The sequence below is a fragment of the Symphodus melops genome (assembly GCF_947650265.1).
Source record: "Symphodus melops genome assembly, chromosome: 9".
NCBI classification, from domain to species: domain Eukaryota; kingdom Metazoa; phylum Chordata; class Actinopteri; order Labriformes; family Labridae; genus Symphodus; species Symphodus melops.
The window spans coordinates 5,607,259-5,895,616 of NC_136699.1; the positions used below are offsets into that span (position 1 = coordinate 5,607,259).

Below are 288,358 nucleotides of genomic sequence, written 5' to 3' on the forward strand. Positions count from 1 at the left end.
TACAATGAGAGCAGGCCACCTACCTGGCCTTTTCAAGGTCACACAGAGCCACAACTTCACAAGAGCACAGAAAATATCCTTGTTTTATTTCAGAGAGGATTCTACATTCATGAGAATTCTCATCTTCAATATTGAAAAGGTGGAAATCGGACATTTTTTCCAACCATGTGGCAAAGAGGAGAAATGAGCTCAGTACTTGGTATTCAATGAGCATTAAAGATATCTAATGCTGACCTTTAAAAGTCAAAACCACTCCAGTCATGAGTCATTCAGCTCCTCTTCTTTATGTGGTCCGTGACCTTGATGTATCATTCAGCTTAATAAAGCTGAAGTTGTGATGAAGGTCACAGATACATCTGAGGAAATGAAAAGAGGCTGAACAAAAGGCTGTTAAAAGGTGTGCTGTTGACATTTTCCTTTTTGTATGTAACAAAAGCATGAACAGAATTAAAATAAGTGTAAACTTTCAGATTTGAAAACCTGATGTTGTTCCAATGACCATGCAGCGCATACAGTACAACATGCAGAGGTAGGGGAAACAGTCACTGTGACTTGATTTATAGTTTAACATGCGTCTCTAAAGTGGAAACACAATGTCATTTTTTCACAGTATTTTGTTTCAAATCTTTGATTTTGAAAATCACACTAAAATGGGCTCTTAATATTCTGCACTAGAGAAGACATGCACAGATGGGAGTTGACGTTAATAGTGTCTGTCTGAAGATGAATAACATCCTTATTTTTGTTTTCTGGTTCAGTTATTAGTATCTTTATTTTCAGTTTGTTATTGTGACCTTTGGAGAACCCTCAATTACCTTTCTTCTAGCTTCACCTCTTTACAGTAGTTACAGAAACTTAATCAGTTTTGACAATCGTTTTCTCTGTAATCTTTGGATTTTCTTTGACATTCTATGTTAACCTTTAAAAGTACCTAGACTAAAACTTGAAGGCTGTAACTTGAGCATCTGAGAGATGAATAGCTGTTGCATGTAGTCAGGCAGACAAAGACACAAACACCCATTCCATGATTTACATACTTTACGTTAATCAATGTTAAGTATCATAAAGTTTGTTATATTCAAAACAGAGCAAAACTGCCCGCTCTCTTTTGCTTCACACTGACCAATGAATCAAACCTCCCAATGCTGCCCTGGCATATTCAATCTCCTGACTCTCTTTAAGAATGTTTACTTTTCTCTCTCTCTCCATCTTGATTGTTTGGCCTGCAGTCACATTTCTTAATCAGACTGTCAGATGTGATAGTGTGCTGCGGCAGGACTTGGTGTTTTTGGTTCCAGAGTGCTGCTGCTGCCAGCTCCGGTTAGGACGGGAAAGTAGACAAGACACGACAAGGTGGAGGGGGAAGAGCGGTGAGCCAACAACCACACGAGTAGACTACATGTATGTGTGTTCATTTGCATTCATGACAACATTAAATGTATTTAAGACTAATACTGATTCCAACTTTAACCCCAAAAATGATCTCTAAATCTTCTTATTCATATCCCTTTCTGAGAAAAAAAAAAAAAAAAAAAAAGTCTGTGTAAATGTCTGTCTGATTCATGACTGTCTACAATGAAAAAGAAACTATTCCGACTATTTGTTTTTCTTGTAAAGATTTACCCTGTCAAGTACAGGTCACTTTAAAAGTTATAATAGTGTGGATTGTTGCATGCAGAAAGGAATAGCCATGGACAGCATAACTGGTTTGGATTCATGTTAGCTTACCTGAAACAAATAGATGCTGTTTTTTTGATTGTTTATAGCCCCTGCACATTTGGTGGGTTTCTGGGTTGTCAGTTTAAATGTTGTTACGTAAACGGATATTCTGCCTGGTGTTCAGAATGGAAATTATTTGTGCATGTCGAGCGCTCACACCCAGGTTTGTGTGTTTGATCGCTTACATGTACCTGCTGAGAGAAAGAGAGTGTGTGGGTGTCAGAAGTGTTATCTGGTGTGTGTATGTTCTGCACATAAATGATAGAATTGTGTGTAAAATGGGAGCTATAATAGCATAACATTCATTCTGTGAACTTCCCCTCTAAAAGAGTGCACAGAGGTGTTGTCTTACTTGGCCTCCCATAAATATGTTCCCCATTCACACCACAGCTGCCTAAAGCACTTCAGTTAAGAGTTGTTTAGGTACAATTTAAAGATGGTGCAGTATTGAAGATTTTTTAAATAAGCAGTTAATCATTGTTTTATATTCAACATATAATTGAATTACCATTAAAGTAAAACAACAAAAAAATATTTAAATATAATTGGAAACAGGTCAGCTCTTGAAGAAATCGGTACATCTCCAAAAAGTCCAACACTTTAGAAATACTGATTCGCTATGAAGTTCTCACACACAAGATGGAGACATAACGATTAATGGAGACTGTAACAAGGACACAAAAACACGCTCAGACACAAATGCACACACATACACATTTTGGCCCTGGCCCAAAGCCAAAGTGACCACATCCTCCCCCTCTGAGGACTGACAGGACATTAACACCTGAACACCTCTGGCAGATGGAGAGGAGGACATTTTGTACATGAGAGAGGAGACAGGGCAGCCTATTTAAGGATACTTAAAATTACAACCCAGAAAGATTTGAAAAGCATCAGTGTGACAAGGAGGACATTTAGATTAGGATTCATGAGAGCAGAAAAGAATCTGTTGAAGCAGCAATAAGTAATAAATTAATTACATGATTGAGGTTTAATATTGATGAAAATATTGTTGAGCATACAGTATATTTAAAAATAAATCAAGCCTTCAGTTGTAAACTATAAAAAAAAGAGAGGATTTTCTGCAGCATCAGTCCCACTGTCCCTGAGTAAATCAGTTTTACTGTCCAGCTGACAGAATCAAATTAGTGACGTGCGTGCTTTTGAGTTTGTCCTCAGGCTAAATTAAATAACCGACCTCTCGCAGAGATGGCTGTTTGTTTCATAAAACTCCTGCAGTCCCGAAGTTAAAATTACAATGCTAATTGCCTTAGCTCTTCCATCAATACTAATGCCATCTGGAGAGGACTGAAGGACGGAAATAAAGTTGGAACAGCATAAATTACAACTTGTTGCTGGAGGCGGAAAAAGGAAGCAGCATTGTCAAAAAGTAGATCTGAATGACTTCAGAAAAGACCATCTTCCTGCGTAATGAGAGAGAAAGTACTGAGGCAACTTGGTATATGCTGCTGGGTAAATGTTCATCTTTGTTTTACTGCTTTGAGGTGGGACTCTTAAATCCAAACCAAAGGCCCCAAAATGACATTGAATACTGCGTTATGATCTGAACACTCAAAGATAAATAGATAATTGAAATCACCTACCTGTTCTACCTACTAAAAAAATATTGACACTTTAACCCTGTGTGTCTCTCATCTCTTGTTGTGACCTGCTGAGCCGGATCATGAAGTTTTACCTTTTTTTAGGCTATTTTCACTCATAACTCCTTCTGGAGAATAATGCTTGCTAAAGAATACATAACTTTCATTTTTCTTAAACTGCAATCACTGATGTTACATCTCCTCAGGGCCGATGGAAGTTATTTTGAACAGGGGGGCCTGTAAAAAATCGTATGTTCTTTTTTGGACACAAAAAACCTATGAGCCTATAGGCCTATTTAGAATACATTCATAATATATACATTAAAATATTTGTTTACACTCTTCAGTGAACACAGCCAGGGCCACGCACAGACACCATCAGTTCTCAGAGGAATATATGCACAATTACTTAAACTTCACAATAACACTTTAACAATGCAACAGGTTTGATCAGCTTGCATCAACCTGAGTCACTACACCAGGGGTGTCCAAAGTGCGGCCCGGGGGCCATTTGTGGCCCTTGAGTGGATTTTTTGTGGCCCTTGACTTCAAATCGAAGAATCTGAAGATTTTGGCCCCAGGCCTCATCAGATGGCATATTTTGTTCTTTTTTTTCTTTTTCATGTTAGCGAGGGAGACCTATAAAAGCCTGACTATTCTTTGCAAAAAATTAGAACACAACAGTTTCCCACTGCAATTAGTTATTGTGTATTTACATTATTATTTGAAGAGGTCAAAATACAAAAAGTTCCTTCCAATATTTAAAAAAAAACCACAAAAAAAAAACCTTGTGGCCCGTGAGCGAATCTAACGTGACAATTTTGGCCCGCAAGAGAAAAAGTTTGGACACCACTGCACTACACCTACATTTATGTCACGCACGACTCTATTAGCTCCTAAATCCTTTTACGCACAGCGCAAAGAAATAATCTCAATCTAAGCACATTATTGAATAGCTCTCCACATTCATTACGCAAACATACGCACAAAATCACACTTTTTTTCTCCATCTCCAACCTTTTTTACGCAAGCCACAAGGAAACAATCTCCGACCATTTACACGTTATTAAACAGTTCTCCAAACCCATTACGCACAGAACTCATGATCAAAGTAACACTCTCAATCCCCACCACCTTGCAAAAATACTTTAGTGTGACATTAAACTGCATATATGAAAGTGCGCGGCGGCACCATGATCTTACTTTGAGCTGCAGACAGGGTGCCCTGGTTACAGGTGTCCAAATATCCAGGTGCGCTCTGGGGTCGTGGAAATAAAGTCTCTAATGAGGGGACGAATGTCCAGAGAGTTCATGATGTCTGTGTTGGCATACATCAATTAATGGTTTGTGAGTCTTTTCTGGGTCATCATGGTGCTGCGTAGCCTACCCATGTCTTCAAAAGACGCAAGGCTGAGAAAGTGCGCTCAGATGAGGCCACAGAGATTGGTAGGCAACTCAATCAGTTTTTCTGTCTCTGAAAACGTGGCTCTTGTTTGTTACTGGAGCTTATTCCAACACGATGCTACATCTTGAACTTTGCCACTCGTAGACCGAGCATGGAGCGAGCTGGGAACCGTTTCACTTTACTCGGCGTCTGCAACCACGAGCCGGCCTAACGTTGACAATGTAACTTCCGTGAACTTGTGTTGATTATGTGTTGATTATGCCATTATGCCTAAAAATAATTAAATCAAAATCAAGAAATACATGTATTAGCCTACGTATGTCAAACTATTTTCCCATTCATAAAGGAATGGGAAAATGGAATTTATAAATTGTGCAAAAAATATTTTTAATAATTAAAAAAATAATAATAATTAAAAAGCTCCCCCTCGCCACTAGGGGGGTGCTGCAGCCCCCCCAGCAAATCCAGTTCCTGTGGCCATGCATCTCCTGATATTTCTGTGAAGAAGACCTGAACCAAAACAAGTTTGATTAAATAACAAAGAAAGGGATAAAAGAGCCAAAGCTTCAGTTTGCTGTCCCTCCTTTTCGATGACACACGGATATTTGAGGGTCAAAGGGTGACATGCACATCATGCATACAGTAAAGTAGCACACAGTGTGAGCTGCTCTGTAGAACGATAGATTTCTCTGCAGGAGTTGAAATGACTTGTTCAAGGACACTTTGTCGGTGGCCATCAAGGAGAGACGGAGAGCCCCATTATGTTTCCATAAAAAGAATCTCCATTTTGAAACAGAATGAACCAAAAAGCCTCTTTAATGGGCGGACACACACACACACACACACACACACACACCAGTACAACCCTCAAATAGAGAAACCGAGGACTCTAATGTCCTGCATTAGGACTGTGTAGCTGCAGGGGGAGACATTATACAGCAATACAGCGACAGGACTCAAGCATCTGTGCACACTTTGTGAGTTACAGCTCGAGCATGTACTCCACAATCACACACACTCTTTAGATCAGTTTTGATTTTTAGCTGACTTAATTGTGCCACAGTCACTTATGTGTGTTAAGAATTATTTGATTACAAAAACAGAATCTTCAAAAAGATATTCAGTTTGTAAGGACTGGTTGTGCTTCCCAAAACATGCTTGCCACACACTCCTGTAAGTCTTGTGTTGTTGTTTTTATTCCCCCTTTTGTTATGTAAAAACAACCAAGTCTGAGGTCACAGCCCACTTTAGTTCTCTTGATTGGCTTATATGAATATTATATCTCAAATAAACATGTCAATGTTGCTTCTCTTTTCTTTTGTTTTTTTATTTGTAAGAGTAATCAAATGCTAAAGCTAACTCTTGGTATAATGTATTTTTAAAATGTAGAAGATAATTGAAATGATGTGCAGAGAATTTAGTAATTTTACATTGACATATTATCCAGGGGACTCCTCTGTCTGTATTGAGATTATTAAAGTGTATAATTCAGGATGGCAGACGGACAGACAGACAGACAGACAAGCTGATTACCTGAGCAGTAAGAATGAGGGAGAGGGAGAGAGGGAGTCTTCCTGCTTGAACTAAGGCCGCACTTCGTTTAGCATGCCTGACCTCAGTGGACAATGACCCTCTAACCCATGTAGTGTAAGAGCCTCGCTCATGTCTCTGCTCTCAGCTGCAGGAACATATGAGCTGATATTCAGCAGATGCTCTGGGAAGCTTCAGACTGCCCTTCACGTCTCCTAAAGCCCTAAAACCCTCACTCGTCCGTCTCCAGAGTGCCCTGTATTCCCTGACAGGTGTATGAAGTTGGCTGCTGTTGGCTACCAGAAGAAACTGTGCTACATGTGAATTCATTACAGAGATGTTGTGTTTGCTGATGGACTTTGGCCAGAGGAAGATAAGTGAAACATGACTAGACTCATTCACACCAGATAAAACTTCATCCTGAATCAATCAAGTTTGATTTTTAGTTTACACAACACACGCACATAGGCTGAAATATACACATGCACAAACAGGATCCTATATGGACATGCACACAGTGAGACGTCAGAATGACGGAGCTGCCCTCGGGCAATGGGGACAAATTCAGTGCCTTGCTCAAGGGCTCTCCAGCAGTGCTAAGGAAGTGATCTGACACCTCACCAACTACCAGACAAATTTCCAGCTTTGGTCCACACCGGGACTTGAACCAGCAACCCTACGGTTCCTAACCTAGGTCCCTTGGGACTGAGCTGTTGCCGCCCCCTGTTGGATGTGAGGTTCATTTCCTGAGGAAAGACTTTTTTACCTTTTTTTGCCGAGCAAATGGATCACAGTTTAAATTTAGCTGGATGGTGAATATTACATTTTTCCTTGTTATAAAAAGTAGTGATCTCATGCACTGCTCTTTATAACAAGTAAATGTTTGGTGGACCATCCAATAAAGAGTTGAAGTGTAATGAGCCTTTAGTTGCATTTCCTCTGAAGTGTGTCAGCTCATATTTGTACTTGTTTACCTTAGCAGATGAGCAGATGAACAATAATCCATCTGTGTATGTTATGCAAATACAAACTAAACATCAATGTGCAAACTAAAATATAAAGACATTCTGAAAGAAATGGATAGAAGCTGCTGATCTTTAACCCCAACAGAAGCTGTCACACGTCTCCATCATCCTGCGTGAGTGAAGAGTCTTGGCAGAGCGGACCTCTGGGTGTGTTTGGTTTTATTTTACCCCCAATCACACACACAGTTCAGTCACATCAAGCAAACATAACACAATGTGCATCTGTCATGAACGATCTGTTCAGCTGTGGGATTGACGTGTGATATTGATGAACATTTTCTTAAAAGCAAAGGGCCGCTTCTTTTTTTTCATTTACATCTTTATGTGGCTGCTGATCCAAATGATCTCGAGCTGATGAAGAATGGCCGGTCGATGAGACAGAGTAGGTAATTTTTAAAAACTTGCATGATTTTGAAAGTAGCATCCTCTCCGTTCTCTGTCTTCAGCCAACCTGTCTCCTCTGTGCTCCCTCAAAAAGTTGCAAAGTTAAGCGTGCTGTTTAGACTGTACTCAGCAACAAATTGCAGAATAAGATATGTAACCTGTGCCAGATTGGGTAGTTCGGTTGCAACAATTTGCTCTATTACATTTGACTGTGAACACAGGATCTGCCTGTGCTCCATCAGGACATCCAGGATGACCAGGCAAGCAAAGTCAGCTAAATAATAAAATAAACTCCGCTCAACTTGTTAAGACAGTAAACGATGACCAATGCATGAAAAAAGAAGTCTGGGTCTATATAACCTTTGTTGCCTTTTTTAATCACTGCTGGCTTGCACATTCTCTGGTATTCACATGACATCTGTCTCTAGTTGCCCTTTAAAGCGTCATCAATATGACCGGTTGTTTATATTCAGATCTATTTTCATGGAAATCAATACAAGGCTACATTTGTGCTTCATGATAGCTGATTGGTTCTGGGTTTGTATTTGTCATGGTTTGCCTCTGTTGCTCTTCTCAAGGACAGTTTTCCTTGAGTGTGAACATTAAGAGCATTTGGACAATATTACTCAGATTACAAAAAAACGGAATTCTTGAGACACCACAGATCGTGTCCATCACCTTTAAGATTCTCCATTAATATGCAGAACATACATGTTTTTTAGAGAATAGAAACAGAAGAAAGCCGTCCAAAGCGGGCTCTGCAAAAAAGAAGAGGGAAATTTGATTCAAAGTTGTGCAAACTTTGAGTAAAACTGAGTGAAAACCTGCCCTGAATAGGTGAATCAGTTGCTGCTTCAACATGCTTAATCAGCTAAGCAGCTGTTGATCAGATCTAAAGAGAGCCAAACATGCCAAAGTGACAAGAAGTGCAGCCCAAGGTCATGCCTGATGGCTGACTGTGATGGTGTGTCAGGGCCATTAAGGTCACGAGAGGGAAACTTTGGACTGCAGTGTGAAAACAGCCCAGAGCGTCATTTATGCTTGAAGGCTCAACGCTCTTTTTGTCTCATCTCTTGACAGAAACTTCACATTTTCAGCTGGGAAAGATGTCACAGTGTATGATCGTCAGCGACTTGTACATATGAAGCTCTGTCATGTCGTGGGCAACTTCAACCTCTCTCAGCACGATCCAAGTGAACATCAGACATGGCGGGAAGGGGAGAGGCTGTCACAAGCTGAAAAATCATCACTTACATGAGGTAGATGAGTGAAAAGGCGGCAGCGGTCTCGAGCCGTCGTCTCAGGGTAGGTTAATTGTGTGATCACCTCACTATGTAGCTTGTCTTTTCCATCTTATTCTTCCTCCTTTCTCTGTTTCAGACTTTCAACGTGAGGAGCAGCTTCCTGGCAGCAGAGTTAAGGACCGTCAGATATTTCCAGACAAACTGCAGCAGACAGGCAGGTTTGAGCTGGAGGCTTCGAGATGTTTAGATTAACCCAGAGGTGACTGAACCTTCTTGTTTGAATTAACAAACTGCAGCTGCGTCACCATTTCCCTATTTATCATGTTCCGCACTGAGAAATAACATGTGACACTCAATATGTAAGCGATTATAGACGACTGACATGAGAAAAACTGTCAAGGAATGTGACATGACTTGATAACGTGGAGTGGCATTTCCTCCGCTGAACCCTTCATTTCTGGATTTAAAACCTCAGTGTGCCCTGCATGACTACTACGAGTGGAAAAGAAAGTCCTTTTATATTCAGTTAAAAAAGCATATTTATCCTTCAAGGAGAGAGGCCTCGTCTGATAATTATTAGAACTCTTATTTTAATCTGAGAAAAGATGATATCTTGAGCAAAGATGATTCAGGGTGGGGGGCAATAGTTATCAATCCGCCATCACTGCGGGGGTGTCTCAACATCTGCTGATGTAAGTGAGAGCTGTCACAAGACATGAAAGGTTTTCTACTCCCAACTTGACTTTCAGTGTAACTTTGTTTGTCTAACATACCCAGGTTATCGTCGGGTTATCTGGCTTCACGAACCCTAACATAAGAGATCGCGCTGAAGTGTCACACAAAGATGGTTATCCATCGTCGATAAAATATATTGATCATATGAAAAAGTTTAAGACAAACAGGCTCTGAAACACTAAAGTTGCACAGCAACAGGAACAAATGCAGGAAGGACAACTGGCAGAAAAAAAGAAAAATTGGCGAGTATGAATGTGCAAACTACAGCTTATTATATTCTTGTCCAGTTGTTAGTTCAACAATCTCAGTAATACAAAACACAACCTCTGTTACACAATAAGCAAGGTCAGCAATGCAATATTTTCAAATGATTTGACACATTGATACATACAAATACATATTTATAAATCTATGATCTGAATTTAAATAAGAAGTGTAGCCATCAGAAGGACAACACAGTTGTATGGGGAGTGCTGTACTCTCACTGTGAATATATATTTCTTTGTGTATTTTCCCCTGAGTCATGCCATCACAAGTTTAGACAAGCCAGACATGACCACAGTTTGTCTCGGAGCGCTCGGGTCCGTCACTTGATCGCTATTCGGATGTCAGGTCCAAGGTTAGACTATATCTGAGCCCAAGGGTCTGGTGTCAGTGAGGAAGCAGAGCAGAAGACGGCTTTAAAAAAAAAAAATAGAAACACACAAAAATACAACACAACCCACAGAAGAAGCTTTTCTTATCTATTTTTCACCTTGGTGATACTCAGGGCAGATGTAAAATAGATATGGAGAGAAAGAGGGGCGAGAGGGGAAAAAGACTGAAGGAAAAGAAGGGGAAGAGAAGTGATAGGAAAGATAGCAAAGTAAGAGGGAGGAGAGGTGAAGCAAAGTCACTCAAGAGAAACGGAGCAGAGCTTCTGACAGATACAGTAAATCTTGCTAAAAGAGAGGTGCAGAGATATTCAAGTTTTCTCACTGATTATATTTGTCGAAAACAAAAAAAAGAGGCTGCATGCTTCATGCTTTTTCTGATGTTTCAGCTTTTAAAAGAATAACCCTAAAAGCATTATTTGGAGACCCAAACTGATTTTAATCTATGAGTTACTGTCTCAAACTATCAGTGTTTTTTTCTTTTCTGAGCTATCCGGTTTGTATGGTTTTAATGTTACCTTCCACTACAACCCTGAACAATGTCTGGCAACTTAAATCAATTTCACACATACTTCTTAGACCCCAAAAATAAATTTAAGAAGTGCCTGTTGGGAGCAGAATGTGACTTCCAAGACCAATAAGGAATTGCCAAACACCTGCAGTTCCTCTAAGGGCCACTTGAGGCAGGCTTAAACAAAATGGAAGCAGAGCTAAGCAGCAACCTCCTGTGTCGAAAAATGAAGCTGCTGCGGAAGTGCAACATTTTGCAGTGGAGGTTTTTTGAAGAAGCTTGAGGCTGTGCAGAAACACAGGACGTCAGATACATCAGTTTGTTTTTATTACATCAGAAATTAACATGTTTATACTGATCAAAAAAAAAGAAAAGAAATTGGACTGATTAGCTCATGTCTAGATTAGCACACAACCAGCATGTACAACCAGTTTGTCAAGAGGCTTACAATCTGCCTCAGCTGACAGAAAACTAAATCAAACAATCAATAGCGTTATTATTTGGGCGAAAACAAAAATTGCAACAACATCTTGTAATTTAACACACCCTCTCCTAATTATATTCTGTTTGTTAGTTATGTTTGTCCTTTACTTTTGAGACATTATTTATTCATGTGCTTATATTTGCCATGGTGACAAATTTGACACCTGGCTCCAACTTTTAGAAATGTTCCATTCATCTTCAGTCTCAAAAAAAGACATTTGATTCGAACAATTAAATGATCCAGTTTTAGCCAGAGCAACTAGCAAACAAAAGGTGACAAAAATGTTCTTGTTTTTTTTAATGATATCAAAAAGACACCCTGAGTTTTCAATGCAAAAAAATAGATTGCTTTATGTAGCTGACATCCTCGTTCTTCTCACAAACAACTAATTCTTACCTGCCCTTGTGAAGCACAGACTTTAAATTGTCCAATTCCCCACCTTGTTCAGTCTCCATTATGCCTGTAGATACTGTAAGAGGAGTAAAAGTGTTCTGTTTTTTGACCTTTCAGCACAAATAGCTTACTAAAACCACTGGAGTGGCAAAAAGTAAACTTTTATCCACTTCCTTTTTTTCTTTTCTTTTCATCAAAACGGCTCCTTTCCCACCGCGAGCCAACAACGCAGAGTCAACACATTACCGGGCCTGCCATCACACCAAACCCACACACACACAAACACGCACACTTACACGCCACAGGACAGGAAGCCTATTCTCTTTTAACACTGTCACTCCACATTAAGGATGCTCACCCTCAAACAACCTGCTGTGGGCTGCAGCAGCAACCTTGTTTTACATAAGCACCTCTTACACTTAGATACACAAACACACACATACACCGGAAAGAATGCCATTTGTTCTTGAGAGTATACTCTTTGTATAATAAGACTGACTGATAGGAAGTGGTGGGTACTGCACCCCGCTGTCAAACTCATTTATTGAAAGTATGTTCCCTGACACTAGCGCGCATCTTAGCAAGGATGCGCATGCCATCCGTGAATGCTGTGCAGAACTCAACATTCCGACTTGGGTGCAGCGCTCAGTGACAAATTCTTGGTGTGTCCGCTATGAAGAAAGATCAAAACAAACAAGACCGACCTCAAGTAAATTACCAGATTGTTACCAATGATCGACTGCCTGAAGATTGTCCTCATTCTCGTGAGTCTTGGTGCAACTCTCGCTCCAGGCTCTCAAATTGCTCCCTGCTCAGCCTGTAGTTCACCTGGAAGCAGTCGTTATTGCGCTGCAGCTCCTTGATGAGCCTATAACTCCACCAAATCCTGTCGTCCCCCGGGGATTTCATGAACCCACACACTCTTCTTCTTTGCTTCTTGTCTTTTCCTCCTCAGCAGAAGAAAGGCAGGCCTTTCATCTGAATAATGAACAGATACATTCTGCGTCCAAATGATAGCTACTTTCCCGCTACTGTTTCAGTTGCCTAGCAACTTGGCAACAGATGGACGGGATGTTTGTTTCTGTACGTTCCTCCTTTTCTTTCCTATGCTGAAGTGAGCTTGGCGCACATCGCATATAATCTGAAAGCCTTGTAGCCTTGTTGTCTAACCCTTAACCTAAAACTGAATCAGCCATTTTTTACAAACCTTTTCGTTAAAAATGTCCTCAAAGTAATGTTCAAAAGTAATCTCTCTGTCCTTTTTCTGAAAGCCTTTAACCTTCTAACAGTCTGAAGGTAGCTGTCAGTTAGAGTCAGTTTTGACTCCATGAAGTTTAATAAGTATTTCTCTGTATACTGTGAAGACCTACGTGGCTAAAGAGGCAGTACTTTTGAAGAAGATTGCCATGATTTAAAAAAAAAAATAAAAAAATAAAAAGGTTTTATTGCAGCCCTGCTGGAGCACCTTTAAGTAAGACACAAACTATGTTCTTTAGGGTCTTGTTTTTACTTCTGCTTGTATCTCCACCAACTTAAATGATTAGTGTTAAGCATGCATTCATGTCTGCACAAACATGTCTAACAAACACTTGCAGCTTGCGAGGTCTTTTACTTCCTCTCCTTGTTTGGACAGATTTTGACAAATTCTTCCCATGCCCTACTTTTCCAAACTAATCCTACATGAAATTAATGAGGGATTATTGATGCAGCGTCTGAGACAAACACACGTTTTCTTTCTTGTGTAGCAGTGTAATTATGTTGTGTTACACAGTCAGGGTATAGAATATATATTTTTTAGGGGTTTTTTTTCTTCAGATGAGGGACAATCATCTTGAAGGTCGTGTGTGAGCATTTCGACTATCATGTTTTGTTTTACTTGAGTTCATTTAGCTAAATGTTTTATTTTTTAGTTTGGTTGTCAACTGTGTTCTACTGTTTTTATGTTTTCAGGTGGTATGACTGGATATTCTACTAGGTCCTTGAACAGTGATGATTTTCTTCTAATTGTTATTTTGTGACATACTCACAGTGATACAATAGTTATTTTCAACCAAGCAATCTAATTGGATGGAAAGCATTCACATGTATGATCACATGGGCAAATCACATTGCTGGGACTTTTAACAATATGTATCCCTTCTGAGTCAGCTACTTCGACTTGACATTTACAGCTTTACAGAGTTTTTCTTCATGAATCATGAATCGTTCTCAGACCCCACAATCACTCAACAGACTCTCATTTCACTGGGTTCATGATAACATTAACATGTATTTGGGTTTATGCATTGGCTTTTTTTCTGCTAAAAAAAATGTTGTTCAGTTTTTTCATAAAGAAAGGTATACACATGCTGAGTCTTCATCTATAAAGCTCTTCTTGGTTTAGTTCCTTCTTATTTACAGAATGTAGGCCTACATACCTCCACAGAACCAAACACCACTATGCCTTGCTTCACTGTTATGTTTTTCTGTTCCTCGTGTCCAGACTGAGCTGAAGAAAGGGGTGTGTTGTTTGCTGCCCTCCTTTGCATGGAATTGTTTCCAGAATGAATTGAAACTGGCAGATTTTGAAGCCTTTGGCTCTTTCTCAAATGATTATTGGACAGTGTCTGTGTTTGTGAATGTTCACAACTCATCGCTTTACTTGCAAATCAAATTTCATTTTAATTCTTTGAATACTGTTTATTGATGACACATGCTGCTGCCCTCTTAATTGGCCATGTTATCCCTGTTAAAGAGATGTTGATCTTTATGGGTTAATTACCTGGTTAAATAAAGGTTATATAAAAAGAAATACCTGGTTAAATAATGGTTATATTAAAAAAATATATATATATAATATTTCCATTGCTAGCCATCTATGTTGCTTTCGGGAAAGTATTTTAGTGTGATAGCAGTGCAACATGCATGTGAGAGAAAACCTGTATGTGTATTTTTTATTTTTTTTTAGTGTTGCTGCAGTTTGGAGACAAATTGCTTTAACTTTAAGGCAATCCAAAAAATAGTGTCTTCAACTTGTACACAACAAACAAGAGATGGAGCCAAAACCTTCACAGAGCTCAAGTAAAGGTTTTACAACAGTCTCGTCTCTGCTCTTTTCTGTGTCTGGAATAAAAAGAAAGCTATATTTGTTGTGCAGTATTGAACACGTTTAAAATGCACCGTCCTGAAAAAACACCAGAATCAACTTTTCCTCTCTGGTCAAGATTAAGGAGCATCATCTCGAGGTGTGATCACACCTTTAAGTCGTCTCATGTGACCTTGCTGCGAGGCAGCTCTCTCGCTCTGTACTCTGTCCCAGTGACTCTTCTCTGTGTAACATCTCCTGGCCGAGGGGATTAACTGCTGCTTTAAGTGAAGACCTCACACACACCCGTCTTCGCTGACACTTCACAGGCAAGGTCTGTCTTTTTAGAAGGCGCTGGGCTTCAAGTCAGGAACATTTGAAACCCCTGACACAGAGAACGCTTCAGTCTGTGCTCTCTGGCTCTCTGCTCACAGCAGTTTGGATTAAAGGTCTCTGTCAGAGTCTTCTTTGAAAAACCTACTCATGCTCAAAAGAGTGTTTTGTTGTCTTCTGAAAATCAGTCCGTCCTTCCCAGAAGAAAAATTGACAAAAAGAGTTGCAATGAAGGATTTCTATCTCGACAAATGCTAACACAGTGTCTCAGGGCGATGTGTTACAAAGTCACCCGTTACAGCAGTGGTTCTCAACTGGCAGGTCAAGGAGCTTTTTCTCAACATTGTCTCTCTAAGAAGCCACATTTAGACAGACATACACATATTTTATACACCCATACCAACTTTGTGTTTCCTTGAAAATGTTGAATTTGTAGCAAGTTTCTTATAGTTGATTTCCAACCTAACCCAACCCCGGACAACAGTCTTTCTGTGTTTCAGATACCAAATCTCGAAACAGAGTTTTGCACAGATATAGAATTAATATCTAAGAAGATAATCCTCTCCTTAGAGGTGCATACATACAATAAAAAAATGGCATCATTCAGCACGTAAACACATGGAGAAATAAAATATCATTAAAAATAAAATATTGCACAATTCAGGTGTCTCTGTGGTTGGTTTCGGCAGCTGAATAACAAACCACAGCGTGCATCAGTGGCTCTGAGTTATGTTGAAACGTGCAGCCGTATGCAGACGATCTGTGTGTGTATGAAAGAGTCGGCAGGTGATAAATATTCAGAAGCAGACCGAAGTGTGATTGCATTCAGCTCCAGCAGCAGAATATTCATACATATATATCATCATTAAGCTATCACACGTGTGGCTGAGGAGTGCTGAATATTTAAAATGTATTTGTGTATATCACAGAGTGAGGCGAGGTGAGAGGTTTATCGATGTGTGTCGGGTCGGCAGATAATCAACTCTGGTCTTTGGAGCATGGACATAAAAAGTCATAACATGTTATACACGGTTAGAGACCCAGATTCCACATGCAGAAGTTACTTTATGCCAAACAATATCCCAGTACATCATTCAGTGTGTTCAGGAGTCACAGTAGTACTTTGTGACAACAAAACAACAATTTCTTACAGCAAAAAAGTTATGTGAGTACATTGTAATGCATACCCCCAATGCAGATAGTCAACAGGTCCGGCTAATTCCTGTTTATCCTAAAGATGGAAGATTACACCACTGAACATTCAACTTCTTTGACATCAGTTCACGTCGCTTTTCTTTCTCAAACAGACTTTGTGAACAGGGGGGCTGTTGTTGAAACAGGATGGAGACAAAAAAAATAAAAAAGAAATTGACTTTATGATTGGAGAACACAAAAAAAATCATTGTATATCTGAGAATGAAGGTTTACCATCAATGTCATAAAGGAGCAAAGGAGTTTGAAAAAACCGCTTCAAGAAAATGTGCAGTTAATATATGAGGCTTTTAGTAAGTTTAAAATGTAATTTTCACACGATTCTGAACATTCATCACAATAAGCTATTCTTGTCCACACAAGAGTCTCAATTCTATCGAGGACATCGCTACATTTTTCACATTCCCGAGCTCCGTATCATTTTCCACAGATGTGCAGCCACCTTCTGCTGCAGTTGAATAGCAAATATGAAGACATTAGACAAAGTAGCTTCCTCTTCATTAGACTCCTTCTGCATGAATTATGTTCTTTGACATTGTTCTTCAATGCACAACCTGAGCAGTTAAACATGCATAATGCACAATGATCGTTGTCAAGCAAATGAATATGTTTGGACAAAACAATAAAAGACTTAATTTACCTATTTCTAACGAAGCATAGTTTGACACCCTAATTAAACAAATATCACAAACGTGTGATCATTTTGAGACTGTTCACCAAACAGGCTGCAGATGATCACATACACACACATGCACACTAATGAGTGAATGTGTTGCGCTGTGTGTTTAATGATGAGGTCAGTTTTTGTCTGCTGTGTGGTTTAATGGAAATTGAAAATGAGTCTCATTTCATGTTCTATTGTCGTGATGAGCTGAAAGAGGGGCCTCGCTGCATAATTGCCTCAATTTCTGCTAATTTCTCTTGAATGGATGATAATGAAAGACGTCTGTGTTCCAAATATGGAAGTCTGGAGAATGAGGGAAATTTGCTCCATTTCACGAAAATGAAAAGAATTTCAGGGGCAGTCTTCCTTAAATTCTCACATGCTGCTCAGAAGATTAAATGTTTGACATTTTTGTCCAGTGCCACCATGAGAGTTCACCTAACATGAAAGCCCTAATAATGATGGGCTTTGTAAAAATTAAAGATTTTTAGCATGATTAGCATTTTTAAAGATATTTGGGGGCCTAGGGGCAGAATTTATAGAGAATTTTTAATTCAATATTATTTATTTTGTGATTGGCTTTTTTCAAAACAACTAGGGTCTTTCTCATCACCTGCATAGTTCATATTTTTCGACTTTTTTTGTGTGTTTTAAAAGAGGATCATCTCATTTCCATACATTCTTAAGTCTCACAGCCATGGCCTTCAAAAAAAAAAAGTACTCTCGTAATCGCCTCAGGTGTCAAGCTCATTAAAACATATTGCTATCCTTGTCATGTGGGGGCCTCACAGCGATGAGCTGCCCCTCATTTTGTGTCCGCAAAAGTCTGAGAAACTAGATGTTAATGGAATTCATGAAAAGAGCCTCCTCCTGCTCCTGCCGGACGATTAGTCGGAGCGGTCGGAGATGAGGTCCACAGAGGAGTCTGTGCTGAATTTATTTAGCATCCAGCTCAGACTGAAATTAAATTTGGCTCTGGTCTGTTGCCAGGTGTGTTTTTAATTTTGAGTCTAAAGAAAGTGAGTTTGGATTCAGGATGTTCCACAGTCACATCAATCATTTCATTAGCGTTTGATTCTTATTCAAAAGAAGCACAACTTAAGTTTTGCACTTGAAGGACAAACAGATTGAAGATCAAAGAAACATAAAGCCTTGCGTGGTTTGGTCCCAGTCCCAGAGAAACATACCTAAAATCCACTGTGTTCATATCACCACTTTAAATGACATGGGGCGGCTTTGGATCAGTGGTTTAATCGGCCGTCTCTCAGCAATTGGGGGTTCGATCCCTAGCTCCTGCAGCCACATGCCCCCTGTGTCCTCGGGAAAGACACTTAAGCCCAAGTTAAGCCTTCTTAATAAAAACACTAAGTAGTTAGAAGATTGGAAAAGTGCTCTGTTGATTTTTCCCCAGATTGGCTTGAACTGATTCTTGCAAAAATGTTACCAGGGGTGAAATATTCAGCCCTTTGCATTCACACATCCGGCTGACTGAAGATTTTGGAAATTTCCAGAAGATTTGTGCATCTGTGGAAAGTGACTAGTGTGCACATAATCATTCTGTTTTGTTTTGGGCTTCTACATTAAGCAGAGGATAACAGAAAACAGAAATGTACTACCAATGCATCATGTTTTCACTAAAATCGCCACTAAAAAATAAGGAAAACATTGTACTGCTGGTGGAGAAAAAAAAACATAATCTGTATGTTTCAGTCAACAAGGCCAGTACTATACAGTCAGCACATTACATATTCTACACAGGGACAACTTTACAGTCAGTATGCATAAAGCCATGAAGACACCAGCAGCTGAGACCTTTTGAATCGGTGTTTGCAGAACTCCAGCCTCAGTGCATTTCTTCATGGTGTGTATCTGCACTGAGGTCAGATTTATTTACTGGGCTGCTTTAGTGATTCCATCTGAATCGTATGTACCGTGACATGAATGCAGCCACGTGAGGCAAAAAAGGTCGACCATAATTGAAACCGTGACATTGAAAAGGCAGCACAGAGGAAGAATTAATGGGCCCTGGCTCTTGATGTTTCAAAATGAGCTTATACTGCCCCCTAGTGTCAGCAGGTGAGCTGTGTCCTTTCCCCCCTTAACAAATATGTAGGTTCATGTGGTTCTAATAAAATAGAGTCTACCCAGTTATGTGCACAGATAAAAATTGAACCATGCACAAAATTCAGAAAACTTAAACTCAAGGATGTATAAACTCATCCCCAACTTCTAATTTAATGGAGTTTATAGCTTTTTTTGTTTGAACCTTATTAATTCTCCAGGCAAGTAGTTTATCAGCTTTTTCTCCGTGATCATAGTAAGGCTGCTTTAACCGTAAGAAGTTGGAAGCTATTTTATCCATCGTTCACTAATTGAGATTTAAAGAGGAGAAGTTCGTGTTGCTTTTCAGGAATATCACTTTGATAGAGTTGTTGTTCCAGCTTTTTCACGTTTTGTTCGGAGCATCTAATTGTGCATAGTTTTTTCTGAAATTAAATTTAGTATAGCTTGTTATCTCGCCTCTTATACTGTATATGCCTCAAATGCCTCCCACCTTTTTGAAGCTTTTGTTTGAGTAGTGTTAAAAGAGAAATAGTCATCTATTTTTCCAACAAGAAGCTTCACAAAATCTGGGCACTTCTGCCATTTAGATACGAAATCTATGCAGTAAAAAGATTTAGCTTATATGTTTGTATTCTTAATGAGATTGGCATATGATCCGACAGCAGAATGTTATCGTACCTGCATACTTTAATTTTTGACAATAAATCATTAGAGATCAGATAATAATCAGTCCTTTAAAATGGGTAAACATTGAAATGGTTGTATTGGTTGACATTGTCTTAAACCGGACTTTTTCCATCCAGCTAACTGTGGATAACATGAAAAAATAGCAAAAATAACTGTCCTAAATATATTAATCTGTGCTGTAACAGGGAATTTGTTTAATGTTGCATGTATGTGACCTCCGGGGCTCTTGGAGTCTGCCTCAAGCGGGCACTTGAAGAACTGCAATTTTTTTGTCATGACCTGGATGACTGAGAACCTTAACAGTCAAAGCGTTTCTGTTGCAAGGCACATTTTGTTTTTTTTTATGTTCAATTAAGTTTTTTTGGTTGTTCGTTTCTTTTTTTATGCTTGAATAGCAAGAACTGAATATTTTGACCTCTTGTAAACTCTCACCAGACATATGCACCTTTCCAATTGTGTCAGTGACTTCAGAGTACACAGAAATCACAAAAAATCTTAAAAGTCATCGTTATATAATGTCAGGGTTCTCTGCAAATACAGACAGCATGTGCTTTTGCTGGTCGGTTTTCTTTCACAAACAGTGCTGTGCATGGTTAGAGGTCAGTACACTTTATACAGAACGAAGCAGGAAGTCTGTGTTATTGTTATTGATCAATACATCGAACCAAAACATGATTTCTGCGTAAAGTTTAACAAGCCACTCTGTTCGATAACAAACGTCAGAGTTCTAAAGGGCTCCCCTTGAACCCAACTTGAACTTGACACCATCCAAAATGAAACATATTCAAATCAGTAAGAGTTTGGTTTAACAAAATAAAATAAAAACAGATACAAAAGGGTACAAGATAAACACTCAGAATTATTCAAAGCCAGAAAAAAGATTTGTCGTTACTCCAGAGAGGTCACTTTTTTAATGTCAAGAGTTTGTGAATTCTGACATTTAGGGAAATAAAAAAGTAGCTACTTGTGTGGGACACCTAAGAAACATTTCAAAGGGAAACATTTGAGGACTTGAGTGATCTGGCATGAACACAAAATCAAAGAAGATCAGTAAGAAAAAGCTTTAAAAACCAGTAAAATTACCTTAAATCAGTTTCTAAAAGAAACAGGAATCCAGTGCTGCAATGTTTACAAGTGTAGTGACACAGCTTTGGTCGATGGTTGTTTCGTCATGAGCCTTGGATTTGCCGAAGATTTCGACCGAGGCAGTTTTTTCTTACCACTGTAACTTTTGCTAAATGTTGCTGAAGTGCTACAGTTATATTGGATTATGCTAGGTCTTTGTGATATAGCAATAAGGTCTTAATTTCTCGAGATAACACTTGTTATGAGTTGACGGTTTACAAATAAAGATTGATTGGTTAATGTGATCTCTGATGTTGCCTTTTTTTACAGATACAAATATGATGATATTTCTTCGATAAAAGATGATGTGCTTATGATCTTAAACTACTCTGAAGTTTGTTGTTTGTTAAGGCTTTTTTTTAATCAGTTAAAGGTTTTTTTTCCGCATAACCTGTTGTCAGTTTGTGCATGGTTTGCATCTTGTCTTTCTGGCTACTTCAGTGTTGCTGATGTGTGCAAAGACGCTCAGACTAGACTGAAGAGGAAAAAGAAAAGTTTCCCATATTTCACTGAACATGGAATCCAACGACTCGTCTGACTTGTGTCTTGTCTCAGTTGGACCTGCATTGTCCAGCATGTTGTCACTGTTCACTGTCTATATGTTCAAGAGGGTAAACTCAACCTCGCATATCCCATCCATGTCAACCACACCTGTCCACAGTGACCAATCATTTGTCAGATCAAGATAACCCTTTAGACATGTCAGAGTCACAAATCAGGGTCCAGGGACACACACAGAACTTTTGGACTTGTTTTGCAGCTCTGTGTGGTGTTAACATTAACATGTGTGTTTCATGTTAATGTTGACACATGGACTTTGTGCACAATTGATCAAACTCACTGTATGGTTGATCATGATGAGCTAGGATTATAGTTCATGTACATTTTATATGCATTTATTTCATTCTGACTAGTTGCATTTCTACTTTTCAAAGCTCAGTAGATGGCTGATAAGTTAGATGAATATTCCTCAGTTTTCAGTTGCCAAACCGCTCCAGAAACTTTAGAAAAAAGGCCATGAAGTGGGCCTTCATAGAAAAGTAAGCTCTGATTTGTGCTAAGGCCTACAGAAAGGCATGACAAAGAACAAACAGGGGAGAAAACACAGAAAAACAACATCAAATACAGAAAAACCAAATGGAACTCCAACAGCTCAGAACCAAACAGCAAAATACCACATATTTAACCCAACCATTGTATAACCCATCAAAGGAAACCATACTAAAAAACAGCAACACAAGAAAACAACAAGACAAGCTGAGACCAGGAGGAAGAAAGATTTGACATGTCAGCAACTAAAAGAGGTCAACACAAATCAAAAGAGGTAAAAGCAATAGAAAGGTAAAAGTGAAAGAGGTGAGAGCAAAAGAAACCAGTAAATAAATGATAGATGTAATATTAATAATTGTTTTTAAAAAGTTGTTTTGATAATAAAATGACGTAATTAGAACATCAGAATGACAAAATGAATAAGAGTATTTAAAGGACATCAACAAGTACCGTAAATTCCGGACTATAAGCCGCTACTTTTTTCTCACACTTCGAGCACTGCGGCTTCTACTCCGGTGCGGCTAATGCATGGATTTTTTATGGGGGACAATGAGCTTCTGCCGCAAAAACATTTGACTTCGTCACGCCGGATCTTAATATCAGTCATTTTGCGCTTCATGCACGCACCCTCATGATGGAAAACACACGGAGAAATACATATGATGCAGCTTTCAAGTTAAAGGCGATGACCTGGCTGTCAAAGAAGCTAACAGAGCTGCTGCACGTTAAGATGACACTGACAGCGACAACAGAGACTGAGGAAGTGAGTAATGAAGTCATTCTGAGGCAGTGAATGGATGGACTTTTTCTTGTGAAATATATTACGGTCATCTTTTTCATCAGCCGTGTTACAGACACCGTCGGCTAGGCTTCGTATTGTAACGGTTCATGTTGTAAAGTCAGTAGTTGATAATGTGTTCATAATTCCGATTATGTGGAGAGTCAGTGAATGCACCAGCGAGAACGTGTTGAGTGGCTGTATGAGAGAACGCTGGGGGAGAGAGTTGGATTGTTACGGCAAGTTATGTGTTGCTCTCGTCGTCCTTTAACGTCCGTACGGACGCTACAGTATTTGCGGATGTTACCGGTAGCCTACGTCTGTGTAAATAGCTCTTGTTATAGCGTGGACACCTGCGGCTTATAATCAAGTGCGGCTTATATATGTACAAATACATTTATTTACTTATTTTTAGCCGGTGCGGCTTATATCCAGGTGCGCTCAATAGTACGGAATTTACGGTAACTTCAGGTAAAAGCATACATGAAGAGAAATGTGTTCTATTAAAGAAGGAAAATTGAGGGTGATGTTTTGAAAGGATGGAAAGACATCAGATAAAATTAAGATGGGCAATAAGATTCAAATTGTAAAGACAGTAAGAAGACGACACCACAAGTCTTTAAAGGTATTTCAAATTTGCTCTCCTTGTGATGTCAAAGCGGGATTCTGGTTAAAAAAAACAAAAAAAAACAAAAGGAAAACCTCCCTTCCTCTGGTATCTCCACCCATTGACTTCACCTCACAGCAAAACCTTTGAATAGGTCCGCCATTTTGATTCTCGCTTGCAAAGGAGGGATGTCTGATGGGAAAACTCTGGGGGGGTTTCATCGCATTTAAAGAGACACACACACCAAAACAGAGCATTCTGAGAGAGCTGGTTTCTCCAGGGTCACAAACCTCCTCTGGTGCTTGATCTATGTTATATTCTGACCAATGCACAGTACACGTTTCATTTAGACCACAGGGGACTGTTTGAAAAGATGGAAAAGGCGAATAATATGTCCTTTTTAGAACTAACCCAAAACACAAAGAGATAAACACATGTTTCATACTTGTATTATACAACATCAATAAATAATAAATAATAAATTAAATAAATTTATTTCAAAGAAACACATTTGATGTGTACAAATGAGTGAACATCAGGTGAAAGCAGGTCAAGCCTGCTGATGTCAACATATGTGAACTCAGGAGCTGCTGTTGTCAGTCTGAGTAATGCTTCATTCAGTCACTGAAATGTGATACAGAAACATTAGAGATGCTTCATCAGCAAACACACCCACCCTCCCACCCAGTGACACATGCCATGTCGACACATTTTCAGGTCTTCGGCTTGTTTTATTGTTTCTTTCATAAACCTTCAACGTTTTTGTTAAACTATGTGTAATACAAATTTGTCTCTGTTGATGCTAAAATAAGTGATTTTTTTGTCTGTCTGCATTCACTATCCTTAAAGAAAAGCTTGTTAGATTTACTGCAGGGTTTATGCTGTCTGGTGGAACCTGAGGGCTGTCTTGTCTATGTTTAGCGGAACAGATTATCTGTGGTGTTCATTACAACTCCACGACAAGGAAACCCCACTAAACGTGTGGTTTGAGATTTCAGCCTGTAAGCATATTGTAACTAATGTATGACGCTTAAGGCGAGGCAAGCTTATTTATATAGTACATCTCAGCAACAGCATGATTCAAAGTGCTTCACACAAGACATCGCCAGCTTCATGTCAAAGATCGAAACACTGAAATAGAACATTTAAAATCACTCAAACACCATGCTACATAAGTTTTAAATCTTATGCTAATGCCTTAACTCTTAGTCACATAGGGGCTGCTAAATCTTGTTTGAGGGATTATTGTATAGAGAGGGGAGGGGGGACAGCGGGTGTGTATTGTATTGTAACCGATGTTTTGTACTGTAACCAATGTCTTGTGTCTTGTGTCCTGCCTGTCCGTATACTGCTACTGGATGCCCTGAATTTCCCTCGGGATCAATAAAGTATCTATCTATCTATCTATCTATCTAAACGACAGCTAACAATCACAGAGAAAATTCAATACGAAAATATGTTAAATAATAAATAAATAGATACAATAAGAAATACCAAACTATGACATTAAGGGAAAATAAGACACTGAAATACAATATATGTATGGCATATTTTGCTGGATCCGTCAATAATAGTTAACGATTACTAAAAGTAATCAGCTCTGTGCTCACGCTAGAATCCAGTGCTCTGAAGTTGCTGACCACAGAGTCTTACTGTCTCATGGGACAGTAAGACCACAGGCTGGTCTTGCCTATTCTAAATGGATTCTGTCCAACTCAGAATGTCTTCCTGAGGATTTAAGCTAACAGTTTGCTCTGTCTGTGTCGAGTCACAGCTCCCAGGCTGGCTCACACTTCCAGATAACCCCTGCAGGCACACATGACACAGCCCAGGAATTGACCTACTCATCTTTTTTGAATGCCATTATTTGCAGAGGATCAATTTGATGCCAATACTAGAAGTGTTTATGGTTAAATAAAATGGTAAATGGAAATTAGCTTGTATAGCGCTTTTCAATTCTTCTGACTACTTGAAGCACTTTTACGCCGCATGTCACACCTATCCATTCACACCCTGATGGCGGAGTTTGTTATTTAAAGTGACCATCAGAAGTAAGTAGTCCCATTCATACACATTTAAACGCCGCAGACGAAGCAGCGGGGGCAACTTGGGCTTAAGTGTCTTGCCCAAGGATTCATAGGTCATGTGGCTGCAGGAGCTGGGGATCTCAACCCTGACATTTGGGACCCCAGCCAAAAGTCAACCAGACTTCTGCATAGTGATTTCTCCCTTAGGAATGTTTCTTAATGTTATTGCAAAATGTGCACTATTCAAATGCTGCTTTAGGGCCCCTTAATAGTCTGGGGCCCCAAGCTGTTGACAGCCTGGCCTATTGACAAGCAGCACCTCTGTAAGCCTCATTATCCCTCTGAGTACATCAAGTCGTCATGATGGACTCTAATCCCCAAAGACTTTGCACATTTATTTTCCTAAAATTTTAAATAAATAAATTGGTTATTCTTAATGAAATCTCTTGGTTGAAATGTCACCTATCTTTTTTCCTCTCTTCAGCAGGAACACGCTTGTCTCACTCTGGGAAAGATGTCAGATTAAAAAACAGTGAAACATAAACATTAGTAAATATCAAAATTCTCATAAGGGAAGAAATAAAGATTCATTCTACAGACCTGTGTGGTTTTTAGTTCTGAGAGTAAACTGAGCACAAATTTAAACTTGTGTTTCTTTTAATTTTTTCTATTTAATTTGATATTTCTTGTCTGCTTTAACTTTATACATTGTCTAAGGTGTCTTTTATTATCAACTCTGGTGCTGTTTATTAATTTTTTTCTTTCTTTCTTTCTTTCTTCACCACTGCGTTAATCATTATTCTAATCATGATAACTAATAAAGAGACGTGATGGGACTTGGTTCAAGAGGACATCACGTGCTGCAGTCTACTGAAGGTTAAACTCTCCCCTCGTGCATCTGTCTGGTAATTTTCCACAGTGTTTAAAAAGTTGCGTTTCTGTTATCAGAGTCTTATCACAGGGTGGAGCTGGGCTTGTCTGCACAGAGGTGGGGGGGGGGAGCCCTCCCAACTAATGCTAAACATTACTTCCTTTCATATACAGAGATTAAATGTGTGTTTACATCTTGTTCCCCTTTCTATCTCCACTTAAGTAGCTGTAAGGTATGAAAATCCTCTTATTCTACACTTGTTATGTCATCGTGTGAGCTCATGAGCTTATGACGTTTACCCCGAGTGACATATTCAAAACAGTGAATGCAGGATTTTTAGGGCTGTACCATTCACTCAAACAAGGCATTTAATACTAACTCTCTACATTTGATTCAAGTATTTAACATGCTGTTACACTGCTGGCTCTAAAGCGAAAGTAAACGCATCTGGCAGATTAAGGTCACCACAGGTTTCTGAATTCATTTTTCATTGTTTTGAGTTCAGATTAGTGTCATTTCTTTTCTCAGATTTTCCATTTTAACAGAACTTCTTTTTGCCATTTTTGTTTCTGAGACTTTTTTTTTTTTTTTTTTAAATATTGTGTTTACAGTGTAAAAGAGGTCAGGCCTGGAGCAGCTACAGCGTTGGTGGTGAAGCAGGAGTTTGCCTGCAAGTTTTCACAAGAAATCACTCAATGATATGGTGCCGTGGAGTGTAAAATTGTCGTATTGTGACAAATCAGTGAAACAGGTGGTAAAGCTGTAACCTTTTACAAAATATTAAACTTTTTAATATTTCAAAATACCTGCACGTCTACTGTTACCTTGAAGATACATTCATTATTCCATGAAGTTTATGTTTTGATTCATTATGTTCTGACAAAGGCTATCATGCTCTCAAGCGCTTGTTTCAGTTGTTTCCGTCTGCCACATCGATGTTACGAAGCCAACATGAGACAATATGAAAGAGTTATATAGTTGGGGCTACTTTAAAAATGTCCCTTATTGGAATGTCATTGTGGCTGAGTCTGAGTGTTTCTGTTTGTTCGCCACATGTTTGTGTGTTTCCTGCAGAGTTTCTGGTTTTAGTATTAGCTTTATGTTAAATATTATGTGAGCTATCAGCACTCCTCCAGCTGACTGCCCTTGACCAGAGCAATGACCTCAGACGTCCGTGCACTTTCTTCTTAATAGTTGAGTTTAGTACAAAGTTACGAACAAAACAACAACACAGGGAGTAATAATAAAGGTGCTTTATCTTTAAAAGGGAGTTTACGCTGTAAAAGAGTCTTAAGGTTGGAGATTGTTTGAAAAGGTTTAAGAGGCCAGAGGAGGTGTAAACTACCCAGATCTGATACTCAAACTTTATTCTTCTCTTATCCTCATCAGTTTTATTCACTTATTATGGACTGATTAATGATGTGTTGAATAAATATCTAAATATGTTTGTGTTTATTTATTTTGGGAGAGGAGGGGACGACACACTCAACTTCAAATTTTTATGTTCAAGATTAGAGATTAAATCAAGATGACCTTTAAAGCTAAAACTGAGAATGTGGAAGTTAAGTCCTTCAAGGGAAAAGCAAATGTTAGTAATAATAATGACAGTTTTGCATTATTCTGTTTTTCTTGTGTTGAAGTTTAAGATTATTTGTTTTACATGTTTATAAACGAGTTCTTATCAACGTAAGACTGTGCAACATTTGAGCAGAAATCCATCATATCCTCTGTACATGTCTCTCTGAGTCATGACTGTTGACAAAGAATAAGAAGCTCAAGTCCTGCCGGCTGTGTTGTTGTCAGAGCTGTGTTTACATCAACTTTTTTTCCATGTGTATAAAAGTTGTTCAATGACTCGAGAAAAGAAGAATAACTTAGTTCAGTCATCATGACCATGTATCATTGTTGGTATATGACGCAGATTCCAGTAAGTGTTTTGTTTCATGTCTGTATCCTGATAACATGACACTTTCTGTACATACATTGTTGTTACTTTGTATGTGATGACTTGTGGATGACAGTGTTTGGTTGGGTTGGGTAGGATTGAGCTGTTTCTCCTTTTATAAACTTATTTTGTCATTTAGCAATTTGTCATCTAAACCTTTATTGTGTTTACTATCACATCGAGGCTTGTTATTTCTGCTCTGCTTCCCTCCTCATGGCTCATTTCCATGAGCCTCTCTCTATAGGCTGTGGGGCTTTGTGGAGCTCGCTGCTGATTGGCTTAGAGAGCTGTCCTGCATGTTCGATCTTCGATCTGATTGGCTGTTTATTGCAACGTGCGGTGAGTAGCTTTTCTTATCAATGCAACACACTCTTCAGGATCTTATTCTCTTCTAAGAAACTAATCTAACCACAACACAACCAATAAAGAAACCCGAGGAGTCTACCTCTTCTTTGCTTTGTCAGGGGATATATTTAGTTTGTGTGTGTGTGTTTTTCCACTGATGAGAAAAAGCAGACCGACGTTTGGGGCTCGGGGTTAAAGATGCAGAACTCAAAGAGCTTTTTTTTGGATGACTTTCTCGCAGGATGGATCGGAGGTAAGCGACATTTAAAGTGCTGTTTTTCTTGTCTTTTCTTCAGCAAGGAGCTCCCTTCAGGTCAGCTGTCAGTGGGTATGTATGCTGTTGGGGGAGGGGGGTCAATGCTATCAATATTTTATACAATTCAGTTCGGATGGAAGCGGTGGCAAATACCCCCCTACCAAAAAACAAAAACAAAAACGGCAAATCTGCAATGGAACATTTTTGCAGGGACATGAAATGCTGCATCCTCCTCATGCCCATCCACAAATAGTGTAAACAATGGAGGGTCTTCAGAGAAATGTACCCCCTCCCCCTTTCCTTTGGAACACTGATAGCTAAAACACCTCTCTGCTTGTGTTTTTCCACTGAAAAGAGATAAAGCCGTGTTTCTCCACTATCGCCTCTGTGCATGCTCTTACAGAGGCGGAGGCTGCAGAAGTGTTGCAGTGAAAGTTTTAAATCTACACAAAAATATGGAATGCTGCTGTGACAGGCCCCGGCCGCGAGAGGCGCTGTTGTTGCATCCTTTTTAAAAAGGCACACATGAGGGGGAAAAAAGTAGGCCTCTCTGGTTCCTCTTATTCCTCTCATCATGTTGTTATTTTGTGTTTAAAAGTGTGTACACAAAGAAAACAAATAAGCCACGAGAAGATAATGTGTGATTTTAAAAAGACAGGTTACAAAAGTTGCGTGTACATTCATACAAGATTCTTTAAAAAAAAAAAAAAAAAAAATCACAACCCTGTTTATTTAAATGGCACTTATCATTCAAACATGAACTGCAACAATGGAAATGAGCTAAAACGACTTTTACAAAAAAGTACATCCATTGGCGGAAATTATTTAAATCTGCGTTAAACTCCTATTTCACTGCAAATTAAATCTTAAATTATCCTATTTAAAGTAAATGTTTGCACTTTCAACACAGACAAATCATCAAAGTAAAAATAGTTTTGAAACTTGTCCAGGTTTACAATGATATGTAGTGGAACTTGTTAACTTCAAATTATTTCTCATATGAATCTGTAAAAAAAAAAAAAAAAAAAAGTAATAATGCATGCCTAATCGTTTTGATTGAATATTTTGTTTGACCAAAATGATGATTTTTAATGAACCACTTCTCCTATTTTAATAGACGTCTTCATTCTTATTCATGGTCTATCAAATCACCAAAGTCTAGCTGACAGCTAATCTAAGTTCGGATGGTCGTTGGACCTTGTGCTGCCATGTATAATGTGTGTGTCTGTTGTTTTGGCATGAAGGGGCCCACAAACAATACAAAGAGAGCTGTGGGGACAGGGGCGTTAATAGGGGCATAAAAGCTCTCTTTTTTTCGCTGCAGAGCCCCATGTTAGGAAAGTTTACATTTCTATAGATGGTGTTGAATAAAACTCCAAGAAGTGTCGAAATGTCTCCTATATCATGCTTCAAACAGCAGCAGCAGAGCAAACTGTTATGGCTGCAGTGCCACTGACTTTATGATTATGTTGAAGAGTGAACACTTGTTGGACTGTAATGCAGCCATTACATTGTCTTCAGTGTGTTATTATGGGACTTTTGTGCTTCCCATTGTTCCCATCCAACTCTATTTTAGTGAAACAAGGCATGGTCAGACGCACATCTCTTGTCATAAGCCTTGTAATGTCTCCCATAGATTGCTTCACAAAGCAGCACCAAAGCAATCTAACTGTTATGGCTGCAGCGTGTCCTTTGGTGTGAGCCTGATCACCTTAAATCCTTCTAGTTTACCACAGCATCAACTTTTTAAAGAGTAGATGTTTTTGTTTTTTTTCTGACAGAACAAAAGCTGTTGGATTGTTCAGTAAATGTCATTCAAAGTGACGTTCATGCACAACTCAAGTCTAAAAGAATAGTTTATGTTGATAGCAGCTGCTGGCCATTGGTTACTTAGTGGTTAGTCTGTACATGCCCCCCCCCCCCCCCCCCCCCCCCCCCCCCCCCCCCCCATGGACATAGGCTTTAGTCCTCTAAGGGGACAGTTTGAATTTAACATGTGGCCCATTTCCCACATTTCATTCTCCCTCTCTCTTTCTCTTCATCTATCTCCCCCCCTCTCTCCTTTTCCATACCTTCAATGTAAAGTTATATATCCTGTCTATAATGATCTAGGAATTTAGAATAACAATCTGAAGCTGTCAGGGACAAAAACCAAAACTTCAGCTTATAGGAGTAATGAAGAACTCAAAAACTTGATGCTTCAGTGACATAGACCCCCAAATATGAACAAACAGCAAAGAACAGGAGCCGAGGATACAAAATACTGAAATCACCCATTAAAGCACACGTTTGAAATGTTTAGAGAAGACCCCCATACAGGGTTTTTTTCCCTCACTGCAGTGTTTAAGTACTGTTCTCTCAATGTTGAGTTTTTAATGGCGTTTAGTGCACCAATAAATAAAACAAGGATTTTCTTCATGATAGAAACTATTCAAACTTTGTAGAACTGCTAATGTGGTACATCCTTTAATTCAGTTTTTAGTTTATTGTCAAGCAGTTTCAGTGTGCTTAAAAATCTATTAAAGGCATACAAACTGTCGTAGAAATGATCCATTTAATGGGAAATTCCCTGTCTTTATTCAACACAGTTCTAGCTGAGCTCCATCTTATAGAAAAAAAGTATTTGCCTGTTCTCAGATTGATTTATCTCCTTGTTTTTTTTCCCTTCTTGTACTCTGTGAACTCATTTGGTTTCTCTTTTGTCTGCAGGAGCCTCCAGTGTGGTCGTGGGTCATCCACTGGACACAGTGAAGGTACATCAGATGTCTCTCTCTTATCACTTCACCCCAGTGTTCCCAAACCTCTAAAAAAAAAAGTGTAAACAACTTCATCTTTCTTTTCTGTGTATTCATTATAATCTGGTTTACATTTTTTATGTTTCTCGACGTCAGACACGGCTGCAGGCGGGAAAAGGTTACAAGAACTCTCTCCATTGTGTGCTCAGCATCTACAGGAAGGAAACGGTAAACTTTAATACAGTCTTTTAAACCCCAGAACGTGTTAAAGAAATGTCCACTTATAACACCAACACATATTGATTTCCTTTTTTTTGCCTCAGTGACTCGTTTTATTTTTTTTCTTTCTTCGTGGCACAAAATAGTTCTTTGTTTCTGCTGAATATTTCATTTCAAATATATTTAACTCAGCCCAGCATTGTAATTGGTGGTTACAGTCCCAATCTGGTTCAGTTTTCAACTAGTTTCAACCCAGTGACCCAGTTTCACAGGAAAGTTGTTCAACGCTTTTGTGAAACAGATCTTGAAGCTACAAAACAACGACTAAAGATTTTTGCTTACTGCAGCGTGATCTTCTGAGCACCAAAAGTGATTACAGCCAGATGTCCAGTGGAGAGCATTAGATAAAGTCAAGCTGGATTGTGCAACAGAGCTGATCAATCATCAATGAGGAAGTGAGAACGAATGCAAAGCCTGGGATGCATTTTTTGACTTCAACAAAAAAACAGCTTTTGCAACTCTTACTTTGAATGTGGGCTGCTCCAAATATACTGTATATCACTTTCAGCTTTTTTTCCTTAGTAATCAGATTATGTATTTTGAGCCAGTGGAGAACTGTTTTTGACTTTCAACATCTGTCTCCCAAATTCCACGCCCCCCTTCCTGCCAGGAGGGAGAGCATTTTCCATGAGGAGCAAATATTTGGCAGCTACTTTCATTGTAGAAACGGACCACAATAACTGCAGTATGTTTTTGTTTACTGAGAGTCAGTTATGACTCCCTGTCTGTGTGTTTTCAGGTGACGGGGTTCTTTAAGGGCATGTCTTTCCCATTGGCCAGCATCACCGTCTACAACTCAGTGGTGTTTGGCTTCTTCAGTAACACACAGAGACTTATAAGCAAGTATCGCTATGGCAATGAGCTGCATCCCTGCGGAATGCTGGACCTGACGGTGGCCAGCATGCTGACTGGACTGATGTCGGTGGGACTGGGAGCCCCCGTGGATCTGGTCAAGATCAGATTACAGATGCAGACACAGAATGTTTTAGCAGGTAGTGTTACTTTGTTTTACTTTACATTGTAGTGATGCAATGTTCTCTGTTTGTTTTTAAACCTCTTCCTGTGTGTTTATTTTCCCCAGTTTAGTTATTTTACATTTTAAAACTTAAAATAGACAAATTCTGTGCATACGTACACAAATTAAGTACATAAACACAGTTTATTTGGTACAGCATCTTTCACAGAGCAAGGTCCCCAAGCGCTTGACAAAATAAAAATCACAAGAGGAGTAGCTGACACTCGAGGATTATATTTTAAAGTAAGCTGTGTTTTTGTCGGCTGTATCTTTCCATTCAACCAATAAACCAATAAACCCGAGGTCAGAGCAGTTCAATTACCGGATGAAGTGGCACGTGAAGCATTTATGACCTTTTTATTTGTCAACAATGGCTGCTGAGCTCACACCCTTCACACCTGCTGTCATGTGGTGACTCACATTTATCTCGAGCGCTTCCTCAACGACACTCTGTGGCAGTTTCCAACATTATAAAAGAGACATGTTAAAAGAGAGGCCAGAGTTTTGTCTTTAATTTCAATATACTTCTGTAACGAAACCTCAGCCCAAAGCACTTTTAAAACATTTAAATAGTAGAGGTTTGGAATATCATCTCTGAGGTGTTAAAAGTACTCATTGGTTGAAAGTTTTTCATAATCTAAAGAACAACTCAACACAGAAGTGACAGGATGTGAGCTATCACTCACATCCTGTCACTTCTTCACAGAAAACTTGCACCTCGCCGGTAATGTATCAAACGGCTCCGACATCCCACTGCGCTCAGTCGAAATCCCCAGTCAGAGACTCTACCGAGGCCCCATCCACTGCATCAGCAGCATCCTGCAAAGAGAGGGCCTGCAGGGTCTGTACAGGGGGGCCGGGGCCATGATCCTCAGGGACGTTCCTGGATACACACTCTACTTCATCCCTTACACCATCTTCTGTGACATGCTGAAGCCGGACGCCATGTCGAGCCCGCATCCCTGCTCCATCTGGCTGGCTGGAGGACTAGCAGGTAGATATTTGCCTGGATCAGGAAGTAGTTATGTAACAGGATGTTGTGTCAGAATTCTGGCTGTGAGTTTGTCTGAAGTTGTCCAGTCACTCATGTTGGACACATTTAATTGAGACTAGTTAAAGTAGACAGTGGAGTCAAACACATGGAGACAATAGAACCTCATGAGTTGACTAGAAGTTAACGGGGCAAAGGAAGTGGTCAGAAACCACAATGAAATATCAATGTGCAGTATTAGGTTGACCATATTTTCAAACGTCCAAGTAGGGAAGCTTTATTTTTTCTGTAGATGATAGATAGATAGATAGATAGATACTTTATTGATCCCGAGGGAAACCTACATGTATCGATCCACAGATCGTTAACCTGCACTGATCACAAAGCTAGCAGGAAAACGGACCCTTCAGAGCAGCCTGTTTAATGTGGCTGTCATGGGCGTTTGCTGTTTGTACTGTTGTCATTATGTCTTTTGTTCTAATGTATTTCAGAGCTGTATGTAGTTGAACTGTGTGTCTTTGCAGCTGTAATACTTTAGAAAAAGAGAGTTTCACATTTGGACCCTTATATTATTCACTATATTGGTTTGATGGAATTAAGAAGGCACATTGAAAGTAATGATTGCAATCAAACATTTGAACTATTATGCACACCCAGGTCTGAAAGCTATTTGACTGAGAGTCACCTGGCACCTGAACCGTCCCAATCTGCAACTTTGAGATGACGACTGTGCAGCTACAAACCTGTTTAAATTACAGTGCAGATCTAACTTTATCAGGTCCTACAGCAGTCTGAGGGGATTCTGTGTCAGACCTTTTATTGCTGCTTCTCATAAAGCATGTCCGTTGTTTTACTGCCCTGTCAAACTCTTTATGACACTGATTTGAGCCATAAACTTATTTGACCCTGTTAAGAGATTTGTTAGTTGGCCAGTTAGAAAAGATGATGCATCTCTTCTTATTATATAAAATGCTGATGTTGTCTTAGATGAAAACTTTAATAAGAAAAAATCCAAACTGGACCTTTTTTGAACAGGGTTGGGTGTGTAAACTTGCAGCCAATCACAGGGTTCAGCCTTAGTGAGCATGAGCAGTGTGTGCACTGTGTGTGGGGTTCACACAGAGTGTCGTGTTAGACTCTGATTTGGGAACTGTTTTTCTGCCGTCCAAGCAGACTTGCTTCAAGGTGCAAGCTGGTCCGCTACAAACGTGACGGTGTCGGTGCGTGCAAAGCTAAAATCAGCTGTGGGCCATAAAACTGTGCGGTGTGGATGTTTGGCCCGCTGTCAGACATGAATGTGGACCACAGCAGGGAAAAATCCTGAATGAGAAACAGCAGCTCTGCAGTGTAAGGAGGTCAAGCTGTGTCAAGTATCTTTGCAGCTTTGGAACCACTTTGTTAAGCCTTTAATGCAGTTGAAATGGCATTAAAATATGCAGTGAATTTATCCTTTGACTCACATAGGTGTGATAAGGTCTCTCCAGGTGAAATGTACCTTTCGATCAGGCCTACTTTTTTCTGATTTTTTATGAGACGCACCTGAATGGATCATTGGGTTTGGTGTCTGTGAAGTAAGCCTGTCGAAAAATGTGGAGTTGGATCAGGTTTATCTGAGCTCACATGATTAAGCCTGACTCCATTCCAAGTCAAAACTTTCTCTGTGTAACAAAAGTGAAAGAAGAACTTATTTTAAAGGCAACATTTTTGTGATGGATTGATGAATGCTATCTGCTATTTGTGTGCTACACATCTAGTGTTTATGTAGTCTGAATGATGTAGAATGCAGCATAGTTTTGTGTCTGGAAACTTAACTCACAACACTGGGAGTTTTTGGAAGCATCTCTTTCATGTTTCAGAAAGACCTAATGGTTGTTTCTGTCTTCGTCAGGGTCTATTTCCTGGGTCACGGCAACGCCAGCCGATGTGGTGAAGAGTCGGATGCAGGCCGACGCTCAGCTGCAGAGGAAATACAAGGGAATCTTACACTGCATCATCCACAGCTACAAAACAGAGGGAGCACAGGTGAGCGCAAACATCACATAACTTAACTAAAGTTGCAGCAGCAAAAATGTCAAAAGAAGTCGAGAATCCTTGTGCTTTGTTAAAGAAGCAAAACAAAGTATTTAATGGCTGATGGGTCTGAAACAAACAAACTCTAAACATGCTTTTGTAAAGGCATATGTGCCTACAACATTTCAAAATCCTCAGCTCAATGTGCTGCGAGGGCTGAATTTTTTTGAAATCTTTTAGCAGGCACCACTTGAAAATGTAAGGGGGCGCTATTGAGCCATTTTACAAAAGTCATCTGCAAAACAACCAAAATATCACATTTTTGCCAGACTGGATGCATTTGGTGAGTTATGGGCATGCCCAGGCTTGCATTTCAATAAGGGGCCTTATCTAAGGTCAGTGCTAGAGCCCTAAAAAAACAAAACAAATATATAATTTTTATTCATAATTATGAAAATTGAAAGAAAAACATTGCTTAAGAGCTAGCATGTCTTCTGCTTCTCGCGTTTCTTCTTGGGCTGTTGTGTTCTTTTGTGCTGTTTTAATGTCTCTATTTAGATAGGCCTCATAGTGTGCGGCTGTGCACAACATTCAATGTTTTGACCACACACAGGGACAATGGGAGACCCCCAGTTGTTTGTTACATTTATTTTAGGGGCCACAGACAGAACATTTTGGAACCCCCACACCCAATCCGCCTTGAAACTTGCCAAAGATCGTCTTATAAAATCTAAGACATATTTTCAATTCAGTAAATAATCTTGACGTAATCTCTCCTGCCAGGCATCATGTACAAGTTGTTGTAAATGAAACAGATGGTTAGGTCATTTGTACATGAAACCCTAGAAAACAGAGTTACCCAAGAGTCAAGCTGCTTTCTCAGAACTTGAGTCTGTGACACTCGCGTGCACTTTAATAACAAACTGGTCAGAGAGTTACTAATCATCAGGCTGATTTGAATCTTAACAGGGTTCTTTATTAGAAAACAGAGATGGAGACTGTCCTAAAAAACTTCAAAATATAGGTGACGTTATAATGAAATAGACAAATCATCCAGCTCTCATCTGAAAAATATTGAAGTGATGCAGCTGTAAAGACTTCAATACAACTACTAACAGTGGGTGTGATGTGTTTAAAAATGTCACTGGGGGTCACATTAGGTAAAGAGTTGCTACATTCTTGGCCCTGAGATCCACACCAGTCTGCCAAACGCCACGTTCAAGTGTCAGAGGTTCATGCTGTCAGTAACATCCGATGTTGCAAAATGGAGGCAAACTGTGCCGACTTCCAACAGGGACCAGTTCAGTAAACACAACAGTCTGTGTGAGCAGTAAGAGACGGTCATTGGTGTTTGTGAGAAGTGAACTAGACTGCTGATGTGCACCTGAAGGCCACATGTGAATGAGGTGGTCATTACAGGACAGTGTCCCCAAAAGCAAATCACTGTGGGCCTGATTTCCTAAAGGTTTGTGTGTCTTGTAACGTTTCCAAACTTGATACCACCAGCAAAAAAAAGGGTGCTATCTGATCTGCTAACGGCACGCAGTGAGGATTGCGTCTTTTATACGTATTGTCCATTTAGTGCCTTGATGAATATGATATGGGGCGTTTCTGTCCTAGTGTGCAAAAATACTGGGAGGAGAAAATGCAAAGAAATTAATTTAGTATAGTACACGCATTGTGATTTATAAAGCCTGGAAAAAATTGCAGTGATTGTGACGGCGTCTGAATTTGAACGGAGCCCAGTGTTACGCACAACATGGTGCTGTAATTGTAGTTATTAGGAGACATAGGCACAATAATAGACGGCAGAAAGATTGCGTTCCCCCCACACATATTAACGTGTTAACATGTAAACACGTTAACACTTCTCTCCCTATCGCGCTCGTCCCTCCCTCTACAGCCTCTGTTGGAGTGAACATGCAGTTTTAACCATAGTATTGAGACCTGGTCAATCAGGCCCTTTTGTCCCTAAACAGTGAGACTCTGTTGTGTGTACAACAATATTACACCATTGCAAAATCAGTATGAATGTCTCAAGGTATTATCACAGGGGAGCGTTGATTCAGCACTGTGTAGCGCTATGAAAAAGGTGCGACTCGTGTTTTCCTTATTTCCCTAAAACATTGCGTTTCTTCTGCAGGTTTTCTTCCGTGGAGCATCGGTCAACGCCATCCGAGGCTTTCCCATGAGCGCCACGATGTTCCTGACTTATGAACTCTCCCTGCAGTTCTTCAGGAGCCTCTAGGACAGAAGAAACATCTTTGGATATAAAAGGAACCACATAGAAGTTTTTTGGGGAGAGAATGTGCAACACTGCAGACAGACCCCGCTTACAGAGAGAAGAGAGATGGTGAAGCAGCTGTTTTGAGCTGATGCTGGTTTGTACTTAACACACCGGAGCCTTAAAACATGAACACTTGACACCGTTTTGTCGCTTAAGGATTGGTGGATCAACGCTATTTGAACTCATAATGCAAGTTTTGAGAGGTTGTTCTGTTGAATAATGAGGGTTGGAAGACCAAAGTCATCCATGTGCTCCTCAGCTTTGCCTGCAGTTTTTGACCTTGTGATTTATGCTACAGTAGGTTTCGTATTAATTCTTCACATAGTCGACACCTGGAAAATGAAAGATGTATATAAATAATTTCATCCCCAGGATAGAATCAAACCATTATCTGGGTTGCCTTATTTAAACTGCTACACTATTACACACATGGATGACTTTGGCCTCAAAATGGAAGGTATGAGCTGTGACCAATTTTTTATTTTATTTTAAAAGGAGTTGTAGGTGTACGTCAACAAATGAACCCAAGAGATATCAGTTCATTATGATATTATCAACAACAATGACTTTCTGAAGGCCGTCTGAGGTCAGGTGGTCAGATTTGGGATCATGTAGTTCTGGGACACTTTAGTCAGAAAAGAAGAGTTACTATGCAGTATCAGACAATATTGGTTTGGTGATTTGATTGGTTGAAATGAGGCCACATTTGATATATAAGGGTAGCTAGAAGTATTTTTGCCCATTGATCATCTGCATCCTACTAATTCAATTTGACACAACCATATTAGTGGGTAAAGGCAAGATTTGTTGAAATACCCGTTACATTTGATCGTTTGTGCTTCATGTTTGTAATCTTTCAATCAGTCGATCAATAATTTTTAATCCCCTTTTAAAAAAAAAAAGGAGCTGTGCACTTTGATCTCAGTGTGAAAGACATTTGAATATGTGCTGAGAAGAGTATATGACTATAATATGAATATTTTTCTAATAGGGTGTGACATTTTCAACACAACAGCATGTTTTAATCAAGCATTTTATTTTGCTTTTTTTTTATTTTCAGACGTGTATAACTTTCTGTCTTTTTTTAAATGATTATTTTTGGGCTTTTTTTGCCTTTTATTTTAGAGACAGGACAGGAAGTAGAGTCAGAGAAACAGAGAGGAAAGGAGCCACAGGTCAGATTCAAACCTGTTCTGCTCTGCTTTAGCGTCCATATATGGGGTGTGTGCACTAACCACTAAGCTACTGCCGCTTTGCTATGATTTTTTTTAATTGTCTTTATATTTTGCACATGATAACCAACAATATAAATTGATTTTATATTAATATCATTTTATTGACACATTTTAATTTCAGTTTAAGAAACATTTCATTCGAAGTTAACGACTTGTTGACAATGTCACATCGGTTCATTTACAAGATGAATTCTTTGCCTTTGAGTGCACATTGGACTGCGTGCACATGTGTTACCGTCCACTTCTGTACATATTGTTTGTGTTTCTTATATTAAGAAAGTGTATTGTAACTTCACATTAACCTCTCAGTACAGTAATGTGTTTGTTGGTTGTCAATGAAGTCCACTGCAGAAATGTAAAACATCTCAACAGTTACACTCTTACATGTTAAACAGAGACGTTTCATTGTTATGCTCACCTGAAACAACTCAGGGAGATTTGATCATTTTACTCTAACATTTAAATCTGCAATTTTTCAGTTTCAGTATATTTTTTAAATCCTGAGTCCTTTTTTTTTTTTTTTTTACATAATTGTTTGTTAATTGCACAAACGTAGATCGATCCCGGCAGCTTTGACATAGGCAGAATTATCTACAGTCAGAGCTGTCTGATCAAAGTTCACTAAAAGGTTTTTTTTGTTCAGTGGGAGGCTCTGATTGATATACTAAGAGTCAAACAACATAACAAAAAAAGATCCATACAGAAATAACTGTTGGTGAAAAACTCTTTGTGCATCGGTCTCTTCGCATGTACCAGACTGTTACCAACAAATAGTCAAATACCTCACAGAATCTAGGAGCTGACGGTATACAACACAGCCTCAATCAGTTAGCTTGTTTGGGTAATTGTGTCCCTTTAGTGCCTCTGAATAGCTGGTTAACATTTTTACAACAAACTATACTGTTATCCAATCATCATGACAGGGAAAATTGTCCCAATTTGTGAGCTTAAAACTTCTGTTTTCAATGAAGTCCAGTGGCTTTAAGAAGAGATATGACGGCAGTTTTTGGGTTTAACCAAATGATCTTTCTCATTAACAAAATAATGTCGAGGGATCCTGTCACTTCAATAATTTAGGCCTGTTGTTGGCAAAAAGAAGAACTAAACGTAGATGGATTTTGATCAACATGTATTTTGAGTGTTAATATATAACAGCCTGGTCAACTGCAGTCAAAGGAGTAAGCTACTGGAGCAATTTAAACACGCTGTGCACTTAAAGTCGTTTGGACTCTAAAAATAATGAAAATAATGACATACATATAAGGTGACTAATAATATCTAATATATGCTTAGAAATATGTTTCTGATGCGCATCAGAAACTAACCTGCGCTCACGTGAATATTTCTTGAGCTCACAAGAATGTTGTGTGTGCTCACAGAAAGGTGTCATGTGCCGACGCGGATGTTAAAAAAGTTTCTCAAAAAGTAAACGTTTTGAGATGTCAGGTGTGAGATTTACACGTGCTCACCAGACTCTTTCTACCCACTTCCCCTCAGAGGCTTCGTAAAAATGATCCCTTAAGACTTCGCTTCACCAGACAATCATGTTATTTTTTACCAAAGTTGTAATTGCAGATATTAACTAACAGCCTTCTTCATATACAGAATGTTGTCATTTTGGAGTGACTATCTGACAAGAAATGTATTCCCCTTCCGTACAATAGTATTTTAAAAAAGCTTTCATTTCATGTAAATACGTTTATATATTTTAAATTCTATCCCAGATGTAGGAAAGAACGAAAAGTCTCATTGTAAATGAATAAAGCTTTTTGACACATCAACCTGTGCCGTCCTGCTGCTTCTGTGAATCTGCTTTTCTGAGAATAATGTAACACTCACGTGACAGTGCACTATGTGCACTGTGTCATCCTTTATGTAAAGAAAGCGAGTCACTCTAGATAAACACCGGATGGTGTTGACGTGTTTTTCAAGAAAAAGCTTGTTGGGAGCACTCACACGTTGGCCCTGTGCCTGCTGATAACAATGTGAACTCAGGTCAATGTGAGGACGTCAGTGAACTGCTGGCTCAGTGTTATTGTGTATTATCGCCCCCAAGTCTGCCTGTGATGTCAAATACTTACCACAAGATGGCGACGTTTTACCACACAAAAATAAAATGAGAAACTTGATGCAAGTTGTTTGGTTCGTATAGTCACATCTTTTCACTTTAAATGTTCTTATGTGAAAGGTGTGTGGTTTGTTTTGTTCTGCTTTGCTGTCATTCATGTGAGCTGTTTGCTCATTGATGTTTTATTTCACACAACTGAAGTTCCCATAATTCCTCTACATCTGACTGCCACTGAGCTGTCTTTATATTCACCGTCTACATATGTGAAGTAAAGACTTGCTCAACTCAGAGCCAAAAAGTATTTCCGTCCGCAGCGTTCACTCCATCCTTCACTGACTCAGACAACAGAAGCACATTAATAAGCACAAATGAACAGCAAGTTCTTTGCCATCAGTCCGACACTGACTGATGGAGAAGAAAGCTCTGAGTGGGATTATTAGCAGTTTTGATCTGTTACTGTAATGTCTTTAAATTTATTCTTTTTATTTCAAATATGATCTCAAAGAAACAGGATGACTGGTATCTCACAGAACTATGACTGGGATTTGTCAGCAGCAAAATAAAGGTTCTGAGAATCCTTCAATCAGAAGACACATTTTTGCATCAAGAACATGGAGAGTGATGACTCTAGTATTACAAAATAAAGTTCACTGGCAGTAGTCCATCAAGGTTTTTTTTATAGCATTCTCATGAAGTCATTATTAGTAACTTGAATTTTTAAGCTACCGGTACACAGATTTATAATCTTTGTTTCTTTGATGCCTTGGTATATCATTAAAACATTCCTGCTCAAACATTTCCACATTTTATTAATGAAATGTTTTAGTTTGGAAATCTTTTCCAACCATATTTTGGGGCTTTCTGTGCTTTCAGAGACAGTACAGCAGACAGACGCACAAATCAGGGATGGAGAGAGCGGGGACTGATATTTGAACCCGGGCCACCCGTTTCGAGGTCCACACCCTCTGTACATAGGGCATGTGTCCTAACCATTTGTCCAAAAGAACCCCCTAATTTATTTATTTTTCATCAGAAATATTTTTCTTAAACCTTTTTAGATGTGCTCTTTTATTGTGTGTGCAGGGCCAGGATTGATTTTCATGAAAGTTGTATAAATGTCTCTCCTTAATAAATTACTCCGAGTTCAGAAGTCCTCTGTACATCTTGTCTTATTTTTACAAGTAGACATTTTTAATTCACTTTGTTGCCTTACCTTTATATTAAAAATGGAACACTTTCCAATGTTGATTCTGGTCGTTTATGTAATAGGTTTTTTTTTTGTTTTTTTTCAGAATCCATTCGTGTCCATTTGAAGAAGACTGTATAAAGTTTATAGAAAGTATATTAATGTGTGACCAAAACAAGTGTGCATATTACTTCTGTATTAACATATCTATGAGTGTTTCTCCCACAGGTCTAACACTCATTATCAACCCCACACACACACACACACACGCCTACACACACACACGCTGAACATCTAAGGGGTTTTTGTGGGATTAAAAGACGTTTGTTGCTCGAGCCCTCCCAGATTAATTATTCACGAGGAGCTTTATTAATACCCTGCAACACACAGCAAAGTAATTATAGAAGAGATTTGTGTAATTTAAAAATCAGTCACTGAGGGATTGGCCTGCTAGTTTTCTTGCCATGTGTTGTAACAAACTGTTCTATCTGTAATTCTTTAGATTTTTTTATTTTCTTGTTTTTTCAAGTCACGTCACAAATTCTGGTGTTGAAAAAAAAAAACTGAAGTAAAGGAAAGAAGAAAGAAAAACTGAATACAGACACAAGTAACTTTTTTGTAAACCTTTTTTTTATTAGTGTAATGCATTTAGTTTCCAAAAAGAATGATTTCGGTTTCATTGATGAGACGGTTTTACAGTGATTGGGCTCCACACAGAGTATATGACATGCAAGTAAGGAAAGATTAGCATAAGAGCTCATATTTTACATTCTTAACCTATGCACCCTGAAATGATTTTCACCCTGAATTAAAAAAAGACAGACCCTCTCGATTCAGTTTGTTTCCTCCTTTTCTAACACATTTTGATGTGCCCATTGTTTACCAGAGTCCTTCTCCAGACAGTCATGAGAAATAATTCAGTGGAATAGAGAGAATCACATCATCTGCAAACTAATGAACATCACCAATTTGTGAACAAATGGTCACTTTTGTTTCTCTCTTAGCTTTCAAATTTAAGAGGGTTGGTGAATCAACAAAAAAAGTATAGTGTATAAAGGTGAGTCTTAAGATGTCATAACTATTGTTAGTGTTATATTTGGAAGTTTTCTAGTGCAAATGCCAAAGAGACTGGAATGTATTCAGAGAGTTTCTTTTCACAGTAACAGTTGCGCCAACAATCTCAGCAAGTGAGAGCTCTGTGAAACCTTGACTTCCACAGAAGGGAAAGAAAATGTGGCAAGAGACGAGCTCCTAAACCTTCAGTCTGGGTGAAATAATCCCAAAGTGAAACACGTTTACTTCCACTTCTGTGTTTACTGGCAGGAGTCAGCTGGGCAGTGACAATAACACCCCTTTGCTTACATAAAGATGTCAAAAAGGAGTCAAATCTCAGGACATCGTTACAGCGTTCAGAGAAAATAAATCAATCTTTGTTTGGAGTCGGATGACTCAACATTTTCTTTCTATAGATTTTTCTTTAAAGATATATCTAAGTAAACATTTACATCATTTCTTTTGCACACCTCCCATATCCTTTAGTGTTATAATATTCATGAGGAATATCACATATCTAATGGAGAACATTTGCTTTGTAAACTGTGGTTTTTGAAAGGCAGTTGCAAGCCAAGCCTGTTTCTCAATTCCTTGAGTTCCTGGCAACAGAAGATGCTTTGACAATCCAGTTTTTCACAAGCCAGGACTTTGATGTGGTTGTTAAATGTCTTTGAGGTCTTATTGTCTACATCTAAACTTTGAATTATCCAATTCAGCCACTTCTGTTTATTTTAAGAAAATATACAGTTTGTATACTCAATGTAAAATTATAATTTTTTGGTAAAAACTTCCGACTTCTACTGTAATCTATCAATCCCAAGATTCATCTACAATGAAAGCAGCGGCTCCACAAACACTGCAGTATCTCATGCAAACATACTTTACGCTAGGACAAGCACAGATCGGAGGGATGAGTGAGCACTGACCTCACACACACACAGGTGACGTGGTAATAGCCCTTTTCAAAGGCAGTTCACATGCAGTGACGCCTTGAGATGAGTCCCAGTGAGAGACTAGTTTACATACAGAGGATGTACATGTGGAAATGACCTGGCCTAATGAGGGCAGCAGGAATTGTAATGACCTTTGTGTTAATGTAGCTAAAATACATAAAAGTGATTCCGGCACACTTTTCTAAAATGATCTTAACTACTTTAATCTGTGACTGACACTCATGCATTACATCATGCGTGGTTTGTTCATGAGGATGAGCAAAGCAACAGAATGAAAATGCATGTCTAACGGTTGGTCTCTTATTGTGAGAAACAATATTGTGCATGGTTTGTTTTGACTTGACATGAAATTTACAACAAGATCAATAAAAACTATTTTAGTAGAAGTGTCTGTCCTTTTCTGAATTGTACGTCCCCTACTTCATTGTCAAAAAGCCTTTCATTCTTGACTTGAGGCCATGATCACAGAGGTGGAAGCTTAGACAAGTTTCAGCAATTAACTGTGAAACATGAATCTGTTTGAGCATGAGGTTTCTGTTAAAGGGATGTTTTTACCTGACGCTGTGACTACAAAGTGCTTTCCTCATCTTGGTTCTCTATAAATAATATGACAAAGTACAGTAAAAACATGCTTCTTTTGTAAAGTCTCTTGAGATAACATTATGTAATAAAATGGCGCTATATGGTAAGTAAGATTGATTGACAGACCGTTTGACACAAGAACTTTCTGGGCATCGTGTCCATTGGATCAGGATACATGCGATGTTTAGCAGTATATAAAATAAACAGATTAGATCAGCGTGTCAAAATTATTTTTTTCTAACATGAAATTTGTCCTTCTCTATTTTATATGTCCAACATTTGACTCAAAATGAATCTTTGGCATTTAAAGAAAGCTGTTTTGACAGCTTGTTGATAATTGTATCATCTGTCACAAAAACCCGCCCCAGGCTGCAAGTTCTGAAAATAAAAATAACAATATAGAAATAGTCAGTTGTTGCTGATGGTCTCATTTGCTTTCGTGGGACATGTAGAGGCAATAATTATAATTTCAGACCAGTTCAATGTTCTTTTCATAGATTTTTTGACATTTGAGTGAACACGCACCCTAGCTATCGCTCCTACAACTACAAACATATGAGGCCCAGCTTAATTTTGGTTATATTTTGGAATATTAAAACTTCTATGTGACCATGGCCTTAAGCTTCACCAAAGCTCAGACAACAAAGGGCATCGAACAGTCAACAAGCCCATCACTAAGCTTATATTTCTGGACCCAACACACAAATTCTGTTGCCTGGAGACTCCCACAGTAACAGGAAATCATCTTCTTTTTTTGGCTTTTTGACATATAGTGTACTCTCTTTTTTACCAAACATTTTCATGCTCAACATTTGAAAGGAATGTGTTAAGTATTGTTTTTTTTAAAGTTTTTTTTTCTTTCTTTTAGACGTGGCACAATTAGGGAGCCATCCCAGTTTCTGCCTGTGCACAAAATAGATCAAAGACACATTTACATAGCATAAACCAGGACTATATGAGTCAACAACATGGTCTAAGAGCACAGACACATAGAAAGAGACGCACACACAGACACACTTACCGTACACATGTAAAACACTGAGACAGATATAACAATGGCTTCTTTTCTACATACGTTTTCCTTGTGTAAACATTAGTATACATGTTTCATGAATGGTGAGGATTTACAAACAGATGTTGTTTAAACAGAAAAAAAAAACTTTCAATGTTGACATTTTTCACAACTTTAAGTAATTATTGCAATCTAAACGATATGGCTTTGTCTAGTGAAAAGTCCTATCTGAGCTAGAAATCAAAAAAAAAGAAACAACTTCGTATCAAATCCTTTAAGATATTTTAAGTAACAAATCCATGGAACAATGCCGTAATCGTACATTGCTGCATAACTAACCACTGAAAAGCCACCCGATTATATTACCAACATGCTTTGTTTTATCTTGAAATATCTATTTCTTAAGATAGTATCACTAAATAGACTTGTTTTTTATTCACAGCACACCTACTTAAACGTGAGGAAAAATCACTCAGATTTATTTTGCATGTTCTCACTCCCTACTTATCAAATACGGCTGATCAGAGGGCCCCAACTTTCGGTTTTGACAATAGAAGTGCACTTCCATTAGTGTCCACTCGAGGTTGACAGCAAAAATAGAGAACATAATATCATAACAAAGTGTGTCCCCCATTTAATCTGTCCTATTTTGAAGTGTCAGGGCCGCTGACAAAGCTGCCATATCATAAGAGTACAGAGTGAGAACAGTCTTGAATTTGCAATGGATTAAGAGATGCAGGCCGCAGAATAATCTCAGCTCTCTAAATGAGATCTTCAGGCAGTGAAGTGCACACACTAGTTTTCTAAAGCTCCGTCTACAGAGTTCTAGGTTTACTGAGCCAGAGAAAGTTTTTAAGGAAATAGGATCATCTTCATAGCTTCGCGGTGGTCTTTGGGACGCATGCACTCACTGAACAGGCTGTTGTGTTTTCTCCAGCAGACCTCGCAAGAACCATAAACCACCCGTCTTCTATAGTGGCAGTGACAAAAGAAATAGTAAGGTCTCACCAGTATTTCTTTGGTCTTAATGTTGACGGAATTGATCAAGATAAACATGTGAAAAGATGGAAGGTTGCACATTTTGAGTAGCATTGAAATAAGTCGGCAGCACATTCGCAGAAAGTAAAAAAGTATGTACAAAACAAGTTGCCTGGTATTTGCATTTATATATGAAAACAAATATGGAAAATAAAACTGTGAATAAGCGGCCTAAACAAAGAGCCACTTGATGGCAAACACTTCAAGAAATGCGTACGCTTTAGATGATGTGACAGGAAGTGACGACATGTAAAGTCCCGACTAACCCCACTGTTTCTGAGTTTTAATGCTTTGATTGTCTATGAGGATCACGCTAAACTTAAAATCACAATGATTTGGTGTGAGCTTTGTGTAAAACTGGACATGTTGTGGATTAAAACCTGGTAAAATGAGCCTTGTTTGCTTAAAAAACATGAGTTCTTGACATCCAAGAAGAATTTTACATTTCTTGCATGATGACGGTCACACTAACTGACAGGTTTCGCAAGGATAGCTTTTGTAAAATTAGAGGTCAAAGTAGAAGGACAATTAAAACTTTTTTTTTGTTTTTTTTGCAGCAAACCTTTCTTCAGAAGCTCAACGCTTTGTACCTTTTTTTGTTTCTTAATAGTTTTATGGACTTTCAGGCTGTCTTGAATTTCCAGAATTTTCTGGTTTCTGGAAATCCCCAAATATCCAAACAAGCCAACTTTTTATCAAACACATTATTACAAACGTGTCTAATGTTGTATCCTTATATCTTGTATCTCCATGGTACCAACAACTGTTTACCTGTTTGAATGAAACCCTCATTGACAATTCCTCTGCTGGAGGAGATGATATGAAGGCACATGTCCTATAAACTCAAACGTAGATTCTTTTTTTTTTTCTTCAATTTTTTACAGTATAAAGACTTAAACCAGGTTCATAAAAGTAGAAAACACCCATTGAAGTAAACACAACATGCTCCATCTACTGGAAAACATGACCACAGAAGAAAGGGCCATTCTTTAAGGGAATACTGTTCTCCATTGGTCACCATCATAAGATGATGGCCAACCAATCAAAATGTCTGTTTAAAAATAACAACTAGGGCATAAAATGTACTTATTGTAGAAATGTGCTAAGTGACAGTCGAAGGTTGTACAGCAACTGTGGTAAACAATTTAAAAGGGAAGAGTCGTCGTGGAGTAGAAAAGAATAAAGTAAACGATTTCTAGAAAGGCAGTGTGCAGCCTCTAACAGTTTGGCAAGAACCCCAACCCCCCTCCCCATTTTCTTCTACACTCCAAACAGCCACTTTACAGTTTCCCAAACTGACCCTTGTTGTCTCTTTCTCCCAAACCTTCACTCAACCCTGTCCACCCAAAGTCCCACACAAAGATCCCTACTTCCCATTCCCTGCAGCCCAGCCCAGGCCAGACTGGACCCTGATTTTTAGGGTTCTTTTGCTTTCTATGTTGTTGTTGTTTTTTTCTTTACTTCTTGAACATGTCCTGTAGCGGTCCGGGCAGAAACTTAAGGACAGTGTCAAGGATGCTCTCCTCGTCCTCTTCGTCGTCGTCTCCACAGCCTCGTGGGATTGCCTTCTTGGGGCGCGTCAGTGACCCCTCACAGGCCTGCTCCATGGCTGCTTTCTCCTCTGCCTCCTTCTCCTCCTTCTTCTTCAGCCCATACTGAAACAGAGAGAGGCAGTCGGTGATGTGATGGGACAAAAAATAGAGCAAACAAAAAAATAGAAAATAACAAGACAACAACAAATATGCAATGGGAGGCTGAAAGAGTCATCCTGGCTGCAGGAAGACGCTAGGGTGGATTTACTATGGTGCATCTAAAAGGAGAAAATACCACATGATTAGTGCAGTTTAAAATAGTTAATGCATTAATTTCAGACCATAATCACATCATAGTTAAATTATTAGGGCCAACAGCCCTAATTAGGACCGATGATAATGCATTTGTTTTTCCCTTTATTTCTGTGTGTAATGGCAAGCTCGACTAAGATCTTTTTATTTCTCTCTTTTTGACAATATCTTAACAGTTATTAAAAGAATAACCAACTTAAACTCCAAATTGTAAATGATATACTTTCTCTGCTCTGTCTGTTGAGAGGCAAAAGGAAAGTTCCCTACCTTGTCTCTGATGGTCTGCCGTACTTTCTCCCTTTCTGCCTCCATTTTGGTGTGTTTGGCCTTCCTCTCCTCCTCCTGCTGCCTCAGAGCCTCCTGTCGCTCCTCTTCCTTTTTGGCTGCGTCAGGGTCCTTCTCTTCCTCTCCACCGAGCATCTTTCCCATGTCTTTGGTGGCCCCTGGAATTAAAATAAAAGATTGCAGATGAAAGTGGTTAACATGGACCGACTGCTGTTGTTTGATTCTGTGATATCAAGATGTAATTTATTCTGTCATACAAAAGGAATAACACATGTACTCTAACACCATGTTTGTATGACGTATTCAACAATGAAAAATGTCTACGCTAGCACTTCTCAGGATTATGACAGGGTTTCCTGAAGATCCTCGAGGAGTCTTGGAAAACAAAAGAAGAAGAGCCAGCTGGAAAAGCTTCAAAGAACCACAGAGACAGAGAAGAACACATTTTTCCATCTGGTGTCGGCCATCTGTCCGCCTGACCGGCACCTCTACACCCAGGTATACCGCCTCCCTTAGAAATAAAATGAAACGACTAATTAACAACAACTACTGTATGAGCTGTATTTAAACATATTTCATCACTATCTCAGGTCCTATTAAATAGTGTATTGAGTAATTCATTTTAAAGTGCTAAAGCAACAGGAGGCTTCAGGGTCACCTCAGCTCCAGATGTTTGCCTGTTATTGCATTAACCGAAGGTCAGTTTAAGGCATTACTGCCAACATGAGCGCCACAACTGATGTGCTTCAGAAGGCTTCAAAGACTAAATGGTGATGTCACTGAGACTAAGTCCACGTTTACTTATTGTTCAACCCATTTAAAAGGCTTTGTCGAAGCCTTAACCAACCTGGTGATTGGTTATATCCTGTTTCATTGGAAATACATCACAAGTCACGACAAGGCAGTTACACTCTGTTTGTAATAATTAAAATATAAAGCAGATATACTGGTTATTTTGGAGTTCAGGGCATCTCTGTCTCCCTCAGTTCCCTTTTCTCTTTCTCTCCCTCTCCTCGTAAACAAGCTCATGTCTTTATCAATGACAGGAGCTGCCCTGTAGACGTGAAGGCAACACCCTCAGGCTATCGATGTTGCTGCTGTTACCTCTGTCTGATCGATAGTAAATACACGACCACCTGAGCGTGTATGAATTATGGATCTTCGAGCAGAGAGAAAACTTCATCGGGGTATTGATATTCCTCTGAGGCGCTGCAGAGAGGAAAGCCAGGCTGGCCGACTGGCCATCTGACACCTTTATTTAACCAGAGCCAAGAAACTAAAGCTAAACATGCTTCACTGCTGAGGAGCTTATTTAAAAGCAGCATCATATCTGCACTGTAGCTCACAGATTAAATGTCTCAGTAGGCAGATGTACACTGTTGCACGAGTGCTTTAGCTGATCACTTAATATTATTAGCTGCAAACAAACACATTATCGATTACTCTTTAGAATGCTTTGTACCAACCAGAGCTGGTTGATTGTTAATTATCGGCATCAATCGCTCTGACCAGATACAAGAGCAGAAAATGCTAAATATATGCATGTTAAAACATGTTTTTTGCTACTTGTCTGTGATTGTTTACTGCAGCTTTTTAAAAAAAATATGTATAGTATTATAATAATCAACACTTCATCACAAATATGTGGCAGTTTCATCCATTTTTACTATGGTGACACCCCAAGTGTTTGTTGTTGTTACCAATATCTTAATAACATAAAGATCCTTTTGATTAAATTACCTTCATGAGCAGCTATCTTACTAGCCATGCTAATGTCAGGGTTAGCACACGCAGCAGCAGCAGATGGTAGCCATAGCAAGTGCCCACATATTGGTCGTCCAATTTTTCTATACTAGCGTTCTCCAACCTTTCTTCATCTGAGAGATACTTTAAGAAAATTTAAAGTGGACATTTTTTAGTACCGTAAATTCCGTACTATTGAGCGCACCTGGATATAAGCCGCACCGGCTAAAAATAAGTAAATAAATGTATTTGTACATATATAAGCCGCACTTGATTATAAGCCGCAGGTGTCCACGCTATAACAAGAGCTATTTACACAGACGTAGGCTACCGGTAACATCCGCAAATACTGTAGCGTCCGTACGGACGTTAAAGGACGACGAGAGCGTTCAAATAATAACTTTTAATAACCCGATCACTGTCGGCCGTGACCACGCCGTTTACAGCAGAGAGCAACACATAACTTTCCGTAACAATCCAACTCTCTCCTCCAGCGTTCTCTCATACAGCCACTCAACACGTCCTCGCTGGTGCATTCACTGACTCTCCACATAATCGGAATTATGAACACATTATCAACTACTGACTTTACAACATGAACCGTTACAATACGAAGCCTAGCCGACGGTGTCTGTAACACGGCTGATGAAAAAGATGACCGTAATATATTTCACAAGAAAAAGTCCATCCATTCACTGCCTCAGAATGACTTCATTACTCACTTCCTCAGTCTCTGTTGTCGCTGTCAGTGTCATCTTAACGTGCAGCAGCTCTGTTAGCTTCTTTGACAGCCAGGTCGATCGCCTTTAACTTGAAAGCTACATCATATGTATTTCTCCGTGTGTTTTCCATCATGAGGGTGCGTGCATAAAGCGCAAAATGACTGATATTAAGATCCGACGTGACGAAGTCAAATGTTTTTGCGGCAGAAGCTCATTGTCCCCCATAAAAAATCCATGCATTAGCCGCACCGGAGTAGAAGCCGCAGTGCTCGAAGTGTGAGAAAAAAGTAGCGGCTTATAGTCCGGAATTTACGGTAGTTATTTTTTTACATTCGGTCAACCTATAGGCAAGCTGCTGGAAATCTGCTTGCGAGCTACCTGTAGCTTCCGAGCTAATGGACCCCTTGTCTATACATTACCATGTTCTGACTACATGCTGATATATTCTACGACCCGTTGGTACATCCTTCTTTACCTGTTGTTCAGAAACTGAATGGATATGAGCAGAAATGAATGTTTAAAGGGGTTCAGTCTGGTCTGACGGATTCTGAATCTCCTCCCAGAGAAAGTTTTCTTCATGATTTCATACTGACATTTTTATGTTTGAAAACATTACAGGCCTGACTTATTGGAAAACAGGAAGATCATTAAATATGAATGTTGCAGTCATGGCTAATAATCATCAGGAACTGAAATATGGTGGTCATTCTGTGTTATGTGGCAATAAAAACCAGCTTCTTTAAGGAGCCAAACAGGAACATTTCGGGAGGATCGGAGTAAATTACTCAGACAAATGTGACGTTAAGGGCCAGTTCCCTCTCAGGTTTATAAACCCAGCGGTGGCCGGTCCTGTCGGCCTCACAGTGGACCTAATTGCCCTGCAGCAATGTGAGACAGCAGCAAATCTGAAGATGACAAATTAGCGCTCAGCTGGTGGGAGGGGGTGGGGGTGAAATGTTCCCCAGGACTCACTGGGGAGTCGGGTTAAGGTCAGACTGTCCGCTGTGTGTGCTTCAGTGTTTTTAAAAACACTCAGACACACAGCATATGTACAGTGTAATTATGTGTGTGCAAACAACAAAACAGGTACATATATGGTGCTTTGATGCTTATCCATTCACAAGGGGAAAATATATATATATATATATACGGTGTTGTCATAATGCTGTTCACAATGGAGAACAACATAATTATCTTACTATATTACAAACTAATATTACCATTAATACATTCATCAGGGCAGCAGTAGAAGCAAGGGTTAAGTGAAAAAGTACAAATTATAATATTCCTTTAAATGTTGAATCATGTTTGTTCTACAGCTCATTTATATGGACAGTTTGTAATTGATTTGATTGTTATGTTAAGTGCCTGGCACTAGTAAGAATCTCTGCAGAAATAAATATTTTTGTGGAAGGGTTTATGCTATTTGTGTGACAAGAAACAGAAATCTCCATGGTAGAAAAAAAGACGTTTTTACTCTCAGGACTCTGGAGTTGTTTCAGATCCAACCCAATCTGTGTGCAAGTTACAATAACACATACAGAGTTCAGGCCGCTGTAGACCATAATGTCATAGAAAGTCATATTTGTTCTACTGCACTCTCCAGAGAGGAAGATGATTTTCTTCTTTACCCTTCACATGCTGCCTCCTTTAATCCATCCATCCCCCTCTTCTGTCCCTATCCCCTCCCTGTCTTTCTTTCTTTCTTTCCTTACCTTCACATATTTTTTTATCCTTATGCACAGCCTCCCGTTCCTCTTCTACAGAAGCCAGCTGAAACATTGTCACACAGCTGTCTCCACAGGTGGACAGATGGAGGCAAAGTGCTCAAACCACTTTGAATTTGTGCCTGCAATGGCTCATTACTTCACTAATTTTTATCATGGGGTGAATCTTTTTGCCGCATAGGTTTCAATGCACGAGAGCTACACAGAAAGGTTGAGATTCAATAACATTATACTGGCTTAATGCTTTAACTGATGCCAAAACAGAGAAAACATGTGCAGCTTGGAGTAACTGACTATAAGATTGGATTGAGTTAGTTTGGCTGAGGCTGGTTAAGGAATTGATTGCCTTTGCAGATACATCAAACTTTTAATAACATTTGATTAAATACATCTGAAAACTTCAGAAAGGGTGGTTAAGGCTGTTCAGCAGCTCCAGGAAACCTAAAAACACTGCTGTTTTACATTGTACTGTATGTCCAAAGAAGAGTATTACCATGTACACAAAACCCTTTGACCTGCAGTTATAGCACATAACTACTATTTGTTTTAAAGTAATAAGGATGTATGGTTAAACATGCCTTTCTTTACTGTGTGGTGTCTATACACTACACGTTTTAACTCTCCAAACATCGGCAACCTGGGCTGTGTAGTAATCACTCTCGTGTTAAAACTGCAACAGCGCTTTTGAATTGAAATGAATGCACAGAGAAATACCTACAATTTTAAACAAGGCGACTTCTAATGTTCACTTTACATAGCAGCCTCTGCCGTCAGTGTTTGAATGGGTGTGAGAGACGTGGTATAAAAGCGCTCTGAGTAGTTAGAAGACTAGAGAAGTGCTATACAAGCTCACGTCCATTTAACATTTACCAAACACATTTGGGTCTGTAAAACAGCAGTGTCATGGTTTGGGTTCAAATAGGTATTAAATAGTGCCCATTAGTTACATAAAGTAACTATATGATAGATGTAGGCCTATAAAAGGATGCACCCTAAGGGACGTTAATGCTGACTGTTTGTCACACAAGTCAATCAAACCTACTTTTGTTAATTTTTTCAGACCTATGCATTGTCCCTAACAAGTTGCCCTGGTTTAAGCATGGACATTGGGTTTTCATGCCTTTAAATCATTGACATTAAACTCAGTTGAACTTGAAAAAACTGTATGAAAACTATTTTTGGAAGGTCAAGTGCTCGGGACAAAGTAAAAAGGGAGATATTCTGAGCTGAAAAATGACAGAAACCAAGGAGGGGAAAATGAGAAGTCAGAGAGACAAAGTGTGGACCATTGGCTCCCCCTCCAACTGGACAGATGGATGGTGGTGCAGCTGCATAATTTGTTCGGGGTGAAGGGATTTGAAAAATGGTGCTCATTTAAATAAAATATGACCGCCATCGCCAATTACACCCTCATAAGTCATGTGAAAAGTCTGCACTACTGATGAAATATTTGAGAAGGAGAGCAGCATTGTGTTCAACACATCAGCATGTTCTGCTTAAGTGCCTTTGAGCGGCAAAAAACGTTGATTCTTTCCAGGGTCTTCGGTCACCTTATCAACCTGTCGGTGGTCTCCTGTTTTTGCAGCGTGCTCGCTTGTCGCCTGCCCGCGCCTGCACAGGAAATGAAACGGTGAGCTCAACCTGGCTGGACAGGACGGGCTCATGCTGATGTCTCAGAGATTATCTGAACGTTATCTCTTATATGAGCTTCTTTATGAGAAAAGGGGAGAGGTTCGTACATTTCATATCCAGACACAGATAGCCGAGGCCGGATGTACATGTCGGGAACAAAATATTGAATGCCATCTTTCAGTTGATGAGGCCATGGACTCTGTGATCAAATCTAATTACCTTTGAAAATGTCGAATATATGACGACCATCTTTCTTCCTCTCCTTACCCCTCCAAACCAGCGCTGGAATATTTTGAAATGCAGGATATTTCTAGAATCAGTACAACCTAAGCATAAAGGTTACTGATGTAGCTAGATATGAAATAGGATTTTCGTAGACAATGGGAGTTGCTGTTCTACCCCTCTCTCGGGTTTGTCTATATTACTATTACTTACTATTACTATTACTATTACTTACTTACTATTTGGTGTTAATTCAGGTTCAACAAATTATTTGTGTAACTAATCAAAGCAAAGCAGATGACAGTGACAATGTAAAATAACAGACTTTGTTGATGGATTTCGGAGGCTTTCAAGAAAGAAATGTTACAGCTCTTTCTGTTCAATAAAAAGGTGTCTTACTGTAAAACAATGGGTCTTTATCCTTTCCTAAATATTGTTAGACATGCATCCTAAAACAGTATGAACCTGTCAGCAGCAGAAACAACATTAAGTTGACATCTTTTTTTGGACAAAATCCCACAAATATCATGCACGCAAAAGGCTGAAGTTATATACAAGAGCAAGTCCAAAAAGTGTTTTGCACTTGGAAGTCATTAAGACACTGACGTAAATGTCTTGCTCACTATGATTGTTGTTGTGAGCACCACAACCTGGTTCTGTCTTCAATTGATGAATGTAACACAACATGGAAACTAATGAATCTGCTTTCTAATTAAACAACAAGTAAATACAATCTGTGGCCTTCAGCTGAAATCTATACCTCAGTCTAGACCAATGAAATGTTCAGGAGATGTTTAGCATCTAATCACATTAATAAAGCCTGTGTGTGTGTGTGTGTGTGTGTGTGTGTGTGTGTGTGTGTGTGTGTGGCAGGATAATTAGATAAAAGTTAAGTGCAGCTAAAATGGACAAAGTAAAAGATGTTGTGTGCGCAGAAGCATGTTTTTTTACGGATGTTTGACTGCATATCTCGAAATAGAATTAAACTCTGTGAGTGTTTTTGCACTGATATATACCTCAGCTGCATTGATAAATTTATCTGTTTCTTTTTTCCCTCACTGGGCACCTGTCCTATGAACAGGGATCATTTTTGCATTTTTACATGATGATTTAAATTTTCAAAAGCAGATTTAATCACGATACAGGACTGACATAATTTAGTTCCTCTCACATCTACAATTGGTACATTTCCATTACATGAACTAAAAATGTAAAATCACTTCCCAGAAATTGGGAGTTGCTTGTCTACTTCTGTGTTTATTGGCCAGTTTGTGTGTTATTTTGTGATCGAAAACTTTATCTGCAAAAAAGAAAGAACCAAGCAACTCCTTTGTTTTGCAAGAAGGGGGAGTTACAAATATATCAAACAGTTAATGCGTGTGTTCAATAAATTTTGGCTACTCAATTCATTTGTATGCATGAGAACACACACACGCAGGGTTGTTGTTAGATTGATGTCCTGACATGCCCACCTAAACACAACGCTCCCATTAGGTGTGAGAGACTTCATCTCAAAATGGTATCATTCCCCTCGGGACTAAAACAACAACTGAAACCTCATCCTTGTGTCTGTGTGCGTGTGTATTTTCATGTATGTGTGTGTGTGTGTGTGTGTATATATTCATGGACGGCCAGCTGTGTCCCAATGAAATAAATGCCACTCTGTTCCAGGAGAAAAGGTCATAGCACTATAAACAATCGCTTCAACCTGGAAAAGGACGGACAGTGGAGGGAATGAAAGAAGTGATGGAGGGAAAAAGACAAGTAAAAGATTAGATGATACTCGACTGCAGATAAATGGAAACTATGGGATGGAAGAATAGACGGTAAGCGTTAAGAGAAAAAAAATGCTAACAACCCAATCTGCAGCAGGTCCAGCAGGAGGGACAAAAGGATGGATGGAAGGAATAGAAAACGATGGAGGAGAGTGAATTTCATCAATCCTGCGTCAGAGCTTGGATGAGTGTTATAGAAAAGAAAGAGGGATCAGTCAATGACGAGTATCGAAATGGCCCTAACACAAGGGGCTACAGCAAACTAAAAGACATGTAAAATCTGGATGGATAGATGGAATAAGACAGATGGAGCGAGAGTGAACATTTTGTTTAGACAGAACATTGTTAAGATACTCTGTTTGTGCAAATGAATGGCCTGATTGCCATTTTGTAGCTGTCAAACCACCCTGACAAGTCCAGAAACCAGAAGCCAGGAGCTCTGGCCATTTTGTTCCATAAAGCTTTGGGTCAGGATTAAATTTAATTTATTGCAAAAGTTCTCCTTTATATCCCTGAATGTTCCAATTGTGTGGACAAGTAGATAAACATATGCCCTTTGGAAAGTGATACGGTTTAGCCAATTTGTTGGATTAGTCTGGCAAGCTAGCAGTCAGTGTTGCATAATCTAAAACAAGACTACGCTTCCAAGTTCTGGTTTGAATTACTGATATTAGTCCTTCTCTTGGTGTTTGTATCTCAGCTGGTGATTGCAGTGGTTATATTAATTTTATTTCTATAGGCTAATATGGGAAAAAAAGAAATATGTTGAGAAGAATACTCAATAGCAAAACAGGAGGTCATTGTCTGAATATTCTGTGGACCCCCTGTCATCGACAATTGTCCAAATATGGTCAGTCCTAACAACAATTGTGTCAATGTAAAAGCAGGTCAAACATACAGTCTATGTCTAACAATAAACTGGTCAATTACATAATTTTCAGAAATGTCTGTTATTTCTATTTCCATCCATTTTTCACAGCTGGGAATCTGGATACATCACAAACAGACGCCATGATCCACACAACCTAAGAGCTCCTTACATGTACTTGAAAGCATGTAGCTCAAGAGAAGAGGTTTTCTTAACAAAACCAAGAAGAGGCACTGAAAACTTTGCTCAAAGAGAAAAAGAGCCTTTGAAAATCATAAAACCCAACCATCAATTTGGTCAAGACCAAGGGAGTGTGTAGCAACACCCAGACCAAATTAGTCTGAATTTAATTTGGCCCTGGTCTGACTCCAGTCTGGGTTTTGGACATTAGAGTATATCACAGTTTCAGAAGCAATCCATCAAGAAACAAAATTACAAGGCTCTGTAGGAGGGACGGATGAAGAAATGAGGTAAGAGGAGAGGGACATTTAATAGAAATATTTTGGTGTGTAAAGAGAGCAGGGGAATAAAAGGTGGGAGAATTGATAGATTAAAAACTGAGAAGGATGAATAAGAAAGAGGGGATGTGAAGTCGACGAGGGAGGAGAAGTGAAAGACTGTTGGGAGGATGGAGGGAGAGAAAGGGAGAGCAGGCTGTGCTATAAAGGAATAAATCTCATTTCAATCTGGCTGCTAGTTCTCTGAGCTGATGAAACCTGATGAGAGAGTTGATTTAAAGGAAAAATGACCTTTGGCCCCGGAGGGCCCCTCACTTACAAGAACATTCACTCAGAGACTTTTATGTGGCTCTTAGAGATTGGATCCAACCTCAGCCAATGTCCAAAACACTGTAAACCAGGACATGGCTATGAAAAGTGATCACATTATCATCATTATTATTCTAGGACCTTACATTTACTGTATATTCCAACATATTGAACGCGATGATTGTTGTTGTTGGTAATAAAAAATGTTTACATTACAAATAAGTAGCATTGGGATTTTTTAATTTGAAATAAAGATGACTGGTCCATGTGCTCCATTTACAAGTGAAGTTGTTTATTAGAAAGGGCCTACAAGGCCAAAAACATAAGAAAATAAGCTGAAAAATTTCTGAATCTAGATTTCATCATTTTTTCCTTTGCGCTAACTTCCCACCAAATGTCATAAACTGTAAATTTTAATGGCTACTGATCCCCTTGGGTCAGCACTCACTCACTCAATACGTCACTTAGATGAAAAAGTTTCCACTGAAAACCTTAAATAGCAAGAACGAGTGAAAAAACAATCTTCAAACACAGAAAGCTAAATGTTGCGCGCAGGATGGGAACTTAGTAAATTAGGCGTACTTACCACCTAAAGCTTGTTTCATCACAAAATCCATGATTCCTGATCTGTGTTGTTGTTTTTCTCAAAACCGGAGAGAACTGAGAGAACTCTTCCTCAACCTGTCGAGATGCTGAACGTCTTCACCGACTCTCCTCTGGACCTGAAAAAGAGGACATCAAATAATTAATTTAAAACACATGTTCAGTAAAAATAAAAATTATGAAAGTGCTGAATGCACAATGTCCTCACCAATACGTATATTTAGACACTACGATCAACAATAGACCACCAATAATTGAAGTATCAGACCGAGCAAGGGAGCAGACAACACAGATTTTAAAACAACAGATAATCAGATCTTCTTAACACTCTCCACCCCTGTGACATGAATCCCATTCTGGGAATGAGTAAATCAATACTGAGGCCATTTACCCAAAGTCACTTATCTGTCTGTAACTCAATACCAAAGCATCAGTCACATCTTTTATCACTGACCGGACGTAAACATTTGATGGAAAATGAAATCACGTTTTTCTAATAAATCCATCAAACTCAAACAACGGCACACACCCAACATGCATTCAGGTTGAAAATATATATTTAAGGACATGACAACACACTTGCACCACACGTAAAGTAAATACCAAATGATATTGACAATCAATATCTCGTTACAAAAGCTATGCCATTACATCATCTCAGTTATAAAAACCTATTCCTTTATTTCCACTGCAGCAGATATGACCAACTCTGCGAACCTTATTTAATTGCACTGCTGGACTCATCATAAGACCCTGAATTTAAAAGGTCTTTACAGTGCAGAGGGATATATAAACTGTGTTTCTGCAAATGTTAGGGAATTCTTCTTTATTTGGATATCTGTTTATAGAGACACATAAATACCATAACCCTTGACAACTACCCATTCACACAATGATGGCAGAGGCTGATTTGTAAAGTGGCCATCAGAAGTTTATTACCCAAGGACACATCAATCGTGTGGCTGTAGGAGCCGGGGATCAAACCCCCAACCTTTCAGTTGAGAGATGGCCGACTCTACCGACTAAGCCACACAGGCTCCTAATGAATATTGCCAACGGGAGCCATCATGTTAAAGAGGGATGAAGGCTCCACTTGAGTTTTGCTGCCTGCATTTACCAAAGTTTGCTGACGGTCAGTGCAGATTACAAATATGGATTACAAATACCATAACACTACCCATGATAAAAATCCAGAACCCCCTCCTCAGACTCAACATCAGTATGCAGAAATTGTAAAACGAGATGATGGATCTGATGAACAGTAAATTTATCAAATTCAGTGGCTTTTCTCTCTCTTGTGTAGACATCTCCCTATTTTGGATAGTGCTCCCCCTGCAGGCCTGGAGAAATGTCATTATGATGACTGAGCAGCTTTCCTTCTGTTGTAGCTGTTTTTCCGTTTAAAAAAAAAAAATAAAAAAACTTTTAAATTGCATCCTTTTGGAGTTATTGCATGTTTGCTATTGTTTTGGCCTTCTCCGGATGGTCGCTGATAACCATCTTTTCATGTGTTATTTATACCTGAATCTGTGAACTGAAGGTGCTTACTACACCTCTGGTTGAACCTTGTTGCTCATTGCCTTATGTTGAAATGATGCCCTGTTGTCTCTGCATTGTATCCCTGTTTTATCTCTCTGTTGCTCCTGTCTCTCTATCTGATAAACTGCTCTTTTGCATCCCTGCCAACCAAGATGAAATCCTCCACAATTATTACACCTGGTGAACCAGAACAGCATTTCCATTTCGAGGCTGATTCCTCCTGCTCCCCTCACTGAGCGCCTGGTGTCATTTCAATTTGCCAATACTTGCCAGAGCTGAATAGGGTCAGAATGAGATGAGATGAGATGAGATGAGATACTGGATGAAAGATTGAGCCACACGGTTTATTCTGGGAGGGGATGAGATGGGGACAAGCTGTGTGGGACAACAATTCATTTATAGGTGTGAGGGTTACAGGGTGTGTAGGGTTTGATTTTCACACATACAAGATTTCATTAACAAAAACTTAAATGTCTGTAGGAACGCACAGACATGGCACATTTAACTCTGCACGAGGAGGGTAAGCTGTTTGCATGCATGATAGTGTGTTTGTGAGAGTACACAATAGTGTCCTTGATGCAGGTGTATTGACAGGAACATTTTGTACACTCTTAAGTGATTTAATCTTCACTGAGTGACTGTAGATTTTACACTTATTCAGATCTTCTGAAGAGCCTTGGTGAGAAGTGTGTGTTGGTGTATTTGTGAATCTTTACTGCAGGACCATCATGGGGCAGTCAGTTTCTAATATTTATGTAGAAAATACTGTGTATCACCAACAATAATATTTGACAGTCTTATTGGCTAATATGGAAGAACATTGGACAGTAAAAGCACCATAAAAAATATCTGAAGACAAAGCAGAACCTTAATGACACGCCTTGTTATTAATTATGCAATAAATGATTCTGATTGGCCAGTCATGCATAGCAAAGCTGCTATTCCTTGATAGCAAAAACATGTTAAAAAGAAAAGACTGTTGCTATGGAGAATCGACTGTTGCTAGGGCTGCTGCTCTAATCACACAGAGTCAAGCTTAAACTAACTATCAATCCACCAGAAGATGTTCATTTACAGTTGTGCTGCTTATTGTGGGGGAAAAAGAGGGAGGGAACAACAACAGTAGAAGGAGAGAGGTCAAAAAGGTCAACAACTGTTAGCTGTGACAGAGAAATCTACAAAGCTAAAGATGCCACATTTAGTAAAGACGCAACAGAACATGGTATGGGACCTGAAAGGTCTCTACATTATTCTAATGAGCTGCATGACCAGAGACATTTGAAAAATGGATAGGTTGGCGAACAGAAGGGTTTCAAGACCAATGCAGAGCTGGCTAAACACTGAAGCTTCAATCACTGTGACGTGGCAAGCTGCCTGTACATTGACTCTACAGTATGTAGCAGGGGGCAGAGGAAGCCACTCTCTCTAATGTTTTGAATTTGGATTGCAGTATCTATTTTTGGTGCTAGCTGTCAGAGTTTCCTGTTACTACTTTAAAGATGGTAACTGAAAATAAAATGTAAACAAAAACAGTGACGACTCAAGGAAGAAAAACAAATTAAATGTAGCGTCTGGAGGATTATTTCTCAAGAAGGAATAAAACAACTGGTATCTATGCAATACAAATAATACATATTGAGTCCATTTATTTATTTTTTTACAAATTAGTCGAAGTTTTATAAGTAGGATAAGGTTATCCTGAAAATGTATTTTAATGCTATTAGTGGTTAAATGTCTTCTCTTCCTGCTTTTAGACTTTGTGATAAGACTCTGCAGATGCTTTCATTTCAAAGTAAGGTAGCATGTCACCCTGTGTCCCCTCAATAAACACCATGATATGTAACAGATCCATGGAATTGTTTACCATGGGATCTTTCCGGATACAGCGGCTGTGCTTGCTGTTGAATTTAGAGACATGATTTGATTTGATGTTTTTTTTTATGTGTCTGCATTCGTCGTTATAGGTCGTTATTTTGATTTGGTTCAGACTTAAATCTCTGGACAGAAGAGGAAAACAGGCCGTATAGCAGGGTTGCATACAGTAGAGTGTGTTTGTTTGTGCGTGTGCGTATGTATGTGGCCTCTGGTGTTTTTCGGTCTGGCAGAAGAACATTTCTGTTATCATTACAGAAACACACTCAAGGACACTGTAATGGAATAAAAGAGAGATGAAGCCTTCAGACAAGGACATCTGGAAGAAAAGGACATACACGCATGCGCACACTGTAATTGTATTAAGGCTACTCTAACCTTGACATTGAACTCATGATCCTTGAAGATGATCAATTATCATTGATGGCAGAGATGAAACCTTTCCGTTTTTTCCTAATATTATTTTATCTCTTCTGAAACAGAACCAGTGATGTTATTGTTCCAGTATGTCGGAAATCAAACATATATAAGTAAAATAATAATATCAGTGAGGATCTCTTCCTGTTGTTTGTCTCTTGTATGAGCTACACCGTTGTAGACCGTGTTTTTGTAATAGGCCTGATGATAACTTCAAGACCCAACAGGGCTAGAAAAAGTAAGCATCATATCACTTTGTGCACACAAACTTCATGATGCCACATAAGCTCTGTGCCAGACATAAAGCATGAAGATGCAAAACGAAAACTAACCACATTTATTCAATGATTTTATTTCGTTTCAACAAATGATGTAAAAACACATTTGAGTTACAGTGGGTTTTTTTTTTTTTTTTTTTTTGTCAAAGCCTTGTTTTTTTTACGTTATTTTCAGTTATCATGCATTCTTTGTACATTTTAGTTTGAGGTATTTCCTTCGTTTTCATTTATACTAAAAACCTTGCAACATATAAACATCTATGTTGTGCACAAACACAGAAACACGATCATGCATTCTCACAACAGTGTTTAATTGAATATGAAATTCTGTATTGTCATTTACCTTGAGAGAGACCAGGGATACGTTTATCTCTTTTTAAAACGGCTCAGAAGAAACAAGCAGGTCATATTTAATTTGGTGCCACACAAACCAATCCTGCTTCTCCTCTCTTTCCTGCTGTCTCTATTGTCCTCTGTATCCTACCCAACATAACAGAGATGTACAAAATAACCCTTCATATGAGGTACAACAGAGAAGAACAATCCAACACTTTGGTATTGTGTGGACGATCTTCACTCCACCTGCCTCCTTTTACATCCACATAAGGCACCCGAGGCCTGAACGCCGCCTCATTATGTAAGGACTTATCAGTAGGCGTTTGGCGTTCGTTGGACTGAAAAGCTCCAGCACACTGAACTTCTCCTTTCTGGTGATGGTGCATGGGCTTTAAAACCTTACATAACCCTCCTTTTCTTTCATACAGAGCCAGATATACCATACAATCACTGAAGACAGCACCCCAAGGCGATCCACTCGCCCCGCTCATCTCCCATCCCCCAGCACCCAACCATTCTTCTTCCATCCCACAACACCCTTTCTTCCTCGTCTTCTCCTTTTTTTAATTTCATAATCCAGGCGCTGGCAGTGTTGAGTGACTTGGGATAATGTTATCAGGGCCGGGCAGGACGGCATGCTGATCCTATCCAGTTAATGGAAAGTTGTTTCCGAGTTTCCACGGCCGGAGAGTGCGAATGCGAGCGGCTCGGGAAGGCGAATGCGAGTCTGTCAACAGAACATGTTTGTGACAGGCGATATGTTCAAGGAGGAGAAAGAGAGAGAGAGAGAGACAGAAAAAAATGAGAGGAAAGCTTTGAACGTGTGAGAATTTGGTTCAAAGCTGACAGGTCCATTACAGGAGGTACAAGCAGTGTGTGGAGACACATTCTGCTTCCTGTTGCCTTTTTTTAATGAAAACATGTTGTGAATGTTGGGCAAAAAGAAAGAAAAAAAAAAAGACCTCATTACTCCAGTTTTTGCTGATTTTCATGTTTTTGTCTCTTAACTATTTTTAAAGCCATTTTAAAATGTTTCTAAAATAAAAAAAATGCATGAAAGCTTTAAAAGCTTCACGTCAATAAATGTTCTTTTGCATTCTCACAATGGTCGATGAAGTTAACACTCGATGTGACATACAAATACAATATAGTGAAACATTATCAATAATCTTACATAAAACAAATCAAAGGTGCATGTACTGTAGCCTAGTGTGTGTGTGTGTGTGTGTGTGTGTGTGTGTGTGTGTGTGCCCCCTGTGCAGGGGCCTTGAGTTTGGGTCTGGCCTTTGGCTCTTTCCCTCGTTGTCTTTCCCCACTTTCTCTCTCTTCCCAGTTACTGACTCCATCCACACCTGTCTCTGAAAGATAGCATGAAGGGCCCTTAAATGAACTTTAAAAAAAAATGTTTTGGAAGTCAGAGGGCCGTTTCAAATGAAGTCATACTGTGGTCCACTTCTTGTTTGAGCACAGCTGTACTCACATCTCCTGTGGACCGTACTCGAGTAAACATGAATTATGTCCAAGACCACCTCTCTTCAAGTGGTACAGAATATTTCTGTTGACACTGATCAAATGAATCAGAGTTTGGCCCAGGTAAAACCACCCTAAATCAGACAAATATGTTGGCAACAGTAGCCCTACAGGAGTTTAAGTGCAGTTGTTTGGTAACTAAAAACAAGAAATGACCGGATATCAGGTGCTTAGGACTTCTTTTTTTGTTTTGAGGAATCAAAATAGGTATCCATATTGTTTGATTTGAACTAGTATCATGTTTAAAACTTCGATATTGTGACAGGTGAGGACTGAAAGACCTGCTAACCTGGTGTGAAACATCTCCTGTCACGGATCCATCTAAGCCCGCTCATCCAACTCGCTCTATTGATTTTCCCATTCAAGTCCAGTCGAGCATCCCAAAGCTCAGCTCTTCAAACACGGGGTGACAGGCTAGCTGGGAGCAATGTGTGTGTGTATCCTTGAACCTGGTTAAAAGGATGAGGAGAATGTCACCTACGGTTCTGTAAAGATGTGATGGGCAGTTTTGCTTACCAAGAAGGCCACTTTAATTAAAATACATTAAAAAAAAGCCTGATGTGAAAAGGCCCTTTATGAGTGAAGATTTGAGGTTAGTTAAAAGCTTTCGTACTTTGATATAATCAATCATGACATAAAGTTTGAGATGTTTTTGACAGGTGAAACAAGATGCTTTAAATGTGATATCTGTCCAAGAAGGTGAAGCTGGTGAAGCCCAGTAAACGCATTATGACTGCGCTACAAATCATCTACTTTCTTTGTTTCTCCACAGCTGCTCCACTCAGCTGATCTAAACACAGTCTTTTTCACACACACAAAGTAAACAACATTGACAAGCATATTCATGTGGTTGATCCTGAATGACGGAGTGCTGTTTGAACACACAAAATGACACACTCACACAGTGCCACCAAAGACAGAAAATAAATCCTGGAGACGTCGCTAAATGAATTAATGATGAGCTGCTAATGCCAGGCCTCGCTCTCAGACCTGCCAGGCAGCGACTTCACCGCCATAAAACATTATTTATTCATGTGACTATGTGGTGATAAATTATTCCCTCAGCACAGACTGGAAGGCGAGGCAAGGATACATGACTCCATTTCATTTCCCCGTCTTTTAAACGTATGCGGCCGGACTCGGATGTCGGAGGAGATTCTATAAAAATGATGTTGCAATGAGGAAGCTCATTTGGACTTTAATATTTTATATTCTAATAATACTTAATATGGTTTATTATAGCACTGACTTCCTTTAATTTAGACTTCATGAGAGATTAAATGTTACATCATTTCTTCACATGCCATTCTATTTCTGCTCTGGGTTTCTAAAATTAAGTCTTAATCAGACTGTCTGCTTTTGATTTATGTCCTGCTTCTTTGTTGATCCTCTCACTTCTTCTTGTGCCTTTTGGCATGGTGTTGGTTTTTTTAAAAGAATCTACAGTACAGTATGTGTATTTGGTTTTTATAAAATACAGGAGACCAGATTCCTGAGTTTGCTCATTTGTTTCCGAGGTTCCCTCGAAACAATGCCCAATAAAAACCGGACATTGCTACACGTTTGAAAAAAGCAGGGTCATGTTCACCTCTCTGCTGCATCGCCTCTTCTTTTCATAACATTCCGTATGAGTTTGGGAACCAAAGTTGCTTTGCTTAAAAAGGGAAGTTGTCCCATTTCTGCGTAATGTAGGATTTCCGCTGTTAAAATGACACAAATATAAAATAAGGCTATTAAACAGAATAGCTGTCTGTACTGGAATGTGACTTGTTAGTTTATCAATGCTATTTAAATGTGTTCAATACTTTTACCTCTTCAGGCGTATATGCAGGAATATCTCATCTATATTTGAGTATGTGAAGCAATAGGAACCTTAGTGTGCCATTTCTGTGGGATCAAACTGGATGTTTGGCCTTTCTCTGTGACGGCTTGGGAGCTTCTTTTAATTTCAGTATTTTACCATTACACAGACCGACAGCAGGTTTTTTTTTTTGTTTTTTTTTAAATAGATACTCACACAAACATAAGAGGGAGAAAAAGCATGAATGGAGACAGTGTTCCTGTTTATTCACACTCTCTGTCTTACTCCTCGCGCCATCTGTTTTTGTCTCTCTTCCTCCGCTTAATTTTTTCACTCTGCCAACATCACTTTCCTTCGTCTCTCAGTGTTTCTCTGTCACATTTTACTGTTCACACTCACTGCCTTTTGAGATACAACTTGCCCTAAATTAGAAATTCAATCTGATGAGTTGGAGCTAAATTTTGTACCTGTTCGCTCCACAACTGATGTTTTTGATTATTTGATCTCTGTTTCCAGTGCACTGAAAAACAATGGAAGATACTTCGTTTTTCAAACTGACCACCTTCAGTTTGTAAAAGAGACTCTGTTCAAACGTTTAAGTCTCAGAGCGACCCTGATGACATCACAATGACATCATCAGGTTGGTTCAGCCATCCCGTTGCTGCTCATACACATACGGCCAGATACTGAGTGATCAGACTACTTTTAACATGTCAATGTTTTAAAAGGTAATTGTTTTGTTTATTATTATACTTTTTTTAATGTTATTGTTAATTCTTGCCCTCTGTCCTCGTAAACGTCCTGTTTCATTTATATCTGCGCTCTCATCTATACATCAGCTTCACTGAAAAATGACGGTGGCCCCTTAATGTGTCTTCTGATTATTTAAAGAAATGAAAGCACAACATCTGAAAAGAAAGTTGTTGGAATCAAGTGAACAGTGTGATCTTTTGTGTGCTTGTTTCAAAATCAAAAAATCATTTCAGGATGACAAATATCCATTTTTCTTGATGCGCTGATTTGACGTTTTTTATCTCTCAGAATGAAAACGAACAAGTGAGGCAGACGTACAGAGGCAGGATTTTTTTATAGTTATGCAGCAGAGACTCACTGAAGCAGTGTGTTGAATATTATGTAATTAATGGAGCAATTATTTGCTAAAGCACGGAGCCATGCTCAGCCATCTGTTCACATGACAAACAACAAAATCGATATGGCGCCGAGCCCCGCCGCTAAGCCGCCCATTCAGGCTGTCAACCATTAAACAAACCACTCAGAGTCAATCTGAGGTGAACTGAAGAACAGCACAGGCTCTTCATATGTGTACAGTTGTCCCTTAATCAATCAAGCATAGCAGCATACTTATCATGCAGTATTCTTTTTCAATGGCTATACCACTGATCCATTATGATTATTAAAACCACGCTCTATACTACTTTCAAATTTAATTGCAATAACACTTTTTATTTCTAATTAGTGCAAGCAACTCATATACTTGCATTTATTATTTAGTACAATAGTTTACTGGACGATCACGTACGCATCTAATAGTCGGGCACAAAGATCATTCCAGCTCACGAGGCTTCTGATGATGGAATTTTGGATGCTTTTAGACATTCTCAGTTTCCTGTTGGTTAGTTTGTTATAAATGTGAAGTATAAAAAGAGGCAGAACAACCTTTGTAACGCACATCAAGGCAAACCATTTGCATGAACAATGTAAAAGACAAACAAAGAGTCATCAGTGAAGAAAAAACAACCAGAGCAAAGGTGACGACTGACGAACTGAACTCAAACAGTCGGTGACATTTTCAGGAGGAACTCATTCAGCCTGAGGACAAATAATCACAAGCATAAAAGATTCTCGGACACAGATACAGAGGGATGATGCTCACATAATGACATTTAATTATCTGCTGATATTTAACTTTTTGCATCGATCCAAAATGTCATCCATTCATCCCTCCACCCACCCACCCACCAATCCATCCATTATCTCCCCATCCATCCGATCCACTCGTGTGCCTATTTTATCCATTGTGCCACTGTTTCCCTTTTGGGCTCACTTAATTTACTACCCCACCCATTCTTCCATCCATCCTTCACTCCATCCATCCATCCATCCTTCACTCCATCCATCCATCCATCCTTCACTCCATCCATCCATCCATCCTTACTTCCATCCATCCATCCATCCTTCACTCCATCCATCCATCCATCCATCCTTCACTCCATCCATCCATCCATCCTTACTTCCATCCATCCATCCATCCTTCACTCCATCCATCCATCCATCCTCCACTCCATCCATTCTTCCATCACTCCATCCATCCATCCTTCACAGTACATACATCTCCTGCTAATTTCTCTGACAACATCACTCCGCTCTTGTGCACCTGTCATGTCTGCTACTAGTCCACTTCATCATCTCATCTATCATTCACTTTTCTTCTTTTTATTTTGTTCAGCAGCACGTTTGTTACCCACTTTATCATCCCCTCCCTCCATCCATGATTTACTCTTCCTCCAATTTGTCCCTCACTCCACTTCATCAATCTACTTTCCCCACTAATTTTTTTTATCCATTAACTGGCCCGTTTCATCATCCTCCACCTATCAATTTACCTGTATCTACTCATCCATCAACTTGCAGCTACTTTGCTTTTATTAAGTTGCCCTTCAGCTCAATGCACATTTCATTAATTCTTTATTTATTCAGTCATTTCTCTCATCCATCCTCATGTGCTTGTATTGTATTTGTGATGTTGACCATAGTTTAGCCCAGACTTTCATCCATCAAACACTCTTCTGCCAATAAATGATCTCATATACACAATGGTCCATAGCCATAACAGGATAGTGTTGCTTTTATAGGCACTACACCTGAGGGAGAAAAAGATAGAGAGGAATCCACAAAGCATGTGCGGAGGGAAATGTGTGCAAACTGCATATAAACGACTCCGCCTAAAAGACAGCGTCCTGGGTGCACCTGTCTCATTTGGATCTACAGTGTGTTAAAAAAATGGTGCAAATTGCCCCCTTCGATATAACAATAACCTGCCTAGCTAATTAGTAAACCTTCTTCAATTAGTAAATTGAAATGGGCCATCATGCCAAATCTAAAAAGCTTGGAATTGTCCTTGAACTCGTCAATAATGTTGAGTGTCCATTACACAACATAGTATTTGAATGATGTATTGCAATGATGAAAAGCTTAGGAAATCATTTTTCTAAATTCAAGTTTTTGTTGTTCTAAATTCAGAAACAAGGCTAAAGTATCTGATAACAACAACTGCAGAGCATGCTGTCACTGTAAATCACAACACTAATGCATGGAAAAGAAGCCAATGAGGCCACAAAACCATACTCCATTGACTCTGGCTACTTTTCTAGCCTCATACATAGCTACATTACCCTTCTCTTTCTCCTCCCACCCTAAGGCTGTAAAGGACGGAGGGGGAGGAACTGGCTATATATCATCAACGAGGCATTCGTCCATTTGTCTTGTGGTTGGGTGGCTGAAGGAAGCGAAAGAGTGAAAGAAAGAAAAAGAAGGGGGGAGGATAACGAAGAGGAATGAGGGCATAGGAAGGGGGGCAGAAAGGAGGGAAGGAATAAGGAGAGAGAAGATGAGTGGGTAGAAAAAAATGAGGGGCAAAATGCGAGATTTTGCGAAAGGAAAAAAAATAAACAATATATCAGTGAAAGCAGAAAGGAGTTAGAGTAAAAGAGGAGCTGTTCATAAAAAGAGTAGAAGCTGATTGAAACAGAAGGAGACAATGACAGAGTGAGGAAGAGGAAACGATAGCTGGAGGAAGGAGTTAAAAAGCCATAGTTTGAGGATGTAAAGGAAATTATGCAGATGGAGATGAGACAAAAGAAGAGACAGGGTTGATTGATTGTTTAATTGGGTTTGAAAAGTGATGGAGAATAAAGAACAAAAAGAGAATATTTTCATTTAAAATGTTTAAAAAAAAACCCCCAAAAAAACCTGAACTCCTTTCTGCACCATTTCAGTAGCCTACTTGGTTTCTGACTATCTGAGTTGTAGTTCTCAGAAGTGAATGTACTTTAAGCACTGATGACGGCCTGTCATCTCAACACATGTTGGTTACACCCATCCTCAAATTATAGATCTAAAGGAGTGGGAAGAATGAAATATATGGGCAGAGGGTAGAGCGCTGTGTGAGAGACAACGGACGGGTTATCAAGCTTTTCCACAATCTAGGAAGAGAAGCTGCTGCAAATTTGAACCATGCAAAAAACTTCTTTGCAACTGCTTCATCGTCTTTTACCGATGAAATAAACAGTTTACAGTCAAAAGGATGCTGTCAATATGCATGGAATACTCGCATAAAATGCTCAATGATTTGTCCCATAAATGTAACGTACATTGAGAGCATTTTAATGCTTTATATTCCATCTTAAAAGTGGACTGTCCTATGTACCAGTGGGACCAATAAACTATTATAAAACGCTGAGACATGCTCCGTCTAGACAGAAGATGCAGCTGCCGCTATCACCCACTGCATATGACCTGACGTAATTGGAAATGTGCCCCCATTAATTGTGAATTGCGAGCAGCAGCTGTGCTTAGCAATGTGGACCAGGCTGGCGGTGTAACTTCTTAACAGCTTTTTTTATTCATTAGGTCATAACACTGAATTTTAAGATCATTGCTCGTGTTTTACATCTTCTGGTGTCGTTTGCTTTGGATAAAAGTGTCTGCGAATTGTAGAATTGAAGAAAGCAGTGGTATACTGTCAAGTAAATAAAACCTTACAGAGGGCTGCTTTTATCCAGATGTGTAAAGAAACTCCTCCATTTAGTGTTGTGACGAGCAGAGATTGGCAAATGGTTGTCGGCTGTGGGTTTGATATCCCGACTATCACCTTAGGCGGAAAGCTCAACTATATCGAACCGTGAGCTGACAGGATTGCAAAACTCCACTAGGCCTAAACAGATGGTACTAAAAGAGCAACAATGTTCCACAGAAGCTGAACGTTGATGACTTAACACCATGGATGAGTCAATTTATACCTTTTTCTTTCTCTCTCTCTGGGAGACTCCCAAAACCAACTGATGTGTAAAATATACTGATGTGATTTATATTCCAGATGACTAAACCTCCGTCAATAGGGTGCGACCTAACTGCTAGGCCATCTATGCCCCTGAAATAATGAATCGGGAATAACATAAAATAAAAAATACATTAAGGTCTGCTTAAAGACATTGAGAGCATTTCCAGGCTTCTTCAATAAAAAATAAAAAAAGTTTGGGAATATTCTGGACTTTGTTTGAGAAAACTTTCTCTAACCTGAAAACATCAAATAGCCCTGATCTAGATCATGTTCTTTCAGTTTGGAGCATGCTTTATAGATTTATCTCCAAAGCCTTGGATTCCGGTTGTCGCGCTTGGACTGCTTGTGCTCAAACTGTATCGTAGAATTATCACTGCTCTCCTTTTTTGATCTTCTGTGCAGGAACCCGGTCATGTCCCCCATGTCGGCAGCGGGGACCGAGGGTGGACTGCTTAGGTTCTTTTAAAGTTTTCGTCAGCTAAAACCTATGAAAGTCATGGATTACGTAACCTTTGCGGTAAATGGTGCAAGAAATGTAAAAAAGTCGAAGCTTACATAAATTGTATCATGTTGAATGAATGTGTCGACTAACTAAAGGAGAAGGAGGAGAACACACTGAATTAGTAACGACAAGAAGTGTCGCCCTGTGTTTGTTCTTCTTCTTCTGTTTGTGGACGACGGAACACTTTAGAGAGACAACCACTTCATAATGGATGCAAAGCTGAGTGGTTTGTCTTCAGGCCAGTCGTCTGCTCCTCTGTGGAGGACGGGTCGGGGTTAACAGAGTCAGGGCGGACATGTTGGATTCTTGCAGCACAAACGAGGTCACGACACGTCAGTGTGATACTGAAATATTCTGTTCTCGTTTTTTTCTTCTTATGTTCTTCTTTTGATACACATTCCAGATAAGCTGAAATCAAATTTACAGTACGTATGACAGGACAGTAAATTGTGGGATTATTTCACAAGTCATCTGATGTTGTAATGTGTCCATCTCATTTATACATGTATGCTGTGTGGTTTCTGGTTGGGTTTTAAAGATTAATCGTAAAATCGTGATGAATCGATTCTAAGGGGTCATGGTTCTGATGTGAACCTTACTGATACCTTACGGTAAAAAATAAATCAATGCATGTATTGATTTACAAAAATAAAAGTGAAGAAGAACTGAAGAACAAAAAACATTGGTAGAAATGATCCAGGTCGAGTCCTTGACTGTCTTACACTGTTAGTGTAAGAGTTTTCAAAGAACAGAGAGAACTGCTTTTACCTAAGAAGAAATGACCTGATCTGTGATTTAAAATATGAAAGGAATCAGAATGTACAATTATATAAAACATAGTTGGAGACTAAAACTGACTTTGATGTAGATTAATGTATATAATTGCGTTTGGATTTTTCGGTTAGTTATTTTCCCCGTCAATGAGCGCTCTCGGTGTCTCTCTTCCTCTCCGTCAGGGTGAAAAGGGCTGTGCTAAGTAGCCAGGAGCATGGTGGGATAGTGGGCGGTGGTGCTGTGGTGCTGTGTAGGCGGGCGGTTTGCTACACCTGCCAACTGCTCGAGTACAGTGATGAATGTTGCAGGGTGATGGAGAGCTGCGTGGATATAAAAAAAGGAAACTAAAACCACAAAGCAGAAAAAAACAAATTCAGGTTTTGAGAGCTGTGTTGCACTCTGGTAACTATTCATGTCCGCTGTCAACGTATGCTTCACATGCTGCTTTATAGCTTCCCATTCATTTATGATAAAGCATTGATCAAAAGGCTATATCGTAATTTCTGAGACACCGCAATATTCGTAGCTATTTTTTTTTTGTCCAACCAGAAAGGCACCACAAATGACATTTAGTCTTTGAGCAAATTGGTTTTTTTCAGACCTTTGCTCTTTAATCGCTGCTTTTATCCTTTGATACAGGCTGAATCTTATTTAGTTGACACAAGTCATGCAAGATATAAGAAATCATCCACTTCGGCCTGGAATAATAAAACGTGTGTTTGTGTTTTAGCATCAGGGCATTGGGGTTGAGGGGCATTGGGTTTCTGTGGGTGGGGGGAGTATATAATCGAGTTACGCTCAATATAGCTCTTTCTCCTCAACAAAGTGGATGTGACAGGAGGAACAATGGATGATAAGCATTAAACCAGAGCTGTAAAGCTCACAGTGGGTCCCTCACATGCCCCACGCAGACAAGGAGTTCTGCAGAGAGGTTAAAAATACAGCCAGATCTGCATACATACAATACGATTATTTATAGTGAGTCTAATAGCCAATCATTGAGCTTTTTGCATTCTGAAGTCAAAAGGCTGTAATTTTCATATTCATATTTGTATTCACATTTTTTAAAAGTTTTCATTCTGAGGCCAAAATAAGAGTTTCTTTAGCCCAAAGTTATACATGAATAAATCTTATGAGTCCTGAAGCCCTCCAAATATCACGATTGTTCCTACCCTCTGAGAAACCTTCTAGAATTAGCACACCATAGTGTGGCACCATTACACATACCTGAAAGTAAGAAGTAGACCAATCCCGACCTATCGACTATCATCTGACGATGATGTGACTCTGGGACTGAAGGTCAACCTCTCAATAACTGAGGTTTAACTGGTGGTTAACAATAAATGACTTCCAGGAAAGACTGCATTGTTTATAAACCAAACAACAACTTGAGAAGCAGCTGTGATACCAAATGTGGAGCAAAATTCACCCTTCCAAATGTCTACAAACAGGATCATTTTCTTGGTTCCCAAGAAAATGATCGTGGAATGGTTTACCCTGGCTTACTTCATCATCATCAGACTGTTTTACTTGCATTTGTGAACCACAGCCCCTGGCACGTGATTGGTCAACACGACTTGGACTACAAACAGAAACCAGAAAATGTCAGACTGTCTGAAACATGAATATCATCTTATTTACATCACCCGTTCTGAATAAAAAAAAAAAATAATATATACAGTATATATATATATATATATATATATATATATATATATATATATATATATATACATTTTATTTATTTTTTTTTTAAAATGTGGGCTTTGAAACAATAGGAATTCCATGACTTGTACAGCCAGCCTCAAACTGACATTTAAAGAACTGTATTTCAGCATTTAGCTTTATTTCTCAGCGCTGGAGGTTTCTGCTTGGAGGATCTTTTCTTTTCGAGATCTTGCACTTAACTAACACCTTTCGTCTTCACTCCATTAAAGATTCACGGATATATAAAGAGCAGCAGTGCAGAGGATTCAGAGACACCAGGGGTTTTATTGCCCTTGTTCCATTGTCAGGTCCACATATACTGTAACCTCTGTCTAATAAAGCTTGTAGTTCATGCCCAGTTTCTGTTTCAGGCCTCGTTCAGTGAAATGAGACACTGCTGTCATGCTGCCAACATTGCACTGAACAGAGTAACAGGGCCGAGGTTTGCCCCATTTGCTGTCACTGCCTGACAGCGTGAGAAGCTCCATGATAAACGCAGTGACAGACGGGTGTTAAACATGACTTCAGAGGCCTCGGTGCAGTGGCAGCTCGCCAAACCAGCGTGATGTCCTAACACGGATCGACATTAAGAAAACCACAGCGTCAAAACTCCAAATGAAGCTTACCGTTTCAGCGGGGACCGCGGGATTTTCTTCTGAATATACAGACGGTATTTAGAGGAATTAAGTGTATTGGCTCTGCTTCAAGGCGGACACTGTGTGGGCCAGCCACAAGTTATTTAACTTAACAGTGTGGTAACCTGCTGTGCAGTTAATTAGCAGGGGATTCTGGACGGTGGCATTCATTACATGGCTGATTGAACAATGACTTCATGTGTTTTCTGAGGGGTGACCTGCAGGGCTCAGTCAAACAAACTTAAAGGTTCAATAAAGATATCTACTGAATTAATTCATAGAATGAACTTATTATATCATCTGACTGGAAACATGCTAAAGTGTTGGCTTCTCTGACAACAATGCAGCGTTCAGTATATGTCCTATTGTCCTCATCCCAAAGGTTCAATGCAAAAAAATAAGCATCCATGAAACACTGCTGGACTGAAGAGAAGAAAAACTAAAACATTAGAAGAATAAAAATACATCCTCATCCGACATGTAAAACAGTTATTGTTAAAAGAACAAAAATAAAGTCCGGCTATGTTTTTTTTATTGTTTAAGGAAGAAATAAAGAGGTCAGGGTGATGTCCTGTTATTCTGACCTCAAGCTCATAAAAGCCCATAAAACGACTGAGTGGTCATTAAAAGAAGCAATAAATGTCAAATTATTTAACTGTGACTCATCTAATGGAAAACAAAAGAGAAATATATCGCAGGTATAGCTAGAGAGGCGCCGGTGACTCAGACAGTTTTTAGGATGAGTCATCAAGTCACAGCTGATCGGTGAGACACTTCATTAGCCGCACAGAGATTAGGGACAGGTAGGAGGAGACAGGTACACACACACAGAGGGAATGTGGATACCAGAAAAGTAGGCCTACCCACAAAAATTCAGTAAACTGTTTTTTAAAGCTACTGGAAACCAAAACCCAAACGGTCTAAAGTACATCACAATAAGAATTGAAGTATCAAAGTATTACGCATTCCTTAGAATTTTTACTTTTTTTTTACACTTTATTTTACATTGCTGTAAACTTTTTGGGATATTATGATTATAATGAGTATGGTTAGGCTCAGATATCTATAATAACATGAATAAACAAAATCATAGGCAAAGTCACACGGAAGCTATTCTGCAGTCAACAATTGCAACAGGGGGCCAAGAATGGAAGTGCAATGTTGTCTGCTTATACAACAAGCTGTTTTGCTCAATTTAGAGACTATTCAAAGACAACATTTTTCCAAAGAAGAAGAACACTGTTAGAATAAACAAGGTGTCACTGGGTCAAAACTATTAACTTTGTATAAATATGAACAATATGTCTCCTTCTCCTTCCATTGTAAAAAAGTGAGGCCAAATACTCCTGCAAAACGCTCAGGCGATGTCATTTGAAGTTGACCCATGCACAGACGGTGGCTGTCTGCTGGAACTGCAGAAGTAATGCCACGGCTCGTCTGCTAACCGAAGCAGACATTAAGGTTACTGATGACTGTCAAAGATCTCTCACGTGGCTTTAGCGCAGCTGATCAGATTCTTGTGATGGTCTGGAGACACTCAAGTTAAGTTAAAAAAAATGCATTGTCCGTTGTTGTTACTCTTGCTATTTGCTTTGACACCTGGATATAAATCAGGACATTAACAACTCTCATGACTGAATGAAAGTTTGACAACAAAAATGGTGCATTCATTTATACTTAATAGTTTAACCCATGTCCCTTCTGTTAGCATGGAGGAGACGGGGTTTATTATCTTTACTGCAGAATAGCAGCAGGGGGAGCTCTAAATATTTTTGGCTTCACTTGCAGGCAGCTGTTCTCCGTCCATCTTACAGTCCATGGCTGAAAGGTAAGTACTGTTTTGTCAGTGCTGACATCTTAATGCTCTCTTTTGTCACATCTGCCTGGTAGCTGTGAAGTGAAGCTTTCTGTAATATAACACAGCCACTGCTTTGTCACCATGACTGACTTTTATCAATGGAAACTAATCAACCAAACGTTGTCAGAAACGCCCAAAAACCTGAAGCCTGTATCCAATTCAAAGACTCATTATCCCATGAAGCTTAGCACCACCATAGCAACTCCTCTCATCCTATTGTGTCATCATTTCTGGATAATTAATGAGATTTTGAATTTTTTATATCTCCATGCGCAGACTGACAGTGGATAAATAAATAAAACTGTAAATCTGCCCTCACACACATATCTCTTTGTTTCCAGACTGAACCTTCAGATGAAGTCTAAGATACAGTGTGGTGAGAATTCTCACAGTATGAAAACAGTCCGATTCACTCTAAATAAAGAACTACGGGCAGTTTTATTGAAGGTATCTCAGTGAACAGCCAGTTATTAATAAAGCATCTTTCATGAATTCCCCCTGACACCTTCTGAGGCTCCAGTTGAGTGAAAGCATGACGACATGAACTGCTCAAACACTTACACACACACGCTCCTACACACACACACACACACACACACACACACACACACACACACAGAGAGCATAACGTCTGCTACAGATGTTCAACTTCAGAGCATAAAGGATGTGTTCAGTCAGAAACATTTAGCATTGTTTTGGATTTTTTTTCCCCTTCTTCTTCTGGTTTCACACAAACGGCTGTGAACATGCTGTGTGCCTATTTAGTGGCTGCATTATTGTGAGGCTACATGAGCTCACACGCATGCGAGAACATCTGGAACAGAGGTGGCTCAATCGTTCCTCCCAAACAAAATAAAAATATCCAAACAAGAGAAATCAAACCTGCCTTTCTGAACGAATAGAAAGCTGACGAAACACACAGTTCACACCTTGAGTCAGACGTGACATGTAAAACTTTGAACCGAAGTGTCAATTCATGCAGTTTCTCTGAATTCCACCTTGTATACTCTATAGTTTAATATCAATGTTACAATGAGGCTTTTTACAGAAAAAAAAAAGTTTACCAAACTAATAAGTATGGGTTGATTCATTCAAAGGAAGCTTAAGCTATCTGCAACCACAACAATTCATTCACACTTTATTTCATAATTAAATGAAGCATAATTTAATTGACATTGTGCAGGCCTAATGAGACCTAATGTCTTGTTTTCTTTGCACCAACTTTGCCTAAAAGGCTGTTATAGCTTGTGTCTGCTTGATTGACAGGTGCCTTAAAGCCTATTGCACTCCACACTCCATCACAACTATTTTGTCTTTTATCAAATCAGTCATCTCTGGGTCTGTTAAATGCCACATGACAATTCCAGGTAACTTTCACTTAAATCTGACACAAGCTAAGTGAGGGGCTTCTCCTCTGCATACAGCTCACACGGCACTGTGAATGTGGCCGAGATAACTGCGTATCAGCGCAGCGATAACCTATCTATACAGGCTGACTCGCATCTATACAGCCACGGCCAGAATGCCAGCATGACATGCGAATCTTTCAGTGCAGCTGTCACTCAAACCTCTCACTGCTCGCGAGCACAAGGCCAAACAACGATTCAACCAACAATGCTCCAGCTGCATTCATCTGTCGAGTACCACCACATTATCTACAGAGAACAGAGGAAAGATGCCGTTCTGATAACGGAAACTCATCCTCACAGTGAGCCTGAAGTCAAAGCAGCGACGGCAGATAATACTTGTCATCCTCTTTGGATGCTAATATATTGCAGTGTGTTGAGTTATAAAGGCACATGAGCTTTGTGTTGGGTTGTCATGAGAAACAGGATCCTCTGCACTGCAGTCTAATGTAAACAGCCGTGTTAAAAGGGCTGAGATTAAAGGTCAACAGATATTACACACACATTAAGAACCACAAGCTTCAAGTGAAACACGTGTGCTTGAAAGTTGAATACTCCTTCCTTTTCACTGTTCACATAAAGCTTCTGCTCTCTGGCTCACTGTATTGAAGTCCACTCGGAGAATGAAGGGCTTGATCTGCTTCAATTCAGAGGACTCCTTTTCAGTAGACTGAAGTATGGCCAACTGACAACGAAATTGAACACTTTCAAACCATGCACCATTACCGGTTTTAATCAACTCTCCTTAAAGCAGCTCTTTTTTTTCAGTTCTGTTGTATCTGTCGGGTGCAACTTGCAAAAAACTAACTACCGTAACTAAAGTAATACGTGACTGAATTAAATACTGGTGCTGATTAAAGCTGCCACAATCCTTTTTGTACATAATTGTATAATTTTTGATTGGACAGGGACCAAACTTAAACTTTGCAGCAAAAATAACATTGATTGGCAACAGGTCAGCACTTCATGATTGTTTAGTGCAAACACTGTTTGCCTGGTAAATGTCTAGTATACCAAAACTGTGCAATAAAAAATGTTTGTTTGCAAGTTAGACTGTGTGCAGAGTTTAGCTTTAAGGTTTTAAAAGGCTGTTTTTAGAAATGTTAAATGGATAAAAAAAAAAACACTTTGATTTCCATTTCTTGGATATCTTGATTGAAAAAAAAAAGGTGGATATGCATTATCCTGGTCAGTTTTTCTGCCCCTTCACATTAAAAGCTGTGAGCACAGTGAGCAGCTCTACTTCAGCGTTCGCAGCACATTTTCAGATCACTGATTTTCTCCTCGCACAGCCTGGAGGATCACTAAAGAGCACTTTCCTGCATGCTCTCATTTCCATCACATTGTTATTGTTCTGTTTCTCTGCTTACTGTCCAGATAGGGACACTGTCATTCCTAATTACTGACTATTGTGTGTTTATTTGGTTTGGTAAGGACTCAGATGAAGCATATGATGGGGAAGATAATCCATCGTTACAGGAAACTCAGACATTCGGACATTTCAAAACCCTCTGATTGTTATGTTCATTTGAAGAGATCCAAAATTAAATAAGAACCTAAAAACCTCAACTGTTTATTATTATATCTGTTTTCATCACCATTTCCCCAGTCTTGCAATGTCCGCTGCTGCATTTCAAATATAATCTGCAAGCAAATTGAGCAAAAAAGTCTGCAAATTAGAAAAAAACCTGCAGTGTGACCCGAGATAAAATAATCCCATATACAAGAGGCTGCAAAATTAGTGGATCATTCAAAAGAAAATAAAGCAGCAACAATAATCAATTTACTTATATTACTTATTTATATTTTTAGAGGGAAAAAGGCAGACGTCAACTCCGGTTCAAGCTTCTGAAAGATGACTGTTTGACTCTTTGTCATGAATGATTGGAAAAGGAAATTATCTCTGGATTTTTGGTTAAATAAAACAACCTGCCTTTAGTTTAGGGACTATTAGCAGGTGTTTTTTTTATCATTATTTTATACAATCATCAATAATAATCTTCAAATAGGAAGACACTCCTCTTATATCTTGGGGTCAAAAGGCATGACTTATAACCTTGTAAAGCGTTGCACATGCTATACAATCTAATGCGAGGAAACACAATCAGAGTAAATCCACTATATAGTAAATTGATTTTGTTGCTGTAGACTCAGATTGTTATTTTAGGTGTTAGACAACATTACAGAAATGATTCCTATTGAGACAGGCATTTCTGTAAGACTGATTTGGCCCTTTGGACCTAGAAAAAAAATAAACGTGGCACTCTATTAACAAAAAATACATGTTTGCTATGCAGAACACGAGTTGCGTGTCTATCACTGCTTCAATAAGTTGGTCTTTAAATGTTTGTGACTTTCATGTAATAAAGGGTTTGCTTGAGTCGCAAATATAAATTCACCAAAATTTAAATTTAAATGTAATTTGCTGCAATTATAAAATGAGGTTTGGTTACTTTGAAGACAAGACTGTAACTCCTGTTGTTAATTTTTAAAAAGCGTCTTATTTTTTCAAAAAAAGTTGTTCTTTTGGGGGTTCATTTTTTATGTAAATTTTTAGAAAGTTTTAATAAAACCCTGAGCCTGTCAGTGGGAGAAAAAAAGGGTTTTTAGAAGAGGTACTTACTGGATTTGAAACATTTGCTTGAAAAGATAAGATTGCAGGGGCAGCAGTACATGCACTGTGTATAGAGGCTAAAGTCCTGAAGAGCAGAGTGCCGGGCTCAAATCCGACTTGTGGCTCCATATCGTTCCCAACTCTCTTATCCCTAATCTAACAATTGTAATATCTAAAAAAACAAAACAAACAAAAAAACAAAAGCCCCAAAATAAATCTAAAAAAAGATTGTAACCATCAGTGTTACATACTTTTAACAATCTACAAGAGCAAATCAGCCCATTAGTCATTTTCATTGTAGAGAAAAAACGAGAAGTTTAGTGTAAAATGTCTCTATACCTTTTTTTTTGTTTAACCAGAGGGACTGATGGACCTCATGACATTTTACAGAAAGACACAAATGTACACAAAGTTGTATCCTTAATTTGTTATGATTTTCCTTTAAATGTGCGATAAATCTTTTTTTGTTGTTGAATACAATGGTTCAGTCTCTCTCTCTCTCTGAATGTGATTGGCTCTCACACCCATTCACACGTTCATGCACAAATCCAACCTCTCAAACACTCTTTGCACAAAAACACACCTTTCAATGCCACCGGCACTATTTCCTCGCTGCACAGACCTCCACTATGACAGCCCTGCACACAGCTCCCTGTGCATTACATAAAGCTAATCAATGTTCTGGCAGCTATAAATAATTCAAGCTCTCCAACATCCATCAGCAGCCGAGATGCTGTTGCGACTGCAGCGGAGGAGGAAGAGGAGGACCGGAGCCGGCGGCCTGGCCCTCCTCACCCAGTAGCAGCGCGGGAATACCGCCTCATCCTTGTCAGTGATTTCAGTGAAAAAAAGAAAAAAAACTCAGCTTCAGCCTCCTCAATCTCCTACTCGTTCACCTCCTCCTCATACCTACCTACAGGCGAGTTTAGGCGGTGAAAGAGGCGAGCACATCCGCCTTCACCTGGATGAAAAGAAACAACACTGAGCAGGAGGAGGGGAGAGGATGTAGCACGCCTTTTTTTGTTTCGTACCAAAACTGAAACCTGAACCGTGATTTCTCTTTGCACAGAAAGCGCGTCTTTCTTACAGAACTGCTTCCGCGTGTTGCACTAATCATCCAGCCAGGTGCAGCTGGCTGATACCTGCAGCGCGTCTGCTGCCTGGATGGATGTGTGTCCATCTACACACACACACACACACACACACACACACACACACACACACACACACTCTCAAAACAGCAAGTTCACGCCTAAAACCTGCGAGCATCCTCCTGGTTCAAATCATCGCCGAAACCTCCCCCTGTTTTCCAAACACACAAACCAAGAAGGCATGGTAACAAACGAGCTTCCCGAGCAACCCTCCCCAACAGGGATTCTGAGATATTTGACGCACGGGGCGTTTGGTTTTACTGACCTGATGTCTGAAGCGACCGAGGTTGTATCAGGAATGCCGACCAGTGTGCAGCCAAAACCCCGTTTGATGCCTGCCCTATATCCTCTCTCTCTCTCTCTCTCTCTCTCTCTCTCTGAGTCTCCACCACCAACACCCCCTCCTGCGCTGCACTGTTACCTCACCGCCTCCACTCCGTTACTCCAAGGCAGGAGAGAGAGCAAGGAAGCATATGGCGACTGATTCTCCACCAGCAGAAGGAGACACACAACAAGTATCGATGCTTCCTTTTTTTCTTGTACAGAAATATAAGAAAACAGCACCCATTCCGAAGCCACCAATAACTTGAACAATTCCACACACTTATTAGACTGAATGTTTAGAACCGTAATCATACAGCTGCTTTGGTGTGAGCAGTAATCTGAGGACACTCTTTTATAACTCTATGGTGAAGTCTGTCCTCACCTTTGGCTTTATCATCTGGTTCGGTAATCTCTCAATAGGAGAAGAGGTTGCATAAAATTATTAAAGTTACCTGTTGGATCATTGGGGTTAAATTGCCTTATCTATCTCTCATTAGTAAGACAGCGTCAGCTTAGGCTCGAGGCATCTTACAGTCTTCTTCACATCCTCTGTCTGGTGAGTTTGAGCTTCTGCCCTCAGGCAGGAGATACAGATGACCAAAGGTTGAGTCAAACAGGCTGAAGTGGACGAGCACTACTTATTAGTAGTGCTCATCCACTTGCTGAATGCCACTTACACTTACTGACTCACAAAGTGTATAGGGACTTGAGTTGGGAACTGGGGGGTTGCCGGTTCAAGTCCTGGTGTGGATGGAATCTGGAAATTGATCTGGTGGATGGAGAGGTGCCGGTTCACTTCTTGAACAATGCTGAGGTGCCCTTAAGCAAGGCACCAAACTAACACGAGGCCAGATCTCTTCTAGTTATAAACAAATGTGGCTCAGGTGGACATAAACAGTACCATCTCCTGAGCAATCACCATGGAAGCATCATTAGAAATGTGCTTGTTGAATTATGCTCATGGCAGATTTAAAAATGTATTTGGTTTATTATGTGGACGATAAATCAAAAGAATGTGATTCAGAGTTTAGAAAATGGAATAAAAAGTTTGAGGAGGTTATTGAAGCAGGAGTAACGGATGTTTGCTGAGCGAAGGGGCGGGGCTTCAGCTTGTTATAAAGCACAATGATGATGCGTTAAGGTGTCATCAGCTGCCCGAGCAGCTGGTTTCATTCCCTGTTTGTGCTGCAGGCTGCTGATGTGAAGCCTTGTACGAATGCACTCATTGTTAAAGTGTCATTACCAGCCTCATTTATCACTGAGCAAACACACATACACAAATACAGACACTGAGCAAACACACAGGACAGGTGCTGCCTGCTGCTCAGCACCATGTCACGCCATCGACATGACCAGATTAAAATCAACCTGGAACTGCCCCAGAGGGAAACAGTAGAGAAAATGAAATTAGTAAAGTAGATGGAAACATCTGAACATGGATTTCATTCCCATGAGTTATGATAGCGCAAATGATTATCATAGAGTTCTTCAGCGTGAATTTTTGAGGTCCTAAGAAATGTTTTCATCATCTTCTGTTTGTGTATCCTTCAAGGGGTTTACAACTTTATTATAAAAAAAAAAAAAAAAAAAAAAAAAAAAAAATTGAGGATCCGCTTGAAGCTGCCAAGGACTAAAATTAACTCCTGGAACTACCAAAACAACCAAAGCAACTTCCCTTTAATCCATGAACGACTCCGGCACTCCTGACAGTCAGCTATTTCCTTTTGGATAAAGATGTTTTTCTTAGAAGCTGATCATTACAATATTTGTAATGATGCTTACGGGCTGTAGTAGATTTATGTTGGGGTTTTCAGGAGCGAATACATGATCAACAATTAGGTTGGATTTAATAAAGTAAAATTTGGTTATCAACTTAGCATCAATAATGAACATTAATTATTAATACAAATCAATAATGTGTTATTAAACTGAGTTTAATAAACTTCAGGGCACCACTCTGATATCAGGGAACAACAAAATCTTACAATATCAGTCTCAAATTAGTTAGTTAAATACCACAAAACAACTGCTCTTTAAATTATAACAGAATTTATTTAACAAAGAAACATCAAGTTAATCAATGAAGCTCAATCAAACAAATAACTTTTTATAAACTAAACTACAGACAACAAAGCATAAACAAACAAGCGTGACACTTGTGTGTGTGTGTGTGTGTGTGTGTGTGTGTGTGTGTGTGTGTGTGTGTGTGTGTGAGAGAGAGAGAAAGGAGGGGTAAAGAGAGATCAAGATGGCCACGTGTGATTGCGGCCTATTGTTTAGAGACTGAGTTAAACTCTGTCTCTACCTGATCTATGTTTCTGCAGCGTCTGAAAGGCCACAGATCTCTGTGTGTGTGCTAACTGCCCACACCTACGACTAAGCCAATATGCAGTGAATAAGTGTGCATGGTGTTGTTGGGTGCAGGAATGTTAGAACAACAGAGGAGAGTTTCAGCTCCACCACTGACACCACACGTTTCGAGTTCAGGGTTAAGATAAATCCCGCCCGAGGCAGTCAATGACATTACAATGGTGAAATATAAATGACTTATTTAGCATTTTCTCACTATCTGTTTCAGATTAACTTCCTGAAAATGATACTTTGTAAATCTCTTGACAAATTTTTGACTTACACAATACATGTTTCTTTTTTTGCTTTTTGGACAGTATTTTGTTGAGTTAGGTTTTGATTATATGGAATTGGTCACACTGAAAAAAAGAAACATTCTGTGGTGATTTATTCTTAGAAGGGAGGAAGCTGCTTCATTTCATCTCCTCTCATGACACGATACAAACACACACACAACTCAGTGGTCTGAGAAAAACATCCGAAGTACAGTACAGTGAACATTGTACTGTATGTTTTTTAATTTGACACGCACAAGCAGACTGGAGGCTGTTCCATGACAAAAACAGGCATCAGAATGTAATTGCATTAAGCAGCGATGCCTTTTAGTAGCAGCATCCTGCCAGATAAAACGCTAATTAATGGGATATTTGGTCTGTTTGTGTCCAGAGTGAATTTAGTCTCCAGGTCTGAACAGTCTGCAGGCTGAGCCTTAATCTCAGTAAGATACCAGCAAATTGCTCTACATGTTGTTTTTGCAGATAAAAATAAAAAAATAAATTCAAAGATTTGTTGTTGCAGCATCTCGATTTAAAAGAAAGTCCTGCCTCTGTGGGCACATGCAAAAGAAACTTCAGAAAGTTTTTAGGGAGGGAATATCAAACCATACAATCATACATCTCACCATACAATTTGCGATACAAAGTCCACAATACGATATTTATGGCGATATATTGGAGGGAACTACAATATACATGCTTGTATTGTATATGACAACGTCAACCTTCAGTGCTGCTGAAGCATCAACAATTTCAAAAATGTTTTTCTCTGTTCTCCCTCTTCAATAATGCTCATGTCCGCAATTTTCACTAAACTGAAGCGGCGAGCAGAGTGCAAACAGGATGAGGGTGTCTACAGATCCCATTTCTGTCTGCTCAGCTCCATCGTGGCTGAACCAAAACTACACTGTTATATCACTATATATCACTTGGTACATATAATTAAAGCTGTAAAAAAACAAAACAAAACATGGCTTACCTCGATCTGTGATCAAGCCAAGAGACGCTGCTTGTCAACAAGCAAGATAGGCCACTGTTTGGGGGCCCCAGACCAGTAGGGGGCCCCAAGCATGGCATTGAAGCTACTGAGAAGCAGCGTCAACGCTCAGGCTAAATTCTGCCGACCACAAAAAAAGACTGAAGCAAGAAAAGTGTGTTGATCCTTCCTGAGCCTTAGGAATGTGACTTAACTGGATACTTTTAAATTTCATTGATCACGTTTTCAGTGATCGCTGACATGAACATGTTATGTGTTTCAGTAGTAAATATTTGCTAGAATCCATAATTCACTCACAAATAAAATCACCCTTAAAGAAAATCCGTTTGTTTCTCAAAAAATGAAAAGGTGTCTTTTTTCCTGAAGCTCAGAGATCATTTTGTCCCACAAACAGCAGCTGCTGCTGCAGCAGCAACAGTCGCATAGACCAGCTGCTGCTCCTAAACGCATCAGGTTCGATTAAACCGAATAATTCATACACATATTATACAGTATGTGTTCTCTGATGTGCTCATGCTCCATCTGTTCACATGTTTAAAGTCACCATGTCCACTTTTTCACACTGCAAAAATGCAGTTTAGACTGACGAGTGGCCAGCGAGTACACATTTTAGACTTGAGGTAAAAACGAAACACTTACAGTCGTGATTTACGTACAAGATGGGTTAATCTGTTGGTGACAATTTAGATTGATGAGAAGAGAGGACACAAAAGATTAAAGGGATATTTGGTATTTTTGAAGTGAGGTTGTACCATAGACAGTGATATTAATGGACAAAGCCTGAGTGACGTCACCGATCTGTTACAGCAGGGGGTTCTGAAGGATCAGCAGCAGCAGGCGAGCATGTTCTCCTGTCTCAGCCTAACTTTCAGTCAACCTAACGACAGGCTGAGAGCTGGAGCTGAGGAAGGTTTTAAACCTACCATGACTTTGTACCCGATTGTAAACATGCTCATTTCTATTGTAAAAACTGACTGCAGGATTTTGCTCTTCCAGAATGGCTTCATTTTACGACACCAGAGGTTGCCGCTTGGGTTGTATGAGATACTTATTAATACCAAAGAAGTTGGTCAGCTTAACCACTCTCCAGTAGTATATTTAGGTACTGTTGACAAGTACCTAATATAGCTCACAAAAATACAAAACTATCCCTTTAAGTCTCACTCATCATCATCACCCTTTCTTCGGACTTTCTCCTTTATTGGGTTTTTTTTCTACCCATTTTTTTCCTTTTTCCTTCTTAAGAGGGCAGAGCTTAACTTACTTCCTCAGTACATCCTTTTTTTTTTGCTTTCCAACCGTCTTTATTCTCTCTAATTTCCTCCCTTATCTATCCAACTTCTTCTTTGCAACAGTCCTATGGTGACCACTTTCCTACACCTCTTACTTCAGCTTAAATTCCCTCTTTTCCTCCTTCTGGTTTTTTCAATCTTCCTCCTTTATCTTTCCCCTTTTTTAATTCCTTACTTATTCCTCCCATTACATTAAAAAAAGACTGATAAAGCTTTAAAAAAAATGACTCTCAAGCACAATAAAACTATATCATGGGATTAAAGCTCAACTGAAGAGCTTTCCAGTAGATCAAAATTGATTTGAAGGAAGTTTGGGAAGTTTCACTTTTCAGGGCAGCTTATGAAGTAGTCATGGAAATAAAACTTAAACATTAAAAACAGTTCAGTTATGTAAATTGGTTATCATGAACATGAGTTTCCGCTTTTTCTACTTAGGTAGAACAAATGAAAAAAAGAATAATAATCAAGCATATTACCCTCTCAGGGTGCATTCTCACCTGAGCTTTTTCTGTTCATTTGAAACAAACTCTGATGCGCTGTGTCAGAAAGTTTGTTTGGGGTGGTGTGAATGCTCAAACAAACTCAGACAGACAAAAACAGAAAAGACTTAAACATTGGGTAACTGGCAGAAGCCACTGACCAGAGCTACAGTCCCTCAGTGGTGCGGCTACGGTACATACCATTTGGCAGGCTATGGTTAGCAAGGTGAAAGCAAACTAACCAAATGAAAAGTAATAAGAAGCGAGCTAAGTATCCCTCAGGGATTTACTTCCTGAAGGACACTAACAGTCGTAAAAGTCTGATGGGGCGAAGATAGCAGATGATTTCAAACACTCAGAAAGCTCAAAAATCTGCATGAACCCCCCTGCATAAACTTCTTCTAGCATCTGATCCTGCACAGGTTTAGTGAAGCAGCTTCTATATTTGTGTCGGGCATTTTTTGATCTGCTTCCTCCTCCTCTTCCTCTGCGCTGCCTTGTAACATCCATGATTAGGCCATTAGTCACAGAGAGGAGTCCAGTTTATCATCGGCCGACAAGCCTTCACTACTGCTTCAGTGACCGATCCGTCATTGTTGTAAGTTTCTTCATTTGTCGGGGAAAAAATAGATAAGATTAATTACAGCAGCATCCCGTTCTCGTTAGAAGAGTGAAACGGGAGAAAGAGGAAGGCCAGTGGTCGTAGAAAACAACTTGTTAAATCAGATGAGCATGAATGGAAACAGAATAGAGAGTCATTAAGTATTCCTTGTTGATAAATCAATCTGAATCTCAGAGGGGAGACATTCAAGATGAAACATTTGAAACTATCTGATGCACAAGATCCAAAAAACCGCATGCAAGACAAGCGTCCATCCTTATGCAGCAAGAATAACTTTGTATCTGCGATTAAAGAACGACAGCTTCAAAAGTGTCAACAACTAGTTCAACTTTTAAAGTTACTGGGTCAATATGTTCCTTCAGTAATTCAATGGGTTTTTAAAGTAGTTTAAGAAGCTTAATTTATTTCACTCATAAGGTTTGTTGACGTTTTTTCAGTACCAGTATTAGCGCTAATTATTTTTCTGTAACTAACTCTGTCTTTAACTGTAAAGCATTTGGGTTGACCACTCGCCGTTTTGAATGTGCTATATAAATAAAGCTGACATTGCCATTGACAACTGTGACAGAACTCATGTTTGCAGACTGAAAGAAAACAGCATGACTGCGCTGTTTTTTAAATGGTCAGGTGGGAAAAAGAAAATGTGAAATCTACTGTCCATGAGATGGATGCTGTTGTCCACACGTTTTCCTCCCTCACTCTTTAACCCATCCATTTAGACTTTATACGGCTTCCTTGTGTGTGTGCGTGTCCTCGTCCTTCTCATCTTTCTCATACTGGCTGAGCTGGATGAACGTTGCTGTCAGCAGTTCTCCGAACAGAAAAATCCTGACTAGTAATCTGTGTCCTCACGGCTTATTCCCCGAGGTCCAAACCACAAAATTAAAAACCTGAATGTCTTGTTTAGTTGTCAGTGATAAACTCAGACAATAGAGACTTGCAGCTCTAGTCTTTCTGTATCTGGGGAGAGTTTGCTGAGCACACACATGCAGCTTATCAAGGCAGGGAGAAATATGACGCATGCCAGCTAACCTCATTTATTCAGATTAACACGACTGGGCAACATCAACAGTTCTTTTCTCTGTCACATTCACACCGCTCAGGACATTCTTAACTCGTATTTCTCGTCTCACTCCCAACTCATTAAATCTATCCTCTGTGTTATTTCTGTCCAATGTAGTTTTGCATTATTTTATATTGTCATGACAAAAATGCTAAATTTTTTTGGAAAAGGCCAGTTTTAAATCTATACATATGTTTTAGGTAACATAAGTTTTAATTCGAGTTGTCAATATCTAAATTCTTTTTTTAGGTAGTCAACAACTGTCGGCTACTTTTTTTTTTTTTTAATAGGAATGAAAAATGTTTGCTTTCTGTTGTATACAACCCTTGCCAAAAGCCCAGTGAGGGACAAGAACTGGAAATGAGCAACACAGCAGTTTTATGTTTTGTATTGGAACTATTTTAAATCACACTGTGCCTATAACTCAATTTCATTCCAGCGTCAAAGGTTAAAGGGATACTTCACCCATTTACATGAAGCTGTGTATCATTAGAAACATGGTAGTAGTGTTGAATGGCCTTGAATCCAACCCTCATTTTGCCCTGAGACGAGAAAAACGTGTTTTTCTTTGCTTGAAAGTTTTCTTCATGTGATGCAAAAAGCGTCATATTGCATCACATGACTTCCAGGCAAAGAAAAACATATTTTTCTCGTCTCAGGGCAAAATAAGGGTTGGATTCAAGACCATTCAACACTACCATGTCTCTAATGATACACAGCTTCATGCAAATGGGTGAAGTATCCCTTTAAATCACACATCTGTATGGGAGCTGATGGCTTTGATGAAAAGTCCAACTTACTTTGATTTTTGAAAAAGATAATCACCAACTTTGCAAAGAACAGTGCTATGATTCAGAAGCTATCTCTGCCTAAATGATACCTAACAAGCATGAAAACTGACTAACACAAAGAGAAAGGAAACATTTACAAAGGAACGAATCAACTGACTTTTAACCTCGAAAAAAGTATGCCAACGCGCAGTTATGGTTTTTGGTCTTGCCTATTTTGTCTATGTAGTTATTTTAGGCAATTATTGGACGTTTGAATCCAGGAGCACCAACCAATTTGATTGTATTGGTTTTTATTTCCTCAGGCAGAGAAAATTGACATTAAGTCACCTTGCAGAAAAAAAGTGCAAGTGATGGAGAGAGTGTGACAGAGCACAAAAGATTCTAATTTCACCAAAACTCCAAAAATCAATCGGGAAGCCTCCGGTCAATGCAGCACGACAATTATCCAGAACAGCGGAAGTGCCCTTTAACAGATCCAGAGACTAATTCGTTTTGACTGAAGCAAATGGACGGGTGGGTCTGATTATCTCGCTGCACGCAGCTGCTCTTCCACAACACACATGAATACACACTCAGAGGGATACAAACTGTATGTAAATGTGCAAACGACACACGCTCATATTTAAACCCTCGTCTGAGAGCATTAGTATCTGAACGGATTGATCAGCATGCCTGAGCACATCTGAGCTCCTGCTGACGGAACGCAGGGCGATCACCTTGGGAAAAGCTGCTGTTCAAAGAACGAGATGATCGATCAGAGGGAAACCTGGAGTACGCCTCACGCTTCAATCTGGCACTGTTGAATTTTCTTCATGTTTGAAATGTTAAGCACATTAAGAAGGCATTAATATTAACAAGCTGGAGGATGTCCTTGCTGTTGAGATACTGTAATACAATAAAGCCATTGAAAACATTTGCAAAATATATAATTTTCTCAAGTGACCCCCTTCCTCGATCTTCCTGACTTTATTCTATCTTGAAAGGATGCTTTTGTGTCTGATAACTGAATTCCTGGGAGCTGAAGTAACATTTTAATATTACTCCAATATAGCATAAATCTCACAATACATAAAAAATCTAATGGATTCTTATCCAAATCAATTCAACTATAACCTTCTAAAGTGACATGAGCACAATGATCAGTCATGATGTGCTTGGTTATATTAGTAAGTTAAACTTTCAACAACATGTTCAGTGACACCAAAAACTTCCCAATCACACCAAACATGACATTTACTGGTTTTGTGTCTCAGCCTCACTGATTCGCTGACTACAGTCTTAGTGATGCTGTCCAAAGTAAATGATAAAAAGCAACACTTGGTTTGTTTAAACTAAAAACAGGAAATCCATCTTATGTCTGTGTCCTCTTGATATGAGGAAATACATATGTTCGGCACAATATTGTCCCCGCTATCCTTTATTTCACTCATGACTGACTCAGCTCATTACTGAAGTGTTCAAATCGCCATGACAGCAGTTTTGCACGGCTTTTCCTGAGACACCATACAAGATAAGTTCAATTAGAAAACGAGTGTAAACACTTATGGTCGCTTAAATAATGTAGAATTGCCTTTTTTCTTTGCTGATTGCGTGTATTTGACTTCTTATAAACACGTGTTTCATTCTGGAAGACGAGAGTTCACTGACTTTAAGACGAGAGAAGAAGGAGAAAGTTACAAGCAGAGCAACCTGCTCTCTTTATATTAAAGTTACAAACAATTTCCCAAATGCTTGAAAAGGTTAATTGTATTGTTCAGACTATACACACTGGGGTACTATCTAATACTTGTCTGTGTATTTACTGAGCTCAGAAGGCACATCAAAATGCCAAACCAGCAGTGATTTGTTGACCAATGGCAGTGACACAGTGAGGCTGCTCCATGTCGAACAGACCATAAAAAGTGAAATCAGAAAGACCCTCCTGCTTACACAATGAGACAAGCGGATGGAGGAGATCCTGGAGGCAGCTGTATTTGATTTATTATCCCACAATGCTCTCAGGCAATCACATCCATGGATATTGAATGACCTCTTCACAATGTCTGCGCTACAATAAATCACGGCTGGGATCAGCTTGGAGACTGATGGGACAACACGCTCAAGGGCCATTCAGCCACATCAGCACACGATGCTAAATTCAACAGACGGGAGTTTGACTCGATTGCTTTGCATGTGAGCAACCAAAGCAAACAAAAACAGAATATTTCTTACACCAACATCTCTAGGAATCCACCACTCTGTTTCTGACATTTTGGAGGAACAACTCAAACATAAGGACTTTATGTTTTGAATTATTTCTATTATGAAAAAAAAACAGTAAAGAGAGATATGTAGGCCTATTGTAGCATCATGGATTGTGCAGCTCTCTCAAATGAAGATGAACCAAATTAAAGCTAATTAGGTTGGGACTGAGTAGTGCATTGCTGCCTTGTGATTTCCCTCCAAAGATTACAGGAAGCTGCAAGTTGAAACATCCTGCAGCCTGCTGGTCTGACGCTCTGGACAAAGGGAGCAGCCACCTGTCACCGGCCCGGGCAGAGGGCCACGAGTCTCTGAGCTCACACTGCGCTGCCTGCATGTGTCTGTCACGACAAAAGGGAGATTAAGAGGTCCAGAGAAAACGGACCGGCCTACTGTCAGGGGAATGTCTGTTGAATTTATTTATCTATTAAAGCAGGGCACTGAAAAGGAAGGGGGAAAGAATAGAAGAAACGCATCAAAAGAAACACAATGATGACGTAATCTAGCCTTCAAATGACGAAATAATGACCTAATATAATGGTGTTTATGTTCTCAGAAGCTACTCTTTGGTATCTGGAGTCTTGCTTTACATGTGATTAATGTGCAGCTGTCCTTTTGCTTAAGTTTATTCATCATTTGGTTAAGTTCAGGAAGCACATCAAGGCTCTGGAAAAAGCAAATGATTCCATTTTCATTTATATAACTCTCAGGACTCAAACCCCAGTCCTCCAGTATGGCTTTTTTACGAATCTGTAGCCCTGATGTATTAAAGGCTTTTATGCATACCTGAGTACCTCAGACCTCTTAAGCAGCTTCCCTGTCCGCCGATGTTTAAGGCCGGGTTGCGTCTTTATGTAAGAAAACATTAACAAAACAGACGATGTCCCTGTCATGAACAAACTCAAGCGCAGAGGCGACAAACGGGTACGACTACACATACCCGTCGCTATCGGCGGGCCATAGGGGGCCGGGCCCGCCCGCATAATAGCTTGTGCCCCCCCCCCCCCCACACTTGAGGCACAGATCTTTTTCTTTTTTTTAACTTATCATATTATCATAGATGCAAATGATGTTGCATTGATGTTGCATTCTTTATCAGTAAACCATCAAAAATATAAACAAACAATGGTGTGATTGTGTTTGATGGGAATTTACACTGCAACAGCCTATCATGGACTGACTAAAAAGAAAGTTAAGCTACATCGTGATGTAGCCTACATCACTGTAGCCACTCGACGTTACCGCGGATTTTTGAAAGCTGGATGAGTTTTTGCCGGTTTACTCACTTAATTTCGCCATGGACACCCGTATAAATCCAGGCTATGCCAACTGTTCTCACAGCACACACCTTTGCCCTAACTTTAGGCGCTTCTACAGTCATGTGTGAAAAGTCATTTTCCATGCTCCAAAGCGTCTTCTCAGAGCATCGGCGCAGTATGCTGCTCGGAAATTTAAATGTCGTGTATTTGTACACATTCTCCTGTTTCATTATTCTTACTGCTCAGCTCGTTTGTTTGTGGAGGAAGAATGTAGGAGTGTTTTTTTTTCTGGATGCAAACATGTTTATATGTAGGCTGTGGGTTTCAACCTGTTTATTATGCTGTGTGGGTGTGTATGTTTATTTCACCTCCCCTCACAGTCTCTTTTGTATTACACACACAATCACACACACACACACACACACACACACACACACACACACACACACACACACACACACACACACACACACACACACACACACACACACACACACACACACACACACACACACACACACACACACACACACACACACACACACACACACACACACACACACACACACACACACACACACACACACACACACACACACACACACACACACACACACACACACACACACACACACACACCTGGTTCAAGGACCAGAGTAATTACATTTGTGTTTTCCTGTCCTTGCTCTGCTGGGGCCTTTAACATAAAAACACGTGCCATGTGCTCCAGCATTTATGACACAGTCATAAAGCTACTCCATACATTATAATATATCAATAATCTGTGTAAGAGCCTACATGGTTAATATAATTATTTGACCGTTTAGCCCTACAACCTTGACAGATATAATACATCATTTATAACTGCAAACTTAAATCTGCATATTTTCTTACAATAACTTCATTTTTAATATGTGAGAATAGATAACGTTATGAAATCAGAGATCAAGACACGGACAATTTATAAAGAGACCAATTTTAATATTAAAAAAATGCATATGTTACAAAAATCATTATATTACAGCCCTTGGAGAGTTGTCTTTTTACTTGTGTGTAAAAACAGGGAACGAGCGGTTTAAAGGAAAGCTGGGGGAGCTGCTCCATCTGCTGGTGGACAAGGGTAACTGTTGTGTTGCGTTAAAAAGCACTGAATCCTCCGAGCAGCACGATGCATGCTTTTCTCGTCTTACGTTCAGTTCAGTTACACACACGCTGCATCAGAGGAATACAAGCTCACTAGTATCACCAGAAAAACAAACAACTGTGCTCCGTCTCAGGAGTCATTGGGAAGGCCGAACAGTTTGACTGTGCCCGACTCTCTGTTGTTGTCGTATTTGCCCTCCTTGTCATCGCAGGCGTAGGCGAGCAGCGGCCTCTTGGGGTGCCAGGCGACGGTGAAGGTGGGAGAGTCACACTGAACCTCCCACAGTTTCTCTCCTGCACAAAACCACAGCACGGGGAAGGGAACAAAATGTTCATATTTGACATGCATTGAGCATTGTTAGAGTGCAGAATCCCAGAGAGTTTGGTTGGAAGTGTCCGTGGTACTGACCTGTTTCCACCTCAGCGATGTCTATGAAGTGATCCTCGGAGGCTGAGGCTAACATCTTTCCGTCATGGCTGAAGCTCAGAGTCCTCACTGGCCAGTCCAACCTAAACGTCCACATCAGAAAACATCACAGCGACAGGTGAAGAGTTCAGCCAGTTGTTGCTTATTGTCATGTCCATTTATTTCTGATGAAAGTGGAGTGTCGTCAGACTGACCTGGAGAAGCAGCGGACGCACACCAGTTCCTCCACGTCCCACAGAGAGACCAGAGCGTCTGCACTTCCTGTGGCAAAGTATTTCCCTGTGGGGTCAAACTTGATACAGATGCAGTTGGAGGGGTGAGCGTTGATGGACTGGATTGGCTTCAGCTCGGGATAACTGCAAACGAACACAATGGTCATTTAGTGTTTGACTGTTGAGACACCTGCACCAGAGACCGGACTAAAGTGAGCGCGCTCTAACCTCATTGTTTCACACAGAGCGTTTGAGTTTTATATAACTGGGTTTTTAACTTAAAGGAGAAGTGTTGACCTTTAAGGTGAAGCTTCATGTACCTGTGTGGGTTAAATCCATGGAGGATTTAAGAGACACCTTTTTCAGTTCATGCTTACCACTGATTAAAGATAAGTGAACGAGTAGGCTGCAATGACTGAAACTAAAGAAAACAAAAGGCAGCCATGTGAATGCATTGTTTTGATACTACTATTGTTCATAAACTTGGTATAAAAAGTATTTAAGGGGACACCTGTAGCGCAGTGGCAGCACTCGCGTCACCATGTATGGAGGCTACAGTCCTCAAGCGGAACGCCCAGGCTCGACTTCAGCCTGAGGCCCTTTCCCGAATGTCGTTCCCCTCTCTCTCTCTCTCTCTTGATTTCCGTATCTATCCACTTTCTCTCTCTCACAATAAAGGCAGAAAAAGCCTAGAAAAAAAAAAACTAATAATAATTGAAAAGAAGTAGTTGAATCTTTGAAAACCTTAGCTGAACTTGCTTGAGGTCAAATTTTGGTAAAAATCCCAAAGTGAAGTACTGAACATCACAGCCTTGTTCTTCTGTGGCTTCACCGAGCAGCTGACAGGCATCAGAGTGTGAGATCTGACTGTGAGCACAGCACTCACACAGATTCTCATAAAGAAGGAGCTACGTTCACTTTGTGCGTGTGTGGAAATTGTACAGAAGTGACAGACGCCAAATTCAACTTTTCCAGAGATTGGCTATGTTGGGTTCCTACCTCAGAATATTGATGCAGCCGCTGCCGTTTGTAAGGAAGAACGAGTCGTTGTCGTTGTTCCAAGAGATCTCATTCACCTCAAACTTGAACTGCTCTTCTGCTTTGGAGCGATGCGTCTTTGCGTCGATGAAGGTCACCACGTCATCTTTGTTTCCGACAGCGATGGTCTGACCGTCTGGGCTCCAGCAAATGTTGATGTTTTCCCCTTTAAATAAATAAATACATATACTCACACACAATTTTTTCATATAGCATCTCTCTCACGGGCAACACTTTAACAGTTTACCTTTATAATACACTAATTGATCACTACCTTTTTACCCACCAGCCGGAAAAATCTTGCAAACCAACCACCTTTCTGTCGGATCTCTTTGTAGGATTATTTGAACCGCCATAAAATCACTGATTTTACCCTCCAGAAGTGATTCATTTCTAGTTAAAGGTTTGACTTTATAAGCGTCTTTTCCTTTGGACTGAGAGACACAGAGCAGCAGGGATGAAACAGCGGGGATGAGGTGTAACTCAGACCGTCTACTGTGAAAACCAGCATCTGGAGTCCTTGCTGTTACACTTCAGGCTCCACATTTCCACTCTTCCACACTCACACTGCTGTCATTTTCTTTTTTTATAGCTGCGTTCATGATATTCAGGTCTCTCTTCTCCTTCCTCTCAGCTCATTTGAAAGCCTCTGTGGGTGGATCAGACCTGAGCCACGTCTCGCCGTCATGGAGGTCCCTCCACTCACCTTTAGTAATGACAGTGGCGATGCATTTGGTGGTGCGGACGTCCCATATCCGGATGGTCTTGTCTCCAGACGCTGTGACAAACAGATCGGGGTTTGTTGGATGCCAGCAGAGTTGATCCACACTGTCACTGTGACCTCTGTAGTTGTTTTCTTTGACCTGAGGGGACAGAACAAGTCAAAGAAATGGAATCAATGAAGTGGTCATATGAACACTAATCCCTCAGCCCTAAACAAGCACAGACAGACAGCTCTGGATCAACAACATGAGAAAGTGTTTACATAATAATAGAGAAATAAAAGTGTGCAGAGCCGATACAAAAAGTAATAATGTGATGACTAACCAATCCATACATTAGAAACTAAATGTTTATGGCTGCTTTTGATTTAGACTACAAGACTGCACACATGTAGGTACAAGTCTGTGAAATATCACAACCATTAGTTAGTAGTTTGTGTTATTGCCTCTTGGTAGAGTTTAATTCGTGCTCGTATCCATTCATTCGTTCACTGGACTCATGCTAACAGTAGCATGTTAGCATCGACTCACCAATCGGTCCTTTTCCAGCACAAACACGCTGGCTGTTTTGTCGAAGGAGCCGGAGGCGAGCCTCCTCCCGTCACAGCTCCACGCCACCGAGTGGACTTTCGCCGTGTGAGCCGGGAACTCACGACTTTTGTTGTTATTTCTGAAGCTCTCCTGCATCTCTTGGTAGTACTGCGACGCCATCTTGAAATGCGGCGGTGGTTGACTTAGAGTTGTGTGTGACCAGTGTCGCCACCTGCTGCTTTGGAGTGCGGAGTCTAAAGGTGCATACCGCCACCTGCTGTACGAGAGTGTGTATCATCTTGTCACCTACCCTCCCCAGAGCAAATTAAAAACAATACAATAAAACGAATTTAGAAAAAATATATGAGAAAGCCTAAAAGTTTTTTTTCTTTCTATGCCTTAAATCATATGACATATTATCTCATATCATTTTATGTCATATTCTCATATCTCATATTTTACTTTTTTCTTTCGCGCCAATACACCAAGACAAAGTCCTTGTATATGTAAATGTACTTAGCAATAAAAAACTATTCTGATCAGAAATATCAATAGAAATGAACTAAAAATGGGCTAAATTAAAACTTTTTTTCTTATTCTATTATCACTGTATTATATTTTAGATGTAGAGGGATGTGCATAAAAATCAACTCCAAAAAGATGCAAATAAAAAGTGTGTGAAAGGGTTATTTCAATGAATCGCAAACAAAACAAATAAGCAAAATAAGGAAGACATTTCCAAGACAATTTAATAAAAATGAAAGTCAGACTGTAATGCGTTTACTGTTCTGTTTTCTTTTGGATATTATACTTACCATCAGTTTATTTTTCTGGTTTATTTTAAATGAAGACAAAACAAGACTGACTTCAAGCTTCAATTGCAATTTATTTCAAGTGATGCTAAAATGAAAATCAACATTTTAAAAAACACTCTATTCATATCCCAAACACACACAATACCTATAGTCACCCACACTGTCAGTAAATCCCTTTGTTAAGACGACACTTGGTTAACATTTAATCAGTGAAAGGAGCTAAAGTAGAGCCCCGCTGCAGGTCGTCTGAAGGCCAGGGCAAGGCCTCGATATGCATAATATTCAGGCCTGTGGTATTACTGACGACTCTGACGGGTTGTTTGATGTGCAGCTTAACAGTCTGTTAACACCTGGTCCTTTGCATTTCAATAAGAGACACCCAATGGACGGAACAAAATGCACTTTTAAATGTGGAAATCTGTGTTATTAGAAAGAATGACAAGGTGGGAACGCATCATACAAATGTGCCTTATGTAATTGCATACTTTTAAAAGTTCCTTAGGTTGCATCATATATATATATATATATATATATATGGACAGTAAGCCCTACAAAAAAAGTCAAGGAATGCACGGTGAGATGTGACAGTGAGCTAGTTTTGAGCGACTACAGAAACGACGAGGGTGTCGCAGAAAATGTGAGTATGTGACTCTGCACTCAGTGGAGGAAAGGCGTGTGGAAGACATCTCCAGATAAGAGGGACTACAACAAGTATCTCAGTAGATTTCACACCAAAATGTAAGTCAGGACATGTGGGATTAAAGATTTGGTGTGTGTGGAGAGGTAGACAACGTACACAAGCACCTCATTCCTAAAAGATGTTTACTCATTTAACCACAAGTTTAAAAAAAATGGCTTCCTGTCAAACGTTTCGGTCCATACCTTGTCCAATCGGACCCTGAGACATTTCTGTTGTTAGAGGTGATTTAGCTTGAACAGTGTTATTGTCTTTGCTGTAACTGGAGAAATATCTTGCTCTCTTCCCTTTAACTTGCAACATCACTCACATCTGTTTCTCAGTTTTGATGGATTTACACCTGACACCTTCGCACGCTGAACACACTGATAGTCGTCACGCTGAAACCTGGATGGGAGCCTCAGCAGCAGCAGCAGAAGAAACGTTCTGGAAGATTTGTTTCTACCCTGGATGTAAAAGCTGTTTCGCTCAGCCTTGCTCCTTTTTGAACGTAACAGAGAAAGTTCATGATTAAAATACTCTGCGGACCTGCACACTGAAGTCAAGGCTGCACAATTAGGGCTCAAGACATCAGCTGTTTAGAGCTCAAAGGTTTACTCTGGACTTGGTAAAAACTCATTTAGCCAAATAGCAAAATATGTTTCAGTGCCATAGAAGGAGTCATTAACCTTTGACCAGTGATGCATCAAAACGTGCAACCTCGACTACACCTGGGAGTCAAGATTGGGGGGTTAGTTTAAGGAAAAGCAGAAGAAGTTGAGAGCTTGATTCCGAGCAGTACAGTGCATTCCTTCTGATGACACAAAGTGACATTAAACAGATCATTTGTGCATCAAACTGAGAGGAAAAAAACAAAAGAAAAAAACATCAACCTAAAGCTTTGCAGTCATCGTACAAGTTGAAGTGTTTGAAGAAAAACTGAGGTTCTGTGCAAAACAAGTGCAGCTTTCCCTCATACAGTTCAGTCAGCGTGCCCTCCAGGACACACAGGTTAGTGTTCTGTAAGCGATGTACAGCAGGTGGATAAAAGCTCTACTTACCAAATATAAGCCATTGTGAGAGAGAGCCCTAACCTGACTGAAATGTCGGTGTCATTTTATCCCCCTTAATGTGCAATTCTATTGAGGTTTTAACACTCCGAACAGGCATCTAAGATCGAGGTTATGTTTCAGCTCATACACAGGGCATACTTCCTGATGTAAATATTATCTCATCAGGAGGGAGATACTTGTCTGACCACTGAAAATTATCACTCTGAAAACTTGACGAGAGAAGGAGGCGGCTCCCCCAGATGGCCGTTTTGCCCCTCGACAATCGATTTGCCAGGGAAAATGCAAGCTAACACGGTGATGCAACGAATAAAGGCTAGCGAACTGATTCTACACGACTCAAAAATCCTCTGCATTGTTCTTAGAAAGCTCCACGATCAGAAACGTGGTAAAAATCTACAAAAAAAGAGAAAGATTTTTACTCTTTTCAGGTATTTTACTTGTTTAACCTTTAGATTCTCTAAGCTATAAATCCATACTGTGGACAATTATCACTGTGCAATAATTGTAATCAGGGTTTTGTACTTTATTATAAAGATGGTTTTTTTTAGCCTATCTTGCCTTTATTTTAATAGGACAGCTGAAGAGACAAATGTTGGGAGGTGAGAGAGTGGGGGGGATGTCATGCAGCAAAGGGTCGAGGTTAAATTTGAACCCACAGCCTCTGTAGATAATGAGCGCAAAATATCCATCAGCGCACCGTGGTTTGACATTTTTAAAGACATAGAGTCGTCAGGATAATATCTCTCATCTACTAACAGGTGACGGATACATCCTGTTTGAGGTGTCAGGGCTTCTCCAATGGCTTACAGGTTAGAGTGCGCTCACACACAGCATGTTAAAACCAGAAATACTTGAAGCTAAAAGCTACGTTAGTCTTGTGATTTCACAGACTCTAACCCTATATTTTAAATGGTTTATTTAAATGTGGAAAACACAACATTAAAAAAGTCAATCAATCAAAGCGCCATTGTGTGATCGCACCTTAAACCTTCTGATCTGAGCGAGCATATCGATGACATCATCGTCTCTTCAGCTAATCAAATGCATCAGATTACAGAACCAAGCCTGGGATCCTCGGAGTCCTCCATCCTAGCACTCTGCGTCCGTGCTGCCGTTGACGGGAACGTCGCAGACAGTGACGTGTGCGTCCTCTCCGGCTCCAGTGTGCTCGACTCCATTCGACTGGACGCACCTCTCAGCGACGTTTTGATCGTCCGCCCCGACACTGGAGCAGAGACACAAACAGCTAAAGTCAGAGACTTACAACAGTGAAATATTGTCTTTCAGCGGAATACTATCTACACAATCTATCTAGACTACTGTCTATTTGTGTTTCTATTTATTTTCACTAAACGGAAAACCTTGTTATATTTCAACCTGGACTCTACTTTGATATGGCGAAATGACAAATGTGTCCACTGAAGGTTCATGTTTTAGCCAACGACAGGCTTAGATTGTTCATAGTGTCCAGTAAGGATCTTACTCTTTTAAAAAAAGGTAAATCTAAGATGATTTTAGACACCAGGGTAACTATCGGAGCCTTTCGGTGGCAAATACCTTATAGTCAACTTTTGATCAGGGGCATTTGACCCTTAAAACTATGCTGCAGGATTCATCTCATAGCTTCTATCATCAGCAAAATACTGAAGAAATTCCAAAAAATGTTGTACCTATTTGAATTTGTAAAAAGAAAAAAAAAAAGTAGTCCCCTTTTTCAAAAATGTAGACATTCAGAGATTCTACACTGCAAACACTCAAATCCCATCAAGACGTTATGTTATGTCATGTCTGGAAGGATCGAAGTTAGCCCATTTCTTACAGGATTTAGGAATTGGATTTCAAGCCGCTTTGTTTCAAACTGTAACCGTTATTTAATCTCAATGGCTTTTTAATAAATGTCAACTGTTTGCTGTTGGTTTTGCTAGTTTTTTTGTGCTTGTAATCTCAAAGGTAATGGACATGAGGGAAACCTCAGAGTCCTTCTGAAAACAAAGAAAAGTTTGAAATATCTTATGTCTTCAATTAAGATTTTTCTGATGAATGTGAAATAAATAAGGTGTCATGAGATACTTTTGAGAAGAAAAAACAACAACATTGCTAATGTTTCAGTGAAAATAAACATCAGTTACATTCCCTCTCCCCGGTGCTGTTCCCGTCTCTGATGCTTCACCTGTTGATGCAGCCGTTGCTGACCGGAGACTCTGCTGTTTCTTTCTCCGACAGCGAGCTGCAGGACCTCCTCTCCTGCCAGGAGCCCACCCTGGGCTCTTTGCCTGTGTCTGAGCTCTTCCGCCTGGCCACAATAGGCCCCGGTCCTGACCCCCGTCTCTCTGAGCCCACCCTCGGTGCTTCTGGATCTTTGCCTGAGTCGCTGCTGGTGCGCCTCCCGTTCAGACTGTCCAAGGAGGAGACGTGACTCATGTGGCCTTCCCGCTCATCTGGAGAAGAAAGAGAGAAATCTATATAATGTATTTTCTGTTCCATAGTTAATTTTGAATGAAAATCTAGAAAGGATAAATAAATAAGAGAAAGAGGATGTGTAACAAAGATCCAAAACAGGATTCAAACAACTTCTAGAACCAGCCTGATTGTCGGGCTGATGAAAAAAAATAAAATCACCTTTCAGTTTTTGATCCCTTTCTATAGGTTGCTTTTTGACTTATATTAAAGTAGCCTTTCTTTCAATTGAAATATACTGCTCCCTTTACACTCGCCTCAGTCATTTACTGAATCAATATATTTTGCTGTTTTGAAACCAGTTGTGGTTCGTTTTTTTCAGACAAGGTCAATCAATCACAGAAAAGAAGATAAATCCATGTCTGCAGTTATCTGACCTCTTTACACAGTGTGCGTTATTTGTTATTTCTGAGGTGAAGATCGCCCTCTACTGGACACACACAAACACAGCAGTTCAGACTGGTTCTCCCTCACACCATGACATTTTTTAGAGTTCATTCCCAGCTGAAATCAAAACTGTGACCTCTGCAATGCTTACACATGGACCAACTACAATAAGGCTACCACTGTGAGATGAGTCAGCATAACATAGCAGGGAGGAAAAGAGATTACATACGTTTTAACAATTGCTGTATTTTCTTTCTTTCAGTTTTCGTGCAAGATACTCGTGGTATCTGCACCTCTTGTTTTTCGTATTTAAATTAAGACATATTAGGATCACTCTCCCGGGTGTGCATGTACCTCCTGAGCCAGATTCTCCTGCCTTGTTGCGTCTACGTCTCAGGATGACCTCCAGTTCGCTGTCCTTCTTCCCCGATGGCGACGGCCCCGACTCCTGAGAGCCTCGGCTGGGGCTCCGCTTCACCGTCTCCTGGAGGAGAATGCATCCTTCACTTCAGGGAACTTTATGATTTACCTTTAGACCCAGTACTTTCACTTTCTCTGTTTGACATGTTGAGGTTGAGCAATATTCATGGAAACTTTGTGCCATTTAAGGTCCACATCAGTGCTTTTAAATGTTCCATTTTTCCATGTTCCAAACCTCTCACACATGTCTGGTACAATGCTAACAGAAAGCTATTTTTCCTTACCAAGATGCCTTTCAGTTCCTCCATGGCACTCTCCTGCTGCTGCTGCTGCGGCGGCGGCGGCGGCGGCTGCTGCTGCTGCTGCTGCTTCTCCTCACAGACTGGAGGCGGCTGGGGAAGAAAACAGAAGTAAGTTTCTTATCTCATCACACTGTGTTGCTGTTAATATTTATTTTGAGAAGATGGTATTGCTGCTTGGATCTTTGATTTAAATGTATCACAGTGTCAAAGGGATTTCTTAATTTCTTCTGCTTTTTGATTTTTCTATTTTATGTAATGTTGTAACCCTAACCCTGTTTCCTTTTTTTCTCTCTCTTTTATGCTTTCTAAAGCATTTTGGTCAACTCTGTTGTTTTGAAATGTGCTCTCTGAATAAAGTTGGATTGGAGAGGTTTGCAAATCTGGTACACTGATGTGCTGGACATCCAAGCTTCCTGACAGAGATGAACATCAACCCTTCGTGTTCAGTGTCGAGGCCAGCTAAGTCATTTAAGTGATTAAAACCAGAGGGTCTGTGTGTGTGTGTGTGTGTGTGTGTGTGTGTGTGTGCGTGTGTGTGTGTGTGTGTGTGTGTGTGTGTGTGTGCGCGTGTGTGTGTGCGGGTCAGTGAGGTCAGAGGGAGGGAGACGTCGTGACTTCACAACAAAAGATTGATGCAAACGTCAATATACTCACTTTTACTGCTGCTCTCTGAGGGGGCACAAAGGAGACACATAAGAGGAGAGAGAGGAGAGAGAGCAATCAGCCAGAGTGAATTCAGACTTCAACAAACATGGAGACAACGCAACAGAACGCAACAAACACAACACTGCAAACACAACAATACAACACAACAGACTTGACTACTTTTACTGACATCCTGATTTTTAGGTGCTGAACTCTGTCGTTGTATCAGAGCGGTCTCCAGAAACTCACCAGCTAGCGAGTGTCTCTCTGCATTAGCTTGTACATATCACAGTTCTTCGCTGTAATCTATTGTGCGGGATGGCTCGTCCTCACCTTGCTGTCCTGACTCTTAACCGGCCGCAGGACGACGCCATGTTTGATCCTTTCCATCATTTCATTCACCGCCTTCACCTTCACGTCGTCCACACCCTCACCAGCTACACAGAGAAATATAAGCAAAAGTTAACACAAACAGCAGCATGTCTAAAAACAGTTTACATCACATTTTCAATTATTTTATTCTCCCTTTATTTTATGGACAAATGCATCAGCTCTTCTAAAAAAGGGCTCACTGGCCTAAAAGGAGCATAACATTCCTCAATGTTCCTAAACTGATGATGCTACATCCTGGTTTAAAACCCCCCACACTAAATCATTTAACAGGTTTGAGTGGTGAGACAATGTGTGCAATGAGATCATGAAAGTTTGATTTCATCTGAGGTGTCTTTGTTAGCTTGACTTGATTTTACACCATTGTTGGACAGGCTGCTAATTTTTAACATCACTGTAATGAAGTATCTGAAATCTTTACCAATCCTTATTGACTTGATTGATTGAAAACCAACTTCTGCGTATTACATCCCTCCCCAACATTTAATTGAATAAAGCGGGTGGCTCCCCTCCCACATGTCCATCCCCAGTCTCTCTCCCTGGTTTCCAAACCTATCCACTGTCCTCCCTCTATAATAAAGGCTACAAATGCCCAAAAATAAAAAAAATCTAAAAGTAATGCAAAAAATACTGCTGTCATTATAAAAAACACATCATTCTGTGATGGAGAGATGTTCTAAATGCATAGATTGAAAACAAAGTGTTGAGTGTCACCTGGAGGCTGCTCGGCCTTCACCGCAGTTTTGGAGCCTTTTGAGGACTTCCTCATGATGGCGATCAGAGAGCTGAGAGAAGGAGTAATAAGAACAGAGTTCATGTTCTGTTCAGCATACAACATTTATTAGCATTGTTCACACTTGCTCACAACTCCTGAAGAACGTGCACCTCAACTTTACCCAGACTTATTCCTTCCATCCCCTGAGGGATACCTATGTGAGAAGTCCGCTGAGCATATATACAGTAGTATGTACTGTATGGATGGATGTGAACGCATCAGGAAAATTCAATGAAAGAAGTGATGATATTTATATCATGGACCAGTGCAGTCATTGTAATGAAGCCACTTCCCCCCCGGCATGTCTCAGATTTCACAGACATGCTGTCCTGACATTTTTCAGGAGTGCAGAGTCTGTACAGTTTTTATCTTTTCCCCAAATCCCCTTTAACAGAGAATGATGACCTGAAATCAAACACTAATAACTCCATATTTAGGCACATCCTTATGAATGTAGGTTTGATCATTTCATTCTGGACAGAAAACATCAAAGCATTTGAAGGGTGTGATGTGACGTGTAATATATGTCTGCTGATCATTTCCTCACCTGAGGGGGTTGCATCTCGAGGGGGGAGGAGGAGGAGGGGGTGGGGGAGGAGGTGGAGGGGGAGGAGGAGGCTGTGGGACCGGTACAGGAGGCGGGGCAACCCCAGGTTCAGGGGGAGGGGGTCCTGTGCTGGTCGTCATCGGGACAGGTTTCTGGGTCTCCTGGAGCTCGTCAACTATGGGGAGAAAAAACAATAAAAATAGTTCACTTAGATTCAATATAGCACTATTGTTACTGACCGTACGGTCTCTACCCCTCGTCCTGACGCTTTAGTTACTCTCATGTCATTTTGTCTCTTTTGATTGGTTGGTTTGGAGAAGCCAAAGTAAGGGAAGTCCTCCATTTTTCACTCCGGAGCGAACGCTCTTCCCCTACACACTATCTCTGTAACACCGTGCCAATGAACGAGGCCTCTGTAGTTATTGTCCTATTTAATGGATTCTGGGTAAAGTCGGTTGGTAGTTTTGGCTCTGACTTCACATGACCCATTTTAAAAACACACACAGATGCCATGTCTCTTGCAGGGAGAAATTCTGCATGCTGCCAACGTTTGCAGCAGATGGGTCAGTGGTCAACACAGGAACTAAACACAGAGAAAGAAGAAGGACAAAGAAGAAGACGTTGTACTGACAGCGGGTTACGACTCCTAAAGCTTCTGAATTCTGTATTTTTTTTATTTCTGCTTAAAGGGCTCGATGTTGCCACCGACAGGCTCACAATGTAATTCTAAACGTCTGAGAGAAACCATCACTACATAAAACATGTTTTTTTGTAATGGCAAGATCCCCCTTTTTAACAGGAAACAACTGTTTCAAAGTCACTCAAAAAACTCTATGCAGCCTGTTTAGCAGCAAAGGGCTCAAAACATTGTGTAAAAAATAGGACCCCAGATCGAAGAAAGAAATACATTCAAGGGATCCCATATTTATGCTTTTTTTTATGAATATGTAAATATTTAATCAGTTTAAATAGCAGACTTTAAATCAGATAAGCATTACTAAACTACAAACTACAGAACAGACCAGCCTTCACAGATTGATGTCTAACTGTGGTGTGGCTCAGTCCAGTCCAAATCTAGGTCAACACTCCCACTTATGTATTTTTCCCTTTGAAATGCTCAATGTCCTGTAACTAAAACAACATCAGGTATCACTTCATCGTGAATAAAATCCATCGCATTTATACAGACAGTGCTTCACTTTCTGTAACAGGAGTAGTTTCTTCAATGCAATATGTCCATTTTAAGCCATGTTCACTCAGAGAGTTGCCAACCAATCAGAAACAAGTATTTCTGTTGCTGTGCAGTGAATTCCTGTTTCCTTTTCCCATGTCAGCATCTAACTAAGGAGCCACACCTGCTTTTTGCCTCTGATGCGTGGTGTTCGTGTGTGTGTGTGTCCTTCTCCCACCTCTGTTCTGCAGCTCCTCGTTCTTCTTCTCTGTCTGCTCCAATCGTCCCTCCACGTCCTTCTTCTCCTCCTCCAGCAGCTCCAGCTGTCTCTGCAGAGCCTCCAGCTGCTTCTTCACACAGCTCTGCTCAAGCTGGGCCTGCAGGCTCTCCACCTACACACACACACACACACACACACACACACACACACACACACACACACGTGTCTGACTAAAGCCTAAAGGTCCAGTTCTCAGTTCAGGAACATGCAGTAGCATAAGCCAAAAGATACAGGGAGGTATAATCCCACTTGAAAAGGAGACAATGTTCTGTGTGAGCTCGGTGAAATTGTTCATGAACATGGAACTTTACTGTGTTTAAAAGAGAAGGCCAATTAGTTTGCTTTACACTGAGCTTGAAATGAATGAAGTTTAAAATGAAATCTATTGTTTACCACCAACCAGAGATAATGAGCGACACCACAAAATTAAAGTCTGGGTGAAAAAAAAAAACACATTGTGTATTCTTTTAAGATCACCTTAAGCTGGCTGAAAGGGGATGATGATGACTCGGAGCTTGACTATGACTTGCACTCTGGGTCAGTTAAAGTGCCACCAGCTGTAACAGGATGAAGAGCAGCTTCCCGACAACGGTCTGAAGTTTTGGGGGATTACCTTCTGCTGATGCTGCAGACGCTCCTCCTCCAGGGTTTTAGTGACGGCGGCGACGTCCTCCAGAGCTTTCAGCAGCTGAACGCTGGGCTCAGCACTCTGCAGCAGGAGCATGCTCTGCCTGTTGGCCTCCTTCTGCTTCACCAGCATCTGCAGGATGAAGAGGAGGAAGAGGAAGACAGAGGTATTGAGGAACAAGAGAGAGACAGTCTCGTTTCCTACGTTTTCACTTCAAACACATCCTCCCAGCCTGTCTGTCAGTCGCTTTTCATCCTGAAGGCTTTTCACTTTTCAGGTCAGTAAACATCAGATCCAGGACATTTCATTAATCACTTTCATTAATCACACATCAATTACCAACACAACAATGCAGGTCACTGTTTATCAGTCGGGCTGACAGCAGCAGCACTTCACATGTGTCAAAGCAAAAGCAAATATAGAAGTGTCATAACAGCGGATCACAATGTACAACCATTATTTACAAAAAAACAAACATGATGCTGTATGTTAACAGTTTACATTCTTGTAAAGTTCTATACAACCACAGGCCTTTTAGCGATCAGTAGAGTTGATCCCTGCTGACCATTAGAAGTAAAGAATGACCTGTCTACTCTGTTACCGTCTTCAGAGGACTTGAATTCATGCTTGTTTTCTTTTTTTCCTGTCATAAATTAATCTTTTTTTTCAAGATCTCGAGAAACTAACTCTCTATCATGGGAAAACCAGTGTCGTTATTCCGAGATAAGATAGATGACATCTTGAGAAATCTACCAAAACTGACTCACCATAGCGGGCAAACACAGTGAAATACATTGTGTGGATGAATATCAGCTTCATGAGCCGACTGTGGAGATAGTGCTTGAAGGTTCACACTTGTGTCTGAACATCTCTACTCCTGAATGTTACACTTGACTTTACCGGCAGGTGTGTTTCTTTATTTGTCTCTCTACCTCGTGTGCGTACGTCTCAGCCTTCACTCTGAGGCTCTGCTCCAAGTCCAGCTGATCCTTCATGCCGTCGTACTCCTGAGCCGCCATCACAGACACTGCAGAGAGAGAGAGAGAGCGAGAGAGAGAGAGAGGAAGAGCCGTACGTGTCTCCTCACTTGTTCATCTCGAATGAAGAGCCAGATTCTGCTGTGCTGTGACTCACCTCTGTTGAATCTCTTGATGGTTTTACTTTGTTGGTCAACAGTTTCCCGAAGCTCCTTCACCTCGGACCGATCTTTCTCTGACTGCAAAGAGTGAAAGTCAAAACAAATCAGGCGTCAGTGTTCATAAAAGTCCGACAAGAAAGGCCGGTTTTTCATTTTCTTTTTTTGTACCCGTTAGTCATTTGTAGCCCAGCATATTTAAGACCCAGGTTTGAAATGACCTGAAGTATGGTGCTTCAGTAATTCTGTCTCTGATGCTACATGCTCTTGTATTTTCTTGCCTTTCGTATAAATGTTCAGCTGTGGCATGAACTCTTATCTCCACAGAAAATGGCCTGCAGGATGATGCCCACACTTCACCCTCCTCACCTGAGTTGTCAGCTCTTCTATCCGTCTCTGCTGTTCATGAATCTGACAGACAAAGTTCTTTTTCTCCTCCAACAAGCTGTTCACGGTTTCCCTCAGCTCTGAGGAAACACACAAGAAAGAGTGCTGATTCGTCATTGCAGAAAATACTTTTTTTTAATTATTATTATTGTTACTGACTGACAAAAACTGCACAGGTTTACCAACTGTGCTGCTGCTTGACACTCTTGGCAAATACATTTTAAATCCCAACAAGGGTTTCCCGGAGAAATAAAGGATGAATAAAAATACATTTAAAACACTCAACATATAAAAGTGTCTAACTTCTACGTGTCCAATGAGACCAACAGAAGCTAATACTGTAATGTTGAATTTGTCCAGTTAAATAAATTAATTAATTTGATGATCAATTTTACTGATGTGTCTTGTGAGTAAATTGGAAAATGTAAAATTTAAAGAAGAACTATGAGAAGTTATTTCAGCAAAGTGTTTTTGAGTTTATATCTGGTCTTTTTATGCCTTAAATTCAAGTGTAATGCTTTGAGAGATAGAACGAGAAAGAGAGTGGGGAATGGCATGCATGATTTGAATGTCTTTCAAATCATTGTGTACACTCTGGTTTATATAGTAAATGCAGTACAGTACAAGAATGCAATACTACACTATCATTAACACACTGGATGATAACAGGAGCGGCAGTAGCTCAGTCTGTAGGGACTTGGGTTGGGTCGCTGGTTCGAGTCCCGGTGCGGACCAAATTTGGAAATTTGTCAGGTAGCTGGAGAGGTGCAAGATCACTTCCTGAGCACTGCCAGGGTGCCCTTGAGCAAGGCACCCAACCAACAGCTGCTCCGAAGCGCCTGCCAGGCTGATCCGTGATCTGTGTGTGAGTGTGCCTATGTGTGTTGCATGTCAAACAGAGTGAAAACACCTTATTTCCCTCTAGGGGATCACTATAGTAAAAATAAATAAACAGCAGATACCAAAGATCCCTTAGTCCACCTGTGAGTATAAATCTGTACTGTACCTTTAACCTGCTGGTGGTACTGGGTGAAGTTGTCTGGACTTCCGTCTGCCGTGTCAGCGTCAGAGTCGGCCTCCAGAGCGATGCAGTCTGAGATGCTGGGAAGCAGCTCGTCCAAACACGGGCGAGACGACATGCTCAGGTACTTCAACTTCCTGTTCTCACAGTTCAGCTGGAGGTCAAGGTCACAGGGGTCAATGGCAATGATATTTAAAACAATAATAAAGTATTTTGCACGTTGATAAGAATGAAGAATACACTTTCCAAACATTTTCATTTCATCAGTTGAGTGTGTTCCAAATATCTTATTTATATTTGATTCTTCCAATAAGTCTTCTGCTTGTTTTAACTTTAAACTTTATGAAAGTTTAAAGTTAGGAACACGATGTTTCCGCTGACAGAGAAAATGAAGTCAAATAGTTTCTGTGCCGAGTCATCCTGACTCAGCTGTTCTCTCCTGCTAATGCCAGCTGGACCCTGATAATGCTAATCTTATTGTATTGACTATTGAGAGTGTGTGTGTGTGTGTGTGTGTGTGTTTCTGACCTTTGTGGCCAGGGCCTCTGCATTCTCTCGGCAGGACTTCTCAATCTCCAGCTGAGTCTGCAGAACGCTCACCTCCTCAATCACCATCTGAGACACTGTGGGGAGGACACACACGCACGCACGCACGCACGCACGCACACACACACACACACACACACACACACACACACACACACACACACACAGACAAACACACAAAGAGAGACAGGTATATTGAGCATCGTACCACACAGTGCGCTATATTGTCTTTATTTTATAACATGTTTTCTGATTAAAACGTGATGCTCAGTAGATGATTGCTTTGAATTCTTGCCAGGTGAACTAAACCTCTTGCTGTGTTTCTGCACTGCTGTGTTAAGGGGTGGGTGATTGACAATAGGCAAAAGGGGTTAGCTTTATAGCTTAAAGAGAAGCCTACAATGAGTCCATAAATTCCCCCCATCCCCCCTTACACCCCATTGTGGAGTATTTTTAGTCAACAATATGATTGTGGTCCTTTTTCTTTCTTTTTTTATAAATTGAGCTCTTATTTTGAAAAGCATACTGTCAGGTGTAAGAGTGATTGTCTTTCTTTTTTTGTATCAATGTTTACGCAAATCAAAAGTCAATAAAGACATTATATATATATATATATATATATATATATATATATGTACCTAGCAGCTGTGCAAGCCTGTCCTCAACTATTTGAACATCAGACACTGTTAGCAGTAATGCTTCCCTGTAAGGGCTCAGAGGTGTTATTTAAGGAAGGGCAGAACTTTTATACAACCAGGATTTGCTCCTCTTTTCCGTGTGATGGTTTTTTTCTGTGTTGATCTGTGAGTTTCAGAGTCAAACCTTCACAAAAACAAACGAATGAGCCCGAGGATGTGAGACGCCTGCAGCTGTCGAACATGTCACCAGAGCTCAGCGAGTCCTCAGCTATTTTAAAATGACCCAGATCTGAAGAGTTTGAAAAAATCTCGTCAAAGAGGTGAAACACAACATGAGGAGGACGCTTTATCACTTATAATAATAATAATAATTAAAAAAAACATCAATTGAATCTGAAAAACTGAATTTTGTAAGTCATGTCTCAGATTTCTGACAGATGATTATAATGATTTAAACCCGATTATAGAGACTTTAAATAATAACTTAAACTGTATTCATAAACAGAACCATCTTCAAACCACCTCTATCTTGCTGCTCCAACACACAAAGACAAGTCAAACACACACACCGTCAACACTCTCAACATACAACGTGACAATGATTCAGCATGTCCTTAGTTCCTGCTCTTTTCTCTGTTGTTTTATTTTTGGTGACACATCCTCACATAGCGTTGCTCCTGTCATCCCTCACACTTGTCCTGTAATGCTTTGCATCACTTCATAAAAACAAAAGATTAAACAAAAAGTATTTACAATGATCTAAACGTAGATTTTAACTTGATTTTGACAGAATCGTTGAACAGAATCATTCAACGATGAGCTTGAATTAAATGTGCAAGCAGTCTGTGTCCCCCTCTCCATTGATCCATTGATCTATTTATGGCAACATTTCGAGCTCGACTCTTTCAGGCTGCTGTGTCTGGATGATATTACAGTCAGCAGGAAGCTCCTGCTAACATCCCTGATCCATTAACAGACTCTTTCCTGGTCTATGTACAAGTCCCAAATGTGATTATATACTGCTCACACACTCGGCTGAGTTCAGGAGGCAAGGTCTTGCTGTTCTCTACCACAGAGTCTCAAACCGCTTGGATTAACGTGCTCATAAGTACTGCTTGTTTTTTTTGTCATTCTCTAATTAATTACATTTTTAGTCTTTTAGTCAAGAGAGTCATCTAAATCAAAAGCTGTGGCTGGATATTACGAGTTAGTCGTCAAATGAGAAGCTATTTCCTGTTGAATGCTGTTTTCCATTTATGTCTTTTTTCATCAACTTCTCCTACTGATCACTTAACGTGTATTCATCATAAGAAAACCCTCCAGTATCAGAGCCGTTTAAACTTAACATTCAGCCGTGCAATCCTGATACAGATAATATTTCATTGCAAACATGAAAGCAGTCATTATGGACAGTCTGCCTGTCTGTCATTTTGCACACACTAACCGGTCGTTATGTTGCTGTAACATAAAGCTGCCATCTCAGCACACTCATGTTTCATACAGATAAGAAAACCCTGAGACACTGCTGTCAATCAAAGCGGAGGATCTGTCGTGTAATATACAGTCATACTGGAACAGACAAAGGATGTTATCAAAGAAACCTGCTGGCTTATATTAACACCAACTTCATGGTTCAGTTGTTGCTTCAATAAACCAATCAGCCAGGAGAGAGACACACGCTGCAGAGCTGTGCTGTGGAGTTTCATTTAGCAAGAATCAATACAAAACTTCCAACAGTGCTGAATCAGTCCCATCAACAGGGCACCACACAGATCTGCAAGCTGAGGTTTGGTATCGTAGCTTTGTCTGGATACAGGGGATCATTCAAAATGTCTGTGAATGTCTGACAATGTTTTCCGGTGATTAGATCTTGGGACTTGCTAACTAGACTAGCAGCATGTCGCAATGGAGACGGCTCATAGCATGTAATACTCTGCAGAGCACGCGAACAGGAGGGGAAACAACAGCACCACCATATTAAGATGATCGTTAACACACTAATAAAGTGCATGTTACTGTCCATCCATCATCAGTGCTTATCCCAGCTCTAACAGACAGAAGGCTGTGTACACCCACTGGTCACAAGTCAGTCACAGGGCTGCCATTTACAATGGTGCCGAGGTACAGTACATGATACAGATAACACAAGCAAGAAATGAAACAAGAAATAAAACAGGAAGTGCAGTCAGTTTTAAAAAGGCAAGAAAATACAATAAATGTAAAAAATCAGAAATGTAAACTTTGTCCAAACTTTGTGTCAGAGTCCCTTCTTATTATCCTGTTTATTTTAGAGAAACAAACCAATCTGACAACAAGTCTGTTAAAACAGCTTGAACCTCCAGCACTGACAAACTGCACAGTCTTCATTATTCCTTCTGATGCCTCATGACTCGTCTGCATCCACTTCGGTTTCCTCAAAGGTTTAGATTTGACAGAAAGGGTTCTTTCAGCGTCTTTGCTTTGCATACCAATGCTTAACCACTTTTTTCAATAATCAATCAGTGAAAGACATGACTGAAAAGTGACTTTAGAGAGCCGGTTGGTAACTCATCAAATAAGAAAACTTACACTGAATAAAAAACACCAGATTGAATTAGCATCGGGCGTTTCCAAAGTCAAAATGTGAGGATTTAACACTGGAAAACAGCTTACACAGATGACAAGGAAAGCTTTAGTGCAAACACTGGACATGTCACTGAGAGACCTTTGATGATATTTAAATCAGCTCAGTGTCAGTGATGCCCTGGTTTGTGTTGGGAAAGTGAGGATGGCATGAGAGAGGAGGAGGATGGGGAAGCTTGGGGATCTATTTTTAATCCCTCACTCGATGTTTAATGCCTGTGCATGGTATGTGCTGTGATTCCCCTCCCAGCCGGCAGAGACTCGTTTAAACCTTCATCTCTCTCTCTCTCTCTCTTAGCTCTATTAAGTATTTTTAACCAGCGCGTCACAGCACATCGTCCTCTGCTCGGCTGCCTGCACCGCAGATCAGCTGCAGCTCTGTGGGTCAGACAGGAGAAGGAGAAAGCAGGGTGTCATCAACTATTTATAGTTCCGTTTTTTTAATTCTTCTTCCATTTTATTAGAAAACCAACAGCTGATCCAATCACTGTGAAGCTTCATTGTTTTTGCCGTTTACCAAAAAACTTGATGGTCCGGGCTGTTGTCGTTGTTTCTTAATTTTGCCAATCAGTGCATTGTTTTTCTTACATATTTAACTTGTGCAAATCTTTTCAATGATTTCGAATCTGTATTCAAAGATCTAGATATCTGAAGCGTTGTTCTCCCTGCTGTCAGTCGGAGAAGCGTTGATTCATCACGTTTCAGCAGGATTTGATAGTATGCAGGAAGTCAGTCTATGCTAACCACGAACCAATGTGCCATCACCAAACAACAGTTGAACCTTTTCATAAAATATCTTGAAATGGTTTGCATCACATATTGTTAGTCAGCCAATGAAAAAGACGAGGACATGAAAAAGAAAAAGTCTTCTCCTGAATTTCACTTTTCCTTGAGTCTACGAGCCACACGGACACTGCGCGAAGGTACATCAGCTGGTTTAACATCATCGCAAGCAATGTGATGAGCTCGTTAACTAACCTTTAAAATCATTATGTAAAAGCTAGCAGCACTTGCTTTTATGTTTCAAAAAATGTGTAATGATTTAAGTGTTTATGGTTCCAATTCAAGTCAGATTTAAAGCGAATTATGGAAATGACGACCTCATCAGAAATGAAACAATTTCCTCAATTATTTCAATTTTCACCGTCAGATGCCAGCTCAGCGTCGGGCTTGCAGCCTTTGCATACCTCTAACCGGCCTGTAAAGGCCTGTCTAATATTCACTGTACGCCAGCTTCTTGCTCGGTCCGTCTCTCCTGATGTGTTCTGAGCTTCATACGTCACCCTCTTCTTTCGTCTCTTAGCCTCAGCCATCGTATGTTTTTTTTTTTTTTTTGGAAACTCTATTTGTCCCCGTGGGGCAATTGCGCACCAAGCGTTCAGCCACAGGAGCAGCGAACTACATACACCCTGACAGAGCAATTCAGGGTTAAGTGTCTTGCCCAAGGACACATCGGACATGTTGCTGGGGATCGAACCCTCGACCTTCCGGCTGAGAGACGACAAGTCTACCCACTGAGCCACAGCCGGCCATCCCGTTTTAAACGGTACCACAACGGTTTCGATTTCACAGGATGACTGAAGCCAGCTGCCAAAGTTACATAGTGCAGTGAACAGGCAACGGGGGGCACTCGTGCTCTTAAATCAACCTTTGAACTTACAGGTGAGATTGTTGCTTTGATTTTTCAGAATCATTCTAAATGTATGCCATATCACATGACGACTTGTGTAAGTAACAAATAATCCTTTAAGTATTATGGGCAGGCCCAGTTAGTTCAGCATCTAGATTGAGCCACTCTGAAGGCCCAGGGATGTGACTGAGCTGTGAAAGCCTTAAACTGACAGCAGTCTGTCCTCTCGTTCAGACAGTTCGTCCTGCAGCACTCTGTCTCCTGTCAGACACAGTTCTGGGTCACAATAACCCCTCCTGACTTCATGGCTTCATGAGATTCATGACGTGCCCTAAAAACCTGTAATGATCCAGTCGACTAAAAACAGACGGCGCTTTTGTTTTTCTCCAGCGAGCTGAAGCCGAGGAAAGCCTCTTTGGTGACGATGCACGTTCATAACAGATGATTTGAAGGATTAGCCAACATCTGAGTAATGGTGAAATCCTAGCACAGAGGGTTAACACATTTAGGAAGCTAGGCAGGGATTTAGCCTTTGCCAATATGCAAGGTTTACAATCCAAGCCTTATTTTCTGCTGATGATTGGGAGTTAATATGAAAAAATAGGATTTCTGGGATGCGTCATGGACTGAAAAAATCCCTTTCCTCTCCCTAGAAAAGGATTACCAACAAAATGAGCCCTCCATGTTTATTTATATTAAACTGTAACAGTAACTTTAAAGCTAAGCTGTGAACAATTAGGCGCACTAATCCGGCCTTCATGTGCTTCTCCTAAAACTTCTACTGACTCAGAGTGGTAAATATGACTTGTGCATTTTGGGGTCTTAAGATGGAAAGTTTCAGCCTCATGTGACATCATCGACCATCTTCCCATCAACTCCCATCTTCACAGTTTGATCAACTCCTTCATCACGTTACCCTCAGACGACTTCCACTGGCTAACACCACCGGGGTCTCGACTCCACGGGGGGTCAGATCCTGCTGCCGACATCTTTCGATTTCCCTGATGAGTTCATGTGCCAAAGATTCTCTGACCATAGTATCAAAATTCATGTAAAATAAACTTGACTTGAAAATTCAAACAACCGATTAGTCGATAATCAAATTAAAATAAATCATGCAGTCCTAATCCTGACTCCATTCACTGATACAAGAATGGGCAAAATCTAGAAAAGCAGAAGCGTGCAGCAACCTGAGCTACAGTAATTAATCCAAAACTAAAAACATGGTTATTAGTCCCAGACAAGCCTGACTGCTGTCTGACCCTGAAAAGCTCCCATGCTCTCTCAGTGTTTACTTCTCAGTGTGTGATTACAGTATTTGTGGAAGCTCTTGAAAGTGGGGAAAGTGCAGCCACAGGCTTTCATCTGAGTACAGTACACTGAATAAGTAGGCTGCCGAAACTAACAGCAACACTGGCCATTTGTGCAGAAACAGTGAGTGGTTTCACTGTTAGCTTGCAGCTGTATGTTCAAGCAGTAGCTTGAGATGTCACAACACTCTCATAAGATGTTGTCTTGCATTGATTTTCTCACAGGGATATCTTTTCATGACCTGCATTTCCTGCACATTTTCTGTCAAAATGTATTTACTTGCTTATCCCGGTGTACAGAAGTAACTACCCTCCCTTTTCTGTCTCTGCATCTGACTTGAGTTTAAACCCAGTCTTCTGAGGCGATGACACTCGACAAGCGACTTTGCAAGCAGCTCGCTCTGCTGCGCAGGCTTAATACAAAACTTAAATTACAGACTGTGAGACATCCGCTCCGCCTGCTTCTACCAGCTCAAAGTCTCAGGAGCATGCTGCCATCACTGTGACAGATTTCTATTTTAACTCAGAGGAACAACAAAGCTTAAGAACTACCAAATATAATAGAGTTTCTGCAGGCATGATCTGATTCACAGTACATCTTTTTTTTTGTCCAATAACAAGGCCAATACAACCTCTCATAACACTTTTATGAAACGTAAACCCTCTGAGAAACCTCCTCAAAATAGATGGCCAACACTGTTGCTCCAGGTTTAATATCTGGATCTGCAGAGTAAAAGTGACAGAGTCAGACGCTATGACGACAATTGATGCCATCATATACAGAATTTGCAGTACAAAAGAAAGAGTCAGGACAAACATGCTGGTGAGTGAAAGATGAACGCGCTCTACGTGTCGAACTGATCGTGTGCTGGTCACAGGACATGAACGTCATCACCCCCGCGCTCACTCACTGTGAATTTCACTGAATACTTCCTGAGGTATTCTCACATCAGCTCCTCTCAACTTCACACAGAAATTGTACAAGGAGGTTGGCAGGAAATGTTGGGCTAAAGTTGGCGTGAAACATTTGGCCCTTTCTTCATGTGTTAGGTGCATGTCAACATGACAACACCAAAACACTCCTAGTAATCGTGAATTCCACACAATAATGAAAAAAAGTTATTGATTACAATATGGTTCACCAATGGCATGCAGGAAGGATCATTTTCCATTTTCATTATTATTTTTTTTTAAACATGCATCACAGACTCGATCATGACCTCTCATCCTTCAATGGGCCGAGTGTATTACAGTGAGTCTGGGGTCAGGTCATGTTTTACCATTTTTATTGTCACTCTGGACTCGATCATTCTGACCTTTGAGACTCAAACGAGTCTGAAATCAAGCACCTGAAGGCTCCTTCATTAACTGCTTTAAATATGACCATCAAATATGGAGAAGCAGGTGGAAAAGGCCTTTTGAACCACAACAATGGATAATGAGTCAGGCAGTAGAGTGGAACCCCCCCCCGCCCACACACACATACAGTCTCTGCTGTTGAATTATTCATGACACTAGGTTTTAATAATTCATGGGAATAACATGACAGGAGAGACTGCTGGCTCCTGCAGGGAGAGACGGTGAATGAATAAATGAGTGAATGAATGAGAGACTGAAGGGATGACGTGAAGGGACCTGCAGTAAAAAGAAGGATCAGCGTTTCTGCTGACTCTGAAGATGTTCCTCCAGTTTTTTGCTACCGCAGACAAGTTTTAGAAAATGCCTGACAAGATTTCTTGGGGTTTGAGTCTAACCAAAAGTCACCCATTTATCTAACAGTTTAACTTCCTGTATTCTGCATTTTGTTATAAACTGACCAATTGAAGCACAGAGTAACCAGAAATTCCAGCTGGACACCTGCACACTCGCTGCAGCCAGTTTCTACACATCAGAAATACAGCTTTCATTTTCTCAGCTAACTAATAGGGAAAAAAACAATTCCAAAAGTTTTCACATGCTACTTCTAAGTACATTCATGTGTGGAAAATACAAGGAGACGAAAACTATCTGCTGTAATGTAATCGAAGAAGCCTGTCATATAGTTAGCCATAATCAAATCTCTAAACAGATCTGACGTAAGTGCAGCCAGCAATACACTCTTAGACATCATTTCTCAGCTACAACTACATTCTTCTTCATCAAATTTGTGTTTGGACTGTAAACAAAGCCTTCACACATTACTAGAAGTCGTCTTTGACTAACTGCTAGCTACACTAGAAGCCCCAAAAGTTGTTCATCGCTCCTGGAAGCTCTGACAGGTCATAGCTAATAGTTTATTGATTGAGAGTTGTGTGTTTCTAAGTCTGTGGCAATTATTCAAAGAAAATCCAAATTTCTCACAGACGGAGAGGTATCTAAGTTTGTTAGCTTGATGCTAAGGCACAGAAGAAATTGCCATTTGCTGTGTTAGCAGCTTTAGCATTGCGTGGGACTTTGGCTTGCATTTAATCTACTTCCTCTTCACTAAAAACGCTCAGGAACAATGTAAAATGAAATATCACACCAGGGTTAACACCAGGTGGAAGCTGCCTGGCTCTCATGTTTCCCCTCAAACAGACAGCTGAACTCGTCACTGACCTGTCAACACGACATAAAAACTCCTCACGGCCAGTAAAACATCAACCCCCCTTCTCATCCAATTGTAATATGTCTTCTTAATCCGAAAACATATGACAACATTTTTCACATAAATAGCTGAAATCCCTGTTGTCTTATTCTTTTATTTTTAGTCATATATGTGCAAATATTGTTAGTCTTCTACAGATAAGTACCGTAAAGTCTGTATGCATTCTGTAATATTACCCAGAAAGTGCATACATTTAATTTTAGCCATTCGTGATACAGTCCTAAATCCTCCATTTCTGTCCTCTGTGATATAAAGACTTCCTTACATTATCTGGAGAACAGCACACGTATCTTCGGACACCACCAACTTCTACAAGCTTTAAAATGTGATCGTAATAAATGAAAACAAATTTGAAGCTTGATCCTTCTCTTACCTCTGTGAATAGTCATGACTGAAACCAGGAGCTGCAGCGTCTCTCTCACACTGTATGATTGATGTTCAGCTCCTCACAGAGTCAAAGCCCAAGTTAAACTCTCCAGAACAAAAAAAAAAGCTCTCTGTCTGATGGCTAAATAACCTGACTGTTGTTATAGAAACAAGTGAATACACCCCCTCCATCCTGTCTTAAGCCCAGCCATTGAGAGGACAAGGTGTTTGTGATGTCATGACAACAGAGGAGAAGAGGGCCAGGTGTGAAGGAGGCGGAGGGAGGCAGTGAAGGTGTCAGCTTTCTGATTGGAGGCGGGATGATGTGTCTGCCTTTTTTCTACCTTTTAAACTACACGACACGTCCATCATGAAATCATGATTACACACTGACTGAATAGTTATTTAAGGTCTGTTGGTGAGTGTTTACAATATAATATAATTCAAAAAACTTTATTTGTCAATTTGTGGGGGTAATTCAAAGGCACACGGGGCAGTAAATGAACGACAGTGCAGCTATACAAAATGTTTTACTAAAGATAAAGTGTAAACAAAAGAATAAAGTGTCATCAAAGACTAAAGTGTCAAGATTTAAGTACAAAGTTAAAATACACATTTACAAAGTTAAATACAAAAAAGAACAGCAGACTAAATATGTACTTAGCTATATAAAAAGATGAATACTGACAGAATAAAGTGACTGTATGTTAGGATGGTTAGGATGTGAGAAGTGATATCAAACAGAATAAAGTGGGGTAGTGCATGAAGACCAAGCATAAAGAGGTATTCAAGGGTTAAGGTGCAGGCTGCAGGAAGTGGGGCTTACCTCTCTTGATGTGTTTGAGTTGTCTCTCGGCCTCGTCTCTCTCCTCCGTCAGTCTGTTGCACTGCAAGAGCAGACGGTTCAATGCATCAGATCACGTTCCACAACACACTGAATATACAGGTCACTGATACCAGGAGGGTACGATTACACACACACACACTCTCACACACACACACACACACACACACAGACACACACACACACACACACATAAATGCATGCACACTGTGAGTCAGACACAACCACAAGCTATGATGGATGGCACACCCAGACAGCGCTGTTAAATACAAATGTTAACTATAATTTAAAATACAAAATAGTCTCTAAAAGCAAACAGGTTGATGGAATATAAGAGGACAAAATATATCCTAATTGTTGTTGTTTTAATTGATCTTTGACCTCAGGTTTTCTGGGTCGACTTCACTTTAGATGTGTGGTGGAAATATTCAGACAGTTTACCAAAGTATCAGTATCATCGCCCTAAAAAACTATAACAGTCCACTGTGGGGAACATTCAAAATGCTTCTTATGAAAAATTAGGAAGTATGAGCATTGAATAGTTTCTAAAGTAAATAATTAGATTTACCTCCTTCTTTAAATTCTCAAAAAAAAAAAAGATTAGTAATATCTTTCTATCAGCAGCTAACGCTTGTGCTTCTGGATACCAGGAAAACCTACGCTAGAACATTACTTACATCCCATCTTCTCCATATCAACATTCATTTCTCTTGATGCCTCTCTCTGTCGTCTCAAAATGTTGCCGCCCTTCGTTTTAACACTAACGGCCCATCCCTTCTGATAACAGACGAACTCCTCCTTCCACTCCTGTCGTCTTGACAGCTGCCCTACAAACATGCAAAACGCTGCAGCTTCTCATTTTCACACCAATAGATTCTGATATTAGGACCCTGTTTTGTGCTATATTTAGGATGAGCAGCCATGCAGAAAGCCTGGTTTGGATGTATTGGATTGCAGAGCTTAATGTGAGTTGAATTCAGCAGCTCTGGTGCAATTCATTTTTTCCTAAGATCATTTTTTCCTAAGATCCTATACGGGATGCATGTGCTTCAATGTGTTGGTTGCAAAGTGAATGCAGTCATGTAATTTATGTCACGAACTACAGAGACCATATAAACTTAGTTTATATGCCAAGTAAACTATATATTTCTAAAAGGTGAAAAATGGAAAATGGATCAGAGAGGTTAATGACCAATCATTATCAAAAATCTTCTTATTTCATCAACTCTACATTATATAGCTAATGTTCACGGGATCTTTAGTACTTAGACACTTTGAAAGCTAATGGCCGGAGAATAACCTGATCCTAAAAGTGCCCAAAAACCTTCCATTTAAAAAAAAAAAAACATTTCCAAATGTGTCGTCTTAGTGCAGTCAGTTTTAATCTCAAAAAGCGACAGATAAGTCCAAGAGAGAAAAGCTGCATAGTTGTACATTTTCTGCTAATCCCCAAACTTTGTTTTAATATATACATGTGATCATTCTGAGGAAAAATAAGAACTGTTTTCTACTAAACCAGATGACTCTTCTTTTACGGTGAATTTTCAACCTTGGGAGAAGCTTCCATTCCAGTGTAATATCTGATTTTACAGCCATTGGCATCATGTCATTAGCCATCAGTCAGATCTGAAGTTATTGCCTCTTTGCTTAATAAGACAGAGACATACGGCGGCACTTCGAAAGACTGCAGTGAAAATGTAGAAAATCAACAGTGCTGCCTGCTTTACACACGCTTCATTAACAACAGTAATTGGAAATCCTAAAGCATTCATTGACCTACTGTCGCAAAAACAGAGGAAAATAGAGCAATTGTACATGCAATGCGTTCATTTAATCTTTGAACCCAAACGGACAGGGTATCTCCGCTTTTAATATCAATGTAGGTAACAAGATGCTGAAATTTTTTAATACTGTACAGACGGACCATTTTCCATATAAGAACAATGAACGACGATCTGCTCCAATCACAGTTGAGCAAGCTTGATACTCAGCAGAATCTCCGTCCAATCTTCCTTTTCCTGTTTCACTGATAGTAAGTGCTGTTTGCCTGGGAAGTTTTTGTGAAAGTGATACTGTTTTGACAATTTTCATATGTTGCTTGGGAATCCTTAGAAATGAAAACTCATCATGTCATCAAGGGGGTTGTTGTGATGATTGACAACCAACATGGAAAACAAGCCAACTTCTAAAATTGTGTGTCAGGCAATTTAGCTTTAAGATGCAGATAGCAGGGTCTGCATCACCAAGAGGGTGACAATTGGACTCTATGGAGAATTCAACATTTCATGTTAAGAAATCCATGACTCTGCCTTAATTTGCTTTCACCATTTTTCATAAAAATCTCATTTTTTTTAAAAACCCTGTCCACTGCTTACCGAAACTATGGCTGTCTTCTTGAAGCTGTATCCTGAAGTTCACTGAATTTAGCTAAATGGAAGTCATGTTGCCATGTTTGTATTTTTGCAAGATTGTCAAACCTTGCGGTTACCAATGGGGGCTTTGGAAAGGTCAATAGGAAATGTACTTATTTCTTAGTTGTCTTCAGTAAGAAGATGGAGCATTAGCAACCCTCCAGATGAAAACATGCTAACCAGACTGTCAGGTCTGTCCAGGTGAGCTCAATGTCCCCAGACTGCCCAGCAGGCTCAACTTAATCACCCGTCCCATGCACATTTAAAGGTCTGAATTTGAAGTCATAAGAAGCCTCCAGTCTGTGTTTGGCTTCAAAGACTAGCTCCTAAAAAGGTGCTATAATTCTGAGGACTCAGCTGCAGTGTGAGCTTTACTGACTGCAGGATCATGAGCTTTTTAATGACACATTCAGGGACTGGCTTCTTGTAAAGCCTGTAAAAACCCCAGAGTGCCCACAGTGTATTTATCAGGTATTTGCGCTCAGGTGGTCATCAGTCACGGGTTAATAAATAAGACCAGGCTGACCAATAAAGAAGTCACTGCAGTAAATAAAACTGTAGTTGTTCTTGCTAACGACCTGGGCATATTATTCAGCACAGGCTCATCGAAGCAGTGAGGTTTGAATTCATTTGAATTAAACTTTTTAAGTCTTGTGTCATGTAACCTTATTCAATTTACAGCTGATATTCATTTCGAACTCAACTTCCTGACTTTTAGCATATTTTTGGATCAAATGATTTACAAATAACAGAATAAGAAGCACCTGAATGTAGTCTATAGTTTAAGTCTCTATGGCTCCATTTACACTTGGTATAAACATTTGGTACCTCTATACATTAAAAATCCAGATTATAAAAGGGTTTTCTTACTGCCATAATCTTATTCTGTTAATCATGTAGAGCAAACTAGCAGACTTGCAAACAAACATGATGCTAATCAGGTGTATGGTTGTTATTTTTTTTGTATTCCCACTAATCGCAGATGGTGTTTCTGAGATACCACAGATGAGACAGGGATATTGTCTGAAGAACAATGTACAGGATATCATTATTCCCCTGTAAAGTTGAGCTTTCTATTCAAATATTTCATCAATGTCATGAGATTTTTAAACCCTGTAAAACAAATTATTTAGTTAGTTAATCCTTGAGTCCAACCTGGCACTTCTGCAAAATTTGGACATATCTCTTTAAGTCATATTGGGAAAATTTAGTTCAGTAAAACGGGATGGACTTTGAGACTGAGGTAAAACACCATACCTGGATACCTCCAGTCGTTGCGTTTATTGGAGTGGATGAATAAAACAAAGCTACTGCAGCTATTTGTAGATTTGAACCACAACCATAAGCTAGCAACAACAGGTAGAGTCCAGCAGGGACAAGCAGGGGAAATAGTTCAGGCTGGGAGTTTGTCTCCGGGACACCCTGTACACATGAAGCACTAAATGTGTAAGCTAACTTTGTCCCTATGGTTCTACATTTCACATTCAGTTAAAAACAGTCACTACACCAGTATAACAAATATTTCACCAGCTAGCTTAGAGGGACTGCTCAGTTCATTTTTGTTGCTGACATTGACTGTTTCTGACACTCAGGCCACCTGCTGCTCCTGACGTATAATCCACTCCCACTTTTGTTATGGATTCCTGAAAGAAAGGAATCAAGCTTTATGGAGGGCTGTTACATCTGTCTCAGATCCAATCGTTCTAACATCTTTCATTGACACCTTCTCCTGATCTCGATGCATATTCACATCCAAATTTGTTGTTTTGAAAGGTGTAAATGAGGTATCTGATTCACCTGAGAAGGACGTTTTTGGGAAACAACCTTAAATTGAGGAGTGATTTACTTTAATCTTTCATACAATCAGATGGAAATATTCCAATTTTGTATCTGACTCAAACCCTGCAGGAAGTAAACACATTTTTGACATGTGTTATGGGAGATTAAATGTGAGGAAAAACTCATAGGGCGTGACTGCGACAAAACCGAGGCGATCTAATATCAAAAGGACAAAAAAAGGATGCAAGCATCCATCTCTTTCTCTCTCCTTCGGCAGCAGGAAGCACTTGGCCCACTTTCTCTCAGCTCTACCTGCAGTCTCACACACTGTCAGCTCAGATTTCCCTCAGGAGCACAGCGCGGGCAGCGAGTTCACTGGCACACAGCAAGGCACTGATGCTGCCAGGATAGTGGTTCAAATCCCCTGTGCTGCTCAGTGACTACAGGGATGCATGACTTCACTTTTTTTCATTTAAATAAAAATATGTAAATCCCCATCTTCTGAGAAGATCTAGAGACACGCACAGGCAGACATTTGCTGCTGACATCCTCTGGTTTCAAAGTGTAGTCAGCAGTAGCTCAGTTACCTTTGAATTTGACTGTTATAATGCTTGGCATTATATTGTTTTTGTCTCAGTTCTTGCAGCTACTTAACTGTCAAAATGCAAAAAAATGACAATTGAAATTTGCTTGAAAATGTGTTAAAACAAAAATGTCTGTCATTGCCATTCTCTTCAGACAAAAAGTATTCGTTCTGTGAAAATGTGTAAGTGATTGTGCTCTCGCTCTCTTTTGAACCTGGAGCGTAAAGTCTGTTAAGTGTTTTCTTTGTTTTGTTCTTGTCACTGATAAGCTTGGATTGTTATTCTATGTATCAAACCAAATAGGTAAATATGTAAATAATCTCTATGAAGATAAGTCATACACACAGCACAACACATAAAGCAGGGAAGGATTGCTGTCTCTATTATTTGTGGAAGGCGCCAAGATCTATATTAATCTGATGGTGTGTCCATCTGAGTGGCTGTGTCACTGCAGTAACAAGTTAACTGAAATGATCTGGCAAGGAAGCTGAAACAGATATAGCTTGTTTAGGTGCAAACAATTCATTGAAAGAATGCCAAAACTCACTTTAATTGATCAGTTGCATGCTTTGCATTGCTCTGCTCAATATGTCAGTTCCCTGATTTGCTTTAACTTTGAATGTAATGGCACCCAAAATGGGCTTCAATTTGGTGATTACAACCTTTAAGACACCAGGAGTGGAGGGTTCAGCTCCCAATGTAACCAGAAAGAAAGTAGGCTACTAAATAGGCAGGTTAGGGGGTTGGTTTTGGACTTATTGTTAAAGGTAAAGCTAAACACCAAACAACATCTCTCCCTTTGTGTTTAAACCAGTGTTTAATTAGGAATGTTAAGTAGCCTGAAGCATCATGACAGGGAGGCTTTATTTGTTCAGTTCCCACTGAATCCACTCCTTATCATCACCAATCAGAGGCAGATAAGGGACTAATGAAGGTTAACATAGATGGACAAGTGAAACCAGTTATTTCACATCTGGTTCAAACCTGGGATGAGCCTTTTTTTCTGTTTAACAGATGCATTAAGTCATTGTGCAGACTAGCACGTTGCTCTTAGGGATTAAAATACAATTTTACAAATATAACATTTATAAACCATGAACATTATCCATTAATAACATCAATCTCTAAAACCAATTGCTGTGTAATTTCTGGTCACTGCATAAATGGCAAGATCGAATTTTTTTAGGGAGGGGTCCGGCTTCTCTAATGTCTACAATAACCTGCAGGAGACGCCGGCCGGCATTTAAACCGCTTTAAATAAACCTGCAAAATGTCCCATCTGCCTGTGAAACACACACACAGACACTTCTGGGCACATTGAGTGTAGTTTATACTTCGTATAAAATTGATTAAAGGCTACAATTTGAGCAATTTCGTGTTGTATGGGTTTACCTCGGTTTGCATTTGCGCGTCCCTCTCCTCGTCGCATCCCTCCATCTGCGCCGATGATGAACAGGGGAGCATTCTCGAAAATAAAAAGAGTGATATAATAGTCCTTCTTCCGCTTTTTCTTCTCGGGTGAGGTTGTTAAAAAAAACTACATAAAGCTAATCGGAGGTCTTTCCTAGCAGCACATGTCTGGATCCGAGCCCATCTTTCTTTGACTCCAAACACATGGGATGGAGAGGAGCTCGGTGCTCTGCTGCTGCCGGCGGACAGGACCCTCCTCCTCCTCCTTTCACAGCATCATCTGGCTCCCCCCTGAACCCCTCCTCCCTCCCCTCCCTGCTTCCTTCTCTTCCTCCCCTCTCCCATCCTGCAGGCACAGTTGGACCAAGCCATGTGTACAAAGAGATCTACGGTGGCCCTGAAGGTCAACTGCGCACATATTAGGCTAGACATGATTGCAAAATGAAAAACAAACAAACAAAAACATTTTACTGGATAGCAAAAACATTTCACAGAGCGTAAACAAATATTTCAAGAAACAGAAACATTTCACTTACTGCCAACATTATTTTACCTTCTGCATTTTTTTTTACCTGAAGCAAAAAAGCAACAACATTTGGCCTAACTGCTGTAACTGTTTTTAAGCTACTATTATTGTTTTTAACTTGCTGAAAAATATATTTTACAAACCTGAAGGGTAGGCATTAATTTATTCTTCTTCGTGATTGGACTAGCTGGCTACCTAATTGTGAGATTTGTATTAGGCTATCAGTGGCTCAAGCAGAACATTTTCAGTACTATTAACCATCATTTCAATCATTATAGTCATCTCAACTCATCTTATCTCTAACAGCCTGCTAAACAACACAATTAGAACAACACAGGACTTGAAATAAAGTATTACATGTGTATGTACCTGTCCAACTACTATACTGACATCTAGCGGCACTGCTTTGTAACTACACGTGAGTGATTCTCAAGCCCTTTTCTACAAAATGTTCATCTTTTTGTTGGATACAATGAACAACCGTGTTGCTTTTGTTGGTCTGATTAACAACGTGTGCTGATAAACAATAAATAGACTGTATCAAAATCTAAAGAAAGGCCATGCACTATAATGACTTTATATGGTATCGTTATCTCAACTAGAAAACGATAAGCAGCACATGTTAACAGATGTATTATCAGTAGTGACTTTTACATTGGTCTCTGACAACATTTGGCAACCCTTAATTACGCTGCAAGAAAAGCTGTGATAAAGGACTTTAAAGGACTGGTTGGGAATCATTAATCATTGCTCTTCTGTGTCGCCTAAACAAATGACAGAATAAACTACAATAAATTACAGATTCTATAATGCAAAAAAATTGTAAGGCTGTTGGAGGTTCGGTGCCTTGACCAGGGCACTTCGGCATTAGGCTACTCAGGGAGTGACTGGCCACTTCTCCAGCAACCAGACCACCTTCCATAGTCCACTTTTGTCCGTATCCGGTCTCGAACCGTAGATCCTCTGGGAAAACATTTTTTTTCCCCGAACGTTTTGGTCTGACTTTAGCTCCATAGGTTTGAATGGCGTATCGTATTTTTACTTGATTTTACTCCATTTATTTATTTATATTTTACTCGTCACGTGGCCCTGCAGTGACGTGACAGACTGGGCCGGTGCGGAAGTAAATTGTAGTTCCTTCGAAGTAAACACGGACGTAACCTCTGCAGAAGAAGAAAAGAGAAGCCTGCAGGTTTGACTCAGAGGGGTTTCACTGCTCGCTGGATCTTTACGTGTAGGTATCTGCTCCCCGGAGAGACAGCAGAATGGAGAGAGTGAACATGTTGAGCCTAGTTGTAGTTTTAGTTTTAACTCAGGTAGACTGCAGCAGAAACTCCACATTTAAAAGAGTGAAACATACACAGGTGAGTCACTGCTTATTTACAATAATATAATATCAAAACCGTTGTAATAGTCTGTTTAGGTTGTTTTTTTTGTCCTTTTAAACAGTTTCGGTCATCTGAAGCTTTTTTTCTTCACTTGGAGTACACAATGTACCCCATCAATCTGCTGTGATTTTGAAGAGATGATCATAATCATAATGACATTAAAGACATCGATCATTCACGTTGACCATGGAGTCATATAAATATGCAGCCTTTAGGTTGTCTATTAGCCTGTTGTTTTATAATGAAACTCATATTTTTAATAAAAGCACACGTATGTGACAATAATGACTTATGAATTGTTATATCAACATTTTCTATACTATGAAAACATAATGGAAAAGACTTCCACAGGTCTTGTTGATCTCATAAGTTCCCCATGTGGTTACAGTGGTGCATGCTCGCTCATTATCAAAAACAATCATGTTACTTCTACTGTTTTAACTTCTCTGTCTTGACAGTAGAGGGTTTTTGTGAATATGTCTACTTGGTATGAACATCTTTGTGCAGGGACTTGCTTTGCATAAAGTAATCCTCACATTTAGGCTGGATGCAGCTTTTTTTTTTTTTACATGAAAATGAGGCAATACAATAGACTCCTGACACTTGGACAGGCGTCATTACGCGTTTGTGGAACACTGGATTGTAATCATAAGTGCTGCTTTGTCTGGTCTGATTCTGATGTTTCTGTTGTGTGCGTGTTTCGGGCAGATTTTGGGCTTCGACTGGAAGAACTGCGGGAAGCCAGATGCTCCAGCTGTGCTCCAGAGTCTGACAGTGTCTCCAGACCCCATCTCCATCCCAGGAGACCTGACGGCTTCTGCCTCTGGATCCACGACCGTCGAGCTGGACTCTCCTCTGTCTGTGAGTGCTGTGTCCCTTTCAACATGATATACACTCCATGTGGTCTGTTGTTACATGTCAGCCCACCTGTGAGTCTTCCAACAGTGTGGAGTATCTTCAAATTGTGCCTTAGTCTAAGCAAAACAAACATGTTGATGATCATTAAAGGGTTAATCTGGTGTTTTAAACCATGACTTTCTTCAACACTTTCAATATCATTTAACAAGCTCACTGAATCCCACGACTTCCTGCAGCAGAAGGAACTCCTTTGACTTATTTTCATTTGCACTTTTAGGACAAATATGACAAAAATAAGATTACATTGAAGACTGTCATACCATCCGTGTTAGCAGACTAGCTGTTTGAGGCTCCCTGATCTGTAAGTGAACTGACTGTTTTGTCCAGCATAGAGTAGAGGCTTTGAAGAGAGTAATGTTGCTGCTTCCTCTGGTCCAAAAAAAAGGAAGTTAACCTTCAGTAAAGTCTTTCATCGAGCTCTTGCAAGCCGGTCTTGCAGCAGCTGACTGAAGTAATCTACTTGAAGAAACGTGTCAGACCCCAAAAATATGTCAAATAGTCACTGTTTAAAAGAGATTAACCCTTTAAGCCTTGTTTGAACATGAGCTTTACTCCACAAGTTGTCGAATGTCGGCAGTCTGAAAGGAGCAGGTTGTTTTGTGAACCACAAACAGGAGTGTCTGAATCTGCTGCTGATCCTGTGAGCTTCATGTGAGCAGATCAGGCCGTCACACACAGCTTCGTTAGGCTGTTTGTTTCTTTTTTTTGTTTCCCTGTTTTTTTTCTTTAGAAATACTCTCTGATTGCTTCAGAAAGTGCATGTCTGGTCTCTAAAAGTCTTGAATTGTCCAAGTTCTGTCTTCAAAAATCAACAAGTGTTTTTGACAATTTGCAGTATTCCATGAAGTCAATATCAGAGGTCTTATAAATGCAATTTTTTCCCCCTGATTTGTGACTCTATCCGGTCAAAAACTGTCCTTTGATGAGTTCAGGTGTTTTCTTTTTTCTTCTTCAATCTAGTTCAAGTCTTCCAAAAAACACATGTTCCACACTATCTGACACTTAAACCCTCTTCTTAAAGCCTTCATTTCCTGTTAAATCTTGTGAGGACGTGAGGTTTTGCAGGTCGGACACACGCGCTCTGTTGTTTGTTGGTCTGGGCAGCAGCAGTAGATTTATGAGCTACTTAGACCCGGAGAGCTGCAGTCGTGTGTGTAAGACGATGAGAACAGAAACGGGGAAAAGGGTTCACGTCCAGCCTGTAAGATGCTCAGATGAGTAAATTAGAAAATGGCACATTTTTACTCTGTGTCTTTCAGATGTTTAGGTGCAGGAAGAAGCTGAACTTGACTTCTTATTTGCACTTTTTTTTTTTTTTGACGTGATTGCCATTTCCTCACCTTCACCTCAGTTCAGGTTTCTCAAATCTTTTACAATCGATCAACCCTCGGCCTCAAAATGAAGAACACATGGTGTCATACACAGAAACGTCAACACTTTAGTCACCCGATATGTTCGTTTAGTTTTTTTTTTTTTACAGGGTTGACCTTTGAGCACAGAACCAGCAGGAGTCACGCATGTTGTAGCTTGTTTAGAGTTACATTGTTCCAGGTAAGAAACGGAGATAAAGTGTGTGACTGAGAGGACGCTGTGATAAAGCCTCCTGACCTGCAGCCAGCAGGGAAAACAACACGCAGCACTTCTCTCACAACAGCAGTCTGAGGGAGGCTCTCTGTCAGTGGTTTCACACAGCAGATAGTCAAACAGTGACTACCATGAGTGTTTGTCAAACACTGTTATCATTAAGCTTTAATAATGACTTTAAAGACTTTGTAACCCTAACAGCAGCACAGCTTTGTTGTGTTCTTACTGAAGCTGCTCACTGACAGTAAGGTTTCCAAAAATCTCTGATACAGACAATCATTGTTCGTACCAGACTGCTTAAAAAAAACAACATCCACATCGCAGGCCAACTCGAAAGAGCAAAAAAAACACAATACAACACAAATTCTGGCAGGGAAACTTTGGCCCTGTGTTTGTAGTTTTTAGACGGGGTGCAGGAGTCTGCCTGCCCTTTGTGACTGTTTGAAGTGCAGCACAGTCAAACCCCGATGGTGCAGCTTCATGTCAAGTGTCCATCTTCAGCCGGTTTAAACGCGTGACTGTGAAGGTCAAACAGCTGCATTCATGTGTTATTTTTAACGGAGGGACGGTTGAGTTTAAATGTTGGCTTCTTGTCATCTCATGTTATGAAGCTTCACTTCTTTTTTTAGTCCCGTCAGTGACCTGAAATGAGACTTCCTCAAAGCTCACCATTCTAAGTTCCTTGTTCAGATCTCACTCTACCGTCTCGTCTGTTTCAGGTCTCTCTGTTCTTGTTCCACTTCCTCATTTCTTTATTTGACCTCTATATGCCCAAGGTGAAGTGTGGTTTATAACCTCAAAGACTCGTCATATGTCGCCCTCTTTTCATTTTTTTTTTTTTTCTTCTTCTACCTGAAAACAGTTCAGAATAGTTATTGTCCTCTTCGTCCTCTTCCTCCTCAGCTGACGGTGACTCTGGAGAAGGAGGTGGCGGGTTTCTGGGTGAAGATCCCGTGTTTGGAGGAGTTGGGCAGCTGTCACTATCAGGACGCCTGTGATCTCCTGAACCAGGTGATCCCTCCAGGTCAGGACTGTCCTGAACCGCTGCACACCTACGGACTGCCCTGCCACTGCCCCTTCAAAGCTGTGAGTCTGACCGCTGTTTCTGTTTTCCATAGAGGATTTAAGTGTGAGTGTAAGGCAGTCTGTTACAGACACGTGAAGTAGTATGATACACTGTAATCTGAACATGTCCTTCACTGTTTATTTAAAACTCCCCGAGACATTTCTCTCATGAAAGAAGTGAAATTCTCTGATTTTTTTCTAACGTCTTAAATGTGAACTTTCACAATCATAAACACCACGTCTGCACTCAGTAACCAGAGGGTGTCATGTGTGTGTCCTCAGGGCTCGTACGCTCTGCCTCAGTCGGACTTCTACCTGCCCGACATGGATCTGCCCTCATGGCTGACGAACGGGCATTACCGTGTGCAGGGCGTGCTGGGCAGCCAGGGCAACGAGCTGGGCTGCCTCAAAATCGCTCTCTCTCTTCACTCGGACTAAAAACCAGGAGCAGAGAACACACGGGAGGTTTCAGGTCTTTGTTTATTTGCACGTGATCACGATTTAAAATTGGGAAATGGAAGCAGAAGTTGCACAGAGTACTGAGATTTATAAACCTCACAGAGACAATGGAAGGTTGGATGTCAGACGACAAGAATAGAAAAAAAAACATTTGACATGTTGACCTTTAACTTGAAGGTGATTTTAATGTTCTAACCTTTTTAAGACTTCTCTGATATTACAGACTGTATAAGTTTCTTAATTGTTAAAAAAAAAAACATGAACACCTGAACTGAGACCAAAATGACAATAAGAAGTTTAGCAAGTCATTAGATAAATACAAACTGGCCAGGTAGAAAAAGTTATCTTTTTTTTTTCTCCATTAGTGCAACAAATACAAATAAATAGGATGTGTGGAATCTGTTAAAATACAAAGACATTATTATAATATTTCATCAGCACGGATACAGCTCTAAGAGCTAAAGGACCAGAGCACTGGTTGCTTTTCAGACCCATTCCCTGACAACATGAAAATGATTTGTATATATTTTTTACATTGAAAGTGAGTCCTTTCACTTTGTCTCTCAAAACACGCAGCACGTTACTATACGTTGATTCTGCGTTCTCGATCTTATTCTATCAGAATATGTAACTTTTTTTTTTAAATACATGAGATTAAAGTTGATTCATCAATAAATATTTGAATTTGAATATCTGACGAAATTCTCAGTTTGTTTCTGTCATTGACGTACAGAAAGCTTATAAACAATACTGAATTGTTGACGCCTGTTACAAGTGAGTATAATTGAGCAGATAGCACCCTCTGCTGGCTACACAGAGTATTGCATTACATGTCAAACCAATTTCAATGGTCCTTTTGTTGACTGACTTTTAGTTGCATTGTGAGGTATCATTCCACCCCTGCTTCATTTTTTAAAACACAGGAATAAATGTTTAAAGCAACACATGAGGGAAGTTAAACCAAACTACACACAAAGACCCTGAAAGATGATCTCAGTTATAGCTTACATTTCGATCTGTTTTAGAAATGCTTCTACTTTTAAAAAGTGACTGAACAATAGCTAAAGCTATTTGTCCTGGATGACTGTTATGTTCAGGTTTGCCTGGTTATGCAAAAAAATAAAAAAATAAATAAAATACACTGAACAGAATAGGTCCCGTAACTCACACCCCGCCATGTGCCTCACTCTGTCCTGCTGATTCATTTTTACACAGCTGAATTTGACCTCTGACCCCTCACTAAAAATAAACACTCATAAGTTTTATGAGTCTCAGTATTTCAGATTATCTTTGAAGAACCTCACAAAGTTCGAAATGTCAAACAAAGTTACAAGTCAGATCTGACGTCAGATGTGTCATAAACATAAAGTGTGACTACTTCACCTGAAGGGGAAACGAACATCTGTTTTTTTTAATACTCTTTTAAATTTAAAATTGTTAATCACCTGTCTGCTGTATTGTTTTTAGTTCTCTTTTTACTGATTGTGTTTTTTTATGGGGATTTTTTTTTTTGTAAAAGGGTTTTTAGCCAATAAGCTCAAGCTCTGCAGGGAATGAACATTTCTCTTATTTAGTGTAGCAGATGAGATATTACATTTTAATTTAACTAAGTGCCTGTTGAGATCATCAGGAGGAATACACTGTCATGCATGAAAGTAGGGATAGAATTGTATGAAACAGATTTGTTTGATTTGAATGAGCTCACGTTTGTTTTCTGCTGTGTCGATGATGACGATGATGATGATGATATCAGTGTCATCTGATCATTCTTTTGTACTGTACCCAGTGTACAGTTTGTAATAAATACGGTCTCACAATGAGCGCAACCTTGTTCTTCTTTTTCTTTCAACGTGAGTCTTTCAAGTTTTCTACATGATGAAACGATAAATTATAAAAGATGCATCTCACAAGTTAAAACATTGTGAAACATGAAAATGATTAAGGTGTAGAATCAGCTCCATGTTTGACCACAAGGTGGCAGCATGTACTCCTTAAATACAGTTTACAGGATCCACTGTTTAATGCTCCTACACTTTGAGAAATGATGGCAACAAAGTCATATCTAATAGACTTGACTACACCAAGTTAGCTAAATACAAATTACTATCAGTGAAAATTTGTTTAAGGCATTTGATAAAAGGCCATGAGGTGGTATCATTTCATTTAGTGAAGTCACATTAATTCCACCCAGATGTTCAGTCGATATTAATTAATGTTTCAGTTGTCTTTGCGAAATGGATTTGATCTTCATTTATTTGGATTGACTCAATTATTTTGGACTCAGCTAGCAGTTTCTTTTACAACAGTGAATGTAATTATTGTGTATACATTTATTTCATTTGTTAAATATTTTTTGCTTAAAGTTGTAAAACTTTAAAGTTGCAAAAAAAAAAAGAATGGCATCAAAGTAACTTGTAGCTATTATAATGGAATAAATAAAACTGGTCTTACTGGTTGCACTCTTACACTTACTGCTGTTTACTAAAGCCACTGGAATCACTGTCATCAGTACAAATAATCATTGCAGCGACAGGATCTTATGAAAAAACTGCATAACATTGAAAAAACACAAAAGCGAGAACGCACTAAACTTTCCTTCAGGATTAATTAAAAGTGTTACTGAACTAAACTTAAAGTAAACATCATAAAAACATATTTAATTCTACAAAGTCCTGGGTTCTTATTTATGAACAAGTCACATCTCAGGTTTAAGTTCCTTTTTTTAGATCTTGCAGCAGTGAATGTTAACAGGAAGCAGCAAAGAAAACAGAAAACAAAAGGAGGAAAAAGAGGAATTACACATGAAGGAACAAACTGATCCTCGAGTCGAGGATGTGAAGTCAAGTGGGCGGATGTGTGTGCAAAAATGCAAATGATCCACCTTGGTAAGGGTTAAGCTTATTAGTAGTAAAGGTGCATAACCTGCTCAAATGGGTTTAAAAGTAGAAACAAGGATGACATTAAGGATCGAGTGAGAAACCCCCCCCCCCCCCCCCCAAAAAAAACATGTGTTTTAAGCCTTGTGTGGACGCTTTCTCTGTGGATAAAAATCTGCCTCCGCCGTCTGTTCATTAACTTTTGTGGTTTCAGACGAGATCAAAGACAGAGAGTTGAGATCACACAGAGCCACTGAACCTCCAGATGAGAAACAAACCACAACGTCCAATCAACTTTGATTTCTTATCCTGGGACCCCTCTGCAGCAAAACCTATCTATACCCATGCTGTGACTGTTAGGAATAAAAACAAACTTCAGGACTTTAATAAATAAGAGAAAATAATCTTAACCGGCAGCTGCTCAACATGTGGCTTTGACTTCAGTTTAACATATTTGGGTATAATTCACCATCTCATCACAGTCCATGCCATTTGCTATGAATCCACTTCTCGAGGGAAATACACATCTCTGATTTTGTCTTCTATATAAGTAAGATACTTTCATAGAGCATGCACCACGAGTCAAAAGTCCAGAGACAGCTGATTGGAATAGATTTAATTTAGGTTTATGAAATGCCTCTTTATAAATAAAAAATGGTAAAGTTGATGCCTACTTATACTCAACAAAAATATAAACGCAACACTTTTGTTTTTGCTCCCATTTGTCATGAGATGGACTCAAAGATCTAAAATTCATTCCAGATACACAATATTACCATTTCTCTCAAACATTGTTCATAAATCTGTCTAAATGTGTGATAGTGAGCACTTTTGCTTTGCTGAGACAATCCATCCCACCTCACAGGTGTGCCACATCAAGATGCTCATCAGACACCATGATTAGTGCATAGGTGTACCTTAGACTGTCCACAATAAAAGGCCACCCTGAAATGTGCAGTTTTTGCTTTATTGAGGGTCTGGGGACTCAGAACCAGTCAGTATCTGGTGTGACCACCATTTGCCTCATGCAGTGCAACACATCTTCTTCGCATAGAGTTTATCAGATTGTCAATTGTGGCCTGTGGAATGTTGGTCCACTCCTCTTCAATGGCTGTGCGAAGTTGCTGGATATTAGTGGGAACTGGTACGCGCTGTCGTATACGCCGGTCAAGCACATCCCAAACATGCTCAATGGGTGACATGTCCGGTGAGTATGCTGGCCATGCAAGAACTGGGACATTTTCAGCTTCCAAGAATTGTGTACAGATCCTTGCAACATGGGGCCGTGCATTATCTTGCTGAAACATGAGGTGATGTTCATGGATGTATGGCACAACAATGGGCCTCAGGATCTCATCACGGTATCTCTGTGCATTCAAAATGCCATCAATAAAATGCACCTGTGTTCTTCGTCCATTACAGATGCCTGCCCATACCATAACCCCACCACCACCATGGGCCACTCGATCCACAACATTGACATCAGCAAAGCGCTCACCCACACGACGCCACACACGCTGTCTGCCATCTGCCCTGAACAATGTAAACCGAGATTCATCCGTGAAGAGAACACCTCTCCAACGTGCCAGACGCCATCGAATGTGAGCATTTGCCCACTCAAGTCTGTTACGGCGACGATCTGGAGTCAGGTTAAGACCCCGATGAGGACGACGAGCATGCAGTTGAGCTTCCCTGAGACGGTTTCTGACAGTTTGTGCAGAAATTCTTTGGTTATGCAAACCAATTGTTTCAGCAGCTGTCTGAGTAGCTGGTCTCAGACGATCTTGGAGGTGAACCTGCTGGATGTGGAGGTCCTGGGCTGGTGTGGTTACACGTGGTCTGCGGTTGTGAGGCCGGTTGGATGTACTGCCATATTCTCTGAAACGCCTTTGGAGACGGCTTATGGTGGAGAAATGAACATTCAATGCCCGAGCAACAGATCTGGTTGACATTCCTGCTGTCAGCATGCCAATTGCACGCTCCCTCAATGCTTGCGCCATCTGTGGCATTTTGCTGTGAGACAAAACTGCACATTTCAGAGTGGCCTTTTATTGTGGGCAGTATAAGGTACACCTGTGCACTAATCATGGTGTCTGATGAGCATCTTGATGTGGCACACCTGTGAGGTGGGATGGATTGTCTCAGCAAAGCAAAAGTGCTCACTATCACACATTTAGACAGATTTATGAACAATGTTTGAGAGAAATGGTAATATTGTGTATCTGGAATGAATTTTAGATCTTTGAGTCCATCTCATGACAAATGGGAGCAAAAACAAAAGTGTTGCGTTTATATTTTTGTTGAGTGTATGTACATGTTTTGTCCAAAACACAGGCGAAATGAAATGTTTTAATGTCTACTATTACTCCAAAATGTGGACAACTAAGTGTAACATTAAAACAACCCTTCTGTCTTTTATCAGAATCAGAGTCAGCTTTATTGGCTAGGTGTGTTTAACACACAAGGAATTTAACTTCAGTAGACTGTGCCCTCTGTACAAAGCTATAACATGAAATATCAACAGCAAGCTCAAAAAATATTCAAGTAATTAAAGACTAATAAGTACAGGACTAAATGAGACAAGATTAAAGTGAAGTGGTGACTAGTGGTACAGTTTACAGTAGCTATGTTATAATAATATATTACTATACTGTATTGTGCATAAAATTGTTTATTGTCGGGTCCAAACTTTTGACTGGTACTATATGTGTTTGCTGCAAGACACTGAAGTAAAAAGCAGAACTTTATTCGAGCGGGTCTTTTAAACAGTGACAGCTGCAAACCACTTGTTCCTCTTATTCTCAGACAGGATGTGCTCTGATTTAGCAGCTAAGAAGCCAATGTGGTTTCAGTCAGAGAAAACCACAGCATGTGGGCACCAGGCACACGTGAGCTTTGTTAGAAACTATGATCTTACACTTATGGGTATGGGATCATTCACACATCTTTTACCTGGATTTTAAGATTGGGACCACTAGAGGGAACAAATGTAGAAATGTCTATTTGATCACCAACAGAAGGCTAATACACATTTTCAATCACATCTTAGAGAAACAGAGCATTGTTCTACTGTAATCACCACAACTTGTTTTCTGACGTGATTGGACTTTTTTTGGATATTAGACTTGGATAGATTTGGATATTATAACTACATTTTTTTATTAGCCCTATTGACCTTATTTTAAATCTCCTCCTTTAGAATTGGATTCAAGTTTAAAAATGCAGAAATTAGACAAATGTGCAGTCTTTCAGAGCATGGGGGGGTTTTTTGCTTCTCTCACAGCTCATTCTGTGTTTCATTAAGATATAAGGGAAAATGTAAGAAAGACTCAAGAGGATTCATGGATGAAACCAACCTGAAAGAAGGACCAGTCTTACTGAGTAGTCATCGCTTTAATTTCAGATCAAGAGTTAGTTCTAATTTCTCACTGCAAGAGAGAACACCCAAGTGGACAGTGCAACCTCATAAAAGTCTCTAAATCCATGACTTGGTCCAAGGTACTTGACCATCAATCTCTATGTTGGCTTTGAAAGAGTATACGAAAGCAAAAGGAGACAAACTTTCAGATGTCAGGTTTAAGGAAAAATGACGCATGCAGGTTGTATTTAAAAACGTCCTGAGTCACAACTTCACAGGTATGCTGCATCAATGGCGGGCTTTCAGCGTTGCCTTCAACGCCATGCAGTAAAGTGTGTGGGGGAGTGATGACAATCACGGTACACATAGGCCAACACTGAGGAAACGAAAACATGCTCAGTGAAACACAGCATGAATTAACCAGAACAATGTATGTTGAACTGAAAGCAACATGTTCACACGTTAAGTTTGGCATGCTAAGTTTCAATGTGAAAGCGCTTTTTATATCTATTTTCATAAACTGGAATTGAAAGATCTTCAAGTTTCTGACATGTAAAAAAAAAAGCATCCAAGTCGTAATTTGGTCTTAATCGGCTGTGCTATAAATGTGTTTCATTTTGGTTTTCACCTGTTTCATCTGTTTTTAAATATTGAGGTAATTAACAACACACAGTTTCTAAATACTAATCCAAAAAATGCAGAAGGCCTGCATCCAGAATAGTTTTTTTTTCCATCACAAGTATTTGAAAATAATCTTTTGACATCTTTGTAGAGTTGACCTGAGGTTTTTAAAACTCCCTTTTTTCATCCCTTACATCCACACTCCTCCAGAAATACAAATACAACACAGGCATACATCAGAAGAATATATGTGAATGGATCTTTATATAATGTGAAAGGTATGTTAAGTATTTGTGTGTGTGTGTGCGTGTATGTGTGTGTGTGTGAGGAGGTCAGTAGGTCCAGGCGAGGTGGGGGAAGATGCACAATGACAGGAAGAAACTTTGCAGACGTGCACACAAAGCTGTTACGATGCTACAGTTTCCTCTGTCTGCACTTCACTTTGTCGCCTTTAATTTAGAGTTTTAAAAGCCTGAAAGTACATGAACATGCTTCATAAGCTGTGCACAATTCTGTTAAAGCAGACATGATTTGTTGATTAAATAAAAACAAAAAAACCATGATGCTGCTTATCCCCTTTTTTTGTCGTTGGATATTTCCAACCAAACAGGAAGTGTAAACTGCATCATCCCTTCTTGTGCAGAAGAAACACGATGGCAGACATTTTTAAAATACATGATCGCAAACAAACAAGGACACACTTGATGAAAAATTTGAGACGGATGAGGACGTGGAGGAAGGAAGACGCCAAAAGAATCACAGTCAGAGTATGTGCCTGAGATAAATAAAGACATGAAACATTACACACATTACAAGTTGGAAAACTAATACATGAGTCAGAGAAACGAAAACAAAATCTGACCTATATTCTCAATCCTTGGCTTCTCTCATTTCCCCTCTCTGTTAAAACAATCACAGATTTACAAAGTGCTTTGATGGACAAACAGAAGCAAGTGTAGAACAAAGCATAAAAACCCAAACATAAAGAACCCGACCAAACGTCATAAGAACACAGACAACACAAGCACACAACAAGTTGAATTAAAACCAGGAGGACCCAAGATGTTAAGAGGGTGTTGCGATAGAAAAAAATCAAAAAAAGATAACAGAAATCTAAAAACTGAACACTACAACAAACATGTAAAAACAATAAAATATCAAAAAAGAGATAAATAAAGCAACACTAAACAAGAGCAATGAAAATTATAATAAAATCAGTAAAAGGAAATAAAAAAGTAAACGTGACAAAAACATTAATAAAGAGATAATCAAAGCAACAACAAGAAATCAAATGCAAAAAGAAATAAAATGTCATTGAAGATAATAAAGCATCAAAAACAGTTGGTAGAATAGTATTAAGTAAGATCAAAATAGGAAGAAGATAATAAGGTAAGAAGAAGTGTCTGTAAAAGTGAGCTTTAAGAAGTCACTTTAAAGAGATCACTGATTTTGAGAGCGTAAATCCTTCAGATCGTCATAGCCTGGATTTATACGGGAATCCGTAACGAAATTGAGTAAACCGGCAAAAACTCATCCAGCTTTCAAAAATCCGCAGTAACGTTGAGTGGCTACACTGACGTAGGCTACATCACGTACGTAGCTTAACTTTCTTTTTAGTCAGTCCACGATAGGCTGTTGCAGTGTAAATTTGCATCTTTGATAATATAATATATATGTTGTTTTTTTTAAAAGATCTGTGCCTCAAGTGGGGGGGCACAAGCATTTATGTGTGCTGGCCCGTCCCCCTATGGCCCGCAGATAGCAACTGGTGTGCGTATAACCTCCTTTCATCCTGGCCTTTCTCCTCTCCCCCCTCTTCATTCCTTAATTCATACACTTTTTCCCTTTCTTGTTTCCTACATTCCTATTCTCCTCTCCTTTTTTTGTTTCCTCCTCTTCTCTCCTCAGTGCAGGACATCCTGTCTCTGGCCTTCAACAGGAGGCTGTTTCCTGCAGCAGGAAGCTCTTTCACATACGCAGGCGAGGGGAGGCGGACAGGAGGAGGGAGGATGAAGAGGAGGGAAGAGGAAAGTCTGTAGAAAAGTTTAAGGAAGACAGAGACGGAGGAGGAGGAGGACAAAGACGAGGTGATGAAGTTGAGAGAAGGACGGAGCAGAGAGGTCAGTATGTAAAAAAACAAATCAGAGTTCCAGTAGGACAATGGAAGAGGAGGTGAACGGGTGCAGCTTAGTCCCTGATTGGATGTAAACAGACCTGTGTCATCACCTGTTGTCATGACAGTTCTCACAGACAGTCCTGTGGGTCATTTTCAGGTGAGGTGGGGACTATTACACTAAATACAACTGGAGACAAGGCACCTCCTCCGATGTACAGCCAGGGTGCATTCAAAGCTAAGATCAATTCTTATAGTAAAAGAATTGTTAGCATGTTACTGGACTTTTGTCTGACATCACCACTGTAAAATCCATTTAACATACTTAATGTAAAAGTAAAGAGATGCAAACTGAGTTCATGCTGACGGACATCTCTACAGTCTTGTCATTATGGCGTCGTCTCAGCACAAAAACACACAAGTCCACAAAAGCACAAGAATCCATCCGTCCATTATCTATACCTTTTATCCCATTGGGGTTGCAGGGGGCTGGAGCCGATCCCAGCTATCATTGGGCCAGAGGCCGGGTACACACTAGACTAGTCTCCAGTCAATCACAGGGCTGACATTTAGTGCAGCCACACTCTCAGCCTCACACCTTACCTTTAAAGTACAACTAATCTGAAAATGAAGATCGAAGTCTTTTCATTGTCTTCAACCTCTGAAAAAAAGGTGGAGAATAAAAAGACATTCCTCTCCTGTGTGTGGTTGTTTGACAAAAAGTTAACTGATCTCCAATGAAGAGAAGACCAAATGTAATGCTGTGGTACTGTTTCAATAGTGTGTAATCCATATTGTTGTCTAGAGTAGCAGGGCAATATAGGTAATGTTACATCAACATAAACTTCATAACTTTGTTTGGGGCATGTGTTAACAATGCAGCTTTTTTCATACATCAATGAAATCTAATGTGTAAAAATATTATGTTTTGGGAATAGCTGTGAATAAGAATTTTTGAGAATATAGAATTTCTGCAGACTGACCTTAAAGTTATAATCATCTAAAGAGAAAATCTCTTCCCAAGAGTTTCTATTTTCTACTAACACAATCCTAAAACAAATTAGATCTTTTAAAAGAAAATTTAATCAGGTCATGAAACACAGAGATAGAATGGAAAAATTACATGAGACGCACATACACACGCGCACACACAGGTCCACACACACATTGTATCCTCTCACTGCAGAGTGTAGTATTTGTCTCCATCCACTCTGATTTTATCTTTTAACAAGCGGGTCAGCGGATCATCTACATCCTGCTTTTAACACACATGCAGACAGACACACACACTGCCGTTGTCGGGGGGTTTCTTAGCTGCTTTCAGCGAGGCTTCAGGCCAAACAAAAGGTGAATTAGCTGTTGAATGCTACTTTAATGGCTGCTAATGGGGTCGTTAATATCACACAAACACCATTAGGTGAAGCTCTAAATGTGCCGCTGCGTCTCCACAAAGCTACAACACTCACAATGACTTGTTTTCCAAAGGTTGATGAAAGGTGTTTCTCACCTTGATGACTTGGAAGAAGCTTATGCTGATCCAGCAAGGTATTCTAGAGATGTCATAAATATAGGACTGTTCTGCACCTCATAGACTCTGCACTGAGGTCAGATGTTCAGGTTCCTCAAAGCACACTCTGAAGAGCAGCTTAAGACATTTAAAGAAATAACTTACATTGCACAATTTATAGCTTTCATGTGATTTCACACTCCATTGGAACAGCCCACCAGGCGGGCAAGAAAGGCTTTCTATACTGTTTGGCTACTGAGGAGTTATTGGTCTGCCTACACATGTTTTTATCAGTTTTATTTTTTCAGCACCTGCGAGTAAATGCTGACAGTGGAAAATACACTAAAATTTCAACCTTCCTCAAAGCAAAGAGCATAGACTTTCTGTGAGAAACTATACAATGAAACAGACAGTCTTGGGTTTGTCTGATATCTGCATTGGAAGGATTTCCAAAAGGCTCCAAGAACACATCATCAACAACTCCTCAGTAGTGACTGAATGATGAACTGTTTTAAGACACACCCCCACCAAAACAAAACACATCAATAGCTTGTAAATAAAAGAGTAACAGTAGAAAAGAAGACTTAAAATCCACCAAGCTTTTTTAAAATACATTTTAATAGGTGGAAATATTATAATGGGCTAAACAGAGACAGATGCACAGGACACTTGTGGTGATGAGAGTTGCATAAGTTGGTGTTTCTGTGTGTTATCCTATCATGCTGTGAACTGTCATCTGCTTATCAGTTCCTGCAGGAGGAAAGGGGATGAACTCAGCTTTAGGGCTACACTGTAAAAAGGAGAATTCACCTATAATCAAAACTTGCTTAAATTCTTTGCAGCTGTTACAGATGTTCTTCATTCAGCAGTCTGGTTTTCATTCAGGTTTTCTTTTCATGTAGAAAAGTTTTTTTCCCTCCTTTTTTTACATTCCTAGCAGCAAGAAAATCGATATATCAGCTGCTAAAAGAAAATCATGAAAGATTGTAGGATGTGTGATGTTTTAGTGGAGAAAGTTGTCAATGCACACAGAATGTGATGTTATGAAACGTCCTGACCACACACACTCTCATACAGGTGGTGGATTAATTAGAAACTGACGTTTTCCTGTGTGATTATGTCTGCAAAAGCATTCACACACTCAACTATACCAACACACACACACACACACACACACACACTCAACTATACCAACACACACACACACACACATACACACACACACACACATGCATGATGATTGGCTGCAGACAGGAGGTAGATGTTTGTTTTGCTGATAATCTAATCTGATTGGTTGACCTCTGCCCTGCCTAGTCGTCTCAGGTTTGAGTGGAATGACCAGACAGCTGCAGACGTAGCAGAAAGCTTTCACTTCCATAGTGGACTCTATGTGAGATTTGTATAATAAGGGAATCATTTGTATAGTTCTTTTAACAATATATATATTTTTTTATTATATAGTTTATATTTTTTCCTCGGCACAAATTGCAATTCTTTGAATAAACTGTTGCCATGGTTAACTTTGATTTCTTTAAACAAAAGGAAAAAAAAATCAGAATCCTTTAAAGTAGTTTCAAGATGTAATTTCACTTTAATTTTAAACAAAGATGATGCGAATGATCACAGAATGAATTCAACTGGATTTTTTTCTCATACCATCACTGAAGTGGAAACACATGTGTTGTCATTCCAGAGAATCCTCAGAGGGATTAATTCACTACAATGTTTTATTTGTGTGAGCTTGAAGGACTTCTGCATGCCTTTTAGTGTCTGACTGAGACACCCTGTGCTTTTAATTTTGTCCAATGAAATACAAGAAACAGACAATAAGAGGAAATCATGGTATCACTTTCAGTAAAGGTCAGAGTATTCACCAATAACTAATTAATTATTAGAATGCTAATAAGTAGTGTATACTGGATTCTTATAAGTTATTATTAAGTGCCTTATTCTACATGACCACAGTCTTTAGTTGATAGCCCTGCCATCCTAATGACTCCTTATTGATACTTCATTAAGGAGTGGATAGTTCTTCTGAGGTAGAAGTAAGCAAAAGTAACTGCCTGGTCGCTTCTGATCTTTCTTTTTTTTTCCATTGGGATTGAGCCTCAATGGAACTTCTGTCTGAAGAGCTCCATCTCAGTCATCTCTTTTAACGAACAATGCCATTGGCTGATGACAGAGGACTTGTCCCTCCTGTCTCTGAGCAAAGAGGAAAATGATATGCTTATGATATGATATCCTCGGCCTGATTCTCTATCAGCCTGCAGGATATTCTGGGGACCAAATGAAAAAAGAAATACACAAAAATACATGGGGGGGTTCAACTGGATGGATCTGCAGCTGTTCAACCATAAGTGGTTTTAATTGTTTGACCTTTGTGTCTGATGGTTTGTGATCTAAAGACAGATATTCTGATTATGCTGTATTTACACCTGATATTCTCCTTTTGTTGAATATACACAATATTTGTCAGGGCTTGATTTCAGCTTCTTGTCCCAGTCATTGACAAAAACAGCAAAAACAGCAAGCAAACATTTGCCTGTTTACATGTGAGTTTTTGAGTGTTTGTGAGACACAATGACAAAAAATGAATAAAAATACTGAGTTAAAGGAAGAAATTAAAACAAGCAAGAAGAAAGAAAAATAACATTTACAAAGTCTGGGGGCTTGATGAGAGAGAGATGGGATTCAATACATTTATAGTGATCATGATAGCAATAATGATGATGATATAGTGGATGAATATTTGTATAATTGCTATAACAAGTACCGGTAAATATTCAAAGCGGTTTATTTTTCTGTGTATTTCTCTCTTCCCACTCTGATTTCTCTATCCGTGATCGCTCCTTCCGATCCCGACCAGATATTTCCCTCTTTCCTCCTTTTTGGCTGCTGGTTTTAAATGAAAAAAACATGTTGAATAAAATGAAAAAAAACTTTAAAAGATTAAAATACATTTAAGTTTACTGGTTTGTAGCCCATTTACTTTAAAAGGTTAGATATTATGCCCAGTTGGAGAAGTGTGCTGTGAACACACATGTAGATAGCTGACCTTCAGGGCCACTGTAAACAAGAGCTGTGAAGAGATGATCAAATGATCTCCTACCATGATTTTCTGAAAATATATACTGACTGTTTGATGTTGTGGCCTGTGGTCAAAGATGAGCCCTATAATTCATCATAATTACACTTTGGAATAGGGCTGGAATGTGGGTTTTGTCACATTAAGGACAGGCTTCTGAAATGTTTTCAGCATTCACTTCATGCCTGGCTGAATCATCAAGGACATGCAACAAAAACAGCTGTGAGTTCAAAGAAGGGAGCTGTCATTGTGTTCGTTGTCCTTGACCGTAGCCAAATCATACTTTCATAGAAAAGGTACACACAAAGCCTGTCTGCTTTCATGGACAGTTACAAAGCATAGTATTTCTGGTGACTGCCAGCTCTGAATCCATCATAACAACAGGTTACAGGAGTGTCTTTATTTCTACTTCTGTTGTCAGAAGCACTGATGTTTAAATAATTGCACTTAAATCCTACTGTGAATTTACTTTACACAGTCTTTCCAAATGATTTAAGGTGTCAGACTGCAGGTCATGGTGAGTTTATGCAGACTGAAAAAGGGAGAACATGCTTAAGTGACATAGAATTGGTGTCAAGTTTCTTTAAAAGCACTCCAGAGAAGAAGTGAGTTTCCTCAGGGCAGGAGGGTTTTCCTTTGTCTTGAGTCTGGATACATTTGCATATGGCCCTCCTCCTCCATTTGGATTGGCTGGGGCTTCGCTAGCATGTGGAAGCCCACATCCAAACTTTCTCAGTTGGAGCTAAACTTTCATGAGTTGAGGAGGATGAAGTGAGAGGTGGAGGCCAGCAGCTGTATGAGTGAGTAACAAGAGCAGACAGAAAGGTCTGTTAGTGTGTGAACTGAGAGAGTGATGTCTTTAATTGTCTCCTCAATGCTCAGGAGTCTTATTAAAACCAACACACACTCTTTTATTTGGATGAAGTGTTTTGTTTAGTTAAATTAAAGTATTGATGATTTAAATCATCATTTTGTACAATGTTTGATAAAGAAAAGTAAGCTGTTATTTTATTTCTATTTAAAAAAAAAAACCGTTTGAGGACATTTAAAATTTATAGTTAAACTGTTCAATATCTCGGTTTTTAAGCTGATTTTTGGAGATGTTTTGTTAGACACTAGACAGTAGCTTAGTTTCATCATTATGCTGCTGGCTCTGCTCCTGCTGAGTCTTTGCTCTGAAGCTCACTCTACTGAGCCATCATCGATTACTATCCAGTACCGGGTTTGGGAGGAGCAGCCCCCGGGAACCCGTGTTGGCTGTCTGCTGGATGACCTCCGGCAGAGGGATGAAGGTGGCCCTCTAGAGGATTTCCAGGTGGTGGAGCACGGAAAAGCCCTTCCCCTATCTATCAGCACACGAGATGGGGTCGTTTCCACCCAAGGCCGACTGGACAGGGAGGAGCTGTGCAGGGGGTCAGACCTGTGCGAGATGGCCTTTAGTGTCCTCTACAGGAAAAGTGGCGCTGTGAACTGCCTTCGGGTTCGGGTGGAGGTTATGGACCAAAATGACCACAGTCCCACCTTCCCGAGTCTGCTGCAGGAAGTGGAGATCTCAGAGACAGCAAGCCTTAGGATGCGAATCCCACTGGACAGGGCGGTGGATCCTGACGCAGGAGCCAACAGCCTGCAGACGTACTCACTGTCTGTCAACCAACACTTCGCTCTGGATGTAACTGTTGCTCCAGGTGGGACAAAACAGGCCGAGCTAGTGGTAATCAAAGAACTGGACAGGGAGGTTCAAGCCTCATTTGACCTGACTCTGGTTGCTTGGGATAAAGGGAACCCACCAAGGTCGGGGACCACATTAGTCCGTGTTAATATTCAAGACTCAAATGATAACAGCCCCACGTTTGAGGACAGCACCCCCACTGTGGAGCTACCTGAGGATACAGCCCGGGGAACAACCATCATCAATCTCAAGGCCACTGACCCAGACCAGGGAGCCAATGGAGAGGTGGAGTATTCACTCAGTAAGCACACACGCCCCGAGGTTCAGAGGTTATTCTATGTTGAACCCCAAACTGGAGCTGTAAGTATCGCAGCCCCTCTTGACTATGAGGCACATACCTCTTATGAAGTAGTCATACAGGCTCGTGATCGTGGACCCAATGCGATCCCCACACACTGTAAACTGCATGTGAAGCTGAGAGATATAAATGATAATGCGCCAAGGATCCACATGACCTGGACACCACCAAACTCACCTGTGGCGACTGTGCTGGAAGGGGCACAGGAGGACACTTTCCTTGCTCTGGTGATGGTCTCTGATGCAGACTCAGGAGAAAATGGCAAAGTGAGAGCGTACATTCAGCAAGAATCTGGCCCTTTCCGCCTAAAACGTATACATGGAGACAATTACATGATTGTTACCAATGGCAGCCTAGATCGAGAGAAGGTAATGCAGTACAACATCACACTCGTTGCCCAAGACCATGGAGATCCCCCTCTCTCTTGTGTAAAACACCTGCCAGTCCATGTTCTGGATGAGAATGACAATGCCCCAGTGTTCTCAACATCCCTTTATAAGGCTTCCTTCAAGGAGAACAACATGGCAGGCTATAATGCTCTCAAAGTTGAAGCCCACGATGTTGACCTGGAGCTCAGTGGAAGAGTGTCCTACTTCATACACAACTCCAATGAAGTGGACTCTAACTCACAGTCTTTCACAATCCACCCAACTAGTGGTGTCATTAGCGTCCAGCGTCCTTTAGACTATGAGGAATCGCACACCTACTCTTTAATTGTTGAGGCTGTTGATCAAGGTTATCCACCTCTCACAAGCACTGCCAATGTTCAAATTGACATCCAGGATGTGAACGACAACTACCCAGTCATCACAGAACCAAAACCTAGAAAGGGTGTGGCTTCTCTAAGTGTACCTGTAAACGCAAACAAGGGGGAAATTGTTACTGAGCTGGGGAATGACTTGGAAGAGGCATCCACCATTTTGCCAATCAATCATGCTGTAAGAGATGCAGTTGGATTCCTAGCGTCGACTATAAAGGCAGAAGATTCAGATTCAGGGCTGAATGGACAAATAAGCTACCTCATAACTGATGGAAACCCCTACGGACTGTTCCTGCTGGATCAGGCTACAGGTCAGCTGTTTGTTAACGCCACAAATGCAACTGAGCTTATTGGGAAAACCTTCAATGTGAACATTGCTGTGTCTGACATGGGCAGTCCAAGCCTAACCACCAAGGCAACTCTGGAAGTAACCTTCATTAACCTTAGAGACCATCTGAAGAATTCGTCACCTGGCAACCGCGGAGAGCTCAGCTTCACCATGATGATGGCAATCTGCCTTGGTGCTACTTGCCTGCTCCTTCTGTTGGCCATCGCTTTGGTGACAACCTTCTGCCGGCCAGAGAAACGTGACAACCGAGCTTACAACTGCAGAGAGGCAGAATCAACCTACACTCGCCATCCACGGCGACCACAGAAGAATATTAGGAAGTCTGACATCCAGCTAATTCCCGTGATCAGAGGCCGAAAGGAGGAGCCTCCTGAGGATGATAGTGAAGCCCAGCCACTGGCTTTGCCTCCAATGATGCAAGAGGACCAACAAACTGAGAGGCAGTATACCTTAACGTCAGCAGCTATGAACACAAGTGTCCATTCTCAAGGCTACCAAGATGGGGATGCCATTCAACCTGTTACAAACCATTGCAGAACTCTTCGGAAACCTGGCAACATTGAACTGGATGGTAATTTGCCTCTAACACCTGCCACATCGTACCACACTCTTCGAAAATCTAGGAACCATTCATCATCCTCTTCAGTCTCACATTCGAGTACCCTGAAACGAAAGATTCTTGCTGAAGGCCAAGAGGTGGAACCATTCGGTCCAGAACCTCAAGCAACACTCAGGAGGCCAAAAACATCAGAGGGACGAGGGGCTCGTGATGCAGAACAACGGCAGATTCTTCGAAACCTGGTTCGTCTTTCAATGGCTGCGTTTGGAGACTCCATTGAGCTTTCATCAGCTTCCCCAGAAGTGCAGGTGAGTTGTGGCATCTTCCTTCCTTTATCAATGTAATTATTTTTTAATGTGTTCTTATTAACATTTCCATCTATGTCTTAAACATGAACACTAATGTGCTGCAGCTAGAACTCATTTAAATGTCATTTACCTTCATCTAAAATGTGGGATCACATTTATTTCAACATGTGCTTACAGTTAGTGTTAAAGTAATTAAGTCTTCCCCCCCTGCAGGCCTTGAGATTAATCTGAAGTGAAGTCCATTAGAGAGGAGAGAGTAGGAGCCCCAGCCCCCACCTACCCTACATACTCACACACAGACCAGCTTCCCTTACATTTTCCCAGCAGCGTCTGCTTTTGCAGCCTTCTGTATGATGACTTACTCAGACAGCCTCAAGGCTGGAGTCGGGTGGGGGCTGTAACAAGCTGACGGATGGCTGTGAAGCTAAAGAGCAGCAAGTTTATTCAGGTGCTCATGTGTCACAGACGGTAATCCCCTTAGAAAAAGTCTGACAGCCCCCCTTTTTGTTTTTGTTTAACTGCATATCACATATCAGATTCATATTGAAACCAGAAAATGAGGAGGAGGAGAGAGATTAACTCTTTTACTCCGCTGGATGGGGGGTCTGGAGAGGTTCAGGGGGTAGTCCCGGCCAGCTAAAGTAAGCTGTGATGTGTTTGTGGTGTAATCTTACACCGCTCTGACACGCTGCTCTGTCACTTACAAATGACCCCAAAAATCACTTTTAACAAGCTGAGCTGCTGCTGGGGAAAGATAAACAGCCCAGGCTAAAACTCAAAATGCAGAGTAGGATATCAAACCAAAGCAAACAGATACTGTTTTTACACACATTTAATCATTAGTGAGAGATGTGGGCTAGACATTAAATAACAAAAAAACGTTTTTGTTATTTAATCAGTTTGGTAAAGTTTGTGATGTGCTGTCTTTAATCAAACTGCAGAGGTCTGAAGTTGTTACCTGTGATTGAGTGATATTGGCCTGAGAAAAAGGGCATTTCCAATAGATTCACTCTAGTCTCTGTTTTTGCAGGTCTTGGATCCGAATCCTAAAAAAGAATCCTTCATAAAAAATAAAAACTTTATTATCAACGATTAAATACAAAATAAATTGAAACAGACGCTAAAAAAAATTCAAAGTTGGGTAAAAGTTACAGTGAAGACTTATCGTTAAAAATCACATCATAATGTATATTTTACAATCCTTTATATAAACAGAAGAATCTCCAACCTTGATTGAAATGAGTTCTAGCAACTTTCTGGGACTTTGTTCCAGATATACAGAGCATAAAAACTGAACGCTGTTCCTTCATGTTTGGTTCAGATTCTGGGGACAGAAAGCAGACCTGACCAAGATAGTCCGAGTGGTCTGAATAGTTCATATTTATTCAGTAGGCAACTATTGTATTTTGGCTCTAAACCAGTCAGTGCTTAATAAACCAGCAGGAGTATTTTAGAATCATTTATCTGAGCCAGTGACTGAGAGCCAGTGTAAAGACCTCAGATGAGTGTTAACTTTTAAAATGAAGTATTTCTGTAGAAATCTTTCGATCTCTAATGACATAAATACCACAATGTGACAGATGCACGTTGAGTTACAGACTCAAATTGACTAAAATATGTCTGTCTAATTGAAGTCATATTGGAGTGGTTATACAAAGAATGGAAAGTATGCAACTTCCTCTCTAATAACATTAAATTAACAGGGGAAAAAACGAAAGATGAAACTTCACTTAAAAAATGAGAATTCAGTTAAAAAAAGGACAAAGAAGAAGACATAATGACACCATATTGACATTAGAAATTGTTTAAAACACTTTAAACTGAAGAACTGCTGTGCCAAACAATGCTAGTAAGGGAAAAAGTTTTTGCCAACGCCCAACAGACCAGAACAAAGAGCTTTGCCCCGTCCGGCACCCTCACGTGAGGCCCATTAGAGAAAGGAAGAGGCCTTCATTTTTTACTCAGCATCCCCTCTCCTCCTCCCCCGTAGTCGGCCTAGTTGGCACTCCTCAGGCTTCAGATTACTGTCCTCCCATGAGGTTGAAGAGGAAAAGGCCTGATGGACGCCTGTAGAGGGGGATTTACCATTCACCTCTACCTCTACACATACACACAAACAGAGGCACACATATCTCCTCTCGTCCATAATTCGGAGCCCATCCTAACAGGAAACGGGCCAGAGAAGAATAGGCTTTTACGTAGAGGCCATTTCCCGTCCCTGCAGCAGCATGCACGTGCAAAAACACACAAATGTCACGGCTAAAACCAAGTCACATATTAGCAAGCAAGCAAGCACACAAATGCTTACCTTCCACATTGTGTGTGTGTGTGTTTGTGTTTCCTCCCTGGTGTACAGAGTGTATCCGCTATATAAGAGAGCTGTCAGCAGAAAGCTCAGAGCAGTGAGACGGACACAGCCGCTCGGTTCTCACACAGCAAAAAAAAAAAAAAGAAAAGGAAAAAAAAGGAAAATGTTTATTCTCTCTCTACCTGAGCATCCCTGAAATCATTCAATGTTGAACCAGCTTTTACAAAACAAATACACACTCACCCGACTCACATCTCCACAATATTTCATCAGGCTTCACTCTGTGATCCACTTTAAGCGTTTATATTAACAATAACAAAACTCATAGATCAATTGGAGATCTGTCATGTCCTCTCATTGGCTACATGGTACACTTACTGCAGGTTGGACTAGCTGCCTATCACAAATTTACTGGTTTAACTTGAACCTGCACCTTTTCCCTGTAAATGAGAGGAGCACCAGTGGATGTGCAATTTTGGATTAAATCTACTGACGCTTGTGACAAGTAAAATACTCCCCTGCAGAAGACATTTTAATGGTGAAACCAACAGTTGAAACATGAATGTTTGGTGAAGTGCGCAAGGCGGTTTCTATACAACATCCTCAAGGGTCCAGGAAGTTTACCCTTTAAAAAAAATGTTTTGTCAATGTGCAGTAAACAACAAACCTAAACAAACTAATGAAGAAGTAATGTTTGCAACGCTCAAAGATTTAATTTCAGATCCGCTTGTGACTGAAAGATGAATGTAAAGTCATTATTTTAACCCTGTTTTCCCCTCTCTCGTCCTCCTCCTAATGCCTGCAGCAGATCTCCCAGCTCCTCTCTCTCCTCCACCAGGGTCAGCTGCAGCCGAGGCCAAACTTCAGAGGGAACAAATACTCTCATCGGAACGGCAGGTCGGTTTCACTGCTCCTCCTCCTCCTCCTCTGTCCTTACATTCCTCCATCCTTCATACATCATCACATTCCTCTGAAGGAGAAACGCAACAAAACCGTGACAAAGCCGAACCAAGTAGATGTTCAAATATCAATACTTGATGCAAAGAGTTCAGTTTAGAGATTCTTGTCTCATTTTGATGTAAAATGTTTTTTTGTTTTTTTTACTATGAATTCAACCTTTAGTGTTGTGTGTTTAGTAGATGTTTAGGAATGGAGGTAAAAGCAGGGCAGGACTTCTTTCAGTAGATGATGTGTCATTTACTGCTGCTGTAATCCTTCTGCTGTTGTAATTCTTCATTTGAATCTAGTTTTATATGAATTGGTGAGAAGGACCTCACACTGTCTGTCTCCTGTGGTTTTCAGTCTGAGGTTTTCTAAATAAGAAGATAACGCGACAGTGAGGCTGGGTTTAGTTTGTGGAGTGTTTCTGTTTTCACCACCAACACACCATCAAGTGGTTTTTGAGTAATAATGAGGACACAATCTCAGACACAGTGTTGTTATGATTAAAACATTTGTTATGCTGAATGAGCTTTTTTTGAAAGCAGAAAAGAGTTGTTACATCACTATGTTTAAGTCCACCACAGACACCTTTGTCATTTTACATCATAGAGCAGTTGAATTCCCGATCTATGTGACCTCTGTGTTTTATTTGGACCACATTTAGCATTTCTTGACAAAATGTTGTTGTTGTTTTTTTTTCTTAAACAAGGTGGATTCCCTCTTGTTGTGCAAGATAAAATGTGTTTTTGTTAATTGAATCTGGTGGCTTTTTGTGGTTTACAAAGCATCTCAGTCTTTATCAAAAAGCTTAATCTCAGTAGGGATCCTTTTTATAATTTTGACAGACACGTAAAACATTCGGAGCCAATATCAAAAACGGGTAATAATTATTAGCTATCACCTTTTTTTTCTTTGATCAGGCACATTTGCCGGAAAGTCTTACAGTTTTTGCATTTCCCCAAACTGCATTTGCTGAATGTTTCCTCTGTGTTGGCCTATGACTTTTAGATGGTTAAAATGAGGCATGTGGCTAAACAAATCCACATTCTCCTCCTTTTGACCTTGAACTCTTAATTCACAGCTTGTCATCAGAACAGACAAAATCTTGACCCTTTCCTCCTCTTTTCCTTCACTCTCTTCATCAGCAGTCGTTTGTTTCAGAGCCAGCTGGCTGCAGGTTTCAGACTGTGATCAGTGCAGCGCTCTCTGATCAAACCAGGCTGACTCTGATAGCGGACATTAAAGGACAATGCTATCTTTTTTTTTTAAGAGCTCGCAGGTGTTTCTTTTACACACTGCACTGTTTTAAATATACGCATGGTCAACTTGCACAGATTTTAAACTATACTTTTATCATCCAGAGCCACACTGGCTTCTTTTTTATTTGTCTGTAAAGCGACAAAAGTTGTCACTGACGAATGTCTTCCTCACTGACCTACTAACCTGCTGTGACTGAAATAACAGCAGCAGACAAACAGGACACAAAGTCCAAAATTTAATGTCACAGGAAGAGTGTCTCATAACCCCAAAGACTGTCCTTGTGTGTGTGTGTGTGTGTGTGTGTGTGTGTAGGTGTGTGTGTGTGTGTGTGTGTGTGTGTGTGTGTGTGTGTGTATAAAGGCAGGTTTTAGCAGCTCTTCTCTTTGTGATTCAGACAGGAAGCAGCCATCTCAGCGTCACTGTGGCGATGAGATTAGAGCTGACATCACCTTGATACACACAAGGCACTGTTTCAACCCCAATTCACACCACGCACACCCAAACACGCATCTCACTGTACCTGTCAGGTCCTGTGGCTGATCGTTGAACATTTGTAAGAATTGATCCTCCCGAAGGGCCAAAATACACAACTTTTCATTGAAGAAATGTGATTGGTTGAAAAATATCTGAAATATGGGTCTGGATTTTCCATGAAGGAGTTGGTGGTGGCTCCTGAGGTCGGACCAGTTATGGACCACTCCTGTAAAGAACTTGCTTTGCTCATTCCAGACATTTGACACTGGTGTTACAGTCAGGGTAAAACTGTTTTAGTTTATATTGTGAAAAAAAAAGAAAAAAAAAGAAAACAAGCAGTAACTAGGCTACATATCCTTACTATCAAATATTTAATCTATTGTAGACCGGAATGAAATGATGTAGCATCCATGTGTCAGAGTGACTAACTCGTTTGTGAGCTCACCTTTATCTGTCTGAGCCTGCCTGCAGCCTCACACTCTGATGCTATAGATATGCAGGGTTAACTGTGTGTGTGTGTGTGTGTGTGTGTGTGTGTGTGTGTGTGTGTGCATGCCTCACGCGTTTATCAATGGATTAGTCACCTGAAACCTCAGGCATTTTATCAACATCTTATCTCACTACACCAAACCTCTGGTCTTCTCCTTCAGATTTCACACTGCAGTTCTGTCTGTATTTCTATCAGGATTTGTCTTCTTTGTTTCTCAGTGAAAATGACAGACAGTCTGGGGGAACAAAGTCTAAAAAAAAAATCTGTTAAGAAATGATTTTTTTAGTTATCAATTTCAGTAGACTGATTTCTACTGCACAAGCTGACAGACGTCTGAAAGCACCATGGCAACAACAAGTGTGTAGGTTTAATGTGTCAATTTATCGGTCATGATTTAGCAACTACCGTCGTTAGCTTACTATTATTAATGATGCTGAGTGTGTGTTTGTATGAAGTCAACATCCCAGTGATGTTCTTCTTCAAATCAGAACTCAAGGACTGTCTCTGGACCAATCAGATTGCTTGTTTGAAACTAACTGTTGCATTAAAAGAGTTCACCCTTGATGAGTGGACAATATGAACAAAAATCCATCACCAACTTTCACTCATGTAAGGAAAGTGACGTCCTTTCTTGTGTACATTTATGGTTGTGTGTGTGTTTGTACTCTACAGGTACGGTCAGGACTGCTCTGATTGGCAGAGCACCAAAGACAGCGGACACGGAGAGAGTGAGGCTGGAGACGTCGACTGGGAACCAGGAAGAGAGTCTCCTATTGACCCCCATCTGGAGGAAGGGCTTAACAACTTGCTCAACAACCCAGGTACACAACGTGTTATCAATCATTAGTTGTTTATGCAGTTAAATCATCCCTTTTAATGTCAGTACATCAATTTAAAAAATAGCTGAAGTAGTAAACATAAAGGCCTAACACATCCACCAAAACTATGAGTAAAAACAATTTGATGTTTGTGTATCAGTGTTTCTTTTGTTTCTGTTTACTCACCTTCTATTGTAACTCTGTAAATTCTTCTAGTGTTTAGTTTGTAGTGAAACTTTTTGATCCATCAGGACAAAAGCAGCTGATCTTTGACCCGTGCAGCACATACAAACTGCTCACTTACAATGGACACACACTGACACATGTAGAAAACAGGAAGACTGCAGGAAATAACACAACAGCAAGGTTATACATCCACATCCACCCTGCACTCATCTGGATTCCTTTCTACAACTTCCCTTTTTAAGATTCATACTACGGATAGACGTTTATTTTTCCTCAAATACAATGTTTTCAGCCTTGACATTTCAACTTAACTTTATTTAAAAAAGGCTTATGTGAACGATTGACGATGTTGCATTAGCTTTGACAAATGACCATTTGCAATACCAGTCATCAGAAAGTGTTAGCATGTTGTTATTATTGTTTGTGTATAAGCTAATAAGCATGTAAAAGTAATAAACTTTAGAGTCTCTATACCATGGCAATAATCATGACAGCATTATTAGCATGTTGATGTAGGTTTATTTAGTGTGATCAAATTAGCATTCTCTATTGGGGTTAGCAAATCAGTATAAAAACATGTTAGTCCTATTGTGCAACAGTAACGGCCATCTTTTTTAACGTCTCTGGTTCCAGAAGTACATTTCCTTATAATCCCTCATTGACATTTTAGAAAATCCTTTTATCAATACTTCTTTATACTGAAAGCAAGCAAGCCAGCTACCCGAATTCTCGTGACAATATACCAAATGTAGGCCCACTGAAAATATCTAACAAGTCACTGCTCATGTTGTTTGCTTCTGAAGCTCATAAAGAATCCACAGTATTCATTTCAGTACTTTTTAGATCCAGCTAAAAACTCCTATATTCTATATATATATTTATATATTTCATTTTGACATTACAATGTTTGGTGGTAAGCATCCTCGCATTTGAAGGTGTTGTTCTGAAAGCATAACTTTTGTACAATAACCATGGTGCTTTTGCTGCTTTCACTCCATGCACGTGTTGTGTTATTCACCTCCAGATATAACATTTAGCACTCATCAGTCACTCTCTGGCCAGTTGTTTTTCTTTAATGGGTCTGATTGTCTTTAATTTGAATTACTGAACCCTGACCATCCTTTTTTTTTCTCTCAGTCTAAACAAGAAGTTATAGCTGCCAAATGTCTAAGGCTCATTGTTTATTTGGGAGTAGTGCAGTGGTATGTAGGCCAGCACCTGAAATTGTCTGAGTGTGTACAGTTTGGTGTGTGTTGTGTTTAACAGTTTCTTCCTGGCATTGTGGCGCTCAGAGCCCTGGGGTGAGCGGAGGGGTTTACCGCCTGATGATGGTGGAGCGAGCTCCACTTTATGACTGGAGAGAGGGAAACAAAGAACGAGTGGGAGTATGTTGTTGTGTGTGTGTGTGTGTGTGTGTGTGTGTGTGTGTGTGTGTGAGATGCTTGACTCACCTCTCGCCTGCAGGCTCTATTATCAGTGTAACTCACACCAGAGTCCTGTGACAGCCCAGTGTGTGCTGAAGCTTTGATGAAGACGTCGCAGTAACACATTCCCTTCTGTACTTTATTTCTCTCACCTGTAAATACTTCTTCTTCAAACCTGTCACTATGAATCATACAAACACATTCGGGCTCTTTGTAAAGGGCTGAAGATGAAGTTACCGCTGTTGAAAGCAGAATGTGTGGCTCGGAGTATTTCTACTTTTTTTCTTCTTTAGCCGTTCTCAGGTGTGTCTAGGTTAAATATCTTTTTTGTAATTTTTTTTATTTTTTTTTAATGTTGAAGTCAAACTTAACCACGTGTACATGTAAAAATATTGGTTTTCCGGCACTTTACTAGAATTAGAAATCACAGTTTTATGAAACAGCAGAACTCAACTGATTTATCACATACTCACATGACCTGCCTCAGAGGCCTGGAAGGCAAAAAAAGAGCTCAGGAAAGACTTGTCCACCATTGAACCCTCTGTGGAGCTGCAGCACAGGCTTGTTGATTTTACATCTCTTCAAAATGACGCAAGTTTACATCATCTGACAAGCATAGAAAACTGTGATGTTGAGATAAAGTGCAAGTTTGGGGCACTTCTGAACCATACAAAGATCCCAGGACTCTATTTCAGTCTCTTAAGGCCAACCAGGCCCTTCTTTGCCAGGACTTCACTTGGTGATTTTTACATGTACTGTATTTAGTTGAGAGTCCTTCCTTGATAGAAGGTGTAAAGTCATATTAATTTGAAATCAGTGTACAACCAACATAAATCAAACCTTCACTGTCAAATTTGAAATATTTATTGGTGAATTTATTCTCCATTAAAATCAGTGTTGCTATTTCTGTGAAAAGTCCTCTGCTGGTTTGGCATCACAAGAGTTCAAAGTTGATGAGTGAAGGTTAATCCACGGGTCCACAAAAACACGTGGACTGAGCAGAATGTCGGTTGTAAGCGGGCAGGCTTTTATCTGGGATGGATCTGCTGAAACTCGATGCGTTATGTTATTGAAAGAGTATTCTGTGTTTGGAGGATCTCTGGTGAAAAACTGCCAAAACAGAAAAAGGAAAGAAGAGAAGAGAGGGGGGGGGGGGGGGGGGGGGTTAACTCCGAGGGCAATCTGAGCCACACTCGATGTATATCTGTGTGTGTGCGCGCTAGTTAGTTAAATCTCTGCATCTGGTTGTGGTTACATGAAGGAGACCGCGACTCTTCAGATCAGTCTGAGCTGAGAGATGAAGCATGTTGAACTTTTACTCCAATACATTCATCTGCCTGCTGGAGTCACTGTTAGCACATCCAGCATTACATAAATATAGATCTATATATAACGAGGTATGCTGTCTTCATGCTTCATTCAGAAGTAAATACATCGTTTGTGTAAAATTGAATGTTCCCTTATAGCACATTATTGCAGATTTGTGAGTGAAATGACAATCTCCAGTTTTTTTTCTCCTCATCTCTTGGTCCTTATGTAATCCTCCTGTCATAAACTTATCTTAACTTCATGCTGAGAAACTCTTTCATGCTTTTTAGATTAAATTAGATCAGAAGAAACTTAAATAGCTCTGAATACAACCAGGAAGATCAGGACATAAACAGGATGAGGATACGATCAGAGAAAACGAGGCTGTGAAACAGAAGACACTGCAGTTGTTTTTTTTTTTTTTCTCCTCCAGCAGCTTTTACACAAAATGAAAAAATGAGACGAGGTCGGATAATCATCTTGAATGTGTTTGTCTGTGACTCAGTGAGTCGGTTTGTGTGTTGTCGCTCTGACACACCCTGCGTTTACGCCTCTGACACTGACTGAATGTCACACAGGAGGCAGCCAACTGGCCAAGAGTTATTTTTTGTTGTTTTCTTCATGGTGATGTGGACGTGATGTTTAGTCACATGTTGGAGTGTGCAGGACGCCGTGGAAGGAGGAAAAAAGCATGTTGACAGCAGCCAGATAAAACCAGTGTGTCACTTCCTTCTTCTCTTCCTGATGGCTTCACGTCCAGTTGTTATAGAGAAAGAAAAGGCCACATAACCCTTTATCTCTCAACTGCACTTAAAGGCTGTACTAGGACATAAACAGTATCACAACAATATTTCTGTTTAAAGATGTCAGACAAGTCTAAATGAAGGTTGAACTTTTTTTTTTTCTAAAATCTGCTCTGACTTGATGACAGTGTCTTTTAAGTTTTCAGGAAGAGCAAAATGCAAACCAGCGCAGAATAAACGTCTGTGATTGGTCTGTCCGACAGTGAATAAATCATTTACTGTTATCTTCCCTTTCTTAAGCTATAATACATAAGAAATACTGTCCAGTCTGCTGACTCCTGGAGTGTAGAGGTTCACATGATTCCTTCCTAAATTCAGACGATGCAAAGATAAGATGCAAACTATAGCCAGCTAATACAGTAGTTCTAGAGAACAGAAAAACACTGCTGCAGAGACAGAAAGTTCTACTCGTTTGTTCATTTGTTGATCGCACACACCATCATCATTCACCACCTCTGATATGCTCTCATGCATGTGTTGGGAACTTACTGTTTTAAGAAAAAGAGGATATGCTTGGTAACCCTTTTATATAACAATTATATATTCATATAAAATCCTACAAAGCTGAACTCTCTATAGTGACATTCAAAGGGATGATGATGGAGAAAAGGTCACAAAGAGTAAACCCTTTCAGCAGGATCGATTGTGTTCAGTGGAGACCATGAATCTTAATGTTTACAAGGATATGAAAAGGCAACATATTTAAGAAGATCACGGCAGGGAAAGTTCAACCTTTTTTTCTCCGTTAAATAATAATCCAAAGATTCTAGAAGTTGTTAGTGAGTTTTTTTCTTCATCATTTCACACATTGTTTAAATCATGGCACGATTCATCCTCCGGTTCTTCTTAAAGAGGCAGAATGTGATTAAAAAAAAAAAAAAAGCAGTTCTAACATCTTCTGTATCATGCCTCCTTCTCGTTGTCTGCAGACGACGTCTTCGCCGATATCAATGATCCAGCCTGGATGGCCAGACTCTCTCTGCCCCTCACTGCTGATTATCATGACAATGTGTTTGTCCCTAACGGGCCTCCGTCCCCTGAAACTGAGCTCCTTCCCCGGGATGGCCTGGACAGCTCGTCCTTCTCCACCTTCGGTAAAAAACACAAAGAACTTTTGAACTCTATCTTCATAAGATTATTAGAGATATACCTTCTGGATTAAAATGGCTGCAAAATTTGTTAACATAAAATATTTAATACTTTTAATGCAAAATTATTATTAGAAGAAAGAAATTGTTTGTGAATTGTGAATTATTAGAAGCTTTTCTTTTTGAATTCTGTTCACAAATATATCACTTTTTCACACCCCTCCCTCTCCGCTTCCTCCTCCTCAGGTAAAACTCCAGAGAAGGACGGCCCACTGGGCGGAGCCCTCCTGTCTGAGGTCAGCACACTGTTTGAGATGCTGATGACTCAGAAGGCCGACACCCATCCCGGCCCGCGACCCGACGTCCTGTACCGACTCTCTGCAGCGTATCGCCGCTCGCTGGGCCTTGATGGCACCGCCACGACTGCAGCAGGAAATACTGCAAAGAACTCTGGGAACTCTGAGAAGAGGTCGGGCCTGGCTCCGACCACTGGACTTTATCAATGAGTGTAAAATGTGTTCATTAAACACTGGAAGAGAATGAAGATGCTCAGAGCAGAACGTAAAAAAAAGTCTGTGCTGGAGATGTGTGTTTGGAGTTTGGAGGCATTATGTGGTAAAAATACTTTAATATGATTGAAATGACTTCAACTGTAAATAACACTGCTACGATGAACCTTCTTTTGTCGAATCTGAACTTAAATATAAGGAGGAGGGCCTTTTAACACTCCTGTGCCTTTAAGAAAACTGAAAGTCTGACAGAAGACAGATTCAATTCCAACATGAAGCTCGGTTTTGATTCTTCTGTCAACATGAATGACACTTCTCAGGTCCTTTCTAGTTCATGTCATGTTCCCACAAACAGATTCACACCAGATTGAAAATTCGGCTTCACACATTCAGGGGAAAATTAAGCGATGTCGTCCTGGCTACTCTCAAACGTGCACAAAAAGTACCCATCTAAGCACGTACTTACAAAATCCTCTGAATTTTGAAGGTTTATTTTGTGGGGGATTGTTGTGTCTTTATTTAGAGATAGGACAGTCCTTTCCAATTACCAGACAGACAGCCATGAATGACCTCAAACTAGTAGTTGTCGTAGTAAAGTATGTGCTGGCCTCATGTAGAGGTTTGGGTAATGTAGTTTCAACTTCTCGCAAATGTTCTTGGTTAAACTTGGGACAGAGATAGGTGGTTTTTACTCTTTGCAGTAAAGTCCCCTTTTTTGTGTGTGAATTATGAACTACTGATTCAGGATGCAAAAGGCTGCGTTGCATCGATTGTTACGATTGAGGATGAGTTCACATCGATACTGTTGGACAGAGCAAACAGAATGCTGATAAAATGTATCTTCGAGATGTTTTTATTCAAGCTTTAAAGTGTGTCTTCTCATTTTGATGGGGGGGGGGGAGCTTTTGATCTGGATCAGAGATAAGAGAGGTGGACAGACTGATTAAAGAATGGCGATGTAGGAAGTAGTTGAAAACAGATGTGTTAAACATGACATATTCTGGTAAGGAGCTGCTAAAGGTCTTTTTTGAATAAGTCAATAAATAAGGAAGCATCAGGCCAGGCTATTCAGGTTTCATTAGCATTAAATGCACACAAATGCAACAGACAAAGACGCCTACTACTAAAGATGAACTGAAAGGAAGACAGTTTAGTTAACAAATATTTCATTTGAAAGACAATTGAAGAACAACAGATTTTAAGTAAAGGAAAAAAAGGAAGTGAAAACAGGAGTTTCAATCAGCGTTGTCAAAAACATGAATGAGGTGAATGTGAGAGTATACAATGTCTGCTCTTTAAAAACAGTGAAACGATCCAGTTCGAACAGACGGAGAGTCTGTGTGGATGTTACAAACTTGGCTTCTGTTATGTTTTGCGGGCCATCAGAATGCGAGCCAGCGACCTGGAGGAAATGTGCCTTTGTCTTTTTGTTTCTCCTCAAGACTCAACATAAAGGAAAAAGAATGCAGGGAAGAAAATGTGTTTGTTGACAGTGAAAACGTCTGGACCTCCCTCATTCAACAACTGCCCAAAGCAAACTGATTGCCTCGATTTTGGCACATTAACAATTTTTATACCAGTTGCCATAACTCTCAAATTGTGTCTTCAAGCTTTTGTCACTTATGTATTTTTCCGAACCAGACGAACAGCACTTTGTAAATAGTTTTTTTCAAGAAAACCTTTTTATATTGATTTATTTTCTTTTTAAATAAAGTCTGTATAATTTTCAACAGTTTGTTTGTTCACATCATGTGTATTACAGTCAAACAGCATTCAGTGTGTGTGTCCGTTTTTCTGAGGATTCAAAGACCTTCACAAAAAATGAACAACAGCACCAACCGGTGGTCTCTGGAGGTAACACAGATGCAGAAACACTCAAATACTTTGAATGCAGTTCTGAAAACCGCTCGTTCTTTAACTAAATCTCCTCAGCGTGAAGATATCAACTCAAAGTATTGATAGTATAGTAGCATGATCCATGTTTTGAAAATTATATTGGCTGATGTCAATCATCATCAGAGGTGTGTGTTATTGCTTCAGAATGGGGGAAGACATCCTTTCAACACAGGCTCTCATGAGGGTGTATGAACAGCATTTTTTTTATTATTATTTATTGTTATTATTATTTACATGTGTTTTGATTTAATCTTTCACTGGATGTGATTTGAGGGGACTCAGTGTGGTGGAGTATTCGGATCACAAGATTTGAGTAGGTCTGCAAATAGGAAGTATAAATACGTTGTTTGATTGTCGGTGGCCTGACAGATGCCTGTGTGTGGCTGCTGTGCTGGTTGACTCCGCACGCACTTGCCGTCAGTAAGTGCGCCTTTTGTATTGGACATGAGTAATACTGTTATGTGGTCACCTTTATACTCACAAAATGGGTGAGAAAAAGGGAACGGTCAAGTCAAAGTAATTGTTATTCGAAGTCTAAAAGGCCAACAGTTTCATGTCGTGGTTAATCTCTGATGTTACAAATGAGCATTTTGATCAAGAGGTGCAGAAAACCACAAAGAAATCTGTCATTCAGTCGACGATGGGGAAAATCTGACGAATAAAAACTATGTAAATCCTTAGCCGAGAACGGGCCGAGTGTGTAGGCAGCTTAGCTCAAACTAATCCTGTTTATAGCTCAGTATTTTCAGTTTTCCTTCATCGTATTCTGTGTCCCCCTTGAGAAACACTGATGGAGCTGCCGCTGAACTCAGTCTGCAGGAGTTCACTTCTTTCTTTAGTATCTTTTCTCAGGACACACAGGTGACTTACGAGCTTTTCAACGACCTCAGTGTGCAGAGCAAATATTAATTTAGAAGACAAAGTGGTCGAGTTAAGATTAACTGCAGAGCAAAAAGAGCAAAACAAACACTTTCCTTCCCCCCACAGATGGAGAGAACACAGGGAGGAGAGGGAGCAGCGGCGGCCCTGAGGCAGGAAATAGATCTGGAAGCTGCTAATGCACAGGTTGCTATTAAACGTGCCACCTGTGAGTTACTGAATGCGAGAGGAACCGAAAAAATCCAATAAAAACTCGATTAAAACAACACAAGTGTTTTATTTGTAAAGCCTAATAATACAAGCCGAGCATAAACTCATTTCTGGAAGCGGTGTGAAGATGTTTTGGTCCGCAGAGTTGAACCCCAGGAGGAGGAGAAGTAGATTCACCTGCTGCAGAATGAAACACAGCCTGGCCTCGATGGAAATATGTAAAGACACAATAAATAAAAGCGGAGCACAGAAAACAGTATTGAACAACAGGTGTTTAATTTTGCTTCAGTCATTTCACATGATGAAAGAGCTGGAATATCATTTAAAGCTGAGGAAATAAACTGTTGTTTGTAATAAAGCGGAGGGGAGAAAAGGGAAAAGATCTTTTGTTCATGATTCATTTACACCAGCACATTTTTTTGTTCATGAACTCTTATTAATTATGTTTTATATGAGCTCCAGGAGGATTGGATAAAGAAGTGCCGGGATATAAGAAAGCACAGTGGGGCCTTTATGTTCTGTACTTTATTATACTTTACCACACTAATAAGAGAGAGCTCAGTCTGAAACAAGAATACATTAACATATTTAAAGTCAAACCACAAAGAGGAAAGTGACTGTCATGAAAGGCTTTTGTGTTGCATTGACAAAATACACATCCAGTTATTATTTATTATTAAAGAACACAAAAAGCAACACATTTTTACAAAGCTCTAAAAAGTGAAATCTGCTTCATGTGCAAAGTTCAAGTTTTTTTAGTTTTTCTCGACTGCTCCACAAACTGCTACTGTACGAGATGTGTTTGCATTTCACAGTTTAGACTTTGATGAGTGAATCATAGCTTGCGTTGTTGGTTCATTCTTGTTGCTCTTTCATGAAACAATGACAAAAACATATTCTATTTGAACTCACGGATTCTGTCTTACAGTGCATTGATACTTTTATAAAACTCCTGATTTTTTTTTTTGTGTGAAAGCAAAAAGCCACATTTTTTTCGCTCCGACTTCACCCGGAGTTTCTCTTGCCAGACCCCTAGTGTTTTTTCCACAGCAGGTCCGAGTGGGCTGATGTAAGAACACAGCAGGATATCATCAAAGAATTCACCTCGAGCCAATAGGAGTGACTCCTGCACGGTGCAAAGCCCATGGCCGCTGCACGTATATAAACAGCTGCATTACATTTTCTTTGCCAGTATGTTGTTCTACACTCTTTTGTTGAAGATTTCGTCCGGAGAACTACATGTAGCATTGATATAAAGGCAAATGTTGTCAATAGTGTTGTTTTTTTAAATGCCTTCAGTGACTCTCACGTCAAGACTTACACTCTTGTTATTTCTTGCTCTCAGCAAACTCTCCAAAAGAAACTCAAATATGATGCAAAATGGTGATTTGAATTTTCTCAGCCTATACAAAATGAGAAGTCCAAGACACGCAATGAGCTAGATCTTGAAAAAATGACACAAAATACACCACATTGCTGCTGTGCTTTTTTTTTTTTTAAAGTACATTTGTTATGCACACACAGCTGTGTGAAAAAGTTTACGTAATTTGTGTAATGTCACTCTCGTTAGAGCACTGGTGGGTATTGGCCTCCAGGCTTGCCGTAGGCTGCTTCTTTGAGTTGGAGTTTTGTTGTTGCACACTTGTCCTCTATAACTGTGCTACATTCCTCCAGCTCAGGCAGAAATTATTGATATGTTTGTGCCAAATTCCTGCCAAGTGCTGGACAGAAACAGACCAGATCCTTTTTTGAGACATCTCCCCCGTTGACTAGAACTTCAGGTGAACATGATCTGAGCACAGCTGCAGAAGACAGAGTTTATTTATTCCCATTTTTCTTATTCCTTACTTCTCTTTTGTTTCGTTGTTGCTGTTTTTTGTAATTGTTTTGGAGATGATAGGACTGCAGAATGACAGCAACAATGTCACATTATACTTTAACTCTCCTGAAATGCCTCATTTTCTTGTTCAGTCAGTTTTATCTCAGAGTTTTATGGAACACGCAAACTGTTCAGCTTTGCACTCATCTACAGAAACAGGCGGATCAATACAGGAGGAGCAATGCACGGAAGCAAACAACCTCAAAGCACATTTCATACAAACAGAACTCACTTAAATTCTGCACAGCTTTTTCCCCCCCTGAAAACAATCCTCATGCAGACACAACGAGCCTCAAAAGAAGAATTCCCTTTGTTCAAAAGAAGTGCATACCCAAACGTTTTGTGAACTTTGAGATCTATCATGGCTCTTTTCTCAAATTTAGATAGGAAGAGGAAGTAAAGGTAGAAGTTACTTTTTAGACCATTAAATTGATGCACATCATCTGCATTTCTTAGACAAACATCTGGAGGGACAGATCCAAGAAACATTTGGTACGTCATATATCTGACATTTGAAGTGATACTAGAGTTTTTTATGTTTTTTTTTAATTTCCTTACACAGCACTAATTAATATAGTTAAAACATACAGATAGTGTATGCACTATGCACAGTTTTGTATCTGTGAATACAAAGTTTCCCCACACACAGTTTAACCGCAGAATGTCAGACTAATGTAGGGTATTAGTTTGGTAAAATTACGAGAACTTTATTCTGAGATGAGGCTGATGTTTTTCCCAGAACTGAATTTGGTATTTAAGGTGATTTAACAGTTTGTGTTTATTCTTTCCTGCAGATCAAATTCACTTTGTCCATCTGTGAGGTATTTTGCAGCTCAGTGCAGAGCATGTGGTGCACAGGTGTGAGGAGCCGTACAAACAGTTGGAAGTTTCATTCAGATTTCATGGCACAGAGTGAGCTGTTGGTGCTTTGGAATTGAATGAACATATTTATCTCAATGCTGTGTCACCATACATACATTTTGAATATGACTGGAAGAAGCCTGAGTAACGTCAGCCATCTGTTACTCCAGCCGGTTTCGGAGGCTCATCAGCAGCAGCCGTCCAGCTTTAAATCCTGTCTCAGGCTAACTTGTTGAAACATGTTTATTTCAGTAGTAAAATGGTCTTTTTTGGCTGTTGTGTCTATGTGACTTCCAGTGTTCCTGTATGTATGTTCACACTTGACAAATGTTCAGAGGGAGTGAAACATTGTGATTTTTCTAATAAATTGGTGATACTTAGTACTTGTCCACACGTAGGCGGGTATTCTTTTAAACTGAGGTTTTTCTCTGCGTTTTTGGCTCTCACTTTTTAGAAAACTCCTTCCAGAGTGAAGATTTTCAGAAACTGAACTGTGTTAAGGGTGTTTATGTGTAGACGGAGAACACAGAGTGTTGTAACGTCACACTGTGGTCCAGCTTCTCCTCCGTTTGACGTAATTGTCCGACGCTGTCAAAGGGATGCTCCCACTATGTTGGGAGAGGCGCTTGAATGGATAACTGCAGAGGAATTGTCAAAGGAAATTGTTTTTGACTTGGCATGCTCAAGACATGAAACGCGTTTTGCGTTTTCATGTGGACGAAGATGTTTTTGAGAAGTTGCGTGTGTGGAAAGGATTATTTTTTGAAGCAGAGGAAAAAATACCTGCCTACGTGTGGACTAGGCCTCAGCAAAGTAGTGTGCAGGAATTTGCCTTTTCAACTCCAGCAATATGTGAGTTTAAATTGTGCAATATTTAGACCATAACTTCTTGAGTGGGCTACATTTGTTAATCTGTTTTCCTCATGCATCATTGTGATTGGCCCGGCTGTTTCAGAGCTATCAGATTAGTACATAACCCTCATGCTCTCTGCTTGTCGTTTTACTCTACGGCATTAGTTCATCCCATTCTATTCTTAAAAATTAACAAAATGTTGTGTTGACTAAAATCCCACCACTCTCTGATATAAACTCCACTGAACCCAGCTCTTTTGAATATTGTGTTCCTGTACCAGCGTGAACCAAATGACAGGTCAGACAGGGCTGCTTATGCATATATTTTATATTTTGGATGTCACTGTATGTGACATGCAACATAACGTGGTAAAGACAGTGAAATATTTTCCCCTCTCTGATTCCGGCTGTATGTCTTTGTTGCAGAGATGGTTGCTGCTGAATGTGTTGCAGGAAACACTGGAGGGCAGCAACAGCCTGCACATAACCAACTGCAGCTTCAAAAGCACGAGACACACAGTAAGATGAATTGGGTTCACTGTTTTATCCACGGGGTCTATTTACGCACACTGATGGAAGGATTTCACAGGTTACAAGCCATCTTTACAGAAAAAGGATCGATAATCAATCACACAACTTAATGATGCATCTAAAAACGTTAGAGCATAAACAACACATTTTAATGACAGAACAGGGATGTATTATTTCAGAAACAGTCTTTGTTTTCTCTGTATCAATACAAGCTTTATGATGAGGAACAATTTTACCAGCACACTTGCAGCCCAGAGTGGCTGATCATCTCAGTCGCTGCAGATATGTCTTTTTTAAAGCTTTGCACCAAAGCCTTGATATTGATATTTTTTAACATAACAAGATGTTCTCAGATGGTCCTGTCAGCTCCATGCTGGGGACTGCAGGCTGGAAAGGCCTGTTTACAGCTGTTACCGTGGCAACAGCATGTGGACAGGGACAAGCCAGATTGGCTGTAAGTGTTCTCTGAGACGATGGTCACATTGCTCATGTGTAGGAGGAACAGTAATGAAAAAGAAAAAAAATATGTTTTTTTTTTTTTCCCTGAGATGACAGGGAACATTTTGCTGAGTAGTAATATGATATAAAATGAAAAATCACATCAAAAACTACATGATGGAGGTGGCCTCCACATTTGTTTTCCGTATCAAAAGGAGCTTTTGAAACAAGACCAAGGAGAACTCAAGTGACTGCGTCAGGTAGTCCAATTGGGAAGCTTCCTTTTAGAGAGCAATAACAATCATACAAAGACTCAAACTAGTAATGTGTATCTCATATGAAAACATTCAACCTTCCCTACAATGTCTCCCTGTCTTAGTGGCTTGATGAATTTGTCGCGTTGGCGTTGTCCTCCAAGCAAGCAGTCAAAGTCTGACCAATCCCAACGCTCTCCCTCCCCGATGTCTAACTCAATCCACTGTCCTATCTCTAAAATAAAGGCATAAAAAGCCCAAACAGAAAACATAAAAAAGCTATTTCGCTGTATATGAAACTCTACCAAATTTGCATTTGCACTCGCAAACAAACAATATGGAAGGAGTACATATGCTTGTCTAGATGTACTGTGATTAAAAACAGTGTGAAAGGCTGGCTGAGATTAGTTTTTTGGTTTGGATTAGATCATGGCTCGGGCCCAAAAAATTAAACCCGATCCTTGAACACAATGTTGAAAAAAGGATGTTTTCCACAAAATATGTTTTTCCTTAAAGTCAAAATCTTAAATTGTGTTTCGAATAACATAATGTGGAACTTTTTCTAAAAGGAGCTATTTCAGATCTAAAGCCAGCTCTCTGTCTGGTAGGATTCTGATGCTCTGTTATACGTTATTCACTCAGTTTTAGAGATCCCTTAAAAGGGATTTTAATATTTCAAAGTTGTGTTTTTCTTAAACTTTTAATCATAAAAAAGTGGAAATGTAATACTTTGGTGACCTCACTCCAGGAGTAAACATGACAATTCAGGGACTTGTGTCGACTCGGTTAGAAGCGACGTTCTCCGCCAGGTAAAATCACTGCGTGTGACAGGTGGCTGAGAGACAGAACACACAAATCAACAGAGTAACACACAGACACAGGCACACAGCTGAGGAGAAGTCCAACTGCAGCGACAGATGTAAACGGCTCACTGCCTGGAACAGCGTCGATGCTAACGGCTGCCACGCTCCACAGATCTGCTGTTAGCGCCGGTGTTTGTCAAAAACATGTCAGAACAGCTGCAGAGAAATCAGCTCTGAACGTAAACTTCAGCTGGAGGGAGAGACATTGCCTTCATTCATCCGTTTTCTTCTCTTCTGGTTTCAAATATATTCCCCGTTTGTCTTCGCTTTTGAACCTTTTCTTTACTTTCCAGCGCTTAGCTTTGTGCTCAAAAACTCACTTTACATCAGCTGTTTTCTTTTCTACCTCACTGTGCTCTCGGTTGAATACGTTTAACTTTTGGAACAGCCCAACGCCCGTTAATGTCACTCTTCTCTCACCGACCAAACAAAATCAAAAAGAGGGAGATTTGTGATTTCAGCTTTCTCAACTACAATGGCGGAGGAGACTCTACCAGGTCTACGCCCTACATTCCACCGGATGTGTGCTCAGTCTGAGCCTTTTAGTGGAAACCTTGAACAGGTGAATTAACCCTGATTGATTCATTGCAGCCACTATCACTGTTACAGAGCTGCAGGCTGGAGAAACAAGCAATGCCGACATTTTTTGTATGGTCTGGCAATTCAAACTCAAGTTTATGTAAAACAAATAAAAGAAAAACGAAGCAGAGTTTAAATTTAGGGAAAAACAGCACAATGTTTAAACACCCCTTCTCCATTTACATGGAACATCCTTAGCTAAAAATGTGGATTTCAAGTAAAAAAAACAATAGGTTTTTGTTTTGTTGTTGCTGTTGTTCTGCAACCACATTCACTGACATGTTCCTTTCACACCTTTCTGGAGCCAAAAGTCTGCAGGTTTTTACTGCTGCCAAAACCTCCACCAGATGATTCCACTGATAAACAAACGTTCAGCTTCAGGGGACAAACCAATCTGACTTCTTTCTGTTTGAAACGCTCCTTTCACTCAAAACAGAAAGCCGCCTTTGTGTCGGCTTCAGGACTACTTTTTATTTATTTATATATATATTTTTTGGGGGGGTAATCCGACACAAAGACACCCAACTGCAGATAAACTAGCTTCAAAAGCAGCTCTTATATGTTGGGGAGTCAAAGAAGTGTTTGAATAAAATGTTACAAAAGTCAAGTAAGCCCCTGAAGGAACAAGAGGATGAGGAGAGCAGAAATCCTGTCCAGAACAACATGTCTAGTTTGTAGAATTAACATCTTTTTTTTTTCTTCCACAGAGCAGATAAATGTGTTTTTGTTTTTCCTTTTCGCTATCTAGAGCTCGGTAGTGGAGAGCGTGAGTGAGAGTCACAGATGGGTTTTTCACATACGAGTTCAGAGGCTGTAAAGCTCACTGACAGAGAACACTGTGGTCAAACACCAGCGGCTAGCAGGCAATTTACTCCACACCAAACATTTATTAGAGTCTAAGCTGCTGCTGCTGATGGAGGTTTATCTTCCAGGTTCTCTCTCTCTCTCTCTGATCCCCTGCTCAGACCTCGCTCCCGTCTTTGTCTCACCTCATCCCTCTGCACTTATTTTGAACAACACTGATTCCAGAATGATCTTTCTTTCTTTTTTTACTGTATTGAACACATTTGTTGGTTTGCTCTTTTTGCATCTTTTTCTCATTTCGGGTGTCTGCAGCAGTACAAAGCCCGATCATCAGGCTGAATTGACGTTTCATTTTCATTCTGTTACTCAGTCAGACAGATCCATCCCACTGACATCCCATTCAGGCAGATGCAGAAAATGAGGTTGCAATTTGCAGGAGCAGTTACTGTTTGTGATGTTGATCGAAACAGCACATCAAGAGTTTGTGTGTCTGTCGATTCACAGAGCCTGAACTATTCATGTTTTCAGTAACAATCTTTCCTGAATTGAACGACAACATCCCGATGCAAAGGTTATTCCAGTTTATAAACGTGTTGTCTTAATGATTCCTGTTTTTGAATAGTGAGCTGCTCAGATTGTAATCCAAAAAAGATATGGACATTCATGTTAAAGAGGAAGATGCTTCTTTTGAAAAAAAAATAAAAAACAGCCGTCAAATTGTTTTGTAAAAGTCCCCAGTATATTTATGGGCGGTAAGTTTACCTCTGAACTTCATGTGTCATACGGTCCATGTTTGACCTTTCTTTTTTCATAAAATATATCAGAGATCAGCTTATTGCAGTTTGAGTTTAAAGCAACAACATGTAAGAGTTTGCTTTGCTGCGTTTTGGCGCCCACTGAAGGCCTCTGAGCCTAACTGCACCATCATAAGACACAGAGCCTCCTGTTCTTAAACTACATGCATTTGTTGACATGCTTCAGAGGGGGAGAAGCAGACATAGACTTAAGAAGTCAAACAACAACATTGACTGACAAGTTTTAGTTGTTTTACTAGATTTTGGCAAATATGACTCTGCAAGCGTCTTCATTGTGGTTTGCATGGTGAGTATGTGTTTTTAACTGTTGCTGTGATATCTGTGGGCTTTGGCCAAATGGCAACGCTGGAGAGGGATATTGAGATAAGTTTCCAAAAGCATACAGCTAACATGAAGATAGACAAGAAAAGAGATCACTTTTTAGAGTCAGATGGATTCATTGATTTATTTATTTGTATGTATGCAAACCTGAGCCTGGATGAGATGACATCTCATCCATATCTCATCCATCACCATCCTCTCCCATCTCTTAGCCTCAGCCGTTGTATCCAACAGTACAGAGACGGGCTAACTGGCTTCCTTTTATGACTGTAGGCTGCTGTGTGAACTATTATCGTAAAGCCGTACGCACTTCTCTCAAGATGACCTCGGCCTGCTGCCAAACTTACACACTGCAGTAAATATGCAATCAGGCCACGCTGTAGACAAGGGAGAGACGCCATTGTCTCTAATGAAAGTTATTGTTCTATTTGATCAACCTTTGAAACTACTATTTCTGCGGGGGAAATTTACAAGTTGTTGCTTTAAATGTGCCGCTTTCAGAATGTTTTGTTGTGTCTGCGGTATACAGGAAGTGTAACTTTAGTAGCAATTCAAAGTTTTTCATTGCAATAACATACACTGTCCTTTAATCCCACATCTCATATAGCTTTATGAGGAGTTGGCATTACCTGGGGAGGCACGCAGGCTCAGCGGCTTCAGTAACAAGTGTGTGTGTGTGTGTGCACTTGTATGCGTGTTGTCAGAAACCCCATTAATACAACAGTGCAACCAGAGGGACAGGAAGGGAAGCTTTGTTGTAACTGATGAAACAAAAGAAACCCCTGAATTCCCCATAAGTTCAAATAGTATGCATTTACTTTCAGAAGCCTTTCCCAAATGAAAAAAAAGGAAAGCACATTGTATTACAAGAGAAAACACAACCGCAGCAAAATGTGAAACAACACATCACAGTTGCAGCCCTTCAGGTGAGCAAATATTCTCATTCATCTGAAAAAGTGTAACTTGTTTGTTGGCCTCAAACACATTAAGAGGGAACAGTTGGACTACATGGCTGTTTTAGGAAAAATATTTGGACTTGGCTCTTCAGTTTGGATCAGTTGCCTCCTCTGTGGAGGAGTAGATTTCCCAACAGTGATCATGTTGACACCAGAATTTAATTTGGACAAACTGGGAGCCTCAGTAAATTGCCCGGTGATGACGCCAAAAGATGGAGAGAACAGTTGGTGCAGACATTTCTCTCCCAAAGAGTGTTGATACGTTACAAAGCCAAATGAATGAGAATGATGTTATTCATATGTGATAGATGAACATGTCTTTATGAAACTGTGAAAATAAATGTGCTGCTCTAAAGGCTGTTCTCAGAAACTGTCTGCGCTTACAACTACAAAAAAGTTAAGAAGTAATTTGATTGCAACCAACAAAATGGAGCCAATATGGAGATCTTACTTTGAGGAGAGGAAGGAGAACTTCTGAGGTTTTGCACTGAGGAAAAAGGTACCGCTGATTATTAGGAGAAAAAAAAAGAAATTGTAAGGGTATAACACCTAAAATGTTCGGATTTTTGAGGAGTAAATTTGCTATACAGTATAGTAATGACATGCTGCAAACGTTTAAGCCAACGTTATGTTTTTATCTCAAAATGCTTGAATAACATACATGTAGATTGGATTTAAAGTTTTTCATTTACATTTTATCATTGGTTTAAAGTTTTAGATGAGGTCAGTCGATATCTTCTTTTAAGGCTACTTTCAAGGCAAGACAAGAAACTGTTTAAATTCATTATATCAATGTTAGCCTTATAGCTACCTTTAAAAATGAAATAAAATATCCATTAAAGCACAACAACTTAGTGATGAATAAAAAGAAACCTCAGAAAAGATGTCAAGCAGTACCTTAAAACAACTGTAACCGAGAACTTTAAAACAGATGCAGGAAAAGCTGATACAGACACAGAAATGTGGTACTGTTAGAAGGGAAGCCTGGAAGACTTTCGAAAATATATATAGACTTTCTTTAAACAGACATTAAGATAGGCTATATGTTACACTTGAGTGTGTGCTTAATAGATGCTAAAGGATGCCTTGAGTCAGACTGAACCATGTTTGAGATAAAAATTTAAAAAAACCTCAGAAAAATTCCAAACGAGGGACGTCTGTGACTCTGAGTAGAGTAAGTTGTCTCTCAACCAGAAGGTCAGGGATTCACTGCAGCTACATTTCTGATCTGTCTCCTTGGGTAAGACACAACCCCAACTTGCTCTGATTTCTTTGTCGACAGTGTATGAATGTGTATGAATTGAAGTAGTAACTAAAAGCGAGCTTAAAACTGATGCTAGATTGCCTTGAAACAGACACTTGTACATCATAGTGGCTAATATAATTTGATTTGGTGTACTAATGTTTTCCAGCCAACTTTGTCCAGTGTATTACCAAAAAAAGAAGTTCACAGTTGTTGCAAACACAATGAGGTGAGGCCTTCCATCTTGTTCATGCAGTCAACTGGAGCTGTACTGATTTCTCACTTGACGTGCTTCATTGCAATCCACAATCACCTGACAATAACTCCTTCCAAATAGCCTAGCGGTCTATTGAAGCTGCAAGATGTCCAGTTTGTCACTCTGCTCTTTCAAAGCCAGCTCTGACATGTACTCATACTGCACCCTTGCTCAGCCCCACCACCACCCCAGCATCCACCTCTAAGCTCTGACTGGGGTGAGTGGTGGGGTTAAGATATTGTCCCAGTACTCCTCAAGTTTCAGAATGTAAAATAAAACTGCAAGGAGAGATTAGGTAGACACCTGCTGCTGCAATAAATATTTTAAACAAATGCAAACGTGAGTTTTCAAACCGACCTGTTTCATAATTAGTTTCGCTATAAACATCTTCCTGAGGAAATGATGAGAAGCCTGAAACCAGAGGAGTGGAGAAAAAGTGCCTCCAAACTCTTTACTGGAAAAGCATGACTTTATATTGCAAGTTATAAGGCAAATTGCATCCTCAGGGGGCCGCTCAGTTCCAGTCTTATTGGGTCTTATCTTACACCACTTGATTGTTTTGATATTAGATGTGATACAGCATGAATGAGCTGAAAGATGTATAAGATATTTTGTGCTTTGATGAGAGGCATCAGATTTTTCTGCCAATAAAACACCTCGGAATTGAAAATCAAATAAGAGAGCGAGGACGAGAGCGATGTGCAGATACAATCGTCTCCCTGCTTTTATTAGCAGATGGATTTGCCATCGGGCCGCACCATTGGTTTAACCTCCTAATCAGGTATCGCCTCAGTCGCCCCGCTGCTACTGCTTCAATTAAGGCTGAGAGGCTGCGAGAGACAGAGAGAAAGAGAAATAATGAAAGATGGCGGAGGAGATGCAGGAATATGAAAGTGGCTGACAGAGACAGATAGATGGAGAGATCCTCACGTATATGAGAGAGCTAACAGGAGATAAAGAGCGAGGGAAGGGGGCCCGGAGGAGGAGATTATTGTTTATATTTTTCATTTATTCCTTTGTCTCATCAGCTGTTTTTGTTTATATGCTGGCTGTTTTCGTACTTTCCATCCATATACTTTTAATATTGTGTTTAATCTCCATCTTCTCTGTGCTGCACTGATGTTATTTGAGCTGGAATTCTTACTTTATTTTGTCACTTTTACCAAACGTGCTTACACCTTGGGGACATAACGGGACATAACACTTTGATTTGGCTGAACTTTATATTTCAGTCTGTTAAAGAAAGACCGTTGTTACTTTTCTTGACACTTTTTACACCATTGTGTTATAACACAAGCACAATTAACTTACAATTGTAAAAAAAAACAAGATAGCTTGTTATTGTTATTGTTATTACTATTAATTAATTATACAACCGATTCTGAAAAAAAAAGAGCCCAAGGTAAAAACCTTTTCATTTAATGGTAAGAATTTGACTGAGGAAATTTGTGACAGTGTTAATTAAATAATAAATAGTTTCAGGACATTTGGCCCCTGTTGTTCATTCAAAGTCAAAGTATAAAAGAAAGTTAGTATCTTAAAGAGTTTGGGAATGTTCTCGCACTGAATAATAAAGCGAAAGGGAGCACCTACACACAGAAAAGGAAAGTAATTTATTTAACAAAAGATTACTTCAGAGAGTCCAAAACAAAATCTATCACGAATCCAATACAAAAGGAGAAACGAGGAGCCCCAAGGAAACAGCACAGATGAGAAGTAGGTAAATGTTTGAACTGCCACAGAAGAGAAAGAACACAGAGTCTAAATAGTCAAGGGGTAATGCAGACCAGGTGTGACAGGAAAGACAAAGGTGAAGCTGATGAAGACAATCAAAGAGGAGAACAACCAGACGAAAGGAGGACGTAAGACAAGAAACGCCAGGGACAAGACAAGTGAAATGCACATTGGGAAATGTATGCGCTGTAAAAACACAAGGAAGGAAAAGACCAAATAAAAGAGGCAAGGCTAATAAATTAATATGATTAAACATACATCTTCTTCGCAAGTATACACATTTATAGACCAGTTAATACCTGAATAAGCAGGACTACATAACGTCATGAGTCAGACAAGCAGGAAAGGAGCCACAGGTCACATTAGATCCCCCCCCCCCCCCCCCCCCCCCCCCCGCCCGCCCACACCCAGGTTGGAGGACCCCAGCCTCAGTATGTTGAGCGTGCACTTTAACCACTAGACTACCAGTACCTCATACCGTAAATTCCGGACTATAAGCCGCTACTTTTTTCTCACACTTCGAGCACTGCGGCTTCTACTCCGGTGCGGCTAATGCATGGATTTTTTATGGGGGACAATGAGCTTCTGCCGCAAAAACATTTGACTTCGTCACGTCGGATCTTAATATCAGTCATTTTGCGCTTCATGCACGCACCCTCATCATGGAAAACACACGGAGAAATACATATGATGTAGCTTTCAAGTTAAAGGCGATCGACCTGGCTGTCAAAGAAGCTAACAGAGCTGCTGCACGTTAAGATGACACTGACAGCGACAACAGAGACTGAGGAAGTGAGTAATGAAGTCATTCTGAGGCAGTGAATGGATGGACTTTTTCTTGTGAAATATATTACGGTCATCTTTTTCATCAGCCGTGTTACAGACACCGTCGGCTAGGCTTCGTATTGTAACGGTTCATGTTGTAAAGTCTGTAGTTGATAATGTGGTCATAATTCCGATTATGTGGAGAGTCAGTGAATGCACCAGCGAGAACGTGTTGAGTGGCTGTATGAGAGAACGCTGGGGGAGAGAGTTGGATTGTTACGGCAAGTTATGTGTTGCTCTCTGCTGTAAACGGCGTGGTCACGGCCGACAGTGATCGGGTTATTAAATTATTATTTGAACGCTCTCGTCGTCCTTTAACGTCCGTACGGACGCTACAGTATTTGCGGATGTTACCGGTAGCCTACGTCTGTGTAAATAGCTCTTGTTATAGCGTGGACACCTGCGGCTTATAATCAAGTGCGGCTTATATATGTACAAATACATTTATTTACTTATTTTTAGCCGGTGCGGCTTATATCCAGGTGCGCTCAATAGTACGGAATTTACGGTAATTTGTTGTTAGTCAAAGATATACTGTTTGGTTCACAGATGTGCAAATGATGTACACATTTCACCCAAGTTAAATATTATTCAGATTTATACAACTATACTTGGGCAAATTTGCCAATAAAATTAAGTCCAATCAAATAAATAGATCTGCTATTTTAGGGTCTTTGGGCTGGTGGTGGTCCATCCATCTGTCGGTTGTCTGGTTGCACTTGACATCTCAACATGTCTTCACAATATCCAAACTGCACAATGATACACTTGTTTACAGGACAGAAGTCCAGACTTCCTCCCTCGTCAGAAATCAAGTTCAGTTTCCTGTGAAGGTGTTCAGCCGCTCCGCTGTAAAGTGAAGCAGTGCAGCAGTGAGCGTCTGTGCAGATCACTGTGCTGTGTCTCTAATTATGCCTCTGTAATAGATCCACCTGAGCGAGTTCAGCGCTGGCTGTGCTTTGCTGCAGGCAGCAGACTCCATCTTGGTTTAATGGGGACTTTGTCATTCAGGCCTGCAGCTCCCTGATGCAAACAGCGAGTACTTAACTGGCTTGCTTTACCTTCCTCCTTCACTCCCTCTTTCTTTATTTCCCTCCCTTAGTTTGCATTCCTCTCTGACTCTACCTGGGATTATCCTCCTCTCATTATTTCCCTCTGCTTCACTTTCTACCTTCCTCTCTGTGTCTCGTGCATTTTTATTATTGTTTCTCTGCCAATCTTACACTCTTCCTCTTCCCAGGTTTAATTGAACATCGTATTGTTTTTTTTTTCCCCTTCCTGAACTCCATTAACAAGGTTTGCTCATTGCTGCTCAACAGTTGACATCCTAACCCAGTTGATCCCTGGAGACCAAGAGTCAATACTTTAGATGTTGTCAGTCAATGGATAACATGTGTTAAACCTCTGGAAGAGAGGGGAGAAGGAGGATAAATGGATGAGGAGTGATGTGGGTCTATTACTGCTGGGTTTCACACTGTGAAAAATGACACAACTAGAGACTGGCTGCACAGTTTGGTGGTTAATAAAAAAGAAAGAAGAAGTAAGAAGTGGATGAAAGTTTGATGTTGATAAATTGGAAAAGGATTCAAAGTGTTTGGAGATATGATTAGATGGTCTAACTATTCTTATTAGAATTCAAGTTTGGTGAACATCAACACAGCGTGACTAAGAGCAAAGGTTTGAATAAACTCAGGGATGAAGATTAGTATAAAACTTTAATGGTTTGGGTACGCCAGAAGATTAAGTTACAAGTTTATATGCAGGTGAAGGTTTTAAAAGAGTCTTTGGCTTGTTTATTTCAACAAAGCAGATACAAGCTGCTTTATTAAGAGCACACAAACAGCCAGAAGCTGCTCCGACTCCTTCCATAAGATTTGTATTTTTTTTCACCCCACATGTATACTAAATCCATTTAATCTGCCCAACAACCACGGATGACATTTTGAAGCCTGCGCTCATTTTCTTCCCGAGAAACAGCCACAGGCCCCCCTCTCCTTCCCCCCTCCTCCGCTGTTTACCAAGTTTACATTGATGCTATCCCGCTCAGCTCGGACAGCTGTAATAGGACTCAATACTTCAAGCCCCTGGCCACTCAACCAATACAAGAAATCAGTGAGTGGGTGCAGTGTGATAATAACAGCCAAAGGTAATGTGCATACAAGTGTAAATGTTCAAGAGTTTGTGTGTGTTTGTTTGGTGTGGAAATCTATATTTCTGTTTGGCTGCTTGAGCTGCCAACTGCATCAGATTGATGCTGCAATCGTTCGAACGTTAGACTTAAAACCGACCTGGTCCAGAAATGCATGCTAACGAGACAACGCCGGGTGCTGATTACAGATCAGTGTGTGTGTGTGTGTGTGTGTGTGTGTGTGTGCGTGTGAGTGTGTTAAAGAGTTTGGTTTAAGTATCTAAAAAACTCTTACATGAACCGGCTATGTGGGACCTTTAAGACCCAGGTCCCTGCTGTCTGCTGTATAGTTGAAGTCATGGTATTTCCTTGTGCCCTTATCCCAATGACTTCCTTTTTTTAGTAGCGATTTCATTCTAACACTTGGCACAGATCAGAAAGACAATAACTTACTGTTTACTAAACTCACTCCTCTCCAGCTTAACTCTCTTGCCCAAATGTAATCACTCATGCCTCTTGAAACCAAACTCCCCATGGTGCAGATGACCTAGCGGAACATGGCGCCTCATATTCAGAAGCTATGGTTCTACAAGCCTGCACTCTTGGTTCAAACCTGACCTGTGGCTCCGTTTCGGCATGCACTGGTTTTCACTGTCCACATTCCCATCGAATAAAAGACAAAAAATCCCAAATATAAATCTTATAAAAATGTAAGTACAGTCAAACCTGCAGTACAGTAAGAGCAGTAGACCGCAAGCACAAGATTAATACATACACATACACTTTGTTTTTAGGTGACCTACGGGCCTCTTTCAGTAACAGTATGAATACAAAACTGTCCACACAGACAGGTGATCCGGTCCAGATCATAATCTGACAGACAGTGTCGCCGCTGGACTTCTTTCCTGTTAGTGTGGATGGCCTCCACTTCTGACAATGTTTGAAAATTCTCTCCTCAGTTCTGCAGGAAGATGAAGGTGAGCCGGCCTGCCTGCAGAGCCTCTCCGCCTCAGGCATCATGTCGGAGAATTTGTTTGTTTTTTTTGTTTCCCACCTTGCTCTTCTTCTTCCTTTCTTGACGAGTACTTCGCCGCTTCCCGTCAGCAGAAATAGATACACGCTCAGTGGGGTTTGGTGTTGCAGAAAAACACCGGAATATCAAAACGATCAAGAATGAGAGAGGGGTTTTGTGGTTTTGTAAGCTTCTGATCTGCCGCTGCTTCTCTCTGCGTGCATGTAAGCATTCCTCTAACATAAAAGGAGGAAACCTTAAAAACAACGATCAGCATGAAGTGTGTTAAACTCAACACAAAATGTATAAAAAAACACAACTCATAACTGACACAGGTACAGGACTCTGCAGAATTTCAAATATTGAAAACTTTTGAAATAAAGAGAGAAAATTATAAAAGCACCAGAGTATTTGTCTCTGAGATTTGGTGCAAAACAAATAAAATCAAAATTGGTTGGAGGACCTCTACACTGTGCGGCTGAAATGTTCCTTTGACCTACATTAGTAGGAACCATTGGTACTAATTCTGTTTCCTCTCCTACCTACTGGTTGGAAACTAATTACAATCACCGCCTGTTTGATATTTTTCAGGCATAAAGTTTAGAAAATAAGTTTAGTAGTTCATCACAGCTGTATTTATCAGTATGGTCAACAAGATACCTCATCAGGAACATATCATGAAATATAAAACAAAAATCTGTGATAAACTGAAAACAACTTTACTGTATTTTATTGTGAGCAAATGATAAATCTATATTGTATTGTATTATCAGTGTTTTGCTCTGTAAAAACATAAAGGGGGGTTTATGGCAACATCATCATTATCAGAATATAAAGATAATTGTTGATTGTGATGTTTTCAAATTACTTAGATATGGGCACAGTTAATTAAAAATCTCTCTTTGTCTGTTGAAAAAAATGTCACCTTCATTATTAGAAAGATTCTGCAACTGGTCTTGTAAAGAAAAGAAAACTGCTTTTTGCACAGTAGGCGCTGTAGATGGGTGTTCTTAAGAGCCTGTCTAATCCTGAAAAAAAGAAATAGGTTCACTCAAACCAAACTTGCTCTAACGCACTGGCTTCCTTCATATATGGGTTCAATCACCTATTGGCTTTATGTCTATCAGATTTTTTGAATATGAGTTTGAATTAAAAGAGCTCCAAGGCTCCAAACAGTGCTCAAAGTCAGAATTACATATTAAATTGGGACAGCTCTGTGTAACCCAGTGTAGTGTAAAGAGATAAAACAAAATAACATTTTAAGTTTTACTTAATGAAATTATTTACAAAAAAAAAAAAATATATATATACAATTATTATTATAACATCTTTTATAATTAAATTTACACATTTTGATTATGCACATTTTAGCCTTTGTGATCACAAAACAACTCCGCACAAAAAGGAAGTAAAAGTAGAGTCATCAACACATGACTGTTAAAAGTCTTTATAGTGCATTGTGAGTTATGAAAAACTTCAGAGGAGCTGAATCAAACCTTCAATATCAATTCACTGCAAGACTAAGTGGGATTACTGATCTCAGAATGTCTCTGAAGTTCATAAAAAGGAGACTTAGTCAAAGTTAAGAGTGGACTTTTACATTACCTCTCCTCTATTTTTCCTGAAGTCTGTAATATTCATCAGTGACTCTCTTTTTGTTCAGTCACTTTGTCTTTCACAAAGTCTCATTTCTGAGTTAATTCCCCGTGAATCAGAGTCCGTTGGATGGTCCTCTCTCCTGATGCTAATGCTATCAGAGATAGAGAGCGTCTGTTGAAATCGCCCGGCGGACCTTCCACCTCTTGGCATTCTTCTCCTCGCCCGCCCGTTCACACACTATTAGAGCGTTTACGCTGCGGGTAGAGAGCGAGCTGCTGAACTCATTTCACGGGTTAATTAGAACAAAAGGATCAGCCTTCCACCGGGCGAGAGGCTTTCGATTATGGAAAGGTTGTGGCTCACTCTCCTCCCCGCGGGCCTCCGGTGAGAGGACAGAGTATATTGGGCTCCATCCCGGCTAAATGCCACCTATCAATCACCCGATCGTGCCCGACCGCCATCATTAGCGTCCTGTGATTGAGAGGTAAGCTTTGCAATCATCCTAAAATGCAGATAGGGAATATTAACATGCTGCCTATCTGCGGGAAGTGAAATGACAAGTTGAGTCAACTTTGGAAAATAAGAGAGACCCGGTCGACTTGAAGAGCTAAGCATAGATGGACAAACAAATTGACAGAGATCAGACCCTATAGAGAATAAGAACATGACAGCTGAGACTGTGACACCTCGATCAACTCTTCAGGGACACCAACATTCTTGAATTGTTAGCATATTTTATCATTGAATAGGTTTTCTGAAAGCTCTGCCACTGATAATAAACAAGGTCAACCAATGTAAATGGACGCTTTGGGCATATGGAGTGTTTAGCATCTGAAGTGATGGCGTCTTTATACTGTATAAAGCAGAAGGAGAGGACTTGAACGCACATTGTCTGCTCACGACTCATAGCTGTCTGTTATATCCTGTAGCATACTGACTCATGGTTCTCAATGTGAAAAGCTGTCATATGTTCTGCCGCTCTCATCTTTAAAATTCCTGGTGTTTGTATAATACACATAACACCAAGAGCACCACCACAGAGTTATAAAAGATTGTGTTCTCTATGTCGGGATGACGCTCCAAGGATGTGCAAATAAATATCTTGTATCAACAATTGGTACTGGAGAGACGAGAAGCATAGCACTCGACATACAGCTGAGATCAAAATCAAAGTGACAAGGGTCAAGTTCAGGAAATCAGGCAGAACAGAGACTCATCTGACAAGAGGAACTCCAAGGTCTAAATATCGAGGAGAGCTCCATTCAGGCCATAAATGTATCAGATAGAGAGCGCAAAGCCAATTATCATGAGAAATAAAGTGGAAATTGATCTCTTGTACTGTGTGATTGGAAGAAAAAGATGAATGGAAACCAGGTAGGACTGGTTGGTTTGTGAATTGTCACATTTAAAATCTCATTTAACAATGTCTTGTTGCCTTTTTTGTTTTTAAGCAGAAATCAACCATATTGGAGAAGAGCCTAATACTAAAGAACATTAAAGAGTTAGCAAATGTGTCATAATGTGCATTTCTTTTATTGAGGCTGTTTTGACTACCGGGCTGCCAAAGTGGGGCACTACAACAACAGATAGCTTTTGAATGGCATAAAGATCAAAATTTATTAAGGTGTATTATGTATAAAGTATTAACAAAAGGAACAATTCAGTTGAAATGCAGGAAGCTGTGGCAGCCCTAAAAGCTGAGTTGACCATAGGTCTTGTCTCTGAGAAATCATTTAGCCAATCATGTACAAAAAGTAGCATCGAGGCTTGCTCTTTTCTTAAAGTGTCATGAGATAACATCTGCCGCGCACTGGTGAGTTACAAATAAAGATGAGTAATTGACTGTTTGAATTGACGGGGGCCACGGATAGCCCTCCCCTGGATACGCCCCTGACCTGTTGCTTGCTATCACATTAAACCATTTCAATGTGAGAGTTAGTCATATGTTAACAAAACAGTTCACAGCATTTGCCTGCTGTATGCACAAAAAAGACCAAAACATAAACAGTGATAGAACATGAAGTTACGTTCACTAACTGAATAGGCTTAGGTGACACCCACCTGTCACTTAAAAAGTCCCGCCCCCTAATTATGAATCCCCATCCCCCTAATTTTAATCCTTTACATAAATTTAATAGATGAGTTGGTGGATATGAACTATACAGGTCAAAACTTTTTTTTGTTCAAGGCTGTAAACTTTTTTTTATTTATGCTGTATTTTTCTAAATGTAAACATAGAGTTCTATGGGGACTGACTCAATTGTGGTGCGAGACTCAAGTGGACACCTGGGGAACTGCAGTCAATGGCACTGCAGCATTTGCTTCAGCTTCTTTTGGTCGTTAGTTGTTTCCTCTTGTTTGAGCCAGCATATCAGAATAAAGAAACAAATGCATAATGGTGTTAATAAAGAAGTAAACATTACAGTATAACAGTATACATTTATATTTGTGAAACAGATCGCTACATGTGTGTTTAAAGCACATCTGCAGTTTTCAGGTGTAGAGTTTTCTGCTTTCAGAACACTTAAATATAAGTGGTGATAACCTTTTTGCTCTCTTGTCCATTACCAATGCACCATGACTCAGGCTGAACCTTTAGCAAGTTAAAACTTTACACTCCTGCCAGATAACAGCCTCCAAACAACACCTGAGCATGTTGAGAATCTGTAAACCATCGGGCAACACAGCTCTGATCTATACAATATGACTATTTGACTTTCTCAGTATCTTTTCATTGATCGACTTCAGCCAAGATAAAGGTCATCGGTTCACTGAACTCCGGCTGCCTCACCATCTTCTTCCTCTCTTCTAAAAAAAAAAGAGACAAAAGCAGAAAGTCTCCTGTCAGCGTAACAGTATCTTTTTAAAAGAGAGTGGGAAGGAAAAGTGAGAATGTGACCCTGATTCACACCTCCAGACTCCACACAATCTGCACTTCCTCTCAAACTTATGAAGAGAAACATCTGCTTACTCTCAACACTTTAAAGACATGTTCTCTTTATAGCAGTCTTTTCATTAGATTTCTGTTTTATTTTGTTCTGGCTCTCTTAAGCCCTGAACTGAAGATAATCAAGTAAAAGCATTCAGAAGTCAAAGGCAGATAAGTGATACATGTCTGTGTCTCTGTTGGCCTTTAGAAAGGAGAGGTGATGATTAAATTCAGCAGAAGAGATAAATACTCACATCCAGCACATTTACTCCCACAGAAAACCCTAAATTGACAGAGAAAAACACATTGCGGGGGCACCACAATGTCACTTTAATAAATAGAAAAGAACACAAGGTCAAAAGAGGTTGTCAGCCTGTAAATAAATCACTTTTTAATAGAGATTAAATAAGTCCAGAACAAAGAGTTTGGTTAATGGTCTGAAATTTTTCTAGTCATAAAAAAGATCAGAAAACAAAAATAAGTTTACATGCAAGTTTGGAGTTTGAATCAATGCTTGCGATATATAGCTCCTCTTAAAAGATCTTCAATAAAAGGGACAGTGCACATTAAAAAACATAAACATGCCAGTTTGTAGCCATGAGCTAATTTCCATCTGTTGTCCATTGGCAGGTTGGTGGTATACACACAAATGCAAAATTGCAAAAACTCTTTCCATTGATTTGAGTGAATTTAGTACTGCACAGACATTTTGGGTAACAACAAAGGGTTTTCAACCAAATACAGCTACGTTTCCAGTAACAGTTTTTTTTTTTTTTTTTTTGTGGAGGCTTATATAAAAAGACAGATACCATTTAACGTCTCCAAAAATACTGTATAAAGGCAATACATCTCAAATTATAAGTTAAAGAGTACAAAACCCAAGCCCAGAGAAACAATGTATTAAGTGTTTTCATTGCTCAGTTTCCTACTGTATAAGCTCTAAAATGTCTCCGGCTTCAGCTGTTTTTAGTCGCTGTGCTCACAGCACTCTCAGAGGGCCTTCATGTTAGGAACCTAGGCCCTGGATCTGAGTATACTTAACCTCAAATTATGGTTCATTTGATCAGTGTTATAACAAAATAATGTTTTCTGTGTACTGTGCTTTAAACAAAAAAAGAACAACACAAGAGAAGGCATCAAGAATGGATCCTTTGGGGAGACGATATCGGCCAAAAGACCGGCTGCAGCTCTGGCTCATCTGGTCCAGACCAGGTCCAGGTGCGTCCCATGTTGCTGATTATTCTCCAACAAGTCTGCAGCTCCCAGTGGCAGAAAGCAGAGCTTACAGAGAAGAAGAGAGGGCTCATAAGTTAAGAGACAAAACAGAAAAATAAAGAGTGAGCCACATAGGATCAGTAAGGTGCTGGCTCCAGAAACAGGGAGCAAACACAGCAGAAAAGGCAGAAATTGAGCGACATCAACATGTTCTAACTCCCAGCTCATCAAAAAACAGCATGTTGGTCAGAAGGGTTTTTGACCCATCCACCTACCTTAAAGGCTACTCTTTGCTGACCTGCCTTAGCGTCATCAAGAAAATACCCTCAAAACAACATCCAGAAAACAATGTCATTGAAGTACTATAGTATCATATTTTGAACTCCTTAACATGAGATTATGGAGAAATTGGGAAAATGAAAAATGGTTTATTAAGTTAGTATTGACCTCAAAGTAATATTGCAAATATTTGTCATGCAAGATGAACTACTCTACGTCTTGTCAAGGCAGGAACTGGTAATGAAATGTAGTTTCAGAGATATTTGTGTGTGTTAGTGTGCCTACAAGAATCAGAGCTAAGAATTAAGCTGAAAATGATGTTAATTTCTGAGTCCTCAAGGTGTCTCTGGTTGGTTTCTTTCCGTCACGTCCTGCAGGTTGTCATCGATTTACCGGAAAATAAGTGGAAGGATTTCCACCCAAACAGAAATCCCTTTGCTTCGGATCAGTGCGACAGGTTCTGCTTGACCGGTGAAATGTTTTCTCAGAGATATTACACACCCTCTGAACTTCCCATCAGTCACAGCAGGATGAAGTTTTCAGCCTCAAAGACGACGGTGTGAGGTGTCGGGTGACGGGTCATCCAGGGTTGTCATGGACACTGAGCAGGGCCACAGTCACAACACCAGCATCTGAGGTATGACGTCCTGGGAGTCCACGAGCTTCTAAAAACCCTGAGCAGAGTGGATATAAATAGGTGTTCATTTTCCAGGTGATACAGCACTAAAGTCTCACTACCACGTCTGTGTCTGACTCAATCTGTCAGCATGGAGACTAGAGCAACAATAAGCAAAGATGGTGGTATGATGCGAGAACAGATGTGACTGTGCTGCTGCAAACAGGGCTGCACGGAGGGAAACAAGTATTCAACACTCTGAAGAGCAATGCATTTTCAGTCTTTTAATGAGCCCCTGAATGTTCAGGTGAGAAGAAGTCCTGTGTGAATCAAATGATTATCAAGCTTGCACTTCCACTTTTGGAGCCTACCATTAGTGGTGACTTCAGGAACTGCAGCTTTTGGCCCTTTATTATAAGCTTCATATTCATATACATTTCCAGTAAATATAAGCCCGATTGGAGAGGACTAAAATACCTACAAGAGCAAGCACGGACTCTCTTCTGCTTGTGGTGTTTGTGTTATTTATAGATCCTAAGCCCATTATGTGAACTAATCGCTGTATATTTCTGTAGATTTTATTTCTCTATTTGTATATTACCACGTTTGTCATTAATTCACATTCACTGCCTTATATTTCTGTTTGATGAAAGGTTAAGAATGATGTATCTTTGAATGGGAAAATCATCCGAGCTAAGAACAATTTTAAAAGTACAGATGGACTTTTCAGAAAATGATTACTAATAAACTCTGACTGGATTATCCTGCAAAGATCTGAAGTGTCCTCTGAGTTTCTGTGACATTTTGAAGCGGTGAGTGTCTCTGAGTGTTTGAGGAGGCTGTGATTTAAATGCTGGTATTTGTTTTTCTTTAAAGCAGCAGCAGCAGCAGCAGAGTTACAGGGCAGTGAACTAGAAAATGACATTTTAAAGTCATCTGTAGCTTCTGCAGAGTGTTGTGCCCTTTCCTCTGCGGGGTAAATATTAACACAGTCAATGCCTTCTTCGTATTCATCTTCTTCTCTGAGATGATGATGTATCCAGAAAACAGAAGGAAACTGCAGCAAGGAGGGACAATGGCGTTTTACTCCCTTTGACCTTTAAATTGTACATGCAAAATGTAGCATTGTGAAAGCGTTTAGCATCCCAGTGCTGATATTATTTTTTCACAATGTGTTTAGCCTTTCCACAAATCTAAAATATATTAAAACAAAACTTTTATTTGAACATAATGCATTCATGTGGACCGACTAACAAGATGTTACATCATTCAAGCACATGGCCCATGCAGACAAAAAAAAAATCTCTTGAGAATACTTCAAGTAATTCAGATGGATTTGTGTATTCAAGTCAATTATTTGGAATAAATGAACACTTAATACCAGCACATCATCTTAACCATTACACTATTTGTTTTCTATCTTTTTTAATGATTTTTAACCAATCTGATCGAGACATTATTGCGGATTCATTTCAGAGGATGATGACTTCAAAGACTTTAGATATTTGATTTTGATTTTAATACCTTGATTTTCTGCAACCCCGTCTCATCTTGCATCCTGTCACCTTGTGTTTGTGTTTCTGGAACATAATTTTGCTGCCATTTTGGAGAGGACTCTCGTCAAATAGCCTCTTATCTCCAGAGACCATCCTGCTGAAACAAAAGGTCAAATAAAGCATAAAGTAGATGATAGCAGACAGGTGTTGCTGTTGTTGTGTCTCCTGCATGCGCTGCATGTGAAAAGTCTAATGAGATCTGTTTGGCGTACGTTCACATTGCTCTGTGAGACAAACAGGACCTGACTCCTACCAGCTCGCTCTGTCTGCATTATGCTGGAGGTCAAAACAGACAATTTCACACATTTAAAAAACAAACTTTCTCATTTCCAGTTTAAAAACCCCAATTAGCATGGTGCTAAGGGACAACAGCTAACCAGGTCATTTTGACCTTATGGTCGCCGTCTTCCCTCTGTCTATCACACGTGGTTGTTTTTGCCACTGCTCTGCCTCCTCACTCAGCGCTGATTTCCCCCATTAGTCGATGTGTGGATTGTGCTGTCGATCCCAATCAGCTGATTTGGAGCCCAGGCCTTGTCTCCCCAGGGAGCCTTCCTCCCTTACTTTGTCTCCTGTCCCCAAAAACAGGCAACAGTAATTTGGGAACATTTTCAATTTTTGCCGAGATCTGAGTTAACATGAGCAAAGCCATATTGATAACCCTAGTTTCTGTTCCACCTTATTTTTTTTTCTTTATCTTCAATCATTTCTACTCTAATTCAAGACTTTTTCACTCCTCATGCATCATTGCTTTTCCTCCTCACATATTTTTTTCATGATCTGTTTCTTTACCCTTATGACACTCCGGAAAAAAAAAAAAAAAAAGTCTTTGTTTTGTTGTCTTCTCCCATGCTATCCAAGTCAGACATTTCCTTTTTCTTTTCTCTTGTCAACTGATCTGAAACCTTGATGATATGTCATGTGTGGTGACAACAGGAAGATGTGTTAGAGGACCACACATCTGACAGTGGTGGCAAAGCTGGAGCAGTTCAAATGCATTTCTTGATAACAAATTGAAAATTAAAAACTTGTATTAAGTTTTTTAAATTAAGAAGCATAGAAATACAAAGAGTGGTCACAGATTTAACAGTTGAAACAAGGCTTGAGGACTAAACATTGAAACAAATTGATGGAAGTGTACATCAGACATCCCATTCCTTTGAAAGTCTTTGTTTGACTGTCCTTACTTTTTCTTCCCCATTTGACTTCATCCCCTTATCCTTTCTCTGGGAGTGTGTTTATGTTCCTCTAATGTTACTGTAGCAATCAGCACAAGATTAAAATTGTGACGTGCTGTCTTTTATTCTTTCTTCAAATTATGACATAAATAGAAATGTGTCCTTTTTCCTCTCTTCGATTGCTCTTTGCACTCCTTTTTATTACCTTTTAATGTTCAAGCACTTTTTAAAATCATTAGAAGCTTTTTACTGACCATACACCTAAATGAGTAGCTACCTTTATATGATTTACATATATATATTTTTTACCTTTAAAACTTGTTGACTTTCTCCTGCAGTGAAACTGTGAGAAAACAGGACTTTGCCGTATTTTTCCACCGTGCTGTTCTGATCGTTTTTTCCTCCTCCGTCTGTGCTGACTGACGCCTCGCTGCTCGACACTCAGTAAGGACTTTTTAAAAGGTGGACACTTTCTGCTCTTCATTCGCAGGCTGCAGCTCACAGTGAGAATGTCTAACTTGAGCGCACCCGTGCATGTGTGTGTGTGTGTGTGTGTGCAATTAGAGAGTGAGAGAGTGAGTAGAGCATGTCAGTAGACTCTTGACAAAGTTGCCGTTGGCAGCGCCGCTTCTCATCATCTCCACATCGGGATAAAATGAACCCATGAGACTGGTGCCCCCGAGTTCCTCAGTAGACTTAATTTTACAGAGTTAAAATCAATTTCTCAGCACTCTCCTGGGTCAAATTAACTATCTTCTCGTATGAAGAAACACCAACTACTTGACAGCTCGTCCAGATCCTGACTGTGTCCGTCTGTCCTTCGACTGGCAAAGCACTTTTTTATTTCTCCGCCAATCTCCCGTTCTGTCTTGGAGCGTGGGCCGTTCGCATGGCAAGCTACGATCTGCCAAGAAAATGACTGGATGGTGATGCCGCTCAGGCTGCTTTCCATATCTCAGTATGTTTCAGTTCACAGTAATTGCTCTTATTTGTTGAGACACACAGCAGAGATGACACGAGCTGAAATGAAAAACTGCAACTCTGATGTAAGATGCGAGTGTTGATTTAGTGGCGAGTTAAAGAGCGAGGTCACAGCTTGTCCTGCCACAGTCGAGCTGTTTGCAGAACATCAATGTGTCAGTTAATGTGACGACAGTTTGAAAGGTTTGGTAAATAAGCTGTGAGACTGATGCACCTGATAAATGACCGTTCACAACGCAGTGCTCCCTTTTTGTCACCTAATTCACACTGCGGCCATTTTGCAAATAGCCTTCTTGAAGATGAGATAGCTGAAATGCTGTGATAATGTTTTAGTGATGAGTTCTACTTTTTAAAGCAGCGTTCACACTAAAACAATATCTGGCTGATTATGTGCATGATTCCCCATCCTGACAATCCAAAGCAACATCCAGATTTGATGGCTCTTTAGCTGACCATATTATACATTTACTTGCATATTTTTTTCTTAGGTTAATGTTTATTTCATTTAAATATATATCACATACAAAGGTGAGGTGGAAAATAAAAAGAACATTTCAAATTAAATGTGACTGTGGTGTAAGGTGAGCACACGTTCTTTGGATTGCCACGTGCATGGAACAAACTGATATCCAATTGGAGTCAAGTTGTTTGAAGAAAGAAGCCTAACGACCACAGCAAATACATTTTTACTCACTGCAGCTGTCTTTATGCATTGTTTAGTTTTTTTCTTTGTGAATTTTCAGCAAGAAGACCAAAAGCCATCACTCATTCCTTTGGCCTGTCATCCACCATGTTTGTTTCCTTTGAAATTATGTTTGTTTCACTCTGTTGTTGCTGTGCAGTCAAACGCTGAATATTAACAAGAATAAAGAGTTTAATTAACAGTTAACACTAACATCATTTAATCGCCTGGATGTATTTCCTGTGCTTTGCTCAAACCTAAAATGAGCTCCAATTAAAGGTAATCAAGGACTTATCGGCGTGCAGAATGTGTGAGGAGGTGATGGTCCAGTTAAGTGTTGGAATTGGCAAACACACTTTTTTCTCCTTTTGCTGTAAAGTGGAAGCGCACGGCTGTATTTAATAAGAATAATGTAGTAGTCCCAAAAAGGGTGTACTGTTTAGAAAGTTCTGTAAAAACCTTAAACTCATTGTGTCCCCAAGTTAAAACTAAATGTTGCATGTTGAACTACTTTTTAAATAATGAGATTATGCAATTATGCAAGCCTTGAATTTCCCTCGGGATCAATAAAGTATCTATCTATCTATCTATCTAATGTTAAATGTTCCATCTACACAACCTGTACACACACACACACACCTATATATCAAAATATCCTTATTAATTTAGAGGAGGGTTAAGTGAATTATAGAATTATCTTCTGAGATGTCTTCAAAGAAAGGTTAAAAGACCCAACAGGTTTGATATGTAAGAATCTTTAAACTGTACTTCATTTTCTCTCCCTCTTGTGTCACTGAGCTTTGGCAGCCTCAGAGTTTTTTGCATCGGCCGCGATGCAGCGATGCGAGATAACTCGCCGTGTCACAGGATGCCTTTTAATAATGGCCCAGATGATAAATTGCTTTAATCAGAGGAGCGGGCTTTTCCTGTAACTTATGATACAGGAAGCTTGTGAAGAGAATTGTTATGCCAAGCCTCATTGAGCGTCTTAATGTGAATTTCTTCGTGTCCGCAATTAGATTAAAGCTGTGACATGGCGGCCGGCCTGGTTCAGGCCTCTGACGGCTTCTTCTTCTACAGAGCAATAGATGAAGAGAGCGGAGAGTGTGTAAGTGTGTGTGCGTGTGTGTTGAGTGGGTGCAGGAGTCAGTGAATGGATCAATGGAAGTCATTATATGGTGCTTACCGTTTGGCCAGGTCACGGTGTGATGGATGTGTTGTGGCAGGTAATGGTCCTCTGCAGCCTCTGCCTGAGCAAACAAAGATGATGAACTCAGATGTGTTCGCTTGTCAACAACTCGTCCCCTCGTCGTCTGGTTCAGCAGCTGCCAGCAGAGCCTGAAACCTGCCTTGTACTCTTGTGTTGAACAAACACGGCAGAGAGCATGTGGTCATAACGACAGAAATAAAACCAAAATGAACACGGGTCTTTAACTGAGATCACGTTTGGAATATTTAGTTGTGGGAATGGCACAAAATATCCTGGAGATTCTGGTATAGTTAGCAGCCTTGGGAGCCTCGGTTGAGATACATGACAGTTTTATGGTCCTTGAGATCTGATTGGATCAGGAGCGCGGCTTAGGCAAGGCAGGCAAGGCAGGCAACTACTTGAGGCTCCAGACCAGTAGGGGGGCCCAGAGGGCTGACAGACTTTGGACCAAAGCAGCAACCCAAAATGTGCATATTTTGCAATAACAGTAGGAAACCTCCCAAAAGGAGGCCCTATCTGATCACATCCACTCTTGTTGCTCTGATGAGTGGTTGTAGGGCCCCTGAAATAACCCTTGCCTATAGGGCCCCAACAAACCGTAGGTTTGCCACTGGATTGGATCCTTTAAAAGTATGCACTTCTGCAAATGAAATAACACAACATAATATTTTAAGGTGTAATTTCTTCATAATGAATCAATTGTACTTCAAGTTCTCGACAGAATACACAAAAGCAAACTAACTTCCTTATGTTCCTCTGTTAGCCTCCACATGCTAACAGTACACTCAAACAATGTGTGTTTAAAGAAGTAGGATTAAATATGTGTCCATATTTGACAGCAATGGGGAAGTTTTTGTTGGATCACACACAAAAAAAAAGGTCAAAATGCATCCGCAAGATCGCCTCGATCATGTCGGGAAATGTATATTTTGCTGGGGCGCTGACCCTGGTTTCCAACTCTTTCCACTGTTCTATCTGTACAATTAAAAGCTCAAAAATGGCTCTTCAAAAAAAGGTTTACTCACTTTGTGTAGAGGCCAGAAAGACAGCACACACACTCATACACACACACACACACACACACACACACACACACACACACACACACACACACCAAGTGCACCAACCACTCACTGTGCATATTTTGTTTTTTCTCTCTCCAGGGTATGACACCACAGATATCCACTTCACAAATAAAAGACATGTTCAGTCCATTCGTCTTTGTGTGACCCTATTCAACGATGCACATTGTTCCAAAGGACAATGTTGAAATGAAATCTTGGAGACCATGACTTGAAATTGTTGAAAACACCAGACATGTGGAAGTATTCAGGGGTCTAGAATAAAGCTGCACATTTGCACAACAGAAGAGAAATAATCGTTGTCATGAAGGTCAAAAAATGGCTCAGAAATGAAACACAGAGAAGAAAAACGCAGGTCAAGGGTAGACAATGCTTCACAGAGCTGCAGCAGCTTCAAAGAAATCCATCTAATGGAGCTCTTGCTTGACTGCGAGGATCCTTGGCTCATTGTGTGTGTTTGCGTCACATCATACATGATCGTGAAGAGCTCAGGCTCAATAGCTTTTTCCTGAAGGCAGACAATAACTACATTTCTGTTTTCTTTAAGAGGAGGAAAAAAAACCCCTCTCATAACAGCTTCATCTGCCTGCATTTATCTAGAAAATAAGTTTATTGGATCCAGAAACAAGTGCAAGGGCGTTGTGAAACAGCTCAATGGGCTGCAGCGTTTCTCCCACCCCTGCAGACTGAAGGAGTGACACACAGCGGGGATGGAGAGGCCATTTTGTCTTTTTGGAAAGGCACTTTAGCTGCAGCCGCTCTGAGTGCTTTTATCATTATACGCCACTACAGTCTGGCCATTTGTTCTGACCTTGGGAAATGGTTTTAAAGGTCTCACTGTGAATGTATGTGTGCTCGAGAAATTGCCTGGATTGAGATGTTCCGTGAAAATATGTAGTGAACGGCCTCCGTCGGCCCAGGCGGGGGTGGATAAGGGGAAAGCTATTTGGGGGACGGGGGCACAATCCAATTTGTTTGTTCACACTCCAGCAGAGCCAGATCTGAACAATTGATACATTAGGACTGGTTTTAGAGAGCAAATATGGCAGCCTGAGAGAGAGAGGAGAAGAGGACTATATATTGCAGAGAAGTGCTCCAAGAGTAAATTTACCTCATGGGCCATTGCACAGGGCGCAATATGAAACTATGATAAAAAAGGAATTGCTTTATTCTCCACGTTATCAATATAATTCTGTCTCTGTGGCTCACCCGTCTCATTTTGGCAGCAGGAATCTTTTGTTACCATGAATTTTAGACGCAAAAAAACCCAGCACTTGTGAGGGTTCATTCAACATTCAGAGATAAATGCGCTCCACGAGAGCGATGCCTCACTCAATTTGAAAAGCCCTGGCTTGCCGTAACATCCAAATCCTTTCGAGTTGAACATGTCATCTTCGCCTGCAGTGACAAAGGAAATAAATTAGGAAAATGCAATGTCCTTAAATTACAATGTGGTGTTTGGTTGGAAAAAGAAGGAGTCTGAGCCAATCATATCTGTGAGGACGACACAGTCCAGTTCGGTGCAGAAAAATAGGGACAGCTGTTATTTCCTATTCAGCTGCAGGATTCCTGGGCCTGATAATGTCTAATAACGCGCCATAAATTAAATCTGCCGCATCAGTGCGCTCACGACGGCGTCCGCCCAGATAAATAGTGAGGGTTCGATGTCTCAAAAACGAGATTTTGGCAAAACCATTATGGGAGGCTGTGGAGTCTTTTTTCATTTATTCGTTTAATAGGATTATTCACAGGACAATGATGAGAGCCTGGGGAGGGGGGCTCGGGGCCTTCATAGTGGAGAGACACAGACAAGAACTGGTGTTAATTTACTGCTGCTGGTTTTTATGATTTTCTTCCTAAACAAACACATTTGAAGCAGTGGATTCTTGTTTGATGTCATGAAAGTTAAGGCTGAATATAGTTCATCCGATTTACAAATTGTCTTTGCTTTTACATTCTTTGTTGAAACACAGTTTGGCAGCATTGACTTTCTTTAAAGTCATGCGTGTAAGAGATAGTTTCTTTGTTTATAGCATGACTTGCTACTATGCATTCGCACCAACAATTCCTTTCCATCTGAATACATTTACATTTTACTCAGTACAGTGCCACTTTCTTATGACTTCAGGTATTCATGGAGTGGTTTTTGTAGACTTTGCTAAAATTGGTCAATTTTTTGCTCAAAGAAGCTGCAAAAAGAAATTGCAGCTTTCATTTGAGATGCAACACATCGAGAAATTTTATGATGACCTAAGATGAGGCTTTTTGTTGTTTTATACACTGACTGAAGATTTGCAAATGATATTGACAATTCAGTTCACCTTTTTGCAGCTGGACTCTGCCCACTCACTGAAAAATAGTTCAGCTTTAGAATCCTGCTGCACTCGTCAATGCGGCTTCTCCCTCAATGACTAATCAATGACAGGCAGGACTTCTAACATTAGTTTATTTTTGGTCGGTGACATGTCATTCTATTAAAGCATAGGCTGCAACAATTGTTTTATTTGTTTTATAACTAACTACTTCAATATCAACACTTTTCCATCTGTAAAAATGCTTAATTTAAATAACTTAACAGTGTATTTTGACCTTTTTACTTTTGCTAAAACACTGTTGGTTTCATAAGCCTGGTTTTGTGAGTGTACCACCAACCAGTCAAGTTACAGCATAAAAAGCACAGATCGCTTTACTAACAACACACCCAGAGTCACAGCAGCCTTGGTTTGGTGTAGATGTAACACGTTATGGAGTTTAGCCTGCTTATTAGTTACCTGGGAGGTTACAAAATGACTTTTGTAAATTGTTTAGCAAGCTAATACTCAACCAGTTCAGTGATGCTACCATCTGCTTCAGAATTGCAGTAAGCTAACATCCCTGCAGTAACACAAACAGGTGAATGAATTGTCTCATTTCAGGGGTTTTCAGTGGTCCAGGATAAGATAAACAATGACATGATGTTGGCACCTTTAGTAAAACAATACAAGACTGAGTCTTTGTCTGTAGCAGCAGAAGAATAGCAGCTTCTTCTCACAGATGCAAATCACTTTGTTCTGAATCTGTAACATTGAAGAACTAAACTTGTAAGGAGCTATTTACACAGATAATATACTGATGTGGTTACACTTTAAAATTAAAGATTAAAAGTGCATTGGATAGACAACATAAAACTTTTGTTATACAACAACCCCGAGGTGGTTTGTAAATCCAGGAAACCAGTCCCAGAGAAGATTTGTGTTGTGTTTTCTGTTTTAGATTTCAACTATGCCTTAAATTCCCCCTGCGACTGTAGATTAGTGATGTGGAAATGGAGCTAAAGCACAGAAGCACTGCCACTGCCAAAACTGAGTTGTGTCTAATTAGTCAAAGCCTCATTTCACAAACTCTTCATTAGTGACACCCACTGGTAATAATAATTTCAACTTCATAAATAGTGATGAATATTCATTTTCTGATGCCATAGCACTCACATAACTGAAAAGCAGAAACCATTTTCGTACCACTTGAGTTAGAGATGATGACGCTGACTTTAAGCTGTTATTGCAAAGGGTTTTTTTCTTTCATTTTAACTTTTTTTTTTTTAAGGCAAAAATGTAATTAGTAAGGTAATCATCCACATTGATAAGTCTGTGGATACATCAATATGTACTCAATTAAGAAATGTTGGGTACTTTATTCAAAATTAGGACAGCTAAAATAACTTCTGCAGATAATCAAATATTCTATATTTAATTGTGTGAATAGTGTCCCTTAACTCTGCATCTGCTTCTGTTGAGGCCACAGATTTACAAAACTGACACCTATTATATTTTTTGCTATTTTATTTAAATTACATTCTTGAAATGTATGCATCTAAGAAAAAAGAAGGACGAGTTTAGAAGTTTAAACATCAGTTGCACTGACACTGCCATGTAAGAACCTGCAGACAAACAAAAGTCAGAATTGTACGAGTGACTTTTTTCATTCCTCTCCCTTTTTTTCATCTCCAAGTAACACTCAAAATAAAAAGCCACTTAATCCATCTTCTCCCGCATAAGGCCTCTTTGCCAGGCAGCAGAAATGGTAAAGTACATAATTCTGCAGCAACACGTCAGCCTTATACAGAAAAGCCATCTGTCTTCATCATTCTCCGGGCACAATTGATCTGCAGCACTCTGGAAAGTATTTATTATGAAAAGTCTCATTTTTTAAGCGGCCCGTTTAAAGTAGCAGCGGCAATAAATCACCCCTGAATCGGAGCAAATCAGAGAGGGCCCTCCAACTGGAATCCATTATTTCTATTATATCAGCTCTAAGTGGACATAACAGCTTAATCCAGTATCGATCTGAGCATGTGCGTTGGTCATCCCATCCAATCCAGCCTTGATATTTGAGACTGCGTGACAAGCCTTGCATCTGCTCTCACTTTAAATAATCACTGAGGAGAGTCTGTGAGCTAACTCCTTCCTCATTAGACAGCAATAAATAATGTGTGTGTATGTGTGTGTGTGCTTGTGAGGTCTAATCCTGGCTAATACTCTGTTTAATACCAGCGAACTTCAGCGAGCTGGCAGCGCTGGTAATTAAGTGAGCAGCAGTCTGTTCTGATGGCTCTCATACACACGGGCATAAATTATTGAAGTGCCGTTAAAATAAATAATGAAGTCGATTGCAGCATTTTGGATGTGGGCGGGAGGTTAAATTATGCATGAGCTCAATATTTGTAAGTGTAATAGGAAGCAAGTGTGGTGGATTTTGAACCACGAGGAAATAAATCCCCCACCTAGTGCTATTAGCCAGATTTAATTTAAGAGGAAAAAAACTCAGGGGTAAGAGTCGACTGCTGATATCAGAGTAAATATACATGAAATAATTCCGTGGTGGTCACCCAGGGTGACTTTACACAACGTGCCAGGACGCCTGGTTCTGATATTTGATGATGTTTCACAGTGAGCCTCTGCTGCTGATATGGTGCCTGAATCTGGAGCTGGGATAAGCCTTGAGGCTCTGGACCTGATGGGTAAGGGTCTGGCAGTGTAAGGGAACTGTGTATCAGGAGCTAATGAAGAACTTTCACTACACCAGACTTGAAGACTTATTTATGATTCTTTGGGCACTAATTTAACGGCCCTGGTTGTCTTAAGCACATGCGCAATGGGATTCTGGCCGTGTCCAGCTATGTTTTGCCTGCTTCCAATCTGGGCGGTTTAAAAGGAATAAGAGCTGAATCTCTGACTGGTTGTATTTATGTTCAAAACAAGCCTATGTATAAAAATATAACATGAATGAAGCACCAGAGGAGGTTTGTGACCCTGTATGAACCAGCTCTCCCAGTAGACATCTCTCTTCACTTGTAAGACTAAAAATGGCAGACCTACACAAACGTTTCACTCTACACTGGTGGTGGAGTCTTGCCTGGAGATACCAGCAATTGGGGAGGGTTTTTTTGTTGTTGTTTTTTTTAACCAGAATCCCACTATGATGTCACAAGTAGAGCACATTTGAGACAGAGAATTTTTCCTCTGTGTTGTCAGACTACGTAGACCCCAAACAAGGTCTGGACCGGGTTTATTTCACATGTTGTGGGTCGGTAGAGACTTATGTTATCCAAATAAATGTTCAAAAACTGTGTAAAAGTCGCATTTTCATAATATGTTAACTCGATTTTTGTCCTTGCGCCTCTGAAGATGGAAAACACAGGACGATGTATGTAATGTGTTGACGGTGGTTGAGTTTGATGCCAGCTAATGAAGTGACTTTTTTCATTGAAGCATTCCCTAACATCAGTACAAAAAAAAATAATAGACAATGTGAATATTTCAGCATGAGGTACAAAAGCAAATCCTAAAAAAGGTTTAAAACCTCCAAACATGCTGACAAGGATGGACAGGATCAAAATGTTTAATTGATCCAGTAATTGACCAGACCTCCATTCCACCAGACCTAAGTCAGGATATTTATTCAAAGCTTTCCTGTCGCAGACACAAAATATTATCGAAATGGTGATGCATTCCACCATGCATGAGTTGAGTTAGCTAGATTTAAGAACGATTAGAACCACAAATGTAATTTATATATCTCCCAAACAACACAAGGCTTTAGTCAAAGCCACTAAGAAGAGCTTTGACAAACACACAAGAACAGCAATATCTCCTCTAATTAATCAGTTATCTTTGGCAAGATGATTGTGTGTCCATGTTGGACATCAGAGCTTGTTGTGCAAGGCTGTTTGAGGAAGGTTTTCAGCTTTGGGATTCATGCTATTTCTACTGTCAACAAAGCCCAGCTGACAGTGGCTTTGATCGGTAGATAACTTGAGAAATTATAGAAGATCTTTGGACAACAGAACGCCATTGGCTAGATTTTTAGATTTTGAAAAGGGCCATTGCTAAAGCTGTCTTGCTTGATGAATTTGGAGTTAGCATGGGCCGGCTGTGGAGCTGTTGAAGTTATTTTTTGTCATTGTTGATGAAGCTGGTCACTTTCTGTGTGTTAGTCTCTAAACTGGACCCAAACAAGTAGTTCTCTTTAAGGGAGAACATCTTTGACATTAATAACTAATTAATATCTCCATTTAATCCTGTTGGCGTTAGATTTTTTTGTGTAAGCTGCCTACACAAATACACAATAAAGACAATATGTATGTACAACCCGTATATGAACACAAATGCACATGCAAACACTCAGGATGCCTCAAGTCAGTAATGGCCTCCAGCCTCCAGCCTCCCTCCTCCGTCTCATACATCAATAAATAGGCTGAAGCCGAGCGTGAAATGAAAAGCAAGAGAACAGCATGAAATGGGACTAAAGTTGGGAAAATGGATGTATTTATCCTTTTGTTTTTGAAGAAGGCCGAGAATATAATGGCACAGTTTTTACATAAAACCATGCAATCTTTACAAACAGTGCTGATATTATGCTTATTTTTTACGCCCTGCTCCTGTTTTATTCTGTGTCACAATGTATCATTGTCAGTGACGGTTGTCTGCCGTTGTTTCAGTCTGATATGCAGATGAGAACAATGTCAGGGAAAATAACAGGAATAATCATTTAGAACAACAACATGTTGTATTACACAGACCCAGGAGAGGGTCGGCGTTCCACCCAAATGTGTCTTTTATTTCTTGTATTATTTTAATGACTTTTTTTGTCCAAACATTAAACCATGACACAAAGCAGTATTGACATCATTTATTATGTCGGAGCTGAATATTTTGTATCTAAATAGGTCCTTTGTGAAAGATTGATGCTGCAAACATGAGACAATCACAGATTAGCAACTTCTCTTAGGTCTTTGGAAATAAACATCCTGTTTAAAATTTGACAGACTTTAATTACTTATTAGTGTGCACAGTCAGTATAGTTCTGTACTATGCTATTGTCTGTAAATGCTTTTCAGGCCCGAGTCAATGAATATTGTGTCTACCAAGAATCTGTTTATATTGTGACTGGAATAAAGGTTAAGATTTACTGCACTGATCCTGCAAGGGATGTTCTGTTTTCACTGTGACAATCATGCTACACACACAGGCTGAAATATACTCATGCTTTCACATTCATTTGGAGAGACATCAGAGTGACGGAGCTTCCTCCTGATTATGGATCATCACTTTAAACTCTCGAAACTTTTGATTATCAATAATAATGTGAAACAGAGAACAAGAAGAAATACAACTGTTATCTACATATATTATAATCTTTGAATTTAAGACCTCATTATACAGCCTGAAACGGTTCTTTGTCTCTCATGTGCCTTCCGGCATATAATGTATTTGCTTTAAGCTGCCCCCAAATGCACCATGGGAAAGTTCGGGTGTTCAAGGTTACCACTGAATTGATCTCACACAACATGTTTTGTTTGTGCCCGAGTGTTCGATGCATCAAAGAAAAAACAAAACACACAAAGTACACGTTTTCTTGTGCGAACCCCCCCATGTGCAGCATCACACACACACCGAGGTCCTGGGTGGGGTGTGTGTTTGTTTGTATGCTTGTCAGCGTGCATGCATGTGTGTGTGTGTGTGTGTGTGTGTGTGTGTGTGTGTTTGGACACAATTAAAACACCCTCTTGGCGACAAGTGCCAATGCATCACCCTGATGACAGTGGACAGGCTGTTTGCTTTGCTGCCGCTGATATCGAGCTTAATGATGTTGTCCTTCGTTGCGGCTGCCGTGGCTGACCTGCCCATCACTGAGGCGTGGCAGCTGGGTTTCAATTGTGAGGAGGTGTGTGTGTTTGCGTTTGTGTGTGCGTGTGTGTGTGTGTGTGTGTGTGTGTTCAGGCAGATTGAAGCTTTGGTCAGACGCTGAGGTACGAAGGTGCCAGCAATCGAGCAGATAGAAACAGTTGAAGGTGTGTTTGACATGTAGAGCTGCTGGGTGTGAAGACACAGAACACCTTTAAAAGGAGAAGCTTCAGTTGTTGTGAAGACATGTTTGGTGTGACACTTCAGAGTAGAGAAAACCTCCAGGAGCTGTGGTATAATCACAGTCCATGTGATAGACTTGCTTTAAGAGACTGTTACTTCTGCATCACTCGCTGAACAGCCATCCTTTCGTCTTCTTGCTCTGTATGTTTGTCTCTTTCCAGCCCTTTCTTTCTGCCAACGCTCATGTTGAGTCTCTGTTAGAAATTAAACATTTTAAAAATACAGTCTAGTTTGTGTCCAGGGAGGACTTTCGTCTTGCCTTCCTAACATTTTTTTTTGTATTTCCTCAAATAAATGTTATTATATAGCACTTCCATGGAGGCCTTGGCAAATCAACGAAGAGACACAAATCTTCTTAATTAATTGACAATGTATTCATTAAACACATTTTATTTGAAAATAAACAATTACAATTCAAAAGAAATGAGATGTGGACTTCAATAGAGTAAGTGAGGGTGTGTGTGGAAAAGTGCATTGTGCTTGTATTGGATGGAAAAGGAGGATGAAGTAACCAAACAAGCCTCATGCTGAAAGTTTCTCTGAAAGATCAGAGGTGGCAGCTTTCATGTTGACTGGAAACATTCGGCCCAGGTGCCCTCAGTCAGGCTGATTGGACCATTACGTCTACCAATTACAGGTATCTGTTATACAAGAACAAAGAAATAACAACCAAACACCTGTGCCCCATCACAAAATGAAAGTATGTAGGCGCAAACTGATTGCTGCTAAAAGATGACTACTCTGAGATGTTCCTAGTGACAATGTTATATCTTGTACAATCATTGACAGGATGAGCGACTACAACTACATTGCAGCATATACGGGTAAAAAATGTCAAATCGGTTTTCAGTGCTGGCACCCCGAGCCTTGTTCTTTGCAGGTTAACATGCCTGTGCTGAATGTGCATTTCCCCAGTCTGCTCCTACCAGAAGATGTTGTCCACTTTACTAGAGTACTTTAGTGGAGCGGAGACAGCAGGCCCATTAACTGGATGGTGGCGCTACAGCTTTTGGCGATTGGGTTTGGTTGCTTGGCCCTTGAGCAAGGCACTGAATCCCCAATTGCTTGAGTGCTCTTTTACGTGCAGACCCTCACTCTAACATCTCTCCATTAGTTTACTGACCTATGTGTGGGAAGCACGCTCCAAAACAGGCCAAAAGGATGCCATAAACAAAACTGTATAAGGGCCTTTTAGCAGGTTTCCAAAACAAAATGATACTCATTCAAATAATCAAACTGTAATCCTAATATGGTTACAGTCTCATCTCTGTTGTGAAGCTATCGTAAAATGACCAAAGTGTGTCCTCAGCTCTGACCTGTATACATGTAGAAACCTGTTATCTCCTGCTTGTCTCAGTTCTCAACCCCCCCCCCCCCCAAACCCCCATTGCTTTCCTCTCTCCTCTCAACACAAGAACCACAGGGTGATGCTAAACCAAAAAGTGCATTCAGACGTGCATTTACCCTGAGAGTCAATGCCCCACTTCCTGACAGCACCAGCTACCTCGACCACACTCATTCCACTCTACCTCCACCATTTCTTAAAAAAAACATTCTTTGTCCCTGCGGGGAAATTCAATTTAGCATCGTTGTCAGATCATTTCATTTTAAATGTTTTAAATAATATTAAAAATGTCCTAAAAAATGCAAAACATGCCGTGCAAAACAAGGAATTTTTTACAACATTTTGAGGTTGCATTTAAGAACAGTTCTGAACTTCTTGGAAGTGCTGCTGGGAGTGTGTGCCTGGTTATTCCTCTGTGTCTCTCACAGAAAGTGAAGGTCGGAGTTTAAACCTCTAGCTTTGTGTGTGTGTGTGTGTGTGTGTGTGTGCGTGTGTGTGTGTGTGTGTAATCCTGCACGAGCCACTGTGCTCACCTCTCACACTGACAGAAACATGACTTACAGCAGATTGTTGATAAATGTGAGTGTGTGTAAATGTCTCCTGATGTACAGTCAGCATAACTGACTCTGAATTATTCCCTCTTTCATTACTCTAATGGCTCAGCAGAAAGCAGCAGAGCAGCTGCCGAGGAAGAGCGAGCCGCAGAGGAAGAAAGAAATGATTATTTTCAGCGGGGTTTCACATACAGGTGGGAAAAGGGCAAACTCTCCACTGGTGACGTTCATCAACTGTTGCTGTAAAGGTCACACCGTGTCTCTCGACGTGCACCCAAACCTGAAGGCGTGTTTACCCCTGCTGGGTGCCCCCCCCCCCCCCCCCCCCCAACTACGCATCCAACCTCTGCTTTTGTAAGCCCCCATGGGAGGGGCTGCTGCGGCGGCTGAAAAGTGTGTAAACACGTATCGCTCGTTTAATATCCTCATTCCGAGGCCTGAGCGCTGATGAGGCTGTTTTGGTAAAAATCAACATTTAAACAGCTCTGACACGGAGAGCAGCGCTGACCTATTTCACCATCTGTTTTTGCTGTTTTGTTGTTCTTTTTTTGTCAGTAATAATCCAGCTAGTTTCCCCCTGTGAGTTTGAATCAGTCAAATTCAAAGACGTCCAGGCAGAGCTGAGTGATTATGACTGCTGCTCTGTGGGACGTCTGATTATGTATGGAGCGTCCCGCCTCACTTGACGTCATTAATACCTGTCCGAGGTTTTTCTGTGTGCTTACATCATGCACTGCCTGCTCAGCAGAAAGCCAACAAACACATTAACATGATGAATCACTGAGATCTCATGACTGGAGGAAAGTGGGGCAGCAGTCCAGAGATCTGATGTGTCCCTGGCTCTCAGACAGGGCCAACCTGACCTTTGACCTCCACTACAGCACTGTTAGAGCTTTCTGTCTTCAAACGACTAAAGAAAACCAATACATTAAGTAAGTATTTTCCAGTGTTCAGAGCTTGCAACATGAAAAGAAACTAGCACCCTGTAACTTTATTTAGGCTTTTTTTGGCCTGCATGATATATTTGGATTTTTGACAGCAATCCCTCACGAGGACATTTACAACTCCCGCTGCCTTAGACTAAATTATCTTAGACTCTGCCTTGCAAGCAGGTTTTCCAAAAATGTATGCATTATTTATGCATTGTATTATCATCACACTCACTTTTTTTTATTGATAAATCGTTTAAGAAAAAAAAAAAGAAAAATTTGGAGTTTTAAATCAAAGATTTCTTTGTTACAGTGTTCATTAGATACTGTAAGAAGAGCCGCACACACAGGACAAGACATGGACACACACAATATTCCTCCTGAGAACAAAACACCTTTTATTTTCTGCAAAGCTTTCTCTTTTTCTTACTTTCTCTCAGCGGCTCATGTCATTTTGAAAACTCTATCTCCAGTTAACTTTGTTCTGAAGCTTTTAACAGTTTTTTTTTTCTTCTGATTGCTGGGCGCCATAAAGAGGTGAAGCTGAGGGCAAATCTTGACTAATCTGAGTTTTAGTCAAAGTATTGATGTGTGAGAGCTATCAGAAAATAATGTTTTTCTCACTGCACAGCACATCGATGATACCGCCTTTTTACAGTAAAATGTTTAATTAAAAGTTTTCTCCGCTTTTGGCAGTAACAAGCCCTATTTGTGGACATTCCCATCTTTATCATCAGTGTGTGTGTTGGACTGTTTGTGCGTCTGCAGCCAACACATGAGGCTGAAAAGCTGCTGGAGAGCAGACGATCCAACAATCCTGAGTCATTTAGATCTGGATAAAAGCCTTTTGTACACAGCCTGTTTCTCCAGAAAGCTAATTAAAAAGCCAAACTTCATGTCTGCTCCTCGGCACTTTGCACAACATTGATTTTAAATTGAATTTAAGACAAAAATATGGCTTCAAGATGTTAAGCCAGGATGAGAACTTAGACAGTTTTTGTAACTAGTTAATTTGGAAATGCTTGGTTCCTCTGTTGTGTGTTTCATTCTCCTTCTGTTTGCATAGCTCTCTGAGGTTCTGTTTGGAGGATTAGGACCTGGCTGCTCCCTCAGTCAGCAGGTGTTTGGGGGCTGAATCTCTCTGTATTTTTAACATGTAGGCCGCTGCACCCATTCAGTCTGAGGCCCCTCTGTGATTTAGCACACAGGGCACAGGGCTTAGTGCTGTGGGGGGGGGCTCAGCCTACTTTATCAACGTTAATTTCAAAGTCTCGACCTGCTTGCTCAGCGAATTCAGGCGGCGGCGGATTCCTCCTGCGTTCCTCCTCTGCTGGCCTCCTTTTTCCTGCCGCCTCAGCAGCCTTTGGGCTGGAGCGCCCTCGACATCCTCCAAAAAAACTCTATGAAGCCCATGAAGCTCGCCAGGAGACGGCAGGCTAAACTGATTTTCCACTTCTATGCTGGTGAGTGGCAGGCGGTGCTGCTGGAAATGACTGATGTGTTGGACGCAGCCGGCCACTTAATGTTTTTTCTTACGTTTTTTCAGCAGTTTTTTAGCCCCTTTGTTTGTTCAGGTGTGGCTGTTTTCATGCTGCGGAACAGAACTGATGATCACGGCTGGCCAGAAACTTCCATCGCTGTTTCACTGCGGGAGGCGATTTGTTTGCTATGCTGGAGGGTTATTGACAGCAGCCACTTAAGAAAAGAAGCACACACACACACACACACACACACCTACACACACTTACACAATGAACATAACACGGATCATTTCTTTTCACTGATGAAAAATATTCCTCGCTGTGGGAAACAGTCCTGGATGAAATGAATGAAGTTCTACCTGAGGTGCTCCATTAAGGTGATGAAAGAAACTTCATCTTCATCCTCGAGCTTTCAGGACGGTGACTGAGTTTCAAAAATATCTAATGAAGTGTCACAAAACCTACTAACTGGACCTGATCAACCTGATGTGTTACTGTATAGGTCATAAACATCTGCGACAAAAACTCCTACTGAGACCTAGGATAACCTAACCTAAAGAAAAACACAGACAATAAACTTGTACAGACTGATTGCACCTGATAGTTTTGGGATAAACGGGAGGACAGTAATAGCTTCAGAATTTACAGGTATTGACACTGCAATTAGTTTCATTGATTCTTTTGGGAAAAAAAAACTTCTGGAAAAAGTCAACATCAGAAGGGTGAAGTTGAATGCTGGTAGCAGTTGTTTATGTCCCCTTCATTTGCATAATAAGTTAATGTAATGTAGCCATTGCTCACTTATGAAAGCCTTTGTAGTGCAGAATTCTTTTAATTACCAAACTAAAGGAACATATAGAGCAAAGGCTTGTAAGTGTGACGACAACAAAGAAAAGGTCAAGGATTTTAAACAATGAAAAAAAAAAGTCTTCTCTCTAACCTTGACCCTCTGAATGCAATATGTGCTTCTAGTGGCAGAAAACTAGCTTAGTTCATTTGGAAAACTCTTAGTAAGCATGTAACTTTAGTGCTCCCCAGCAGGCAGAACATTTCATAGAATCTATTGTAACAATGCACACCCACTAAGACCGAAGACGTGATTGGTCAATGTTACTGGCATTTGACATTACTCTCACCTTCTGTCATTTTAAAGTGTGACCACCGATCACTGAGCAGGACATTTGGCTTTTTTAAACCAGACACAGCAGTCATAAAATGTGGTTAGGGTAACAGATTGGCTTCACAAATTTAACCCTTTGAATGCCCCACAAACTGAAAAGTCTTGTTTTAAAGGTTTACTTAATCTAAAACATTGATAGAACATGTTGATCACACAGTATGTTGATTGTCAAATTAGTATCTGATTAAATAAGTACTAAAGACTTTTCCAATATTATTTACAAAATACTTTAGCCATATCTGAGGGCCGATGATGGGCCCTGACAGAGTGTAACAGACTGTCCACGAGGTTACTGTGCTCATTTGTCTTACAGTGTTTTACAATAGCAACACTGTGTTAGCAACTTCTTTAATAAAAAAGTTTGTTTTCAGCATCATCTCTGAAGACTTCCAGTTAGCATCCAGCCTGCTAGCTCCAGCTCTGCAAACCAGAACTAACAGAGTCCATCAACCTTCAGAGGAACCATAATGATAATCATCCTCAGAGACGACCACTTCAGTCTGCACATTCATCTTCTGCCTCGCTGCTTCACAGTTATCCACTTCTTGTATTTCAATTTCCTTTCAAGCGAGTCCCACTTCACCTGTACACCTAACTCACATGCATACTGAGAACTACAGAGAGAGAAACTCTGAGTGAGAGAGGTAGAGAAACTTCTTTTAAACTTAGCTTGTCAGTAGAGCCATCACTAGTTTCATTGCTCTCTCTGTATCAGCGAGTCACTTGGGTCTGTTTTACAATTCAGGCGACATCAAGCAACTTGATGGTGGGTGCCAACGCAGGGCTCTTCACCGTCTCCTGTTGCTCTGATGTATCTGTTTGTTCAGCGGGAAGCCAGGCGAAGACCTCCCGCCATCAGAAGCTTTTTATCACTGCAAAGTGGGTCCAAAGCCTCGCAGGAAGCTCAGTGATTTAACAAGTGAATCCCTCTTAATGTGGTGGAGGATTTTACTCTCAATCGGCTCCTTCCTTCCTGGGAAATATATGTGCAAATGATGTGCCCTGCCAGGTCAGATTTAGTATATTATGCAGTTTTTTACCCAGCTGGTGGCCGAGTCCAAGCAGGGAGATTTCCATGGATCCTGCAGGAGATATTCATTGTGACAAGAAAATGAAATTTAGATGATCTCCTCACTATTTCTTCACCACCATCATTGTATCGTGCCCATATATGGATACGAAAAATATCCTCAAACCAATACAACAATATGCATCCCATCTTCCAACCTTATTATGTACCCACATACACTTTTAATAAATGTAAGCCTCTATCTGTGACAGTTTATACTGGGTAATCACATACTGTAGGGAACTTTTTCCTTTTCCATAAGTAGTTGGAACATACAGTTTTGGAATTTCTCCAGAAGGTTGCTTCTGCCAAAATCAGCAACAAAGGTTAACATGTCTGCAAAGTAATCGTTAGGGCAAATGCGCCCAATTAAAGTAGGTACAATTTAACTGTTGCTATTTTAAGTGATGAACAACAGAGTGCAATGTTAACTTGAATTTTTCATTGGCACCTGACTACACGAAGCACTTCACTCTTGAGCAGAAAGCATCATCTCTCTTTAAAGTCGTCAAATTTCATTGACAAAAAACATCATGCATCATGAAAAAATTAATTGACCAAAAAAATAGTGCCTTGCTTAAGAGCACCTCGGCAAGGAAACGTCAAAACTTTCGAAAGGCCTCCTTTTTATAGTTAGCTGAGTTAGCTATATATGGCTTAGTATGTACATTAACAACCATAGACTACTCATCTCCTACAAAAAAAGCCCTTTTTAGTGAAATGGTCATGCTCATTTGGATGATTTTGCAGCTTTTACAGCCTGTTTCACAGCTGCTGGCTAAAGCAATCTACTTAAGTGACGTTTAAACTTTTACCTCTTAGATTCTTTAGATCCTAAAATATGCATGTGCAAAACATACCAGAATAACCACATCACATTGCTCAATTAAAGCTTGATACAACATGTCTTGTATGTGTATTTATTTAAAGGATTTAAGGTTACATTTATAAGACACACAAGACAGTTTGGATAATGAACATCTGGAGAATGTACAGATGTTCAAGATCAACGACAAAACAAAGTTAGTTTCTGTCGTTATGAGACAGAAAACTCATGATTCTGATCCCTGACCCAGCTGTAGAAGAGTTTCGTCCTGCGCTGATGTTTTTTTATCACACACCCTGATGATATCATCACCTCTGGATGTGCAAGGGCTCTCTCAATCACTTTTAATTACTCACACAACCAGACGGCGAGCGCCTACAAGCCCCACCACCGCCGCCACTGCTGCTGCACAACTTGTCAATCAAATCCCAGCGGTAAACCAAATGCCATTTTCTTTTATTATTTCCACTGGAGAACATTTCTCACTGCCGGCAGATAACACGGTGCCGGCTTTCCTGCTGTTGGAAACACACGTAACACCCAGAGGATTTACAGTTGATCAGCACCTCTTACAACCTGTGAACACACACACACAAACACACACACACAACTCATCACGTATCTCGCCCGTCTTCCCTCCGAGACTCATCTTGTCATTTTCATCTTTTGCAGGATTTGTGAAGGAGTGGAGAAGCCCAGGTGACTGCAGCTGTTTTTCCTCCCAGCCTGGCTTCTGCTAATTAGACGGAGGAGTTATTAATTAAATTAGGAACTGACGTGCTGATTGGCTGTCCCAGCGTTTAACTCTCAGCGGACATCACACTTCATCTGGCACCTCAATGAACTTGACAAAATAAAACTTCAATAGGTATGTGAGATTGTGTGTGTGATGAATATAATTATTGTCAAGTCAAATGAAACTGCGCCACCTTTCCTTAATATGAGAGTAAAAAGACAAGAAAAAACATGTACTGCGTGTGTGTGCGTGTGTGTGTGTGTGTGTGTGTGTGTGTGTGTGTGTGTGTGTGTGTGTGTGTGTGTGTGTCTTGGTGAAGAGCACTGAAGTGCAAGTTGTTGAATATGACCTTTAAGCATGTGTCTGCAGGCGGTCCAGTCACGTGATGGCGAATATTCCGAGTTTTTCACAGCTTCTAATTCCTTCGACATGATGTATTGTTTCCATGACGTCTCATCTAAGGTTGAATGTTTTGCAACTTTAACGTCACTACAAATAAGTGACTTAATAAGTGACTGCCACATACTGAACAGATACAACCTACTTCGAAAGCTTTATGTAGAACCTCTTTGCATATTATTTTCAACGGATTGTGATTAGATTTATTAAACAAAAAAACTCAATTCATTCTCAAAAAATCTAAGTTGGAATTGTTCATCTTTGTAAAAAGAAAACGTTGTAAGAAAGATCAAGAAGTGTCCAAGAATAATCAAGGTTTCATCCCGTTAATTAGATGTCACATGCTGTCCTCCTCTTTAACAAGTTTAAGTAAGTCTCAGAGGTCCCCAAAACCTGTCTGTGAAGTTTTATGCCAAAAAATCCCCCTCTGACCCTGTATTTCATCATGCATATAAACCCCTCTATCTCAGCCCTGCTCACAACAGGCTGTTTCTGTGTCTGTAAATTAGCTGTGTTTGACCTCTGGAAGGGGAGGATGATTAGTATTTCTTGCACCATGCCTTGTTGTTTAAGGTGATAAGACAGACTCAGACTCAAACAATTAGCTGTGGGAGTGTCACCAAGCTGGGGGAAGGTCTAATGCCCTTTGTGATGTCATGAAGGGAAAATTCCCAAACGGCCTGCTAGAGCACACATTTCTGAAAAGTGGAGCAGGAAAAAGCGGATAGGATAGACTTTTCATGTAGTGGTGTTTGTCAACATAATTGTTGCAAAATAAATCAAAATGTGTGTAATATTTGACTTTCTTTCAGAAGCTTCAGGCAATGTTTCATTGACATCGAGCTCAGTCGGAATTTGATAGCTTTAGCAGGTTCATATCAGGACATATTTCTTTCAAATGCATATTCTTAAAGAATGAGATCCTGAGATACACAACACCTGCTCTGCTAAATTACATAGAGTGTTGTGTTTTGTTAAAAGTGAACTTAACTCATGCAAACTGTTTCCAAAAAAAGTTAACCAAAGCTTTGAAAAGAGAAGGCAAAGGAAAACCCTCAGCAAAGTAAAGCAGCTGAGTCAATTAAAAAAAAAAATACAAACAGAGAAATAATATGAAAGCTTGAGAACAGAGAGCACATCCAGCTCACTTCAGCGTTTGTTTCCAGACTTTCATCCACCTGAAAGTCTGCAAAGACCCCAAACAGCTGGAGGTAAACAGAGCAGAGGTGCTGCCAGAGAAAAAGAAAGAACGCCATGTGAGTATAAGGGACATTTCAAACAGGTCGTTTGAAAAGACCCCCAGATCTGTGTGCTGGGGGGAGAAATTACAGTCTGTGACTTTGACAAAGTCATCGTATTCACAGATAATTTAGTGCTGACACTGGGCGCCAGGCTCTTGAGCAGAGAAGTGGAGCGTGGAGAGGCTGAAGGTTCCCGTTTATTTACCGTCACAGACTGTGTTTGTCTGCCGGCTGAAGAGGAGGGCCGGGCCATTCTCCACAACTAAAATCTCCCCCTCATGAGTCTCTTATTCGTAACAGTTCGAAGTGTGGAGAGTCTCTCCTGTGCTATGTTGGCGATGAAATACAAGCTGAACTCTGACTTGACTGCTCCCACTCATGACGGTTTCCTCCCACTGACAACAAGAGGTAGACTGAAGTTGATTGCATGTGTTTCTATGTAAATATGATATGCTTCTGCAGGTTCAAAAACCTGTCTGATTCTCATGGTGCACTAAAACATTTTTGGAGGGCTAGACATAAATACACAACTTTGTAGTTTTGCAAACTTGTGTGAATTTACATCTTTATCACCGCAGTATTATGAGTCCTGCACAATGCATGGCCACTGTATCAGAAAAGAGAAAAAAATGGGGTTAATATAAAAAATATAAAGGCAAAGCTACGGACATATAACCCTGTTATTTTCCAAAGATAAATTATTTTGTAGCGCTGAGCACTGATATTCAGAGGCCAGCTACTGTCTGCATGATTATTTGTTAATGAATGTTTTATCAACTTCAGTGATATGGGAACACAGTGTTTCTACTGAAATAGATTTCAACCATATATACGAGTTAGCAGTAGTCGGTGGGCTGGTTATCTCTGGGTAAGTCAAAAGTAAATTGCAAAACACCAGGAGAGGAGTCATGAAGTGCTGATGCTGTGAGACAAATTGCCATGGATATCTGCTCTATACAGCTCACTTTTTAAAGGTCTGGGATGTCTGCAAATTGCTTTTATGGCTTTGTTGTCCTTAGAAACGTTGACAATTTTTATTCGAAAAAAGGCAATAAACTATTTGAGAATATAACTACAGGAGAAAAAAAAAGTCCAAGAGTTACCACCAAACAAGTTATCAATTAAGCAATTAGAAAACAGTCTGTATGACATATCAAGGGACGGATGTGTAGTTGGACAAAATATTTTTGTATTTTTATCTTGGCTACCCATTAGACCATATTTTAAAAGAACGACCATGCACCTTCGATAATTATTTGTGGGCAGTTTTATTAGAACACAAAGATGTAAAATCAAAATAAATGAATGTCTTACATCCGATCCCTTGATGCAATCCCCACCCCCTCTTCTTTCAGCATGATGAAGTGAGAAATAAATCCCCACAAGGTTAAATCTCTCAGGAGCAGCCTGAATGAACACGTGATGGATTTTTTTTTTTAAGAAAAGGGAGCTGCGAGTACTTTGCTTTCATTTGGTCAGGAGACACTTTTAATTTCTTCATCCTGTGGCAGCAAGACGACAAAGACGAACATCCACTAATCACCTCCATGTCCATCAAACGGACCTGCAGGATTGAGTTTGGGTTCGAGGTAAAACTATTGACCTATCCACCTCGTCTGAGGTGACGAAAAAAGGAGGGATTTTCTTTCTATTCTGTCTCCTTCCGTTTCTTTCATCACCTCGCTTGTAATTAGCCGGAGCTAAGATTTTTTCCTTTTGTCGGCTCAGAGAAAGGTGGATAAGCGTCCTTTGTGCCTCCTCACACCTTTTTTATTTCCTTTTAACAAGTTTTTTTTTTTTAAAGAAGAAACTCAGAGCCAGCAGCCGCTGCAGTCTCAGAAGGTAGCTGATAACCAAGAGGGAGTTTCTACTTCTCTTTTTTGCCGGCGTCTTTATCTCCCAGGACACAATTAGCTGCTCTATCGCTCATCACCATGTCAGTATTTCTCTCCTCTCTCTCTTCCTTTTTTTTCCCTTTCACTTTTAAAAGCTGCAGTCCTTTGTAGCGGCTCACTCTTGAAAAGTTAAAAGCACTTTTTGGTCTGCAGTGGAGGAAACACAACTGTGTGAGAGGAGATGAAATGGTCTCAGACTGCTTTGTTCAAAACAGAAACAGCGGCATCCTGAATTTATCCATTCAAAGAAGATGTCACTGAAGCACAAAGACAAAAGTTAGCTTTTCTCCTTAAGTCCTCCGGGTTTTTCTCACGCAAGGCTTTTTTCCATGTTAACGTTGAATGTGTTATCTTAACTAACGTAGTATCTCCACATCGTGTCATTATTTGTACTTCCCTAAACAGCTGCTGGTTCTTCACACGATTGATTTTTCCTCATTAACCCGACTTATACAAGAATTATAGGATAAATGAGCTCTGTAATATCTGCAAAGGGTTGATGAGTTCTCCAAGAATAGGGGGTAGCAGAATGGGGTTTGCAAAAGTCTCACAACTCTACTTGTCCTTATATCACACTGCAGATACTCCCCCAATGTAAACAATGATAAACAGAGAATATTAGTAAATGTAATGAGTGAGGTTTCATCCAAAGCCTGGTATATAGTTCAACCACCTTTGTTATGTTTGTAAAACTAACAAACTAGTTTAAATAGAACGGTGAACAATTCAAAACCTGAACCAAGTATTGACTGACTCTCTTTGGGTTTCTCATAACTAAAAAGGTTTCGACAAAAAAACATTCCTGGACCTGGCCTCACTTGATCTCCACTCTAACTCTGACAGTGTTGAAGGCAGCTTAGATTTGTAGACTTGCTTGAAGAAAACGCCCTGCAGACAGCAACACAAAAGGTAAACATTTCTATGGAAGAGTTTAATTGAAGAGGGAGAAAGCTGCATCGTTTCATTTCAAGGGTAGCATCCGTCAAAGGACCCAGTGTGAAGCGCTAGCCCTGTCGCCTAGCAACCTCAAACAGCTGCACTGGAACTAGCTAACATAACTAACATCCTGTAGCTAAAGCTTTTGTTTTCAAGATAGTTAACTCTCTTCTTTAACATTACCGTTGGTATTTGATGAGTTAAGAACAATTAGCCTACTTAAATCTAAGTTTTTTTTAAATTCATCACATACTAAATCTTGGGATATGTTGAGCTAGGAAGACATATGTACCGGAACGATTAATAACAACATAGCACCAACTATGTCCATAATAAACATCTTCTTAGTTACATTGCAGTCAATGAAAACTTTTTTTGAAAAAGAAACATATATTTTTTTTCTATTAATGCTTTGGGTCTCTGGTTCAGTATTTGAAGTTTTAATGGTACTTGTGTGTTTGTTTATATGTTGTCTTATGATTGTAGCTCAATTTGTATGTTTTCCAAGCTCTGGATTTTAGGGTAACATATTTCAATATTAGAGTGATGAGAGTGATCTGTGATTGCTTCTCTGTTTATCCCGTTTTTATCCCTTCATGTGTCGATATGATGTAAACAAACAGCCTGCCTGGTGCTCTTCACTCCATCTGCAGTCAGAGAGCTAACTGGCAATTAAAACTGAACCTGTGAACGTGAACCATGTTCATAAAGATTAAGACGACACCATGAGGAGAGTGGATTTGCATCGGGAAATAGCCAATGATAAATGAAACTAATAACAGTAAATGAAACCAACTGTGCAAACCATTTTAACAAGCTGCATCCCCTTTGGGTTTGTTCATCTGGGGCTCATTTCCAACAAAGATTTATGATCAACATTTATTGCCTTGAAGGACAATTTTGGTATATATTATTTTAAACAAAGGACATAATTGAAGCCGTTTTGCATGTTTACTTTCAATAGTTCAATCTTTTGGTTTAATCCAGTAAATTTAAATGGACTTCAATGGCAATTAAGTAATCCTAAGCAACTTGGTCAACAGAAAGTTGTTGACAGAAAAGGGTTTTGTTGATTATTTTATCTTAAAAAGAAAAGCTTATTTGTTCACGACGTCCAAGCAAAGCAAACTTCATTGACAAAAACAGGCATTTTAAGTTGTATTAGACATGAGTAGCTGGTTTACTGTTACCTCAATTGGTTGTCTTATTCCACACCAGTGTGTTAAATAAGACAACACAAGATAGGAAATGTTTGTATCAATATTTGTCAACATAAACCTGCTCTTGTTTATTTTTAAGTATCTCAATTATATTCCTTCTTTAAAGGCTTAGTATGCAACACGTTGAAAACACAATGTAATATTCTGTAGTACAAATCAGTTAATATAGCAGCCTTTTATAATAGCTGTGTTGTTGTTTTTCTGACAGATTATGGTCCAGTTGTATGGCTACATATTTTGGGTTTTGTCGTGTAACATGTTTGATCAGAAATATCTCTCTGGACTCAGAAGCAGGAATCAACAGAGCGGGCAAATAATAAAAAAATAATAATAAATCAAAAAAAAAAAAAACTTTAATTGATCAATATTAAACGTAAAAAGCTTAAAGAAGTCAGACAGTTGAGCATTTAAGGATTTCAAACCACTCTTTTGATAGTCAAACTTTTATTTTCGAACCATGACATGAACAAATCTTTTATTCATTTCAGAACATAAACATGATTACGAACACATTACATAATTATCTGTTATAAATTTGTTTAAGAATTAAAAAGTAGAGCACACATCTGGTCCGTTATCTTTGTAACTTTTGAAGCCCTTTATTTCTATTTTATGCCCTTCAATTCAAAAGTAATTACAAAAAGAGTCGGTCTTTCCACCATTCATTTCAAAGCTTTCGAAAAAGTGTTCATTCTTCTACTAGATACAGACTGCCGCACCAACATCATGTATGAGTCCTTCAACAGTTTTTAGAAGAAAGCATGTCCAGTACAGAGAGGCAAGGTGGCATTGATTATTTAAAGACTATCCATGCGGGATGAATGAGCACTCAGGCATTTTCTGCCTCAGATATGCTCTATTGATAACACATGCTCAAAAGTACACACAACCCAGCACAAGGACCCTCCACAGATATACAGTATGTTCAAAGAACCCTGAACGAGTCCCTGTCTGCCTCGGAAAGAGAGTCAACAAAGTCTGACAACCTCGTCGTCATTAGTCACACTCTCCAAAAACAAGGCACACTTACCATACTTCAGTGGATTCTCCTCTGATGGAGTATTTGCTTGTTAAAAAGTTCCGTCAAGACAGTCGTTCAAATGTATTTTTTTCCCCTTTTGTTCTCTCGTGGTATACAGGCAGTGTTAAATGATAGTGGAGCCGATCATTCATGGCAAGTCAGACCGCAGGAATCCCCCCTTACAATAATGAATCTGAGCATTGACAATCATGAGAAGCACAACAGGCTTGTCTTCTGGTCAATTTGGAAATCCACAGGTGGCCAGTGACCAATAAATATCTCTAAGTGCGAGTTCTCAACGTCCACAACCCCTCAAGCTCCGAACGGAGAAAAAAAACACATCTTAAATTTAACATGGCAGCCATCTTCACGTTTTCCTTGTACAAAAAAATCAGGTATAGGTGGTCCCTTTGGTAAAGAAATGTGGCTAACGTGGAAATTACCAACTACCCAAATTGGACTATGATGACTTTGCTGTTTTTCGGTATCAGCTGGCATTGGTATTGTTAGATTTCTAGGTGACTGTAAGAAACTGAGAACAAGACTCTGGTGGTTTGGTGTTGTTATACTGAATGTTAGATGTTTTTTGCCTTTGAGCTGTTGTATAAAACATTGTGGGGTGGCCACTTGTACAGTGGTGTGTTCTTTTGCATGCTGTTTAATTACTGGCTTGCAACTGAACTACTGAGAATATGACGACTTATTTGCAGGGTTTGTTAGTGGTATATTTATAACCATTTATTATATTGTATAGTCAGACTGAGTCTATGACTGACATCAATTAGTTATCTCTTGCCTCTAGCTTATTGAAGACAGGACATATGCTATGAAGTGTAGAAAAATACAAAGAAGACTGAGTTAATGTGAACATTAAATGATACTTGATGAATATTATTAACACATCTAACTTCATTTGAGAAAAGAGGCTTAAATCCCCTTTACAGATATTTCCAATCTTTTGAGATCAAGACACATCTTAATTATGAGATATTTTTCAAATCACGATCTAATTGTGTCAAACGAAAGGCTTTAAAAACAAAGGATTAGTTCCCAAATCTAGTACATTATGGTTTGTCATTTTATATCCTGAATTGAATATATCATCTGCAGTCTTTCATTTGATGTATTTATTTTCATGGAGTGAGCGTGCTTTTGCTGAGGACCAATGGCACCTGTACAAAATGTCGCCTCCCTCCAGGCTTGTCTGAGTGAATGTGCTGAGGTCTGACACACACCAGGTGCATTGTGGGTTTGATTCGACAGGGAGGGAGGTTGTTTTTGTTGTTTTGCAGTGGAAGAAACATCAAACCAGTGGAGTTACACCTGCCGGAGGGTGTGGAGCCGATGGAAAAGTGTGGATGGAGAAGTTTTGTGTTTTGTTTTTGGCAGGTAGGGCAGCAGCAGTGTGATTGATTTCTGAGAAGCCAAAGGGCTCGCTTTCTCTTACAAATACTAAGAAGAATCTGCACCTTTGTTGTGAGTAAAAAAACTAATATTTAGAGTCTGGTTTTATCAGAAAGCTGACTTTACACAGTGCTTGTTTTTTTTCCCTCCACAGTTGAATTCACACCTTGATAAAAGTAGCCCCAACCTGCTAGAAGTCAGATTAATGCTGTGTTCAAGGTCCAGATAGTGCGTCCCCAGGCGTCCAAGGATCATAGTTAAACACTCACACCGATATAACATGACAGGCACAGGCAGAAATGTTTTTTTTTACACTACAGTATAACATGTTTTGTTTTGTTTTGTTTCAGAAAAATGCAGTTCCTCAAGTCTCCACATGAGGCTTGCATAAAAAGTAAGTCAATCCTCCTAAAGGCAATGTTAAACCGTCCCACTTTACAGCAAGAATAAGTACATTCACAGACTCCTAAAAAACACTGTTGGCTCACTCTAATCCATTCACCATGTTGGGACTGTTAATGGAGTGAATGTTTCTATAACTTACCCATTTAAATTATATTAGGGTTTGAAGTTAGGCACAATGAAGGGGATGGGCAGAACAAGTGACAGTCGTGTTACCTTTTGGCCATGATTGTGTTGTTGGAACCTTCTGGAAAATTTACTGCACAACAAATACTTGTTCACTTGTTGGATGAAAAGTAGAGTTATATCATGAATTTGTTTGCAAAATTAAGCAGGTAGCTTAGTGGTTGCTCACTGTACCGCTGGCTTGTTTGCTTGCTCGTTAATTTATTTGTTGTGACCTGTGCATAGAAGTCATGACTCTCCACTCAGTCAATGTGAGTGAACATTTGGCTGCTATAGTTCTCCTCCTCCTCCTGCTACTACTACAGACAATGCAGTTCATGGAAAATCAGTGCTACCAACATTCTCCTGTAACTGGGATTGTGACTTCATGTCATCATAGTCAAATCAAAACTCTCTAAGCTCAAGAATGATTGCCTTGCCCATCATTACATCATTGGTCTATAAAGTCTACAAGATGCGGTAAGCCAAGTATCTTTGGACAACCGTCCAGTACTTTTTCAGTCTGCTGCTGTGTTGGTGACTGCGATGGTTATGATTGCCTGTGTTTGTCTCCCTTGCTGCTGCTCCTCCGTCCCCTCCACTCCCCTTCTCTCTGGGTGGGCGGCGTAGTTAATTCTTGTTATGTTCGTTACATTCATTACATCTGACAGAATAAATGGGCTGCTGTTTTGTTGTCTTGTCTGGGTTTTTTCTTCTCTTCTTTTGCTTTTTTCTGTCGGTGACGGCCAGTCGCTCTCCCTCGTTCCTCCTACTGCCTCCAGATCAGATTGTTTCCCTCGTCTCTCTCTACCTCACTGATGGTTGGAGCAGAGAGTCTATTCACCAGAGAGATGAAGCAACAGCTTCCCACTGCACCCCTCCTCCTTCTCTTCCTCCCCCACCCCTCCTCTTCATCCCTCCATTTCTCCTCTCTAAACCCCACAGACGCATTAATCCTTCGCTCAGGCTCAGTTTACAGACACAATAGGCCTGTAGAATTGGACTTGAGATAATTGTGTTGCTATCCCATTTCATCTGGAATGGAAACGGGTGGTGCTCACCACAAAATCTATGGTTACCATGCCTCCACACACACACACACACACACACACACACACACACACACACACACACACACACACACACACACAGAGGGATGGAGTAGGTTCTGGCGAGCACAGTGCTGTAATTATTTCTCCTTTATTTCTAATCATCATCATGAAAATTCAGAACCGCAGGCCTGAGTCCGCACTCCTGGCCAAGCCGTGTCTGTTTGATGTGTTGTCATGACGATATGGTGGCAATATGGGGCCTGCCCAGTGCCCGTGTTGTTGAGGGGGACTGTGGGTAATTAACGGCCATAACAATATGGCCAAACACCTGCTCTGGCCAGGCCCCGTCGGTCATGCGGGTTGGCAACCCCTCGACCTCCCGACAAACGCCAGGAGGGAGGAAATGCTTGAATGGAAAGCCGTAAAAGAAGGTGGATGTGTTGGAAGTACAAGCAGGTGGAAACTGTCAGGTTAATCATCCAGGGGATTGATTGGCGATTCCCAGAATGCAGTTGCTTTGAATTAACAGAGCAAGGAAATAATATTAGCTGGGGGAAGTAAACATGTAACAATCCTCCTCTCAGGTTTTAATCTGCTTCTTCAACAGCCTCCATGGCAAAGAATTCATGGCAGCACATCCCTATCCTGTTCCTTAAGGAAGGTCTCCGTGAGGTAGCGATGTGCTGCCATGAAGCCAAAAGAGCATCAGGGAGGTCCAACACTGAGGTTGATGTTTTGGATGAGCATTTTATCACACAACACTGAAGCAAAGAGCGTTTCAGGCAAGTGATTCAACTGCTTAGCTAATGTACATGCATATTTTTTTCCTAACAGTCACTTTGTTGCCAACACTTAATGAAAGTGTTTAACAGTGTCTTACTTTTTTCTTTGGGGTTATTGTGCTGGAGTTGGTCTATCAGGGTTTGGATCCTAATATCCTGTAGTCAAATCTAGAAGTGTGATGGGCAAGACGCTAAACCTCAAATTGCTCAGTGATGGCAAAATCATGAGTGTGTGAATAGGCGAGTGTTACGTGCTTTGAGCAATTAGAAGATGAGAAAAGTGCTATTCTCGTCAAACTTAATTTTTGAATTTTCACGACTTTGGGGGAAGAGTGGTCGGTCATTTTGGAGCCTTTCGATGCAATCACAAAGTGTTCTTATCAAGATGTGTTGGAAGTGAGGGTTTCTATTTCCATTTTTTAACCACTGGTGTAAATGACTTGAAAAAGTTTTCTGATATCGATGGAAAAACATTGAGAGACATCTCATGGAGTCTCACTGGATTTCAACATATAAAATGATTTGCTGATAAACCACAAGTAAACTTTGGGTTATCATAAACCCTCAGGCCCTTACACATGCACATACACACACACACACACACACACACACACACACACACACACACACACACACAAAGCTCTTCCTCCCTGCCTACGCATGTTTCACCTTTTGTCCCGTTATCTTTTGTTCCGTGTTTGATCCGCTGATTATATAATTGGCATTGTATAATCTTCCTTTTATAAAACTGACCTGCATAATCGGGCTGTCTTAGACACTGTTTCTCTCAGACCTGATGAAGCAAAAGGAACATTATGCAACTGTTATTTTCTATCACGGGTCACTGAAGTTTATTCTGATTAGACTTTAATGTTTACAGGAATACAGATGCAAAAAAACCCCCAAAAAAACCCAAAGCATGATTACAACAAAGTGAAGAGATGAGACATTGGAATGATGGTGCTGAGATGTTCATGGATCAATGGATAAGCCTCTAATTAAGCTAAAGTGTATAGAAGTCTATACTTAAGTGAGAGCAGGAGATTTGAGTTTAATCAGAGTGGATTTTAAGCAGCCTGTTCTTGCTCACTACTCATTAAATATGGTAGCCGCTTCACATACACAACTGTTCAAAGTATGACAGGTTTGCCTCATTTCTTGATGCTAACCTTTAGCTGTGTGATGATGGGATGCATGCTCAGACAAATGTGCCTTTCTCTTCTGAAGATGGATAACTAAATGAAGCCAATAGTTTATATCAGACTTTCTTTGCCACAGTATTAAAAGAGATTGGAATATGTGCCCTGTTTATAAACTAAAAATAAGTCTTTAGACATCAGAAAGTACAACAAACTTTAAGAAAATTAGCAAAGAACAGTGAAGCTTAACAAGAAGGACACATTGAATGTGATATGTTCTTAATATTTACATACCGTATGTTCAAACTTAATTAAATGGAATATGAATTAAACAAGATAATGTACTTGTGCCCTATAGGATAAGCACTCAGTGAAGAAACCATTCATACAAATAATGCCCCTATGCTGTTCTGATTAGTTATCCTCATTTATGGGTGTGGCCCGTCATTGCAAAGGCAACCAAAACAGCCAGGTCAACAGAACCAGCCAGGTAGTAACAACGCTGATTCTACCTACTCTACCATATGTCCACTTCCAGCCCCCCGCAACTCAACAGTGTAGACAGTGTAGAGCCAGGGCATCACACGGCTTGTCAAGTGGGAACATCCCATTACCACAGTTCTTCCAATTTTTCTAACTCAACAAGGCTGGACAGTAAGCTCCGGCTTCCTAAAGTCACCCCCGCCCAATCATTGCTGGGTCTCACCACCCACCATAATCACAAATCCATCCATCCATCCATCCATCCATTTTCTGCCGCTTATCCGGGGCCGGGTCGCGGGGGCAGCAGTCTAAGCAGAGTCTCTCCAGCGTGTCCTGGGTCTACCCCGAGGCCTCCTCCCGGAGGGACATGCCCGGAACACCTCCCTAGGGAGGCGTCCAGGGGGCATCCGGACCAGATGCCCGAACCACCTCAACTGACTCCTCTCGATGTGAAGGAGTAGCGGCTCTACTCCGAGCTCCTCCCTGGTGACCGAGCTCCTCACCCTATCTCTAAGGGTGCGACCAACCACCCTACGGAGGAAGCCCACCGTATATTCACAAATAAAAAACCTAAATTTAATCACATAGTTGGTTGATGAACATAACCTTCAACTGTTCTTGGCATGCTTTATTTGGGATGCTGACCTACAGATGAATTATTTGTCGAACTTGACTTTTAATAAGTCTAATGAGAAGTTTGGGGTTTTTTTTCTGTTTGAGATAAAGAAGAGTTTTCATGCGACAGTGAGTTGAATTCTTTTGATAAAATGACTGAAATTAATTCATCTCATATCTTGGAAAAAAAAAACAAGATTCTCGAGTAAACAAACTAAATTTACTTTGTCTGTCATTTTTCTAATTTTCTGTCAATCTTTTCATTTTGTGTTAGAGCAGTAAGTACTGGTGTTTGACTGCCATCTATAAAGTATTGTCATGAGTTCACCTTATGAAGCATATTTAGCAGTCTTTACATTTCTGAACACTAAAAAGGCATCTAAAAAAAACCTTCTGGTGAAGATTGTTGTGTTTTGGACTTTATGCTGTCAGAGCTCCTAACAGCATCCGTGCTTCACAGTTTTGATCATCTCTTTTTGTCTCTAAGTGTTTCTTTTTCTCTATAGTAGACTTCCTTTTGAAGTTTAATTGTTTCAGTCAGCAATCTGTTCTTTTCAGTTTAACCATAATGACCAGTTACTCACAACTCAGAGAAAAGGTGCGTCAGCCTCCTCCTACTCTCGCAGAACCAACAAGTTCTTTGACTCAGCCCTTTTTGTACTGATTCCCAAAAGAAGATTTCAGTGCAAGTTTGCTACATGTACTTCCTATGTTTGCATGGCTCAATAAGGTTAAGAATCAGTTGTAACTGAAAACATGTTACCATGTTGAATATCAAAATAAATCTAATCTAATCCTTCATATTTAGCATATCAAAGTGACTATAAACAGTGTTCATTCCTACAGTCGACCATTATGTTTTTCCCCCTCTCTTTCTCCTTTATCATTCGCTCCTCTCATTCTCTTCTACCTGAGCCCTCAACTCCTCCACTAGCTCATCTACCTCAGCCTTCTCCTGTCCTCCTGCAGCCCTTCCCCCTCCCTCCTGTAGGGGTCACTGTGGCTCTTCAACATCCCCTGGTCCCTTTGGTGCGGTTGCAGCCCCTGTAGTGAAACGCCTCGCAGGCATCATTTTCTTGGTCAAAGTATAAAATGTTTTCTTGTGCATAATGGAAGCTGGAGAATATTAACGGGGCAAATATCTGATTTCATGCAAAAGAAAATATCTGACGTACGGAGAGGAATATTAAACATGTCTCCTGGTATTGTAGTTTTTAGGGCGACTTGGTGCTAAACAAAAAGAGCTTTTCACTCCCACAGAGGGAGAATGGGGGGGGGGGGGGGGGGAGAGAGGCAGGTAGCAGTGCAGGTACATAGGCCTCTCTGCATGGCACAGTACAGACTGAGTTAAAGGGTCATTCCACACATGTGAAAAAATGTCTCATGTTCAGATGTTGTACAGTTGTTGTTTTCTCATGGGATTTTGGATTGAAATTGTATTTGCTATTTTCAGGATCAAGAGGTGAAATATATTTGTCTTTTTAAAACACAAATGTAATTTAAAGCAAGTTACACTCTCTCCCTGAATAAGCAGCCGATCGATCTGTTTGTTTTTTTCTTCCCCCCCCCACATATTGTGCATATAAAGGGACACAAACACAGCAAAGAGAACCCAAATGCATACAGCTTCAGCAGAGCTGGTGCAGTCCATATCTTAATATCTAAAAAGGCAATAAAACAAGGCTTATGGCATGAGGAAGGAAAAGGTATAAAATGGGAAAGCAGTTCGTTTTAGGCAGGAAATCAATAGACTGAAGAAAGGCAAGGTCCAATGATCAAAATAGAGGTCTTAAAAAGACAAGCACTACATACACGGAAAGGCTTGATTGTTGGGCTTCTGGAAGGCACACTGGCACTGTGAGGCAGCAACACACAAACCACATACACTGAGGCTAACAAGGCACTGGTGAAACCAATCAGGACTGGTCACACAAACATCCTGGCAGGCAGCGAAGTGTTTGAAATGAGTGGAGAGGTGATTAGCATGGAACAAAAGACTAAATGAATGATGAAACAGTAAGTTACTGAAACACATGGCCAAAGTGAAAGAAACAAATCACAGTCAAAACGTGCAATCACAGAATCTCAGCATGGATTTAATGGGTTTTTTAAATTCAAACTTTTCCGTGGTAGGTATCAGCAAAAACAAACAAGATTTCAGTGGCTTTAAATTGTTGTTGATCAACCTCAGAATTGGGTCAAACCTCTGGTAATGTAAGCTTGGCATGAATGATTGATAGTCCCTTCTCATTGTTCTTTAAAAAAAACTGAAACATCAGCCAAATTATGTCTTTAGTTGTGTTCATTTTCTCTCATCACTGTCCTCTTGACAGAGTTAATGTTACTCAAAATTGTTGGCAATTATAAACACAACTATAACAAGATCTCCTTTGTCTTTTATAATCATTGATATAAGGAAGGACCATATTTGAGGCATTTTTATTGCAGTAAATTAAAAAGCTTTAGTGTTGGACTTCTCAATCAAGTAACTCAAAAATAAAACATAACACATAATTAACTGAACCACATATGACAAATAGTGTTGATGGTCAGAGCTGCACAAGGAGGTTATTTTTGAAGCAGTCATTGTGCTGAGTGGGCATGCAAGTGGTCAAGGTGCTTTAGCCGCTGATTGTGTTTTTCTAACATTCCCACTTCTGGCTAAGGACATGTGTTGCATGTTGCACTCTGTCTGTCATAATTTTCTATTGTAAGCCCTCAGGTTTGGATTTTGGCCTACACAAAGATATGATGTATGTCAATTTACAGAGTAGCCCTTCTATGATCAGGCCATTCTTTCCCAAATCATTCATAAAGGCGGTCAAATTTGGTTAAAATGTTAAAATCTGACACCAAAGATCTGTCTCCTGTGTCCCTCCTGGATGCAGTCTTCTATCTGATTGTTTTCATGTCAGACTTAGTGATCTGTATAGGGCATGAAAGTCTGCTAAGAGGTGGATTTTGATTCCTGCCAGAAGTAAGAGTCAATGGTGACCGTCTTCTGATTAGATTAACTTTCACTAACTTTTCCCAAACATTACCAAGTTGCAAAACTAAGCAAAACTGTGACCACATTAACATTTGATGAATGTTAAAATGTTAAATTTCCTATATTTGTAAATCAAACAACATATTGTCTGTTCATTATTGCTTCATTAATGTCTTGATTTCAAAGTCTTACTTGATGTTTCAAAGTTTTTTCTTGTAATTTCACCATCTCGTATTGCGGTAAAAACCTCTCTCCTCTCGCTCTGTCTTCTCCCCTACCAATTCATAATAAGTTTTTTTCTCAATACCCTTACACAAGAGCAACTAAAAGACTCTACTATTTGTTAGATCCAGACATCTGATTGATCACTAGACAGAGATTCACACTGGTAAAGCTCTGACTATCAACAGCGGCGGTTACCATGGCGATATATCCCGATAAGAAGTAGACCACCTTCATAGTATTGTCAAGTCACAGTCAAACCTGATGTTACCTTGATTAAGTGAAAACCCTGCTTGGTACATGCCACAGATCATACACAATAAAGCAGTTGATGATCTATTGTGGTCTCTACTAGTTGGATATAAGGCTGCTGGGGCAGCAGTCAATAAAGATGTAAAACTGTCAATAAAATAGGTGGTTATGAATCCTGCAAACACCATGAGTCAGTGGGCAAAAAGGCATAAATGTGCAAAATCAAAATGGGCCCATCAGTATGCCATATTAGCTGCAAACAGTCCGACACACAGAAACAGTCACACACTCCCCTCCAGGTGTAAAAAAAACAAGTTCTACATCACATTTAAGCTTTCTCGTCTGCACATTTCTCTCCATATTCTCAGCAGAAGCTATTAATGGGGTTTTCCTTATGTTTTTATTCCCAATCTCAAAGCAAATTAGTCTTGTTCTGTTCTAACTCAACTAAACATAAGTCTTCTGGAGATCAGCCAGAGAGTCTTTTAGTGTCGTACTAAAGCTCCAAACAGAGAAATAGAGACTATATTCACGCAGAAACTCTCGAAAAAAATTTAAAAAATGAAAAAATAAATAAAAAAACCTGGAAGCAAGAGTTGTTTTTCTTTTATAAAAGAAAAAAAAGGCAATTTGTCATGAAGAGGTTGTTGAGGTTTGAAGCACACTGTACATGTAGACGATCGCAGAGAATCTCTTTTCACATGTTTTTCTGCAGCTCAGATTCATGTTCATGATGACCACTCCCATCTGCTCCTGCTCTACTTAAATGTTGTACACACAGCGCTAATGCACAACAACGAATAATAAGCATTAGCTCTAATGATGCTAACAACAGAGCGCTCATTAAAACCTGGTGTCAGCGTCCTGCAGATGAAAGAGAAGGCATGGAGGAAAACACAAAATGGAAGATATTTATGGTTCCAAAGAAAATGCCTTTTGGGTGATGAAACAAACACACACACACACACACACACACACACACACACACACACTCCATTTACAGGCTTTGTGTTCTTCTGTTTTAGCTCTATATTCTTCAAAAGAGAAAAGTCAGATCGAGCAGTCACAGCAGCCTCTGACTCATTGTAATGTATTCCACTGCTATACCTCCAGTGTGTGTTTGTCTTTGTGTGATTATATGTTTCTTTGCATCTAAATGCATTGACTCACTCCTTATTTGAACCCTATATGACGAACATGTTGGCTGTACAGCATGTCGGTTGTCAAACAATAATGAGACTGTGTTCAGACTAAAGACAGAGTGCTGATTTATTCATCCTTCAAGTTCTTGTTTTTACTGTCTTGAGTGCAATCTACACCGCGGGCGTGTTGTTAAATGTATTTCTGCTGCATTAAAGACATCTCAAGGATCACATATTTTTCCATTAAATGCACAGATGCATCAGTCCTTACCCACTCCGAGACACTTTTTTTATCCTCATCCATGTCTGCTCTCTGAAGCATGACTTCCATGTGCAGTCGTTGTGAACATGTGAGTTGAGTCTATACTTATGGATCAAGGGCCTTAAATGAGCTTATAGAGCTGCAGTGGATTAGGAGAGAAAAATAAATGACACAGACATGAGAAGGGTGACTAGCAGAGGTGTGACCAAGACCAAGATACCGCTCCAAAATGACACATCATGGTTGGCCATTTGCTTTATCAGAGGCGAGTTGATTATTATTGATTATTTTATGTATCACATTTCCTCTTAGGTTCTCTCAACTTGACTTTGGACACTTTTTTCAGTCCTTCAGAAACAACCTAAACTAAAAACCTTTGTCGTGTATACTCTCTAAAGTTTACATTTAAAGTCATAAAAATATAAGCATAGTCATCGTTCCTACAGTAATCCTTTTAGGCACATTTTAAATACTTTAAAGTAGATATAATTGATGTAGATAGACAGCTTGAATAAATGCTTTTCATTCATGTGTTTGCACAACCATCATGGATGAAATGCATGTTGTTTTAATCCTCAGGAGGGCATTACAGGATATGTTTGAGAACCAATGGGTGACCATTTAAGGGTTGACAAGGATTTGATGGCTCTAACTTAGATATAATGGGTGACCCCTCGTTTTGAAGTTTGGCCAATGAATCCAAAGCTCCCCTGTTAATAACTCGTGTTGCAAATTGGGGGGGAAAAAACCCCTTAATTTCTATCAAACCCTTTTTTGTTTCAGAAACTGTCGGTGTATAAATGGGTCTGAGAGAGTTGCTGATAGCTTCCATGTCGCTACGTTAGTTTTATATAATATATAATAATATTATGATTTATATAATTATATAATATGTGGTGTAGTGTAAAAACATATGTGTGGTTGAAGGACTAGAAAGGAGCGACAGTACAGTAGTGAAACCCATACATTCTTTACTTATCTGTTAAAATTGCAGGACCTTCACCAAGGAGAACGAGGAGATAGAGTATTGGAAATAAACCATCACTTGACTTAATATTCAGGTGTAAACCAAAATCTCTGCCAGTTAGCTTTGTTTAAGAAAGTAGAAAAATAGACCCTCGAGAAAAACCCAACGATGTATTTGATTTTCAAGATGTCATAAGATCTGGTGTTTGTTAAAAAGCAAACAAAACTTATGGCAGGAGAAGTGGTTTCAATGAAAAGATGAAAAACGTTGGCACTAATAAACAGAAAAGAGAGTCACACCTACTCTTTCCTGCTCTCTGTCTCCACCCCTCCTCCTCCTCTTATTGAGCTAAACAGAGCATCATGGGTAAAGACTGTGCAGGTGGCGGTGAAGCATCCTCGAGAGGCCGTGCAGGCTGTTCGAGTCCCTGATTACATGTTAACACTAATTAAAAGAAAAGGGAGAGATCGGACAATCTGTACTGTGATCATTACCATAGTGAGCCATAGTTCCAGACTTACAGAGTGCAGACAGCATGAACCGTTTTAAAGTTAAATAACCTGCCTTCCTGCCATCTGGGGAACATGAATGTAACATGAACACTGGACCTTAATGCCCTGACCTTTACCTTTGACTGTCAATCGCTCAGGTTGTACAGCATTTATTACAGGGAGGCTGTCGAGTATACATTTGACAGAAATATAACCATATTGTGACAGTCCATATGTGTGTTTTCTATAAAGAGTTCGACGTAGCAGTTACTCAATAGATGAACTCTGAAATACAATAAAAGTACATCCAATTCCATTAGAACCATATCATTAAACATGCTTTGGTTGCACCCTGTACAAACTGTTTCCTGGTTTAATGTGATGCTTGCATGACCGCCTCGTCTTAGTTTCCTGACACTCGTGTTAAGAAGCATGCACAGGCTGATTCATTCAAAGAGAAGAGGAGGAGGGGGGAATGGGATTTCTCAGGGTCTTTGTGCCTTCACCCTCGCCAAGTAAAGCCACAAGCAAACAGCATTTAAAAAAAACGCAGCGCTGAGATCCAAACGAGCTCCAAGTGGGAGGACGAGCGAGCAAAGGTGGGAAACAATCCGCTCCCGCTTTGAAAAATTACCACTTCACCATGGAACCATGGAGCTCTAAAGCCCGGTGCTGATAAAAAGATATGTAGACAGAAAAGCGCAGAAATAAATAAGAAGCTGCACTCAACCGCCTCTCCTCCTCTTCATTTACTCTCACCAGGCGGAGAGTTTATCATCAGTCGTCCACAAAAACATCAGTCATGTTAGGTGTGCTGGTATTTCACCTTAAAGGAAAGAGCTGAGGTTCTCTGAAAAAAAAAAAATCAAAAAGTGTGAAATTCCCCATCTGATGTGTTTTTGTAGCCCGAGGCTGCTTTCAAGCCAAACACTTGATGAGGAAATTAAATTGAATATCAGCCTGCTAAAAGGTCGAGGAACGTTATGAATGTTGAGTTGAGTGTAAAATAAACATGCTTTAATTTATCCTGGAGAAGCACATCACATTGCATCACTGGAGTTTTTGCAGTGGTCTTTAAATACAGACAACTAAGATACATCCAGCAAAATGTCAAGAGAGTTCAAAGTTTATAGGCTCTTAACTTAAAAAAAACCCCCAAAAAAAACAAACTCTGAGTGAAACCTTCGTAATGATTAGGTGTTGATGGCAGCATGGACGGGACCAACATATTTTATCAGTTCTTTTTTAGATGTGACCCCTCTTCTCTCAGTCCCTGTCTCTGATGTCTGCCTACAGCCATAAACCACTCCACTGCCCCTTACCCTCCTCACAGCCCAAAATCTTCAGGTGAGGGTCTTTCTCAACGCCCCCCACCCTACAATACCACTCCCCCCCCTCCTGCCACCCCCCACTCTGCCCTTCTCTGCCAACCATGTTAAAAGACAGCTGATGAGACTCCATGCAGGCAAGGTTGTGAGCCCTGATGGCGTCAGCCCCAAGGTACCCCTGAAGTCTGTGCCCCCCAGCTCTGTGGAGTACTTAACTGTGTCTTCAGCATGAGCGTGAGTCTTCAGAGGATCGCTGTCCTGTGGAAGACATCCTGCTTTGTTCCTGTACCAAAGACGCCATGGACTACAGACTGGTAGCACTGACATCCACCATCATGAAGACCCTGGACAGATTCACCCTGGATGAGCACCAGCTGATAGTCAGGCCCCAATTATGTCCTATAAAATAGCCCACCAGCTCTACTCGTAGTGCCGGACCCCATCACGTTCCTACTCAACTGCATCTCTGCTCACCTGGACGAGTTGGACACTACTGAAAGGGTCATTACTTCTCCAGTGCCTTTGACATGATCTGAGCGGCTCTCCTCAATCTGAATGAATCCAAAACTGCATCTTTTGATGGGTATTGTGGTTTTGGATAACTTTGCCTTGAAGTTTTGCAGATAAAACTGAAACATCCCGGTTTGTTTTAATCCATGCACACATTTCTCAGCCTTTCGATCGAGCGTTGTCACATGGTGAGCTATTGATCCTTCAATCCTTCTAACATCCAAGGTGAAAGAAAACCGGGGGTGGGGATCAAACCTGTGGCCTGCTGCGTACATGGACACTCTTCCTCTTTCTAAGCCTCAAACATTAAGGTACATCTGAGGAACCCTCATCGACCCAGCGAGAAACTGGAAATAAATCATAGAAGAAGAGAGAAAGAGAAGGATTGTGCAGAGGAAGGTTTAAATGTTGGCGGTTGAGTGCAGTGAAGGACCAGCTCAAAGAGGAAACCAGTCAGTCAGTTAATAAACAGGCAGGAAACAACCATGCCAGGCTTTTAATCAGTCAGTCAGTGAAGCAGAGGATCGATAGAGCGGTCGCTCCGTGGCTGACTGGTTACCGACTGGATGTTGTGAAGCTCAGCAGGTCGATCTCTGGGATCGATGCCGAAAAGAAGCAGAGACACAACCTGCTGAGAGAGAGATAGAGAGAGTGTGTGTGTGTGTGTGTGTGTGTGTGTGTGTGTGCGCACGCACGCATGTGATTTTGTGAAAAGAAGTGCAGAAGAAAAGCTTTTTAGTCTCTGAACACCAAACAAACCAAACTGCACATAGACACAAAGAAAGGTTTGTCTCTGGAAACTATTTCATAAAATACACTTTGTGGATCATTTTTATTCTGCAGCACAGAGAACCATCTGTATCCACAGCCCACCAAGAAAACCTCAACGTCTCAAACTCTCACTCTGAACATAGATTACACATCATGTCAGTCTAAATCTGAGTTTGCATGATGGGGGGGGGGGGGGGGGGGGGGGGTTACACCTGCTACTGTTATTTCCATTTGGTGGGTTTTGCGAACCTGTTTGCTTATCTGAGGTAAGAGGAGAGGATAGTGTTGATAACACTGCCTGAACTGCCTTACACTAACCAAACAATCTGTTTCACTTTAATCCAGGAAGGATGAAAACAAACCTTTAAACAAATCTTCCTGGATATGTTTGGCTATTTTGAAAGAATGGACTGAGCCATTGTAAGAAGGCTAACAAGCCTTGAACAAGATGCTAAACAGATGCTTCCTTGCGTATCTGTATATGAGACAGTGAATAGGGGGAAATGACAGAATAAACTGATTTGACAATCTATGGGGGATATGTAAGGCGTTTAGAGCACGGCACATTTGTTTGTGATTTCACCAATGACACAAACTAGTGTCGCTGGCAGGATTTAATTTCTTATAACGCACAAGAACTCTTGCAGCACATGTAGGACAGCGATATTTTCGAGGTTTCCATGTGCACATACACGATCCCAGTGACTGAGTGATCAAGAGCGAGAGGGATAGAGAGAGAAATCTAGCACACTGATAAATTGTGCTATATTAATAAAGTTAACTTTACTTAACTTGACTGATGCTACCTGCACAACACCAAACCTCACAAAAAACAAAAAAACAACCAACTGCTAAATACCTATTTATTTATTTATTCTTTTCTTCTAGAGTAAAGTAAAGTAAAGTCAGTATTGAGCTTGAATCTTGCCTGCCTTATACTGTATTTTGGTTTGAAAGTTAGAGTTTGAGTTTGTGTGTAACAAATATATCTGAGTCATATGGATTTGGAAAACAGTCACTGACGAGTGTGTCTTTGATGCTGATTGCTACCGGACTTCCTGGTGGACGAGCTGAGGCCTTCTGTCGTACCACAAACAGTTGTGTAAGGATGTCATGTCTGGGGGATTATTTGTAGCCGTTTGAGTAACGGCAGAAATGTAAATGGTCTGCACCCATCACTTTGCACTAGATGTGAACATTCAAACACTCACACATAATATTACACTGATGGTAGTGCGTTCAGGCACCTATTGAGATAATGTATTTTGAAATGCTGCCTCCATATCTCCAGCAATGCCAGATGGACATGCAACCTGGAGAAGCAAGGGACTGATGTCAGTCTTTGGACAAATTGATTATGCAACTGTTACCTTTGGGGTAACCTTTGAGCATGTCCCTTCATTTGTAATATTAAAAAAATATATACAAATCATTGATATAAATCATAATGAAGACCATAATGGCTTTCATGTCTTCATGAATACATGGTTTATTTTGTTAATTTAATGACCATTGTGAATTGATCAGGAAGTAAAAAGTTGAACAAATTCAATTATGTGCCCAACCAAACAAAAACACTCCGAAGTAATGATCTCGGAGAGGCTGTGGAGGATTTACATAAATGTGTCAGTTAACAAAAAGAAGCCTGGTGCTCTTCAGTCTGACAAAGGAAGGCAGAAGGTTTGTGAAGCCCGTCTGCACTCAGTTTGCCAACAGTGAAGTGTTGTCTCTTTTCTCTCTCCAGCCTTCATCATCCTCTCCCCATTCAGCGCCACACCTCGCTGTGAGGAGACTCATTCCCCTCGTTCCCTGCTGCCTGCAAAAATTGGCCCAGAGGACTCAAAGAGGAGGAGGAGGTGCGTAGGAGAGGTGGGCGAAGAGCTTTTGACGCACAAAGAAGCATGCAACTCAGACTAAAATCTTCCTCTGGAGCGACAGCACAGCCACTGGTTTAACGTCTGTTATCCCAATAATAAAGCCAGATAAGTTTCGACACAAATTACACTGTTAAAGACTAGAATAAGATATTAGTTTAAACAAACAAGGGAAACAAGGAACACCATGGAAGAACGAGAATGAATACAAATATGAAATCTAAACTGAAATACAAAACTAAGATCAATCAAACCATGACATTAATATATTAACTTCATGGGTTTGAAATAAACAAAATCAATACTGCAATGTGAAAAATCCTAGACAACCCATATTGGTTAATTTCTTGTTTTTAGTGATAATCCTGAACATTGCCTCCAATGCACACATTTATAAATGTCTATGTATTTGTGAATGTATCCAGTGTGTCAGAGTTTGTAGATACTGGATGGACTCTTTCATCTTCTATGCATCTGTTTATGAAACAGATTAAGATTTTTTTAAAGTTTTGGAACTTTTCGATACCGCTGATCAATAGAAAATATTTAATGTTTTCCCAGAAAGATAATTTTCCTCTTATTTCATCTGGAACATTAACTGAGCTTTCTCTCTAAAAATCAGGACGTGTTGTACTCTTTGGTTCACTTTGATATTCTATCGCCGAACAGTTAAATAAACTCGGGTGGAAAGGCAGAGCTTCACATGATATGGTTATGTTAGGTCTCGGTGACATTTTACCTCGGATTACCTCAAACTTCAGCCCACTGATATGGCATAACAAGTCTTTAAAAAAAAAACAACAACACTCCAACCTGGCAACTCTGTCCATCCAGCAGGCAGAGGAATCGATCTGAAACTGTGAGGTGGTGTTGGCGCATGAGCAACTTCAACCAGAGCCAATCAGGAGCACTTAGGAATCACAGCCTGAGAAAGCAAGAAAGAAAACACGGAGACACACCAAGGTGATCTGCTCCGGTTGGTTTCCTGATTGATTAATGACTCAGAACTGATCGGAGGAAACTCGCCCTATTGGACTTATCTCCACTGGATCAAAGTTCCTATTTAGACCCCGATCAGGACCCTCACAGGGGTGTCTCAGCATGAGCCAGCACAAACACACAAACACAAAATTCTCTGTGTCTCTGGGGTATAAATATTATCACCTGGGGGAGGAGAGTTTCAAAACAAAGAGAAAGAGAAGCTTTGAGCAACATATAGAAGCTGACCAGACTGTCCTATTTGTCTGAAAAAAGTTAAATCATGTCACTCAATCTCTTTGCACTTACAAAATATCACTGCTTGGCCAGCCTTACTTTTGTTGTTCTTGCTTGTGACTGACTGGAGGTTACACTTACAAAAAGCTATACAGAGTAAAAGAAAAACTCTGACAAGAATTGATTAAAAAAAAGTTTCCTTCTGATAGCAAGTTCTACTTAAAATTACATTGGCCTGAAAAACGTAACAGGTTTTTAAGCGTCCTTCTCGACCTCCAGGCAGGTAAAAAAAAAAAAAAAAAAAGTATTAAATGTACAAAAATGAGCAAGAAGTGAAATGATGCCGGAAGCGTCTGTTTAATTGGCTGCGGATCACAGATCTGCAATCACCATCCATCTGCTCCATCTGATCTCTGTTCACTTCAAACACACACACACACACACACACACACACACTCATGCACACATACACGCTCTCTGCTGGAGTTCATTTGAATATTTTGTCGTGTCGGAGGGTTTCTTGGTCAGCACATTAAGAACACAATGCAGCTGTGTAAGTCCTGACATGATGGTATTCCTTATTAATATACACACTGTAGCGATCACACACACACACACCAGCTGTTCAAACACATTTTATACACTTTTTAAAGAATAAACAGTAGATAGAAATCTCAGTATTAGATATATAAATGCCTCTTTGAGGAGATTTATGGGGGCCATCTTAAAGGCAAGGCATCATTCTCCCACCAAGTAACGTCTATGACATATCAACATCATGGCTTAAAACCAATATATTGTTATAGTGTTCATGTGTAACATTTAATAAAAACCATTAGGTGGGGGGATTGGGAATAGCTCCATTCTTTTTCCATAATGACCATAATGTCTGCTCAAAAGTGTCACAGAAACCTGATTTTTGTCTTATTATTTATTTACTACTGATAAATATTATTACTTCAAAATAGAAGTGGGAAAAAGCTACTTTAGCTTTAACAGATAAAAAACATCAGTTTAAGAATTCATTTGCTGTCTTCAGGCTTTTGTGACTATCGGGATACTCTCCAGACTAGAAGCATTGCAAATTAGAAATCAAGGTCGAAGAATTAATATGTCAAGAGAAAAATATACATATTGATCAGTCAGAAGACACTTATCATGATCACAGATTCTGCCAAATTAACATCCCTGTAGACAATAATCAAATAATCAGTCAGTCAGTCAGTCAGTCCATCCATCTGTCAATATTTATATTTTCATTTGAGACACTGAACAAAAAGCAGGTAAAAGACCTTACTCATTGTCAAAGACCCAGCGTCAATCTATCAGGAGCACTAAGCAATGTTTAGAAAAGTTACAGTGGGAAGAAAAAACACCCTTTTCAGAGGCAAACATCTTGGATAGAACCAGGCTCATTGAAAACTGACAGATTTGAAAGGATGACATAATAGAAATGAGAAAGTTAAATTAATAGCATGTTGTTGTTAGATGCTTTTTTTTTTTGCAATCAATTTAGTGATAATTTAATTTAAAAAATAATGTAATGTAATAATAAAAAGAAGCAGGTGTATTTTTGTCTAGTGGCTAAAAGGCGATTACAGATTTAGATAATCTGAGTAAGATTTCATATTCCCTGTATGCTGTTTTGTAATAAAATCTAGTTTTAATGTAGTGATGGTTATCCTGGGTAATTCTGTGATGTTGGACTTCATATTACAGATGTGGAGCAGCTGTTCAGTAAACTCAGCTCTCTGTTATTCTGTTCAGTCCCAGCTTCTGATCCGTCAGATAAATTCGACTCTCGACAAACTTCCGACTGGAGACGATGAATGACTCTCTGCACGACTGAGTGTACAACAACTTCAGATTGGTATTCTGCTGCAGCATCGCCTGCTCTGTATGGATTCAGTTTATAAGAAACATGCTTTGTTTCCTCTTTGTCTCCTTTATCTCCTCCACATGGAGGATTTGTCGGTGTAAAGGCTCTGACTGCTCGGACTCTCACTCAGCTTCCTCTTCTCTCCGTTTCATCTTTATTTCTTCACTCCCCATCTTTATGATGCCTGCCCGCTCTGACCTTTTGACATTTCACCTCACACTGTATGCTGTGTAACTTCACAGCGACTATCAAGTTCTTTCAAAATAAATCTTTTTTTGTTGTTCTTCTGAGAAACGGAACAAAGATAACAAGTGAGATGAAGCTGAAAAAGTCAGACTTTTCTCTTTTTACATTTAAATTCTCCGCCTGAGAAAAAAAAAAACAGCTTTTGAAAGCAATCCAGTCTTTGCACCAAACCCATCATCACTTCAGAGCCGAAAAATCTCCATCTAAAGCAGCCGTTTGCTCAGGCTGATAACTCTGATCTGACAGTGTTTTCTTAAAACAAGAAGGAAAATAAAAGTGCACACTGGCTGAGATTGTTTCTCTTCTTTCCAATGCAAATCAATTCTTTTCAAACATTTCAGAGGATAATGAGCAATCATCTAATTTTCTCTGTTATTATATATTGTTTCTAGCTTCAATATTTTGACATTTAATTCTTGTAAAGTCCTGAATAAAGCATCAGATAAAAGAGAAATTATCTCACACACGAGCTGAGTATTCTCCTTATAATCTTTTGAGCCTCAGTTTTCCCCTCAGGATTCACTCTGCGTATCTTCAGAGTTAAGGAAAAAAATTACATTATCTTAATGTATCACATCTATTCTGTAGTGCTTGTTTTTTTGGCATTATGTATAGGCCTCATTATGTAAGGTATCTATTGTTTTGTTTTTAAAGGTGTGACCTTTAAACCAAATAGGTCACTGTTTGTAACTCTTCTTCTAATGAGCGACTTTGTAAAGTTCATATCTATGTCGTGAATTGTAAACAAAGTTGGTGGACAACAGGTTCTACAACAACCAATAACGGAGTTTGATTGAAAATCAAGATCAAGCAATAATATACATAACCTTAGTATTGGAATTAAACTCATGTCCCTTGAATCAACGTTCTTTTTATCCTCTTTTACACTCACATAAGTTTCCCTGTTCATACTTTATCATTGGAAAACTTGCTTCGAATGGCACCCAGGAATAAAGTTAGAGCTACATATATCTAATCATTCTTAGTTTAAGCATTGGACACCGACCAAGTCATTTCAACATAAAACAAAGACTCCTGCAATGTATTTCCCATCACTTGACCAACATTACGTCAAAACAGGAAAAAATGACCTCTGAAAGACTAAGCAACATGTCGTTTGCTTGTTCTCTCTTTATTCCTGTGTGATCTTGTGAACAGGTGTGTTTAGTTGCTCATGGCTGCACTCTGCTGTGCTCACGCTCCATGAACGGACCCAGTGGGGCCGGACACGCGCTGTTGGAGGAAGCAAAACGGTGGTGCTGATGGAACATAGCGTGCACGGACTATATGGAAAATGCATGTAACCACTGAACTCTCCCTTTAAGAAAAACGTATGAGTTACCTCAGTCTTTAGACCACAACCTGTTTGTTCTGACTTGCTGTAAGTGCTGATCTGATTCTGAATTGAGAAAAAGAAAGTCATAACATGAGAGGCTTCACACTCTTAGGCTAACTGGTGTTGAAGGAGTTTAACATATAATTTGAAATAGTCCCAACCTGTATGAGCAGTGGCACAGTAATCCAGTAAACGCTCCATCCCCCCTCCCATCTCCTGTGACACCACCACCACAACACACACAGAAAGGCTCACGCATAATAACACACCAGCATGGCTAAGCCTGCCCATGAAATGGGATTCTCAGGGATGAGAGCTGCTCTTTGTGATCACAGAGGGGGATCTACCACACACACACACACACACACACACACACACACACGCACACAATCAGCTCTCAGTATGTGCGTATGAGTGTGTCTCTTTGTGTTGAAAAACAGACACACACATTGGATAAATGAGACAAACGCTTCTTTTTTCTCTGAAGGCACTCAGGAATGGAAGTTGTGGGACTCAACTGTTTCTATGGCAACTGCAGCCCATTTACTCCCCATGGTTTGCATGTGTGTCTGCGTGTACTCAAGTGCTGAGTGTTTCTGTGAATACACACTATTCTGTATGCCGTCTTGTGTCCTTTCTGTAAACGCAAACTATTTGTGTGAATTCATGTGGGCATGGGTGTGTGTAGGTGTGTGTGTGTGTGTGTGTGTGTGTCGACCTGCTCTGGATGGATGGGACTTGTGTCATCTCTGGTGGCTCATGAGCAGTAACAAGCAGAGCTAACATGGTGACATCTGTTGTCCCCTTTTTTTCTGGAGGGAACAACTGCATTTTTACTCTGAACATATAGATTCATAAAAAAATTCTGAAAATGTGACTAAGTATTTAGATCAGTTTGTACATCAGCGAGCTGGCCATACGGCATGTGAAGATTGAGCCTGGTCACTGTGGCAAGGACTCAATACAAGACAAAGCATAGAGTGAAACTTGAGCCCAGACGATAGCTAAAACAAACAAGGAAACAACAACAGGAAGACAGGAACAGACTTTTGGAGGGAGTTGTACAATGTTCTCATTGTCCATGATCATTTATTTCTAATCCTATTCAGAAAACTTTACCAGTAACACTTTTTAGACAAGAAAAAGCTGCCAATTGCTAGCTCAAGTAAAAACATTTTGGAAAAAAACACATGACATGTAGCTCTTAGTTAGACATAAAGTTACTTCATAAACAGGTCCAAGATTATAAGATAGAGTAGCACAAAGAATGGAAGCAGTGAGAAACTGCAAGCTCTGTGTAAGTGTTCAAATGAAACCCTCCAGGGCAGGTAGCCTGGTGGTTTGTGTGTGTCCCATGTACAGAGGCTAGAGTCCTCCAAAGCAGGTGGTCCAGTTTGCGAATATGACCTGTGGCTTCTTTCCTGCATGTCCCCCCCCCCCGTCTCTCAAGTTCAAGGTTTCAATATGTAAAAACGCCTGAGTGAATTTAAACTCCTCAAAGTTTGATCGAACTTGATATTAATGAAGCACATGATCGTAAGGTTTGTACCAAAGTTTAACCTGAAAGATACGATACAAGCAAGGCTTTACCTGTACCTGCCTGTCAAACAAACAAGATGGTCGCTAAAGCTTACCAGTTAGAGCTAAATACATACCAGTTATTTTGAACCTTTAAATAAAACTCCAATTGTGTATGTCTTTGTAAGAGCCTGCATTCATGTATACGTCTGTATCTATTTGTGTTGCAGTTTCACAATTCATGTCCCTCAGTAAACTTAAGGACAACGCAACCTTTTCAGTCTTCACTGAGCATTTTTGATTGTTTGTGTAGCTGGATAAACTGCTTCAAGCACGAAGAGGGAGGCCAGTATAGAGGTTGCTAATATAAAAAACCCCAGACAAACATATAGTTTCTTCTCTGCTGGCTTTCATCAGACTGCAGCACGACACAGGAAGAGATCTTTACTGAACACGAGAGAGAGAGAAGTGGCCTCTTCTTTCATTCCTGCTTCTTTCTTTTCTTTAGCTTGTGGCTTTTGTGGCTGAGAAGGTCAACAGATGATAAACTCTTCTAAAACACTGGAACACACAAAGTCCTTCCACCTCCAATATCTTTAAAGTGGATCGCCTTGAAATTAGGGGATGGAGGAAATGTCACAGCACACACACTCTTTCTGTCTCTCAGGCGGCCCTTGTGTGGTTTATAGTGCACTACTTCAAAGGTTATTCTCTGACCTTATTCAGGCTCATATCTAAGGAAATAAAATAGACGCCAACTCTGCGCTCTCTGCTGAATGCTCTTTTAGCAGAGAAGCGTCGCGTCTGCTCCTGCCTGTCCTCTGCTTTCTGCTCCCCTCTTTTCCTGGAAGAATAAATGAAAGAAAAGCTGAAGGACTGCAACCTCACTACTCAGCTGTCTTTTTTATTTTTATTTTTATTTATTTATATATATTTTTTTTTTTGGGGGGGGGGGGGGGGGGGGGGGTAGTTTTGTGAAAAGAAAAACGAAGGAGAGTTTTTGAGTTTCTTTGACAAACAGTTTCATGGGCCTCTGCAGCTTCACACAGTAAAACCAGAGACAGCAGGTCAGGGCCGATATGTAGACTTTTGGTGTTCATTTGTGATTTTGGGTCTTTAGTGCAGGATTGCTATAACTGAGGCAGATGGGCTGTTCATACATACTGTATGAATAAATGCATGGACAATTAGGAAGCATTATTTCTTTTGTTTGTGTGCCTTATGGTGGTAGTAGAGAAAAGTTTATTATAGTGATAAAACCATTGGAGGCAAAGAACATTAATAAATACAGCATTTTTTTCTTCATACTTTAACAAGCTTAAATTGGACCTATTACATCTGTTTAAAGTTAATAAAATATCTTTGAGACAAATTAAGTGTCAAAAAACGTAAAATTATAAAGTTAAATATAGTAAACAAAAAAAAAAGAAGAGTGGAGGTATAAGTGGACCGTGATCAGACTAAAGATGTAAACAGATATATCACACTGAGTTGGCGCTATACAAACAAAGATTGATTAATTGATTGAGTCCTGGTAATTGTTACTTAGCCAATAACAACTCAATATATATATATATTTAATACATATTTAATGGTATCAATGTTCAAAGCTTCATCTGCATCAATGGCATCCATTCAGTTTAAGCCTATTAATGCAGGTGGGAAAAAATCAGCAGCTGGAGGCTCTTGGATCAGATTAAGAGCTGACGAGAGGGGGTTCTGTTTAGATCTGGCAACCAGCGGATCGATAATAAGGGCTCAGACTGACAGGCAGACAGGTTGAAGGGACTTCTCATTTTCCTTCTTGCATCACTTTCCACCTCTGCCCTTCCTGAGCTGTTTGTCCGGGCCTCACTCTGTAATCAGCATCAGCGTTTGTCAGCGGCCGGATGGCAATTTGACATTTCAGAACAAAGCTTGGCGCCAGCGGGGAGGGTTAGTGACAGAAAAACAGCGGGGCGAGCGATCAGAAGAGAAGCAAAAAGGTGCTAATGAGCATGTTGGAAGCTCGCAGGTGGTTTTTAGTGATGACAAAGTGGCTTTCACCTGTCTGCTCTGCTGCCATCTCACGTAGCATCACACATCACGGCAGAGCTCCAATAGATAACAGCTCAGAGAAGGACGCCAAATGAAACAAAATAGGAAAAAAAAGAGAGAGAGGGGGATGAGGAATGAGTTGAGAATACAAAGGAGACGAAAGCAGTGTGTGTCCTTTGTCAAACACTCATAGGGCTTTTTCACACCATTCAGCAGTAGGCCAAGGTTTTTAATAGAGGAAAGCTTAGTTTCAATCTGTTCATCCAGCAACCAACACAGTTAAAATGTTTATATTGTAAGAGCTATTACTTTGAAAGGATATAGTTTATTTTAATGCAGATGTGAGGTTGTTATGACCTTAACTTTACGACAGAGATCTAGAGGTCAGAGGTCTATATGTGATTGATCTTGCTCCATCAGTCACGAAAACTTTACTAAATAAAATGCACTTCAACAGGAGCAAAGGAACATTTAAAACCAGCCTGATACCCCCCATCTTTATCAACATCAAACAGGAAAAAAAATACATTTCAACTACTTTCCTTAAAGAAAACCTCGATTATGTCATTAGGAATCTTAAATCACTTGTTAGGTTACCCTTTAAAAAGGCCAAACATTATTTTAAGGATGAAGGCTAACAAGTTGTCTAACATTTACAAAGAGTTAGATCGGAAGATTATTTCAACAAACGTATTCATGTCCAGTCAATTATTTGTTTTTTGTTCAGCCTAGTTCAGGGGGCACAGCGATTTCAGCTAGCTTAGCTTTGCAATAAACACAACATGTATAACATCAGCAGCCTTCATTTTAGTGATTACAGTAAATCAAAATGAATAACAAGTGCTTTGTTCACCAACAACCAGATAGTCCTGACACTAAAAACTGGAAAAGTCCTTGACAGGGTGAGTGGGAAGTGAATGAAATGTGGATTGTTGGCTATAATTGGGTTATAATGCCCTTCACATGACAACTCACAGAGTGGGTCATTGGCTTCTCTTGCATATTTGAAATCAGTGCAGCTCTAACATTCTTCTGAGCAGATATTGAGCACTTTCTAATCTTCTGACTGCTCAAAGCTGGTTAAAAACACTTACCAATTCAAAACACATTTCCACACTGATGACAGAGGATGCTGTGTAAAGTTTCCATCAGTATTACACACAGATCATTCAAACGGTGCTGAAGCAGCAATGGGAATAATTTGAGGTTCAGCCAACAATGAAGCCTATAAGGACACTTCGGGCCAGATTCCAAGATCTCAATTAAAGAGTACTAAATTGCGTGTTCACCGCAAAAGTTTGCACGTTTGGCTTGTGGGCGTTTTGCGGGTGATTTACGAAGAACATTTGCGTGAATGATGTCAGGTGCAAACCTTGTGGAGGCGGTAGTATTTCTGTCAGGCTTTTGCACATTCTACTGGTTTACGTCACAGAGAGTTTGGACGGAAAGCTGGACGACTGCAGGCGCAAAATAGATATTAGTTAGAGGCAAATGAACATCCAGTGTTTTCAAGTAATAGCAGATAAATGTGAATATAACAAAAGGAAAAAGTGGCTGATAAGAAAACCTCCTGGCACTGGTGCTCAGTGTGTGTGCCACTCGTGCCATCGTTGCGCACCAGAAGCTGGTCAGCGCTGTGTCTGATCGGAAATAAATCTCATGGCAACAGGTACTGAAGTTGGGGGTACAAGCATGGTGAGCCCCCCATTCAAGCATCCCACAGCGCAGCAGCAGGGGAGGGGGCTGCAGAGTGAAGAGACGAGCACGCTCTGGAGAAGCGCTCCGGAGCGCTCCGGAGCGCACCAGAGACGCGTAACCCGAGAAAATGAAATGCCCAGTTTAAAATGTAATGTTGGCGAGAAGAGGGAAATAGGACGACATAATGTCAATGTTGAAATTCTTTAGAATGCAGACGCTGTGAATGTTCAGTTATAGTTTAATCGTGGTGTTTCTTTTAAACTATTATTGAAGCAAGATACAAAATAAATGCACACCATTTATTTTTCTGTCATTTAAACATGTTAACACGTCTTTTATTGTGCCTATGTCTCCTCCTAACTGCAGCCTGCAGTGCGTAACACTGGGGCTCCTGGATTAGCACGTTCTTTTCAAAGGTGTTAAATTCAGACACAGTCACAACCACCGCAATTTTTGCCTGGCTTGGTAAATCACATTTCGTGTACTAACTGAACTTCTTTGCATGTTCTCCTCCCAGTATTTTGCGCACTTGGGCAGAAACGCCTCGTTTTGCATATTCATTAAGGCAAACGCACTAAATGAACAGTACCTGTTGTTTTGCTCATATGAAAGACGCAATCCTCACTGCACGCTGTTAGTAGATCAGATAGCACATTTTTTGCTGGTGGTATCAAGTTTGCACACGTTTTAATACACGCAAACCTTTAGTAAATCTGGCCCTTAGACATGTGACTACAGGAGCTGGGGATCAAACCCCTGACCTTCTGGTTAAAAGGAACTACACCACTGAGCCGCAGCCACAGAGAATACACAGACGATAATGTAAACTTCAGGCAGTACAAGGTTTTTTTTTCTGCTCTTGTAAGAAGTGACATTTGTGACAGTCTGAGGAACAAATTTGTCATCATCCACATTCCACAAATCCTGATACAAGATGCTAGCTCGGGTGCATAGGGATGGCACTGCTGCATTGTCCCCTGCACTCCTATTACTGCTGCTTCTCGTTTGTATTTCCAGCAGCTTCATTACGCTGATCACATCTCGCTTCTTCTTCTATTGAACAAACTGCAAACAAGAATGGCAGAAGGCAGCCATGGGAAGTGAAAATTAGCTCATCCTGAGGTGTAAACTCCCGCTGATTACCAGTACATTGTTTCAATCAGATAATCAGGCCTCTGCTCACACACAGAAACATAGATTCACACGCACACACATACACACAGCACTGACTAGCTGGCAGATTTGTGTCTCTAATAACGGTTCAGTGGTGAGAGGTCCAGGAGAAGAGGTGAAGACTGACACTCGAGCTGTCCCTCCTTCTCTTTTTCGCTGGCAGCTCTCGTCTGCCATGTTGGAAGGAGCGCTGCCATCACTTGGCACCTTATTTATTTTAATTATTTTGATTCCTGCTCTCCATCTTTGGCATCCCTGGCTCGGGGAATCGCTGATGGCTGACACTCATTTGTCAATCTCGCCGCGGCCGCCTGCCAATTATAAAATGAAAAGTTTTGGCGAGACCATTAGAGGCGTCTCAGGCTGCTTCAGCGGGTGTTAACAGGCTCGGGTATCTTGTCGCTGCCTTCTCCTGCCCTCTCTCTCTTTTTTCTCTGCGGCGTGACACGAGCTCAGCAGCTTTCAGGTGAGCACTTGCTCTCTGTGTTTGATGTCCCTACTTTGTTCCTGTTGATTTCTCGGCACTCTCACTCTCTGCTGCTCGATCTAGAAACTTCAGCATGTCACAGCTCCTTGCGTCATCCAGATTTTCGAGACATCAGCACAACAAAATCTACAGAAAACTATAGACGGCTATTCAAGGAACGGAGAAACCAGAAAGAAAAAAAAAAGACTGGCTGTGCAGATTCAGCTCATTTTAATGTGCAGCATGTGGCAGAAAGACTTCATGTCAACTCAGTGACAAGTTTTGACAAAATGTAAAAACCTCGATCTGGGAAATATTTGGACCTGCTTTACCGCTGATTTCACACATTTTAGGCCTTTCGCTACAAATCACATCTACTTTGCATTCATACTGACACGGGCGGAGTGAGCTTTTAGGGGCCCCTGAGGCAGAAATGAGCTCCTCTGCTCCTGTTAACCCCTGATTTTCTCCCATGAGCATTATTACAGTACTCCTGTGTAGAAATCTTACATGATGCCAGGTTTGCCACGTGATTATCTGATTGTTCAGTCGTCAAGCCAAACCCCCCTGCTGTTCATCCTTGACTCTGTCTTATAGCTCCATGTTTTGATGTGATGTAGAGCTTGAAAAAAAGAAAAAAGGTAATTATATAAATATACTGTTAGTGCTTACTTGCACTTCATAATTTCAGTTTTTTTCAAAGCAAACCAAATTCAGGTTTCTTAAGTGTAACACTGTGTACTTACCATTGCACTTTCAAATCTCAGAAAAAAAATGTGATCATTCTGCCTTTTACTTGTCATGTTGTCTTTTATCCAGACCATGAGTCTGTAATAAAATTTGGCTGCCATGAGTTCTATGGCAGCCAAATTATCTGAGGATCTTCCAATTTTGTGTCAAAAATGTTCCCAGTCTCTCCGGAAAAGACACGTTTGTTCTAAGAGCAACTTGACTGGCGTGCACATATCGCTGACCTCAGCCTTATGCAACGTGTTTAGGATGAACTGGAGCACCAACTGTAAAACAGATTTTATAATCCAAAGTACGTCTCAGTAGGAATTTGTAATCTAATTTTGACAGGGACCATGCGTAACACAACTGGTTGTGCCAGAGTTACTCCTAATCCCCACATTGTCTGCGCGCACCGCAGTCCATCAGCCCCACGAGTTTGCTCCTTAGGAAAGCGCACGTCCTGCCCCGCGGAATCTGTTTCTGGAAAGTGAGCACACTGGAGGGCAGCCATGATCAGCTGTACACACACATCACAGGAGAACTACAGGATTACCGGGAAATGAAGAGAAAATCATGCAAACAACATGTTGCTTTGTCTTTCTGAGGATGTTTTTTATTTGGTGACACTAATGTAGAAGCTGATTAAAACCCTTTGTTCTTGTCTGTCTATCATACATGGATTTATTAGTTGGTATAGTCAACATATTTGAGGCCAGGTTTAGCTTGATACTGAATCATATGACGTTTAAAATCATTCATAAATGATCACTTTGAAGAAATTATTTCATTCAGGGTGCATGTTGTGTCCCTTTAAATCGTCCTCCCCTCAACATCTTTCCCCTGAAGCCAGCTAAAACACTCGCGCTCTGCGTTTGGAAAACACAATTCATTGTGCATCGTGCTGCTAAAGTCGAGTTTGTTAATTAGAAGGGAAGCTTGTCTGAAGGATTAACGACAAGCTCTGCTGTTCATTTCAGAGCCCGTCGCATCACACACCTGCACTGATGGATTATGGGTAAGCACTTTTGTTTGTAGGTTGCATTTTTGTGATGAGACGTTTGATCCGGCAAAAGTGTCAAGTCAGGCAGAAAAGCAGCCTAACAAGAAGCGTGCTTTCCTCTGGGTATAAAAACACTGGTTCTCTGTTGTTTCCCTGCAAACGCTCAGCCTCCTTTCATCAGCATATTTTAACAGTCATACACTAAAGAACAAAAAGAAGACAAATTGGGGTTTGGGAAGGACCAAAGACAACGGCATTTCTCTTGAATTAGCAGCAAGTGAGGCAAAGCTCGGAGCTTAACAGCTCTGTTTCTGCAGCAGGAATGTTTTTCCCACAATGCAGACGCTTCCTCGCAGAATAATTGGACGGAAAATGAAACCCAGCTTTGAGCGGATGTTCCTTTTGTTTTAACCGCCCGCCGTAAATGCACACACATACGCTTTGTATTAATGTCACAGATGTAGTGATCTCGAAGCAGTTAGTTCAAACCAGCAGCCCTGTTCCTGCTGTCAGAGGTCGTTAACAGAGGGTATGTGTGTGTGTGTGTGTGTGTGTGTGTGTGTGTGTTTGAGAGAGAATGTGTGTGTATGTGAGAGAGAGTGTGTGTGGATCGATAGCTGTGTGATACTGAGCTGTAGGAGACATGTTGGCTAATTAAGGCCTCTCAGGCTAGCTGAGCCACTTCTGGACCTGAGCAACGACAGAGCACGCACACACACACACACACACACACACACACACACACACACACACAGGCTGATTGGATTAACACTGTGTCCAGAAATGTGAAGACATCTGTCATATCTAATTGTGTCTGATGAAGGAGTTTGGCCCTTAAAGTTTTTTTTAATAAAACGTGAGGATAAGAGCCTGAAGGAGCAGCAAATCCAGATTCACTTAAATGTGTCCTACTTGTGGTGGTGTTGATAAATGTTTGGTCTAAAGCAAGTTATACAAAGAACAAGTACATACATGTCTTGGTGGAACGTAATCTCTGTACTGAATCGCTAACCAACAAACACAAACAACAGTATGTAGCATCCATGTCCTGCCAACGTTTCTTTTGTTCATATCTTTTGTGACAGGAGGGGAAAGATGCATCACACGGCATTTCAGATGAGGTCTCTGCTTTCATTTAGTGAACATATGCAGTCGTACGACAAACATTTAAAACATGACAGAAAGGTGTCTGACCTGTGTGACTCAAAAATCGTGTCAGAAACAGTCTGAATATGCACGCCTAAGATTTCAAAAGCTACATTTGCCCAAGTCTTCAGAAATCCTTAAAAAAAATGTTAATGCTTCTTGCTTTAACTTGCTGATTTAGTATTTCTTTTGTTTTGACCTTGATTTTTTTTAAGTTAATCAATGCATTCTTTTTTCTTTCTTAAGATCACTCAGCACACAACATCCATTGACAGTATTAATCCTGATCTGTGAGTAAAAGCTACATAGACTAATGGAATAAAGAAAGAATAGATACAATGACACTTGAAAGGCAACTGGAAATCCAAAGTTTAATGGATTTGACACTGAGAAGGAGACAAACAGTCATTCATGGATCCCTTTGTAACTGAGGTAAAACAAGTAGCCTGTCATCAACACTCATCGCTCTACTTTTTTCTTCATATGCTGAGTTGGCTTCAGTGCTTTAAACGGAATAAAGGAAATTACTTTTTACACAGCAGATATTTTTTCTTTCCTTAACAGACGTGTGGATTATATACATTTTAACTTTCCACAAAATATTGACATGATGAGATGGACATTTGTGAGGTCACAGTTGTACAGGCACGTACATAGATATGTATGTAGGTATGTATATGTATGTATAATAATCAGTAATTGTCATCTAAACTTTTTACCTAACAGGCTGCTTTTGTCTTCAACTGGAAAAGGCTTTGTCTCAACTTCAGGTCAACAACATTTGCATAAGAAACATGAGACAATATTAGCATACACTCATGCTGGTCTTTGTGTTATCTCTTTCCCTCAGCAGCTTCATGATGGAGTGAGAGACCAGATGACTTTCGGCTCAAAGGATGGTTCAGGACAAACAGATTGATTCAGTCACTGATACAGTGATGGATCGCTGAGAGGACAGGCAGTTGTCAATCTTTTTAGAGACATGCTGTGTTGAAGTTTCTAAACCTTTACAAAACTATTTTCACGATTAAAGATCTGCACCCCAAACTCAGATGCTCTTTAGGTGGCTCAGACGGTATTTCTGTAGACGATGAGGGTCTAAAATAAGAAATTTAGCATGAATTGTATTACAAAGATTCAAGTTGTGTCAATCAAAACACATGTATGGTTGTGTTTTGACAGTTTGGGGAATTTTCAGTGCAGTTTATTGCCAGTTTAAAACTGAAATGTGCATTATAATTTTCTTTTAATAAAAAAAAGTTCAACGGGTTACTTTCGAGGACAGCTCTAAAAATATTATTTTAGTTACATGTATTGGAAATTGAGGCCACTATCTTCTGAATGAGGAAATATTTCCCAATGAAATACCTAATTCATGAAACATTTCAACATAGTAAAATCAAGCGCTCTCCTATTGAGTGAAACAATTTTTCGAATAGAAATATTCGAATATTTTTTAAGAAAAAAAAAAAAAGATACAAATTCAGTTGTATGAATAACAATATGTTTTTATCTTTTATTTCACAAGTTTCCTTTTGGTTTGAAAATTAATCACTTCTCTTAAAAAGTGATTCTTGTTGCTTGAGCCAAAGAAATATTGAATCAAATTGGATTTCTATTCTCATCTGAAACAAACTTGAGCAGATGCAACATGTTGAATGACATGTGGGTTGAAGCTAATTCTGAACACCAATTGAATCAATTAAAAAAAAAATCCCAGCAGGTGTAAACTTGTAGTTGCAAATTAACTGTCGAAAAGCAACAATATCTGCAGGCTGTATTTAAAACTGTTTGTGTTTTAAAATCAGATTAGCAAGTCTGAAACTGGAAATGAAACTCAATTTTTTTTCACCTCAGCATGATGCCTTGTTTGTTTGCTATTCTTGATTAAAATGAGAGAGACTGTTCATCTGCTGTTTCTTATCCTAAATAGCCTGAATATACGGCCTAAGGGGGTGTCAATGTCTGTTTTAATTTTGGACACAAAATGTAAGTGTTAATGACTCAAAGAGGAAACTCCTTGTACAGCTCAGACAGCGCAGACATGCTTGCTCCTCATTGGCTGTGACGGGAACTCCATCAATATCAAAGGAAAATTACAAACGTGTTTGCTGTTTTTCGTTATGTTGTCATATTTCACCTGTTTACTTTCCCACATTTACAGTTTGACAGGAGCCGCTGGTCTCCGCAGCAAACTGTCACATCTGATCAGGAGATGTGACGAAGCTGAACGACAGCCGACGATCGTAGAGGAAACATTCAGAGAGGAAAGGTTTCTCTTATAAATGAGGAATGTCAGGTATGAGTGAACAAACAGCTTAGCTCTTAGTGCTGTCCACTTTATAGACCCGATCTGATGAGATAGTGATTATAAAACAACTTAGTTTATTCATTTTGTTCATTTTAATTTGTATGTTTTCTTTATTCCATTATTTTTTATGGAGTCTACTGTTGTTCTATTTTTTATTATTTCCATTTACTTGATTTGTTGAACATTTGCCCTAATATCACATTGTTAAGCAGAACTGTGCTTGCACTAACTCTTTAACATTTGTGTTTTCATTATCTCAAGATGATAGTGATTATCTTGAAATATGTTTTGATTTTGTAATTTTTCAAGAGATAAAACCTTTTCTCTACTAATGGAATCACTAACACTTACTACACTTACACTGTGTGTGTGTGTGTGTGTGTGTGTGCTGAACCATATGGTCCCTTATAGTCAAGGATTATGAAGCCAAATGTGTAGTTCAAAAACATATTTTCTAAACTTCAAGTATCACCATATAATCTCTAACTTCATTTAAAAAACAATAAACAATATTGTCTCATGCAAAGTGGACTATAACATGTATAAAACATCAGCGTACAGTACATCATGCAAACATGAGCCCCTGCTGTAAGTGGACATGGGGAAAAAACAAGATGTGTTCGGTGAGCATGGAAAACATTCCGCTGCACACCAGAACGCTTCATGTGCTCAGGAGATGATATGCGTACACAAGACATCTTCTGGTGCTCGTGACAAAATATTGCGTGCACATGAAAAAGTTTCTCTTGATCACTAGAAAGTAATACATTCATTCATCATGCTAAAGAGTATCTGCCATTCTGTCTTAAAGGAGGAGTATGATAGTCTTTGGCCATCTCTCTGAGCCGAGATGAAAATGATAAACAATCACATGAACAGGCAATACTTTTTTTTCGTGAACTTCCTCGTGAGATATTTTTTGCGTTAGTGCAAGACATTAATACAGTTGCACAGATATGTTTCTAATGAGCACGGTAACTTGTTATTTTTATTGTTAAGTTCATTTCCCTTTCCCTTCAACATGTTTACTCATAGGTAGATTATTTTTGGCTTAAAATTCTCTCATACTCTTCACATGTTGCACTTGCAAACGTATAAACCTTCTACCTGGATACCGGTAACTTACATGGATAACACTCCCTGAGTCGACAAATAAACTAAGTAACCACACACGAAATGCGAACGATCCACAGTTTGTTTTTGACCGTTCTGACTGTAGGTAATGTTTCTATACGCCCCAGCTGAGAAAAACTGGGACGAAACATAATGATTAAGTAAAAACTAAAGAAGAAGAAGCTCTCCCAGAGCTCACAGGACTGAGTCAATCAATACATCTAACTGATAGAAACGTAATTGCATAACGCAGAGCTGTAAACACTGCCAGGCAACACTGAGGATGGATTCTAATTTAATCAGACAAACTCTCTCTAGAGGTCACAGACACACTTGGCCTTATTAAGATCAGCGTGTAAATGTGGCTTATCTTTAATCCACAGGTAGAAACAACTTTAATGAAATTAAGCAGGCAGGAAGAAGAATAAAGAGCAGAACATGCAGACCAACTCATCAGTCAGGTTATAATGATGTGTGTACTTTGATGAAGATATATTAACAGAGGAGGTGGTGACCCTTTGTGGAAACAGAAGGGAAACAGTGTTTTTCTTTATAGCCTATTGTCTTTATACTAAGCCGCACAAGGGTTCTCCAAGCTCTAGCTTTCCAGTTAATATATAGACCTCGTACTTTTGGTAAACAAGGTGAAATGTAATCAAAGAGGGATGATATCAATATATCTAACATTTGATAACTTGTTATATGGCTTTGCAAAGCCATCTATCCTTTTTCCAAAGAATAGTGGGTTAACTTAAACAATAACATTGTTGTCAGGTCACAATCAGGCCAATATGTTATCTCACTGCCAAAAAATACCTATAAAAATGACATTGCACAGTCTCATAGGCTATGTATTCAATTTTTATCAGCAACTGTTAACTTTCTACTTTGCCGTATCTTGCCAGTAAACGTCAGTGTGCTATCATTCTAATAAGGTTATACTTATGGTAGCTCAAACCAGCACGGTGTAAACGTGCAAACAGCTTTTAGTATGTCTTACAAGAGCTCTGTAAAATCAAAGATACTTTGGTTTAAGTCTGATTTTATGATTATTTCCATAAAGGTTTCAACAAGTGGTTTTAGCGTTGGGTAAAAGGATCCCTTTCAAACCTGCAAAAAAGCTCAGTGATGCATAAGCCAAAAAAGCTGAAATTGGTAGCTTGCTGAGTGCATTTCAAAGAGTTCTTCAACCACACCACCAAACCACCATGCTTGATTAAGTTTACAGAAGATAATAACATTTGTATATCTAAAATAGGGTTGTTTTATATGTTGTACTTAAGGGTACTTAATAATATCTACTGATTTAAAGACTACTTGTTTGTACAATTTATAGGCTTTAAATCGGTCTGGTTGATAAAGTTGCATGTTGTGTCCACTTTGTCTATTTGGCTTTCTAGCCTTGTGCATTTCCTGGCAACTTGATACACAGACAGATACACTTTTTATCATGCTGGTTAAAAATGTCTTTAGGTCCTGACAGTAATGAATAATTCACGTGTTGTAAAAAAGAAATAAAAAAAATCTGTCATCTGTAGCAGTTGTAAACAGGTAAAAACTTCGACCAATGTTGGCATCTGACCACGTTTTATATACCAATCAAGCCTCTCTACCCCATGTGTGCATGAAACCACTGGACCAATGGGTCTAGTGTATGTAAGTTATGGGTGTGGCTTTTGAGGGAGCACAGAGGGGAGGGGGTGAGTGAATACAGAGAACAGAGACGATGCAACAATTACCTACCCTGCCTTAAAGTTTTTTTCCAAATAGTTCAAACAGATAATAAAGGATGTTCCTGTAACTGAGAAACACAGTTAAGTGGACATGTTACCTTGGACAGGTATTATAGAGACACTCCTTTTACTGAAGAACAGGGTTTTATTCAAAGGGGCAAAAAAGTATGTGGTGAAATAGACTTCATGTGTTGCCCAGTTATGAATATAAGTGCAAATATTACCAAATATAATATCTTTCTTTTACATATAATTCAACATATATAAATGAGCACTATTACCTACACTGGACTCTTGAGCTTACATTTTTTTTATTCCTGTACGGCCAAACTATCCCTTACATTATTCATTTGATGTGTTTCATAATGTAGTGTGACAGCCAACACAAGAAGTAAAATTAGTTGTAATATCTGGAAGAGAATCAGTCAGCTCCCTTCAGATGACAGCAGTTATTTCTGTCTAATTACCGCCAGTCTTTGACCGTGATCCATGTTGAGTGTGTGTGATAGGACATAATGAAAGCACAGACTGTCCCTCTGCTGCCAATGTAATCCCACTAAATGTATGAAAATAGAAGCTCAGCTATTGTTGGAGTCAGCATGCTGCCTCAGCGCATACCGCCTCTGACACCATTTGGAAGAGGTGCACCCTGGGATATTCTCTCGCTGGGACAAAATCCATCTCGATCCATCTCCCCCTCTGGCACAGTGAGGGGAAGTTTGATTGATTTATCAGGCCTGCGTCTCCCCAGCCTCCCTTTAATGAGACAGTAATAGCCCACGGTCGGCCGGCACTCCGGAGACGAATGTGAAGGAGAGGCGAGCGGCAGAGAACAGAAATGTGGACAGAATATGTAACCCCAGGTACAATCAATCCAACACACACTTACAGAGTGAGAGAGAGTGAGGAAAGTGAGAGAGATGGCCAGACCAAAGAAGTGTGTGGACTATTAGGAAGACAGTGTCAAAGATTCAGCAAGTAAAAATAAGTGAAGCCAGAGTGGACTACGGAGAGAAATAGATCAAACAGAAAGAGTGGGAAGATCAGACTTTTAACCCTAACCCTAATTAAAGACAACTTTTAAATCATGCTTTGTTGTTGGGGATTAAATTACTTTAGTTTTAGTATTTGTTTCTCCGAGAGATTCAGCCTACAGCTATAAATCAGACTGGTTGCAATGTAATCCTTTGGGAGCTAATGTGCCCAATCAAAATACATCAAGTACGAGTTCTTGTTTTTGGCACAGGTAGGCTCAGTTGTTATTCCAGGTGCCTGACAACATTGCAGAAAAGAATACCTCAAGAGAGAGACCTTTCTGTTTCAGAAGAAGATGCTTGACATCACTCAAAAACACTGAAAAGCCTCTATACTCCATTTACAAAAAAAATCAGTCATTCAATCCTCAAAATGAGTAAAAAATAAATAAAAAGTAATAATACAAGCCAGGTTTCTCCATGAAGGATGCCTTGTGGAGTTTAAGCAAAATGTTTAAATCCTTCGGGGATTATTGATATCCACCTTAAATGTCATGAATATTTAAGCCGTACAGTAGTTTTAGAGAGTAATTTAAAATCATGAGTTGAAGACCATGAATGTCTACTGCATGATTCCTTACACTCATTTTCACACTCAAGTCAACACGAAGATATCTCAGCAACTACTTACTTACAGACTGACCAAAATTGTAAGCTTGCGCAGTGGCTAACAGCTAGCAAGAGTTTAAAATAACCCTTGTGAGAACGGCAGACGTATCTTAGGACAGAGAGGAAGAACAGATCAGAAGTGAAGGAGGAGGAGAGCTGGAAGATCAGCAGACAGACAGGCAGCAGGTAGAGCAGGCGTCTGCTGATTGCCAGCAGCAGTCGGTCACTGCAGCCTTTAATTAAAGTCACTCTCCTGGGCTCTTAAGCAACAGCTTGCAATTTCCACAGACACCAGCAGCATGGCGCTGAGCCGGGATGACCTGTAATTGTCTGTGGGCGGTGGGTGAGGGGGTCTGATGTGTGTGTGGGGGGGGTAGCCTCTCTGCCAACCTGTGATTTTCATGGGAATTAATGACACACTGGTGGCGACATCATTTGCTTGACATTGTTCTCCCCGGGGGGAAAGGTGAGGCACTGACCTTTGTGTTGGTTCCCTCCTGCTGTCTGTCTCCATTTTTGAAAATGTGAAATGTTTCAGAGCCGGAGATTGAACAAACAGCCTTGGGTATTAAAATGCAGCATGTAAGCAAGAACAGAGAAGGATGCCATTTGTCGTCAAAAATACCTGTGGGAAGCAGCTTTTTGGAAAAGGTCAACTTTAAGAGACATGTTCACCACGGAGATCTGCTGCATTTTTTTCTCCCCAGAGGCCATCCATCCATCCATCCAACAGCAACAGCTTTACACGTTGTGATGTTCCACTCACTTTTAATGTTGTTTCTTCAGTAAAGCACAAACTCACTTCCCAAGAGATTGGCTCTCTCGGATGAATTATTATTTGTAAAATAAAATGTTGCTTCAAACCAGGATCCACATTTTTTCAGTTTGGGTTCTACGTACCTGCGGTGTTTTGTGAGGGAAGTAAGATGTTTATAGTTTTTTTTTTTTTTCCATTAAATCAGGCATTTCAAACAGATTGTATGGTAAAAAAAAAGTGCCATTGAAAAAAAAAAATCTCTTCTATCATTAAAAGATGAAAACGTAGAGCATAAAAGATTCCAAACTGTCCTCAGAGAAAGCAATCGAAAAAAGCAGCTGCAACTTCAGAAGTTGTCAGAAATCATGTCTCAGTTGGAAATGCATACTTTTCCAAAATATGTCAAGCAAGTTGAAAGGGCCGTCACGATCGTTTCTGACCGATGGAATTAAGAGGAATTCATGAAGGTAAACGGAAATGTGGGCTTAGCTCTACAGGCTGACAGCTTTAAATTGACCTAGGGGGAGAAAGCTGATCATTGCTGTTACCACCCTCAGGCCTGACGTGGTCCTGATGAAGGGGTCCAAGAAAGTGGTCTTAATCGAGCTGAACATGTAGGGGCTTTACAGTCCAGTCTCTTCACCGGGTCCAGGGCCTCCTGGGAATTGAAGGGCTGCGAAGGAGTTGAGCTGTCAGGAACATCCTGGGAGTCGTGACACGAGGAACTGTATGCTACCTGGACATAAGCCAGGGACTGATCATCCCAGCTGTGTCACCCAGGTGAGGGTGTCTGATGTGAAGACCCAAAACACCTGATGACCCCGAGACACATCACTGATAATGTGTCCTGGTTGCACCATATACATAGTACATATTTTGAATCTGAATGACTAACTGGTATTAAAACGTTTTATAATAGCTCCCATTGATGTAGCCTGCAGCCATAAAACAGGATTATGGGAGTTGTTGTTCTACTTTTGGCTTTACTGCTTGTATTGTTTGTGTAATAGGGTGACGTTGTCTTTAACAAAAATGGTGTCTGATCTACACAAAACATTTGAAGTGCAAAAGTAACACAGAAAAAAAGAGAAAGAAAGGCAGCAGAGGGCCATGACTTTGGTCCCTTTTTTGTCAAGAGTCTGGTGGCTTTGAAGAGTATTGTAACAGCTGTTTCTTTGGTTTCAGAAAAGAAGCATCCTGAAAGAGCTTTCCTTTTGAGGTAGTCAGACGCTGTATCTTTAATAGAAATGTGACACTGAAGCCAGGTCAGGTAAGTGCTCAAAAATGTTAAAGAGGACTGCATCATGGGATCAGATTAACGGAGTTTTGACTAATGAAAAACTAAATAGATAATTATCCTATTTTGTTTTCTTCAAAACGCCTCTGTGCTCAAATCTAGTGCAGTGTCTGTGGAGCAGAGCGGTTGCATCACGTTGAAGAGCATCTTACAGCACATTACAGATAGGACAGGACTGAGGCAGCGTGCACTGTCCTGCCGGCCGACTGTACCTAGGGACCTCATTAGTCCAAGCGTGCTACTCTGTGGTCACCAATGGTTCCTTTGAGGGCGACATGCAGCCACAGGGCCCAGCTTCTTCCCCGCTGAGGATTCGGCTCTGAAAGGCCAGAGCAGCGACCTGAGACTCCAAATAGTCTGTGTGCCTCGCTGGGAGAAATCAGGAGGGAGGGAGAGACATTGGCGTGTTCTGACACTTGTTTGGAGTTCAGTAAGGAGCAGCAGGTAGACACATGGCTGAGCCTCACCGATCACAGTTTACCAACCACAGAGTTTGTTTGTAAAGTATAGTTTTCTCTTTGAGGAAATCATCCATTTTCAGAGTTGAAATAATAAAGGGATGCTTCACCCATTTTGTTCGATCTACAGTCTATGTGGCAATTTCCTCAACTGATTCCGAGATTTCTACCGGAAGGAATTGGCAGCAAACTCTATGTCTGTGTCCATGGGCAAACAGTGAAAGCACTGACAACCCCAGTCTGCCGGCCCGGGCTCCTTGTCTTCACCGTTGCTGACAGGCAGGTCATGTACCTCGGCTGCAGCAGCCGTTGACAGCTGAGGCCCAGACCACAAACATCCGGTTTGAGCTTCAAAACCCCCTTCATCCACATCAGTTTGAAGTTTAAACATACTTTTTGTATTGTTGGTTCTTCTCAGCTTTCTCCACAGAGCAGGTTATCATGGCTTTCTAGCAAGAAGGCGACCGTTGTTTACTGATATGTAATTGATCTGTAGCTTCAGTGTGTCGAATACATGAGGAGCTAGTGATGTGGTTTCACCGCCCACCAACCAAAGCAACCTCAAATGATGCAAAATGAAGATTTCTGTGTCATCAGAGGCTCCTTTTTAGACAGGAAATATGGAGCTTTTAGTCAAGGACTAGAGAAAAAGAAGAAGAACACATCTTACTCACTGCTTATTTTGATGTCATATTACATTTTAAGATCTGGGTCATTCCTTGTCAATGTATATGCCATGTGAAGCTACAGGCTAACTAAAGTATGCTGACATTGGCCTGCTAACACAGCAATGCAGGCCACAGGCAACTGCAACGTAAGCCAAGGAAAAGGTTGTTGTCCTCTTGCACTAAACTCCTTTGTGTGAACTCGAGTGCATGGTGGGGGGTTGGAGATGTGTCTCTGGAGGAGAGCGGAAGATTTTAGAATGGCGGAGGGTCACCAAACAGCAGTTTCTCAGTTTTGGCGACATCAATACAAAAGCCATATTTTTCCTTCAAAATCAGCAGCGCTGCACTGTTAAAAAAAATAATTACCACTGTGTAGCATAAAATTGTCTTTTCAAATAGCGTTTCATTACAGTGATGATAGTTATTTGAAATAATGAGATGAGATGGTTTGATAATTATAAATAAGCGTATTCTGCTTTGATATTAAGATAGTGTTCTAACGGTACAATTAAGCATCATTGGCATAGATTGCTATTTAACACCTTGAGATTAAAATGTGTTCAAATTACAATTAGTAAATTATAGTGTTGAGCTTTAGGATGAATAAATAAATCAATATAGTAATGGGATTAAAAGGGTGAGATGAGTTCACAGCAGCTGTCATAACTCTGTAAAAGTATAGGATTGTTACAAGTCTGGCTCAGGTTAAGCAGAAACTCAAAGAAAGGATGGATGGATGGATGGATGGATGGATGGATGGATGGATGGATGGATGGATGGATGGATGGATGGATGGATGGATGGATGGATGGATGGATGGATGGATGGATGGATGGATGGATGGATGGATGGATGGATGGATGGATGGATGGATGGATAGATAGATAGATAGATAGATACTTTGTGGCAGAAATCAGAAATGAATAGTCATATTGTGAAGAACATTAAACCTGTTACACTACACACAGGTATTAAACAATTCTAGTGGCAAAATATATTTTATTGGATGATAATGGCTTCAGAAACATTAAACCATCACTATTTAGATTGGTCCATTCTAGCGGTCCAATAGCTCAATCATTTCTCAATTTTGCTCATACCATCTTCTTCTTCAGGTCTAATTCGCATAGCATATAAAACTAATGATATTCAGTTGCAGACACATCAACAGAGCTGTCCTGCTCCATGTAGTTTGCTGTTGTTTTGGGTCTGAATGTGGAGAGAATCTATCAGCGCTGTCATGCTGAATGAGACAGCATTTTTTTTCTGGATGAGAAAGTTTATTATTTTTTGAACATCCTTTGCAGAGTTCTCCCTTTTAGACCCTCATTTAATGTGCTTTACATCAGTTCTGTTACATTAGGGAAACATGAAATCCAAAGAAGTCATAGTTCAGACATTATCATTCCTCTTACAAACATTACAGGGCCATGTTCCTTATTTCTGATCTGGTGTTGTGTTTGAAGCTGAATGTTCACTGGTCCGTGATCTGTGTGTTCATTATACAGCTTAATTTGTCCACAGTATATTCTATATGCACTGATCTGTAAGCAGCAGTGACCTGTCTGTCTGAAGCAGCATGTTATTGGCTTTACTGTTGCATGATCATGTGGATGTGAATGCACTTTGCTCTGCACCACTCAGCACTGTTTCCTGCACTGTTTCCATGGTAATAATCAACTGTGGGTTTTTTTATACATATAAAGGCTATTAGTGGTCAAGATATGAAAACGCATGCAAACAAATTATCCTGCACTTACACTAAACAGGAAATGAAGACAAGGGATGTTGATGCATTTGTCTCATATTTATTAGAATCTTTTTCATTTGACCCTGTCATTAAAATTATTATTGATGTCCTTGCACATTTTTAAGTGCACAAAAAAGCACAGCAGATACATAATTTAAGTTCACAATTATAAAAACTATCCTCTAAATCTTTGGTAGACTAACATCCCATTATATTTGTGGGACTGATTCAATTTAAATTAGTCACAGAAACTCAAAGACAGATTCATGGTCAGCAGGAGGAGCTCTTCAGATCTAGAGCTTATTCAAAGTAAAAGCATACTTGTGTGTATTCTTATGATGCCAGACACGATTAATCGCTCATCTTCTCATAACCAGGCTGTTAAAAAAAAAAACACTGGATATTTGTGTGTCGACTAAATGTCTCATGATGGATCGCTCAGAAAATCGGCTGCGAAGCGGCAGCCTTTATCAATCTGTACTCAGAGATGATGTAACTTTGAGAACAATAGATGAAGACAAGGTCTTTAACAGTGTGATTTATTAAAGCGGCGCCCATTTCAGTTCTATGCAAGGTAATTTTACTTGAATTTACTGGAAGCTGTAATTTCTACCTGGAAAAACAGAACTAAACCGAACAATCTTAAATTCAGCTGAAAGTTCTGGAAACTCTGCAGTAATAATAAATTCACTATAGACTGGTTTAGTGATGACTTTTTTTTGTAGGCCAACTTGAAAAAATCGCGCCGGTGGTTGAAAATTCGCCTATGGGATTTTTGCATTGGATTTTGGATCATTGCAGAAAATAAGCTCTGTGTCAAACACACCTTTCTGATGGGTTAATGCAGCCGAGAGATGTAAAAAGCTAACGTCATGCTCTAGCAAACTACACCGCGGTTGGTTTATTATGACGTCATAACCATTATGCTTCATTGTTCTAATCAGCGGATTTGACAAGCTAGCTAAATGTTTGCTCAATAAGTTGTTTATTAACTTAATATTTGCAAGAACACTGAAAAACATGACTAGAGGCTGTAAGGATTAGGGAGAGAGCAACAACCACCTTAGTTTCAGTTAGCTACTCGTTAGCAACCGCCGTTTAAAGTTTGCGTAAAAACTTTAAAATTCGCAAGTGGGGTCTTAGCTAACATAGTTTATCTCATCTAACAAAACGTCAACATCTCTTCAGCTTGTGTTAACCACAAACCTTAGTCCAGGCATCTAACCACAAACCCATCCAAAATCCCCATTGACTTTTAGAGTTAGAAACCCATGGCGCTAAAATGCTATTTCACTTCATGGGTTTAGGACTGAAAACTAAACCAGTCTATATGTGTAGAATAATTTTCCACAGAAAATAAGTAATGTTAAGTTCTTCTAATGATGGATAAAACAACATTTTGGACTTGTGGATTTTAATTGTTGTATTGATTCATGTTAATGCTATGAATTCATCCTAATCATGCAAGCACATATAGCAGGATGACTTCTGTGAGCGTAAACTGACTGTTTGTTATTGTGTTTTATTTTGAAATTGACCAGGCGTTCTGTGTGTTTCCTTGACTGACTTCCTGTCTGGGTTGTCATACTCGGTCTAGCTTGATGCATGCCTGCTGCGAACTCCATTGAAAAAATAGGCTCACCGCATATTTGAAACAGAGTAGAGCGTAATGGCGCTCCTGGCATGCTCCGGAGATGTGCCACAGCACTCGCTGTAGAAATACTGCGGTGGCAGTATCCACGGCGTGCACATGGTTTTAGAGTAAGGAGGGGGGCATTAACATCAGTCAGGCTTACAATGTTTCTACAAATCGTTGCTTCAAAGTTAATTTTAGAAACTAATTGAAACTCGAATAACTTCTGTATGACCAAATGATGAACTGTAAATATAAAGGGTGTACAAGAAAAACAGAAAAAACCTCTTGAAATGCATTAGTTTCAGCCCTAAACATATTCATCACTTAAAGTTGTCCTCTGTGTGCAACATTGTATCAGGACGCAGCGATGCCGAAGGTCGTCTGCCCACCGCGCTCCTCCACCTCCTCACAAACACCTGACATTTTATCAGCTCCACTACAAGTCTAGAATGCCAGAAACGTTTTTTTTTCTTATTCCTCTCTCTCCAGTCAACTCCTCATTTTCAATCTGCGGCTGTACAGTGTTTCTGTTGCATCTACATTCCTATCAGAGAGTGCGACCTCGGTGTCACTTCGTTTCTGACGAAGCAATCAGGTAAAAATGGGTCTGAAATGGCAGATTACTTCAGATGGAGCGGGGAGCGCAGGACGCAGGCGGACTGCAGGCAAATTGCCTCTTTCAGCACTTAAATAAAGGCGGGAGGTCAGAAGAGGCTGAATGAGAGGCTTCACACACAAACACACAAGCACACACGCATACTTAAAAACATTGTAGAGAAAACACACAAGCACACGGACTGACACTTCCTACGTCCCTCCATCTATCTTCTTGTCTCTAAATCCAGTCCCATGATGCTTTATTAGCCTAATTTTTTGACATTACAAGATTCAGCTCAGTGTCTCAGGACCTGACTTCATTTAGACTTCACTGCATTACAGATCCTGAGAACCATACCTGAGAAGAGAGCGAGGCAGGACAAATGTTTTTGAATCTTGAACGTCATTTTGATGTTCAGACTTCTTTACCATAATCCGTGTACCATTTCCTGCAACTATGAAATAAGAACAATACACTGTTTTTTTAAAAAAAAACTAGCTGTTAAAGTGTCACAAAGCAGTCTCTCGAGAATTACGTCACGCAACGAAGTAGCTACCATAGTATTTTGCGCCGGTCAATTTAAGTACAAACTTGATGGTTCCATGAAAGACAGTGAACCCCGGACATTTTCATGATTTTATAAACCCCCCCCCCCCGGACAGGACGTAAAAAGTGGACATGTCCGGGCAACAGAGGACGTTTGGTCACCCTACCTAACTGTATACCCTAACAGGAGTCCTGATATTCTAGAAGAAAAAAAAAGAAGCTGATACGACATTAACGGATAAAATGCAATTTTATCTTGAAAAACACAAGTGCATAATGTTACAGCAGTGTTTCTGCTTAAGATCAGACTACAAACAGACTGAACATGTCATGTCCTCCTGCTCCAGTCATCAGACCAACCTCTGTCAAAGGCGGCACAGCAGCGACGCGCCCTCCCAACACCTCCTCAAATACGCTGGGAGCAAATTAGCCATCAGGGCACATCACTTCTTTCTCTCCCTACCATCCACTTATCAATGTCTCTGTAGTCTGTCTCCTGGCTGATCGCTGCTCTGCCCGGGTCGCCGCTGGTTACAGTGACTGTCTCGCAAAGTCGTCATTACAGTTAAGGATCATCCTGGCATGTGTTCTCTCTCTCGCTCTCTCTCAAACACACACACACACACTCTCTCTCTCTGTCACACCTCTCATAAGGCCAGGAGAGCTAATGACTGAGATAGCTGGGCTTTAAAAAAGAGAAAAAGGGAAGGTGCCAGAAGATGATTCATCTGCGGCGCTCTGCGATGACTGACGGCTGATTTATGATTCAGCAGCGAGCTGTGAGAGCTCAGAGTCATTTCCCCCCATTTCTTATTTTAATTCCTCTCCGCAGGTGAAGGCGGGAGGGATGGGAGCCAATTATCTTAAGTGTCTTCTTGCTCTCTGTCAGCCGCTGACAGTCGCCGCTGAAACCCTGTAGCCGGCCTGCCTGTAGAGCAGGTGAGTGCCGCCACCGCCGCTTCCTTTATTATTACAGTCAGCTTCAGGTTTCTTTTTGTATGCATGGTTACAAAGAGCAGAGATTAAAAACATCTGAATGCATATTGTTAGCCTTCTGTTTCACCTGGAGACTCACAAGGTTTCTGCTGTCGAAGCTATTCGATACAAAACCAATGCACATTGCAGATGCAGAAATGTATCCGTTTATCAAAGTGTAATGTGAATAAAAACATCTTAATAAAACAATGTTAAGACAGAGGAACCAACAGGTCTTCTTTGTAAGTGGATAAGTTCATTAATAAAATAATTGACATGCTTCCAAGACACAATTAAATAACAATCTGCTTTACAAATAATTCTAACCTAAAACAAGCTTCATCAAAGCGCTTCACTGTTAAATGTTGGGAAAAAAAAGAGAGTTTTCTGAAGTCAAGTGGAGGTGCAGTTGTCTTTGTCCTAGTATACAAGCAAATTGACAGCCAGACATTTGGTGAAAGAAGCCAATGCTCATCTCAAACTGTATGAGCCCAAATAAAATCCAATTTAAAAGCTAACAATCTGAAGTTTCAAAATTTGTTGACATTTTTCAAAAAATCATGGCTCAAGGCTTTGTCACAAACTGAAGTTTGTTTTATTTTAAAAACTGTCTTTCTTCTTTCATGTTGAGAGCCATTGATTGAAGCAGCAAACATGTGTCGAGAATTACATCGCTGACAAGAAACACCAGTCATCCTCACAGCTGTGGGCAGTTGTCTGGGTGTTGAGATGTCAGGGTAAGGGCAGTACTTTAAATATATACAAATGACAATTGTGAAACAATCTGGGGGCCTGTACAGATAAATGTCTTTTTTTTGTTGTTTTTTTTATTAAAATCTTTCACTGGATTTAGATTGCCAATTCAGCATGACCGTTATTTAAGTATTATGCCCAGAAAAGTAGAGTAAAGCTTTGAATGTTGAGTCAATATATAATAAGTTATTTGTTTTCATTGGTCTGACAGATGCATAGATTGGGACTGTTGTATTAGTATGACCTTAAAATGGTTAACATGGTTGTTAGAACATAAATTACAGCTTTCAAACGATGAACAGCACGAGTTAAACAGCTGTTGTGTATACTATTGGCAAAAGGTCAGATATGTATACTTTAGAAATGAACATTAAAAGATAATAAATGCTCTATATGCATGTTCAATCATGGAATACTTGATTCTTTAACAGTACAAACAATTTGACGTTTTTCGTACACAAAGACAAATGTATCAAATTTGGAATTTGGGTTTTCAAACCTACTCAGGACCAAAAAAAAAGTTTGGACCTTCCTCCTTTAAAATCCATAACTTCAGGACCTAAATCATATTATTATTTTTTTTAAATAATTATACATTTGTTTAGCTGGAAAGATCCAGAATAAATGCAGGAAAGATGAAACGGTGTGGAAGAGACGTAACATCACTCCATCTATAACCACAGGCCTTCCCCTGTCACTCGCCCCGCCGTTCAATGTACTCCAATCAATTTAGCCTCCACTGCAATTCAATGTGACAGTAAGACAAATCGGACTTCCAATGTAAAATAATTGAAACAGACGCTTATTTGAGTGTGTGGGGGAGGCCTTTTTCTGCATCAGCTTAATGCACTGCGTCTGTCCGTGTCAGAGATGGATTGAGGTGTCACAGTTACAGATAAGGCTCTGTTTAGTTAGCCCCGTCGGGAGGAATAACCAGTGTAGTCATATTAAAGATAACAAGTGTTTTCATCCACGTCACACACACACAACAGGAGGAGGGGGAAAGAAGATGCTCGTATTCCGTCAAGTGAATTGCAATTGCTATTCACCAGAGGACACATAATTGAAAAATTGGAACAGAGCAAAAAGTCAGCTGTGTCTGCATTGTAAACAAAGATTGGACCAAATCCTCCGCGGACGTGGGCGGCGAACATCACAAGCTCCGGGAGAAAAAACCAGCAGAAGAGGTTCAGCGCTCTGAAATGCACTTTTACAAAAAGGAAAAATAAAAGGTCTTTTTTTTTTTTTTTTAGGGGATTAAATGATACACATACACACACGTAAACACATGCATTCATAGAGCAGGAGAGCGAACGAGCGAGCCGCCGTATTTGGTGCCAAACAGAGCTGTGCTCCAGAGAAGAAGAAGAAGTGGTGCTTGAAGAGAAAAAGGTTTGCGGGGGGAAATAAAGAAGGTGATTTTGGATTGATGTGAATCACACTCGCCGCTCTGCCCTGGAGCTCGTCCAGCGCGGGATGAATCGCCTACCTGTGTCAGAGAGGATATGTGAGAGCAACATCCAACAACAACAACCCCCCACCCCCTCCACCAGCACCATTACCCAGCGCCCACGTCTGCCTGGCCGCCGGCGTGTTGCAGCGAGGATTAGATCGCATAATCAAAGACATTCCACCTTCAGACTGGCACAACCTCTGGGTCTCCCTCGTCCTCTTTGCATGGAGCCAAACAGTAAGTCGAGGAGGATGCTGGGAAAATAAATGGTCATGGATGGACTGCTTCGGCTGAGCGAAACCCACACACAGCTCAGGGAGCACTCAGCAAAGGTCAAAGGTCAGGTAAACTCGATGACACACGCTAGCTAGCCTGCTAATCGAGCAGAAGATGAGGAGATTTTTGGGAGTGGGTGGCTAAACAAGTGGGCAGCGAGGTTAAAGCGTATTTCCACCCAATAATAGCATCTGGAGACATGACCGCCGTTGTTATGGTGCTACAGTGTCAAAAGCTGAGGCTAGAGGAGAAACAAACCAAAGTCAGCAGCACCAGCGCCCCCCTCCTGCTGTTCGCTGACTAAAACTATAGCTTTTATAAGAAAATGAAACTTGTGTAATAGGAATGTAGCTGGTTATGAGACTGAAGTTTTCACTGATGGCTTTAGGAACAACGAAAGGGCAGGACCATCACTTCAAACACTGATCATTTTATTGCCTAAAACTGCTGCTGTAGTGGATTAAGTGAAAACTTTGTGGTTTTTTTCACATTTTCCTCAGCAAATATTTAAAAATAAATAATACATTTGACTCTTAAAATGAAGCAGATCTGAAATAAAAATACAGAAAAATAGCTGTTTCTCCACAGGGGGGCGCCAACGTTGACACATTCAAAAGTTGCTCACAGGAGCTTTAACTGGTCTAGCTTTTTACCGTCTATATTTACATAAATGAATCAAAATGTAATTTTTATTCCATTAGTTAGATCATTTAGCATTGGTATTTAGCGAAGGTCAATAGGTTGAGTTTAACAGACCCATTAAGTTTTCTTTAAGATGTTCAAGGATGTAGCATTTTTACACAGTCACATTCAAACTTCCAATCTTGATACAATCCTCAATGGGCAATAAATTTCAAGCAACTAACGGGAAAGCATAAAAAAAACATTGATGGAAATAGTGATATCAGTTCAATGTTTGTGTTTTAAAAAAGACTTGCGTTGAAATGAGTTGTTCTTCTTGGAGCACTCACCATGTTGATACATTTGTCTTGTTTTCTTTTCTCTGACTTACAGGTCAAAGCCAAGTGAATGTTAAGAACACTTAGGACACATAATAACACAAATGTTCCTAAGGCCCCTTTGCGTCAAGAATGTACAAGCCCAAACCAAACGCCCTAACAAACAGAAACATATAAATACCTCGTTGTTGACGCAGCCCGTCCTCAAATTACTGACAAATGTTTCAGCCAAAACTAAACGGCACTGAGAGTCATCACGCTCCTTGACTGCAGAGGATGGTTGGGATCAGACTCAGCTAGTGAGCTGAAGGGCAGATAAATGTTTGTTGTTTGACCTCTGACCTTAGTACTGCAGCTGACGCTGATGTTGACCTGCGAGGATCACAAAGCACAAGTCACTGCTGCCGCTGCAGAAACAAAGCTCTAGAAATACAGTCTTGTTTCTTTCCAAGTGTATTCAACTGCCACACATGCACACACACCCACACACATACACGCACACACACACACACATATGCAACAGAGGCTTACACTGTGCTTAATTACAACCTCTGCCAGTGTTGCTTGTTCCATTAAATTGTGCATTAGCATTAAGTAACATTAAAAATGATTGTAATTTAAATAAAGTCTGAACTGTACACAGTGAGTCATGTTGATTAGTGAATGTTTTGATGTCCTTTTGTACAGAGTCGCAGTCATGTTTTTACATTCATTCCAGAGGAACCTGAGTTACACACAAGGATTTCTGAGAAAATTTCTGATTTCTGATCTTTCCATGTCAACTTTTTGTGGGGTAGCGTTCACTTTACTTTTCTATATATTCAATCTGGTCCAATTTTATGTTGTTATAGTTATTTTTCTGTGCCAAACTAAAATGAGTACTTCTGTCCACTTGACCCCCTGCTCAGAAAATCTGAATATTTAGAAAGCACTCCAGGATGCTCCACCTCATAAAGAGTAGGGATGATTATTTTTAAATGGTGAAGCTAAAGCAAGGTGTTCAATTGATGTTTAAGCACAGAATGGTCAAGTTGATGTCACCCTATTTTAATGACAGGTACTGCATCAAGGTAGTTTTGAGAAGGTCTAGAATCAAGCTTTAATGGTAAATAGACTTTCTAGTCCTCAGACTACTCAAAGCGCTTTTACACCATCAGAAACAACTAATCCAATTCATGCGCATGCATACATCACAGGTGAAGCAGCGGGGTTAAGCGTTTTGCTGAAGGACACATCAAACTTGTGGCTGCAGGATCAAACCCTCGACCGTCCGGTTGAGAGATGACGACTCTACCAACTGAGCCACAGCCGCCCCTGCTGCTGAGGAAATATAAAGCAAACATAAATATCCATCCATAATATTTGTCTCTTCATTGTTTCTTATTCAGTAGGCTAAAGAAGACTGCAGAAAACATTCATTTTCATCATGCCTGACTTTATAATGCATGTATATAATAAGATGTATAATAATGATGCCATGTTGTTCATCTTCAGAGGCTTACTGATGTTTATTTTATCCCTTACATATTGTTTTTCTTTTCCTCATGAGCATAAGACCATTTGGCCATAACTTAACATAACAATCAGAAATACATACATACATATTTGATCTTTGTGCTCTTGTGGTAAAAAAAAAAAAAAAAAAAAACTGATCATGCATACTGATTGCAATAATAAAGTTGTAATGTTGGAAATATTGATGCTTAAAAAGAAGAACAGATGTTTATGTATCTGACTTGATTCTCTTTATTTTGAATCTCGTGAGACATTGTTTTTCTACTTCTGCTCGATGGTTTGCTTCTCGTTTGTCACCTCATTGTGAACGTGCCAGGATCATGTGCAGACAAATCTGCAGCTCTGCTGATTACCTGATGCAAAACCGACTCATGTTCTTCATTTATAGGTCCAGCTCTCCCTAAGTGCAAACTAAAAAGAAAAAGTACAATTTCTTTATTAAGTATATTGTTTGTATTCCCTTAAGTATTTCTTTGAAACACACAAACATATATTGAACTGAAATGCTTGAGAAGGAATATAAAAAAAGGAGAAAGTAGTTGGTCAAAACATACTTTAGGTACAGATGCCCAAAGAGGACATACATTCATGCCCTTTATATGAATTTTCTCAAAGATTTTACTTTTGTTTTCCCTGAGTAACAATGCTGGTTTTCCAGTAAACCAGTTTCAACATACTGCCGCCATTCACTGTCACTCCAGTCAGTGGTTGTGTTTTACCAGCACCAGCAGCTCCACACTGCTTTGCTCAGTTTCAAATACACTGTGAGTCTTCTTTCGACGGAGTAGGGTTATGACATCAAAACAGGCACCAAATGAACAAGACAAAGACACATGTAGTTTGCTCGTTTTTATCTTTGGTGTTGTGTAATCATGTAGTTTTCCTGTGACATGGTTCCAGCTACTCATGGCTGCGCTCAAACGTAATCAGCGGAGCAGGGCGCACGCGATTTGACGGAGCATAACCGAGTTGTTGACACACTATGATGGATACGTGTTTTTTTTTTTTTTTCAACATCTGAGGAAATTAATCGCACGAAATCCATCGCAGTAATTTGCAAATAAAAAAATAAAAAAACTGTGAGTGTACATCACAGTGTAGATCACAGTGTTAAATTCAAATGTATCAAGCATGTCTATTAGGGCTTCATTATTTGTCTGTTCAGGTCTATTTCCTTGATCATGTGAAAAAAGGAAGACCTTGAAATTGACCACATGTACCTGTATAGTTTACTAAGACTAACCATATTTTATTGCATGTGATAAAATAACTCATCAAGTTAAAATGTTTCTTTTTCCTCATTATTTATTTGCAGACAGAGGAAAGTCAAATTTAGCTCCTCAAATAATCAAAGCATTTTTATTGATATTGAAAGATTTTTTTTATTTTCCTCTGTCCTCTATCAGTTATTGTTATTTTGCTCTGTTAGAAGAAAAAGCATTTTGTTCAGTATTTTCAGTAACTGCAGGAATACGTTGATGTTCACAGAAACAAACTGCTGGTGAAGCCTTCCTCTATCAGAAAGCTCATCTGTGCTGTGAATTTAGTTCCCTGGGTCCTGCTTCCCTGCTGCTCCGCCACTTCCTTCACTTACTCGACACAACACTTACAGACAAAACTTTGAGGAAGAGGGGTGTAAAAAAAATGGAGCTTGTTTCCTCAAAGTGCTGAGAGGAAAGCTCAATATCACTTGTGAGGAGCAGGAAGGAGCCGCTGATTGCACAGGAAGTGGAAGAAGGGTCTTTAATTCGGAGTCCTCGCTGGTGTTCAAGCCCTCAGCCTCATGGGGAGTTAATCAGCACTTAAGCTATAGATAGGAAGAGAGAGATGGAGAGGATGATGAGGGGGAGAGGACGAGGGAAGGCATTTCTCTGTATTTTACTGTTGACATGTGGACCCAGCAGAGCTGTTTCCAGCATCTTTTTCTGCTGTTGTCTAATAAAGTAGCTTTTAATCTGGTTTTGTGGCCTGTAAGAGAACACACAAATGGGCTATCAACAGCCCAAAAAAAAAAAAAACACTCAATTTTCTCTAGATCCACTGGTTGAGATTTGGGTGGAAATTGTCTTAAGGTCCAGACAGTGACTTATGTGCTCTGTAAAAGAAATCTGTCATTTGTAGCTGTAGTGAGCCTGTAAAAATCTTTGACCAATAGCTACCACAAGGTTCCAATTTGATGAACCAATCACGTCTCCCTGCTCGTTTGCTTCCCTTGCACCCACAGCCCATACTCATTGTGCATCTTTGTTGACACAAGTGTGAGATAACTCACTGCTAAATGAAACATGAGACAACTTTCTACACAATGAAAGCGATGAGATGAGGTTGACTTCTGGAGCAACAATGCTCTTGCTTGAGGGAGTTCTACTTCCAAAATCATGGTAGTTATTGGAAGTTACCAGCCCTGCCTGTGGCTGAGGTTGGAAATAAAAAAAACAGAAGGAAAATGTTGACTTCTTTAAAAATGTATTTTAATTTCACCAATGGTTCTTTATTTTGTAAATAATACACATCAGTTATGTCATATAGGTAACAATCATAACATAAATGGAAAATGCTAACTTTAATGAGTACTTTTTAAAATTGGACTATGATGTTTTACTTTAACTCACCAACAAGGTGAAGCGGTGTGCTTATCATTTCAAAATGTTCTAAGACATATTATGTGACATTCAAAATATGAATATTTCTAAATCAAATGTACATACAATATACATGTAAATATATAGTGTAAAGACTTTCTAAAAAAAATGAATGTAGGTTGGTTGCACCTTTTACTGGTGATGCTTTCTTCTCTGTCTCAGCATGCTGTGTTAGGTCACGCACTCCTCTTGAGCCTATGGAAAACTCCCAATGGCATAAAGTGTTGAATGCTTTCATAAAGGTCGTCGCTGACTGACTTAACCCATGTCGCTTTTGCTTCCTATTGTTTGTTATATCTGCCAATCGCTTTTACAGTCGTATAATACGATATAAGCGCAGGAGGCTGTGATTGGAGGAAAGGTGTGACTGAATGGACGTGATCTGTGCCTAATGGGCTTCTGGCTGTTTCAATGATCTGATATTAGATCAGAAAAGTGTTGTGCAGTGCTCACAGAGAAGTTATGTCAATATACAGAAGACGTGGGGTCTAAGTCGAAGGAAACCAATTTAGTTTGCAATGTAATCAATCTTTATGTGTCTGTCGGCCACCTAATTTGTAGATGCTTACTTGCTGCCATCTTTGCCATTAGTGCGCCTGATTCATCAGAAGTCCAAATGATTTGAAGTCAGCTCTTTCAATTAAATAACTGTGCCGAAAAGTGTTTAATGGAGCTATAAAGGACAAAACTCAAACCATTAAATGTAAAAAGTGAAACGAGGCCAGCTTGTAAAATGTTCCGCTGAGAATGTGTAACTGTGTGAATATGTGTTTTCCACTCACAACTCTTTGTTTTTTTTATATTCTCTACCTTTCACTTAAAACAGACACTGCTGCCTTTGTTCAACGTTCATCACTGTTCTTGTTACTTTATGAATACAACAATCGAATTCCACTTGCGACAAATTAAAGTTCAAGTTTAAAGACATTATTGAAAGAACTACTGAGCCAACCATGATGTAATGATCTCCTTGTGGGCAATTGTGGTACTGCAGTTTAGGTCGCTACTTTTCAATCAAGAGCATTTGTGAGACTGGGCTTGTACAGAAGACAGTGCTAATTAGCTGTTGCGTGTTTAGTTATTTTATCTAGCCTGGACCGTAGTCAGACTCAGGCTGGACCAGGGCGCAGGCTCTGACAGAGAATCATATGATATGATCTACTGTTGGTAGTATGGTACACTATCATGAAATATTTAACTTCTTCTTAATGAAGGCCAAACATCCTGCTCTTTTCCCGGTAATTCAATGATCGCTGTCTTTTCGGTCCACTCTGTGTGCAGTGTTGCACTACAGTAACACACTACATCACAGCAGGGTGTGGTCACAGATACTAAAGACTTAAAGCCTTTGACCCACAGAGGTCAGTGCAACAATGCCTTTCCTTCATAACAAGATTAAGTGTGTAGTCTCTCTGTAAAGTATGACCCATAAATGTGACAAAGAGCACACACACACACACACACACACACACACACACACACACACACACACACACACACACACACACACACACTCATGTATGTTGAGGGTGTAGTGCTTCTTCCAACAATAAAGCATTATAAGACACACAGGGGCAGCAGCGGTAGTCGTGGGGCTCCAGGAGGGGCTCCTTCCAGGGGATGGACCTCGCTGCTTGTGACAAATTGCATGTGGAAGGAAATCTGCAGGGCCCATTGAACTTTAGTATTGCTTTTATTCCTCTGTCATGTTCCCGCAGAGATGAAATGGGATCGGTTTCTTTCTTTCTTTCTTTTTTTTCCCCCCAGCTTCCCTTATTCACGGCTCTGTGACCGCCGGTGTGCTGGATAAACGACCAATGCTGCCTGACAGTCGCAGACATTCTCTCTCTCTTCTTTTTTTCTTCTTCTCCTCCTTCAAACTCGCCTCCAGTTTTCAGGTACTTGAAATGAAGTGGAGAAGAAACGATGTACTTTCACCCCTGCAGCGATGCTTTGGCTGAGCAGCATTCTTTTATTCACTAAATGTTGCCGACATGGATCTTTGTTGGACGTTTTGTACACCAGAATAGAAAAATAATTCAGGAATTCACTTCACATATTACACGTTGTCAGCGAATATTCCACTGCTGTCCTTATGACAAAAGAAAAAAAAAATCCTATTCAGTATTGTGTAAGCAATGAAAGTCATCTTCATAAAACTTTCTTGTGGAAACTGTGCCGTAGTTTCAATAACACTTTATGTCTCATGTTTTATATTCAGGTCCCTATGAGATACATTTAAAGGACACGTTGACTCTCTGACCTTTTCTGAGGATCAAAAATCAGGTCAACGCATAACATAACAATACGTTTCAAAAACTATTTCCGTCAAATGTCATGCATTCTGCTCACAAGCACGAGATAGATAGGAAGGTTTAATCAGAAAAATATGATCCGGATCGGGTAATCCACATTTTTCAATCAAGGATCCTATCATCCTGCCCGCTTTTAATCCTTTTCCAGATCCCATGATCCAGAGACCGTCTTTAAGGATCATCAAGTCTGGATTACCAGTGCTTGAAGGGGACGTCACACATCATACTTTGTCCACAGGGGGCGCTGAAATCCACAGAAACAAAAAGATCCAAAAAGCTTTTTTGAATGCAAGATTTAATGATCGTTATCAATGCTTTCATAAAATAAATTATGAGAAAAATCTTTAATTTTTTACAATGTCTACCTTATTTACTATTTAGTATATCAACCACATTCTTAAAAATGTTGTATTGTTTGACCAATTTGGAAGTAGGAGTCCTGTGATACAAAAGGATTTGTGGTTCTTTTCTTGAGATCTCAATTCTTGTACTCTCAAGATAGCCAAACTGTTTTTTTCTTGATTATTACTTCCGTTATCTTGAGCTCTTAAGCTCTTAACTGAAAGGAACTGAATTAACTTGTTATGGCAAACCAGCGTGGTTCAAATTTCTAAACAAATGATGGTCAAAGCATATGTTCTTACTTATCTTTCTATCTAATTACAATCCCACACATTATTCATGTTAAATCTTACCATGTTGAATGTGTCATGCACATCTGCACAGCTGTTCCTTCCCTCTGAGTGACTTTAGATTGCGATCGTTTGTTCAAACAATCGGTGACTCATCAGAGGCAGAGATTGTTCCAGCTGCCATCGTGTTGGCATGTTGAGCTCACAGAAGCAAACAGCTCATGAAACCTGTTGCCTCACCAGAAATGACAGCAGTGGTTGTTGTCTCCAACGAGTATGGTGGAGATGGAGGGTGGAGTTTTTAGTGCTTGTTGGAGCGTGGGACAAACAAATCACTCTGTTCAGGTACGTACAACACGGGAAAATAAAGACACTTAACAGCCACTGAGCTATTTAATTAGAAGTCATGCTGCTTGTTAATAAGGACACTAACCAGAGCACCGCCCACTGCTTACTAATGATGGTGAGCTTCGAACCAGGCTTGACTCCACCAAGCTGCTGGCTGTCTGCAGGGGGCAGGAAGCGGAGCGAGGCCATGATTGGCAGGACGCAGCAGGGGGGGTGTGGCCACCAGGCCTCAGCTAATTGCAAAGTTAAGGAACAGCGGGAGTCTGTAATGTGTAGCTGCACTTTTACTTCTATCGAACAGGGTGCTATTGATCAGGCATGTTGTTTATGTGTACAGATGGAGGCGTGGTGCGTTTCTCATTCAAAGGTTATCAGGTATCGATGAGCGAGCTGATGGGCTGTGGCATTTGTCTTCACTCTGCTCTGCAGCGACGATGGAAAATTGTATAGGGAGGAAACGTCAGCAAACACATCAGAGCAATACGCCAGCCACAAAGTAACCTACAGCTTTTATTGTACTGCTATTCAGATTAAATGTCAACGAGATAAAAGTATAAGGACAACTTCGATCCAAAACAAATCTACATAAAAAAATGAGTATACAGCAATGAACACTAAAACAATGCTTTTAAATTCTTAAAGCCTGAATAAGTTGATAAGATGACATGGGAACAGTGTTTCCTTACTTGCCATTTAGAGCTACTCTAGAGTTGGCTGTTTCTGAATTTCTTCAAAAAATAAATTCAGAGATTTACAGAATTTTCTGTCAGAGTAAACAAGTGGAATAATCTCTTTTGACAGCTACTGTGTTTGACAGAGCATGTCACAGATATTGTCACACTCAGAGGAATAAAAATAAAATCCTGACATGGTCTTTTATTTTGCTGCCTCGGGAAGCATCCGAGACTTCACATCAGCTGTCCTCTTCTATGACACACGAAACAGAAGAACCAGGCGCTCTTAATCCACTCTGTTGCATCAGACTTTTTTTTTTTTTTTAAAGCAAAGAGTGTGCAGTCTAATCCACACTAACAGAATCAGCAGCATACAGTACAATAGTATGAAGATACTTGCATTGAGCTGCAATGGTGTTTTTCTTCTCCCATCTCTAATACTGACCTGACGTTACCTGTATGATTTCAGAGTTGCATAAAGTTAAACTCATGCTTCGTATCACTCGCTTTATAAGTAGAAGTTTTAATGGAGTCCTGTGTCCCACTCACTGTGTTGTAACTGTTCACACTTGAAAGGCATGGAGTTCTGCAGAACTCTGTTCTGTTGTTGATGGACTTTATATTTAACAGAAATGACAAAGCTGGTCCATTTGCCTCCAAATGGACTGAGGCCCATCTGCAGACACATCCTAAAACAGAAACATTGAGAGAAAAATAACCTCTCCAAACATTTTTTTGAACACAAGTTACATTTTGAGTCGTGTTCAGAAGAAGTCAAGGATGTACTGTAAGTCCCCCCTGACATCACCCATTAGTAGGTTGACGACCGTTTTTAAGCCTCAGGCTTTTGTATTTTGGATGTCTCCATCTTGATTCAATAACGCTGTATATGTGACTTTATATATCAAGGTAAAAAGATGAAACATTAGGAAAGAAGTTATTGGTCCAATAACAGTTGAAAGCTGAATCTATATATTTATTTTCGTACCTAACTGAAAATGTTATATTTGTCCAGTTTTGTCATTAGATAGTCCTCTATTATACTGTAGGGAGCTATGATCTATGTCTTTCTCTACTTCATAGTCTACTTGCACAGCATTTGACACCCTCCACCATTCCATCCTTGAAAACATTTTCAACATCGTCAGCACTACACTCTCCTGGCAAAATCATACCTCTCTGACAGATATCATTTCATCAGCATAAACAAGTGTTAATCCCCCTCTGCTCCCCTCTGCCAGGTTGTTCTCCAGGGTTCCGTTCTTGGACTCCTCCTCTTCATCCTGTACATGCTCTCCCTTGGTCACTGGCACACTCCCACCAGCACTCTCAGTTCTGCTGACACAAATCTCAACAAACAGAAATGAAGCCTGCCTATATGGCTTGTATGGGGATGTTCCAAGTGCAAAGCACCAAATTGGAAAGGTTGGAGGGGTGTCTTAAATTTAATCTGATGTGTTTTTAGCCTTATTGAAGATGTATGTTGCAGAATTCACCTGAGAGTAAATTGTTTTTGAACCACTCTTTTGGTTGGTGCCAACTCCTATTCAACGTTCGACGGACGTTTGAGGGCCTTGCAGGTTGTTGGAGGTTGGAGGGGCCCAGTGTTGTAGAGTTGCTGACAGTAGCCAAAGACTCCACAGAGCTGCATCACATTTCACTACTTCCTTGTGAAAAGTGAAAATAAATTTCTCTTTCATGTAAACCTCCATAAAATCAGGGTTTAGTTCACTTAAGGATTGAATGGTTTTGGTGAGTTCCCCCCATGTCTTCTCTTTGCAAGTAGTGGAGTCGCCCTTTGTTGCCGTTAAGGAACATGGCTCCACTTTTAAGAAAGATTATCTTATTTTTGTGTAGAGTCTCGGCATATAAGTCTTAACTTCCCCAATACTAACTTATTAGATAGTGCTTTGTCAGTTTTTGTTATAAATTACACACAGTATAGAAGTGGGTCAGAGGGACAGCCCTGCCGTACTTCTCACAAGCAGCCATTGTGTGTTTAGTGCCTTGCTCAAATGCACTTTACCCGTCAACCTTCCTGCACCGTCCTCCTCTCCGCCCGGCGTCACACTTGGGCTGGGTCACCTCCAGGAGCGCCGATGCTGCTGTTTCTCCTTCTCATCTGTCTTACGGCCCCGGCGATGGAGGCGATGCGTCTCCGGTGTCGAACAGGTGAGCACAGTCATGCATTATAAGTGCCGAGCCGCCGACCCCGAGGGAGGCAACTCACACACACACATATAAACACACTTGTATACATACACCACCGCACCAGCTGGCTGCCTGAAAAGAAAAAAAAAAAAACAGCAGCTCATGACAGAAAATAATCCCCTGAACAAGGACGAGCTGAGTTTATTTTTATATAATGTACAACATACTGTGTGTTGGTTCTGCTGCATCGGGTTTAACATCACACACATGCTAATTAGCTGCTAACAGAGTACAGTTACCAAAATACCCTTCTTACTGTAATTAAAAATCTTTCTCCCCCACATTAAGAGACACACTAAGAGATGAATTTGTTCTATATTCAATTCAAGATAATCTACTTAAACTCAAACTTTGCTTTATTTGACTTATGCAGCAGCACATCAACAATTGAATTTAATCATAAAAGAAACGTTATGATTCATCTTTGAGTCTATAATATGGCTTTTGGGAGTGTTTGAAATGTAATCCGACAATCTTAGTCAGTTCATAGACGAAAATAAGAAATAAAACCAGAGAAAATCAGACTGAGTGGTTATTTGTTTTTCACTCTGTTAGACATTGTGTTTGTGCCTGTTTAGGAATAGGGGTTATTTATTGTCCTAACTAATCAGCAGTGAGTGGGGTATCCATGCTTTTATAAATCGATGGATGATTTCTGTATTTTTTAACATTGCTTTGTATATTTTTTGATGCGTATTTTAGGGTCCAAAAAACTTCAATAATTGATGCAGCTTGCAGTCAGGACCCAAGCTGTAATGTCTGCAATGTACTCCTCTGGGAGCAACTGTAAACTGTTTGTTTATCAACTCAAAGCTCTCGTCTTCTGTCAGTGACGGGCTAAGATTGTCATTCTGAATATGTCAGAAAGCATGCAGCTTCATGCCATCATCGTGACAGACTGGCTTGCAATGTTTATCAGCGGAAGCCTGGATTCCCCTTCTCTGTGCGACCCTTCAACTTTACTTTGTCGACATATTTCTGACTCTTGCACACACACACAAAGGCCTTCTTTAAGGTAACCAAGGTAAATTGGGCAATGATCAGGAGTCATGAAAGTCAAGCTAACAATAAATTATGACAAAAAACAAAAGCAATGAAACGTCTGAGTAGCTCCACCCAAGAATGCAGACTGAATTGGACACAAACTGGAAGAAACTTGAGGCACATTTCAAATGTTTGAACTTGGACACACACTCCGAGATTGACTGAGTTGGTAAAACCACAATATAATCCAATAAAGTAGTTGTAATCAGACTCCATTTCTAAACATTACATTCTTCCAGATTTTGCCTTTTAAAAATGTCTCTTTTGATATAATTAATCAAGTGTTTTACTAACTGTTTTATTTATTTTCTTATTGTTGCTACTCAAAGGTGCAAATGACTCACTGGGAAACTCTTTGTAAAATGACTTTAGGGTGATATTCATCCCTTTCTGCAGGTCTAAAGAACAGTACACCCTGTCTTTGTGTTAGGAGGGGAGGTTGTGATTTCTGGGTTAGACGATCCTCTGAGCTTCACAGGAATATTTTCTCTGTTCTGCACGAGTCAGCATTGGCCTGAATTCCAACAATATAGCCCTGAAGGATGTAATACCAGCTGGTGCAGTGAGAGCTATCCCCCCCGTATGATATTGCACACAGAAAAGTCATCGCGCTCAGCCCCCGACAAGCACCTGTATTCGATTTCTCATCTCTGCTCGGCGGAGAACTCTAAGCCTTGTTCTCGCTGGCACTAATCCTCGCTAGAAAACAGCTTTCAGAGGATTAGCATCAAGGGGGGCAGAGCGGCGCTCTGTGGCGGGGGAGCCGTGCTTCCCCTCTTCTTCTTCTGCTTCTTCTTCCTTGCAGCCCTTTCTTCTTCTGTAAGTTAACATCACACACACGGCTTGACTTGACTCAGAAAATCTTTGACCTTCTGCTTGGTTTGCTCCCCATCGACCCACAGTGGCCTCCAATAAAGCTCAGTGCTCCCTGGTGACATTCAGTTAAAACTCCCCTCAGGTTCTTCCCCCTTCACGCTGCGGCTGGATAACTTAGCCGTGTAATTCCACGTTATCTGGAGGAACTGGGCGGCCCACATGCTGAACCGGACTTGACCTACTGCTGTAAGCTACAGTATCTTATTGTAAAAACACACCCAAAAGCTTGAGGTAAAGCCATATGAGGCCTGGAGGCGTGTATAAGATAAAAAAAAAAGGAAAACCGAAGCCTAATTCCTGCTGCAGGCGATCCATGGAGGGATATCAGAACACAGAGAGCCATCCTGGCTGTGAAGAAACATGGAGAACAACAGCAACGCTTAGGGGCTCTTATAGATGCTGAAAGAGCAAAATAATGTAAAGAGCTGGTGTGTTTTTTTTAAAGTAACAATTCTGTTTCTGTTCACAAAGAGAGGATTATCCCGCATGGTGATGAGAAGAAGCTGCTGGAGGCCAAGGCTCCTGCAGAGAACTACTTTTAGGAGATTGTAAATGTAACTTTCTCTTGCAATGTTTTCTTCTTTTTATGTTGTTTCTTTGTATATTTCCCCCTTAAACCTTTGCAAATACTTCATTCTAATCACTGGCTTTGATTCTATTTCTCCCTTTGCAAACAGCGGGCCGCTCACTTAAAAGCACTGAGAGAGATGAAAGCTTTTGCATCCGGGCAGGGTTCAAAAAAAAAAAGAGAGAGAGAGAGGGAGGGAAAAAAAGATACTTCTTCTTCTCCTCCACTCCCGAATTCCTGCTGGTTGTGACAGAGTTGTAAATACCCGAGATAAAAGACGGCTCTGCCTGCTTGTACTTAACATTCCCATTAGACTACCAACAATGGTTGCTTTTGTGAGCTCTCATGTACCAATATGAAGAAGATTCCTTTGCCTCTGGTGCTTTTGCAAAACACAATTCAATCATAGGAAAATGTGAAAGAAAAAAGAAAAAATACAGAAGAAAATAGAAAAGCAAGCCTGAACAAAAGCAGAGCGATGTTTTGGGAATTCTCACAGGTGAGAGCAAAAAGGACGGATCTGGTTCAGAGGAAGAGTGAAAAACTGATAACAGGACTGTCTGTTGTGAGGAAAAGCTGTATTTAGGAGCAGCGGGAAGCCTATTAGAGAGTCAACAGCCACTTCTGAACCTTTTAATGCCTGATTCTGATGAGTGAAAAAAAAAATCACAATGCTTCACTGCTGTGGCTGTGAATAGAGCCTGCAGCTTCATCCGAGGAAGGAAAATCTGCTCACTGTCAGCTGACTTAGACGAGGAAGGATTGATCGAAAAAGATCAAAATCTTCCTTTCAGTTGTCTTGAGAGTCAGAGAAAAGGTGGATATCAGTTCCAGTATGTTCAGGTCAGATGGGCATATGGGTCGAACTGGGGGTTGACTCACTGTTTAAGCTAGTGGGCACTCAGGGAACTGCATGTGTCAGCACCAGAGTTTTCTGTTTGGATATTTAGATAGATTGACGCTGTAACAGACTGAAGATGTCCTTTAACTCGTGGTTATTGTTGCATTAACAATATTCTCCTCTGTCGCTTTTCCAGCTCTGTGGGTTTCATCCCTAAATATAAGCTTCTTGTTGGATGTCAGAGTGTCAGTTAAAGCGCTCAGAGTGTAAAATGGAAATGTATCTCCCATTCAGAGTGTAACCTGCACCACACCGAAGCACATGAATGCAAATGAATCTCTGTTTCTCACTGTACACACCGACATTAACGGGTGTGCAGCGTCTCAGCCGCTGCAGGCAGCGCGCTCACCACAGCGCTCTGTCGAGGACGAGAGAGTGAAGGAGTTGCAAGGGAGATGTGACAAAAGTGAGAATGCTGTGTGAATAGTTGCCAGTGCTCTAGGAATCTGTTCAACATGTAGACATCAGGAATGTGCTAAACAACCAGGAAATGCAGAACGCCATTGCAACTCACTAAGCTATATTTCCCAATACACCCTTTGCTGACTCCTTAAGTCCTTTCCTTATGCTCTTTACACTTTATCTCCGGCCTCCTTTGCATCCTGACTTCTTTTAGTGCCTCCAGATTATCCATGTTTCCATTTTCTTTTGCATCCTTGTCCCTCTCCTTTATCTCCCTCTCTGCTTTCTATCTCTGCCTGTATTTCTTCTTCGTCCTCCTTCTTCATTCCTCACCCTTTTTTTTATCCTGTTTCTTTCATTTTTATCTTACTTTTCCTTTCACTTCAACCATTATGCTGATTCGCTTTGCCTTATTTTACTTTGTAAAATTTTTCCTTTAATCTCCTATTACCTTTCCAATGATTGTTTTTTTTATTAGCAACAATTTTCTTCTTGTATTTTCTCTTTACTTTTTTTCTCCTTTACAAATACACATCCATTACTCCCCTTCTTTCCTCACAGTCTGTTAGCAGTGGGATAGTAAAGGAGGAAAGGGAACAAGCTGGACAAAAACAAAATTCGAAACTTGCCCCCTTTTCCCCCACTGGGAATCCCAAAGAGTGTGCTTGGCCCCGACTGGTCGGTCGGACATAGAGACAGAGGAGGCGCCCTGGTTTTCCAAAGGCACCGAGCCGCTCGCCGTCTCCTCTCAGCGGGGATTTCGTCGACCCTGCGGAGGTCGCAATGGGTGACGAGAGTAGGGGCTGAAAAATGGCTTTCTGTCTGGAAAGTAGAGGAGAAACACACACGTTCATGGGCAAACGCACACACCGGGTTATGAAATATTATCACTTCTGTTGATTGAGCTTATTTGGGTCTCCTCGTATTCTGCGATGTCAGCTGTTCCTGTTCGGAGGGGGATTTGATGACGGGTAATAAAGTGCACCTGCTAAATAAAGCTCCACCCCAGTGCACCTCCCCATTCCCCTAACGGCAGGACAGTACATCTTACCGTGCTTACCTCAAGGCTTTATGAACTGGACAGCTCTGCTAATTTAGCATACTTTTAAAGGTCGTGAGCTAATTTCAGACGGTGGCGTTGTGTTCTGACGTCAGCTTGACCTTGATGATCTGATTCTATACTTCTTCTTCTTCTTCTTCTTCTTCTTCTTCTTCTTCTTCTTCTCTGTTGTCAGCTGCTGCAGACGTGCACGAGTTAAAGGATATTTAAAACCTGATCAGCACCATTAACCACTCTGTTAATGAACTCTTTGCCATTAACTCCAACACCATCAGGTAAGTGCTAATTGGAACAACGCATCATAGAATTTATGGACACTGGTTATTAACTTCCAATAATAATAACTAAGCTACAAAGTGTGGCTAGTTTTAAATAAATTGAGTGAAAAAAGACATTTTGAACAGCAGACTGCACATTATATCTACTCATAATGTTCAACAGGCATTAAACAAGCTGTGAAATGGAAAATGGCTTTGGCTTTGTGGTTAGTTCTCTGTGCAATAAGATGCATCTGCTTACATTTGATTTCAATTTGCCCTTTTTGCAAACAAAAAGCCCTCACTTAACTTACAAAGACAATTCTAAGCATTCCCTACCTGCAAACAGAAGATGCACTTTCAGACCACCAAGTGTGTTGAGTAGTGCACACATAGTATACTTATTAATGGCTGTTAAACATGATACCATTTGCAGGGACAAACTGGTTGGATGACGGACTCTAATATCTTTAAAGTAAGAGTTACATTTTCAAATGAATGACAAGGACTTCTTCTTCTGACTCTTCTGACTACTACCCATTCACACAATGATTGCAGAGGTTTCTATATGAGGTGACCATCAGTATTAACTATTCGTCCACATTCATACGCCACTGATTAAGCAACTTGAGGTTTTCTTGCACATTGTACATGTAGCTGCAGGAGCTGGGGATCTCGACCGTTGAGTTAGCAGACGGCCAACTCCCACTAACGCAGCCACAGCTGCCCGTGTGGAGTTTCTGTTTGAATTTTGGCCTTTGAAACACTAAAGATGTGTCGGTTCCAATCCTGTGATTTAAGTAGATTTCTTTGGGGCATATTTTGCTTCTGTGTTTGGGCAGCTATTACGTGTTTATTTTAATGATGATATGTTAGGTTTGTAGTTTAAACCCTATATGGACTTTATATAGTTGTACTTTTTTAAATATACAACAGGCTGTTTTGAGAAATGATGTAAGCATTGTTCATCCATTTGAGAAGCTGTGGCCAAAAACTATTACCAGGACAAACAATACAAGATGTTTCATGTGCACATCTGGATATTTGTCACTGAGGGTGTCAACAGAGTAAAGGTCAGAAGGTCATCAAAGTCATATTTCTCTTTGGAGCAACTGGGACAATCAGCTTTGTGGATTTAAATATCAATTTAAAAATGCTGATGAGGATGTCAGTTGACAGTCTTGGCTGGAGAAATTAAGGCACAATCCTCAGCCAACACAAAAGACGCATCATGAAGTCCATTGGCAGACGGAAAGACGGAATAGGATAGCTCTACAGACGGCTCACAGGCTGCTGCTACCGCTTGCAGTTGAGAATCAGGGCAACGTTTACTGATTAGTCCTTTTAATCTGGTGTAAGCACAATGTAAACTTGCTGATGGTGACCTGAACAACAGAGCTGCTGCTTGTGATGCATTTATGCTCTGATCCGGTCCCAGCGGGTGGCTGCGAGGTTGAGAGGGAGGAGAGGGAAGGGGGGATGACACACTACATGTGGACAAACCAACAAAAAGGTGGATTCTGCAGCTCTCAGCTCCCTGCTGACCTGCAGACCTTGATCAACGCTTGGGGCGATTCATAACAACACACAATTACATGAGGGATACGAGTGACGACAACAAGCAAACAAATCTGCAGCTGAGGTCAACAGGAAGCTCGCCAAGGACTCAGGTCAAAGGTCAAAACATTAAGGTCAGAGAGTATTGACACGGTGTCTTTTTTTTTTTTTTCCTTTTTGCTGATGAAAACACTGAGCTTCATTTTCAGTCATTTCACATCAGAAACGTCTTTTTTATCGCATGACTCTGTAAAATGTCAGGACCATAGGCTGTAAATATTAATGGATGACACCTGAGTGACGTCAGCCATCTGTGACGACAGGGGGCTCCGGATGCTCATCGGCATCTGCCGCCATGCTGGAAATCATGTCTCAGCATAATGATCAGTCACCATAATTGCATTCTTACAGCCAAAGCTGAAATGGGGTTTAAGCATCTTAAAGAAACGCTACATTGCACCCACCTTTGAATCTGCTTTGCGCCCAACAATGCATAATAAGTATTGTTTTCAAAATCAAAACGGAGCCGTTTTAAAATCGCATGCTGGACTGTCGTATATGTGACTTCTGATGTTCCTGGAGCCAGCCTCAAGCACTTGGTCAGGGCATGTGAAACATACACTATCACAAATGCACAGCTACTGCCGCCTGCCTGATATTAATCCATTACCAGGATATTTAAAAACTGCTAAAGCCTGGAATACACACTACAAGATTGTCCAGATGACTTTCTGCCAAGCCGTATAATTTCTTATCATGTAAATTGAATATGTTTTATAGATTTCCTGTTGTGTTGGTGGAATCCAGAGGACAACCAAGAACACTCTGTCACACAGACCAAGGCTATATCCAATTGAAAAGAGAGCTAACAGAAGGAGGAAGCACAACAACCACAGCTAATCAATTTTTACTCACCTCCAGCTCGCCCCTTAAATGTGCATGTTCACACCTTCCACCTTCACACTATAAAACATGTATGAGATTCCTATCATGCGCTCTAACATTATCAAACTGTATTGATGGCTAGGACACGGTTCATTGCTGACAGAGGCTGTTTTCAAACATTAACCAAATAATGATCCGTTTCCTCGTGTGTAGTGAGACTTACAACCATATATATAACTTTTAAATGTTAACATACAATATGCAGAATTATATGACAGTGTTTACTGGAATCCACATATTGTAACTTTAAAGAAAGCCTCTTAAAAACACTTTACAGCATTATCGACATGTGACTTGTTTAACCCCCAGTGATGGAGGGGATTAGATAATTGATTATTGATACAACATATAATTTATAAGATTACTTTAAGCCTTTCCTCCATCAGCAAGTTATCTTGTTTCCTTTTTGTGTACACAATATATAATAAGAAACCCATCTGACACACAGCTAGGGTAAAAAAAAAGAAAGGGAAGTGATACAAAACCTGGTTTTATTGATAAAACTGTGTGGAAACAGAACATGATTTATAAACTTTTATTTGAATGTGGCCTCAGATTCGGCTCCACTTTGAGGGAAATGACCACAAAGAAAGACCTTTGATATTTAGTTTGCAGATGTTCTAACATGCTAAAGCGTTTATCCTTCCTTTTGAAGCTGAAGCTGGATCCCCTGCAGGGAAAAGGTCGAAAGT

At 40.1% G+C, this 288,358-nt stretch overlaps 6 protein-coding genes across 7 annotated transcripts; 3 read left to right on the top strand and 3 right to left on the bottom strand.

The window, feature by feature from the left end:
* Positions 1-28,440: 28,440 nt before the first annotated feature.
* On the top strand, positions 28,441-41,045 carry slc25a48 (solute carrier family 25 member 48). Its single transcript, XM_079352409.1, has 7 exons — positions 28,441-28,709; positions 31,422-31,465; positions 31,604-31,675; positions 32,466-32,718; positions 33,448-33,735; positions 35,621-35,754; positions 37,886-41,045. Exons 1-7 carry the CDS (start codon positions 28,655-28,657, stop codon positions 37,988-37,990), a joined length of 951 nt encoding a protein of 316 aa, XP_079208535.1. The 5' UTR covers positions 28,441-28,654; the 3' UTR covers positions 37,991-41,045.
* Positions 41,046-46,681: 5,636 nt separating this feature from the next.
* LOC306829240 (complexin-2) lies at positions 46,682-83,241 on the bottom strand. The gene is made up of 4 exons (XM_079352190.1): positions 83,110-83,241; positions 59,328-59,463; positions 49,268-49,443; positions 46,682-48,811 (listed from the first exon to the last, which is right to left on the bottom strand). Exons 2-4 carry the CDS (start codon positions 59,356-59,358, stop codon positions 48,614-48,616), a joined length of 405 nt encoding a protein of 134 aa, XP_079208316.1. The 5' UTR covers positions 59,359-59,463; positions 83,110-83,241; the 3' UTR covers positions 46,682-48,613.
* Positions 83,242-95,496: 12,255 nt separating this feature from the next.
* thoc3 (THO complex 3) lies at positions 95,497-98,853 on the bottom strand. Its single transcript, XM_079352188.1, has 6 exons — positions 98,610-98,853; positions 98,063-98,219; positions 97,318-97,522; positions 96,301-96,462; positions 96,089-96,189; positions 95,497-95,973 (listed from the first exon to the last, which is right to left on the bottom strand). Exons 1-6 carry the CDS (start codon positions 98,787-98,789, stop codon positions 95,810-95,812), a joined length of 969 nt encoding a protein of 322 aa, XP_079208314.1. The 5' UTR covers positions 98,790-98,853; the 3' UTR covers positions 95,497-95,809.
* A 2,434-nt stretch (positions 98,854-101,287) lies between these two features.
* On the bottom strand, positions 101,288-129,360 carry shtn3 (shootin 3). The gene is made up of 18 exons (XM_079351704.1): positions 129,154-129,360; positions 128,467-128,830; positions 122,283-122,343; positions 112,247-112,341; positions 111,704-111,872; positions 110,680-110,777; positions 110,310-110,391; positions 110,108-110,202; positions 109,161-109,307; positions 108,506-108,659; positions 107,097-107,271; positions 106,489-106,559; positions 105,718-105,821; positions 105,394-105,408; positions 104,722-104,829; positions 104,372-104,501; positions 103,344-103,611; positions 101,288-102,398 (listed from the first exon to the last, which is right to left on the bottom strand). The coding sequence occupies exons 2-18, from the start codon at positions 128,536-128,538 to the stop codon at positions 102,263-102,265; spliced, it is 1,980 nt and encodes a 659-aa protein (XP_079207830.1). The 5' UTR covers positions 128,539-128,830; positions 129,154-129,360; the 3' UTR covers positions 101,288-102,262.
* A 734-nt stretch (positions 129,361-130,094) lies between these two features.
* Positions 130,095-136,250, top strand: gm2a (ganglioside GM2 activator). Its single transcript, XM_079352189.1, has 4 exons — positions 130,095-130,374; positions 131,107-131,259; positions 133,804-133,986; positions 134,248-136,250. The coding sequence occupies exons 1-4, from the start codon at positions 130,276-130,278 to the stop codon at positions 134,401-134,403; spliced, it is 591 nt and encodes a 196-aa protein (XP_079208315.1). The 5' UTR covers positions 130,095-130,275; the 3' UTR covers positions 134,404-136,250.
* A 12,484-nt stretch (positions 136,251-148,734) lies between these two features.
* On the top strand, positions 148,735-165,327 carry pcdh12 (protocadherin 12). Of its 2 annotated transcripts, none has more exons than XM_079352186.1 (5): positions 148,735-151,987; positions 155,101-155,192; positions 158,134-158,282; positions 162,930-163,094; positions 163,335-165,327. In XM_079352186.1, the coding sequence occupies exons 1-5, from the start codon at positions 149,126-149,128 to the stop codon at positions 163,592-163,594; spliced, it is 3,528 nt and encodes a 1,175-aa protein (XP_079208312.1). In that variant the 5' UTR covers positions 148,735-149,125; the 3' UTR covers positions 163,595-165,327. The 2 variants fall into 2 exon arrangements, with proteins under 2 accessions (XP_079208312.1, XP_079208313.1); XM_079352187.1 differs by having other exon boundaries at positions 155,104-155,192.
* The last annotated feature ends 123,031 nt before the right edge of the window (positions 165,328-288,358 follow it).

Coding starts and splice junctions, on each gene's coding strand:
- pcdh12 (XM_079352186.1), top strand. CDS start 149,126: ATGCTGCTGGCTCTGCTCCTGCTGAGTCTTTGCTCTGAAGCTCACTCT. Junction 155,193..158,133: donor TACTCTCATCGGAACGGCAG/GTCGGTTTCACT, acceptor TGTACTCTACAG/GTACGGTCAGGACTGCTCTG. Junction 163,095..163,334: donor CTCGTCCTTCTCCACCTTCG/GTAAAAAACACA, acceptor CCTCCTCCTCAG/GTAAAACTCCAGAGAAGGAC.
- LOC306829240 (XM_079352190.1), bottom strand. CDS start 59,358: ATGGATTTTGTGATGAAACAAGCTTTAGGTG. Junction 49,444..59,327: donor GATGAAACAAGCTTTAGGTG/GTAAGTACGCCT, acceptor TTTTAATTCCAG/GGGCCACCAAAGACATGGGA. Junction 48,812..49,267: donor GGCAGACCATCAGAGACAAG/GTAGGGAACTTT, acceptor TCTCTGTTTCAG/TATGGGCTGAAGAAGAAGGA.
- thoc3 (XM_079352188.1), bottom strand. CDS start 98,789: ATGGCGTCGCAGTACTACCAAGAGATGCAGGAGAGCTTCAGAAATAAC. Junction 97,523..98,062: donor CGCCACTGTCATTACTAAAG/GTGAGTGGAGGG, acceptor ATTTATTTAAAG/GGGAAAACATCAACATTTGC. Junction 96,190..96,300: donor TGCGTCCGCTGCTTCTCCAG/GTCAGTCTGACG, acceptor GTGGACGTTTAG/GTTGGACTGGCCAGTGAGGA.
- slc25a48 (XM_079352409.1), top strand. CDS start 28,655: ATGCAGAACTCAAAGAGCTTTTTTTTGGATGACTTTCTCGCAGGATGG. Junction 31,466..31,603: donor ATCCACTGGACACAGTGAAG/GTACATCAGATG, acceptor TCTCGACGTCAG/ACACGGCTGCAGGCGGGAAA. Junction 31,676..32,465: donor GCATCTACAGGAAGGAAACG/GTAAACTTTAAT, acceptor GTGTGTTTTCAG/GTGACGGGGTTCTTTAAGGG.
- gm2a (XM_079352189.1), top strand. CDS start 130,276: ATGGAGAGAGTGAACATGTTGAGCCTAGTTGTAGTTTTAGTTTTAACT. Junction 131,260..133,803: donor AGCTGGACTCTCCTCTGTCT/GTGAGTGCTGTG, acceptor CTTCCTCCTCAG/CTGACGGTGACTCTGGAGAA. Junction 133,987..134,247: donor GCCACTGCCCCTTCAAAGCT/GTGAGTCTGACC, acceptor GTGTGTCCTCAG/GGCTCGTACGCTCTGCCTCA.
- shtn3 (XM_079351704.1), bottom strand. CDS start 128,538: ATGCTCCCCTGTTCATCATCGGCGCAGATGGAGGGATGCGACGAGGAG. Junction 122,344..128,466: donor ACGCGCAAATGCAAACCGAG/GTAAACCCATAC, acceptor CTGCTCTTGCAG/TGCAACAGACTGACGGAGGA. Junction 107,272..108,505: donor CGAGGAGCTGCAGAACAGAG/GTGGGAGAAGGA, acceptor TTCTCCCCATAG/TTGACGAGCTCCAGGAGACC.